At 34.3% G+C, this 288,358-nt stretch overlaps 2 protein-coding genes and 1 non-coding gene across 3 annotated transcripts; 1 reads left to right on the top strand and 2 right to left on the bottom strand.

The window, feature by feature from the left end:
- Window positions 1-6,757: 6,757 nt before the first annotated feature.
- On the bottom strand, window positions 6,758-9,484 carry LOC129005520 (uncharacterized protein K02A2.6-like). Its single transcript, XM_054434430.1, has one exon. It carries the CDS (start codon window positions 9,482-9,484, stop codon window positions 6,758-6,760), a length of 2,727 nt encoding a protein of 908 aa, XP_054290405.1.
- Window positions 9,485-63,096: 53,612 nt separating this feature from the next.
- LOC129005487 (A disintegrin and metalloproteinase with thrombospondin motifs 20-like) lies at window positions 63,097-271,739 on the bottom strand. Its single transcript, XM_054434389.1, has 34 exons — window positions 271,556-271,739; window positions 195,100-195,234; window positions 188,621-188,778; window positions 184,877-185,005; window positions 122,261-122,396; window positions 112,592-112,770; window positions 110,985-111,205; window positions 105,746-105,904; window positions 104,681-104,830; window positions 102,540-102,687; window positions 98,225-98,409; window positions 97,566-97,727; window positions 97,029-97,117; window positions 95,229-95,408; window positions 94,551-94,721; window positions 93,788-93,957; window positions 92,748-92,874; window positions 92,037-92,163; window positions 91,289-91,493; window positions 90,501-90,665; window positions 87,694-87,858; window positions 86,240-86,431; window positions 85,618-85,809; window positions 84,852-85,010; window positions 83,775-83,951; window positions 82,101-82,217; window positions 80,741-80,815; window positions 72,585-72,758; window positions 69,745-69,939; window positions 69,182-69,320; window positions 68,224-68,410; window positions 67,751-67,887; window positions 66,486-66,682; window positions 63,097-65,479 (listed from the first exon to the last, which is right to left on the bottom strand). Exons 1-34 carry the CDS (start codon window positions 271,686-271,688, stop codon window positions 65,390-65,392), a joined length of 5,325 nt encoding a protein of 1,774 aa, XP_054290364.1. The 5' UTR covers window positions 271,689-271,739; the 3' UTR covers window positions 63,097-65,389.
- On the top strand, window positions 171,049-171,130 carry Trnas-gcu (transfer RNA serine (anticodon GCU)). The gene has a single exon. It is a non-coding gene; the product is annotated as a tRNA-Ser (tRNA).
- Window positions 271,740-288,358: the final 16,619 nt, after the last annotated feature.

The following is a 288,358-nucleotide window of genomic DNA, read 5'->3' as shown; positions in this document are numbered from 1 at the left end:
GGTACCAATTAAACTTATGTTTCCCATGCATTTACGTTTGTCCCAAAACCACAGCTAATCCTTACAAGGCACCATCTTGTCCTGTTCTGTTAAAGCTCCCTTCCATTTCCTTATCACTTGATGTATATTAAACGGGCTTACACCATTGTGTTGGACATATTAAACTTGCCATCGAAAATACAGCAAAATAGTTTAAAGATTTATATACATGTATTGCAATTATAAATAAATTAAATTATAAATAGTTTAAGATCAGTTCCTTTTTTTGCGTATACAATTTGACTCTTAGTTATTTCCAATAATAATGTGTATTTTACTGCTGTTATCTACAATAATCAGTGCTAAAATAACTGTGACAGTGGCGTCGTCCTGTAATCCAGCTACTAGGTCACGAATTGGTGATATTTATAGGCATGCACTGTGGATGCGATACTCCTTGGTGTGGATTAATGTCAGCACTTGTGAGTACTACGACTATCCTGATAATTAGACCAGCTCTTTCATTACCAGGCAAAAATAGGGTTCGGATTCCACTATAAACTGTAGATCCTTTAGTTTTCATTGGCTGTATGGGCTATTAATTACCAACTGAGTCTAAGGAACATGTTTAGGTAAGGTTTTTTTTATTATTCGATATGTATAAATTATATTGTAGTACGTTTGAGATTGTATCGTCATCCAACGGTTATCAACGATTTCTATATTGTAAGCAAAACGATGGTGAGTTGAAAAGAATTATCTATATTTTTATTTTACTACCTAATGCTAGCAGGAGTTGGAATAACTTATGTATTTTAAAACTACTTCTAAAGAAATTTGTATAGACCTATGAGAAATGCAAAGAGTAGAAAGCAAGTTTTAAATTTCCCGTAATCGATATGACGCATTTGAATAAAAAAATATTGAGTACTTTTCACAGCAAGTGCCGTAAGCTTAATCTATTGTTTTCCATATGATATAAAGTAAGCAGGGGGTTTGCGGAAAACTACCTACATCTCACTAGAGCCACACTCATCAAATTCATAGGTGGACGTTAAATGATTGGTTGCGTAAATATTTTTTATTGAGGAAATAAGTTTTTATATTTCAACACTTAAAGATACCAGTGATGTTATTAACATGTTATTTTTTCAATAAAAATTGCAAATTTCAGTGATTTACGTACATAACATTGTCATAAGTCAGTATGAAAGTGTTTTTGGTTTTCAATATCCTGTTAATCGAATTGATTTAATTTTTTTTTTTTCATTGAACTCAGTGCCATATATTAATTTCATATAAACCTGTATCTGCAATATTAGATTGTTTTAACCACGGGTTAAAGACATTATTTTAGTAAAAATGTTACAAATTAAATATGAGCAGCGCGTTTGACAGAAAGTTGTATTGCTGTGAAAGTTTTATAATTAGCTGATGTCGGAACTTTCCGCTTCCTCTTTTACAGAATGGCTAATTTCACGCTTTTTATACTGTCGAGAAACATTCTTAAACTGTTTTGGCCCAAGCACCGTTTTAATATAACTTATACAATTATGGTTCTATGAATATTTTACAATAATGTTGTATTTGTGGATTTTTATTTATTTTTATTTAACACTTGGCTTCTAAAAGCAATGATTTCTTAATTAAATACGAGAGTATGTCAGTATTTTTTGTATCTTTATTGTTCGTTTTTTATAGGCTACAATTTGTACAAACACAAAGATACAGTACACACAATAAACAATAACCACGTTAGGCTAAATCGTGGCTAGAACCTATGAATTTGTGTCCTAAACGTCATTAACATCGTCAATCTAAAAAGCTTGTATACAGCTGTTTTTGTAATAAACACAAATAACAAACGTTAAGGATTGAAAAAGGCGTACTTTGCGTTTATAATGACGTTATAAAGCGTACAAGATTGTAGTATAAAAGTATTAAACATGTTGAAACCAATTTCATTAATTTTGGAAAAGGTTATGAAGTTCAAATCGAGGAATGAAATTTAAATGTAGAAGATTTCAAAACGTTTTAGCCAGGCAAAAAAGGCATAACGTTTGGATTGGTTAAGTTGAATGCATTCAGAGATACTGCAGAAGAGCTTTGCGTTTTTTTCAACAGACAATAATGAGTAAAATGTGGCATTGATGATAGAGGAAATGCTTGTTTGATGTGTAGTACATTGACTATTGGATACAGAATATTGATAGTCAAAGGTATTAACTACCACGTTTTATATTTTACAACCGTTACGATACTAATAAAGTAAGAATTGCAGAGAAAATTTGCTGATCTGATAATGAACAACATTTAAACAAGTATTAAACATTTTGAATAACCCTGGTTTTTTTGCATCCTTTTTAGGTTTAAGACGTGATTTTAAGATATTTGAAAAAGCTAATATTTTAGTAAACGTTGCAGCAAAACATATGACATGCGATATATGGTATGAGATATGTGATAAGATCATATGATATGAAAGATATGAGATACTTGCAAAGCGCTACACTTTGAAATATGTTTTCTTTGTTCATACAACTAAAAACTTATTATTTCTTATCTTCTGCGCTTTATTTGTCCCTCAGATAAATCTTTTAACCAATATTGCAAATATTATTAAGAAGCAAGCGCTGATAGTAACAGGGATAATGCCCTTAAACACTACAGCATTGACATATGGTGGGCATAATGGCAGGAACTATCCATTCCAGATGCATTAGTCAGCTACCGGTTTTTTTCCGTCACACAATAATATAACATGCTTTTGGAAAGCAAGCACGTCCGCTCAATCAAATGAAATATTGATATTACGCTAAATTACTAACAAAGCTTATGATTTAACAATTTAATTTAAACTTGTTCATTTTCATGTATTTGTTCATGTACTTAAAGGTTTTATTGAAAAATTTAGCTTCTTTGATTTTAACACTGAATAGTAACATTTAGACGATTTCGCCAACTTATGCTGAGTAAACACTACTTCTGTTTATAAAGGTGTATCTTGGAAATTATTCAACTTGAGAGCTGATTCTTTTTATAAGTGTTTGGTTGTTAACCGAAAATGTGACCAAAAATTAAAAAAATACCCCCGCCGCAGCAAACCTGCCGACTAAGCGAATTTCCATTTGTCTGAATTGATTTTCAGTTAAATATATTTTAATAACATTAGGTTTAACGAGTACCTAGGTTTGCTGCTACAAGGAAACTAATAAAGTGTGTTTTTGAGTAAAATATTGATAGCTTAGTACAAAATAAATAAATTTGCCAAGTTTGATCAAAATATATCCATAAACAAGCAAACTACAACATTTGACAATATTCTCCATAAGAATAACATGGGAATTTTAAATTTACAATTTTTTAAATTTTCTCCGTTACTAATAATGGAACAAAAATTCTTTCATATACTAAAATGTTTGTTTTTTTAGGCTCTTTAAAAAGGTCTAAAGAGAAAACGGGAAATTTTGTGTTTTGAGGGTCAAAAGTGAGAAAAACCATATTTTACCCCATAAAACCCCCCGTAAAGCCCCGTTCCCAATTCCCATGGTCCGATCGCGCTGGTTCGCAAACTCATTCAAGTTTATCCCGCTTTACACCTTTAAACCAAATTTCATCAAAATCGGACAAAAGTTACTCAAGTTATCGCGTTCACGGACGTATATATATATATATATATAAGTCTATATATATATATATATATATATATAAGTCTATATATATATACATATATAAAAATTTGAACGAATGGTGTTTTTGGCCTCTGGGGACATCAAAATGAAAAAGTAAATCGGTCCCGGGTCTAGGTCTTACCGTGCCACCTACGGTAATAGCTACTTCCCTATAGGGAAATTCGCTAAAAACATTGTAAAAGTTATGATAGCGATGTTGTAATTTTATAAAATTGTTGGCTGTTTTTTACCAAAGAAAAAATATACTAGTTTACATTAATAGTATTATTATTTAATTCGGGTAACTATATATTTTGGTAATACTTATAATTTAGAATATAAAGTTCCATTTAGCATTAATCCGAATCACAAGGAAAAACTAAATCAATCATCATTTCAGGTCAATAGTTAATAAATTATTTTTTAGTTTGGCAATCTATTTTAGTTTACGATGTTTAATCACACTGATTAAACTAATCTACTTTCTCATTTATTTATCCTTTCAGGGGTTGGATGGAAAATTATTGTTTTCAACAGGTCAGTTACTTTTTTATCATGGCTGAAGAGTGCGTCTTATATTGACAACTTGTTGGGTTTGGCATAAATCAAAAATATAGACGACTTGAGATGAAGACCGAAGAGGTGTTTTTGTATTATTCTATAAAGTTGGATTCTAAAACATTGAAGAACTTTTAGTTTAGTTTCTTCAAAACTGAATTAATTAAATTTGGCCTCGTTGTTAATATTGAAGTATTTTATTTTAATAACGGAAAGAAGTTCAGACGCGCTAATCAATCGGCTATCTTCGAAAGCTGGTTTATTGTACTCTCTCTTTTGTAAAAATGTCTTTGATTTGTAATTTGCGTCAAAGTATATTTTATTCAAAGCTGTTTCAGAACTTGACAGTCGAATCTTTCTTTTTAATAAGCTAGATTGAGTTGTAATTATTTATCTTTGTAGGCTACACTCAGTTGATATTGTATTAAATTGTTTTAATTATTCGAAAGCTATTTGATTGTTCATAAAAATATAACACGGTCCCAAAGAGAAGTAAATTGTACAATAGGCCCTAATATCACTTAAAACTAGTTGCCATGTTTTTGACTATATATTGCATGTCTTATGTGTTATGCATGTAATACAGATGGGCGTTTGAAAAACAAATGGACATATTGTCTAGTAAAACATCCTAACTAACTATACTCATAATGCTTATATTACAGAACGTTAATTCAAAATCCGAATAAGTATTACATTTTACTGAATCCCACAAACAATCTATAAATTCTTAGTTCAATCATTGATTGAATAAAGTTGATCATTGATTATACACAATAGTAAGCCCTAATATAGTGAATGGTTTCATCAAGGTTTGGCTTTTACCAACACTAAACAATATTTCGTTTGCTTGGAACAAGTGACACACAAATGCTTCACTGTTTTACTGTTACTCAACTGTCAACGAATATACAAAACAATAAAGTACATAGTAGGACCATTGTTTCTAGGAATTGTTTTTTTTGTTTTGTTTTGAGCTTGACCCAGCCTTTGCTTGTTTTACGGTTCCATAACCTGTGACAACAGACAAAACAGAACACAAAGGATTATTTTGTTTAACCGTTAGTAGGCCTTTGAAGTTCTGTGACAGAAGCCTGAAAAATGAATCGAGGGAGATAACTTGAATATTTATTGTTAACTCTGTATACACATGTTGTAGTCATGTTATAGAGTAATACTTTTATCAACCACTATGCGTTTTTATACTAAACTATTATTGATCGATACATTATTTTATGACGGGAAGTGTTGTGTGTTCAGTAAAAAATTGAAGACATATTGTATTTATATTCTTAAATCTTTGTGAGGGTTTTATTTTACTCAAGATTATTTACAGTACTAAAGGTATACGCCAAACCATGATACAAATGCCAAACCCAAGTAACAAAATTTTATTTGAAGTTTTAAACGAACCACAAATGTTTTTAGAACGAAGCCTGGCATAAAATATTATTTTAGGCTAAAACTAATACAAGTAAACAAATGTAGAGGAAACCCTTAGAGAAGTTTTGTTATCCTTGTGCGCTCAAACCTTACTCGTATTATGGAATAGGATAGGATAGTGAACTAGAGATATATATAAAAAAAATATAACAAAACAAGGCTGTAAAAATAAATAACTAAGCTCATAGAAGACTACAGATTGATCAGATTATGTAGTTTAACCATTAGACTTGTCATCCCATTGTAAATTTTGACGCACGTTTTTCGTGTCTAGTTCATGTACGGTGACACTGAGCGCTAGTGTCGACGAAATTTTGTTTCTATTATTTTAAGGATAATTTCTTGATTTGTGCTTTACTTTTTGGTTATATAACTAGGAGATAAGTTGTTGTTTATGATTAGATCGTATTATTTGTTTAAACGAGGTTTTAAATGACTGTATTGACAGTAAACAAATTGTAAACAAAACACGACCTCTACATAAACCGTACAGAACTAACAATAAAATTGTCTTCAGCTGTTCTATAAGGATGAGAAATCTACTTGGGGGAGTATGTTTTATGTTCTATCTATGGTTCAACGCAACCAACTAGTTTGTAAATAAGTTAGTTGTTTTTGAACAATTCGTTTAATATGAGGGTCAAATACAAGAGTCTGCTAGGATGAACTCCCTACACCTTTTTTATTATACATACAGGAATTTAGTAAAACAACAATAGGCTATCAAGAGAATGCTATAGAACTGCAGTAACATATTTTGAGCTTTTGTTTATTCATATTTATTTATTTATTTACAATGAACAGCTGTGGTAAAATAGTATGATATTAGTATCGGACATAATGTATGTAAATGGCTGCAGCATTCAATAGTCTGTCAACTGTTACAACTCAAAGAAACTTTTTGATAGACTTAGCGTCTGCTATCTGAAGTGAAAGGTAAAACTCACACCACAGTTAAACATAGATACTTTATTAGCCAAGATCCCAAAAGTAAGTCTTCAAGCTCAAAACAACAATACAATAAAAACAAACATCAAATATGCAACATATGATAGCAATTATAAAAATACCAAACAGCACATCTTCTCTTTTCTCTTTTTTTTAGTTTATTTGTAAAAATCTGAATCACTGTATCTAAGAGGTGGTTTTACACTTCTTTTAGGTCTGTCATTTTCATTGCTATAGTAATTATGTCCAGCATCAGTTTCAGTTCCTTGGTCTTCTTGGTATTGAGGTGGTTTTACACTTCTTTTAGGTCTGTCATTTTCATTGCTATTGTAATTATGTCCAGCATCAGTTTCAGTTCCTTGGTCTTCTTGGTATTGGTGTTCAAATCTATTTCCACCATTTTCAATAGGCCTATGCACAGCTATTATATGTCTCCTGTTCCTTCTGATCTTCCCTGCCTGTGTATTTATCAGGTAGGACCGAGGATGATTTGATTTATTCTCAACATGTCCATAACGTTTTAAATCTGGAATCCAAACTTTGTCATTTTGATCAAGCTGTGAGAGATCTCTTACACCTTTCCTTACATCGTAGTTTCTCTTATTTCTTTCCTTGATTGAAAAATCCTTCTCTTTAAACTTTTGCAATCTTTCCCTTGTTACCTGTCTGAAGTTATTTATTGACGGTAATGTTGATCGGAGCTTCCGTGAATAAAGTAACTCTGCAGGTGAAAGACCAGACTCTAAGGGTGTATTTCTATATTCTAACAATCCAAGATTTGGATCACTACATTTCGTTAGAATCCGCTTCGCTATGTCAACTGCTTTTTCTGCTTCTCCGTTTGATTGTGGATACCTTGGGCTTGATGTCACTATACGGAAACCATATTCTTCAGAAAAATTTTTAAAATCCTGAGAAGTAAATTGCGGACCTCCATCAGCTCTTACCACATATGGTACTCCATGTCGAGCAAATATATTTTTCAATCTAGCAACCACAGCTCCAGTAGTCAATGCATCCACATAAACCAGTTCAAGAAATCTAGAATAGTAATCTTGCACAACTAAATACCATTTTGCATTACATTTCAAAAGGTCAATACCTAAAGACTCCCAGGGATTTTTTGGTAGTTCAGTCAACAGTAATGGTTCTGATTTGTTACTTCTTTGCTCCAAGCAAACTGGACAATTTGTTACAAGTGTAGCAATATCTGTTGAGCAGCCAGGCCACCACACCGATTCATACACTCGCCTTCGACATTTGACAATTCCCATGTGACCTTCATGTATTTTACTCAGTATTTCCTTTCTCAACGATTTTGGAATAAACAGTCTGGTGCCTAAAAGGAGGAATCCTTTACTGATGTTTAGATCAGTCCTGTACTTCCAATACACCGAATTTTTATTCCAATTGTTATTCACAATCCAGGATTTAATTCTTCCGCATTCCTCATCAGTATCCTGAGCTTCTTTGATTTCCTTGAGCCTTTTGTCAGAACAAGGAATAGCATCTATAATACTCTGAACAAACAAATCTTGTTCCAATATGTCTTCATGTTCTTCATTTGACTTAATGGGGTTCCTAGACAAAACATCTGGTACATAAAATTCCTTTCCTTTCACATATGTTACTTTATATCTAAAACAAGCCATTCTCATTCTTAACCGCTGAAGTCTTGCCGATAAACTAGCGATTTGTTTACTTCCAAGCACCTGAACTAAAGGTTTATGGTCAGTCATAAGTTCAAACTCTGTTCCTAAAACATACTGTGAAAATCTCTCACATGCCCAAGTCAGTGCCAGTGCCTCCTTTTCTATCTGAGCATAACGCATCTCTGTCGGTGATAAAGATCTCGATGCATAGGTGATTGGTTTCCACTTTCCATCCACAAATTGTTCAATCACCCCTCCTAGGCCAAATGACGAGGCATCAGCTGCAACTCTGGTTTTACGATTTTTGTTGTAAGACACCAGAACTGGATTTGAAGAAATTAGGGATTTAATTTTATCCCAAGCACTCTTTTGAACGTCAGACCAAACCCACTGATAACCTTTCTTAAGTAAAATTCGCAATGGAGCTGTAACTTCAGCCAAGTTAGGAATAAACTTCATCAAATAATTAACCATGCCAAGAAATTGCCGAAGCTCGTTAACATTATTTGGGGTTTGCATTTTCATAATGGCCTCCACTTTCTCAGGATCAGGCTTTATCAATCCATTTTCAATCAAATGTCCTAGAAATCTAACTCTGTTCACATTAATGTTACATTTATCTTTATTAAGTGTAACATTGTGTTCTCTCAATCTTTGTAATACATTTGCTAGTCGATGGTCATGTTCTTCCTGTGTTCTACCGACCACAAGTATATCATCTGCTTGGTTTACTACCCCATCCAGTCCATCCAAAACTTGGTATATCCTCTTCTGGTAAACCTCTGGGCCAGAATTAATACCGAATGGTAACCTCTTGAAAAAGAATCGCCCAAAAGGAGTTATAAAAGTCGTAAGCTTGTAACTTTCATGATGTAAGGGAATTTGAAGAAATCCATTTGTAGCGTCTAGTAATGAAAATATTTGTCCGCCTTCTAATTTACTTAGACTTTCTTCTACAGTTGGTAGTTGCCACCTTTCTCTCTGAATGCTTTTGTTGAGTTCGGTATAATCAACACATAGCCTCACTCTATCACCTGTCTTACGCGGTACAACAACAATTGGTGCACACCAGTCTGTTGGTTCTACCACTGGCTCAATTATTCCCTCAGAATGCAGTCGATCCAATTCTTCTTTGACTTTGCTCAATAATGGAGCGGACACTCTACGAGGGGCTGCCACAGCAAAGGGACGAGCATTTTGTGTTAGTGCAATTCTGTAGTTTTCCCCTTTCATTTCGCCAATAGAACCAAAAACATCAGAAAACTGAGAAAATATTTGGTTAGAGAAAATCGAATCTATGTCGAACTGAATTAGGTTTAATTTCAACATTGCATTTCTACTTAAAAGTGGAGTAGGTTGTTGCTCTATGACGTAAATATCTTCTACAATAGATTTATTTCTAAAAACCAAAGTAGCAACGATCTTACCAACCACTTTCAACCTAGTTTTCCCCGGACCAAATAATATTTTACTTGTTTCACTCGTTTCCAGTTTTAATTCCTTGCAAAGATCATATCCAATTATAGAAACATCTGCTCCAGTGTCCAACTTAAAATAAATATCATGCCCCTTGACATTAAGTTTTACTTTACAAGGATTTTGTCCTCCAACCTCTTCTATGGTCAATTCCCCTAAATAGGTTTTAGGTTTTTCTAATGGTTCATTACTTTTATTAATTTCTCTCACTTCAAATCCTTTGGTACAACATCTCACATAGTGTCCCTTTATTCCACATCTAAAACATGTAGACTGATTGGCAGGACAATCATTGCTATTGTGATGACCAACAAATCCACATTTGTTACATTTACCTTTCTTTGAAAAGCTTTGATCTTGACTTTTATTGCAAGAACTGTCCCTAAACCGATGTTTAGTGGATTGATTAATCCCCTTATTGACAAACTCAATTTCTGGTGATTCCCTCACTACTTTTTGTTGTTGTTTTAAACTCTCTGCTTGTCTTGCTTTCAAAATTGCTGTACTTAAAGTTAATTTTTCATCCAACTGTAAATTTTGAGAAAGTTTATCATCATTTACCCCAATTACTATCAAATCTCTAATTAGTTCATCTTTTAATTCCCCAAGTTTACATCGCTCTGCCAGTTTGTGTAAACTATTTATAAAAGAATCAACAGGTTCCCCCTCAGACTGACGTCTTTTTAGAAATTTAGCTCTCTCATATACAATATTGATTTTGAAACCTAAGTAAGACTCAAATCTACCCTTGACAGTGTCATAACTCTGTAATTCTTCATCTTTTAATCCGAAAGATGTTAGAAGGTCTTCTCCTTCATCTCCTAGACAGTATAAAAGCATATTAACCTGATTTTCCCCACTCTTACTGTCTAATCCTGAAGCTAATCTAAACCTTTCAAATTTTCTTATCCATCTAGGCCATTCAGAAGGTTCCCTGAAATTGAAAGGTTCAGGTGTGACAAGTTGGTATTGAACTGTACTAATTGTACTACTCACTGCTTCAGCCATGCTTAGTTCTTTCTTCTCCACAAAAGTTTATTTAACCTGACACCATGAAGTGAAAGGTAAAACTCACACCACAGTTAAACATAGATACTTTATTAGCCAAGATCCCAAAAGTAAGTCTTCAAGCTCAAAACAACAATACAATAAAAACAAACATCAAATATGCAACATATGATAGCAATTATAAAAATACCAAACAGCACACTATCTGTAAACGAGTAATAAATACTCATTGATAGAATTGAAACAGTATATTGTAGCTAATATAGACAACGCAGAGTGATGGTTTCTGAAAATTGATAGTCTTAATTTCCTTTTTTAATTCGTACTATATAAATTCAAGCAATGATACAATTAATCCACAATATGCATCACACAATAATATCACAATATCAAACAATATTTAAAGAAGAAAGATTTAATCTAAACAATCTCTGCATTGTTAATATATTTGCCTACCTTTTAATTTAATCTGGAGGTCGTCCAGCGCTCAAAAACTTGAGCAAAAGTATATACAGACTTCTCTATTTTTTTCACCCCACATTGTAAATAAAACATGTAATTAGAATTTCTTCTATTTGTTTTGATTTTTTGTTTGTATTTCGTTGTTATTTCGTGACCAGCATAGCAACCCAAAATGCCCATGTTATTTTTTTATTTAAAAATATTTTTTGTGCTTATTTTTGAGTCTATGTTAATCTATAAAGTGATTCTGCATATCTACAGGAAAATATCTTTCCAACGGTATGCGTAGATTTCCCCTGCGATGTACACGAGTAGAGAAAATAGGTTTTAAAGAAACTAGTGAACCTGTGCGGCTCAATGCCCCGCAAAATAACATATGAATTTAGAAAACAAATTCGTCGTATTATATATTGACTCGACAACAAAAATTAAACAGTAATAATGAAGCCTCGGAAGGGAAGCAGTCCACCCATTTTCTAGCTGTATGTGTATTATATTTAGTAAATTAATAAGTGTTCAAGTTCAAGTATGTTATAGGCAGCGAGCAAGGTTATAGTTAAAGATTTTTAAAACATTTTATGTTTGTGTAATAACATTATTCACATGAAGTAGATGATTTGTTTGATTTGTCGATCAGCTGTTTAGTTTCAAATGAATTAATAATGTCAAATATTTGTGATTTAAATACATAAATTATTATTGTAAAGTTTTCTAAATCATGGTAACTTATTCTCCACTAAATTTTACTATTCCCAGCATTAAAATAAAGTAGTAAGATCTATTATGGGTAAACTTTAAGGTACACAATCCTTGATTGAAATGTAGTAGGTATACATTAAGAGTCATAATACACAGCAATTATTATGTAGTAGACTTTGACTATTTTCAAGTAACAAACATATGTTTCTGTAAATAAAAATTATCTCCATGTTATCCTTATGGAGAAATACGAAACTTTAAAGGGTTCCAGGGCCTCAATCTCTCATTATTTCCCTAAAAAGAAAGTTTCCTGCACAACTTCACGTTACCCTCTTTCCAATGACACCAAAAACATGTCAATCGGTTCAGTAGTTTCGGAGGAGTAATTGTCACAAAAAACCTGTTTGCGTATTAAATAAGTATAGATATGCTTGCCTATTAATATATAGATACTAAAAATATCTGTATTGTTGAAAAAATAAAATAAATTTCAAATATTTTATCCTTTATCAAATCTCTTTTCGTCTGTTCTATGGTTAAACCATTGACTATTGGGTACTGAAGTAGACTTCCCATCTATATGGACCAGCTGTAGCCAATTTTTAATTGAAAAAGAATGTAGTTTTGTGAGGTAGTCACAGAATGAGCTAGTGTCTAAAATTCTATTTTATACCTTATTTCTTGTTGCTGACCGGGTTGATGGGTCATAACAGTTGCTATAACCATAACTCATCATAAGTCATTCCCTAAATTTGAATTAGTTAAAATGAATTTTGATCAGTGCAATCTGTAGGTGGCTGAGATCAACTACGACAGTTTTGATAAAACATTTGTTACAAATTTAAAATGGGGATGGATTTTAACAAAAAAGTGTCTATAATTATTTTTGTGTACGCATCGCAACAACATAAAACATTGCATTTAACCTGGTTTTACTAGCATGTGATTCTAGATCAGTGTCCCTAACAACCTACACAGTACAGTAAAGTGACTTGATTGGTTATGGAAAGTCAACATTTTTCCACAACCAGCAACGATTTAAGGAATGAGACGTGATTCGGTTATTGTATTTGCAGTGTGAAACTGGCACAAAAACAACAGTACTATTTTATGCAGTTACATTAGAAGAACCAAAATAAGACGAGAACTTGTTTTGTTCAAACAACACGCAAAGAATACAAATGAACCATAATTTGCATTTACACAAAGTCTGGTTCCTCAGAAACAATATGAAGCTTTTCATGCTAACAAGCAAAAATGTTTAAATGACTTTACATTAATGTTTTTACTTTTCCCCCTATACATAGTAAATGGAGAAAGTATTGTTCCGTTAAAACTTTCGAGTTTTTAGTTTTGAGTGTATATATCAGTTTTAGATCCCCCTGAGCCCAAAAAGGGGTTTCGAAGTGATGACGGTATTAAAAAGTATAATCTAAGATGAATTAGAATAAATGTAGAACTGGTATTGACTAAAACAGTGCACAACGAGTAATGAACAAAGTTCAAAAGCTAATCCACCCGTGTGGATTATTATCCTCATTAATGATTACTGCCAATACCAGTAGAATATTTAGTTCACATTCATAGGTAATATAATGGACAGTGCCTATGTTTTGGGTGCCTATATAATACATTGCATCATGGTATAGTTTATTTTATTTGATGAGATACTAGTATAATTTTGTTTACGGATATACAGTTACATTTATTTGATATAAATGTTAATAAGTACTACTTTAGATTTATAAAATGGAAAATATCGTAAAATCAACAACTTACGTTTTCACCAAAGTCTGTTTAAATAAAAGCATTATCCTAGTAAAGATACATTATTTGTTAAAATCTCCATGCTTTTAAGGCTGGTGTGTATATATTTGAATCCTTGCAAAATTCAGGGTGTAGATGTAATTGAACATGTATTCCAGTATATGAAAAGTAACTGCACTGAATTTTTTTAGCAGTTCTTATATTTTTAACCATAACTATTTTCAAACCGAGTAAAAAAATGCAGGTCTTCGTTTTTGTTTTTGTTATAAGAATTTTATAATGTAGTGGTTTCTGACACATGATATTAGTGCTATAACATGTTTTACCGGTTGTTGTGGTATGTGAACACGAAGCAACAGATAAAATTTTGGACAGTTACAGGCGTGTTGTTCCGTATAGCAATGAATAATATTAGTACGTAGGCCTATATTGAACTAATCATAAGCTTATTAGTTTTGAACAGTTCTTTGGCTGAACTCTTCTTATTATCTTTCCGAGAGCGAAATAACTTATTTTATTTAACACAATCTTGTAAATGTCATTGGCCATAAATATACATTGTATTAGCAAAAACTAGGCTCCAATTTTCATAATCTAATCAATTTATCTTCATTTTGCACGGAAAATCTGTACATAGTGTCACAAGGGTTTTAAAACAGAAGAATACAAATAAAACTACAATCTAAAAAATAATAAAACATTATAATTTAACTTCAAAGATGTCCATTTAAACGAGGGTAGGAAGGAGGCATTAAATTTCGTTTAGTTCAGTTGAATTGATAACTCTTAGAGCAATCTCGTCTGGCTGATCCAATTTCACATTATCTTTCTGTAAAAATCGATTTAAATGGTCTGGATTATAAAGTAACATTGATCTGCTTAATATAATGTATTTATACAACGACACTAGGAATTTTATTTTCGACATACTCGAGATCATGAATTTTACTTGAGATTGTAGTTAAAAAATTAAAACTGTCTAAGACCTTCGTTTGTTTTTCTTTACCTAGTTAATATAGGTACCTAGTGTTCTTATGGTAGTATTATAAAATAAGACACTGGGTTATAAGTCAGGTTTCTACTATCCTTATCTAATCACACAACTTATCACTAATCTATGATGAAGTACCAGTCAAAATTAATATGTTATAATTTTATCATACGATTTTGAATCTAGGTACATTTTACTGAAACCTATAGTTGTTTTATACAAAGAGCATAGCACGGAATCATCGATTTCTTATTGTACAGACACATTAATAAACTATGTTTAAAACTAAAAAGGTTTTCATATAATCCATGTAAAAACTGTTTCCTTATAATTCTAATGCAAATGAAAAAATAAAAGCTGGAAGTAAATAAGCGAACTTAAATGGCTGGATATCATATGAGGAACGCTTTCCCCACATAAGTGTGCACATTTAGAAAGATGAAAAAGTGTTTAAGACGTCCTTGGCATTTTTCCAGGTTGGCTTCATGGTGACCAGATACTGGGGCAGTTCCAGCTCATACGTCTATGATAAATGGCTTTATTTTCCATGACTTTAGGAGTGACTTAAACTTACAGAGCAAGCATTACAAAGGGTATAAAATGTGCTAAATGTGTTATTGTCCCTTTATATTATCTGAATATTCTAATTTTATAAAAAGGATTTAATGGTGGATTCCTCCAGTAAACGTGTAAAATATTTAATTTTCACATATAATAAAATGTGGAAACTACTTTTATTGTTATTTTATATGAAATGTGGTAAATACGTCCCATGATTTTATCTATCAAAATTCGCCAAAATGAACGTACAGCAGCAGCAGACAAAATAAAACTTGAACCATTTTTCCTTAACAGTTGCTCTCTTTGATCTCATGGTTCAAGGATCTGATTCAATTGTCGACTTTTGGCAAACAAATACACGAGAATCTTACAGATTTACGTCAGCAGTGCAGATCTTTATTATTTTAAAGTAAACAGGTAACTAATTACATTGAAGTGCAATATTTTGTTTTTTAACCACAATAACTTTAATTTTTTTTAAAAGTAACGCGCATTAAAAATATTAAATCAGTGATATAACTAAGTTAACATATGTCCATGTATCGTGATAAATTAAACCAGAGATATCTAATAACCATAATAACAGTTTTTAGGTAAATAATAAAGGATTACAGAAGAAAAATTGACCAATTAATCGTTTACCTTCAAAAGTTCGTTGATTTTCTTTTTTAGTTCTCTGAAGGTCATTTTACAAGCTCCCTGTTCTATGTACTACAAACTTTCCAAAAGTACAAAAGTACCCGTGCATGGTTTAACGAAAGTGATTACTTTAAATTTTTAAATTCGTATTATATTTGCAATCGGTTAGTATATATATTATTTCAACATTTCACATTGAATTGTTATTATGAACTTAAATTCCACCATGGCAAGTAATATTATAATTTAAGAGTTTAACCTTTACAACTGTTAGCTACTAAAGTATATCGAATGGCTTAACCAAGATTATACTTATTGTAAATAAATCGTTTTCCATGAACAAGTGAAAACTTGTTTCCGTTTAATGGCATCCGTAAATTAAACATAATACAGAATACTAAATTGCTAAATGTAAAAGATTCTGAGAAAATATCTCTGAGGATGACACCGCCTTTGTTATTTTTACAGTTCTGTAATCCGTGAAAAGAGGCAGAACAGGACACAAAGGATTATTTCGTTTAACCATTAGTAGCCCTTTGAATTTGGTGACAAAAGCCAGAAATGATGGTTCGAGAGAGGTGCCTCTATTACAATTTAATGTCAAATCTGTGAAATAAATTTTTGTCCAGTCTGATGAACATTACCTTATAATTCGTATTATATACGAAACGTATTATATACATAAACGTATTATATTCGTATATATTTACGAATTTATATCCAATTTGTGTTTTTCGAATACTTCCAAACAGAATGCGCACTTCAACTTGGTGCTCTAAGTCTTTGTTGAGCAATTTTTTTTTATGTTCCTCTCACATTATTAAAGAATCAACCACTGAAGGTAACAGGACAGCTTAAGGTATTGCAAAATTTTGCTTAGCATTTACACTTCGTGACAAAAATAACGCCATCATGAATGTATTAGTATATATTAGTGAGACGATGTCAAAATTAGCATTTTTGATAATGTTTTTTTTATGTGTGACTATGCTGAATATATTCAAGTAATATGGTCTGGGTCCAAGTAGGGGTTATAGTGCTCGCCTTCACATCTGAAGGTCGCTGGTTCGATTCCAAGCGCGACCGGACACCAGTCTCAGATGCATTTTTCATTAGGCTATCAAATAATGATAATTTTCTAACAACAGATCGATGTCAGATAGTAAATAATAAGACATTGCCCTTATTAAAAACATAAATAAATGTCACTGGCAGACAAAAAAAATGTATACCTAATGTAGAAGTTATTTCTATTAGAAAAGCGTTGTAATGGAGAAAAAACGGGCTGGAAAACTATTTTTTTAACGGTCATATCAAAGTACTTTGTATGACTGAGTCAACTAACTACTTACTGTATACCTATGATTTTTTACCTGTTAGGCTAATTGGATGGACGCTCTTTAAAAAAGGATACAATTTTGAAGAATTAAAACAGAATATTGTAGTTAAAATTGACAAACAAAGATTTGCTGTTTTCTTTCTTTATTACACTCCTTTTATCTGTCATATTATATACGCAGTCTTGTCATATTGTTTTACCGTCTTCTAAGAAAATCCCACTTGTTTTGCTAGTGCAATCAATAAAAAAATTACTGTAAATAAAGAAATTGAGAGAAACTACGTTTTACAATTAATTGACTGTGTACAACAGTAACGTGTTATCGATCAAATTGGTTTTCATTGTAATTGACTTGTAGTTTTTTTTATTTGACTTATTTCTCTATTTTAGTAGCTAAATTTTTTTTTTAAGTATTTTAAACTACCTTACTGTGAATAATATTAGAGTATTTTTTTGTTCTAGGACGATAGGCACGAGCCAAGGATTGTTTTTGTACATTACTCCAGGCTAGACTTAGGGGTTGCGGCATTATCACTTAGATAAAATCCATTGGTGATTTGGCGGGATTTGAACCCGGGACCTCAGGCACCGAAGTCCTGCGCTCTAAACATTATATTAGAGGTAATATTTAGTATTTCAATATTTCATTCCGCAGCACCAGTAGTAGACGTTGATGATAACAACGTTAAGTCTTCCGCTTCTCTTTATATAAGCTAAAGTTACTTCTAGCATCACTCTAAGTGCCATCAACTGTCAAGGTATGTATTCCACCTTAACTTATAGGTTAAGGAAACTATGTTCTTATTGTTTCATTTTTTTCAAAGCGTGGCTTTACCCTGAGTTTTTGTGGGGTCGAATAAATTTATAAAAGCTGGCTTCTCATCAAAATTAGGTAGAACAGTGTTTACTCACAGTTACAACTTTTACTACTTGGCCTTAGCAAAAAGGTGAGTTAGATGTTCCTTTTGTGGGATGAAATAGGAAAAAGTAGATGATCACGTAGGGATGGGTAGCGATCAAGGTGGGATTCCAACACTACTCTAATATATCAATTTATATGTGATTGATTAATTATGAACACTGTTAGTTTTTATTGGTTCGAAACCGATACAAAAGACTTATCTGATCAGATTTAGATACTATATAAGAAGAAAAGCTTAAATGTTAGATCTACGACTCACATTTACATAGAAAGTTGGTTCCGTTCGAAAGTAAACATATATGTTGCAGTTGCGCCAGCGTTTACATGAACGGTCGATTATATTTTGATAGGACGAGTGTTTGTTTCACATTAGATGGGCTACGGACTCAACAGAAGGTACTAATTTTTGTGAAAATAATTATTGAAGCTCAGCATTTTTTATAAAATCTACTTTTAATTTGAACAATCGAAGCACATCAAAGTTTGTATAGGTGGAAGATTTATAATCTGTTTTTAAATGCCCACTAAATTGCGAGAAACATATTATACAACCATTGTTTACCGTTAGGCTTAAAGCAACCAATATTGCAACAATCTATTGGAATAATTTTCTGCTACCAAGTAAGTATTTTGTACAACAATCATTAACTTATACGATACCCGTTTCCATTCAGTGGTTGAGACCATCCATCTTAGAGACAAACGGTTACTTTTATTTCTAATACCTCTCCAGTCGACTAACGAGAATGAATTGCAGTAGGAAAACTGTTACACCTCCGTAACAACCTACTCTGAGCTAAACTTGATTAAACGTATATAATTAGGTATTATTCCACAATTTTGACAATTTTAGGCATTAAATTACATTTGTATTCTATACGATTCAATATGATGTGAGTTAAAATAAAATCTCGCTGAAATTGTGTATATTTTAACGAGTAGTAAATGTATGTTTTGTAATATATAGCTAACCCGTATCAAACTTGTTTGGGTAAATTACAAAATTAACTGTTTCTTTTTAACACAATTAATATTATAACAATACATTGCCATTATGTTTAGCAAGATTGATTTTGAAACCAAGTTGATTGATTGATAGAAAAACATATGTGAACTCCACAATAAATTAAATCATAAGAAAAAAGTTAAATCTTAAAATGTGTACGTCTTCTTGAATTACTTCTATTACATACAGATATTCTTCATTCTCTTGCAGTTTTCACTGCACGTTTAACTAAGTTAATATTTCGAGACGACGTAGTTTATAGGGAGGGAATTCGCCCACTGATTACATGCGGTTTACTCTCATTTGGTTTGACCACTTAATGTGTGAACCCGGACTTTCCAATCTATTCTCAACTATATGCATTGCTGTTTAACATTGAGTTTATGAGATAAGCTAGAACTGAGGTTGTATTAAGTTATTACAGCTTTCAACGATTTTGAATACCATCTTATAACTTTGGCTCTAATGTTAAAAAAAACGCGTAATAATTTTTATTTTTTAATTTGGTTGCCTCTTATGGATATAGTTTAAAAAACTGGTGTTTTCCACCTGCTTAAATACAAATAGAATTTTATTACGTGCAGTAATGCAATTTTCACATCCCTACTCTTTTTAAATGGACTTTCCAAACACGAGTTTGTTCTTGAAAATATCAGTTTTCCACCTGCTTCATCAATTGAATTTTGATTACGTACTACGTACTCTAAGGTCATAAATGTTAATAGCAAACACCTTATTCAAACCGCCTTTTTTTAGTTGTTATGAAATGCCTATGACATTTCATAAACTTAAATTATTGTCAACGTCACAAAATCACAAAGGAAATCAAATAGAATTAACTGGATTTTTTGTAAAGAAATTATGTGTAAATGTAAAAAAAATTCAGTTATTACGTATAATATAAAATATGCTCCTCTTTGTGTGAATTTCGCTCATACCCTCTCTAAAAAGTTATGACTGGTTGTTAGTCAAGACAGTGGAAAGAATTGCGATATCTGAATTACCGACACGAGAACATTAATTGGTATTTCATAGACATATCGTTAGGAACATAACGAACATTACTCTTACATTAATTCTATAGATAGAATTGTAAAACAAGTAGTTTAAAATCTAATTGCAGTCAGTAAAAAATAGCAAAAAAAAATGCCCACAGGCTCCGTGTTAGCAGGGTAGAATATAGAATAGTACGTAAAACCTAGAATAGGTGCTTTCCCGGAATCCCTCTCCCGAAGAAAGCATAAATGGAGAAGGGTGACCTCCTTGCCACAAGAGTTGAAATTGTTCCATTGGTATAAACGTCAGAAATCCTCCAGAGAGGTTGTAAATAGTGATGGTAGAACCTTACGAAGGTGGAAACATATAATTGATTTTGACGGGTTTCAGGTAAAAAAATATCGTACTAAGGCAAAAAGGTATAAAAGATATTATACTATGGCAAAAGAAATCACATGCTATTTTTAGTCAAGTTTATTTGTCATTTCATTTTAAATGTTCATATAAACTCTGAATGTTATCTTCGGGGAAAACCAGCCAACGACATACGAAACATTAACACTTGTTAAACACTTACTGTTGGTGGTATCCACACAATAAAACCATACCGTGTCAAGTATTCTTAGTAAATCTTTATTTTAGTAAATTTTGAAATATTTGGAGGTTTTATTCTGCCTTTTCAACAGTTGTTTAACACGGAAAGGCTATTATTTAAGTAGCGTGTTAACTGGACTACAAGACATTTATCTCTTCAACGGATGCTTCTTACACTTCCCTTATCTGAATGTTTTCTTTGTAAAACTCTCGTTGGAATTTAAACGTTTTATTACGTCAAGTCAGTATTCATAAACATTTTATTAGTATTAGACCACGTTAATCACATAATAATAAATATTGAAGATAATCAATAGCTTACAAAATTAAGGTATACTAATTAAGATTTAAAACTGAAAAAGTTTAACGGTTATCTTCAAACATCACCTGTATGGCACTGGATTGTCACTTGTTAAATTAGAAAAGAGCTAAAAATACATGTATATCATTGATCATGGATGAAATGAAAAAGAATACTTTTATTTACTACTATGAGATTATCTAATAACAATTAACTTGAAAATTAAATTTCCAAATAGGTGATTTGGTCATTTCACACGTTTACACGAAAACTGTGCATGGTAGCGTTTTTGTTTGCTCACCAGTAGAAGGGTTGATATAAATAATGTGATAGAAACAACAGCTTTCAATTTTTTTAGCTTTTCAAGCCAAAGTATTTATAAAAGCATTTTAATCAGAGGAACTTCCTTAATTATAAGAGATTAAAGGTAAAAAATAATAATTGATAAAGCAACAATTAAAAATATTCCTTATATCTGTTTATGGAATATTAATAAATTGTATTTTTAACATCACACGTTGCTTTTTTCAACCCGTTAAAATAATACTCACTTAAGTGACTGTTTAATAACTTTAAGTTACAATGATCGATAATTATCATGATTAATATGATAAAACAAACAAAATGATATCAGTAAAAGATGATAACAGTACAAAAAAAGGAATACAAAGTCAAAGCTAAAACGAATTAAGTATAAAATTAAAATTATTAGTTTAGTACTTAAAATTAATTGATATAAAATAGGATTACGTACATTACGTCGCTAATCCTAGTATAGTGTCAGGCGACGAGTTTGGAAAATGATGTTTCATTTGCAAGCTCTCAAATTATTTTATGTTATACGACAAGGGCTTGAAAATGAAACGTCAGTTTCATAACCAGTCGCCTGAGACTATACTAGGATTGACGACGTATTAAATTAATCCTGGATGCAATGCTGAATAAAATTAATTGTAACAAATATTTAAAAGAAGGAACGGTCAAAGAAGAAATTTGAGAACTGGCTGTTTATGCTGTTAATTAAACATATTTTCATACAATACTTTAAAAGTCATCATTTAACTTACATAAGAAGTACCAAAGATAAACTTGTTTAAAATCAGCCTAGTCATTTGAACAATTATAAATAGTTTAACATCTGTAGCTCTCACAACGGGACATTTGCTATCAGTCCTTATCATATTGTATCACTATGACAGTGAACAACTGAGTACATCTCTGTTGAAGGATTACAACCAGTGTTGACATTAGCTATCACAATGTTATCTGGACTGGATCTCCTGGTACATCTGATTAATCGCACTCAAATTCGTCAGTTTAGTCAATACACCATGTGGTTTGCACATTACACTGTAAGTAGGCTTTATCAGTATATGGTAGCTTGACAAATGTGATTAAGACTTTTTTTTAATTTGTATTTGTATTTAAAATAATACTTAAATTTGTATTGATTGCTAGGGAAATCAACAGCTTTGCTAAACTTGTTTAAACGTACGAAATTGCGTACATGATTTAAATAATTATGAACCATTTTGACCTAAAGACATGTATGATTGATAATATTTATTCTAAAATATTTTAGGTTGCAATAAGAGGTTAGGGCATTCTTGGTAATTTCATGACATCACAATATAGTTAGCATTAACACTTGTGTATTTCAACACCACAATAGCTTTCCAACACCAGATTGTGGTAGGCTTGTGTACAACAGTTGTGTTCAGTTCGCCATTGCATTGTATTTGTAATACTGTTAAAAACTCATTTCAATGCTTTTATTATTGCATAGGATCGACAAATTTAAAATAAATGGATTAGTACAACTTTTTTTCTACATTTAAAAATAATTCTGCTTTGAAAAGTAAAAAGTATTAAAATGTTATACTCATTATAATAAAAAAGTATTGCCTATAATTTGGAACACGTTTTGATAATATACAGTAAGGAAATGCATAATAATTTAATATTCGTTTTTACGGTTGGAATATTTACGATAATATATTATCGAATGTTCCCTTTGCATTTAAATATCGTTCGCCAATTATAGTGAATACGTCCTTTTTTCAACCACTTTATTATCCATCCATATACAAAAAACGAAACTTTTATTACTCTGATATGAATAAATTAACAATACGATTTTACTATATCGTTTTCTGAGCAAGTGAGCATTGTGTGTAATATAAACTATCATGAATAATATACGCAAATTAGAGCGTTATGAGGTCCATTATCCCTAGTAAGTTGTTATTAATGCAGTAATATTAACAGAAGCAGGCTTGGAAGCCGGCATTAAACCTAAATTATTCAAATCTCTGCCCATCGTCCCTTCAAATATTGAGATTCCGTGGATCATTGCAACATATTATTAACTTACCAACCCGACATGTTTAGATTAGGTTGAAACGAAATTTGTATGTATTCACTAAGCATTTAAAATATATAAAATATAAAATAAAATAATATGAAAGTAAAGATTTTGAGGGGAAAAGACAAGACTTAGGGATTAACTAGAGTATATTAATAGAGTGCCGTTCATATACTAGAATTATTCAAACAAGGAAACCTTTGCAAAAACAAAATGCAATCAACTCATAGTAAAGACTACGATTTATGAGTCGTAGATACGAAGCTCAGGATAATTAAACTCGCCAAACCAGGTCAAGCTAGATCAACACATTCACCACGTTTATTTAGCACCTAACAGATTCGAAAGATACAAATAGTGTAAACTTTGTAGCACTGCAATTACCTACTAATATGCTTAAAATTGAACATTAAATTAAATTTAATTAAACATTGTAGGCCTATTGTTTAATTTATCTTAAATTAAACATATAATTTTAAAAATATGATATCAATAAAATAAATACACAAAATGTTGTAGTAGTTCAATCTAATGTTACATCATAAATAAACATCTTTCTTGAATTTGCATGTAAAAAAGGGTGCAAAGTAGTTTACATTTTGAATTAATAACTATTCAAATCAAGCATAAGCCGCAATGCAGACAAGAGTGTCTTTTGCGAACAAACAATTCTACTTCGTATAGGAGGCAATGAAAAACAACAGTCCTCCACTATAACCATAACACTGCAATTAAAGATACTATTACAATGTTATCTCTCAGTTATGACTAGTGATTCTAGTTAAATCCAATGAATGAATTCATATTTATGTCTTAGTATTGGATTTCCATTAATTTTGTAACAACATAAAATCATTACATTTTGTAATTTTTTCGCTTCTAGTTCAATATTTAATAAATATGTAGTTTTATTGTTATAAGCTATGGATACAAGAATACTGTTAAGTAGTCTTTAAACATTTAGCAATGTTTATAACATATCCTACTAGAACAATGTAAGAAATTGTTAGTTAATTTCTTTAAATATGATGTATAATAAGTATTCATGTATATTAAATACGCATATTGGACCCTATTTCATAAAATTGGTTAACAAACAGTAAGAAAATAAGCATCTTAAGCTTTCTATGACTAGTCATGGCTAGCATGACTTATCTTTTCAAGTATTTCACCCAATTATATCTACCAATGCAATATCACAACACGATAATTTAGATCACATAGTGTAAAACGCTTAAGTATTTTTTTTAAGTGTTCTTATATTACAAATCCAATATGTAAAGCCAGTACAGCGTTGAATGATGTTAAATTATGCATTATAAACCTTGGCCGAACACATTTGCGAAACAGGTTAAGCTATCAATACCTTAACTACGCCACATTCATACACCACAAATTATCAACTTGGTTTAGAGAGCATCGTAGATCGATTTTATATTTAATTCAGCGTTTGAACATTCATATCACTTCGCTAGAGTTCAACTACAAAATACCAAATCCTTGGACAGATTTAAGTTTTGCGTCATCATACTTAAGAACTAGTAGGCTATAATTTTTTAATTTGTAAACAGCTTATCAGCTAAATATATTGATTTATCGTTGATTAAATACAAATACTGTACCGTGATCCTAATCAAGGACTTATATTGAACAACAGGTTTAATACTAGGCATAATATACTCATTTGAACATAATATTGAACCAGGTGAAATTAAATTTATTTCTTTGTAAAGTATATAAAAATAATTTTGCTATCTGCATTGCGTTTAAGTGAATTTTTGCAAAGAATAAAATATTACAAAGTAAATCTGAAACGCAAATAATTTACGCTCAAATTATTTCTAAGCGGCTTACAAAACATTCAAGCATCCATTAATCGTCGGATTGTGTTTTATAAAATCAAGGGTGAGTGGTTTTTTATCGGCTCGTTTGATTTGTACGTTTTTACAAAAGTGTTTTTCATAAGAATCGTTTATAGTTTCATTTAGTTTTAATTATTTATTAATTTATAATTTTAAAATGTCAGCAACGGGTTTTTCAGGTAACATCGATATATGAATCCATTTCATTACAAGTTTTCATTATTAGGCATAAAAATGTAATGAGGTATAAAAAAAACCTTTAAAACCGATCTTATTATTGTCTCATCCTAAAAAAGGAACCTATTGTTTACTTTCATTTGTTGGTTTGATCAATAAAAACGCCTTACAGCCAATACTAACAATATAACAATCCCTGCGTGGTTATTCAATTACAATTATTGTGTTTCAGTTATATGCAGATAGGATTGTTTTAAAATCTGCTGTGAACTGTATTTACCAAAGACAAGAGCAAACTACGGACCCCAAATCTTCACGTACACTAGTTTATTTTTTTATTTTATGGAACAAAAAAAAAATTAAATAAGCTAAAACTTACAATCATCATTCCTGACTTAGACACAAAAATGTGCTTTTAACTGTATTTTATTGTAACCACTTTTATAAAAAGTCAGTATTTAGAGGTAAAGCGAAGGTCTTTGGTAATATATATATATCACAAAAAACTTACTATTACCTTAATCTCACCTATACCTTAGTCAAATGATTTTCCTCAGATGATACCCAAGCATGATCTTAACCCAAATATAAGTATAAACTTGAATAAAACGACAGGTAACTTGAATAAAAGGTGAGGTATTTCTTGGTAAACTAAAAAATACATGTAGCGTAAGAATGTCCTTTTATTTCTTTAATTTGTATGTAAAGGTGTTACTATGTGGATACTTAATTTGCTACACAACATTTACATATCTGACATAAACAGGACAAGAACCGCAAGTATTCATGAGCAAGTTAACGTTCGTTGTCACACGCTGAGGACGGAGACACAACATTTACTACTTCCACTATCTTATACAGTGTTGTGTTTCTCTATGTTGTTCTTGTATCTAATGTATTATTTAACAACAAACATAACATTGTATTCTATGTATGTTGTACATAAATAAAAAATTAATATATAAACATAATGAAACTAGCAGTATGATTAATTTTATGGGTTAATCATTAACACTCTTAAAATACGACAAAAAAATATTATATTTTACATGTAAAAATATTGAAGGAAATAATTCATCGTACTAATCAGCTATTACTGTGATATTTTCCAATCAAAAATATTTTCAAGTTTTAAACAGGTTTCTTAAATTTATTAAGATCGTATTAGTAAAATAATAAATAGTTAATGAACGATTGCTTTTTAAATCCGTTTCATATCATTTGGGTATATTAATTGTACACGTCTGTCATCCGACAGCAGCATCGTATGTTTTAGTAATGTTATTGATAAAAAGTGTATTAACTGAAAAGTGTAAAAGTATATAAACCAAATTTTACTTTCTATAAACACTATTGAAGTTATTGTTTAAATTGGCTTATGAGTTAGCATAATATTTCTTAAAAAAGTAAGCACGTGCAGATGAATGTAGAAAACATAAACAAAATGTAAGCTTTTTTAACAAAATATCTTAGAACATGGTGGGTAAACAGTTGTGTTTCTTCTTATAGATGGAGACGATATTGTCAAGACTATTACGATTCGAAAAATTAAAGTCTAATATTACAGGTTCCTCGAATAAAATGCTACGTAGCATAAGCATTAAACCCTTGTTGGTTTGACTGGCCTGGTGTTTCGAACAAGTGGCTTTTGCTATTTGCCACTCAGTGCTATTAACTATGTGATGGTAAGACAACCCTGCTTTTTTGGTAACTGAAAAATATATAAAAATTCACTCTGAGGTGATCAGAATTTCTTATTCTTTGTATAGAAAATTAACCGTATTGAGAAATTATTATTTAACAGTCTTAAATTAATTTTTAAAGGTATGTGTAAGCTAGACGTTATTATTTTTATAAAAAATAATATAAATAAGCCACGTAAGATGTAAACGTGTAACGAAAACGGATCATTTCACAGTAGTGTAGCGAAAATACGTTTCTTTTCTAAGAGCAGAAATTAGTTTCCGGAAGTAATAAGGAAAGTCTAACTCGTGCGGGCGTGTGGGAAGGGGATCTTAGAGGTCTTATTATGTAATTAAGAACCCTCCTTGGAACATCCCCTACATATCGACACATTTTGGAGACACGTGGCTTCCATATACTGTATTGGTATAGGTTAGAAAGAGTTTGGGCATTGGAAAGAGCTAAATTGACCGTCAAGTTCAGTGATCCGGTTTGTAATTATTGCATTAATATTGTAATTATTTGTTTCATTTGTTGCATTCATGTGTAAATAAAAACACCGTACAATATTACATTTCCTAAAAGGGTACAAGCTGGTCTTCATAAACAAAACTTATTTAATTGTCTAAGGTTATGAATTGGCTCAATTTAAGTTTTATACCCTAATCACGTGGCAATTCATTCACCATACGCCTATTACGTGTTACGGTTTTTTGTAATCCCGTTTAAGCTTTTGGACTTATACCTTAAAAAAATGTGGTTTTAAAGACCTTGGAACTATAGTATGTATTTCATGTTCCTAATTTATGCTAGTGCAAAGCAAAAACTATTGCTCGGTTACATTTTAATTTGATCATAAAAATAAATTTCTTTTGTGTCAACATTTGATTAAATGATTTCCTAAGTGAAAAAGACACATTTTCCTTTTAACCTTAAAGCTTTGAGTAAATAGGTAGCGTTTTTTTATATTTTGTATTGTAGTCTATTAGTTACTGATGAGGATGAGATAATGTATATCGTTGAGCTTAAAGTAGAAAATAACAGGAACAAAAAGATTGTTTTTACCTAATAATTAGGTGATTGAATGTAAATATGGATAAATTCGTAATTAATACTGTCAATAGTTCTGAATTGTCTCTATCCGTCTAAAACTTGATCGCGGATTAGGGTCATAAAACAGTGTACACACATATATTATGAATTCATATTTTAACCCTCATTACTACTTTTAGTTGTTTTACTTCAATACTGTTGTTATTTAACATCACACCTTAAGCATTCAAGTCGTGCAGTGCTCTAAATAATCTAGGGGAAATTCCTGTGTTCTCTGTTCTAAACTATCTAGAGGGATATTATTAGCATTTTATGAACAATGTTTTAGTAAACATTAGCTATCTCTAAAATACAATTTACATGCCACAAATCACATCTATCATGACCCGCAAATACATCCCACATTCTGTTGACAACTTCGGATGTTTCTGATGTATAAAACTGACAGTTGGAGAGGAAACTTTTAAATGTCCCGCTATGATAATATACTTCGTATTATGAATATTGGGTTACTATTATTACTATAATTCACTTACTAGTACTGTTAGGGTAGAAATTAAGGTTGGCTATTTTATCAATTGAGAATACAAACATTCATAGGTAAATAGGGCTACACTATGTACCAAGTGATCACAATTGTTTTAAAATATATAATTCCTCTCTATGTTCTGTATTTTTTCAGTACATACATAATATTATTGAAATTTATATAAAGGTTTATTGAGTATAAATATTTAAATTCGCCTACAAACTAGTTTTATTTTACTAGACTCGGAAATAAAATCATATCTGAAACAGAGGTGGAAAAAGCAACATTGTTTCACGATCAGCTGCTCTCTTTGATGTTTGATGATAAAAGCCCGGAGTAATTTTATTTCTGACCTTGGCTTCATATACCTTTATCAAACAAACTTTAATGTGCAAAAATGTTTGTGTATATTCAGCTATCGCTACAAAATACATATCTCTAAAACAAGGGTATTTTTTCCATTTCATATAAATATATTTCCTGTAAATTTCGTTTATAAAATAGTTTGTAATTTATTTCTTCAGGCTGTGAGAAATGCACGAACTACTGTAGCACCAATTGAACTTGTTAAGATTTCCAATGTGTGCATGTTGATGGTGTTGACTGTGAGAAGCAAACAGCTTATATTAAACTAAACTATTTATAATTTAACAAAATACTTCCTTCGAGCTATAAAAACACAGTACTTTATGAATTTTGTTGCAATAAATGGTAAGTTTCTGCTCTATGCTTTCAAAATTTGAAATTTTAATTTTAATACATTTAATGTATTAAGATAGGTGGTATGAAACAATACTCAAAGTCAATATTGCCAGCAAAAGAACTTATAATTATATATATTCTCTCCGGTTGCTTAAAATATTAGTTTCAAAAATAAAAACTAATTTGGTTAGCTTATCCATGTTCACAAATACTAAAGTTTCGTGTGAATAAAGTGATAAAAAAGATTTCATGTGAATATCACTTTCGTGTTTTACTTGCTCAACATAATCAAATCCGTTTTTTAGGTGGTTTTTAATGCTTTTTTTTTAAGTTAAAACCACGAGAGAAAGATACATTTAATTACAACTTTAAAAACTTCAAAACTTTCACCAACACTCAATAGTTTGAGTAAATGAATTAATCAAAACACTTATTTATTGAGCCGAACAATAAGAACCACATGGTCGTTTCTTACAGTTAACCTCGTAGATGCTTTGACCTATATTCATACATAAATATGTGTTTGCTTGATATACAATTAGTTGTAATGATACATCAGTATCAAAGGTCTCATGCATTAGCTTCTAGGTTACGTTGCTTTGAAACACATTATTGTAAATGAAAGCCTCTTTGATGATCAATATAGTCCATCTAAGAAGGCTTATTAACTCCTATCCTGTGGTTATGTCTACAGTAGTACACTTTGGTTAAATTAATAGGCAGTTATGTGTTTTGTTGATTAATTTTATGTCAACTTATTGGGCAGTGTAATATAGTGTGTCACATAATCCAAAGCACAACAGAAATAAACATTTCTATATTCGTTAAACTATGATTCAATAGGTATGGTTGTCTGGTTTATTTTCCCCCGTTGACTTAAGCAATTATGCATCTGCAGAATCGATTAACATTTTCGTAAAAGTTGGTAAACAGTGTTCTAATTATGTTATTTTGGGGATACAATCTACTCATATTAAGCTGTACTTTCATATTCTAATTACTAAATCCCATTTTAACTTACTCGATTGACTATAAAAAAACATGAAACGAAAAAGGGCTATGTAAGTAAGGATATTGACCAATTTTTACGATTAATTGTTTCATTTTTTACTGTTAAAAGCTAGAACACAAAACACCAGACCGTTTGAGCCGTTTATTAGAAGGACTACGGTATGGTTATTCAGCTATGGGTCTTTAAAGACTATTTGGCCAATGAAATTCCTGATCCTAATGCTGACGTGAGTTTTACTGCAGCACATTATAATAAACAGGATTGCCGGATAAACTGCGTCAGCTATGATCATCATATGCAGACGCAGCAGTATGATAATACCTTATTGAACAAACCCCAAATGTATTGAATGAATGTAGTAGTTTATGCTTTAGTAAAAAACATAAATTAACATTATCATTAACATAAACGTACTGCTCTCTAATCTATCAGGAAATCTTTTTTGTAAAATGTTAAATAAAAATCCGATATGTAAATATAACTGTACATTTTGTACGTAAGTAAAAGTGCAATTAACATTTTTTTAGAAGAATATAGAACGGGATGCTAGTTTAATTATTTGATAATTTTTTAGTAAATTACATCTACCTGAGTATTTCTTGTTTGTTGGTACACTCTGTTAAGCGAAACGGAATATGTAATAATTGTGGAAAATAAAAGATAATAGGCCTATTCTGGGCTATTTCTATTATCTTATCTTATATATATTATCTTCTATTATGGGCTGACTTAAATTAAACTTTATTTTTGTCCTTTGTATTTCTTATTATTTACAGAAAAATGAGTCAAAATTGCTGTAATGTCCAGTGACTGTATATCAATTTTTAATGCCCTTTATTTATTATTTTTCGTACAATGTAACCGTCCCGGGACTTTTTCCCACCATGTATATATTTTATAAACAATATCACATACCCATATTACTTAAAATAGTTAATTGTAAAGTAAAACTAAATTATGCGAAATTTATGAAGAAAATCTTAAAACTGATGTTTCAAATTGAAAAGCCTTAAAACTGAATAAGTATAGTTTCAAATCAAAGTGTCATTGCACTATAAGCAACGTTGTGCTGTATAGAATCACAAGACGCAAATTAAAAGAGTTTATTACACCTTGGGCTGATTGGACATACATGCAATCTGGTTTATTTTTTTTATTACTAACCTTTCAATTTAAATTTTCTCGACATACTAAACACTAAACTACCCATTTCAAAAGCATATACACAATTAAAAAATCGTAATACAATAGAGATTCATCCACCATCTACAGAGTTTATGTGTCAACATCGGAAATACAGATCATGTCTGGCCAAGATTGATTGTTGACTCTGTCATTCCTAGCACTGTGTTGTGTGGCGCAGTTGGAGTGGGCTTGTTTATAAAACAAAGAGGAAAAAACGTCTGTATAATGGATGTATGAACTAGGAATTATAAATTGGTGTTGGGGTAGTCTGCAGTATAATTTCTATAAGTCTCTACTAAGTGATTAAATCTAACTAGTTTGTGTTTTTTTACACATTGGTTAGGAAAGTCACATATTTTTAGTATTACTTCCCATCATACTGCCTTTAAGGTTATGTGGTGTGTTGTTAAAGGTTAAAACTAAATGTTGTCATTTTTTCTTTATAATTGAGATTTACGAGAATGCATTACCCTCCTAACAAAATTCCAGATGGACGTGATTCTTATTCGCAGTTGTTGGACAGTTTTCCAATACAGAAGTTTTATAACTCTCGAATTGTTTTAGGAACTCAGCCTCATGAAATAGCATGTTTGAATCGTTGGATTTCATACCACGAAGTGTATATTAATGTATCTGCAATATAAGGCATTCAGGTTTTACACTAAGTTTTAAATTAAAAAAAAAATTAACTCAAACTAAATACACATGTATAATAAGTTCTATTATTTTCGATGGTTTAATTATATTTTCAATTGTAAAACACAGATTTTCAACCAGAATGGAGCTGCAAAGTACTGTACATAGTAGAAAAAAATACGATTAGGTCACCATGTCAGTTTTAAACCGTCAACATGTCAGTTTGATGAATATTTAAAATATTTTCTTGTTATTTTTAGTTAGTGAATGAACTGTTAAAAATATTCCCAAGACGTAGCCTGTAAAATACAGTGAAGATTCAGTTAAACGGTATTATACATAATTTTTCACTATTCATATACAAAACTTTAACTGTCTAGGGTTATGAGTTGGATAATTTGGAGTTGTATAGCCTAATCAAGTGAAATTATTTTTACGCCACACTACATTATTTTGACGAACTTCCCACGCAAGGATTTAGTCCAGAAAACAGCTGTTTGCCGCCAGCTTATTCAAATGGGGTTTCATTGCGTACTACTGTGCTGCAATGAGTTTTGCCGGACACCAATCAGCTGATTATACTGTATTTAGGTGGCAGTGAGTGGTTATAAACAAAAACATAACCTCTCTTAGAGGTTATGACTAGTGATTTTTAGTCCTTTAGTTGGTGGAAATATATAATGAATTGTACGGATTTAGTAGTATGGCGTAAACTATCGTACGTAACTCGTCCAAAATGTGTGTACCGGACTCGTATGGTAATCCCGTACTCGACTTCGTCTCGCACGGGAACGACCACACTCGTCCGGTAAACATTTATTTTCAGGACTAGTAACGTAATATACTATTTCTATACTACTATAGTACTATTTTCTAAGGTTTTTTGTAATAGGCGTTTAAACTTTGTGAGGCTTATCTTATACCTTTAAAAAACTTTGTTATAAAGACCTTGGCACTATGGTATATTTCATATTCATAATTAATGCTCGTACAAAACAATTTCTATTGAATTTCTATTTAAACAGTGTTCAAATCTATATTATGAATTCATTTTATTACCCTCATTACTACTTTTAGTTGTGTCACTTCAATACTGTTGTTATTTAACGTCACACCTAAGCATTCAAGTCGCGCAGTGTTCTAAGCAGTCTAGGCGAAATCCGATCCCACGATGACACAATGAAACTCAGTGTTCAATATTCACATGAACATCGTCGCCAATTTAAACCTGGAATCAAATGGCTTTATTGGAACCATTTCCGACAGCCATTTTATGTACTGGGATTTGGGTCAAATACCAATCGTGATGGAATAATCCACCATCAGTGCAGCTTCTTCAGTATCTATATGCTATTTTTACAACAACTGGATTAATTTTAAAACGGTAATAATAGGTTTATTGGAGATTGAACGTTTACGCGTACACCGTTATTTGGTAGAAAGCTGGGTTAGCTTAGAGGTAATGTTATTTACATAAATGATTCTCCCGATTTCCAAGGTCAAGTAACACACATTTAGCTGTCGATCACCTGCGTCAGTGCAGGTAATTTTAAAATTTTTTTGTATTTATTATTATTTAATTGTTCTAGGTTTTATCAAATTACGATGGTTGTATATTGGTTATAAAATAGCATAAATTAACCTAACTTGACACATACAGCTGTAAGTTTACTACAACCTGGACTCAGAGGCTTTTAATTGTTTGTCTATCAGTAAACGAATACATCTATGAAAAGGTTGACGTCAAATAACACGGCTAGTGACGTCAGTAATATGGGCCGGGTTTGGAACGTTTTCTTAACCCTCCGAGTGTTATTTGTCGAAAAATCGACACATAACACACTTTGTGTAGTGTTTTGTGTCGATTTTTCGACTAAGAAAAATACACTGGCAATGGTGTAAAATTACAAAAATATTTATATCGAGAGCTAAGTAAAACAACGCCCATCAACTTATATATATATATATTTTGGTTGTATGTATCAACCAACTATACTATTACAAATTTTTCGATTGAAATAGATTTATTTCTAACTACAATTAATTATCGATTCAATTATTTTTAGATCATTTGTATAAACAATATTTTGAGTAAATATTAGCTATCTCTAAAATACCATTTACATGCGACAAAACACGGAGGCGGGTTATCCATCATGAACCGCAAATACATCTCACATTCTGTTGACAGCTTCGGATGTTTTTATGTCTAAAACTGACAGTTAGTTTATTTAAAGCGAGGAAGCTTTTAAATGTCCTGATATGATAATATACTCCGTATTATGAATGACGCTATTGCGGCTAGCGTACTATAGCAAGTACTATCAGGGTGAGATTAAGCTTGGCTACTTTATCAATTGAGAATACACGAATTCATGGGCACTATGTAGCAAGTACCTACTCCCAATTGTTTTTAAGTATATTATTTCTCTCTCTGGTTTTCAGTACACACGTAATACTACGTAGAACAGTTTTTAGACTTTATGATTTTAAAATAGTGTAAGGACTTTAACACATTATATTGTATAAAACTTCGTGAAACCTCTTTAGCTGTAAATTGTCTAAGCGGATCAAGGAGTTTGGCTTGAAGCCATCCTCACTTCTGCTTATCGTCAATGGCATTGATCCAAATTATAGCACCATTCCATAAAAATCTATCACCTCTCAACACTAAGACTTTACATTCAATAAAAGTAAAATTTGTTTTACGGAATGAATTTTTGATTGAGTATTTTAAGCAAAATAATAACTTAAGCAAAATAGAACTTTGACACAAAAGGATTCGGGATTGATTCGCATTTTTCCAAATGATGTTTATTTATTTATATCTCCCAAATCTCTCCATACCTCTATTTTACAGTATGAAAATTCTATTAAGCTATATTTAAAAATAACTGTTACAATATATTTATTAATACTGCATTTTTACAGGCCACAACTTGTTTAACGGAATACAATTGGATGAAAGGGTTATGACTGGGTCTGTTACAGTAAAAATCATATCTGAAACAGAGGAGAAAAAACATAACATTGTTTCACCATCTCTCTCTGATGTTTAATGATCAAAGCCCGGAGTAATTCCATTTATGACCTTGGTTTCATATACCTGTGTGAAACAAACTTTTATATGCGAAAATGCTTGGTTATATTCAGCTATCTCTTCTAAATACATACATATTTGAATTTCAATGCATAAAATGATGGTATGAAACAAAACTCCAAGTCAATAATGACAGCAATAAAACTTTTAAATATTTTCTCTACGTTTCCTTAAAATAGTTGTTTCAAGTAGGCACTAATTTGATTATGTTAAACCTGAACACAAATACTTAAGTTCCGTGTGAATCAAGTGATAACAAAGATATTTTGTTAGTAACACATTTGTCTTTTACTTGCTCAACATAATCAATTGCGTTTTGGGGTGGTTTGTAATGTTTTCCAAGCGAGTAGTTGAAACAATGAGAAAATAGATAGATACATTTAATTACAACACCAAACTCATCATAAATATCACACATATCACCAACAATTTATACTATACCCTTTCTCATACAATATTAGGATTTGTCAGTTGATTTCTACCTACAATTAGTTGCAATTATACATCAAAGGTCTCATGTACTAGCTTCTACCTTAAGTTGCTTTTATAAGTTCACATAACACACATTACTGTAAATGAAAGCCTCTTTGATGGTGATCAATATATTCCATCTTAAAGGCCTTACAAAGTCCTATCCTGTGGTTATGTCTACTCTAGTACACTTTAGCTAAACTGATGGGCAGTTATTCGTTTTGAAAATTAGTTTTATGTCAACCCATTTGGGAGTGTAATATAGTATCTCACATAATCTCAAGCACAACATAAATTAAGATTTTGCGATAGGCTTAGGTAACATTGGCCAAACAATGACTTAAAAGGAATAGTTGTCTAGTTATTTTTTCCGTTTGACATGAAAATTAGTGTATCTGTACAGTAAGCAGTATCAGTTAAAGTAACTTTATTATTTGTAATAAATGAAAACGCGTTTTAAGTGAATTGTTTAACCACTTTTAGAAGTTATATTTAATTAGTTTAACCACTTTTATCTGTACCGGTATCTTTAATTCAGTTATGTTTGTTTGGGTTCTAATCTACTCATATGAAGATTACCTTTCATAACCTAATTGTTAATTTAAGTACATAGCCATAATAACATGCTGAAATGATTATGAAGTATGGAAAGGGGACAAAGAGTAAGTATGTGATGGGGAAATACCTGTGTCACTTAGAAGTTGACTACAAATAAGTTGATTCAACAATATAATTTTAAGTTCGACCTTTAATTGCTCCGTTTCAACTGTTAAAAGCTAGAACTATCAACACACTGTTTAAACCGTTTCTAAGGAGTACCACGCTAATGGTTTTTTAGTTAACGGGAGTTCTAGCTATGGGTCTTTGAAGACTATTATTTGACCAATGAAATTCCGGAACCAAATGCTGACGTGAGTTTTATCTGCAGCACATAATGTTAAACAGGAGTGCCGGGAACGACTGCGTCAGCTATGACCATCATATGCAGACGCAGCAGTGTGATAATACCTTAACAGCCTTATTGAACAAACCCACAAATAGATTGAATGAATGACGTAATATATGCTTTAGTAAATACAGTACCTATCCACTAATAAACGCACTGCTCTCTCAGTACATTTATCAGGACAACTTTTCTGTAAAATGTTAAGTACCAACCTGGGTATACAATAACATAACTGTGCTTTTTTGTATTTAAGTAAAAGTTAAATTAAATAGGTTTTCTAAGATAATGAACATGATCTTAGTTTGTTGATTTGATAAATGACAAGTATTTAAATCTACTTGGGTAATTCTTGTTGGTTGGTAAACTCTTGTAAGCGAAATGGAATATGTATTAATTATTGTAGAAAAATAAATGGTAATATTTTATTATTAGTGTAATCACAAATGTAACAAGGAAAGGTTTTGTTTGAACACGAAATAGAGGTGTGTTCTCTCATGGTTTGAAGTTTTTTTTTTCTCTCGTCAATTATATTAACTTTTGTGAAATTTGAAATCATGCTTTGGTAAATATAACTGTCAATACAGGAAGTGTACAAATTGTATACCACCCGTGATTTGTGGCCTGGCACTAGTCTTGAATGGTAAAGTGTAATTATTAATTATTTTTAAATAATAAAACATATACTATCTGCTATTGGGTTGACATTATAGGTATTTTGGTAGACCTGAAGAAATAGGTTGGAGGACTCTTCTGATCGTCCGCAAGGCCTTTGGGGTGTCTTTAGTAGTTTCTAAAGTAAAATAACCCATCTTGTCAAACGTACGTAAAAGTGTTAATGATATGGGTATAATATTGCACTTAGAATCTTACTACTTTTGATTCTTACGTGTTACAAAACCTGTTGGGTTATTGTGTTTGTTTGAGACACTGTTGGCACCTAAAAACCAAGAGGCGGAGGAAGGTTTAAAGAGTTGTAAAACGTTTACATAAGTTTAGCGTGACGTCATTTACGCTTCCAACCGATTAAACATTCTTACTAAACTCTTCGCATAACTTTTTGTTCAATTTTTTTGTGATTTTTTCTATTAGATACAATTTGTATTAGTGCTTAAACAACAACGGAGACAAATGTGTATACCCTTGTGTTAACAATAATACTTGTTTGGTTTTATTGTATCTCGCGTTATTCATATGAGCGGGTTTTTATATCCTGACACTGTTCTTCACATTCCACATCAGTTCTTTACAACATTTGTACTACTGACACTAAACCTGTCACTCTCGGTTGAAGTTTATTTTTGTTTTCAAGAATCAAGAACATCTCTTGTAAAAAAAGTAAGCCAACAACAGAGCAACAGTTAATGCGTTTTTTTTTTATATAAAGTATACTTGTTAAATTGCATTATACCTCGTTGGTATCCCATTTACTCCCAAGCAAATCTATATGGGGTACTGATAGAAAAAAAATATATCAGAATTCCTTACTTAGGTTATTAGCTGTAATTTATGTTTTAATCAAATTTACAAAAAGTATCATAGGTCAAAATCACCCTTAAAATGGGTAACTTTCGTTAGACAAAAATGTATTATCTAAAATTAATACAGTCATAGCATTATTTACAAGGATTCCTTGTTTTTTAATTCTTCAGAAATAACAATAAAAAAATTAAAAAAATTCAAATACTTTTGACATTACCTTCATTTTTAAATTTTAGAAAAATTGCAGCTGTAGTGCTAAGTTTATAAAAACTGTAGTTGCTTCATAGTAATCTGAATTTTTGTTATTAATATATTACTACGAAATTACGAAATTATTAGTTACGAAATTAATATATTAATAGAGTAGCAAAAATTAGAGATGCATTCTTAAATATTAAAAAAAGTTTACAAAACTTTTGTTCAGCAGATACCGTATTAAACTTCATTCAAAGGCGATATTGAATTAAATTTCTTTATAAAAACATTAATGTTTAATACAAGGAAAATGACTCGTATAAAAGTTACTCGTATTTAATTGGATGATTGGATTGCAAACTTCATTCCGTTTTATTAAGGTTTGACAAAGGGGTTTTTAGTCACATGGTTGAAAATCAATAAGATTTACTTGTTTCTTCTGAAAGCAACAAAATTTATTTGGTAGTAAAAAGTGACTTTTATTAATTTGATTTCGACATTATTTGACCATATTATTGAAGAGATAATTAAAATCCTTCGATTCAGTCTTAAGATTATTCGGTCTAGAAAAAAGCTAAAATGTAATAACTAATTTAGTTTAGTATTTAAAAAAAGCAAATAAAATTAGGATGGTTCTAATTTAGCTGTCTATAGAGGATAAAGATTAAAGTATTATAAAACCAGAATACCGATATAAGCCCGATACTTTTTGGACCTTACTGCTACGCTTGATAAAACATATGTATTTATTTGGATATATGTACATGCTCTTAGTATATTTGCCAATAATTTGAAATAATTGATGAAAAGTTCTTAAAAAATGAAAATTATATAAAACATGAGTTATAAAAATCAAGTTCTGCTATTATATGGCCATAACAAATATATTTGTGTGTTTGAGTTTATGTATCAACAGCGGAAATACAGATCATGTCTGGCCAAGATTGATTGTTGACTCTGTCATCACTAGCGCTGTGTTGTGTGGCGCAGTTGGACTGGGCTTGTTTGTAAAACAAAGAGGAAAAATGTCTGTATAATGGGTGAATGAACTAGAATGATAACTTGGTTGTGGAGTAATAGGGTAGGTCATTTATCGCTAAGAATTACTGTAATGTAAAGATATTATTTAATAGTTAAAATGTCATATTATAGGTTACAATATAATTGACACGTTACATTCCTTTTTAATGTAAAATTTAAATAAAAGTGATGTAAATTGATATTCAAAATATTTTTATCGTCTAAATCTTTAAGAAGTGTACATTTTACATTTTAAAATAATGCTAACTTCACTTGACAATAACATTTATATTTATTCTAGTTTAAACTTTGTCTTTTAATGTAGGTTACAGTACAAACAAATAATCCATTGGCGTTTTTTAAATTTAGTTTTTGATTCTAATTTTGTTTCAATTGATGATCGCTATTCTGTTTAAGAATTTATGTATAAATTAGTGTTCACGCAAGTTTTATCAACCTCTACTATGTATCATGCAGTATTTTGGCACCTGCGTTTTTAACTAAAGAAGACCTAAATAACTAGAACTCACTATGTTTTGTTGGAAGTAGAAGTAAACCAATTATGTAGCATCAACGAAAACAGTAATAATTTATTTGCAAAAAATAAATTAGAAACAATCTCCCTTAGTCACCTCACAATGTCTGTAATGGAGTTTGATTTTATCATCCCCGGAGGGACCAGCTAACCGGGAATCTGTGTTTAATATTCTCTCAATAATCATCGTTAGTTCAGGCTTTCGATTATTGTTTTCCTGTGAAGATATGATCGTGAAACCTGTAGTGTGTATGTTCACGTCTTTCCTTTGAGGGCTTTATGCACTTTACTTCGTTTTAGCATGCTCGCAATGAAAAACTGTTTGATTTTACACGACCCACTGACGGAGTATGTATTTGAAATATAAACAAACCTCTACGGATTTTTTGTTTAAATGTTTTACGGCAACTATATGACGAACTTTTAGGTCTTAAATTTGCTATACAATTTCTAGCACGCATTACATCCGTACATTTACGGTATTTACGGTACCCGTAAGCGTGAACGGGTATCCCCTTTCCGGGATGCTGCGGGGTTGCTGTCGAAAGCCGTGTCAATGAATACAAGGCCGTGTGTAGAGCTCAGACTTGTAGCCTCATCCACCGAGTCTTGGTTCAGCAAGAGCCTAAGTACTTAATGCAAAGGCTTGTGGCACGTGGGGAGGCAACCCAACGTGAGACCCGGCACACCTTGCTCCGCTTTCTAAAGGTGCGCCTGGAAGTGAGTAGGGAAGGGCTGTCTTACTTTGCCCCAAATATCTACAATGATCTCCCCTATGGATCCCCTACAAGACCTTTGACCTGAAACACTTGGGTGTCCTGGATTTTAAAATTAACTTTAAAAAATGTATTAATACCGTAAAATACTTGTATACATATTTAATATTTGTATTTTATCACACGATGTCTTTTATTAAAATAGTATCGTATTTTTAGTTAGTATTTGACCTAAGTTACTGTGTAAAACGGTTAAATTGTACTGAGAGACGCTCGGAAATAAAGGATTTATTTTTTTATTTATACATTCCTAACAACATAGACGTTTTTGAAGCAGTATGTTTTTCTTAGGGTCTCTACCAAGTCATTGAATCTAACTAGATTCTGTTTTTTTTCACTCACTGGTTAGGAAAGTTGCGTATTTTAAGTATTACTTCCCATCATACTGCCTGTCAGGTCATGTGGTGTGTTGTTAAAAGTTAAAACTAAATTTTGTCTTTTTTCTTTATAATTGAGATGTATAAGAAAGCATTGTACCCTCCTAACAAAATTCCAGATGGACCGGACTCTTAATTCACAGTTGTCGGACAGTTTTCCAATATAGAAGTTTTATAACTCTTGAATTGTTTTAGGAACTCAGTCTTATGAAATGTTTCAATCGTTCGAATTTATACCGCGAAGTTTGTATTAATGCGATAAGGCATTCAGGTTTTTAACTAAGTATTAAATAAACACTAATTAACTCAAACTAAATACACATGTATAGTAAATACTATTATATTCAATAATATAATTATATTTTCAATGGTAAAACACAAATTTTTACACCAGTATGGAGCTGCAAAGTACTATACATAGTAGTAAAAAATACGATCAATTCACCATGGCAATTCACACTGTTGAGTATTTAAAATATTTTCTTGTAAATTTTAGTTAGTAAATAATTTGTTTAAAATATTCCAAACATAAATCATGTAAAACATAGAGACGATTCAATTATACAGGAGTAGACATAATTATTTATAAACAAAACTTTTAGTAAATAGTTTGGGATATATAATATGACCAGGGCCAAAACAATAATACATTACTTTCATGTTGTTAACAGATCTCAACCCTGGTAGACAATGTATTTGTGATTGTCGTCCATAATCGGAGTTATCAATATCAGAGTGCAATCTTCGTTTTGCAGCTCCATCAACCGATCATACAGTGACACTTTTTTTTATTTCTACTGCTATCATATATTTTCTTATAGGTTTGATTAAAAAAATTTCCAAAACCATGTAGTGTCAAGCAGGTGGAAAGGATTGAGTTTATAGAAAGTTGCGTTGGTGCTCATTTGCCCCGTCAGTCATATTTCCATTGAAGTTTGTTTGATAAATCACTCAGAAAGAGCCTTCCACAATTTAATTAAAACCATGATTTTTTATTGTTACTCAAATTTTAAAACCAGGGTTTAAATAAAGGACATGTATAACACTAATGTGTAATGTTTGTGGCATTCTTATCAATGCAAAGCCGCACAGTAATACATGTGTTGTAATTATCTCTCTCTCAGTTTCATAACTTTGCTGTGAATCAAATGCCTGGAAGGCCACAGTTAATGAACTTCTGCCAGAAGCAGTAATATGGGTTTAGGATTGTGAACTCTAATTTAATCAAGCTCTGTATGCTTTAAAGGTGAAGCGATAATAGTGGAATGATATTGCAGCTAGCTTATTTACAGTTATCATTATTGTGGTTTTCAAACTTTCGCTTGTATACTGTTCGGTGTTATCTCCATTAAGACTGAACAAAAGCGTGACGTTATGGACAAATTAACAGTTACTTTTGTTTGTTTCTCAGCAGTTCGGCGGTCTCAAATTATTTGTTATAAAATGTTTTACGTTGAATTATGATGCTATTGAAAAAACTAGCCAGATTTAAATCCTGCCAAATCATGTCACGACAAACTCCGTACTGTATAACAACCAGAAAATAACCGCTGAATGTCTAAGTCATCAATTTTATAGGATTATGGAAGTAGAATTTTCACTTCCTGGAAGAATTTTCATTCAATTAATTTCATATTTACTTTGAGGTATTGTAACAAGTAACTCGTTGGGGAAAAGATTTTACTGGTGCTAGTTCAATTAGGTTTATAGAAAATTAAGGATATTTTAAGCTCTTTTTTATTAGAGTAAGACTTTGTTTTACACAAAGTCAAAAACACTTAACCCCAAAAGAGACATACTTTATGTACAAAGGAACTTTGCAACGGTTGTCTCTGATGGTGGTCTTTTATTACTCTATATAGTTTCCAGCAGACTTTGCTCAAGGCAGTAGTTTTACATATCCGTTGTGGATACAGTGTATTGCTTCCTATGTGTATTGAGCACAGAACATATTTGCATAGTGATCAATATGTCGACTCCAGACTTCGTGGAACTAAGGATATGTTTGGTGACACATTTTCGTTTCTGGAAAAAATGTATTCTAGCAATATCCGTTTCGTAAAAATATTGTTTCATGTTCACTACTCGTAACAGCTAATTTTATTACCTAAAGGACATGTGGGATTTTGCTCAAAAATAAGATTAAACTTTTTCCTCTCTATTAATGAATCCACTGGTTTAGTTAATAAGGTAATCAAGCAAACAATTATATAACGAAGCTTAAATTCACTGTCTACTATTACTTTTTAAAAACCACTCACGGTTTTCATTATCTATACTAATATAAAATCAAAATGAAATAGTGTGTGTATGCTATTGCCAGTGTGTCCGTGTACTATTCAATTACAAACAGGACTAATTTAAATTCGAATTGAGGTAGCTTATGTGCCTGGTTAATACAAAGACTTATTTCTGTTTTCCTATTTCCCTTAGGCTCCGCCTCATGGGTTTCTAAACATATTTACATTTTGGAAAACTGCATGTATCATGATAGTAATTGAAGTTAGATGTAAATAGTTTTGATAGGTAGTTTAAAAAGCACAAAAGATTCTAACTGTCAAACTTTTAATTTTTGCTGGTGGAGTTGGTAGTTTTCTTAATAAGTAAATAAAGATTTAAATAAAGTATTATTAAATAATTGCTGCTGTACCCATGTTTTACAACGGAGAAGATGGCGAAGAGAATGATTTGTCCTTTGAAATTATTTTATAACGTGGTTAGTTAATAATCCACCTTTAGTTTCAGAAACAAAATTCGATTTTATTTCAAACAACAATGGTATAGTAATATAGGCTGAAAACTGTTTAATTTCTAGGGGCATCATAACATTTTGCCACATCACTAAAATAATATGCTTAAAGCGTGAATGGTACATGCATGTGAACATATATCTTGGGTATGGTCTGGTATCAACATGTATGGATGTGGTGACAGAGACTGATTCCTACCACATTGGTGTGTCTATGTCTACCCCTCACACGGAAACCATTACTCAAATGGCCAATACTCGTGTATTTAAAAGACTGCGTTAGAGCAATTAGCAGTAGAACGTGACAAGCGGTAATAATACGAAATACATAAACTTATTCCTCAAGCTTTTATACACCAGGACAACTAAAGAAAATTTTTACTAAAACGAAAAAGCACCTGAAATAGGTGTACAAGAGAACTCCATTTTTTAGTTAGAATTTTGTACATACATTAAAAAAACTGCTTTACTATTAATGAGTTGCATTATATGTTACTAATGACAACATCCATGTAAAGAAATTAAAACTCACGCCTAAAGTACTTCTACAGCACATACAAAATTCAATAATCCAAAGCTGATGTTTAAATTCATGAAGTTTTGTTACATGATGGTCGTCATTGATAACAAATGAAACTCAAATATAATCTCTCTCAAAAGAATCATAGACGGTCAAACCAAAGTTGTGTATGTAATTTCAAGTTCATTGAAAACTTTCGTGGTAAAAGTGGAAATATTCTGGTAAAACGTCCAGATAATCCACTGGCTGGTTGTACACTGTATAAAAGGCTTACATTAACATTCTCATGAATAATATCATGGTCCTTGCCCTCTGCAATCTCTGGAGTGTGCAAAATGACGTGGAGTGGGGTGAGTAATAGTTTATTTGTCAGAATCTTAAGGCTTACTTTGCTTTGTAAGTTAGTTACCAAATGAGTATAAAAAGTTTTTAATTTTGTTTAAGTATTGTATATCGTATACCATAAGGTAAAAACACGATTAATAACAATTTCGCAAACTGTTGTTATTCAGTTAATTTATTAGTTGCACAAAAACACGTTAAACTTTGCTTCCCTTTCGGTACAATGCCGTCGTTTTTATAATGTTTCTAATGATACAAGCATAGCTGGCACAAGGCCTCGTGAATATAAATTAAAAAGAAATATTAGTAATTATATTAAAAATTACCTTATAGATATTTATTTTATTTTATTTCATTATTAAAATTTTTACACCTATTGTAATGTTCACATGTTTCTTTAGCTGTCAACTCAGAGGAGATGCACGTCACGTTTGCGGTTTCCAATGTTGGTTTAACAAGGAATGATTGGTATTGATTAATACGACGCTGGTAGAATTTAAACGTTTGCTTGTACCAGAGAAAGACCTATGTAAACCGTTTAGTGAATTTTATTACAATATAAGAATCTACAGTAACTACATTCGTTGAACTTAAAAAATATAATACCCTGTAGTACTCTTTAGGGTTCAATCAAAATATTTTATCTTACCTGTATACTGTTCAATTTTCCTCAATATCAAATTATAAACTTAAAAAATATTACTAAGATGAAATATCATAATATTTATGCTCTTGAAAGAAGATCATTAAGCAAGCAGGCGTAGTAAGAACATGTCCTCATTGTATTGTAACACTTAACTCATGAGGCAAAGTACTTAAAGTCAATAGTCAACCAGTTCAATTAAAGGTTCAATTAATCAAAAGCGAACTCAAACTAATTGTTACTTTTGAACTCAGCAATGTTGTATAAATTGCATGAAGAATATAAAACGTATATAACCATTGCCAATACACTAAATTAGATTAATATTTACTTTTGCTTTTGTACGCTGCAAATAGTTTCAAATATTCTTTTAGTTACAGTTAGACTTTGTTTTTAGAACCAACAGCGAAACACAGATTGATCAATAGAATCTGAAATGAATTTATTTGTCAGCAAAACTTGCAATAAAGTTACCTACGCAAGTTGTGAATGCTACACAAATAACAATTTGTTGTTTTAACTTATTCACATCACTTCCGAAATCCCGCCATTTATATGATGGAAATTCTAAGAAAAATTCACGATTGGTCAATTGTTTCTCTAAAAAATGTAGAATATACTACCTATAAATAATAATGTAAAGAATTATTGAAAGGGTAAATTTCCTCATTTAAATAGAGCTGCAGTTATACATAGGTATTATATTCGAATTGGATTTCAATTATGACTAAATTAATCCAAATAATAATAATTCATCTGGTTTGCACAGTTAAATTTTTTATTTTAATGTAGCCTACATTTTAAAATACGAAATTGTGACCTGATTAAATACACATTCTAAATATAAAATAAATTGATAACAAAGTAGTATCTAAATTTTACTACGTGATTTTACAGGTATTATAAAAGTCTTATGTTGGATTTTTTCTATTACTTGTATGTGTTTTTGTTTATTGCGATCTGAAAGTATAAGACTTTTCCAATACACACATGGTATTAATACACCTAGTTTCCAACAAATTCAATCTTGTTGTGTAAAACGTTTGATCCAATAAGATTAATTATCTGCCAATACAACCTGTGTTTTGTGATTGTCTGTTGTTCTCGTCGTACTTATTTTGCATTTTCTGCATCAGTTTTTACATTAGAAATAATAATATTCAGGGATAGATTTTAAAATATTAGGGGGACACAATCAGGAAAGACCAACCAAATGGAGGCATTTATGGAAACTATTTATCGAAAAATGGTTGTTCACAGAAACGGTAAGGTATATATTGACAATGCAGCTTCTAACAAACAAAAACCGTGAGTCTCTTTGACAATTATTCATCTCTAAAACTAATCTTTTGATCTTTCTTTTCAAAAATACCTGCTTAAAACATGTAAGGCTAACAATTTTATGGTAAAGTTGAAATAATGAATTTTAAAATTATATTCCCATTATATTTATAAACTCAAGCTACGATGCATGTCATAGTGGCAAAACTAGTGGTACAAACAATTAAAAATTTAAAGTCAATCAAACTTCACCCAGATTTCCATACATCTTCTGTATTTCTCTTCGCCCCCTAACCATGGCTAATCCATGTTAAACACTATCTATTCATGTTATTCCAAGCTCCCATGCATTTCCTTATCACTTGACACATGTAAAACGGGCTTAAACTATTGTGTTGGTTAGATAGATTACATTTACCGTTAGGAATATATGAATAGCTCTAAATATCCAATACAGTGCTATAAATAAGACAGTAAAATATATTAAATAAATAAAAGTATGAATTACAAAGCCTGCTCTCAAGTTTAAATTATTTTACATATCCATACAAGAGTTTTTTGTTTTTTTTATTAGTACTTAAACTACATGTATTTATGAATTATCAAGTAAGGGGAGAATGCATATGTGAGGGATATTTTAATAATTTATTGATTATTCTATATTCACAGTTGAAAAAGATATGTATAATTTAAGCACAACGAACAGTGGTGAGTGGTAACTTATTCTGTACATTTGATTTCGTTGCGAAGAAATAACAGGGTTTTAGAAGATTACCTTAAAATTAATCCTTAAGTAATATTGTTTAAGATGTCAATTGACAAATATTTTCATAAACTAATATGGAGGGATGCTAAGTTTGAATAGCAGATGTATAATATTTTCTTTACTCTACACGATGTAGGCCTATTTGCTGAAGCAAAATAATTTTTAAACAGTTTCCGGCAAGTAATCCGAACCTAAATAAGTGTCATGATATGACGCAACTAACCTAACTTATGACGCACAAACGAATTTCATGACAAACTAGCCTCAACATTTAATTTTGTACATACTGACTAGACTACTAAAAATTTTGTATTTATAGAGTTAATATTTCAAACCCATTGTACCACTTTAATGATTAAATAATATATTTTACAATGAAAACGATGATTTGTATTATTAAATGTTGAATGTACATGAATTGAGTATTGAATCCTTTCGTGGAATTCAATAGTTTAACTAATGTAATATACTTTGATTGAACTTAATTTATTTCTCTGAGCAAATGAAATTGCACTATAAACCCTTATATTGTTAGATTCAAAAAATTGTATTAAGGCCAAAATTAATTATAAGGAGCGCGTTTGACAGAAAGTTGAATCTCTGTGAAAGTTTTGTATTTACCTGATGTTAAACTTTCCACTTCCTGTTGCTTAAAAGACCAATTTCACGATTTTTACATATTTTTAATACATTCTTACACGGTTGTGAGCTAATCTTTCTTTACACTATTTGGATGGTTTCCGTTAGATATTTTGCATTGGTATATTATTTTGTCGGGTTTCAATTTTATTGTCATTAAACGTCTGTTTTGACTTTGATAAGCTACCTTTTCTTAGTAAAAGATACAAACCTGTGAGTTTGTGTTTAGGTCTACCTTATCATTAGTAAAACATTGTCATCGTCAACCTGTTTAGCCTTTATTAAAAACATTCTTGCCTAAACCGTTTGCCCTCGTATTCATAATCAAAAAAAGCTTAAATCAGACCTAAAAATGTATCCTACTTAAAACATCTCATTTTAGGAATGGGCCTGAGTAGGTTCAAGCCCCTGCTATTACTTGTAAACTGCTAAGGTTTTCATTAATAATCTATATTGATTTCTTAAAGTAAACTTGGATTTGAATGTCTTATATTCTTTAAACTTGCACCTATTCACTAAAATACAGTAAAATTAGAACGTCTGTTTTACAAACTGTATTTTCTACTTATTTTCATGTGTAAAATTACAAACGACTATATAGCATTTAATCAAATAGTTGATTTAGTTTTAGCGACATTTACTTCGTTTTATCGTTTAATAAAGCTTAATCTGAACATTGCTTTAAAGCCCATCCTTGAATTACCGCTTCGACCTAATTATTGAGAGTAACGTTTCACTGTGGAAAACATCAAAACGAATCAGACACCAAGAGATAGCGTTCGCAGCAGTGACGTTGCATGCATTAAGATAATATAAAAGAGATCATGCAAAGAAGCTTAGTGCACCAACCATATGATGCTGAATGGAGTGGGATATATGAATATGGTATTGTGGAAACAGCGTATATGCATATAAAATATGTATATTTGCATATATATATTCCTATATTTTCTAAACATAACTACAGTTTCTCACGACGTATGACGTTCATAGATTTAGTGTATTTTATTTCAATACTTATATTAAAATGTGCCTAAGCTCGTATGTAGGTATTTGAGACTAGGTATTGAAATATTTCAATCAGCACATATTTTTTAATAAGCTTTAAAGAGGAAATAAAAGCGTTTTTATATCATCTAGTTTTAAATGTGAAATCAAGTTTTCAACTAAATAAATTGCGTATACTATACACATTGCTCAAAGAAAAATACCAAATAAAATTGTGTTATTGTTTAAGTAGAACTGTTTTAATAGATACTGCTTTAAACAGAAGTTAAGGATACATTTTAATTAACAAAACATATTCATCTGTGTGCTCCTGAATTAAGCTCGTTAGTTACACAAATTATTTTTCACCACACTATGATGTTTCATCTGTTTTACATACATAGATTGGTGGCTGAAAGTTACGTTTTGCTGACCACGCCAGCTGTCATGGTCATTTGGGGACCAAGCAGGTTCTTACATCCCTAGGTACGTCCAAAATGCACGCTGGTATAAGCAGGAAGTATGTATTTATTTTTATTTTGTGAATGCAAACAAGAATAGTTATTGATGCAGTTTCTAAATAATTGTGATATCAATCATTCGTCATTACTTTACAAAGTTAAGCGGTTGTTGGTCCTGGATGAACTTGGAATTAAATTAATATGAACTGTGTTTCCACCAGTATCCATTAAATCTAATTTTTATAACTATTTTGATAACAATAGTAAAAAAATAGTTTTACTAAAGAAACTGACCCCAATACGCACAACACTTTGCCCCACTAATTATTAAAGACAAAAAATATTTAAAACAAAGAAAATGTATTTAATTTAATTATATTAGTTTAGACAATATAAAAACCACAAAGGTATCTTTACGGAAATTGTATAGAGTTCCTGTTAATATAGTGAACATAAATCGTTATCATTCTAAAAGCTTAGTACCTAGATATGCTTGAAAATAAAGCAGAAGCAGACAAATTTCTTACCCACAAATTATACTGCAAATTTTAAAGTAAAAATGTATTAAATAATTGATTAAACCAAACTAAGTTATATTCTATCCGTAAATTTTTTATTAAAAAGACTAGAAATATAAAAAAGTCATATATTTGGTACTTATAACGAATGTTTAATGTTGATTATTTTCGAACAGTTAAAGATTAAAAGGCAAGATTTCTGGAATTAAATCAAAATCTTTTGCCCTGATATTTAATTGGTTGCCTGTGAATCTTGTGTGATCAATGCATTGCATGTCAAAGATATACTTCAAAACAAGGATTCCTCAACGTAGGCTATTGAAATTCTATAAATTAAAATAAAATTTTATGTAAAATAATCAAACCGATCTTAAATAAATCTGTGACGATATTGATATTTTCTGTTAAGTATGTTATTTATAGTTATACATATTTCTTTTAGCATCAAATCTCTGAACATATTAAAACAAAGACAATTGAATGGACCTAAAAGGTGTTTTATGTCTATATACAATAGTTGATTACACTATATACATTATTATAGCAAAAATGTCATTGTTTATTACATACGAAATTGCTAAGTACATGGTTGATTGTTAATTTTTGATAAAACGTTTTAGCGAATTTCCCATATAGGAGCAAAAATGATCAGATTTGGATGAAATTTTGTATAAACGTGTAAGCCTACATTTATTCGAACGAGTTTGCGAACCAGCATGATCTGACCATGGGAACGGGGGTTTATGGGGGGTTTTATGGAGTAAAAGTAGGGGTTTTCTCATTTTTGACACTAAAGACATAACATTTTGCAATTTCTTTCCAAAAAATTATGTAGAGCTTAAAAGAACAAATAATTTAGTATATTAAAGCGTTATTATGTGCCTAATGGTTACGGATACAATAATAAAAAAATTTAAATTTAAAATTCCCATGTCATTCTCATCGAGATTCTCATTTTTGACACTAAAGACATAACAATTTGCAATTTCTTTCCAAAACATTATGTAGAGCTTAAAAGAACAAATAATTTAGTATATTAAAGCGTTATTATGTGCCTAATGGTTCCGGAGACAATTCCATGAAATGTAAATTTAAAATTCCCATGTTATTCTAATGGAGAATAATAAAACTTGTTGTAGTTTGCTTGTTTATGAGCAAAATTTGATCACATTTGGAAAAGGCATCTATTTCATACTAAACCATTAACATTTGAAAAAAATTACCCTCCCTGTTGTAGCAAACCTAGAGTACTCGTTAAACTAATGCTATTTAAATTGGGAATAAAAGTGAAATTTTTATGGAGACATTTTAGTATAAATACAATTCTAGGCAAACGTTAATTCCCTTAGTCTACAGGATTGCTGCGGCGGGGGTATTATTTGTATTGATAAAAGTATGTCTTTACAATTACAATTTATTTTAGACCGTGAAAACACACAAGGATAATGCCATCAATCCCAACTGCCTGACAGGTAATTAATCTTTCGTTGAATCGAAACCTTCACACAATGAACTGGTTCATTGTTTAGAAGGAGGCTGTTTATGGCATAAACATGTTGGCACTGGTATATCATATAGTGTCTTAGTATTGTCTAAAGATAATAATGTGAAATACAAAGCGAAATCTTCATTAGTTCAATTTAACTTTTATAGGGTAAACGCAATAGTTACTAGTTAGAACCTAGATACCCAACTTATTGTATAAAAGGTATAAAATGACCAGAGTAATGCCAGAGTGATCCTGTCACTACATACGGACTAACAGGATCACTCTGGCAGTAATCAGGTAATTTTATATCTTTTATAGTTTGTTCTGTGATCCAGAGACAAAACAACCCAAAATACCAAATTATTAAATTCATTTTTTTCTACTCCATTTGTGACATTTTGTGTTTGTAATAAGTTAAGTTACCTAGGAATGCTTTGTGAATATGCCTTCTGATAATGATTGTATTTTCGCGTGGATTAGAAAGTGATTGTTGCAGTGTAAAGCATAAATTTATGTCCGTTTCATAGAATCATTTGATGGATTTAGTTTGGATTTATTTTAAGAATGCGATAACTCGAGCAATTGTGGCAACGATGTACTGATTGTAATTTATTTAGTAAGAATGTGTAAAGATTTGTAGCCTTAACGAGTTCGCGAACCAAAAAAACTATGGATTGGAACAGGGTGCCTTAGAGCTTTTAAAGTTTTGCTATATTTGTTTGTTTTTATTACCCTTGAAACATAATAGTATATTTCGTACCTAGGGCCGAAAATGAGGTTTTGCCGGCTCGAGATAGTTTTTTAAGTTCGAGACGAAGTCGAGAACTTAAATCGATCGAGAGCTGCAAAACCATTTCGGTCCGTGGTACGAACGCCATTTTTCACCACACTATACCCTATTACCACTATTCACCACTATAATAATGCACACTGATAGTCAACACAACTACAACTTTAAGGTTATGTGAAGAAATAATTTGAGGAATCAGCAAAAATAAAAATAAATAGTTGCTAGGCAACAGTGACATTAACACAATTCTATTGCAATGCTATGGATTTTGATCGTGTATGCATTCATGTTTTAAGCATCGATCTCTATTATTACGGTGTAATAATAATAGAGATCGATGGTTTTAAGTAAGTAAGCGGACAGCTGATTTTGCGGCCCCGGCCTGTAAAAACCTGCTCGGTCCCCAAATTACGATGACAGCTGGCATGGCCAGCAAAACGTAACTTTCAGCCACCAATTAACGTATGTAATACATCCAAAAACATCATAGTGTGGTGAAAAATCTGTTTCATGTAGAGGCTAGTGAAACCGACAATTTACCGCGTTAATGTGTTTCAGTTACTTAGATATTTAAGTGGAAATAAAATACAGTAGCCTACATTGCAGAACAGGTTATTCTTATAGAAGATAATTTAACCGTCGTAGTTTGCTTGGATATGAAAATAAATATTTTGCAAAAAATCTACTCAATCAGTTTTCCAAAAATCTTCTGTTTTTTGTCACATGTAATATATTATTACTGAAAATTTAACAAAGCTGTTTAGTTTCCAAGTTTTACAATAGTTATTTGTGTAACTAGTGGTGAAAGTGGCACTTTGCTGCACACGAGAGCAATGTTTACGCACGAGCCGCAGGCGAGTGCGGAATGATCTCGAGTGCAGCAAAGGCCTTTTTCACTCGTGTTACACATTACATTTTTCCTACAGTCACTATAAAGCATATAAATAATTAGTCTTTCAAACACTATACAACACGTTTTTAGGTTCAGCTGGCAACACAAATGGTGCCCTAGAGAAAGTAGTACCCGCGGTCCGTATCACTCCGCTATTTTTCCTCGGCAAGAAATGTGCTCCGCGTTTTGAGAATATTGTTCCGTATGCTTTTGTAATTTGAAGTAGTTTCCGCGCCAAAAAAAATGCTTTAAAGGTATTTTCTTGTTTATTAAGATCGTAGGAATGTTTTAAAAACGTTTAAAAGAAAAGTCCAGAAAGTTCAGAAATACCGAAACTATAAACACGAAATGACAGGTTAAATCGTAGTTATAATAGTCAATCAGCTGCTCATAGTATTATTATCTTTAAGTGTTGCCAACCTATTTCCAAGCGTACACGGATTACGTGCTTAATAGAACCACGCTGTTTTGTGTTGTTTCGTTGGAATCCTGATGTGCGGCAAAGTATAAACCGTACGACAAAGTATAAACCGTACGGCAAAGTATAAATATGCAGCAATTAGCAGCTTTCTGTACTATAAACAGTACAAGGAAGCCAATTTTGTAGGGTGACTGTAGGGAAAATTATTTTATTTTCTTATCGTCCTATTAGTTTTCTGTTTAGTTCCGATGCATGATTCGTTATCAAGTAAATAATTAATTCATCCTATTAGTTTTTGGTATGGAAACTTGATAAATATTTATAATAAAATATGATTTAGGATATGATTAGGTTTGCTCTAAACTTGTTATACGTTTTTTACCATCGGACTTAACAACAACTTAATTATAAAATTCCCAAATTATAATAAGTCTTAATATAACTTTATTTATCATCTGTTATAATAAATTTCAATGTTTTTGACAGTTTCAATCCCGCACAAAGGGGAACACCGTACATAAACGTAATTACTTACAAAAAGTTGCGTAGGTATAAAGTTTGTGATATAAAGATATTTTGATGATGTTTCAAAACAACAGACCAAGGCAAAACTAAATAAACGCAGACCGACTGATCTCAGCTATGACGTAACAATTAGCTGTGACAGTCTAGCCGCAACTGTTGTGCATTTCGCTTGGTCAGTCACGATTTTTGTATAGTACAATTTCTGTTTGAGTAAAAATGTGTGGAAAATAGCCTAGTTCTATATCAATAATAGCTGATCGTCTGTTATATCCTAACTTTAACTGTACTTGATTCCAATCAAGTAATACTCAAATAAAACTCTGATATAAAATTACTGTAATAATCAAGGAATAAAAGTAAAAATCTGTTTTAGTCTAAATTATTCATTCACCACCAAACATTGACACTCAGGTCTGCAAAAATGGGTTTCTTAGTTTGATTCTTTTTAAATATTTATTTATCTCCAAAATAAATAGTGTTGCAACGTCTAACTCTGAATCCAGTCCTTTCATTATTTCCACTATCTTATATTTTCAAAATACCCTACAAGAAAATTAATCTTTTAATTATGCCACTTATGAATGCAGACTAACATGAAAAAATCTGTTATATTTATGAGCAATACTGGCAGTTTATATTTGAATTTGCATAGTAAAAAAATATTATACAAGCTCCATCCTCTAAGTGAGTCGGTGGCTCAGTCTGTAGCGTCGCGGACTTCGGGCCCAAGGCAGAAGTGTCGTGGGTTCGGATCCTGGTCACTGCCACTAACTTTTATCAGTACAGTTCACCTTTGTACTGTACCGGCTCATTCCTTGCTTTGCTGGATACGTTCCACGCACAGATCTGTAGTCTATGTGGACAGGCAAATGCAAGGTTAAAAGAGGCCGCCAACCTCTTTAAGAAAAAAAAAAAGTATGATTGACACTCCTTTCATTCTAAACAAAGCCATACGATGGTCCATAGCTACAAGGAATGCACACACGTACATAAAAGTCTTACCTTTGGTACGACTGCAACCACTAACCTGCAAAAAACATTGTTTTACTATTTAGGTCTATGCCCTAAAATATGACATAAAACCTGAGCATTAATATATGGTCCATAAATAGCTTTTACGCCACACTACATTATTTTGACGAACTTCCCACGCAAGGATTTAGTCCAGAAAACAGATGTTTGCCACCAGCTTATTCAAATGGGGTTTCATTGCGTACTACTGTGCTGCAATGAGTTTTGCCGGACACCAATCAGCTGATTATACTGTATTTAGGTGGCAGTTAGTGGTTATAAACAAAAACATAACCTCTCTTACTAGTGATTTTTAGTCCTTTAGTTGGTGGAAATATATAAGGATTTGTACGGATTTAGTAGTATGGCGTAAACTATCGTACGTAACTCGTCCAAAATGTGTGTACCGGACTCGTATGGTAATCCCGTACTCGACTTCGTCTCGCACGGGAACGACCACACTCGTCCGGTAAACACTTATTTTCAGGACTAGTAACGTAATATACTATTGTGTATTGCATGAACATCGATATCTCCCATACTAAGTGATTGTACTAGCCTATTTCATATTAAATGAACGAAATTAGAACTCAAAATAATATTTCTGCCCCTCGTTCCGATCAATTTAAAGCCAAAAAGCTATTGGCTTCTCGTAATAATTTTTTTCACAATTTAATGGCGATAGAATAGCACAGTTTTGTTGTAAATTGTACTTATTTATACTTAACAAAAACCGAGAATACATTCATGATTTTTAAAAGCTTAAGAGGTTTCATCAGTGGTAGCCATATTGGATTTTAGTCCTATAAGAGCAATGTTAACTTTGTAACAGAATTTCTAAAAAAAAAAAACAGTGTGATAATATAATGATTGAGGTGTTAAAATTAAGGTTTAGTAAGGTTTTTTTAATTAGGGTGTAGTGGTCCTCTAAGGAGTGAGGATTTAAGTTTTGTAATTTTTCCTCCACTTAATAAGTTAATGATCATTAATTAAGCCTTTAATTAAACAATTTATTGAGAAAAGGCATAAATAAATATTTGAAATATAATTTCCTCATTCCCTAGTACTCTATGTATTAAACCTAATTATAAATGTTCAAAACTAGATCTTCATAAATAACACCGGCATACCGCTTCAAATAATGGTATGTTCTGTCAAAATTTAACATTGCTCTTATGAGACTAAAATCCATTATGGCTACCACTGATGAAGACTCTTAAGGACAAACATAAAAAACTACAGAGCATCCGTAAAAATGCAATAATTATATTATTATTTTATTATTACTATTATTTTTTATTTTATTTTATTATATTATTATTATGGCTTTCATAAGAATGTTCTCTCATCAACATTTGTAGACTAATATTTGGTGTTTATAATGTACACTAAGCTTCCTAGCCTTCATATTATAACTATTTGGTTATCGCGTTATCAACCTTTGCTATATTTTATTTATGTAATAAGTATGCCTGGCGAATAAAGCTAAGTATAGTAGGCCTAATTGAAAATACTAACCAGAATAGTATCAGCTCAAATATGCATGTCGTCACTGGAAAATCTGCCTAAGAATATCACCAAATAAATAAGTCACTTGACACTAATCTTTTTAAGTAAAAGAATAAAAACAAAAACACATCCACAAACACAGCACAATATAGAAAAACTAGTACTTACTACACGAACACAACCGTACTTAACGCGTAGTAACATGAAAGTACATCATCGTAACTTCAGCAACACGATCAAGACAGCAATGAACCAATAAGAAAGTAGCTCATCAGAACTTGCTAATCAGCTGTTGAGTAAAAAGGTTTTTGGTTGTGTATTGGCCAGCATGGGTTGTACATTATTGCTACAATTATTGATGTATTATAAACCAAATTAATTAATAAAACAATAACATGAATATAGGAAAATTAACAGCTGATTAGCAAGTCCTGATATGATCCTTTCTTAATTGGTTCATTGTTCTCTTGATCGAGTTGCTGAACAGTTCGATGTATTTTCATGTTACTACACATAATGTACGGTTGTGTTTAGTCGTCAGTGTCTTTGATTTTATCAGTGACACACGGAGTTTTTTTCCCGGGTGTATTAACAAATCAATCAATGGTACTTGAAATCAACAAAAGCTCTTACTTTACATATTTATGAAAATATTTAGCAAACAAAAATAAACACCATCGGTGACTCTCGGAACCATGATCCGTGCTACGTGATTCTTTAGGCTTCAACTGATGGATAGGGGATTATTGGGGGAATTGTGAGATCAAAGTAATGTTCATCGGTTCCTAGAAAGATGCACGTGAGGTAATGTTACTTCTTAAGCTGTTGGCTGGCGATATCACATATTTTTCTATAAAACAAATGCAACCGGAGGAAAACCTTATACATTCCAAGTCCAAGTCCAAGTCTATATGACTGTGGCGACTAGCGCCACGTCTGGTGAAGTGCCTGCTCGCTAGTGTATTATTTTACTCAGGTCTTATTTTGTAGATACTAACACTTCATTTTGAGGTTGTACTCGTATTATTTAGAGAAATTTTAACTTTAAATTAAGTTAGTTATGCTAAATTTCTATATTTGCAAAATATAATTGAACTACAAATACTGTGATTGTCATACAAATAATACAAGAAGTGAACTTTTTAATGTGTAGATTTACTTTCTTGGACTTAGTAGTCAAGGCAACAAGGCCGTAATGCTCCTCTGGCATGACGTCATCGTAGGCGACGGTAATGACGTAATGTTTGCCGTGTTTGATCAGCTGTTTGTTTTAACATTTTCTTGGAAAACAAAATATAACTAAAAAATAACGTTACGTCATTGCCGTCGCCTATGTTGACGTCATGCATGAGGAGCATTACGGTCTGTTTTTTAGTGTTGCCAGTGTTGCCTAGACTTAGTGTTATTGCTCTTTGGATTAGTGTCCATACGCGTTCATTAATCGACAACGAAGGCAGATGAAAGGACTGGCATTAAATTTTGACCAAGTAGCGGATTTATTATAACGAGAGGTCGTCCAGTGGTCGAAACTCGACCAAAATATTTTCACCCCACACTGTAAATAAAACATGTGATTGGAGTTTCTTCCATTTGTTTTTATTATCTGTTTATATTTCGTTGTTATTTCGTCACCATGGCAACGCATAAGATCCATGTTAATTTTTTCAAATTTTTAAACTCATTTTTCGTGCTTATCTTTGAGCCTATTTAAATTTATAAAGGGATTCTGCACACCTACAGGAAAATAGCTTTCTAACGGTATGCGTAGATTTTCCCTACGATTCACACGAGCTGAGAAAAAAGGTTTTAAAGAAACATGCTTGCCTATTAATATATAGATAGATAGATAGATGACTTGAAGTCTAGAAAGATGAAGCGAGTTGTTACAGGAGTGCTAAAGAAATGTAAGAAGGATTAAATGTACACGAAATATTAGGGAAATGTATTCAAAAGGAAAAATACATATAAAAGTAGTAAGGATGTTTGTATACAATGAACCGGGGATGTAAACGGGCCAGATATGAATGGATGCTGAAGTAAAATTACATATTTTGGGTTTTATAAAATGTATGTTTATGCAAAGGCTTTACTTTAAATCCTGCAGTTTCCGGGCTTATGAAGTATGCACTTATATACACATTATAACATGCACTTTATTAAACATAAGCCTTTGTAATAAATTTATTTTTATTCACGCATGTTCACTTGTCTTAAAGTTAACAAGTTTTAAAAGAAACAAAAAGATGCAAATGATAACAAAGAAACTCAGAGCTTTGTAACAATGTTAAACTCTGAGTCTGTTTACTTCTGTTGAGTTCTCCGAACAAATAATCCCTCTGGGGGTGTGTATCATTTTGTTTGTGTTAAACACAATCAAATTTTTATTTCTTCAATGTTTTTTTTTAATAAATGATAAAGCATTAAATGAAACGAGTACACAATATTTTGTTTTTGCTTTAATACAAAATTTATTAATAAATTAGCCTACTTTTTTATATACTAAACAATATTTTTTACTCAATATTGGTGTGAAAAATATTCAATCACCTCTTACTAAAACAAATGGCTACCAGCATATTTTAACCACTTACTTATCCAAGCACTTTTTTAGATAAATAAAATATAAAGAAAACATATCTTTAGGCCTAATAAATATTAATGTCAAGAGAAAAATTAAGATCATGAGTCAACAAGGCATAATGAAGTATTTATCTAAATAAAGGATGGAATTCTATTATAAAACTTCATTGCCAAAATGATCACTTAAAATAAAATTTGTGTTTGTATTTTTTTAATTCTGAATGCCTTCATTAGATACTGAAGGAAATAATAAAATACAAAAATAATAAAAATGACTTGTGCAAGGGAAGTAAATATTATGTTAGGTTTCAATCAGGGTTTCCATAAAATAATGGTGCGGTTTAGTTATGAAATAAAAAGATAACGAGAAGAGGTACAAAAAAACTATTTACTTTATTGGATTCCTTACATTAAAAAGATTTTATACATATCTAATTAAGCTCACCATGGCCACCATTCCTTGCCCTGCAGACGTCCAAACGATAATCTACTTCAGCCCACATATTTTGCAACATTTCTTTTGTCACCGTTGAAACTGAAATCTGTTGTTTTTATTTTTTGAAGAAGTTGAATTTTGTAGGCATGAGCATGGAGTCTTTTGTGTAAAACTTTCTGAAGAGTACTTACATGTATTCCTAATTCAATACTACGGCGAGGGAGGGATGTCTTTGGACATCTAACACAAGATAGTCTGATGTCTTAAACTGTCTTTTTAGATACTGGTGGTCTACCAGGTCTACTTTGCTTTTTAACTGACCCAGTGTTTATGAATTGCTTACTCCAACGATTAATGTTGTTTTTATGAGGCGGAGCTTTATTGAATGTTCTTCGAAATGCCCGTTGCACTAAAGTCACTGACTTTTACTCACAACAATACACACTTAGCTTTTTCCTAATCTGAAAACATATTGGTAAAAAAAACTCAACTTATTGAATAAGAAGGGTTTTGAATGGCACAACAATCAAAACAGCTGTTTTAACTAATGTGAACAAAACTGTTTGAGCTACTGAAAACAAGGATACCAACAGAAGTTATTTAATTTGTCTTATAACAGTTTTACAGTATGTTAAAACCGCACCATTATTTTATAGAAACCCTGTATTTCAACGACATTTACTATAAATATATTTTCATATTAATTAATTAATGTTTTACAATCCACTACTTATTAAAAGTATTTTTCTGGCATAAAGGGCTAATAATTTATTGTAATTAAAGGTTGTTTTTTTAGAATTGTTATAAGTCAATTGACGACTTAAAAAACCTCGATTGGTGTTTTGTAAATTGTTTCTTAATCGGTTGAAAAGGGGTTATCCTATTACACTAGAAAAACATTTCTAGTTACTTCTTTAATCACTGTAGTGTCTAGTATTGTAAAAATTTCCAAAAATAGTGGTTAACTCCTCGTCTCAATGATTGGGGTTTTAACCTAAGATGCTAAATTGTCCATTTACTTTGGCCAAATCACTTGATTGCTCTCATGATACTGTTGAAGTTTCCAATTTGTCATTAGCTCTAGTTGTAAAGGGGTTACATGCAATTACACTCGAGTAATTATTTTCCTAACAGACATGAGGGATGCATATAAAGTGTTAGTGTACTTAGACAACAGTTAGCTTTGGTAAGCTAATCAAATGATGTGTTGTTTAGAGGCAGGAGTGTTGACATTAAATCTATTCCCTTATAGACTTATCATCTTTATACATCATTAGAGACATGTTTTTTTTAAGGTATGTCTGATGAGTCATGAGTGAACTAATGCGTTTTAATTGCAGGGTATTAGGAATTTTTCTGTATATAATAAATGTAATAATAATAGGTAATATACTTAAAACAATAAGTTTTCTCTAAAACATCCATTTTTTCAGTTGTCCTACTTTTTAACCATCATGGGTTGTTTTCATACAGAAAATATTTCTACATAAAAATTAAAGAAAATACATAATATCAGAGCTTATACAGTATTTACACAGTAGGAAGGTATTCACTCTTGACCGCACTCACAATATGTGCTGAGATATTTTATGTATGCTGGGAATGCTATTCAACTTGGCAAAAATATATTCTGCATCTGGGAATATTATACCAAGAGCTATTTCGTTTAGAATTCAACTCATTGTATACATTTACAATCTCAGTTAAAGTGCAATAAGCTGTTAGTAAATTAGATTATATTATAATTATATAGCTTTAAATTCTGTAGTTTTCTGAAATTAGCCTTCCAAATTAGCTAAAATTATGAAAATATTAAACAGGACAACACAAGAGAAATATTAATATTTCATCTGTTTAGTGGAAGTCAGGATCTGAGAAGCTGGAGAATAAACAAAACACCTGACAGTTTAGTTAAGCAATTAATTTCCCAGTCACATTCAACAAAGCAAAATTATTTAGCTTTGAAATGGTGATTTATCGCTATGATTTGTTTAGGTGTGAAACAATAGATTCAGCGTAATATTTTAGTTTGCATGACACTAAACCTGTTACAAGTAGTTATAATTTTGAAAGCTAAAAAAGTTGACATAGCTAAAATTTAGTTAAAGGGTTTAATGTTGTATTTTAGTGTTGTAAAGTCTGCTGGCAAAAACAATTATGGCAATAACAATTATTATCCCCTTAGAATATTGAGGGTGTATAAATACACTTGTTATTTATTTATGACTAGAGTAATTGTTCATATTGGTTTCTAACACACATTACATCTATAACTGATCATCTCCAAACAATTCCAATATTGTTATACTTGTGGTTCATCAAACTATGTAAACCATTCCACAGTTTGCATACATCATGATTGTGTAATTGAGTCAGTAGGTCTTGGAGAAACTATTGATTCACTAAACTATTGATGTGATCGTTTCTCTGGAATGGGAGCTTCAGTTTGATATTCAGTTCACAAACTATCTTGATTCCCATAAATAAGGTGATATTATGCTTTGCACCAGTTGAGAACACGTTGATTGGATTTGAGAGAAAATGTATTGCGCTTTAGCTCTTTTATTAATTCTTATTACTGTGTTTGGCTTCTGGATATTCACCTTTGCATATCCAAGGCAACTGGATATTGGAAGTCAATTTTGGTCAATTTAAGTTGTATAAATACTTTTATAACTCTTTGAAAGATTCAACATCAGATATACAGTAGAACCTCGATAACAAGACTCTCAAGGGGACTATTAAATAAGACTTGTTATCAAGGTTGACTTCTTATTGAGGTTTGCAACATGACTGTGATAAGGGCTAAAATAAATTTCAGGGGGGTTAGAAAATGACACTTAAAAAGGGTGACTTGTTAGGGCCTTGTTATTAAGGTTCCACTGTATCAGACTAGCATAAGAAAAATTTCCTTTTACTGCTATTTATGACAATATAGCTAAAGAAATTGCAGATTGCTATAATCTGACAAGACCTAGTGCACCTAGTGTTTAAGTAGAACTGCTGTGCTTGGGAACTTTGTCAGTACTGTAGATTGCTAAATGCTATCATTGGCCAAGTGGTCTGAGACGTTGTCTCTTTGACCAGAAGACAGAACTTTAGCTTGAGGTTTAGGATCTCATCTCGGTCAGATCTGGAGTACAATTTATGAGGAGTGCAGTAGTGGGGAGAGGGCGGAGAGGCCTACCTAGAATAAATGGTGGAACACTTGAGTGGAAATTTAGGGGTTGGTGTTTTGCTTATTCTTCCTGTGTGTATCAACCATAAACTTCTTTTAAAATCACTTTGTATTTCATGAATAATCAATGGAGTTCAAAAGGTAAGTATCTACAATGTTCTACTTTTCAATGAATAACACAAACCCATCACTACTTAAAGAATAAGAGTATGCTAGAAAGGTAAAAATGAGACTTAAATTGCTATTTACAGTAAAAATACACTTTGTTATTTTATTTTACAAATTACAGTATAAAAATGTATACAAAATCATTATACAACAATGAGAGAATATTTGGCAGTGAAGTGTTGGGCTCTCCACATGTTGGCAGTGAATTGCTCTCCATGACGCTGGTAACTCCGGTCAGATACCTTTCCTATTGATAGTCAGTTTAGTCCGTCACTTGCAGGACAAACAGGATAATGATGGCCCACAGTAGTAAAAGGAAACAAACAGTTCAGCTAAATTCTATTTCATTCATGACAAATTGATCAATACCTTGTAAAAAAAACTAATAAACATAACTGTTTATTTTTATTTAGATAAAATTTATAATCAACATTTATAACACTGTTTGTCTTCGCCCTGAGAAGGGTATAGGGCTTAAATAGCTTATAAGTGAAAACAGTGTTTAAGTCTACATCAACAGTAATTTTGTAGAGAAATAAAAAAAAAATTAGAAGATGATAAACTTAATATTTTTTTTTTCAATTGTTGTAAAATAAAATTAGAACCCCCTTTTTTTCTTGAATGGTTTAAGAACTTTAACATAATTTTATGAACAATAAAATACAAGACTTATTAAATTTCATAAAAAGATTTTTCCGAAATCACCCTTTAAAAAATACAAATTAATGTCAATTTTCAAGATAGGAAAAACAAAACCTTATATGATTTTAAACTTCCTAACACGGAAGTTGTTAACTACTAAATATCTCTAAAACAGTTTCCGCTCATACTACTGTTTTGTAGCCATCAACGGAACAATAGGAAATGAGAGGCACATAAGTAGTTCGGTGGGCTCTGGTGCACCGTCTACTACATACTACAACATTTAAACACATCACATTCAGCTTAGCACATCTACATTGAACACAAAGATTTATAATACTGATTATCTGCCTCTGCTCAATACATTGCTACATCAATACATCTGCTCCATACATTCATAGTAAAACATGGTGGAAATTACAGTATACGAGTGACTGTTAACCTTCGTGAAAACATTGTTGGTAACTGCATTATCTTGTTAACTAAGTGAACGAGTACACTGCATAAATTTCCATATTACGTTGAAGTCCACATGAATAACCTCAAGTAATTGTTAGAGAGTACTAAAGTTTACAAAAACACAGAAAGATAAGATGAACATAGTTTATGATATTTTTAAAGTTTAAGTTGTACATTATATCCACTTGAATTAAGTATTAGGCCATAGGGTTTTGGACATAGTTAGGGGTGTGCAGATAGATAGTGAATTTGGGGTTGTATTAATTCAAACTGAATACTTCACACGCAATTTTGAATACTGAATATTGTAGAGCAAATACTTATGTTATTATTATATATACCAAAAGTTTTCCAATAATAGATTAGAAAACAATTTAAAAACCAGGTTCATAGATTAATATTAAGATTATTAAGATTAATATTCATGGGTTTATAAAAAATTTTAAACTTTGACTAGATTCATAAATAATTAAATATCCAACCAGACTTGAATATCAACATATTTTTTCAACTGAATTTTAAAATATTTGAACACCCCTTTATTTAACTAGTTTTTTAGGCTGATCTAGCACACGTATGCTTTGTGAAAGTGGTGGTGTACTTGTGGGTTTATGAAATAAGAAGTACTGGAACATTGAAATTCTCACAATAATAATCTTAAATGTTGAAAATCTTCAATTATGAAGAAGAAGAATATAACCAGGTTCCAGTTCAGCTGTGTATTTTTAAGAAAAATTATTATTTTAAATTAATATAAGATATCCAAATATGATTTTATCATTGGTCCTACTGCATAATATATTGCATTTAGAGTTTATCGACACTACTTAAACAGTACTCAGTTATTTACAAATCTAAAACATTGCAGCAGAGCTTGAGTTATCGAGTTCATACTTATTCTAAACTCTCTGTGAAAATAAATAACCTAAACAAATAATTTAGACTCAAAATACACGTTATAAAAAATAAAGTTGTTACAATTTAGACAACTTAATACACGATAAAATATAAATAATTCGATATATATTATAGCTATGACGTATAAATAAATACAGATCTTTTCCTTCAAAGAACCAATCCTACGACTACTGTACACTTGTTTACATCCGATGGCACTATACAATATGTACAAGGGGAGTTGTCTGGTGACTCGACATCTACAATAAGTTACTAGTAATGGGCCTCGGTGGCTGGCTGAGATCGGTGGCCGAGGTTGGCGGCCCTGGCTGTGTTACATCTGTGGTAGTGGCACCACTGCCGCTCCTCTACTATGGCGGCAGAATGTCTAGCTTCAGACCAAACTCTGGACTGCAGGTGCCACAGTAGCCTCCACACTTGCCCATCACCTTGCGGTTGTCCTGTTAAAAATGTCATGTAATAGATGTACAGCTGATATAATGCATTAGATTTACAATAACTAGACTATTTAAAGATTTTGAAGATTGTTCGTAAATTACTATCTCCACCAATCTTCGGGAGCTAGTTCAAATCTGAACCCAATGCTGCAATCTTTATTTCATTCACTACAATCTTAGCATGCTCGCACCCGCTGTGCATCGATAAGTCTTGTTAGTAGTTGAACAGAATGTCAAGGGGAAAATCTTCACTCCCACCAAGTAGGAAATTCTTTCTCTAATTATATTTCTATGGCCTAAGCTATCAACTGTTATTGAAGTTTATTGCCTGTTGGCATACATAAATGAAATAAAGTGTTTATAAAAATAGAAAGTTAGGGTGGAAAGTAAGAGCTGTAAACATTTGCACAATGTTTGCGATGCATGGCGTCGCATCCCTGCTGTGGTTGTTCACCAGTTTTTTTTTTTTTTTTTGTTTTTTTTTCGAGGCGGTAAGCTAAGTTAAATAAACTTTGCACACCATGTGACTTAACGAGAGAATCCAAAACTGATGGGAGATGTCTATATTAAGCTACCAAAAAGAGCGGAAAACTTCGGTAGTTCTGGGCAGCAAGAAAACTTTCATCAACAGTAATTAGCTGAAATACTGGATTTGTTGTCACAGGAGAATTACCCAGCTGCAGTGTTAGGTCTGACTGTGCAGTGAATAGTGTCTGATGAATCTAAATAACTTCTAAACTGATAGTTTAATTTAGAACGTAGCTTACAGGCCTACTCATCGATATTTAGGCCTAATTTTAAGGAGTCCACAATAGAACTTGATAAGTTCCAAAATTGTAGATTAATTTACTATTATTTTTGTAGTCAGCTGTTTTGGTAGGGGCTACGCTGCTGTAGGGGCGGTTTATGTGTCATGGATCCATAAACATCAATACTCATATACACTACATGGTTGAACAAACTTTGACTAAACATTTGGTAGTGAAAGCAGTTTTATCTAAGACTGTACCTCAAGTTTGTTGATCTGATGTGAGGCATAGTGGCCCTGACCCCTCCACTGAGTGTGAGGTGACACTCGCAGCCCTGTACCACTCAGGTTGATGCTGAACCTCCCCTGAGGACATCTGGCCCTGGAGTAGCAGTCCCCCGCCACTCCGTACTCCACCCTCGCACCCTTCACTTGCTTGGAGAAAGTCCAGTCATTACCTGCCAAGCGTACTTGTACATTAGCTTTCTATTATGGAGAGAAAAACACATCCCATTCCCACGTTAAAGTTGTAGCTAGTGTAAGAGTGGGCAAGAAAATATGTACAAAGGGGTCTGCTACAATAATTTTTTAACAAAGCAAAACTGAATCGATAAACAATGTCGTGTTCCTTACTTCATTCACTACCATTCTAGCCAGTTACAACTACTAAGGAATTATTTGTCTGGTCATAGTATTAACAAATATTCTAAAATAAAACTGACTCTCCAACCAAGTATGAATCTGGTCCTGTGATAAGATTTCTGTGGTCCCAGTTTTCAACCGCTTTAAGTCCATGGACGTGACTGGAGTAAGATGATTAGACATAGAAAATGTGTGCAAGAGGTGGAGGGAGTTTGGATGTGGTCTTAAACATTCGCACAATTTTTTTCAAGGTTTCATTTTCCTTAAGACAAGGTAGTTGAGCATGCAGATCGAGGTGTGCCAATCTGCAAGCAAAGGTTCCTCAAATGCAATAACTGTCACGATTAAACCGAAATGTCAGCCTTGCTGTGCAAATATTTACAGACTTCTACACACTCCCCAGGCCAGTAAAGAACATTTTCTATATCAAAAAACTTTTCTGTATGCACGTCCGTCAATTGGCAACGGCAATCACAAAAAATTGACCCCTTTTGTAGAAAACCTTACCACGGAACGTGATTCTTACTTGGCGGAAGCGACTGTTTTCTTTCATAACCTTTTTTAACTGTATAGCTTATGAACCAGACTAATCGTCCAATATAAGGACCAAATCCACCTGGGATGAGTGAATGAAGAAAGTAACATGGCGTTGGTCTTAGATTTGAACCCTTACCTTAAAAAGTCCTTAATTTGAGGGAGAACCCTCGTTTAATTTTTTTTTTCATGTGTTGATGACAGAAAATAGGCCTATAATAAAAATTAGCTCTAGCAAGTCAATGAACTGATGACAAATATCACTGATTGTACAAAGTTTTGCAACAATTACAATAAACAAGTATTCAATGGAAAGCTATTTAAACATTACTAAAACCTTTGGTACTCACTAATAATTTTAAGAGATGTGATGTTTAGTCTGATTTTTGAGAAGGTGGTCAGTCCTGCTCTGCCATCCAGATCACTGATGCATGGACAAGGCTCCTTCCTCTGGCCTCCGTAGGGACACACGTCTGGATTTCGTAGGCTAAAACACATTTATGTTATAGTAACTACAAATGAATCTAAACTATGATTCTGACTTGGATTGAAAATATTATAGGCATCGTCAGGGTGAAACATGTAGGTGAAGTGATATCTACACTCAGTTTGGATTTCACGAGGAGGTAAATTATTAGGTAGTCTTAACAGTAATCAAATTTTTGTTCTTTTTACACTTTAACCATTAGATTCTAAAGCATTAAATTTTAAACTTAAACCCATATAAATAGGTAGAAAAATGATCAACAAACATGTAGGGGTACCATTAACACTCCTGACAGTAACATCTTATATCACAGATGTTTGCATTGCCAATACTAACCTGTTCCCATAATACTCAGCGTAATTCTCCCTCTCTCCTGTAGGAAGGGTGAGGAACTCCACAGGAGCCACTGTGTTCATCCCGTAACAGAAGATGGACAGATTTCTACCAGCCACTGACATGGTGTACTCCTTATCTCTTCTCTGGCCTGTCTTCTGCTGCACATCCTTGCATGAAGTGAATCCACCTGCACACACATTATAGACATTGTTACTATGTGATTGGGTTGGAAGAAATTTGCCTTTTGTGAGCAGTACTCGCATCAAGTACATTTGATATCCAGCATGGGACAATTGCTGTATACAAATCGAAGCTCACGAATCTTCAAAAGAAAGCTAATGAACATTATTTTACTACTCGACTTTTTGAGAAAAGGTTGGGAAATGGTTTAATTTGTCTTGGCAGCATTTTCTTTCCTATAAATTTTGAACAGCTTAAACTATGATTGAATTAGTAATATACACGCTATATACAGTTTTAATGGACTACTCTATTCCCGTACGTAGGACGGGCCAACAGCTTGTTTACAATTATTACAATTTATTAAGACTTAGGTCAAGTTTCAAGGCAATGGCCCAAAGTAGTATTCAGATTGCAGAAGTAATAGTTTAGGGAAAAAAAACTCGTTACCTATAATAGCAACTTTGAGTGTGTTGTGGTCAGTGGTTAGTATCGTAGACTTTGGTACAAAAGGGGTGGGTTTCATCCCTGGCATATTGGCAAATGTTTGAACGGTTTAAATTGCTTTCCTCTACTTGCATTTGAGTTTTTTGTATAGAGAAATATGCTCCTGACTTACAGCCGTTTTGGCTCTCTTTCCTACAGTATTTTTGCAATCTTTGCGTTAACATTTATTATACTGTTGTTAAATATCTTTAAGGTGTTACTTTATGCTCAAAGCATCTTAACCCATGCGCATAAAGCTAAGATATACATGCAAAATGTTATGGTCACTTACACTTTTTTTGGTTGCATTTCCGTTTCCGTTGTGGGCGCAGTTCCCTAGGACAGTTCCTCTTGTTGACCTTCTTGCCGGTTTTGTGGTAGCAGAAAAGTCTCCTTATTTGCCTTCCTTTCTTTCCACAAGGGTGTGTACACTAAAAGAAAATATTAAGTATAGATTCACATAAACTAGACCACATTTTTAAGAAGAATAAAATGACAAATTTATGAAACGTGTCTCTACTATCTGGTAAAAAATGTTCCAATTTCAGTATAAGGTACTAACGTTTTCAAGGGAGCCAACAAGCTGTAAAGAATGTGCTCTGGAAATACATATTTTTACCATTGAGTTATTGGAATATAATGTAAAATGTTATGTTTTGATTGATAAGTTTATTTGTGTACCTTGTTTAATACACTGATATGAGAACACATTGTGATTAGCATTAGTGCACTACACATTTTGCTGATGTAGCTTCCCCCGTTATTGTTATCCTAATAGCAAAAGTGCAAATATCATGTAGCCCTAAGCTCTTGTGTGGTTATAAATCTGGCCAATTTCTATCTGTAGGAGCCCACCTGTTGCCATGGTCCAGGCACCCAACTGTAGGTAGCGTAACAGCTGCTCGGATGACAAGCTCGGGATGTGTTGGGTCGGGTGCTCTGGTCACACAAGCTGGGTGATACCGGGTCTGGGTCCACCCACTCCAGCTGATTGACCCGTTGACAAGCTACACTGCGCTGCTGTGTTCCATGCCCACAGGTAACCGAACACTGAAAATTTAGGGACTTATAAGCTTAGATTGTTTAAATAATTGTTATCAATGTATACAAAATTTTTCATTTGAAAAATTTCCTTAAATGATGTAAATTAAATACAGATGTTATGAACTCTCATGTTCTCTAAAATCTCTATTAAATAATAGGTCACAATAGAAGGTTCTCTTATTCAGTTGAGGTATACCAATATTTTAGTTAAAATAATAAGTTTTAAGCTCAAGGGTGTGTAAGAGGACAAAACTTGTTTACAATAGCTATATCTATTTAGAAAAAAATGGGGAAAGAACAATACAAAATTGGATCTCAGTGACTTTTAAATATCTTTACATTAAGGTAGTTTTGTATAAAAATTTTTCATTCATCTTAACACAGTCTCATTTTTAACTGGACCTTTTTATGGTACAAAGCAATGTAGAATAATTAATTAACCTAAAAAAGGGGGAACAGAATCGCCCTTATATCTTACCTATTGGACTTAAACAAACTGGGGGCAAACACAAAATGCAGACAATATCACAAAGACTGTAAACATGTACAAACAAATCCCTTATGAAACCTTTTAAACTGTAGAAGTCTTTGGTGAAACAACATCCAATCACACAGGAAAAATTATGAAATAACAATTATTCTAACCAGGAAATATGTCAGTTGTAGTTTTACCCTGCAAAAGAATATAAAGGTTCAAGGGGGGTTGGACTTTGATCTGAAAGTTTAAATCACAAAACAGAAAACAGGACATTTGAGGACGAACAGACTTCTTTAACGATAAAGTTGATATTCTATGGGCGGACAGTACCTAGAATGATACTAATGTCAGTATGAGCTGTACAGTTGTTAGTACAACACATAGTAAATTGCAAGTAGTCAATTAACAAAGGTAGTGTCATTATAGTAGCAGATTATAAGCGTGCATGACGAGTCGCAGTCATCATTGAAAGGGGAGGATACAAATCTTCTATATATATAGACATATATAGGTATTCTTATATAGACGATCATCAAACAGTCTGTCGTAGCTATAACACTATTGGACAGTTATTGTATGTATAGTATTTGCGCTTTAAAGTACTATACGTATAGTATAGTATCGCTAGTAAAGATTGCTCACCTTTACTACTTCCTTCATCACTTCCTACGTCACGGACCTGTTTCCCTCCCTTCCCATAGCATTTAAGGGTTGTAGATGCCTTAATCTAATCGTTAAAAACAGTTCAAACACTCCGGACAGCTTGCCTTTACTATTTCCTTCACCACTTCCTATGTCACGGACCTGTTTCCCTCCCTTCCCATAGCATTTTAGGATTGCAGATATCTTAATCTAATCATCATGAACAGTTCCCACACTCCAGACTGCTCACCTTTACTACTTCCTTCATCACTTCCTACATCACGGACCTGTTTCCCTCCCTTCCCATAGCATATTTTGATTGCAGATATCTTAATGTAATCGTCATAAACAGTTCCCACACTCCGGACAGCTCGCCTTGACTACTTCCTTCACCACTTCCTACGTCACGGACCTGTTTCCCTCCCTTCCCATAGCATTTAAGGGTTGTATATTATAAATGAACACATATTATAAATGAACTCTCCATATAATTAAATCAATTACTTGTTACAATATAAATTAGTTTATAGGACTTTACCTAATAGGCCTACACCTTGAGTTATATTGTTAGTTTTTAGCTTATACAGGGTGGACAAAAAGTCATTGGGTGGTTAAATATTTCAAAACGTGATAAAGATAGAGCTTCAAAATTTTGTTAGATGTTACTGGGCATTAAACTCATTTTAACAGATTACTCAGTGATACACTACTTCTTCAGGGGGACTTCTACATTTAAGATTTTAAGCTCTATCTTTATTACTTTTTAAATATTTTATATCCCCGGAGTTTTTTTTCAACCCTGTATAAGCTTTTGGAAATAAGTTTTTTGTTATTTATACACCTTTAGGACCTATAAGGAAATTTTAACAAAAATCTTCTTAATGGTTTTTTCTAGCATCCAATCACATGATTATAAATTGGTCCATGTTAAACAAAAATATTTATAATAAAGTAATTAGTAACGGGTTAGGATTTGATTATCACAAAAGTATTACCACTTCAAACCATAGAGATTTTAAGAAAGAAAGCTTCCATGGTCAGGTGGTCACTAACACTGCATACTGGATCTTTTGGGTACGACCAGGTCACAGACAAAAACTTATTACTAAGTGCTGTTGTTTTGGTCAAGTTACAGACTCGTATCTGTAGAGCAGTTTGACTGATTGCTGTTTGTAAAGCAGCCGAAAAGTCAGTAGTTACTAGTTAGTAATAAGTTTCTATCTTTGATGCAGTCATTCTCTGAAAACCTTGTTTGGAATATTAATATAGATCATAACCTGAGTTTTAATTTGCCAAATACATGTTAGTACCTCCGTAGTATCTACTATTTATACAGGTGAACCTTAATCAGCAATTAGGTATTGGTATTACAAAGACAAATGTTAATCTACGAAGCTCAAGTTAGACTGTACACTCTATTCGGACAAGACAGGACGCAACCAGCACCGCTCCGGGTCCACACCAGATTAGACGGCCACTCGTCCTTAGCAGGGAAAGGCAACGACCACGGACATGCGACAAGCTGCTCTACCTGTGACCAGTCGCTGGCGATCCACTGAAGAGGACAAGGTGAGAGTTTGCAGTTGTCCGTCACCTTGGGTTTCTGGACAGCCGAACAGTGAATTGGGCTCACCAGTTTTCCTGACAATCGCTCCACACAAGACACTTTCCGTCGTCTAACGCCTTTCCCGCAAGATCGGGAACACTGTTTGTAAGTGGCAATGTGTGAATATGGGTCTGATCGTAGACACATTGTATAGGTGGTTGGGGTCGTTGTAGTGTGATAAGCTTACTGTGATAACTAAGTTTATATCAATAAATACTAAGTATAGATGGATTGGATATCCACGCCATGGAGAGCTCTGTTCTATAACCAGCATTGCCCTATTAGCTATCATTGTTGACATTTTAGATCTAAGTTTATTTAACAATACATAACTTTGTGGCGATTGACAGCCTACTTAAAAAAGAGTAATATGACCAGAAATGTCTTCACATGTATTTTTTTATTACTTTTAGATCAAACCTCATTCCTAAAAAAATTAACATTTACCCTACTAAAAAATAAACAGCCTCAAATAATGTCAAATTTAGTAGGTATATAACTTTGATTCATGCAATAGAATACAAAACAAGCATCATTTGTCAAGTACAAGGTTAAGATGTGATGGGAATTAGGTGCATTTATATAAGATAAGAACAATACTTACAGCTAACTTTCAATACAAATAATGATTATGAACACAGCCAAATGTTTCTAATAAACATGCAGACATTCACAGAACAAACACAGCAATAAGAATACATCCGATATAAACTAAAGAGTTATATTTAGATACATGCAAACATAAGCTATCACAGCCTGAAACATTTGTAAATTATAAATTAAGCTTAAACATTTTTAATAATTGAACACAAATGATCGATTGAATTTAAACTGATTTGTAACTGTCTAGTATTTTAAATGCGTGGCAACATCTAATAAGGCAATGACAGTTACAGAATTATAAACTAAAAGTGATCTAAGAAAAATAGGAATTTTTATGAGGTAGATATATTTCCCTGAGGTAGACATAGAGGTAGATGTTTAAAAGTGTAAAGAGTGTGTTTGATTTGTTATGGCTGTGTCAGTAAACCCGCTGCAACATAAAACCAACAAAAATAATAGTTAAACACCAGAACATGAGTATGAGAGGGCAAGTGTTAGTAAAAGATCCAGGGTTAAGGTTTGCAGATGAAGACGTAACTTTGATGTTTTTTGGGAGGATATACGAAAAAGAGTAAGAAATTAAATAATTGCAAGACTTAGCAGGTTATTATTGGATTAAATATCTAGTGTATTTGTAATACTATAACAATGTTTCACTAATAGTCCAGAAAGTGACTCATTTTATGGCAAGATAGTCGTATAAGCAAGGCAAGGCTAAGTGCAGAAAATAACGAATGAGCCATAAAAGGAATCTTTCATAATGAGTAGTTATTGATAATTAACATAAAAAATCACATACAGCATTTTGGCTTAACAAGGCTCTATAAAGTTTTCATAGCATGATTTTGCATGTAACTGGTTGTAAAAGTCAGCTGTTTGATTGATTCTCTTAACACGTTCAATGCGGTTGCACAATGACTGGCCACTGCAGGTGGCGCAAATAGCTAATGCGCTGCACAAATACGTTTAAATTTAGTTTTTTTCAAATGAGAGGCATATACTGCGTCCTAGTTGTTGAGGACGTAGTTTTACAAGAACACAACAGATAGCAGCACGAAACAATACTGCTAGCCAGCCCTCAGTAGTATTGCCAAATAGAGGGGAATCGCAGGGATGAAGTATCAGGGTACACCATCAAAAACTACCGCAAAAAAAAGCGGTCAAGCATAATTTTGAGGTTAGGTTCCTTCCACAATGATACAGTACATTCATTATCGTCATTCTGTTGCATGTAGGCTAATTGGATCCAAGCCTAACCCACACACTACAATAAATTTGTAACAATCTCTACCACTGATAAAATAGTCGGTAGGGATGGTCAAGTCTCGAAATTTCGGGAAATTTTCGGGAAATTTTAAATCTCGTTACACGAGACGAGATTTCTTTTTGGCCGAGATTTTTATCGAGACGAGAATAAAAAATAAATAAATAAATTAATTAAAAACGCCTGCAGAAAGTCAATGCAATACCCGCAATACAGGAGCGTGTTGTAGTTGCGTTTCCTTTGCGAAGGCGTTCTTATTTGATTAATTCTTCAAATGTAAATATTACTTTAATTATTTTAATAACATTTGAGAAGTTTTGTCAAGGGTTAGCAGTGTGAGGAATGTTTTATTAGGCCTACTATAAAAAAAGTCAAAACAAGTAACTATTTTATAAAAATTAATATTTTATTTTATGATTTATTTTATTTTAGGATAAGTTGAACTCTATCCTAACTGATATCACTATGTTTCCTAATCGTAGGCATTTTTAATAATTTAGGCGTGATTAATAAAAAAATGTTATGCTGATGTTTTTTAATAAAAGATTGTAAATATGCTTGCATATTATCATTATTTTTGTATTTAAACAGTCATCTAACAATGTTACAAAATCAGGTAAAAATTCCGAACGTGCATTTCCCGTTGTGTATGAGAAGGAAAATCCCGTCTCAATCTCGTCTCGAAATTTTATGAGAAATAAAAAATCTCGTCTCGTCTCGTCTCGAACTAAAAATCCAATCTCGTCCATCCCTAATAGTCGGATCTGAAAACAAATCATACCAGATTGAAGTACAACACTAAGTGGCAATAAGTGGCAAGCCAAACGTCTCGCGGCAGTGGCTAACCTTGCAAATGGGGGAACGCGTCAAGGGCTCCCGACTGCAAAGACTCCCGACTGCAAACCCTACCGAACGGTGACGTCACGGCCGACTACCCCTCTCTCTATCTGAGTGGAGTGGGAGAGAGTCGCTGCGGCAACACCCCCCCAGTCCAGCCGATGGCTTACCCACAAACGTAATTCTCTGTAGCAACCCCCTTAGGTCCAGCCGGCGGCTTAACCTCCACACGTAATTCCCTGCGGCAACGCTCCCGGTCCAGACAACGGCTTATCCTCCACACGTAATTACCACTAAATTAGCAATTTATTTTGAATAAGTTTTTACGCATACCAAGCCTTACACATATATTTTTGCGTTGAAAGATTAGAATAACTTATTAAAATTATTAAACTAGTCGCCCGAAATCTTTTTGTTGTTCATTGCAAAATATTGATGAACTGGGGGCAATATATGATAGCAACATATAATTTATATAAAATTAAATAGATAAAGTATTATGACATAGCTGTATAGAAAAACGTTTAATTGACCTTAACTGATATGAAATAAGTTTACTCCTAGTAAATAAAAAAACTGATTATTGGGAACGTGTTGAAGTTTGTCAGTTAGTATGACAAACACGTGTAAACTAAAAAAAAAAAAGATTCAGTTACTGTTTAGGCTTTTGAATAAGACACTATGAATAAACATGCTTGTTGTTTTAATGTAAACAGGCCGGAGCTCCAACAGCACACTGGATGTAGCCTACAACGTCCCACAGCTTATTTGTAGCATACCGGTACTAGTAAAATATTTAGAATAAATGGTTTGCTTAAGTGGTGAGTTTATTGATTATAATACCGTGTAGATTATGGTAGGAAATGTAGATTTTATTATCTTTGGTAAAATTAACTAATGTAACTTATGCCTTATGCCCTAGATCGCCTAGGCCTACGGAGTTTTCACGCCTACCAGAATAAAAGAAAGAGAATTTTCTAAACGAAGCGGTAGGCCTGCAACTGATTTTTCTTTCTGTAGGCTACTATTCACTTCAGTAGTTTAAACGTTTTAAACAATCGTAACGGTTATTTATAGAATTTATAATTGTAGGCTTAAGAATACGTAAGCCAGTTGAATTCGCGAACAAACATGGTTCGTTAGTATTTTAAAGTCATTCAATACGAATAAAACTCATTATGTTTTTTTTTAGACAAATCTCATTTATGCTATGCTAATGCAGTCACCACCGCATTTGCATGGGAAAGCCAGTCACGTAAAATTTGTGCTGCTAAGCCAGTCACTATATATTTTACCGCATACCACTGGAAGCCAGTCATTGAAAATCCACACGGGTATCACGTCACTTCAGTCAATTTCACCCCTGCCCTTCTAATTTGTAATATTTATTTGTTCTACAAGCTTGAAAATCCGCACCTCAAACAAACGGATTATGCTTCAGGCATTGAGCACTCTCATAACCAATCTTTCGTACTTCATTTTAATTTGTTGTCTTCCAGATTACTTAACAATTACAATTCTACAGTTTATATACCTAAATGCCAATGTAATCTTTGGTCGTCTTAATGGAGATCGTCCTGCCAACTGTAGAAACAAAATATATGTACCGAGCTAATTTGCAAGCGCAAGGGGTGGAAGTTATTGCTTTATAGTCGCACAAGTATTGTTGAATCCTTGGAGGCAAGCGGCCATCTTGGATAATTTCATACAGCTGTTGAGTTTATCGTCCAAAAATATTTTTTCAAACACCAAAGTGTTTATAATTTAAATATCTATTATACTGTGGGATTAGAAGTGTTCTTTTTAGTTTTGAATTATTCTCCAAAGGGGTCCATAAAAGCTAACGGTCACAGTCATCTTGGAAAAAGGCCAACTAATACAAAAACAATATCCTGTGTTGCGCGGGCCGTAGCACACAAATAGTTTTCCCGCCTCAAACAATCGAAGGCGGGTGGAAAAAGGCAAAATTCTTGTCTCTCTTGCGGCGAGAGGTAGGGGCGAGCCTAACGGGTTCCATTGATGGGCTACCGACCGACCTGGGGTATACGGTCGCAACCCTAAGTTGAGGCAGCCCAAACTGACCGGGAGGGTCATTACCGGGTTGTCGTGCTGTTTCAGCCGGTGCTCGTACAGCGCAGTGCTCGTACAGAGCAGTTATCTTGGTGTCCGTTTATCTTAGCCGTTAAGGTAGCAGTTGTGCAGTACTTATTATTCTACTGATTAAAATAAAAACAACTAGATTACCCATGCTACACCGCAGCGTTAAAATAAATGTAATGTAATATCTGAGAAATATCCAAATCTATGATTTTAATTTAATAATACAAAATCTTGAAATTAACGGATTCAAACGATCAATGGATTAAATTATTGCCTATAATTTACTGATTATTTTGAGTCGAAAGTACATAAAAATACCTAAACAATACTGGAGGTATTGATTTTCAATCATAGAAAAACCTTTAAAAAAATTATCTTACAGTACTTGGTTATTTTGCGTTTGCTTGAAACTCGTCCGATTTGAATAACTAATAGCTCAAATGATTGCCGGTATTTCACTGGAGGTTCTTAGACCATAATATATAGGATTTTATAATTATAACTGGTGAAATTCACCTTAAATTGAAGTAAGAATTCGAAACTAAATCAAATTTATGTGTTTTGATCGAGTAATACAGTAAATCGCATATATGCCGATGCTTGATGTGATGTCTGAGAGTGCATAACCATAACTTCAATTTGAGACCTCAATCATGAGAGTCGGTCGGATAGAAGAGCCAAACAAACTCGGAAAAGAAAACCCTATTTTAAAGCAAATTTGTTTGTAATTTAAAATAAATATATTTAAAAGTATATCATAAAATAAAAATTATGCTATTTTTATATTTATACTAGCTGTAACCCGCGGGCTTTACCCCGTTTAACTTCTTAATTTTCAAGATTATCTCGTTTTATGGCTCAATCACGTCCTGGTTGAAGTTTGTTCGCTACGCTCACTCACCTTTAGGTTGCAAATTAGCTGTTTTCATAAATCTAAAAGAAATAATAGTGCTGCACCCTGTTGGTAATCCTTGTAACTTTAATGCTATTGAACATCATAGAACAGAACCAACTTGTTTAATTGAAACAGCTGTTAAGATTCAATAATTCCATTTCTCATAAGGTTAACATGGGAAACTCCAGAGCCACTGGGGCGGAGCCCGAAAGGATTTTTGAAATAAGAATATGCCTATATGTTAATCGGGAATGTGAGCTATCATCATGCCAAATTTCAGCCCAATCTGTCCAGTATTTTTCGCGTTCACTTGTCACAAACATACATCCATACATCCATCCATACATCCAAACTTTCTCATTTATAATATTAGTAGGATTACCATTGACTATTGGATACTGAAGTTGTTTTTACAGTCAAAGAGATTACTTAAAATTCTAACGTTATTTAACCCTTAATTTGGCAAACAAATCTCTTGTTGAAAACTACCTTTTCCTTGCAATATTTCAATCAAAAGGGTCCAAAGGAGCTTCAAATATTTATGCTGGAAAAACTATTACAGTATAGGAATACCTATAAACCTTCGCAAATACACTATATGACGGACTGAGAAATAAGGACATTAATGTGTTACCAACAGACATACAAACACAAATACAGAATTAGATTAGGGGATTTACTATGCTTAAACCAAAGCAAATTACAAACAAAATAACTATTTGACAGTTTTGATAGTGTCATCAGGAAAGAAATTAAGATGAGTTTTGTTCCTGATTTATTTGATTTTTATTTAGATAAGTATTAAAAATTCCTCATGCCCAGTCTACCTAGTATTGTCAAATCTTTCCTTTTCATAACAATAATGTACTGTAATAATTTGTTGGACATATATAATTTTGAATAATTAATTGATCTGTTTTACTAACGATTATAGAATCCCCATGTCTTACCATAAATGACACAGTATTAGAAATAATAACCCCCCCCCCCCCCAATTAGTAAAAAAAAACTAATAAATTATTCAGAGATTTTTATTGGTTGAAATAAGCTTTGTGACGTTGAATATCACCATAGGCTATAGTCAATAATATCAAAGTTTTCTGTTGAAGCTTCCACCGGGTTACGTTAAAAAGTCAGAGCAAAATTTAAGCACATTGTCTTTTATTGTTTTCATTATTACAATAAAATAATTATATTCAATAGTTAACATTCGGTTCAATCAGTTTATTGGTTTACACGTGGTATTCGTACTTACTCACAAATGTAAACACTTTCCCAATAATGTCTAAATTGGCTTAAAACTATGTTCAAATCTGATTAGAAAATGTATTGCTAATTTAGTGGGAATAACCAATATAAAAAACGCAGGAGACAAGGCTAATAATTTTAACTATTTTATTTTAATCTTCAGAGGAAAAATATAGGTCCATGGCATGCTTAACAAATCTGATTTAAAACAATTATATTGTTAATTTAGTGGGAATCAACAACATCAAAATCACGGACGAAAACTCATACTTCCCCACTTTACCCGGAGAGAGGGATAGACGGCCGTGACGTCATAGTTCTGTAGGGGTTTTCGTGTGGAGGACAAGCCAGCGGCTGGACTGGGGGGATGTTGCTGCAACGACTCTCTCCCACTCCACTCAGATAGAGAGAGGGGTAGTCGGCCGTGACGTCACCGTTCGGTAGGGTTTGCAGTCGGGAGTCTTTGCAGTCGGGAGCCCTTGCTATCGCACCGCAAATGGAACAATAGTTTGTACACGGCGCTTTGATGAGTATACTCGTCGCTCGCCACTGGAAAGAGCTAGCATTGACAAGATAACTTGTCATGCGCAGTGAACGTGTTAATGAAAAATGTATACTCGGAGCGCTAATGTGTACATTTTATTTTTTAGCTTTAAGACTTACAGATTAGTAAAAAGTGTTATGTATAATCTAAGATCATAAATTCACTTAAAATGAAAACTGTGTATAATGTTTCAAAGTCAAAATAATAAATAAATATTAGTGTAGTGGTTTTTTTTTTTACTGAATCGGTTATGTTTAACTAATTGTGTTTCATACAAGTAGTTGGTGTGGGTTTGCTTTGACAAGGTCAGAAGGGGAAATTTGTTTTTATTTTTTATAAGTGTTTCTCGTAATAAGATGAAGAAATTATAGAATGAACAATATGAGAAATTATCCTTGGAATTGAGATGGGAGGAAAGAATTGGCTCTTGTATCATAATACAGGAAATGCATTTTTTTAACCATGAATAGATAGTTTGACTGAGTTTTTGTCTGTAATGTGCACTATGAATTCTAAACAGCAAATCATCCAGACAGTATCACAAAGCCACAACATGCATTGAGTTTGAAGGAGATTTAACTTGTGCTTACCGGACTCCAATCTTGAGAGCGCCATCTGTAATGGTACTGTTGCTGAACTGCAGGACATGGTCTAGTGTTGCATTCCTAAACATTTAATTTTTATAAAGCAAATTACGATTTCAAGATTTAGTACAATTTTACAAACATGCACTGAAAACTGAGTTGAGAAGGCCTATGAATACTTAGAGTAAGGCTTAAAACGAGAGTTTGTTTTAGGTTTATCTCCTCAATAGATAGGCCTAAATACCCCACAAAGTGATATATTATCCACATGGATGGCAAAATACGTACCTACCTTAGTAGACTGACTAATTTTTACCCCCGAGTTCCTCATGGTAATAGAGTAGAGAGTGATGTTTTCTAATTTTGTATCTTATTTCATAAGTACCACATAAAACCATTTAGAATTTTCAAATCAAATCAAATCAAAATAGCATTTATTCCGCCAAAATATTTACAAATTACATCATATTAGTCATGTACAAAAATTTGTACAATATTGTTTATTTTTTAGATAATATTAACATTAAAAATAAAAATATAAAAAAGCAAGTGATAAGAGAAAAAAAAATTATTTGGAACGATTTTGAGGATACGTTGGAGGACTTAATGGTAAGTGACTGTGATGATATTTTAGACAATTGGTAGACTCTTCCCCCCTCTAACCTCCCAATCACCCTCCCCCTAAAAGATAGCCTAGCTTCCCAATAGTCACATACATAATCACAAACTCACACACACATACATACTAACACATACAGATACACTCTGCTATCCTCGTCCCAACACCAACAAGCGGCTGGTAACCCTATGATTACTAGGGCTGTCAATGCTCTATCCCTGTGGCACAGAATCAAGAAGTTTTGTTTGTGAAGTTGTTCCAAAGTTGTGACCGAAAGAAAAACAACTTGTAAATACACAAGAATAAAGACAATGCATTTTTATTGTTTAAATAGTTACATGAAAGGTTTACATATATTTCACATTGTATTATTGCACATTGCTGTCTCATAGATAAAATTTACGGGGCAAATAATGCCTTTGCATGGATTTTTAAAAATTGTATTAAAACCAACTTGTTGAGTCCTATGCAACTAGGACTGAATAAAAATATATTGTAACAGCTTGACATCTATTTTACCTTTCATCATGAGGGTTTGATAGGTCAGTAAAAGTCGTGTAAATGATAAAAAGGTAAAAAAAGTCACTTGCCTTTAATGTATGTACTATTTTGTGCTTAAATTTTAAAATCTGGAATGCTGCAAAGTAGGCCTAAAGCAAGAAAAGTGTGGGAACTGGGAACTGCTATTTTGCAACAGCAGTTGTTTTACTTGAGGAAATGATGAATCACAGTTTGTTTTGTGCTTACCTGTACATGAGGTGGTTTCTGAGCTGCAGGACATGACATGTCGGACAGTAAAGTACCTCGGACACTCTGACAGCGTACTTGTCTATGTTGATAGCCTCCTCCGCATGTCTGGTTACACTGTCACAGACATGGTACACATTCAATACTATGTTAGTGACAGTGTTAAAACGATTTCCTCAATGTACAATCAGTCTTTATAATACAAGGCCCAATGAATAATTAATTGTAATTTAACATAAACGCTGTCAACCAGCTAACAAAAAGAGCTAAAATTGTACGTAAACAGGCGGATGTCAATTTTATGTACTTATCTAAAGTTGCTTCGGTCAAAATCTATACTTATTTAATAGGCCTACGCAAGCAGGTTTTTTGTGACGATTACTCCTCCGAAACTACTGAACCGATTGACATGTTTTTGGTGTCATTGGAAAGAGGGTAACGTGAAGTTGTGCAGGAAACTTTCTTTTTCGGGAAATAATGAGAGAGTGAGGCCATGGAGCTCTTTAAAGTTTCATATTTCTCCATAAGATTAACATAGGAAACAAAAATTTTTATGAAACTCCAACTGTTGTCAGAAATCAAAAGTGAGAAGAAGAGCATATGTTAATTGTAAACAGCTAATAAGTTTGCTAATTTAACAGTTTGCTACAAACTTGCTGACTTGGTTGAAATTCGTTTTAAAATAACGCCTGTAATACTTAGCGATTGCTCGAATTCGAGCAACAGGGACACTAGTAGATTATTAAATGACAATAGACATTAAAACACCTGACTTTTTCATTGCAAACTAAACTAAGCCAAGCCTATAAATAGGCCCTTTGAGCTCCCAAGGATAAGGTACAACCTTGCAACTATTGGAAGGTTGTGCTCAATAGATAGCCACACCGTGATCATTGGTGTTGTTGTGTTGTTGTATGGCCATACTGTATTATTTATTTGTGATAACGTTTGTTCAATTTTTGTGTTTTTGTTTTAAAGACTTCTTGACATCCTCCTAGGAGCGACAACACGTCTTAAGGCTTGAAAATGACACATTAAGTGTTGAAATTGGTTGCCATCCAGACGACTAATGGGGGAGATTACATTGGTAACAAAAAGGTATTTAACCTTTAGAATTATATTGTTAGAAGAAAGTAATCCGGAAGGAATCAGCTCAAAAATGAATATTAGGAATGGTCATGCAGTCTATGGTGTTCTATCGTCAGGAGACAGCACCTAGGTACATGGTTTTGAGTTCCGTTTTTATCAGATCTGTTGTTCAACTGATATGGAGTTCACCTGTTTATTAGAAGTGTTTGATATGATAGGTCCACCTAAAATAATTGGTTACAGCTTAGGTGGAAATTAACAGAGATCTGAAGATTCATTGTGTAGAGTTGCATCCTATTTGAAGCATCTTGGTACATATCATTACTTTCATAGATAGTTAAGTTATTAAAGTCAATTGTTGGTTTACCAATTAAAAAACCAAAACAGATCAATTATGGAAAATGTCAGTTTTGGTTTATTGGTTGCTGCACAGACGTTTTGCATTCAGGGAACGTAGTAGGTACAAGATTTTGCTGTACACTGGCCACTGAGGCATTAAAGGAAAAGCACAAAATCCCACATGTACACAGGCACAAGGTTTGTCCCGAGTTAATTTATCAATCAATAAATCAGTGAATCAGTTACCTCAGACCAAGCTCCAAATATCCAGCCGGCGTCATGGTTACAAGGCTGGGTGTTGCAGGTGATACTGGACACAGGCTTGGCATCTCTACATTGAGTCACATCTGAGGTGATCACTCCTGCCTCGTCTTGGCACACAACCATCCTCGTCCTCTTGCCTCCTCCACACTCCTCCGAGCACTAAAGTGTCAAATTGTGTTACTTAGATATTTAATTATGATTAATTTGATTTAAGCAGAAAATAGATAAATTAATTTTCAATATTTGGTTGGCTCAATTACACACACCATCTCACCTATTGGTTAGTGTTAGTTGTTCCATGTTCATACTTTCGGTAACCTTGAAATAAATGTTACAATCCATGTAAAGACAAAGGAAAAGTGACCTCAACTTTCTGAGCACGGGCAGAGGTATAAATTTGAACTAAAATCAGTGAAGGGTAAAAATTAACAAAATCAAAATATACTTATGAATCAAGCTTTACGATCACGATGCAATCGCAACCACATAGCTTGTCTGTGAAGATAGTATGATTGGAAATTTCATGCTTTTGCAGTGATTGCGGATGACAGTAATGTTTTATGTGATCGCATAAGATCATGATGAAGTCTCCGTGACCAAGGGGGACAACAATAACATTTCCATGATCACAGAGGGCAATGGTGATGTCTACTACCCCGATAGACATCCAGGACATTGCTGGGATTGCGGATGAGGATGATGATGTCTACACGACCATGGGAGAAGTTTGAGGATTTTCCCCCGATTTCATGAGACAATAATGTAGTTTCCCTTACTGGGAGAGACGATGATAATGTCTACACAACCATTGGTCATGTCCAGGATTTTGCCAGCACTGTGGGGGTGACAATAGCTTTCTGTGATTGTAAAAATTAATGATACAAGACTACAGTATACGTCCAGGATTTAGCCACGATTGTATGACGATTAACATATTCATTTTATATTAGCATTTACTTTATGTTCACTACCAAAACAAGTTCAGCTCCAAACCTAGGCTCGATCAATAATCTCATGCTCACACACCTCTAACAAAATATAAACAATAGGTAAGCTCACTTCAGTCCAAGCGCCTGTCCTCCACTTGAAGGTGTTTGGTGGTTTGTCTTGGCATTGTGTGAGACAAGCTCTCTGGTCCTCGGGTCTAGACGATGTACACTCGCGAGGATCAACCTCTCTGCTGTCTGTCATACACGCTACTGCTCGGCTCTCCACCCCCTGTCATCAAATCACTTTCAAGTTATAGAAACAAGCATGTTAAATTAAGTCCTTTAACCTAAACTAACTGTCAGTATGCCTGTCCCATATAATTATGATCTGTGTGGTGATCTAGAACGACATATGGATGATGAAACATTTAATGGGTAATTCACAAATGCAGGTTGGTGACTGCAGTGGTAGAATAGTGTAAACTGGCCTCAAATAAAAAATTCCTGATCAGCTAGACTAGAGCTTATTATAAGTGGTTACAAAGTTGTATATACTATTAAACATTTAACGAACTCCACCACGAGGAATATTTAATACTACCTTGGTACTTGTCATTCTTCATACCTGATGATGTGCTCCATCCAAAGCACGAAACAGCTATAGTCATAACAAACTACGAAGGATCGTTTTGGACAGTAACAAGGTAACATAAACCACTATACGTTAATTCAGATGATCCAGAGGCCATTCCGTCATGTTATCCAAACTGCTGGGTTACCGAAGGCCTGGTTTGTGAGACTCTACTGTAAGAGCAAATATACGATTGCAGAAAGGTGTCGGTATAGTTTACATTAACATCTAAGCATTTATAGCCAATAAAGGACAAGCAGTTTACCTGGCCACACGTAGCAGAGCAAGGCCCCCACTCTCCCACTCGCCATGAGGCGCAGGCATGTTCCATACAACCACTCTCTGTACTGGGCTGCTCCAGGTGTGTGCAGTAGTTGCTGTCTGTTACCTTGCGTGCCACTTCGTCATAACACACCAGTGACCGTCGCTTCATACCTTCCCCACACGTCACTGAGCACTGCCAACCAACACAACTGTCACATATTTCACCAGGCACAATGTGATTGTGATTGTTGTTTAATATTTTTAATACATTATTTGGGCTATTGTGTGTTAAAGATGATTTTTCTCTGAACATTATTTTTGCTGCGTTAATTGACAAAGGTTAAGCATGTTTGATCATTTTGATAAATCTCTCATTCATTCCATTGCCAAAAAAGATGTTCCACAGTGACAATTTTTGGTCTATTGTAAAATAATTCTTGTACAGTTAACCCTCAAATCAGATTAGACCGTGAAAAAAGTAGGCCTATTCAAACTTCCAACAACTATTTCAATTTATCCTATCCTAAACACACATGACACTTGTAACACTCTTTAATAAGTAGGACCCTAAAGTGCTGTAAAATAACAACGTACTACTCTTACTACACTAGCACTAGACTCACCGGTTGCCAGTCCTCAGTGCGCCAGATGTATCGGTGATAGTCGATGCTGTTGATGGCGTTCTCGTGCTGCAGACTGCAGGGGTGGAGTATGCAGGTGTCTGTTACTGCAGGCTTGGAGCTTGAGGAACACTGTCCTTGGATGCTGCACATCACTGAGCGAGTGGCCATGCCTACGCCGCACGTCACTGAACACTGGAACATTCATCTCTCTTCAGCATAGAACCATAGGTGATGAAATAATTTCATCGTACAAATTATGAACGTTTCTACAATGGTCATGTTTCTGGATACATAAATTGAATCAAAAGGCTACTGATAGTGACTTTGTAACACTTTGCAAGTGTTTGGGGCTACAACCACCTGACACTGGCGCACTAGGGCACCCTGCAGGATCAACACCTGTATTATGCTCTAATCATACCCTCAACTCAAATCGACAATATTTACTTCATGTTTACTACTGAGTAGCCGAACTCAGCTCCTGTTTTAGCTTCTGATGTTACCATATCACATATAAATACATATTGACAATGATATCTAGAAATATTAACATTTTAGGTTACTCAGAGATTGTTTTTGAAGTTTTTATGGTGAGCATTAGTGATTGACACTAGACCAGTGACTGAATAAATTTTTACTCCCTAACCTAGAATTTCAAACATAATCTATAAGTATAAAAGAGGATGTTTGTATATTTGTTTGGCAGTGATAAACTCAGACACTGCTGAACCGATTAACACGAAACTTGGTACATACGTTTAGAATGTCATGGAATAGGTTTATACACCATCAATTTCGCGATCCGTCCAATGGGCTCCGCCCCAGTGGCTCTGGAGTTTCCCATGTTAACCTTATGAGAAATGGAATTAATGAATCTTAACAGCTGTTTCAATTAAACAAGTTGGTTCTGTTCTATGATGTTCGATAGCATTAAAGTTACAAGGATTACCAACAGGGTGCAGCACTATTATTTCTTTTACATTTATGACAACAGCTAATTTGCAACCAAAAGGTGAGTGAGCGTAGCGAACGAACTTCAACCTGGAGGCGAGTTAGCGTAGCGAACGAGCTAACCTGAAGGCAAGTGAGCGCAGCGAACGAGCTCCAACCTAAAGGTGAGTGAGCGTAGCAAACGAGCTCCAACCTAAAGGTGAGTGAGCGTAGCGAACGAACTTCAACCAGGACGTGATTGAGCCATGCGAACGAGATCATCTTGAAAATTAAGAAGTTAAACGGGGCAAAGCCCGCGGGTTACAGCTAGTTCTATTTAAAAGTCACATTTATGTTTCAGTATTTTGATACCGCAAGTTCATATTTCCCAAACCAAGAAATGAAGAAAGCTGTCACAATATAGTTTTAACAGCTATATTTTTCAGCATTTTGTTGCCAAAATGTCAACAATTATTAGTGAAAATATTAAAATCATTAGCACAGCAGAACAAGTGCACACTTACGGGAGACCAGTCACCAACGACCCAAGACGCACAGTCCTCCTTCCGACAGGCCTCCTTGTGGTGGGGGATGTCTCGTCCACACACGTCTGGTGCTGTCACCAGCTGATTGCCCAGCTGACACCAGTACGGCCGTACACGCTCCCCAGTGCCACACGTCACACTGCACTAGAGACAAACAATGTATTAAACAAGTTTTTTTTTTACAAAACTCTGTTCTTTAGTTACACGTTAATGTTCTTGATAGCTCTATTTGACCTGTTTACAGCCTCTTTTTTCTTTACAGAATAAAATAAAGTGGTATTTAATTAGAAAGTATTGGGCACCAAGAAAGAGACAGTATTTATTTTAGAGGTGTGCGGATAGTGAAATTTCATTTCGGATCGGATTCGGATCGGATAGTTGAGGCTCGGTTCGGATCGGATCGGATATTGGGAGGTTCGGATTCGGATATTTTCGGATTTGGATAGTTCGGCGCGGTTAATAATAAGCTGCATATGTATTTTTAACCTACAAAACAATGTAAAGCTGTGTAAATAAACTTAAATGACGATTTTGAACTATAGAATTTCAAATTAGCCAAGTCCACAGTTTTCTCTCTCTTGAAAATCACAATTCACAACATTTATTTTCAAAAGTTGGTTGCTTGAATTAAGTACACTAGCAGCCGAAATCCTCACAAACACCTTAGCTCAGCAGGACTGGTGTCAAACGTTTGGGCTTGTTTACTTGAGGTTATGATTTATCTTGTTTCCTGGTTCTCACAAGCCAAGGAGTTCGATCTCAAGTTTATTTTCACATTGTATTTCCTTACGTTTTTGGAACGGATTATTGGGCTTAAGTGGCATTTTGTGGGTTTGCCAAGTGTAGAATCACTAATGCACTAAATTGGCTCTAGCTCACGATTTGATGTTGGGCAATTAGACTTTATAACTGTGTAAAAGGTGTGTATCCCTGAATTTATAAATTGCATTCTACACATATTCACTGCCAAACATAATTCAGTAGAACCTTGATGAACCGAGAATTACACTAGCCTAGACATAACTTCATTACCCCAAGTAAAATACCAAGATAATCTTTATAATTGTATTTGAATCGTATAATCTTAGTTTGTTAAAAATGGATTGTATGTTCAACAATAATTGCAGTCCATTATTGTTAAGCAGTATAGTCCCAAATTATTGTTTTTGATTTTGAAACATCACAGTTCATTTGACAAAATTATAATTGAATCAGCCCAATGTCAAGTCACGCGCGCTTGTGCAATAGTTTGTTTACAAGCTTTCTCCAGACCACGGGGGAGGGGAGGGGAGGGTCTGATAAGCCGTCTATTGTTCACCCCCAAGAAGGTCCGACCCTCATTAGTGCCGCTCGGCTGCACTCAAGTGTTTTACCCCCTGCTGTGCGCTATGTCATAAAAGCTGATAACGACGTTGAATGCGTGATAAGGGAAACCCAAGAAATAGAAGAACAAAGAGAAAGAATAATGACGTTGTTATCTTTATTCCCTTTTTACAATTTCCGTTATTTTTTGTTATCTTTATGTAAGATTTTATGATTTTGTTTCATAGGTTTATAAAATAATTCTTTTTAACTACGGGAATATAAATTTATAATTTATCAACGTGCTTCTCTTCTGAAACAGCAATACCGGATGCATAATAAAGGTCAATGACCTAAAATATCACGATTGTGCAATATTGTATTTTGATGTTGAAATTAAAATCACGACAAAAGTTTGTATATATCCATGGTCCCTATCGTTTAATCATTTAATATGTACACAATAAATGCTAAATAATCGTGGTTAGTTCTAACTTTATTTTTTATTATTCAAAGTTTCTACACAGTAAGACAATCCAAAGTCAAACCGGGCAATGAATGCCCAAAAAACAACGTATCTTGTCCTGTGATTGGAATACTACTCGCCGGCCAGTCCTTTCGGTTTAGGGAAGTAGTGCAAGTCTATATAGCTTCAAGGTCTTACCCACCCCTTCCCCCTCCGGTCCTACTTGACTCACTACCCGCGCTCCTTTCGAGGTTATTGCCCAACCCCTCCCACCCTTCTATTGTGTTGCCTTTCTATTGTTTCTATCCTGACTTTTTTTCGGGAAACATTTAATCTATTGTTTACGTAACATCACAGTAGTAGGCTAGATTTTTCTACTTTGAAACAGTACCGGTACTGTAAAAAAACTATTACGCAGCGCCCCTAGTATCAGGAGCAAGACAAGTATGAGTTGACTTTCATTTGACCATGGTAGTTCTTTTCTGCTTTATGTCTGTTCGTTCCAGACGAATCTAATCGTAAAGCAAAATAGCCGATAACGACTAAACTAGTTATCAGTATTGCATCATACGGCTTCTTTGCCGTTTGCTGTTAGGTCGTTGGAAACGTATTGCTGTAATTTTGTCCTGGGAAACTAATGGTGGTTATGGAGGTTTTCTGTCCAAAACGTCAAAATATATTGTCTATCCGAAAAAGTCGGATATATAACGGATAGTGTCGGATATCGAATTTGGGCTCGGTTCGGATACGGATATCCGAACCGAACCGAATCCGACCCGATTTTTCGGATATCCGCACACCTCTAATTTATTTATACTAGAGGTTAAACATAGCACGTTCAGTGGACAGAACATTATTTAACAAAAGGTAGAAATGATAAAAGATAGCTTACAGTGAACAACTCAAAAGAAGATAATTCATTTTGCACAGTTTAATTTAAAAATTAAATTGGAAAGAACTAAAAATAAGGTTCAGAAGATGTTTTAGACTTTATTATGTTAATAGAGTAGATTCTTACAGGAGCCCATTCCCCGACTGCCCAGTGGGGGCACTTCTGAGTATTACAGCTTCTCTCGACAATTCGTTCACTTTCTCGACATTCTTTCTCTTCCATTAATTCGTTCATATCATTGACACAATCTGCGTCTCTCCTCTGAATTCCAGAACCACATGATTTTGAGCACTGAAACAATGCAAAACATGTGCATTGATGCGTTGTGTAAATTTTAAGTAGCAACATTTAATCATTTAAAGTAAATTTATACAGTAACATTTAAACAAGGGTTAGGTGATATTCTTAAAAGTTTGAACTAATACAACTTGGCAAACCCATACACAGTTTTTGCCAAAAAAATATACTGTTAATTATAACCCATGCACAGTTCAACCCAGTATAACCCAGAACTCTGTAGACTCAACAGTAGCCTACATTAACTTTGCGAATTGAAATTACTCTACTTGCCGACATCAAGACTGAATATGTGAATCAGACATGATGGAGTTGCTAGCTAATAAGTCAGACATCAAAACATCTTAAATAATGACAAAAAATTAAATTGTATGCTGCATATTTTTTTTTTTACGTATTTGTTTTAATTTATAAGTAGAAATAAAGAAAAATGTACTAAACCAATTCTCAGTTTTAATTTTTGACAACTTTTCCTGGTATCCCAGAATTTCTCAAATTTGGCAGTCTTCCAGTCCACACTACGCTAAGTTTGTCGCCTTCTGTAATTACGATTAAAATTTATCACCTAAATATTTGGGAAAAACTCTACCAAATATGACAAGTGAGAACTCACTCACCGGAGACCAGTCGTGGAAACGCCAGTGTGCGTGGTCGCAAGGGCCCACACAGGGCTCGTGGGTTGGTGGCAGGGCGAGGTGGGCACATGAGGAGTTGTGTACAGACGACACCTTGTTGTCAGGGAACTGCTGTACACACTGTACCATCAACACCCTCACTCCTTCACCACAATGTGAGGAACACTCAGACCTGCTGATCTGCCACCTGTCACAGTATGTTTATGTTAGTAGCTAATAAAATAAAATAATAAATTACTGTCTCTTTGACTCTTTACTAGTCCATTTACTTGTAAGGCCCAGTCATGTGAAATAGGACCATATAGGCTAGAGGTCTACGGGTTCCCAATATTATCAGGTTCAGTCAGGCCAACAATTGGTTCAACGGATTAGATCAGGCCAAAAAAATATCGTGGGTGCACTGCACAACACAGGCCATCTTGAGCTGAGCTTTTATTTTTGTAATCGTAGAAGGTGTTTGCAACGATGTGTGATCGCAATGACAATTTCACCACAATCACTGATGATGTTCCTGGTATTGCTGCAACTGCTGGTGAAGATGATGAAGTCTACCAGTCCGTGGAAGGTGTTCACAATTTTGTCGTGACCATGGAAGATGTTCTTAGCGATTTAGACTGGTTAGTTAGAATGGATCATTTGAAAAAACTTTCAAACCTTAAAATAAAAACCATGCTTTGAGGAATAGGCCCTAATTGTTAGCAGAATTTATGATTGTGGACAACTTTTATACCTGAGAACACAATGATTGTTGCAAGGCTTTGCAGGAGGCTCAGGCTTGTCAATCCCATTACACATGTCAGACGACACTTCTTGTCCACTCTCTACCTTCACACAGACCAGAAGCCGCCGCATCTCTCCTGCAAGATAAGAGAATGATTGTAGCATAAATAATTACTATCATGAGGCTATTAATTGTGGTAGTTGTCTAATACAGAGGAAAAATCATCTTCTTGGAAGTTTTCCAAGCCTCAAAAAGCCTACCCTTCCTTTAGCCCAGTTTTCCAGCCTACCTTTTTATTACTGCTTAAGGTATGGACTCCGATATTAGGGCGAGTAATTATCACTTGCCAATGCCTATGGTTATGGACAGGATTTCATTCTACACACTACGATAAAAGTTGAATTATTATTGGTTTGTATAGATTGGTAGGGAAGTTATTTTTTACTAGGGGTATTAAAGTATATAAACAGAAATACTACTTTCTTTCAAGTTTTATAGGAAATATTTTTTTTTTACTGTTCAACCTAAACTATATAGAGCTTATAATGTATCTACAATTGTCATACTTTTCTATCAATGAAGATAGGCATCAAAGGAAAATACTTTTTAAAAATTGCAATTTTACTCTCACAATTCAATGACCAGCATTTTATTTGACACACATGCTTAGTCCTAACTAGTTGCTATAGTATTTATACTAAGGAGAGAATACAAACATACCATTGCAGACCTTATCGCAAACACTCCACTGTTCCGACACTCTCCAGGAGTATTGAGCCAAGGAGGTGCGTTGTACTGTGTAACTGTACTTGATATCTGGTGGGTACAGATTCCCCACTGACAACACCTGACAACATGGTTTATCTGGTAAGTAGTTTATAAATTACCAGAAATGAGACCTTGGTCTTGCAACTTATAAGACATTTAAGGATTTTTGTTAGAATTGTACTGCAGTTAAAAGAAGGGTCTGCACAAGCAGCATTCTTCAAGCGCCAAATATCTGAAGTAGTTCAGAGCAAAGGTGCCCACACATTTGTTACTTTCCTGGCAGTTGATTTGTTTTGCAGTTGGAAGTAGATTTGTCAAAAACTAAAAGCACTGACTTTTGCGAGATGACAAGTGGACAAACACCCATCCACACTAGTTGTGAATTGTGATTAAATTGTGAATTGATAATTTTTGTGTAAATCAAAAGCTGTTTGTGTTTCTCTTGTCAGCGTGAACTCTTTTCAGATAACCCTGCTATCCTAGCCGGGATACTTAAAACCTACGCATTGTGCTACTTACAAGAGTAATGTTATATCATTATAATAAATTTAGTGCACTGATACATATAAAGTTAAAAAAGTAAAGTGAGATAAAAGTCTAAGCGTATTTAGTTAATGGTTTTTATTTATTGATTGTTATAGTGAGTGGATGACACATTTATTTGTCAGATCTTTATCGTCTTTAACTTTCTTTTAACTAGTAAAAAAACACGGGTGTTTTAGGACTCCAATAATTCTTCATTAAACTTTAAAATACATAAACACTTTATAAATTTTTTCTCCAAATTAATAAGCTTCTAGTTCTCAGTCAATTGAGCTTATTGCCAAAATTTAGTCTGTTATAATTTTACGATAAGTTATCCAAAAAGTAGGCCTACACATTCACATAAAAATGTGTATTTTTTACATTAAAACTGCATTTAAGTAATACATTATTTACTTAGTTTATTTTTTTTTTTATTTTACTTGAATCATGTTAAGTCTACTGCTCACCTCAATAAGCAGATCCTTACTGAGGGGTCTGGAGGAGTTGACCCTTTCCACCACAGAGTCAGAGCCAGAGTACTCTAGTGTGGTGCCTCCGTATAGAATCACCTTGCGGAACATACTGACTATGGAGTTGCCGTTGAGAATATACTCTCCCGTCTCTCCGTCCATCAGTGCTGAACACACACACAGCTTCATGCAAACGTACAGTTCATTTGATAGTTTTAATATCAGATCAACAACCTTTAACCCATCTATTCCAGCTTACTGGCTAAAATCTTATTATATACGCTATCAAGAACCAATTGGAGAACTAGCTTAATGCGGAATGATCTTACTGCAGGTTTTATACTGTAGGTGAATATAAATACCAGTACTATAAATTATGAAAATCTGTTTGTGTGAGATAAAAATGAATACCCTAAAAAACTGTTGAGATTATAAGATCACACTTTATAAAAAAAAGTGTAACTTAGTTGATTAATAGGTCCTGGTACTTAATTGTAATGTTTAAATTACCCACTAACTGTATTCAAGCAAGACTATGAAAAATACAGTTTAATATACGTGTACTAAACTTTGAACGAATCATTATTTCTACGCAATTTTAAAAGTGGGTATTGAACTCCTTGGGGATTTAACTTTTAAGTGTGGAGTACATATGAATTTACATGCATTTCCAAATATGTGTTTTATTTGGCATTTAAACCATAGTTGAAATACAAAATCTTTTTGATTCTATCAGCTTTAGAGCTCTTCACACCGTTACCTAGGTAGTTGTCATCCTTGTAAGACCCTCGGAAGCCGTGTTGCCTCACGTCCAAGTTGGATGATCCAGCTGGTATCCGGACAACCCTGGTATATCCGTACTGAGATGTGTTGTAACTGCCGGATACCAGCTGACAGCTTGAGTTGTTCCCTCCACACTCCATACAGTAATCTAGGGATACAAACATTGTCATTTATTATGGTTAATAAAACATTAACAATGAAAGAAACCTGAACAGTGGTTGTGGCCAAATCAAACGATACAGATGATATCAGTGAAAATTCAGTAGAATTCAATACTTACAAATAAAGATTATAGAGGACGGTACTGGACTTAAAAGAGATTATAATAAATAAAATACAGAAAAATATTTAGAGTTACTTTTTAACTATTTATAGATCTTTAGGCCTAAGACTGCATTGCTGTCTGTATTTTAGCCAACTATTTATTTAGCTGATACAATGAATAATGGAGTAATGGCACAAGTTTTTACGGTTTTTTTAAACGAATGAAATCTTGAAACTGAAACTTTGAAAAGTAGGTGGTTTCAATCATTTCCTTTTGGTTTTGACACATCACTTGTGTGAAACCATTCATAAAGCTTAAAAACCCAAATATTCATTTGAAAAATTATGTAAGAATCTCCATTATTTAGACACTGAAGTAGAGCAGTCATACCTAACTCTTTGTTGGAGCCCAGGACATGATCGCAGCCAGCTGCTCTGCAGATGCCGTTAACACAGATATCGTAAGTGTCTGGACTACAGACTGTTCCATCAATGACCTTTTCCTTAAGAAGATAGTAGGCACTAGAGTGAGCCACACGGCAATACAACTTGCATCTGTCTGCTGGTCCAACTGCAATTATTGTAAATAATTCACCATAAGAAAATTTTATTAGATAGCTCTGAATTTTTTTTTTTTTTTGCTACAACGCTACAACGCCATAAGGTGGATGTTAACTCTTCATGAAATTTGCTAAGAGGCCATTTTATAGTCAGTTTTATTGATTTATTTAGAATAAATAAAAATCTTGAAATATGAAATGGGAAATAGCACAAATTCTCTTCAATCAGTATTGATAGAACTTAAAATAAAATACTATAGTCTGTTTTAAAACCCTTAAATCGTTAAATAAAAGCAATCCTTATTTAATTTACATGGTACACACCTTTGACTTTTAAGATGAATTGATGACTAAAACATTTGCAAAACTAAAGGTATAGGCTACTTAACTTGTATAGGCCTACAGGAAGAGTGAGTGCTAAATTCCTACTTCCTATCTACTCGAGCTGGAAACTCTCGACTGGAAGCGACCAAACGAGGTACCGGTAGTTCAAATTTGAGACCAAGACCTTGATCCTTACTTCATTCACAACTACTCTAGTTTTAGTCTCATCATCAAATTAGTTAAAAGGGCAAAATGAGGAAAAACAACGCTCCCACCAAGAATAAATTGTGTGTTTTAAGTTTTTCTAGGATGTATGCAATTCTCTCTTGCAAAGGCCCCTCTATAGTGTGCAAGAGTTGGTAGAGGAACCTCTCATGCCGGGATGAAATTTCCGCCACAGCCTTAGTATTTATGTGTTGTAAATATATGTTTTTATTATATAGTATAAAAAATTTGACGCTATCTATCCGTAACCATGGTCAAAGATAAAGAAGACAAGTATCCCAGTAAGTATCCAAGTGAGTAAGTGTTTAACTATTTAAATCCATTGCCAGATGACAGATGTGTTTGCAGAAAAGTATTAAGCAGTAAAAAGTAAAAAGTGTACATTAGTGGAACAGGGAGTTACCAGAAAGCTATACACATTTGCGCAAGGCCAGCAGCGGTTGTTCATCAGTTTAGCCACAGTGATTACATTTCAGGTTTGCTAGCTGATTCATTGGTCTGTTTAAGACTACCACAGTTTACCAAATAATGTCCTTAATAGCCCCTAATATTGACGTCATCTATCACTTAATCTCTCTATTGTTCAGTCACACCCGCATGCAGCATTCTCATAAATTTGGTCACTTCTGCAAACAAGACCAATGAAAAACCTGGACCAGTAGGCCTACACTCTATACAAAACGTTGTAATAATTTTGGAAATGTTAACGGTCACCTACAAATTCCCTTCACTCTTTAAAGTTTTTACGTTCAAACATCTTACTTCATTCCACCCGTCAACTAGCGATGGACAATAGCGTTTGGTGCCTCAATCACAGAACAAGATTCATACTTGAAGGAAGCAAAAGATTTCCTTATAGTTTTTTGTACCTACCATGACGAGACTAATTGTCACATAAGTGAAGTAACAGGATACAACAGAAGTGGACGAAACTAAGTAGGCCTATACGGTGCTGGTCTCAGATTTGAACTAGTTCGCTTGGCCGCGACGGAGCTCCAAGGGAACCTTAATCTACCGACAACCCTCCTAATATCCCATTTTCTTGGGAAGACCAGAATAAAAAATAACCAAACTAAACTTACTTCCACCATATTTAGGAACCCACTTGACATCTTTTGGAACTCCTGGAATGTTGAGGTTGTTGTAGTTGTGAGCGGCACATTGCTCTTCTCTAAAACAAACGCATATATCAGGATGGAAATATAAGATTTACATTAATATTTAATCATCCTGAAAGGAACACTTTTCCAATACGTAACTACGTTCCTTGATAACTTTTCAACCAGGAGTTTACTTAAATTTAGATGCTGAAGTGAGATTATAGAAAAAGTCAAATAATCTAAGATTCCTTCCTGGAGAGTAGTGCATTTTTCTCTTCAACAATTACATCTCAACCTCAGTCTAAGAAAATCAGTTTGTTTTTTTGTCTTCACGATTCCATGAAATCCACACCAGGATGAGAAAGGCTAGCATTTTTTTAATGCCTGAATAAAACACCATGTAGGCCTAATTATTGTGTATGAAGTAATTGACAAAGTATAAAAAATATAGGTATCAAAATTCTGAATCATTGATGTGAACATTAAAACAGAATGTGTTCTTATGACTAAGTGTTTTACCTGAAGTCCTGGCTGCCAAGAGGACACTCATGGTGGTTACAGGACTTGTATTTGACTCTTCTGCCGATGCAATACTTTCCCCCATTGGCAGGAGCCGGGCTGTTGCAGTCTCGGAACGCTTGTTTCACACCCCCACCACACGAGCGGGAACACTCTCCCCACCTGCATTATGTTATAAGCTAAGCTTCAATATTAGGCTACTAATAAAATATTATTTTTTCTTAAAATGCTATTCACAATAGAACTAGTGTATAGGTTGTTTTTGTTCAGTTGGTGGGCTACGGTACATGGTTGTTCCTGGTCAAGTCAAACAAAGTCAGAAACTGAATTTTAAACTAAAAAACTATAAATGAGATACAGCTATTACTCACAAAGATAGCTATTTGTAAGTGAAGTTTTCATTATGTTTCTCTCAATAAACAATACCAATTTATCAACGGGGTTTAAAGTAACTCTCGTTTAGCAGTCTAAATTGTTTTTAAAAACTAAGATCCAAGTTAAACATGTGGGAACAAAGGGTAAAAAACGTTTGTGAAAGTAGGAAATAATACACAAATATTATGTTTTTCCTTCATTGATTTAGAAAATTAAGAAAATTCTCTAGGCCTATCTAAATATTAAATAGAGGTGAATTTAATGTAGATGACCTCGTCTCTTACCCCTGCCAATCGCCCCATCCCCCGTTGATGGGTTTGAGTGCCATCGGGTCATGAGGCACACACTCCCCACGCTGGCACCACTGGTGTACCCCACAGGGAGTGCCATCGGCCCATGGCATGTGCTGGGTGCGACATCCCTCCTCTTCCCCCACATCAGTAGTGCACCACAGAGGCTTGCAGATCGGCTAAAACAGAATTTATATCTTCATACTTAGGTACTGAGATTGTTGCTGATAACGACAAGACTAGTAAAATCTAAAAATCTTGTCCTCACATGGATTATAAGTTAAATGTGTTCTGTAGGCCTAAAATACCCATAAACCTCCTTAAAGAATTCAAAAACCTTTGTAGGCCTACTTGTCATGGTTTTTTGTTGCGACATTGATCAACAATCAATTTTCATAACTTAAGCCTAACTTGTTTATGTATATTTTATAAAGCCTTATCAAAACCTACATAAGTTAGGCCTACTAAAATATTTGAGCGTTGAGCCTAAATAATATTTACCCTATGTAATAGCTTAACTTAACCCTCTGAGTGTTATTTGTCGCTGCAGCGACTCACAAACACTGTTTACGGCGAAGGCTCTATGACTGACAAAATCGGATTGAACTGGATCGAGTTAGGTATCGTTTTATTTTACAGATTCTAAGCTTTCTCCCGAGGTCTGTCTCTCGGCCGATATGTTCTCTGAGCCGATCATAATTGTAGCAGACAGCTGACGTGCGTATTTGTAAACAGCTAGGTTAACCTCTGACCGATGACTGATGTGTTTTATTACGTTTATCATTGTTTTAGTGTTAAAAATCAAAAGTAGTGATATACGTGGTGCATTATAAGAAGATTTAAGTGATTTTGAAGGGCTGGTTGATGGTCCTGAAGAAGTAGGTAGTGATATTGATGTAAATTATCAGCCAGATTCCTAGCTATGGTTAGGCTATGCATTCTTAGCTAAACGCTATGTACTGAAATCTGTTTTTCACTCATAACTTATTTATTTGATAACTTACCTCACTATCTTACTAATATTATAAATCTGAAAGTTTGTGAGTTTGTGTGTATGTTTGTGTGTATGTTTGTGTGTGTGTTGCTCAATCACGCATAAACTACTGGACGGATTGGGCTGAAATTTGGCATGCTGATAGCTCACATTCCTGATTAACATTAAAGCATATTCTTATCTCAAAAACCCTTTCGGGCTCCGCCCCAGTGGCTCTGTAGTTCCCCATGTTAATCTTATGATTTTTCATATTTAAAAGGAATAAATGAATCTTAACAGCTGTCTCAATTAAACAAGTTGGTTCTGTTCTATGATGTTCAACAGCATAAAAGTTACAAGGATTACCAACAGGGTGCAGCACTATTAATTTTTTTTAAATTTATGACAACAGCTAATTTCCAACCAAAAGGTGAGTGAGCGTAGCGAACGAACTTCAACCTTGAGGCGAGTTAGCGTAGCGAACGAGCTTACCTGAAGGCAAGTGAGCGCAGCGAACGAGCTCCAACCTAAAGGTGAGTGAGCGTAGCGAACGAACTTCATATGATTATATATTTGTAATCCTCATAAAATTTAGAACAAAGTGGCTATTTTCAAATATTTATAGGCCTATAATTTATACAATTTCATTGAGCACGAACTTAATTTTTTTTTTTTGATAATTTTCCAAAATATTTTTTTTACCTAAAAATTTTTTTAATGTTCTTTATGTTTTATATAGGAATATTGAAGCCCATGATTTTTCAAACAAAATGGTATATAGAACAGTATAATTAACATTGTTTTTAAGCTTCTCAGATCCGTTTTAATAAAACCTTGCAAATGAGCAAAAAAATAGGCAGACATTAAGGCCAAAACAAGGGACACTCGGAGGGTTAAGTTAATAAAATAACACGATAATGGTTTAAAAATTTGTCTCGCCCACTAAGCTTAAATAAAGAAAGTTTAACTAGGGGTATCTTATCTTAACTTGACCAAAGCCCTACAATGTAGCCTATTATTCAAATAGGCATATTTAATATTCCTGCTAATAAGTGTTTAACTTACATACATTTCTTGTAAACCCAAGTTTATGCAGAGCATTAAAGATTCTTTGACCGGCTATATATTTTAGGGGAAATGTGCTACCAGTTACCGGAACCACAAAACATATTTTCAGGTCTGTTTACAAAATGTATAGGCCTTACTTAAGTTACCCACCAATAAGTAAAGAGTTTATTCTTGGTTTTGATATGTTTGCATAAATTTATGCTTAGTATGCCCTTACTTACCTAAAGAAACATTCGTTGCTGTTTATGCAGTATACACAGTCAATGACTATGTAAGTCGGTTAGGCTATCTTTCTTACCATAATCACTCCTACGACCACAAATTTCCATCCAATTTACTAAAAAGAAAAGGTACCTACAATCTACAATATAGTTTTTTTGTATTTAGAATTAATCACCCGAGGATTTATAGGTTAGAAATGGTCAGAACTCCGAATTCCAAAACAGAAAACAACAAACAACGAAACAAAACAACATGAACACTGAACAATAGACAGACAGCAGTGCAACTGCAACAGCTGATCTGCAGTCAGTGTTGCCACTCCAGTCGTGTGTTTGGAGAAATTTTCAGCGACTTGAAGCTGGCCCGCCCATTCCAGCACCCTTTTTAGCGAATTTCCCTATATAGTACCTATTATCTATTACCGTAGGTCTCATGGTAAGACCTAGGCCCGGGACCGATTTACTTTTTCATTTTGATGTCCCCAGAGGCCAAAAACACCATTCGTATATATATATATATATATATATATATATATGCGTGTGTGTCCATCCGCACGATAACTTGAGTAATTTTTGTCCGATTTTGATGAAATTTAGTTTAAAGGTGTAAGGCGGGATAAACTTGAATGAGTTCGCGAACCAGCATGATCGGACCATGGGAACGGGGTTTTACGGGGGGTTTTAGGCTATGGGGTAGAAATTGGGTTTTCTCAATTTTGACCCCTAAAACACAAAATTTCCCAATTCATCTCTAGACCATATTAAAGAGCTTAAAAAACAAATTATTTAGTATATCAAAGTGTTTTTGTACGGTTATTGGTAACGGATAAAATTCAAAAAATTGTAAATGAAAAATGTCCATGTTATTCTTATGAGGAATATTGAAAATGTTGTAGTTTGTTTGTTTATGGATATATTTAGACCAATCTTGGAAAATTTATTAATTTTATACTAAGCTATTAATATTATACTAAAACACACTTTATTAGTTTTAGTTTCCTTGTGGCAGCAAACCTAGGTACTCGTTAAACCTAATGTTATTTAAATAGATTTAATTGAAAATCATTCAGATGGAAATTCGCTTAGTCGGCAGGTTTGCTGCGGCGGGGGTATTTTAATGTATTATGATATAATCAATTGTAGTTGGGCGGGCCTGAATCACGGCTGGCACGCCCATTTCAGCTACCGATCAATAACTCATGCCAAAAAACTGTGCTGAAAGTGTGCTCACAGGAATCATTAATAAAATAGTGAGCCGCCCCCGTTATTAAACAAATAACCCCTAATTGGTCAGGGTGATAAAATGACCCAGAAATTATTGCTTTATTAAAAATCATGAAACGTGATCGCTCCGCTTAACTAGCTTTCAGTTCTACGAAAGCAATCCTAGTTAAAATAGTGCTTAGTAAAACATAAAAATCCAAACAAAATGAACGTATGGTACCTATAAAGAGGTTCATTTTAGTGTGAATGTAACAAATGTATGTAGTATGTAGCTTGAAGCAAAATTAAAAGTAGTCGAGGTGAACTTGCTGCACTACTGTATAGAGATGGCGCCTACAATGTGGCGGCTGCAATATCGGTACTGCTACTACTTTGCGTGCATGTGAGTGAAAGCGTTCTAGTAAGCCGGTCCTGTTCGTAGAGCGATCGTCAGAGGTAAATAAAATTAGCTTGTTTACTTCCTGGTTGCGTTCCTAGAGCTAAACTGTCTTAATTAATTGAAGTGTCTGCCAACTGCTTTTAGTAGCGGCAAGTTGGGATGATTAAAATACCAGCCGGTGTCATCTTTACATGTCGCGAGATTTTTTACTTTTTCCGTAAATATTGAACCAATTTAATTGTTTAAGCACGCACAAAATATTAAATTTTGGATAATTCTCAGAAATTGTTGGTATATTAATGGATTTCTAATATTTTCTCCTGAATGCATGAGTCCCTCTAAAATATACGACCTAACAGTGATCGAAACAGACGGGGTAACGTTGTATAGTCCACGTCCCCCGTATGCTGGCTGTACCCTACTGTGTATTGTAGACCCACTCACCATGTAGGAGCATATCTTGGACCCCGGGCCATAGACTAGCTCACACTGTCTGTCCTCTGAGAAGTCTTGCCCAGGCTGTTTGCGAGTGCTCGGGTCACCCAGCTGATTGGTGCCTGGTCTGTCTAGCAGACATTCTCCGTAGCCTCCTCTACAACAGAAAACACTTACACATCCAAACCTAGGTAATCATCCGACCTCCACAACAACACGCAATACATAACACATCCAAAACACAATCAAACCTACGTAACGGTCTAAGCGTTTTCTTAAATACAGACTTGAACAATGGTCTTAACTTTTTGAGCAGTGTGCTTCAAAAATGTATCAGAGTGATCGAAATATTGTGTCATGCTTTAAAAAAAACCCCTAAAAAAGCTATAATCTAGTGTTCCTATTCCTAAACAGAGGAACGGTGTTCACAATGACGGAGGTAATCAGGGATTCCAAAGGGAGCGGAGAATCTCTTACAGCGTTCTTAAAGGACAGATGCGCTGCCTGCATCGTAAACTCAAAACAGTGATGTTGTGTAGAGAAAAGTAACCAAGTCATCAGCATTGATCATATCTAGAGTGTCAAAGGTTTACATAGTGTTTGTTTTGTAAAAATACTTATGTGCCTATGCAATAAGAGGCTCATCTTACAATAGCTCATCGTTAAAACTAGATTTTACACTCCAAATCAATTACAAGTACAAACTATCCCACTATCCCACCAATTACAAGTATTTACGAATGAAATATCACCCAATTGTTTAAACACAGCTTCACAGTTTAAAGCACAAACCAAGAAAGGATTGAAAACAAAAATGGAAAACATGTGTTCAGAATTACGTCAGGAGGCGATGAAATTATGTAAAAAGAAAACGAGTAAGGCCGGACAATAGGCAGTGTAGAGCGACTTTTTGCTTTAGATTCCTCGGGAGCGGATAAGAGAAACAACCACAGAGGCCGTACAAGGGAACCAGTCCGGGCTCGGACACGGCGATAACGACATTTTAATTGTAAATGTCAAATCACACATGCTTCTGATGTCTACAGGTTTTGAAATAGGTTGACAAATGAAGCTCCCAATGTTTATATGGAGAGACCAACAAAGGTTAGTGGGTTAGGTTACTTCATTGTGTAAGTTTCTGGTTGTAGTTTTATAAGGAGGTGGACGTTGATTCGTGTCACAGATGACTAATGTTATTTGACAAATTTGTCATACTATTAATTACTTTGTAAAGCTATTACCATAGATAAAACATTATGTTTTATCTATGCTATTACTGAAATCAAGGATACAGGATCAAAACTAGACATAAGGATGAGACAGAAAAATATATATCAGCCAACATTTTAGATTTGGTAGAATATTAAAAAAAAAATATACGGCAAGACTAGGGTTGCATAATATTTAAGATGGATGAAGCAAGAAAGACTTAAATCTGACCCTGAAGAGCAATTTGTGGTTAGGGTTAGAAGACTACTGAATTTTGTGAATGTCAAAATGTAGTCTGAGTCTGTAAATTAAACATCTGCAGGAATTAGAAAAAGTATTAAAAGTATTAGTGCCTAGAAAGGAAATGATAAAAGAGGCTTATCAGCACACTCGCATAATCGATTAGTTAAAGCATAGACCGTCAGCTGTGTTGCGGTTACCATTGGTTCTGGCGCACACCGCTGGGATCGCCACGGTAGTTACAGCGTACGCGCTACGTAAACTACAGCGGTGTGCGCCGGAACTTATGGTAACCATGGTAACCGCAGCACGGCTGACGGTCTATATTTAACTCTTTTTGTCTATGGTTAAAGCAAACTATTGTTATATAAATTATTAAGGTTAAAAAAATGTTCTCCTGATGTTTAAACACATATTTACATAAAACTTAGTACCTATGTGTTTGGACTGATGGGAAATATAATCTTACTAGTAGAAAGAAATATTTAAGTTTAAAAAAAGTTATTGACACGAAATGCAAATGTGCTGGCTTTTTAGTCCCTGCCTGCAAAACGCAGCTTTCAGGTATCAAAAGAAGTTCTAGAACCATTGATAATAAATTGGTGTGATGGAAATTGCTGAAATAAGCAATTTAGCAAATATTAAACTACTATAAAAAAATACAATTTAATCTAAAAATATTATTTTATTTCTCTACTCACTCAAGATATTCTGTGAGAAAATGTCTGCTGCACTCAGACCAAGCATAAGGGTCGGTGTTGTGGTCTAACATGCGAGACATGACCTTGTGCTGTACATGGCCCCTTCTGTATGGCTCACACTTGATGTCGTCGTCGTGGGGCATGTTCAACCTACAACAGAGCAAAATAAAACTCAATTATCTGTGAGTCCAGTACTAGTTTACACGTGTAATATTGCAGTTGTTACTATAAAAGCTACTGTAAGTGTTGTATCCATCAATCGACCATTAAACCTCCTGCGGTCGATGAAGCGAATGAACTGCGGAGAGCAAGCCGCGGGCCCGACGCCATAAAATGTCTGTAGCTCCATAAAGACAAAGAGTAAATCCAGCCACCGTTCTTGATACCGTCAAGAGTAATGCAAAGGAAGCACCTATACACTCGTATAACTGACCCGGTACGATATACCAAAACTTCATCAGCTGAGAAGTCTCACAGTGTGATATTTACCATCGTTGACGTCATAATAGCAAACTATGATGTCAATTAGCAGTAAGCAGTCATGTGGATATTGCGTGTACATCAGCAGAGAAACTTTAATTAAAGAAATATCAGAGTTATGCCAGGCAACTGTTAAATCACAAAGCCCCCCAACACACAATATATTAAGCAGCTGTTACCCTTTCCCAAATCATTATTAATTCCATCCAAACATACACAAACTCAAACTTGTTGTTTGCACAAAAACAGAAAAACAGTACTTTAAGTGTGTGTGGTTACTTACAGTATGTTTATACATTTATGATTGTCTACATTCATGATGATAATTTTGGAAGAATGGGGTGCAGTTTTTTTGGGGACTTTTGTAAACTCCAGCATAATCTTCGGGTCGTCTACAAAAAGGTTGCGAAGTTAATGTTCGTTCTGTACATGCATGAAGGTGTGAGTTGTTTGTATTGGGTTTTCAATTGCTAAAATACGTTGGCTACAAAAAAAAAAAAAAAAAAAACAGAAAATATTTCTTCAAGGTGTATAGCTTCCGTGTTCTCTGAGGTAGTACAGAGGTTATATGCAGTGTGTACTTACACATGGCCGAGTTCATGGGCGATGGTGTATGCTGCAGATAGCCCGTTGTCCTGCACCACAGCACAGCTAGAAGACTTGTCACACATGGTACCAAGCTCAGCCAGACCGAGCGTCTCACACTTGGCGTTGTTACTGTTGGGGTTGCGGCAGATGTTCTCTCTGAAACAAACATGATCAAATAAAAAGGTAACCAAAGTAAACGAGAAGAAAAGGAGATTGTGAGAATGGAAGTTTTGGTTTGGTAAGTAACTCTCATAGAATGAGAGAAAATTGGGGATTATGAGAAGAGGGAGGTTAAATCCCCATTCTACACGATAATGGAGAATGAGGCAGACATTTTACGGGAGGCAGAATAATAAAGCTAAATTTTGGGACGAGAAAATGAACGGTTGTAATCAAGAAACGAAAACTACTGGAAGATAAAACAAAGTAAGAGGAAGAGAAAGGGGCAAAAATTCGGATGAGAAGTTAGTATTTTACTTTTGCCTATGCAGGAAAATATGTGCATTTGTTTTAGATGCATCTATACTTCATTTACATTTGTTTTAAAATACATTGATCTTAGGATATCTTGAAAATAAACACTACTAGTTTAAGCATATAAATATCTAAAAATATGTATCTTACTTAATAAATTATAGTTTTGGTTTGATGTTTATGGTCTAACATAGTACCTATGTGACCTTTTAGATGAAGACAAGAGAGCGGATGAATCGAATCAAGCAAATTTCCATATAATCGACTTGCAGTTGATCTTATGTCAGCAATAACAGTCCAAGACTGTCGATTGGTTTTTGAAGTTTCTTCAAACATTTCAGATATGCACGATATATTCAAGTAATTTTTTAATGACTCTACAATCTTACAAAACGTCCAACGATTGAATTTGATCACATACTATCCTGACACTAATTATAGACTCCTAGTCTTCCTAAAACATCACATAACTAATAATGTAGTAGGAGAAAGTAATTTATTAGGGCATTAAACCTATTTAGAAATTCCTTCACCAGGCAGGTGCATAGTTGAGAACCAAAATGCTGTAATTTAATTAATTATCGAGTTAAAGGCTACAATCACTGCTAAGCGTGGTTGGGTTAGACACAAACTTTCAATTACGACACTCGGTTCCCATCGGTTTGGGTCGTTATCTTTTATGGTGTTTATCGTCCATTACAGAACTTATGTCCAAAAACACCGGGACTTTGTTTACAAGCCCTGTTGTGGATTTTCTCTGGGATGAGGCAATGACATTGTAGGACCCGTCATGTTCGTGCTTGTACTCACAAAGCCACTTGGCGGTAAATTATTGAAATGACCAAATATTACGATGAGGACGCAACAACAAACGAGTTTGGAATGGCGTGATAAGCCTTAAGAAATTAGTGGAATGAAAAGATACGAACGCGTAACTTGTGTACTGAATTTGTAATTTTTAAGTCAAATGTACAGTTATTTTTTGGAAACCACCTATTACGAAGAATGTTTACAAGTACTAGTAGCATAGATAAAAGAGCTTGTCTGTGCTTGTACTAGTCGACTTTACCATTGACTATTGGATACTTTGCATATATTTCTCAATGAGGTGAGATCGCTGAACAGACGCTGGCTCTTTAAATTAATTATACTGTAACACAGTTACACATCCAACATTGATTATAATAATTCAATCGTATACTATTTTTATACGATTCGCTTTGGTTTCGTTAAGCAAGCTACGTAAGAGTGTGAACTAATGACTGTACAAAACGTTAACACTGCGGTTCTTTATATTTTAATGCAGACCAATTAGTATTTGCTTACACTATCCCAATCCCCATTTGCAAATGCCTGGTGGTAAGACCTACTAAAATAATGTATATTAAAATTAAATATGTCTTTGACATTAGTGTAATAAATACGGCGAGACCAATAATTTACCTCAAATATAATTATGCCATTTATGGTTGAAGATATTTTTTGGTTATTTTAAACATTTAAAATTCAAATATAAGGTACACTGAAATTAAAATAGAAGCCTAAATTTATTCTGGTGATATTTTAATAAGTATACAAAAAATAATATACTTGCTTGTAGAACTAAATAAAATAAACGGTATCAGCATTCTAACACATACTTTCTCCCATAAGTTTGTCAACAACCTTTAGCATATTGTGTAAGCGGTGAGAGTAAAAACAAACTTGTGTCTAAAACAATGAGTAGTCATATCGCAGAAGACACAGGAAAAAAACTTCCTAAAGTCATGTCGCACCTCTCACGCCACTACACGATATGACGACAAATATGTAAATCAGACATCGGAAGTGTCGGCTGGGGTTTGACCTTGACACAAGTGTCACAAGGTCGGTCACGTGACAAGGTCATCAGTCAGAGTGTCATCAGGACATTAACCACACGTTCCCATCTATCTGATGATATGACGCAGCACACAACATCGCCGCCGTCACAGGCGCCGCATCTAGCTTGTGCACTTCATATTTTACATATCACTGTCTTGTTTTATCGGATTGATTTTTCAGCGGTGTTTTAATACTAAGCCCAATGCAGTGTTAGAAACCCAGGAGTAAAAAAAAATTGAGTCCTGAGGTATGGACCAAACGTGTTTCCATTATTTCCACCTCGTTACTATACAGTATGAATCTGATTCTTAAGTAATGAAAAGGAATTAAGGACTGTCTGTGGATCACAAATAATCGTCCATTTTTATTGGGCTATAAATACCCTTGCAATTTTGAATGTTTAGTTTTTTATGTAGTCTGTGTGATGGAACCTATCTCCAGACCTTCCGTCTATCTGGGACTGTCCGAGCCTTCAAACCATTGGCCAGTTCCCAGATAGAAGGAGGAGTATCAGGAGACAGGTTCCATATTACAGACTATGGCAACCCTCAAGAGACTCTGTCCATCAAACTCAGGCGAAACAGTTGTGGAAAACACTGTTTGGCTAAGCTCTATGGTTCGAGTCTTTCCTAATTGGTCCATGGCCAATCAACAGTCCCACAGAATGTCGATGCTCCTTTAGTAGGCTCAGAATTCCCTTCTATTCTCTCTATGGGTAACTTCCAATTCCATCAACAGTATGAAGATTTTTATTGTCTAATTCATGTGTTGAGCCATCGTCCACTTAAACCTCCCCATCATAAACAATGACCCTTGCGTACGTTTGCAGCATTCTAAACCCGGCACAAACACGCGCAACGCACACACTCGCACGCACAGGCATCCGCACAGCTGAGACTCGACCATTATTACGAAACGACCATAAAGTGGCCGGCTCATTTTAAATACGCATTAGTCAGCCTATTCAAGCATCACGGATCCTATTTATTCCCGCTTTATCCAATGCCGCTGCCGCGTTTAAATCCAGCTTAGCGATGGACTTTATCTGCCGAAAGAGAGAGAGCGATGATCTTGGACTCAGCACTTCAGCAGCCTCGACTATAAGATTGTTTACATTAGTGTTGAAGATTAGAATATGTCAGCCTCTTCATCGGGAAAAATGACTACTTCGCACGTTTAAGTGGTTACATCGAATTAACAAAAAAAAAACTTTGCTAGGGATGGCAATGCAGTATGCATGGCATTTGCTGTGAAAACAAACTTTGTTCACGCAGAATAGTTTAACAAGAGCAATATACAAGAGCAATAGTAACACATGTCATTAAGTAAGTGTTTAATCTTGTGGACTCCTGGAAGTCTGAACGGAAGGCTATATCACAGTACTGTCTGTCTGCTTCAGCTCATGATTACATTGAAATTTTTATGCATATGAAGTTGGGTCTAATAAAGTTAAAGATTAATCTTCTTGCGAATATAATTAGTTATACAGGGTGAAGCAGAGCACCCGTACAGCAATTTTTACGGGAGTAAATTTTCACTTATAAACACAAATAAAATTATTCCCCCTAAATCACATACGAAAAAATCATTTTAAATACTTAGAACATGATCCAAGCACAGGGTTTACAATATATTGGTAAAACAGCTTATCATTTAGCTTTCATTTCACAAGCGTCTTGTTAAGATGAACAACTTTCCAATTTACACGTACTATTTCGTTTAGTTTTAGAGTAATATACGAAAAACTAAATTTCCCTATACAAAATGCATGATAATTGCATTACCAAACAATACATTACTTTTTTACATAAACTAATGTATTTGACTATTATCCAATAGTCAATGCTAATGTCTTGAAAACGGCCAAATTTCACCATACAGTATAATAAGATATCATGACACTTTATAATATTGTATGTACAAATATGCATTTACACTCATGTACATTGTAATTTTGAAACACCAAATTCAACAACGTCTACGTTACCGAATGTAGAAGTGAAAACCCCATGGTTCTGCAAATTTAGGAGGTACAAACTGACGCACCACATATGGAAATCACTTATATATGCAAACAGGAAACATAAAAAGAGTTGAAAAAGGGAACACGAACCACTAAAGAAGAAAAGTTAAAGCTGCAGAATGAAGGCTATTGTGTTTCGTGGATCTGCACGCGATACTCAAGGTTTGACTGGACCACCAAAAATGCTACAAGACAAGGCAAGACCGACGCACATGCGACGGGAATTTGGTTACATGTTGAGAAACTGCTGGAGAGGACAAAGACCTGGGGCATTATTTTACAGCACAATGATCAACATTTTTTTTATTTGAAGCTATGGTCAAACTGCATAAAGAATCTAGATCACAGATCTACTTGATCTAGAATCTGTGAACCTTATTGCGATAGAATTCAAACATTTGATGAATTGCCTACAGCTCTAGAAATATGTGTGTTCCTTTGAACATGTATTTTAAATTACGTTCAAGAACACTACCATATTGCTAAGGGAACAGGCACCCGATGACAAGAAACTAGTTTTGTATACTTGTTCATATTCACTAATGCTATGATATTTATCTAAGATTGCTATTCATTAGTATCACCATTCGCGATGGATGTAAAAAAATCATCAAAATGTTTTTTCTGTCAAAACGAAATGTTAGAGGTTATCAGAAGCTAAGTCACTTTTCATAATGTGAAGAAAGATCTCTCACGGTGTAATACTCTGTTAACCACTTTCTAGCCTCACAAGGTAGAACGCAGAGTACGTTTAAACAGCTTTTGATGCCTTCTATTCACCTTCTATCAAACTTGCCAAACTAATATTTAACCGACGATTAACTTGATCGACCAACTCATGCTCTCTACACACATCTAGCTTTACTCCTCTCTCACCTGGTGAGCAGAAGTGCTGAGTCGTGGTGGTTCTTGCTGTCGTCGTTGGGGTCGTTGTGTTTCTGTTGCCAGGCGCAGAACTTCCTCAGCATCTCACTGGCGCTGATGCCCGCATCTCCATGGTGTCTGGTGGCGAACTCTACATCCTGCAGCACGAACAGCTTCACCACTGCTATGTTGATGGGGTTGCCTATGCTGGCGTCCTTGTATATCCCATGTACCTGCCGACCATCAACACCAATTATGTTTGTGTTTTGTAAGTTTCGATAATTTTTCAAAATCGTACATTCTCTAAAAAATCCATAATTGTGAGGTTTTAAAAAAGCGCAGTAGTTTACAATACATAGCTTTGAGGTTAAAAGTTTGTAAACGTATTCGTTATTATGTTGTTTTGTTTATTTTACGAAAGAGGCAATTTATAACGTTTTGGACTGGCATGATCCAAACAATGTTCATGGGTTTCCTAACGTCGGCCTAGTAAATGGGCCCAAGTATTGTTTGGGTTGTTTCTTTCACACGCATCAACATAAAACACAGATTTATATATTTGACAAGATTGAGCTCTGATCGCCTCACGAGGGACATGAGAACATTTTACTCAAAGTAATTTGCAGACCAATCGCTAAAAAGTGTGAAGATAAACTATGCTGGATAAGTGTTTCCCATAGTATAAGCTGGAAACCTGCCTTGTTATCATGGTATGTTCCATAATCGGTGATGACAGTATGTTTAGCATAATACCTATCAATCCAAATCATTAGTCTTTGCTGAAAAGGCTAGTGCAGTTAATATGTCATCAGTTCAGGAATGGGAAGAGTTTTGAAAAGTAGAGAAAGGATAAGTTAACATTTACTTCTATCAAAAGTCCATTGAACAGGGTTTTTTTAGAAAAGAAGTGAATACTGTATATATTTTTGAAATTACCTAAAACCTCGGATCACAAAGAAAATACAATCCCACACACTCATATGCCCCACACATTACTAAATTCAAATCAAAAGCACCATCAATCAAGCCACTTTTCGTCACGTTGTGACATGTTCAACTGTGACGTTTGTACTAATGAGGGTTTTTACATCTAACGGCAGTTAGTGTCAGAGTCGATGACCCTAGTTTTGAAACGCGTTGGCCAAGAGGCACAGATGTCTGTTAACAAATAGTTATCCCGTGTGAATTAAAAAAGCCGAAAGGATCAAGGTTTAAGTATGATGAATGCGCCATACAAGCACGCGTGGAGCCACACCTAGGGGGTGGATAAATGGAGTTGCACCACTTGGGACTGACGTAAGGTTAGTAACGGTGGTATATCTAAATGATTTTCCAAATAGTGTTTATTCGTTACAAGCAATAAGTAGTAAATGGTATTTTCAAAGCCATTTGGCTTTAGTACATAAAAATAATAAAATAAATCAAATATGCAGACTCTTGCAAAAGTTTAACTTAATTGGTCCCTGTTATGTGTTTCTAATACTACTTTATTACTGTTGCGGTAATACAGGTTAATTTTGAATTGTTAAAAATAAATGCAACATATTTAAAATTACAAATGAAATACAGTAACTATTATTAGGAGGAGTTCTGACCAGTGGAAAATGTTTAAGACTTACAGTAGCCATGAGGGTGAGCACGTAGTTGGTGAAATTCGCCCCGTGGTACTCCGCCATCCTACGGTCGGCCACTACCATGATCTCGATGTTGTACTCCTGCTGACCCACGGGCGAGCGCTTCCTTCGTCGTCTTCGGTCCTCTGGGTAGTCGCTTTCCATGCTGTCAGTGTCTATGTCATCTGAAACAAGGCAAGCTTCATGAAGAAATTATTCTGTAATCTACCTGAATTTGGGTATTAATATTTCAGAGCAGTAGGCCTATCTTGCCCTTAATTTTTTCGGGGTATTTTGGAATAATGTTTTGAGGAAGGTTGTATTTCGTCACTACGAGTATATTGAGAAATGTGATTTTTTACTAAACGGAATATAAATTTTTCAGAACAGTGCCTTTTGAGGTTCTGCCTTTTTGGAGCAATTGCACTGGAATTTATTGTCAAATAAAGTTAATTCACATTAACGCTCACTACCTCATTATTTGGACAAGGCTTTCAGGGGTCAAATTTTCAATAGAGTAGTTTAAACCTAGAAATTATACTAAACTAATACGAATCAATTGAGTACGACAATATCTTTAGAAGAATGTCACTTAAATCCCTATTTGATAACTAATTCATAAACTGTACCTTTTAGTTTGAATTTTACTAGTAGAGTTAGTAATTTCTTGCATTTAATAAAATGTTAAGCTTGCGTTCCAAAGTACAGATGCAAATTTTTAGATTTTCAAAAAGTGTTTTTAAATTATGAAAGCCTTTTTGCTACTGATCAGGAACCCCGTAAAACATTTAGCTCACACCAATCTATGACCCCAGAAGGCTCATAGCGATGAGAAATCTACATTTTCGATAGTATAAACTACTACAAACGTATTTCTGCAAGCAAAATCCGATAGCGCCAAGGTATATTTTATATTTGTAACACATCTTTAAGTGCTGAGTCAAAACACTTAAGCAACAAACTATCCACAATCTACTCGTCAGAACACATTGAGCAACTCTTGTCAACACACGATGTTTCAATCTACTCGACATTTCTCCAGCTCCAGTGGCATTGAAGGCCTCCTGGAGTCCTGGAGTGCTGGAGTGCTGGAGGGCTTTGTAAGACAGGTGTATTCACCCTCGCACGTGGGGGGTCATGGGAACGACCCACGAAGGCGTCATCGCTTTTTGAATTTGCTTTGCGTCATTGGTTACAAAATAATCGACGTTGAGTGGGCGGCATAACGGGCCTCGTGAGAATCTCGCCGTCATCCTAGGTATTAATAGTTGCCATTGGTGTCCGACTGTCTGATTGTTTGACACGTGTAGTTTGTCTTAGATTCATTTATTAATTTAATCGTGATGAAGATTTGTCTAAATCGTTGTTATGTAAGTAAGGTATATATAACGTGTGTATGTCACTTAGGACAAGTTTAAATCCCTATAGTTTAAAACTAAATATATTAACAGGCCAGCGAAATGACCAAAAGTAGTTTGGCCTGCTACAAGCATGGGTGAACATCTAGGTGTCAAGCAATTAAATTATAATTGGGCATTTGGATCCAACAATCGGAAAAACTTCAGTCAGAGCTATCAAACAATATCATGAATGTGTGTGTTTCATTAATTCCTTGAGTATGATTATTATGTATTTAAAGCGTCTGTGTAGTTGAACCGTGTTTCTATGCTAAGTCGGTAACGTGGCTGAGTGTTAAATTAGGGTATTCGGTTAGCGTTTCGGTTTTGTCTATAAAAATTAATCAGTGCAAACCATTCTTGTACTGTACCGGCTCGCCACTTGCTTTGATTCATTCGTACAGTCCAGAGGACTATGTGGACAAGAACAGACTAAGAGGCTACAGAGAAACAAAATTTAACTATATAAAACATAATTAGGCAGAGCTTGAGATTTTAATGTAAATAATCACTACAGCCCCACCAAAACAAATATCTCGCATATACTGTATTCATTAAGTATATCGAATTCTTAATGAGTCACTAAATTCAACCGATTGTAAACAAAAAAGACTTTCCGAAGGTCTGCTAGTGTTTTATGGGGAATCTGCGACACTTTACGAGGAAAACGAAAAGTAGGTGAGTGTGTTACGAAATTGCTTTTAGTGTCGTCTACTTTGGACGTTGAACTAATAACATTAACTTTCCCCGCTGCAATGTGATACCAATTAAAGCAACAACGAGTGAGCTGGAGACGACATTCCCCGACACACCTGTCAGATCTCCTTGACATGTATCGTACATCAGGACTGGAACCTCCCTTCTTCTGGGCTAGTTGTCAATACTCAATAATTGATAAAAATAGGAAATTCTATATATAAATGTATGTTAACGATGAATTAAATTATTAAAACAAGTGGGTAGAAAGCAATGAAAAAACTTGGACAAGTATTTGAACTAATATAACAAGTTGTGTAAATGTCCACACACAAAAATAGAAATTACAAAGAAGTTGGGTAAATGGTGAACTATAAGATGTATTTGGTTACGATAGTATCAAACTAAAATATGATGGTTTATGGTCATTTACAACCAGTTTAGAGACAATACTTTCTTACGAAAAAATGTATTTTTTAAGATCGAAAATGTATGCTGAATGATAAATTTTCCCTAAATATTGTTTATTGTTGTTCTGTACATATATTTTATAATTTGTTATACTACTGAAAATATTTAATAACCACATCTGTTCTTTTTTATTCAGTTTTGGTTTTTTATTTCCAATCCACACGTTTTCCAGCTTTTTTCAACTTTGATTGTTCCCTACCACTGCTTGGCCTTTTTCAAAATTTTAGTACTATCCATGGGTATATTTTTAAGTAGATTGGTTTATTTAGAAAGTGTGACTTTTTAAGAATCGTGTTAGACACGATTTCAGTAAAGGTCGTGATTCAAGTAGAGTCCAAGCCATAACATAAGCAAACAAATAAAAAATAAATAAGTGAGAATACTATCTTTTGAACAAAGTGTTTTCTTCTTCCTTACGCAACTTGGTGCATTTAAAATACTACTCCTTGACCGAAAGTAGTAAGTCCCGTCCAGTATGGTCTGTAAACAGCTGATAATTTCTTACTGACGTGAAAATAGCTTTTGGAGGCACATATCAGTATCCAGTAAGCTTTAGAATATTCTTCAACTATTGGTACTAGATCGCGTAAAGTGATTATCCAATCAAAGATAGAGGCTGCACGCTTTTTAGTTTGCACTGTACAAAGCAGCGCAAACCATCTACTCATTGATACAAGATAGTATGATGCAAATCTTAACAATCAAACCAGCAGTTGCGCAGTTAAGGGCAAAAAAATCAAATTAACGACCTTGCAGTGTTAAAATATCTTCTACACACTTCTCCTATCTAGAGACAAGGCTGGAGAGATACAGAGGAATGTATTGAGGACTCTGCGATAGATAAGTAATGGATTTATGACTCACTTACAGTCGCTAGTCGGACTTTATTGTCTTGTTTATTTCTTTATCATGTCCATTACTTGATCCAGTTAGGTTTTCAACTTTAACCCTTCTGGAGGGGCTTAAACCGGTGTTGATTTAAATCAAAGTTTAAGTTGTTCAAGTTATTTTACATATATTTGAATGATATTAACTTTATGTATGATCAATAATCTTCGTAAGACGTACGGTTTCATACTACGAATTGTATTTTAATTAATTAGATTTTACAGTAAATATGACAAACATCCATCAATGTGGTAATTTAATATATTCAATGTTACTAATAATGAAATTTTATGAGTTATAAGTATTTTCTGTATAACATAACGATTTAGGATTTGTTGACAACATGTAAGTATAAGATACAACGTAGAAAAGGTAATATTTGACCTTTAATTGCATTTAATGGTTTCAAAACTATACTTTAAATATCTAAATTTAAAAAAAAATAAATAATAAATAATATTGCTTCTTATTATGAAAACAAATAATTATTTATTTGTTACCTTATTCAGTGAAATCTGATGACTATAAAGTATATTTAGTTAATGGACATATAAAGTACATCAACTGTGTTTGATTGCCAAAAAACCTATTAATTTTTATTTTGAATCTCAAGAACTCAGATATGCTATCTATCATACGTATATATTTGTATTTTGTTCCGTAAGAACTAATTAAAACTAGAGCACATAAAATGTTTTTAAATTCGGAAAAAACCAAAAATCTTCCTCCAAAAACTATTTTTATTATAATTTTGCTTAGTTGTAGAAAATATAAATTCCTAAGCTCATATTGTAAACTGAATAAAACGCATTAAGTTAAAAACAAGTGCGAATCAGTGTCTTAGGTGTATTACTAAACACGGGCCTGTGACACGGGTGATATAGGAACATCCAACTCCCCTTGGTGAATAAAATTTGAAGTTCGAGATTATGAAAGGTTTCTTTGGAGATTATGAAAGCATATTATGCCTATCTTTTTTATGGTTGGGGACTCATAATAAATCATTGTGAAATAGTGGCCTGCTATATAGTTTCTTTTGTCAACTACATAGTGGGCTTGTAACTACTAACCTATGGGTTTGTAATTATGTAATTGTGAGGGTGAAGCAACTATTATTTTGAACTGTATCAACCGTTGACTAGACTGTATGGAGTATACCTAATCAATGACCCATCCCTAGTTTTGCTTGCTATATTTCACGCAGTTGCTCAAAATCCTCGCAAACGGACGAATGCAAGGTTAAAAGAAGCCACCAACCACTGTTCAAATGAAAAATATATTTTTTAAGCTAAATTAGTACAAATCTATAGTATTTTTCGCTACATAGATTCTAAAAGTTGTGTAATAGTAACGTGCCTTCGTAACAGGTTCCTGCAGCACACGTCTGACGACACGAAGTCGAAAGACATGAATGAACAGTTTCGTGGTGAGAGTGAGAGAGTTGAGAGAGAGAGAGAGAGAGAGAGGGGGGGGGGGGTCATGAATGGAGCCATGGAGTGATGAGGAGTCTGCCTCAGGCACAACACCTGCGATCCCATGTCATTGGCATCAGCGAGGCACCGGCGACCGGCGAATTGAAATTTCGATTGACTATCAATGAACCGATCACAGAGCACTAAATAAGACCCGATATGTTAATCCAGAGTAGTTTTAACTTTGGCTGCTTTGATGTGGATAGGAAAAATATATGTTTTTTTATAATATAGCAAATGCACCCATTGTGTACTTATGTACCTATAAGTATAAAATTTGATTTGAGTAATAAGTTTAAATTTTGTTTAGCTGAAGTAGATAACCATTGGAACCAGTTTTTAAATTTGTGACTAAATCTGAAAGGGCCGATATCTGAAATGTAGATATTTTGATTTGAGTAATAAGTTTAAATTTTGTTTAGCTGAAGTAGATAACCATTGGAACCAGTTTTTAAATTTGTGACTAAATCTGAAAGGGCCGATATCTGAAATGTAGATATTTTGATTTGAGTAATAAGTTTAAATTTTGTTTAGCTGAAGTAGATAACCATTGGAACCAGTTTTTAAATTTGTGACTAAATCTGAAAGGGCCGATATCTGAAATGTAGATATTTACCCACAGGTTTTTAAGAGATTTCTATGTTTCATTGGTGTACCGATACAAAAGTATAAATGGACATTGAAGTAACTGGTTTACGTTTTTAGGCATTTCATAGCCAAAGAAACAGGGATGCTGGTGTACTAATATTTCGATTCACCCTCGGATCTCAAAATAAATGTAATGTCTTCCCATAAGATGACTGCAGAGATGCTTCCAGAGGCTCATGTTTTTCTAATGTTTATTGGATTGACGTTTAAATCTGAAGGCTGATACAGTGGTACGATTTCGGGCAGGAGCGATCCTGGGAGCATGTATAATTTGCCATTGAGCTATAAATAGTGGGGATATTCGACAAAAGGTTTACGTTGGAAAATTAGAAGACTGGTGTTTGTACAGTTCCTTTTTGAAAAGAAGTAACTAAAAAATGCTAATAGAAAATATAAATTATTTTATATCATCATAGCTAAAATCTAACCATATGACCGACCTTATTAGGATTAATGCTTCAGGCTTAGTTCTCCACCTCATTTTTCTTAAAATAGTGATTTGAAAAAAAAAGAAAATTAAAAACAAGTTACCTTAACTATTAGAAGAAATTAATATTCGTGGTCTTTTTGACGTTAGCAATTTCCATTTTTCTTATTTGTCAGTAGATTATTGGCAGGACCACAGAGAAGTACTTCTCTGTGGCAGGACATATTAAGTGACTATGCAGATAATTTATTTGGTGAATCATAACATATTGTATAGTTTACAAAAAACTTATCATTACTTATTTGCTAGATAGCTGATGTTGTATGTTTACGTTTCAAAGTTTACTTTATTTCAATCTTCCATTTTAAGAATAATAGTAGTTTTCTTTTAAATTATAAACAATGTACACCTAAATGCAAGGCAATGCATTAGAGAATACAGACAACTACTTTAAAATAACTAATACAGTAGACAAATTTTTCAACGAATACCAAATTAAGTAGGGTGTTTTAAGACAGCGCAGACACGAACATACATTGAACGCTGGGGGCATACAAAAATGGGACAGGATTGAAAACTCAAAATGTGAATGTCCAAAGTGCTATTTTCAAAGACCTTTTAGAATATATGATACTCGCAGACCGCGATGTTTGACCCAGGGTCGTACACCTGAGTCTCGTGTCGTGTTAGGCCGCATACCACATTATATGCGGTCCCCAGCGCGGTCATATTGTATGCGGGAATGATACAACTAGCGATGCCGCGATAATGTCTTATTTAATGGAAATTAGACACTATAACATTTAATTTATTGGAAAGATTAGAGTGATTGGTCGCTCATTCAGGATATAATCGGTGTTTACGGTGTAGTTCTTCTTTGAATGGAATAGACAAATTATGTGAGGGATCAAATTAGTTGTGGGATGAAAATAGGGAACATTGGCAACAAATTTTAGAAGAATGAATAGGGTTATCCTGTTTCTATGGAAACTAATTACTGTTAAATTATCATTAGTAAAATCATGAAAAACATGATCATGTCTTAGGTTGAGAAAATATATAAAGCCGTGCTGAGGAAAGTGCCATCCGCTCTTTTCCAAAGATGTATTAAGAAGAATACTCTGGGACTTCAATATGTGAATAAAAGATCGAGAAGTGAAAACTCCGCTATACAACACTTAATATCTCGTAGCAGAATGAATGATAACTGTTGTTACAATACAGAATAACGCCACTGAAGAACGAATGAGCATTGATATATATATATATATATTACTAAGCAAATCAAAATACCACAGTACCCTAAAAAAACATTTTATTTTATTTTATTTTATTTAAAGTAGCCCTCATTGATGTATACAATAACAATATATATATATATATATATATATATATATATATATATATATTGTGAGAAGACTTAAATGGTTAAATGTCAAAAACTATCAAGTGAGATCAAAAATAAAAACAAGTAACCACGGTACGAAGTAGAAGATGAATATACCCTTTATAATTAAATATATGGTGAAAAATATAAACCGGAAAATGGATAAGAAGGAATACCATGCATCATACAAGGTTTTTCCTCAAATAATGGTTAGTAATTAGCCAAGCCAAATTTAACCAAGTTGTTTCACTGGGATCTAAAACTGTTATTGGAAGCATACCTATTCTAAGTTGAGTGCACATTGGTTATCGGATGATTTCAGACGAACCCAACTTTGACTTTTTGATATAGGTCAAAAAGTAGTGGTAGTGGCAGTATTAGTAGTCAAACTTGACAATTGTTTCCCAAACTTTTCCCTCAATTTGTTGAGGCTATCTGTCTTCTTCACGTATTTTCAATTTGACGTTATCAATGAATTTATAAATATTGGCTATAGCACATTTTTCTCACGTTTTTATTACTTCTTGATGGACACTAATACGGTATAATTCAAAAGAAAATGTCGCCCAAAACCCGCCATTTAAAGATTCGTTTACTATTCTTCTAAATAGCAAATGACATTTTTTCAACACATTTTTTTCATCCCTTAACTAAAAATCTAATTTATTGCAGCTCTGTCTAGTAGCGAGATAATTACACAAGCAAAGAATAAATTCATAAATTGTCGGAATGTACTGAAACTGGTAGGACTGGGACACCGTTGAAACCTACCTATTTGAATAATTGACAAATGACGTTGAATTTGCACATTGAATTAATACGCGAGCTGAAACGCGTGTCGCTTCAACATTCCGTATAAATTAGCGCCTTCGGATTACTGAACTGACATAATTATAGTGTCCGGAGTCATTGAAATGAACTAGAAGTTTGAGGAAAGTTTGGTCATTATCAACAGCTCGTAAACATTTATTGGATATGAATGTGAAAACTCATTTTCGATACTTAGCGGCGCGACTTATTTAGCCAACATAGCTCTCTAAAATCTTTGGAAATCTAGATTTATACACTTAAATGCTGTAGTAGTTTAGAGTATATGCCTAACATACATCAAATTATTTAAATAATCGTAAAAGTACAGTGACTCTGGCCCATCGACCGTTGTAGAATAAACAAACACTACACAACACATTTCTCATTCGAAAATTTACTGAAAGAGTTATATAAGTGTTAGAAAAACGACAAAAATTAAAATAATTATTTCAAACATTCATATGGAACAAATATCGTTCCTTTTCTATGGGATTTCGTACTAATCATTGAAAAAATGCAGAGGTGTTGGAATTTAAACGGAATGACTAAGAAGTAGGCTACCATATAATCAAAAATCAATTTATAATTTTAAAAATCTATGTATTTACTGACTTAAATGTGATTCATGACATTTTGTACACTATGGAAACCGTTTGACGAAAATAATCGAACTCCAGACATTTTTGGCAACAACGCGAGTTCTCGATCACCAACCAAACTAGGCACAATTCACTCTCTCAGACCCCCCTCTGTTAATTGAAATTCCGAATTGCCTGTTTGGGCTGTAGTTCGTGCCCGTGGAATTATCGGTTGTTTTGACGTTTCCTTTATGTTCTTCCTTTTTATTTGCAACAGCTATTTCAGAGTTGACGACGGGCGAAATTCAAACACGCAAGTTAGACATTATGTTCTTTTGTGGATAAAGTTATTTGCAATTTAAACGAGTGTTGTTTATGGTCATTTTGGCTCAGACGGTTTTGAATAAGCTATAGAAATGTAAAAGGAGTAGATATAAGTACCAATTTTTAACCCTTTGTGGTTTATTTTTGGATTTCATGTTTCCATGGTATTTCATATTATTATCTAGTTTGAATTGCAAATGTGAGTGAGGGTCGCAGGTTCAATCCTAAGTGAAGTTAAGTCTGCGAACAGATGGCAATTTTCATTGTGTTATCAATTAGTTGTGATATATCCTGTGAAACCTACTGATCTAGGGATAGACCGCAGGGCTACAGCAGCCTATGAGATTTCTGTATTTAAATCCAGCCAATATCATTGGCAAACTAAGTTATGCGACGGACGCGACCCTCTATTAAAACGGGTTAAGACTATATCCTACGTCCTAGAATGTGAAAAATAAGCTCCCTAAAAAGTTTGACGTTAGGGATTATCAGAGATTATAAAAAAACATAAAATCCAATTAGACACAAAACTAAATAAAAATGAGTGTATAAGGTCTACTATAAAGTGTATACTGACCATGGTGGGCGGGAACCAACGGAAAGCTTGTGGGAGGGACCCTGTAGAATCTGTGGACCGGCACCGTGTTGTGGTCTTGCCACTCTTCTGCTGGCTCTATGAAGAAACTGCCATTGGACGTCCTGATGTGGCCAGTCTGTAACAAGCGATAGAAGAAAATAAATACAAGTACCGATGAGACGTCAGAATTGAGAACTAACTAAGTATGAGTAACTCAATAATGACTGCAGATTAAAAAAAAAAATAATATGGCAAGTGACGTGACCGTGACAGGTGTAGGAGTTGCATAACGAGGACTGCATATACACGATGTTGTTGTGCATGCAACTGTGTCAGACACTGTGGTTTAAAGAGGTACTGTCACAGTTTGTGAGACTGAGATAGATGAATGGAGAGTGTTGTGGCCGTGGCAGTAGCCTCAGGTGTAGGAGTTGCATAACGAGGACTGCATATACACGATGTTGTTGTACATGCAACTGTGTCAGACACTGTGGTTTAAAGAGGTACTGTCACAGTTTGTGAGACTGAGATAGATGAATGGAGAGTGTTGTGGCCGTGGCAGTAGCCTCAGGTGTAGGAGTTGCATAACGAGGACTGCATAGACACAATGTTGTTGTACATGCAACTGTGTCAGACACTGTGGTTTAAAGAGGTACTGTCACAGTTTGTGAGACTGAGATAGATGAATGGAGAGTGTTGTGGCCGTGGCAGTAACCTCAGGTGTAGGAGTTGCATAACGAGGACTGCATAGACACAATGTTGTTCATGCAACTGTGTCAGACACTGTGGTTTAAAGAGGTACTGTCACAGTTTGTGAGACTGAGATAGATGAGTGGAGAGTGTTGTGGCCGTGGCACTAACCTCAGGTGTAGGAGTTGCATAACGAGGACTGCATAGACACAATGTTGTTCATGCAACTGTGTCAGACACTGTGGTTTAAAGAGGTACTGTCACTGTTTGTGAGACTGAGGGTGCGTTCACAAAGAAAGCTGGTTACAAGTAACTTACTTTCAGCGCTTGTTCCAAGCGCTTGAGAATGCTGTTGTGTGTTCACAACAAACGCTTGCATTTCAAGCTCAGTGTAGTCTCAGCTCTGGTTGAGACAATACCTTCCTCAAGTGATGGAGAGTTAATTTTGATTGAAAATGTAGAATTAAAAATTCGTAGAAGGAAAATAGATGTTTATGCAATTAACCACGGAAGAGGTAGGTTCGGGGAATACCACCATCTATTTCCTCAATTGAAATTGGACAAAAAGAGGTTTTTTCTTATATGAGAATGGAGTTAACCACGTTTAATTACATCCTCAAGAAAATTGAAAGTGTTTTATTGCAGTTTTGGGGGAATAGGAATAAGCAACCTATCCATGCACCAGAACGAATTTTGGACCAATAACAAAACCTAAAAAATACTCGAGGGGAGTTTTAAACACCCTATGTAGCTGATTAATTATGATGCAAATAATATTGTGAGATACATTAAATGTGTTCGTCTATCATCTTTATACATTAATGTTACATTTGTCCTATTGGTTGCGTTATTGAACATTCTAGGGAAAAACCACAATACGTGTGATATATATATATATATATATTTTTTATTTGAAGCTCTAAATACTTGAGCTATCAACTCATCAACATCCATACTGAACTGTTAGTACTGTAGTTGGTAACTGATTTTGACTGGTTCGGCCAACAAGCGCCGGAAAACAAGTACGAAACGTTCTTGCGTGCTTGTCAGAGCTTGTAACAAGCGCTTGCTAGCCGGCACAAGCTTTGTCTGTGAACGCACACGCTTGATACTATGTTGACTTTTTTCACGCCGGTTCGAGCTTGCAAGCGCTTGCCAACAAGTGCTTGTAACAAGCTTTCTTTGTGAACGCACCCTGAGATAGATGAATGGAGAGTGTTGTGGCCGTGGCAGTAACCTCAGGTGTAGGAGTTGCATAACGAGGACTGCATATACACGATGTTGTTGTTCATGCAACTGTGTCAGACACTGTGGTTTAAAGAGGTACTGTCACAGTTTGTGAGACTGAGATAGATGAGTGGAGAGTGTTGTGGCCGTGGCACTAACCTCAGGTGTAGGAGTTGCATAACGAGGACTGCATAGACACAATGTTGTTCATGCAACTGTGTCAGACACTGTGGTTTAAAGAGGTACTGTCACTGTTTGTGAGACTGAGATAGATGAATGGAGAGTGTTGTGGCCGTGGCAGTAACCTCAGGTGTAGGAGTTGCATAACGAGGACTGCATAGACACAATGTTGTTCATGCAACTGTGTCAGACACTGTGGTTTAAAGAGGTACTGTCACTGTTTGTGAGACTGAGATAGATGAATGGAGAGTGTTGTGGCCGTGGCACTAACCTCAGGTGTAGGAGTTGCATAACGAGGACTGCATAGACACAATGTTGTTCATGCAACTGTGTCAGACACTGTGGTTTAAAGAGGTACTGTCACTGTTTGTGAGACTGAGATAGATGAATGGAGAGCGCTGTGGCCGTGGCAGTAACCTCAGGTGTAGGAGTTGCATAACGCGGACTGCATATACACAATGTTGTTCATGCAACTGTGTCAGACACTGTGGTTTAAAGAGGTACTGTCACAGTTTGTGAGACTGAGATAGATGAATGGAGAGTGTTGTGGCCGTGGAAGTAACCTCAGGTGTAGGAGTTGCATAACGAGGACTGCATTGAAACAATGTTGTTGTTCATGCAACTGTGTCAGACACTGTGGTTTAAAGAGGTACTGTCACAGTTTGTGAGACTGAGATAGATGAATGGAGAGTGTTGTGGCCGTGGCAGTAACCTCAGGTGTAGGAGTTGCATAACGAGGACTGCATATACACGATGTTGTTGTACATGCAACTGTGTCAGACACTGTGGTTTTAAGAGGTACTGTCACTGTTTTGTGAGACTGAGATAGATGAATGGAGAGCGCTGTGGCCGTGGCACTAACCTCAGGTGTAGGAGTTGCATAACGAGAGCTGCATATACACGATGTTGTTGTACATGCAACTGTGTCAGACAATGTGGTTTAAAGAGGTACTGTCACTGTTTGTGAGACTGAGATAGATGAGTGGAGAGTGTTGTGGCCGTGGCAGTAACCTCAGGTGTAGGAGTTGCATAACGAGGACTGCATATACACGATGTTGTTGTACATGCAACTGTGTCAGACAATGTGGTTTAAAGAGGTACTGTCACTGTTTGTGAGACTGAGATAGATGAGTGGAGAGTGTTGTGGCCGTGGCAGTAACCTCAGGTGTAGGAGTTGCATAACGAGGACTGCATATACACGATGTTGTTGTACATGCAACTGTGTCAGACAATGTGGTTTAAGGAGGTACTGTCACTGTTTGTGAGACTGAGATAGATGAGTGGAGAGTGTTGTGGCCGTGGCAGTAACCTCAGGTGTAGGAGTTGCATAACGAGGACTGCATAGACACAATGTTGTTCATGCAACTGTGTCAGACACTGTGGTTTAAAGAGGTACTGTCACTGTTTGTGAGACTGAGATAGATGAATGGAGAGTGTTGTGGCCGTGGCAGTAACCTCAGGTGTAGGAGTTGCATAACGAGGACTGCATATACACGATGTTGTTGTACATGCAACTGTGTCAGACAATGTGGTTTAAAGAGGTACTGTCACTGTTTGTGAGACTGAGATAGATGAGTGGAGAGTGTTGTGGCCGTGGCAGTAACCTCAGGTGTAGGAGTTGCATAACGAGGACTGCATATACACGATGTTGTTGTACATGCAACTGTGTCAGACAATGTGGTTTAAGGAGGTACTGTCACTGTTTGAGAGACTGAGATAGATGAGTGGAGAGTGTTGTGGCCGTGGCAGTAACCTCAGGTGTAGGAGTTGCATAACGAGGACTGCATATACACGATGTTGTTGTGCATGCAACTGTGTCAGACAATGAAAGGTACTGTCACTGTTTGTGAGACTGAGATAGATGAGTGGAGAGTGTTGTGGCCGTGGCAGTAACCTCAGGTGTAGGAGTTGCATAACGAGGACTGCATATACACGATGTTGTTGTACATGCAACTGTGTCAGACAATGTGGTTTAAAGAGGTACTGTCACTGTTTGTGAGACTGAGATAGATGAATGGAGAGTGTTGTGGCCGTGGCAGTAACCTCAGGTGTAGGAGTTGCATAACGAGGACTGCATATACACGATGTTGTTGTACATGCAACTGTGTCAGACAATGTGGTTTAAAGAGGTACTGTCACTGTTTGTGAGACTGAGATAGATGAATGGAGAGTGTTGTGGCCGTGGCAGTAACCTCAGGTGTAGGAGTTGCATAACGAGGACTGCATATACACGATGTTGTTGTACATGCAACTGTGTCAGACACTGTGGTTTAAAGAGGTACTGTCACTGTTTGTTAGACTGAGATAGATGAATGGAGAGCGCTGTGGCCGTGGCACTAACCTCATAATGTTACCGTTGATAATCTGATTTATTACCAGGTTAAATATACCATTGGTACGTTCTTTATTACATACTTCTCTAGTTTTAGCCCCGACAATCATATAAGTTATCGTTTCATCCATTGTTGTACAAGACATAACAAATTTACTTAACGTGTTTATTTTCATCCTTAGTGTTTTATTGCTCTCCCCTTGTGCGTTTTGCGTCACGTACATATAAGCAGTTTTTATCTGTCGTTGTTGATAGAAATTCATTTAATTCGATAGGTTATATAATGGTGTCCTCTTCAATCAATGTTTTTTTTTTCACAATTTAACTGTTAGGCTATTACATGTTACATCCTTGGAATTCTAAACACTGGTTGTGGAATAACAAAACGTTTTATTGAAAGAAACCATTTCGCAATGAGGGGAATGATTTATTTGAATTACCTGCAAACCACACTTGTTTTAAAACGTTAAACTTAAGTTGGGAGTTTAACTATCATCGCAGCACATTACAATTATCTTGATTTTTACACGAATTAAACAATACTCATTTGTGTTTGCCAAGAAAGGTATTACCATTTTTCCATAGCCTAAAAATTGCATTACTGGATCTTATCTTATTACTAAGTAGTAACAAAAATCATCACATTTTAAGCCAACGAGTTCTTTATTATCTTATATTCATCCTTCTTGTCACATAATACACATTTGTTGACATCTTTGAACTGTTAGTAGTTTCCTCTTTGTAGTTGTTTTGTTTCTCGTACATTCTTAGAGGAATATAGTGGTTAGCTAATAGTTAAAAAAAGTTAGCACACCAAAAGGGGGACACACCATTGCCACTAAGCAACAACTTGAACAATAAATAAACAATATTGATCTATCTTTAAGCTAGTGTAGCCATAATAGCCACACTAACAGCACGTAAAATGCAGAGTTTGTTTTGCATCTTAAAATACTGATGGCCTCATGCCAAAGTTGACACTAGGCCCACAATGCTAAGACTGTAGCTATGCTGCGGACAATTATAGCCTACATATCTGCCACACGCTCTACAGATTGATCCTTCCTTATTTTTAGACTTGAGTTACTGGTTTGATTTGATAAACCGAGTTTAATTTAAGCCCTAGCCCTTCTATTATTGCCGAATACTTGATACTTACCCGGGTTAGGATGGAAATATACCCCCATATTATTGTAGCTTGTTGTCTTATAATCGTATTTCATATAACATTTTGTTCACAACATAACGATATTATTCCACGTATCAAAAATAAAGAAAAGTTCGATTTTGCTCGGGTATCGTTTCAGCTACCGAGTACACAGTACCAGGTAACCACAGAAGTACATAAAACTACAACCACAGAAGCACGAAAAACTACAACCACATAAGCACGAAAAACTACATTGAATAATGCAGGTACACTTATCACACCAAGACGCACATAGCGTTATCTTTTAACATAGTTCGTTGTGAAAGTGGTTGCTTCCTTGAGAAATGTATTTAAATAATTTCGTAGTTTAACAAACCTTAGTTATTTATGTAAGAACGGTGAAGTGCCCAATTCTGAATAATTTTATTGTTACAAGTAAAATAAAAAGACTATATTTATAAATCTGAAAGAAGTGTGTTATAGTTGATAACGACCATTTGAATTTAGACCTGAGATGTTTCGTCATGAGACATTTCTTTCGCCGAATAACGAACTCTAGGCCCTACTATGAACTGATTATCTTATAAGGATAGCTATAACGGATTTGTTTATAATACAGACAAACTTTAGAAGGTTGAAGTGAGTTCTAGTTGATTGAGTCCGTGATGTCCCTCAGTTTGGGGGCACGCACCGGCACGACAAGAAGAATCGCTGCCAAATTGCGGAAGTGTCAAAGACCCACCCAAGGCGTATAACCTTGTTGTAACGCACAACTAAACCTTGTAACTGTCCTACATTGGACTTTTCATTCATCATCTTCACTTTCGACAATTGCTTGATATTCAACTTGTTCTATACAGTATAATTAATATCTGTACCATAAGTAAGTTATTTATTGACAGGTACTACTGTAGGCCTGCCTGTAAAAAATTGAAATATAAATGCGTTTAGTCAACAACTCATATATTCAATATCAAAAGTATTTATGCAAATATAAGTATGTGGGCAAGTGGTCGACCTTCCAATCAATGCATTCTTGAGTTGAAAACAATCCTGGCAAAACTAGGAGCTTTGGTCAGTTTTCAAAGCGAATATTGATTGGCGTAAAGAACAAAATTGCACTTTAATTTATTTATTAAATTACATAAGTACTCTATTTACGAAATAAATGTGTATTACGTAGTATAACAGAGTTAACGAAATTTAAGATCTTATTTCTCAGCAAAGGGGTGTATCACTGCACCTACTAGTAGCACTTCCGTTACAGTGCAATTTGCGTAACTCGTGTAGTGAGTAATGAGTAGTGAGTAGTGAGTAGGCCACGCACCAAGTATAATCGACCTTGAGGCTGTCAGTGGTCATTAGATAGTACAGGTCTACCAATGTTAATGTGACAATCTAAGGTTATATCTGAGCAACGACTAATATAATATATTGTGCAAAGGTTGCAAAGTTTATTTGCAATTTATTTACCAATATTCGCATCTGGTTACATCACCCCGTGTTTATAAAATTTATATAGATAATACCTAGAGTATTAGGAGATGAGTCTCAAGAGGAGTCAATAATTTAGAAGTTAAAAGCAAAAAAGAAATTTTAATCTCGCTCTCATAGGAATCCCTTTTAACACACACTAAAGAGTGAGACAGTAAGAGTATCTTGCTCTTAACTTTGTCTCTCTTTTTGTTCTGGTCGATTTATGCTTTTAAAGACGCTCTCGCATAAAACCAACCCACCACAGATTTCAGCTTATTCAAGATAGTTCTTGGATAATTTCATAAACTTAACATAGGATTTTGTGCCGAAGTGTTTTTAGGTCTCTTGAGTGTTTTTAAAACTTTTATATCTCGTTTGTGTTTTGCACTTTTTTATCACTTACTGTTGGGTTAGAAATTTGAGCGTGTACATTAAAATCATATTTCTAAGAAGAAAATTATACAATGTTATAATACAAAAAGATGTTACCTTAAATTCTTATATTATTTACATTCTCATTATAAAAATACAATATTTAAAATATTTTCAATTATTCATTCAAGATGATTTCTCTGACACCCGATAAGATATTTCAGATACGTTTCACACGAAGCTTTCAAAGTGAGACTTATCAATCATCAATCTCAAAAACACAATCATGTACTCTTAACAAAATATTAATAATCAAGGCAAAAACCAACCAAGTAGTACTTGTTCCCTACCCAGAACTGGTTTTATACTTCTCGGTCAGTTAAGAAGGCGATAAACCTACAAAAACACAGCCAAAATCAACATAACAGATGGCAGATATGACCGAGATATGGTAATTCGCGTATCACTGATCTCTCACTGTCAGTTTTACGTTTGTAAAACTGTTATCTACAATCAAATTAAAGCTCCTCAAGCTCTCCCACCCACACGCTCACCCACTTGTGAATGTTAAGTGTTTTGTCTTGTACTTACTCGCTTCTGTAGCCGGCGCGAAATATGTCGGGGAATACCATTGACTTTGGATACTGCAAAGAGTCTTTTTGAATAAGTTGGAGCCTGTTTTGGTGTAGGGACAATACAAGCTCGGTGGTATTTAAGGGTTGAAAGTGTGTCGATATAATATTTGGAACATTTCTTATGTGCTGTGTGCTTCTTTGGCTATGGCAACAGAGAGTTTGTTTACTAATATACCGTCGTGTTTGGACGTAACAATAGCTTGGTAAATAACATTTAAATTGAATTGTCTTCAGTTTGTAAGGTAGACAATTTTGCCGTAATATAATTAGTTTAATTTCAATAGAATACAGATATAGCATTATATTTCCTTCACCTATGTGGAGTATCAATAATAATCAGGAGCATGAATAATGATTACAATAATACGGGTTACTCAATAAAATTCCCTTTTCAATTCTATTTTTAGAGTTTTTTTTCTGATTCATTCAGACAGTGTTGCAACATATAAGTACTAAACAGTAGTCAAATTGTTTTAAAAACTCGAATTACTTGGATAGCCACGGGAAATTAAAAATATCTTTAGAGAAAGTGAAAAGGTAAAATTGGAGGCAAATCATAAAGTGAGTCTTCGAGAAAAGACTAATGTCATAAATAATTCAGAACAACAAAGGTTTTATTTATACTGTGAGCCTATTTACACCTTTCACTGCTGATACCACATCAAAATTCTAGAGTAGACAGTACTATAAAATAAACAAGTAACACGCGACCTATATTTAATACATGGAAATAATTTCTAGCAATTTTATGCTTACATTCCACATAAACAAAAACTACATTCTACTGTATTTTCAACCAATAAATTTATTCTAATATATACAATTTACTTTATTCAATGAAATACAGAACACTGTCCCATACACAATGGGCTAGTCTGGTACATACAATTTTTACAATACGAAATCATATTTTGCAATTCAAAGTGTTGTACTATTGAATCACAAGGTACATAGAGTGGCTACACGCGTTGTACACATATCTCTATCTCTCTCTCACACTTGGATGGTGGGAACCCTTGGCCACTTGAGTCGTCACCTCTCAGCCAATAACTCCCCTGAGAATTTGTTTTGATACTTCGAGTCACGATTACAACGGCGCCGGGACCGAGTCCAGCTAAACTGCTGCGTGTATCTAATGGCAAACAATACTCGTCTGATTTTTCAGTGTGGCAGATTGCGGATATTTATATAACAGTTAGTATTTAACAATATATACGAGAGAGCCCATGCTGCTCCGCAGCGTTAAAATTAATTTCATATCCGAGAAATAATCAAATTTATGATTTTTGATTGAGTAATACAGTATCTTGAACTTAACTGTTTCAAACAATCAATAGCTCAATTTTAAGCCTATAATTTACTGATTATTTTGAGTCTAAACATAAAAAAAAAACATAAACAATGGTGGAGCTATTGATTTTTAATCATAGAAAACCCTTATAAAATAATTTTTATGTATGTTGTTCACTTTGCGATTGCTTGAAACTTGTCCAATTTGAATAACTAATAGCTTAAATAAAAAGCTAGTATTTCACTGAAGGTTCTTAGACCAAAATATATAGGATTATATAATTATATCTGGTGAAATACATCTTAAACTGAAGTAAGAATTCGAAAATAAATCAAATTGATATTTTTTGGTCGAGTAATGCAGTTGATAAATATATGCCGATGCATGATGTGAAATCGGTGCGTGCATACCTTAAATTTTAGGCCTCAATCATGAAAATCGGTCGGGTAGAAGATCCAAACAAACTCGGAAAAATATTATCCACAAATAAAACTATTTTATGCACATTTCATTCAATCAACGTGAAACTTGTGGAAATGTGTTTATGTCTCGGTAGGATTTTAACTCATTCTCGATTTGTCAAACTCTTCCAGCTTTGAGGGGGACAATCCTGGGAGATACAGTCAAAGAACAATGCAATTTATACGTTCTGCTGTAGAACGTCACTCCAGGCAATTCAATTGGACATGGCCACATTAAGCACTCCCAATAACCATCAAGTTATACTTTTAAAACGTCGGTTCTTGAGACCCTAACCTCGCGAACTTTTCCATAGCAGTGATTTTCTTCACAGTAGGTCTATAGTAGGTCTTCATGCTACTGAACAGTCTTGTACCATTGTGCTGCAGAGCAAACATCATCTGGAAGGTGTGACACACGTCCTGGCTTCAAGGTCTCTCGTACTCTATAAAACCCAAGATCAAATAGATTAGGTTATCTCACCATCAGTCATATGACACTGAGCTTGGAGTTCAGCCTCGACTGTGGTCTAACAGTACCGGGGCCTCATCTGGAGTGTTGGTATGCAGAACACATGTTGAGTGAGCGGCGCCCAAACTGATCATGAACTTGACAATGCGACAAGGACGAGTGAATCATATCCTGGCAACATTATGTCTGTAGGCAGAACTGCCCACCACGAGCCTACATAACATACTCTTGTTACAGCAGAGACATCCTTGAACAAAACCCGGGGATTCTTGTAGATACTGTAAAGACTTTTCTTTTGACCCATCAAAGCGAATGATGAATCCAAAATTTCTTAGCTGCCTTGCTTAGGCCGGGGCCACACTTGTAATTTTCAACCAGCGAGACTGTTTTTCCCGTTTTCACGTGCGACGCACGTGAAACAGTTTGCCCGTGGCCACACTCGTCTTACGAGATAGGTTTTTCGGGCAAACCAGCGAGACTGATAGAGCATGCCACACTGGCAGTGGCAAGGCAATAAAAATCGTCCGTGTCCGTGATACGCACTCCCCCCCTCCACGCTCACTGCACAGTGAATCATTTGTTGGTGCGCGGAGATGGATGTTAGACGAAGGAAAAAGTTGGCGGTGTTATATTATTTGTATAAAAAAACCAAGACGAGAATGTTAAACGAAGACACATTGGTTACACCCCATAGTTGAAAAGAGACCACTTCATGGTGCGTTTTATACGTTGTTTATTGATTTAAGACAGGACGATGACAAGTTTTTTAGTTATTTTCGCATGTCAATAGCGTCATTTGATGAATTGCTAGCGAAGATCAAGAGCAACATCCAATGCAATGATACAAGATTAAGAAACTGCATCAGTCCACAAGAAATGTTGGCAGTGACGATAAGATGAGTGACAAGAAGCTGATAGCATGGCTAATTATTACGCATTTATCTTTAACAATTTGACCAACCAAACCCTTGATATTAGCCCCTAAGACTTTATTTTAATTTTAGGGTATTAATTATGAAGAGTTCCTGATTTGATATTTTCTAAGGTTTATGTATTTCAAAGTGAATACAGTAATTTGCCGAAGTAACGAAATTCCTACGAACGTTATCGCCCAGAATGTCGGCCATGTACTTCCGGTTTCCGTTCTCATAACATCAGCGATACTTAAAACTACACTGATGTAAACGTTGTTTTAGACATTTACTTTATAGAGCAATTTGTATTGCTATTCTGTAAAGGAAATTAATAAATCTGTGTCCACGTCGGCAGGAGTAGACATAGTAATTAATTATACAAATTATACACCTTTAATAAGAAAACAAAAACACTTGAACAAACTTGAAAACTAAATAACTGAAGACGAGTACAACATATCTCGACGATCGGTCGTAAACTCAGAACGAAACTGATGAATGGGGGACGGACACTAGGGTTGTGATGCCAATTAAACAAAATGTTAGACAACACTTAACAACTTTAATTTCCTCAACGGGGAATTCTAAATCCCTGACAAAACTCATCATTTTTAGTTTCTATGTCTAATAAAAATGGTTTTTAACTACGTTTTGAAGACAATAGTAATAATAATTGATTAAAAATAATGTAATATAATTATATTAGGTTTTATGCTCACAATAACAAATGTGTGATAAAATGAACAGACTGATAATTACTTTCCAGGTAGCAAAACACTAAAAATGTGTTATCTAACAAACAATTTAATACATTATAAACAAAGTAATATAAGTTTGACTTCTTTAAAATGCTGTCAAATAAAACAATATCACATTGATAAAACAATAATAGCACTTTCTGTATATAGTTTAACACAATAATATTAACAACAACCCTACACCATAGGTTAAAACTAAAACGTCCGTGGAAAAAATTCAGCGAGATAGGATGAGTGTGTTCACTCCCATAAGCCGCAATGCCCCGCGACTAGTTTTACGTGCAACGCCCGTGGGATGTTAGTAGAGAATACACGTGCAATTCCGTTTGTCAGTCTCGCTGGTAAAACCAGCGAGACTGACAAACGCGTTCACGGACGTTTTTACTCTAGTGTGGCCTGCCCCATATACCGTAATGTATCTCTCAAACCCACGGGTAACGCCCGTGGAAAAAATTCAGCGAGATAAGATGAGTGTGGCCCCGGCCTTATTGGAAGACAAGGCCTTGCAAAACCAGATAGAGACATCCTTGACCATAGTCCATTTGCTCTTTTGGTTGTGAAGAATCTCGTCTCAAAACCATGAATGCGTGAACCATGAATAATGAACGAAAAGCATAACGAAAAATCTGTCACGAAACTATGGAACTGCCTTAGCCATTAAAAGGATTAGGAAGGGCTCCCTTGCTCTGAAAAATGGCCATCCTTGATGACAACCAAAGTTTACAGTGTTGTTCCTTTATAAGGACTTAACTAACCCGTCTAAAGCTACAATGATTGAGCATACTATGAAATTGTGAATTGAAATGAAGTAAAAGATGAAACTACCACGGATTTCCGGGGAGTTTTGAAATGATGGGATGCAAACTTAAAGAAGCAAATATGGTTCGCAATTCTTCGCACAACCACCAAGACTCGTAATGTGCAAAATATATATCTTAAGAGCACCGTTACGCGGAAGGATGCTAAGAATAGTTCATATCGTAAACCTGCAATATCATCTCGCGATATCGCAAGTCAGTGGTTAGATCGCAATCAAAGTCACTTGCGATGTTTTATGATGCTCTGCAAGGTCGTTTGCAGATGCTACTCACAAGGTAATAGTCACAATCTACTACATTCACTACAGATTAGGAGGAGGACTTGGCTGTAAGTTGAATGGAAACTCATATCTTCTCAATATTTACAACGTCGTTTGAATTTTCATTGGTGCGTAGAAAAATCGTAACTCAAACAAACTTTTTCTAACAACCCTTTTCATGTACGTGTTCGTGTTTATCAATGTAGATATCAATATATACGTTTTTGCAAGGGAATGGTCCAAAACTTGTTCTATATTCAAGCTATTGTGATGCGGTTATTCTTAAGCCATAGATAAACAAAAAGAATTGTACAGTAAGAAGTACAGGATAACAATTTCATTTTATATTTGCGATCCTTAACCTCGGCGTGGGAGATGTTTACTGGACGTATACTATTCCTTTGAATTGTAAATGGAAATGGCATCCGAGGTTGTCGATAGTAAATCCCCTGATGTTGTAGGTTATTCGTAACACACCACGCCCCAGCTAGAACTCTTGTCTCTTTGTTTAGACTAGAAATGTGACATTTATCCCCTCCTAATTTGCATAACAAACGCATATACTATCCTTATTTTGTAGAGTTTGCATACATAAATAATAAATAATATCTATCAATTGTTGTGTAACTTGCATCAAGCAAAGATCTTAGTAAAAGTTTTTGTTGCACCTGGGCCAGTTTTGTTGAAATCCCGCCTATCACCAAGATGTGTTTTAGTTCCATGATAAAATCAAGACTCGGTGCTCCAAAACTCTTCTAGAGCTTTGAGACCATATCTAAAAAATGTATAAATTAGACCTCCTTTGAACTAAAACGATCGATATTTACATGAATTTATTCGTATAAATATTGTAACCGATCCTTCTGTAGTAATAATGATAATCTATTGTTTTACGAACGTTTTTGACTACAGTAAACACCTACGTGTCTTTCAGATTCCTAATAGTTTGTTGAAAAGTAAGTAAACCTAAGTGTATTGAATCCATTCATGCTAATACTACATGTTTTGAATAGATTTATATTGCGCTTTCATCAACTGTACTGAGTCCAACTGTTTTGAAACACTTTTCAGACTTTTAAAAGGTGGAAACAATTATATTTTATCCATTGGTGATCTTGGAAGTTAACTAAGATGAGCGTATAACCAAAGTAAACATACTTCGTAACAAACAATGATCCCAGTGGTTTATCACACCTTCAATCCAAAATCTGAGTTACGAAATCCATTTTATTTTACTAAGGAAGTGGATTTCACCCAATTAATAGCTCATATATTCACATCGAGTCACTTGTTATCAACCAAAGTGCAGATTTATTCAGGAGCACTCAGATACATTACGATATCAGACTTGGCCGAGGCCCAACAAATCACTTTCAGCTTGAGAAACATTGTTAGATGAAAGATACGGCCGCTAGATGAAAGGTATCCCAGATAGGAACGCGAGGTATGCCCAGGCTCACTGCATAGAATCATTAGCGGACAGCACTAAATAGCAATTATTCAGGAAATATATGAGACAGATGGGTAGATTATGGTAGATCGACTGTGTTGCTGGAGTGTTGCATTCATCAATGTGTTTTGACATAGGTGAGACTTATAGATAACCTTTCTTACTCAGAGAATCGTTATACAAAAAATGTTTCTTGAAAATACCTAAAATGAGTGGTCACGCGTTTAAATAATATGGTACGATTTTGATATTCCATTCTTGTTAAGTGTGTGTCTGTCCTCCCGCAAAAGAAAAATATTGAACACAATTATCTGACATTCTGTTTAATAATAATCTATATTTATGAACTCAGGATTACTATATGTCTGTTTCCCTTCAATATCCACATAAGACTTTTATTCCCGGTTGCTGTAAGTAAAGTAATACGAATACGGAAATAGTAACTATTTTTCAGCAATATTATAATACTAATCTTTTTCAACTCTATAAACCATACTTCGTTGCAAAGCACAGATAATGGCATGGTGTGAAAAATCTCAATAAATTTTTTTTCCTACAGTTACCTAACAATGTACATGTTCTCTCACTGATTTGAGAAAGCAAAGTGGCCAATTCGCTCATCAGTGAGACAATGTTAACATTGTCTCACTCTAATTACTTTGTCTCACTCCAGATTTGCAACGTGAAGGCACGAAATGAGCGCGTAACATGCAGTCAACGTCGTATGCGCGCGAAATACGTTGGCAGCCCTGGCTGTAAATCAGCTGGTCAGCTGTTGTACTGTTGTATTTGTCACTTCACATTAAATGTTATATTAAAAGTTCACTTCTGTGTAAAACTAGGTTATGTTTCTTCACCAATTTATTTGTTTTATGGTAACTGTAGGAAAAGTATAATGTGCAACTCGAGTGCAAAGTACAATTGCCTCACTCGAGAAACCATTCCTCACTCGCCTACGGCTCGTGAGTAAGGATTTCTCTCGAGTGAGTCAATTGCTCACTTTTCTCACTAGTTGCACAAATAACTAATGTTTTATTTAATTTATTTACAATGATAGAAGATAAATAAAATTGTCATATAAACTTATTTTTGCATCATTGACTTGATGTCATTATTTTTGTGTGTTTCTGAACTTACTTGGTAGCTGAACTTTGCTTGGAGTCTCTGGTGTTTTCTCTTTCTGTGAATTGGAACTTTAATTTCAGTTTATTTATTTATAACAATTCCTATCTACTTAGGCGGGTCTAAATTAATTCAGCAGTGATTTCAGTGATTTTAACAGTACACACGGTCATTAAAAGCTTGGTTCCTTCATTTAAACTTCATATTAAAATTTTCTGAACTAAATTTTATATCTGTAGCCTAATATACAAATAAATTTATTAAGCTTGACAGTATTCAGTTTTGATAACAATATCCGTTGAGGTCCATAAGCATTCACTGAACTATTGACATGTATCATGCGGTTTCGATTTTCTTTCAATAATACAATAGTTTTATCCCATCAAACATTTTAACTAATCCAGTTGTCGCCCCAATATATTTATCCAAAACAAGTCTAATTTTTATAAAGCTAATGCGGATCCCAGTCTGACATGTGAAAGGTCTATTTACGCACCTCTAGTTTACTCAAGGATCTAACACACACTACAGCAGCGCCTTCATGGGTGACCATTGCATTCCTACACCTCATGTCGTAAACATATGTAATTATACTCCGAGTATTCCACTACATAACTGAGCGAAGGCTTAATTGGAATATGCCTTATACGCTTCACCTTTCCACTTGTAATTACAGATAAAGGTAATTAATGTTAATAATAAAATGTGATTGCGAAACGGTAATTATTTTTATTAGTGCTAATTGTAAGTGTGCCTGTGTGAAGTACGGGTTGTTTATGAGAGTACGGGCGAGATTCAATTATGCCTACTGCTATCGGACTGATAGTATTGTAGATGTTTTAAGATTTTGACTATACTCTTCGATATTGTAATAAAACAATGGTGGAATTTATTGTAATAGGGTTCACTAAATAATTCTTTGAGTCATACAACCTTGACCTAGAACAGATTTTAAATTATAATATGACTTGATATGTATCGTGAAATAGTTTGTTTCTTTGAATATATCGGACATAAAGCAGTAAAACGATTAGTACTGCGATCAATAAACTTTACCTAAACTCTAAAAAGCTAAGTATATTGAAATGTTGTGTTGTAACAGTAAATCTTGTTCGATGATTTTTTTTAAATGTAACAAGTTATTTGTTACTCATTAATTAACTATTGTGATGTTGATAATGATGGTGTGATTTCTATTCTGTGCTCTTTGGTGTGATATCATTGGTGGATTGGTATTGGTCGATTGGTGAAACATTAGCTATTGAGTTTCCTGACAAACAAGCCTGTTAAACTATCATCCACCCAAAAATCCTGATTTTTGCAATTCAGTAAGGTTACATGACTATCCTTCTTGTATGAACCACTACCTTTTATCAGGTGTTTTATCACACAGTAATTTTAGGTTCTCTTCACACAATATGTTTCGTAAAGTGTATTACAGACCTATACGGCCTTTAACGAAATGTTTTTCATAAAAAATTACTTATCTATTTCGTTAAACTTTTTCAAATCCCTCTTCAATACTCTGTTATCACATCTGTACCCACAACCAGACTCGACAGTATAAATCAAGATCCCATTTCACCGCCAATGTTGACATAGGCCGCCTCTTCGCTTGTTAGTCCTGCTTTACATTGTTCGTCTCCCACGCCTGTAGGACACTACCCCGCCTATACTTCACTATTTATTGTTCTGCAAAAGGATTCGTTCTTGATTCGTTTGCAAATACTGTAATGGTTAGCTGGTTGCTATATACCTAAAAAAATAGGCTTGATCAAATACCTTGTTGCGGCTAACCTAGGGATTTGAGTGAAGTCCACAATACAAGAAGGAAATCGATAAATCAACTCCTAAAAATTATATGTTTTTAAATATGTAGGTTTGCTGCTAAGAAAACACAAAAGACGAGAAAACAATTGACAAGCTAATACTGAAAGTCAAAGCTAATACCCAGAATTATCTAAGTGTGCATGTTCTTTTTCATATATTTGCAATCTATATATTTGACTTGAAGTTGAGGTAATATACACCCCATATGGAAATCATTATTTGAGATTTACATTGGTATTAGAATAGTTAGATTTATAAAAATGTCCTAGTATTTTTTTATTTTGTTGTATTTTCTGTACTGTCAATATAACCAAAGAAGAAGGCGTTATTTTTTTAACATTATGTTCCGTGTTTTATTATTTAGAAAAGTTAACAAAATTGTCTCTAAATAAATATGTTTTTATTTCTTGGTATTGTTATTATTGCAATCAAAATATATTTCACTTAGTAGAACTTGAGTTAGTTCTAGAACAACCACTCTAAACAAATATTTTAAAAAAGAAGACTGAATTGATGTTGTAATTCGATGGAATTGCTATGGTAAAAAAAATCTAAACTATGTTTTACTCTATTTAATTTAAGATTATTTTTTTACTATCGCCCTCGTATGTAAGAAATATGAAAACGGTTTAATAATTAGTAATATCCCACAATGCCTTTCTTCATAGATTTGCAATTAATTTTATTTACAATTTTTATTTATTGGTGTATATTCCTTATTCCTATTAAAATGGTGGCCCCTATAACCAGCCTCCTTTTAATACTTTTTAAAATGACTATTGTAAAACAACTAACAATACACTCATTACACGACATACTTAATAGCACAAAGCGATGGATTTATAAGACTGTAATGTGATGATGGCTTGTAATAACCCGACATCGTTGATTGTGCCCCATGGGGTTAATGGTGGTAATGCTTGTACACTCATTCCCTGGCTTACAATTACTTTAACTACCTACAACTGCATTTTGCCGGTAAGGATTGTAATGTTAAAGGCAAACGAGTTGTAGATAAAGATTCTTAGCACCTACGTGCGCGGGAATTAAACAGTCACAAGTTTGCGTGAATGAATTCGCAATTGCGTGATCTATTAACATAGTTCTGTATTTTGCGTTGCAATGTTTTATGCTAAGACAGATTACATAGTAGTAGCTTTGCATGTAGAGTGTACAGGTGTTTCATTTAAATGGACCAAAGAAAGTAGTTGTAGGGAGGAAAATTTAATTTCTTTTCTTATTTTGTCGAGTGTTATGACTTGAGATACTTAAAGAAGGTAAGTTAAGAACTACTTGATCTCTTTTGTAAGTACATTTCCAAGGTTTGTCTAAAACAAAGAGAAAGGCCGCAATGGAGTTGTGGATATTGGTACTTAGTCGAGCCAAATTATTTCTGAGTCCCGACTCACGAAATTGTGTCAGCAATTGATCAAGACATATACCAAGATGCGTACTTTTGGTAGTAATATCCATAGTCGACGTTTATAGTTAGATATTTACTCTTCCTATGAACACATTGTATCACTTTTAAGTGAGGTTTTCCGAATTAAATATAAGTTTCCACAAGAAACACTGGTTTGTAAACACTAGATTTGTCTAAATTCTCACAAGCCGTGCGTTATCTGTGTTTTGTCTCGGTATCTTTACAATGTTACCGCTTTCGCCAAGTTACGTAGAGTGCCAGACACTAAGACAGGGACGGGGAGTGGCACCCGGGACATCCAAGGACAGACATTCATTCATACTCTATCCGGTTGTTCACCTTTCATTGACTGATTCGATATCTGATAGTCGTTCCGGTTGTTCACCTACATCGACTGATTCGATCGATTATAGTTGATCCGGTAGTCCATTTGCTTTGACCGGTTTGACGGTTGATAGTCGCCCTGGTTGTTCACCAATTCGATTATTGTTTTTTTTTCAACCGGTTGTTCAGTGTGATATTGATTCGATCATTATGTATGGTAGTCGGTAAGGTTGTTCACATAAGTCGAATACTATCATTGCCAGTTGGGTGTTAACTTCTCCTCGCCTGATTGGAAAGTTCGAAGTGATCTCTGTTGTTTACTTTTCTCAGAAAATAATATTTTAAGAATGAATATTTCAATACCCTTTTGGACACTTGCTGAATTAGAGCCTTCAATTACACTAATTGCACTTCACCAGTGTAAACTGTCTAATATTTTGGAAACAAAAATAAATAAATCCACAGACCAATTTTGTTTAGAGTATGTTACGTGTTCCATGTTTTTTTTTAATGTTTTTGACGACATGAGCCCTCCTGGGGTACAGGTTCCATAACTGGTAATAAAAAATAACAATATATTACTTTCTCCACATCGGTATTCCTTCCCAATAATATTCCAGTTATACGTATGTGACATATGAGTGGGGTTTACACAACTACACCGTTCCAAGGCTTCTGATTGTATGGCTATGGTTCTACACAGAGACATTTGGATAATACGTAGATTTAGCTCCCAGCAGGGGTAGCTCTGGTAGCAAACATAGCTTGTTTGTCAGGAGAAAGTTTTGTCATTGTTACAACTCGCTGGTCAATCGCGTTGTTTACTGGACGTTTCCTAAGAATGTGGTTACAATAGAAATATGGCTGTTTTAGTGAAACTGGATATAAATAATTTTCATCCAAATATAGTCAACAATAAGTATATGAACATTTTTATTAAATTATGTTTTCTCAGTCTGATGTTTCACAACATGTAACCTAATATTTGTTTTAACAAGCAAAGTTGATGATGAAGCTTAAGACTAGAGAAACGGAATAAAAGTAATATTACTCGTGGTCACACCTCGTAAGAATTTAAAATTGTATAAAATAACGTTGTTCTTTAGGAGGCTATATAGCTAGTTTTGGGGTTTTGTATACAATGCTGTAAACTAACATGATGTCGCAATTTAGTACAACATGACATACTTTTTCAGTACAATATTGCGCAACCTATTGTAATGAAATTAACTAAATTAAATTCGGATCAAGATAATAACTAGAAAAGTAGTTATGAAGGAAAATAGTATTGTTAAGTTACGTTACTTAACCCAAGAATAGCTAAACAATTTAAAAAAATCGAAACAATACGTTTCCTTTACTGGTAAATATTACCAGTATCCATACTATAATCATGAGGTGTAGGTCTACTTTTATTTTCCTAGGGAAAAAATTTAAGTAGCTTCTAACTGTAAGAACATTTTCTTTAAATTATTTTACCATCGGAGATTTAACATACCATACATACATTCATAACACGTATCTTTTAACCACAACATAACTTTTCTATTCTGTGCTCTCTGCTTTTAACGACAAAGTTTTATAATATTTTCAATGTGGCAAAGAGTATAAAATTAAAGGGAGTTTGTATACACCTGTAGCTAATTACTAGTTCCCTCATATTTCTTTAATGGATCTTTCGATCCGTAGCAAGGATTTCAATTTACTCAACAAATTTCAAATCTATGTCAGTAAAAGTTAATCTACTTGTTTTCCATCAAACCTAAGAACAAACTGGGATACTTCAGCTCAATATCGAACTGTGTTAATCCCAGATGTAGTCCAGGTCATGTTCAACACGAGTGCTGGATGACGCAGGATGCTGCATTGAGGGTGACAGCTTCTTATCACTGATAAGACTGTCTAAACACACCCAGTTAATGACTTCTTCACGACCACATACACAGGTGATACCTGGTCTAGATGAGGTTAATCTCCGGACTGTTGGCTTCTGTCATATATCTCACTTCTAATTATAGACGGAAGGATTTCACTGAAAGGACAGGTATAAACTACTTTTGGTTTTAGAAACTAAAAATAACCTTCGGATTAATATGTTTTACTTTGATAAAACGTACGGACATAGTTGTTTTGTAACAATTTTAAAATTTTCGGATGCTCATTTCACGTTCTTGTTATATTTAGCAGTTTTTTTTTTATGTTTGTCCTAATTTCAATTTTTTACGGTAACAAATAACACTTAGAGAGCTAAAATTATTATATTACAGGCATATCACACATCAAAAATTTTAAAGGGCGTAAAACATTTATTAAACTGTTGTAGCGGAACTTATGCATTCATACCTTCAATGATAATGATGAGTTATTTAAATAATACTGGATCTAAATAAAATACTACTTCTTAATTACGACAGTAAAGTTACAAAGGTATCATGTAATGCAATAATATAGTGGGCCTAGTTTAAAAAGTTGTGGAATGAGAACATCTTTCAGGGTTATAACCAAAATCTTGAAGCAATTTAATTTACACTGATGATTTGATTTAGACCATTGATTTTGTATTTAGAATTTTTTGACCTAATTATATTCAAAAGGGAAAAAAATTAAAAAGGCGATTGAATGAAAGACAGAAAAATCATATTATAGGCTACTACAGGAATAACTAGAAAAAGAATAGTGACTGACAACAGGCTAATAATTCGTCTCCGGTAAGCAAAACGGACTTGTCTGCTAAAGTTTAAATGGGAGACAAGAATTGTTGGTGAAGACAGGGACCAATATAAACTACTAATAGTTTTGGCACAAGGCCTACGGTATGACGGATTCGTCGTCTCTGTCTGGCAAACGTACGCACTTCTCTCACACACACAAGCACTGTCAACTGTCACACGCACGCACACACACAGATAACCTGGATCACCAAACAGAGGCAGGTGGAAACCTACACTAATAAAAACTAGGCCAGGTCCAGGTGTTGCAAGTTAAATGGTACTCCTACGTCAAATAATAAATCGAGAGTGTCTACATTTAGGAGTTGTAATACTACAGATTTAGAACACATGAAATATGAAATTATTATCATTTGTTTTTCTTACTGAAGTGTCTTGCAACCATTTGAACACACTTTGTCACGTTATTCAGTATTGTATTATTGGATTGTATTGTATTGTATTATTATTTATGTAAAAAGAAACAAAAAAACCTAGTACAACATGTGTTCTATATCATTACGTTTTCGGTCTATCTGTCTGAATATGATTTTTCCAAAAACATTCACAACTCCTTAACTGTTTGAGCTACATCATTGGAATTCTGTAAAAATTTTTATCTTATTGACCACTATATTTGGGCAAATAACGAATAAAAACTCTTGAGCCGTTTATAAATGGTGGCTTTTAAAAATATTCCATGGTTGCAAGTACCCTGTATGTATGAAATTTTTACAGAAACACCTTGTGGTTCAAATAATTGCGTTTACTACAGAAACATTTTAACAATTTTTTAAGTGTGATTGGCTAATTAATATTGTTATATTATCAACCAACTTCGTATTATTTATGTTACAGATCTTGGTTAATATATCACAAAATCACTTATGTAAAATAGCAGCTTTCTCTGAAAACATTTCTGCAACGAGTCTGAAACTTTGAACAATACTTCAACGGGTCATCCCCAACTACCAAGAGTCGTCTACTTGAACGTGAAAGACTAACTTATAGCTCACAACTCGTGCTTTTCTAACTAGCGTCCTCACGCCTTTAGACATAGACAATGAATCATGTATTGCGTGTAGTTTCATCCCACGGCTATGTATCACAGGATGTATTTACCTCTTCAATTACTACTCTCACACAATAGCAGGATACAGTACAAGGTATTTAGGCCTCACTATAGTGCACGATCAGCTGTTGTAACCTGTCTGTCAATGGTGTGAGCTCACTCCATGTAACGCAGTAATACCTTTGTCAACAATGACTGTGTCTTCACCTCAGTTGACAATAGTGAATGAATCTGCATTGCCTCAACGTGCGTAGGGGAAGTTTAAGAAATGTATAAATATTGCGAGCAGTCTAGAGTTATTTTAATTAGCAGCTGGCACAGTGGTAAGGGTGCAATACCTCTGTCCTTCTAGAGATGGGATCGAATCCCAACAAACACCATTAGCTGTTAGAAAATTATTACGAGGTCCATTTGTTCGGGGCTTATTTTAATAACCTTTTTCCGTTTCAAAATGACGGCAGTTTTTTTTTGGGGGGGAAATTAATATTTTTTTTAGTACTCTCAGTTTCCTATAACAATGCACTAAGCCCTTCTCCGGTTGAATTTTCTTCCTCGTTATGAAATTAGTTTTACTGTGATATTACGGTGAAGTATGGGTTTTTAAAATAATACAAATTCCCAATTTTTTTTTTAAATTTGCAAATGCCCATCTTACTAATATTATAAATCTGAAAGTTTGTGAGTTTGTGTGTATGTTTGTGTGTGTGTTTGTGTGTGTGTTTGTGTGTGTGTTTGTTGCTCAATCACGCATAAACTACTGGACGGATTGGGCTGAAATTTGGCATGATGATAGCTCACATTCCCGATTAACATTAAAGCATATTCTTATCTCAAAGACCCTTTCGGGCTCCGCCCCAGTGGCTCTGTAGTTCCCCATGTTAATCTTATGATTTTTCATATTTAAAAGGAATTAATGAATCTTAACAGCTGTCTCAATTAAACAAGTTGGTTCTGTTCTATGATGTTCAACAGCATAAAAGTTACAAGGATTACCAACAGGGTGCAGCACTATTAATTTTTTTTTTAAATTTATGACAACAGCTAATTTCCAACCAAAAGGTGAGTGAACGTAGCGAACGAACTTCAACCTTGAGGCGAGGTAGCGTAGCGAACGAGCTAACCTGAAGGCAAGTGAGCGCAGCGAACCGAGCTCCAACCTAAAGGTGAGTGAGCGTAGCGAACGAACTTCAACCAGGACGTGAATGAGCCATGCGAATACTCATGAAGCTAAACGGGGCGAAGCCCGCGGGTACAGCTAGTTGTTTATAATGTTAAAATAGAAACATATGTCAAGTGGTAAGTCATTGTATAGAGTTTTTAATTCATAACTACTTTGTAATTTACAAATACTGTACAGTACTTCGTATCTCTTTAAGTCTTTGTGTAAATAAAAAAAACCTAATTCTTCTATATCAAATGCATGTTATTTGGGCTTAACACTAATACTAATATTATAAATCTGAAAGTTTGTGAGTTTGTGTGTATGTTTGTGTGTGTGTTTGTGTGTGTGTTTGTGTGTGTGTTTGTTGCTCAATCACGCATAAACTACTGGACGGATTGGGCTGAAATTTGGCATGATGATAGCTCACATTCCCGATTAACATTAAAGCATATTCTTATCTCAAAGACCCTTTCGGGCTCCGCCCCAGTGGCTCTGTAGTTCCCCATGTTAATCTTATGATTTTTCATATATAAAAGGAATTAATGAATCTTAACAGCTGTCTCAATTAAACAAGTTGGTTCTGTTCTATGATGTTCAACAGCATAAAAGTTACAAGGATTACCAACAGGGTGCAGCACTATTAATTTTTTTTTAAAATTTATGACAACAGCTAATTTCCAACCAAAAGGTGAGTGAACGTAGCGAACGAACTTCAACCTGAAGGCAAGTGAGCGCAGCGAACCGAGCTCCAACCTAAAGGTGAGTGAGCGTAGCGAACGAACTTCAACCAGGACGTGAATGAGCCATGCGAATACTCATGAAGCTAAACGGGGCGAAGCCCGCGGGTACAGCTAGTTGTTTATAATGTTAAAATAGAAACATATGTCAAGTGGTAAGTCATTGTATAGAGTTTTTAATTCATAACTACTTTGTAATTTACAAATACTGTACAGTACTTCGTATCTCTTTAAGTCTTTGTGTAAATAAAAAAAACCTAATTCTTCTATATCAAATGCATGTTATTTGGGCTTAACACTAATGAAAGGGGCCACTAGTGTTAAATCCAAAATACATGAATATGTTTACGTTATTGTTTGGGCTCGATTTACTCGGAAATAATTTTATTTCATCCTTGTACGTTAAGCCGATTTTCCGTAATCAATTTGAGACACCATACGTGGTGTCTCAAAGAATTAATTTGTCAACAAAAACAAGAATTAATTGAAGCCAAAATAAAAAATATAGGACTGAACATTTTATTTGTAATTTTTGCCAACTTTTTTGTACATCTGATGCATTCATAATATAATGTTAAGATGTTATGAATAGTAATTAATTTAAAATATTGCACAAAATGAAATAAAAGTTGATTTTTCATATATTCAAAACACACCACTTACTCAAATACTGTTATCAAACCATTGTCAATATTTGCTGCGTAGGGATCAATTAATCAATGAGAAGCTAAACAGATGCGTGCGTTTAGTAGGTCAAATACAGCACACATTTAGTGCTTTGTTCTCATCGTTAATCTTTTTGAGAACACTGAAATCCCAAATAGGTTGTCCCCATTCTAGCCTTGTTTGTATTGTAGTTGTTGGATATTTCTAGATTCGCGTTTATAACTTTGGTTAGCTTTGTTTATAACCACCAACAGAAGAACTGTTACTTTCAAAACAGTCTGTTTCTTTTCTTTAGCCTAATTGTTTTAAAAATAGCCCCACGTGTTTCAGTAGGTTTGAGAATTGGCGAGATGGATAAATGAATTTTACCAAATAAAACCCCCTTTTCTAGCTTTTGAAACATTAAAATTGCCCTTATAATTAATTGTAAAATAAAAATCATGCAGATTATATATTTCAGATTCCTTTACAGACCATAATTTTAATTTGATTAGGAGCGAATTGACGTATGGGAATAGTCTTAAAAAGTAAATATTACTTTACTTTCTCAATGAAATGGCGACCATAAAAAGGTATTTTAAGCCAAGTATGAATGGAGATGAGTGTAGGATGAGTGGTTTAATGAAAAAAACATAAGCCATCAGAATTCCGTATATTTCTAATATTATAAACACAAATAAGAAGTTTTAAGTCAATTTTAATTGGGTTGAGTTAATGACCAAGAAATAAATGTTTACTCTGGTAGGTAATTTGCTGCCTCTGTAAATGATAATGATTCACCTACTGGAAGATCAACGAACCATTGGTACAGTTAATCGCATAAAATTTATTTAATACTAAGCTCATCAAGCATATTTTTATTAATTAAAGAGAATTGACCTGTAATATAGTTGTGACACAAAATGAATGTTTATAAAAAAATTCAAAAGAAAACACACATTCTCATTTATTTTTATGAAATTACACTAACATTGACAGCTAAAAATTTACGTAATTTTCACAGTAAATGATTCTCACACACCTGAAAATGTCATAAAAGATAATTAATCATCGTCATGTTCTAGGTTCGAGTGATTCAAATCTAGATTTCTCTTTGAGTATCAATAAAACATGAACACAACTCGAATCGTCATAAAGCCTGACTCGTAATCACAATTCTACAAAACCTGTACAGAGTGTCTAGTCAATCAATGGGAGAGGCTGCATGGTTACATAGCTACGTGGTCAAATGGTTACAAGGTTTTATGGTTGCATGGTTATTCGGCATCTCTCGCTATAAGGATACACTCACTGAGTCAATTTACAACTTGGAGGATGGATACGTTAGATTTTGAATAGAAAAATCAGTAAACCCTGAAGACTGGTGTAAGTTTTAAGGAGATGAAAAATGTGTTTAATTTTTCCCAATGAATACGAAACCATTTAGCACATTCGAGATTATATTAATTTGTGAATGTAAACATAAAAATGTTTATGTTACATTTTCTAATTTACCAAATTATTTTCAATAAATATGTTGAACACTATTCTCTTATCCATTCATTTTACAAATACAAATTTGGACATGTAGTTGTATAATGTAAATACTTTTCAAACAAAACAGTCCTTAAGAACATCAGCATAGAAATTATTCGACATCGTCTTCCGATTTCTTTTTAAAATTTACAATTGCGATATCAAACATAACAATTATTATTCTACGACTCTGAACCTGTCCATTAATTAGATTACAGAATTACACCACACTACGACCGTACATCACTATTGAAAAATGTCGTTATGGAAGTCACGTTTCATAGATTTGACACGCGTTCAGACAATACTTCTCAAACTCGGCCCAAACATAGCTTTGGATGCTGACTCACTTATACAAGACTTCTTGTTCAACCACACATAACCATATATAAAAATATATCAAAGTTTTGAATCCGTATAAAACCATATTTTCTTTTAAATTAGGCTATACATTTTGTATTCAGATATTATTTTGCGGTTCTGTAATAATTTTATATTTCAGTTTTCCATGCTACAACAGTTGATGGGAAAGTCAAATTTGTTATAGCTTTTAGGCAGTATTTGCAACAAAAACATTTTGTTTAAATGTAACAATAATTTAGTAAATATTCACAAATATGTTACATCTTATACGAGTACAATAAGATATCCTCACATTGGCTTAGTCACTGGTGTTGAAGAATTAAAATTTCATTTAACATTAGTAATGTATGTCGGTGGCTTAGTTAAACCACAGAATAAATAGTGATGTAATAGTTGGCATTTAGTTTAACTACTTCTTAAACCCTACTTAAAAACTACACACCCCCTTTCCCCTACCCTACTTATTCTTAGTAACATACTCTTTTGAATGAACTAGATACTGGTACACAAGTTTAATTTTGGGTTTGTAAATTGGAATTAGCTGGAATAGCTTGAAATTGGGTACAAGTAATTATTTTGCACCGATACCTACAAATGTTACCACGAAAATCCAATAATATACATTTAATTAATTCTTTTTTCAATGGAAATCGAATGGAAAAATATAAAATGTATTGGTTGTAAAATACCTATATATTTGTTTCGTGGATGAACTTTAAACTCACATCTTTCAAGTTTTAATTTGTTTGCAATACCCGTTTGTTTAACAGATTAACTACCCCAAGAAAACTCAACAATAATGTAAAAAATACCTAAATCAATTTATTCAATCTAAACATATTCAATAACGTATAGAGAGTGAAGACAGACACTATATAACACAGTAGCAGTGTCCAGACATTTTATCGCACTTGTTCACGTTATCTTGATTGTATCTGACCGAGCTGGGCAATAGAATATTCATTGACTGGAAACATCCTGATCTGAGACTCTCATTAGCTAATAGTCTAGTCACGTCGTCAAATCTTATATTTTAATCAACCCTACACACTCTATGTTTGGCCATTAAGTTATCTTTGTCTCGGTGCAATTTAGTTTGCATTTTATTGAAGTGTTTACATGATTATTGATTGATTTTTTACTATAAGTTAATGCAGATGATGTAAAGACACGTTCTACATAAATGTCTGGTTAACAAGATAGTTTCGTACAATGTCTTCAAATTGGTAAACACAGTATTATGGTTTTATTGTATCAAATTCACTATACGTTTACCAAGAAGTCTGGTTTACACAAGTTTGACTCTAGACTATTCAATTAGATGTTTTTAATTGATATATCTTTTGAATTTATAACAGTGCTAAGCAATTTAACGGAAAGATGTAAATGTTAATGCTTTTACTTTACTCTTACATAAGTTTTAATTTTAAAGCATGCTATGTTTAAGTAGAATGGTTTACTGTCCTGGGAAGAGGACAACATCCTCAGTTTGTTTACGTCATTCTTTCATTACTACTTAACGCTGGATTATGGTCTGCTCTCTAAGTACTAATCTCTCTGATTCCAATACGCCAAGACGTGCTAAAAGCCTCTACCTAGATTAAATTACATTTTATGGATACTATGCAACCTCATAAAACCTAGCTGTACCGTTAGTACCATCTGTTTCTCTTTTAGAACATCGGTTTATTTGCATGACCATTAATACTATTAACGGTACTTATTATTATTATAAGTAGATACATCCCATATTACATATCCTTATTTAAAGTACACAAAGGTTTTTAATTGATATTTTTTCTGCTTGGGCGATATTTAAGCCAATACAGTACTAACAACAGCTCGGTCCAGTGAGTCATGTCTGACTCAGTCAATTTAAGGTTTACGGTTTACGTCTGTCAGTGTGTTGGAGGTTTTCGCCTGCTATTTGGCTTAGCGCGCCCTTGACCATGGAAATATGGCGGAGTGTAATAACTTAACCATAATAATCTAAAAAGTAAATTTACAAATTCTGATGGTTTTTTAACTTTGATCCCTAAACCTACACGTCTACAACTGTAAACTATATGTAACTATTCATAGAACATTTGTGAATGAATAAAGTTTAAATCTATTTTAACAACTCGTATGCTATACTGGTTTAAAAATTGGATCTTTAAGAACCTGAGAAACGGTATAGTAGATCATAACTATTTCAGTACATATTTTTAACAAGGATATAGAATGATTTATGTTTTGTACACTTCTTTGTGTATCCCTTCTCTATTAAAGGTAATAAATTCAACACTTTCCTACGGTTTACCTGTCAACAATACTTAACTGAAGGCATTACTTATTTTGTCAGAGATGCTGAAAATTAAGAGCTTAAATCTTTGTAAAACACATACGCAAAACTGTAGTAATTGTATTGATTTAGTTCGCATAATAGAGGCAACAAGGATTAATATGTATCATCAATATTCTATACGGTGTGGTGACATAGAAATTTTTTTGAAATGAAACAAGCCAGTAAAATTTTTTACAATGACACTAAATCATACATTATAATGTACTAAAAGTACGGCATTAGGCAAACCAAACTTTTCTAGTTTTTGAAACGCCAAAAACCAGTTTCACCAACCGGTTTTTTAATGCTCTGTAAACTATGTGTTTTAACATTGGCTTTGGGTACCAAAATAGACATCGGGTTTTAAGGACCAGTTATAGCCAGTTTTTTCTCAAAGACAGCATAGATGAATGAACCTCTCATAATAGAGTATTATCTTACTATAGCGGTGTGATACAATCTCCCCATCTTTCTTTTTATAGGAGTTCAAATAGAGGATCTAATAGTTTTTGCCCTTTCAGAACCAGGATATAGTTATTTGTGCAACTAGTGAGCAAAGTGAGCAATAACCTCACTCGGAGGAATGGTTTCTCGAGTGAGGCGATTGCACTTTGCACTCGAGTTGCACATTATATTTTTCCTACAGTTACCACATAACAAATAAATTGTTAAAGAAACGTGCCTTCACGTTGCTAATCTGGAGTGAAACAAAGTAATTAGAGTGAGACAATGTTAACATTGCCTCACTGATGAGCGAATTGGCCACTTTCGTGCCTTCACGTTGCAAATCTGGAGTGAGACAAAGTAATTAGAGTGAGACAATGTTAACATTGTCTCACTGATGAGCGAATTGGCCACTTTGCTTTCTCAAATCAGTGAGAGAACATAAACATTGTTAGGTGACTGTAGGAAAAAAGTTTATTTTTTTTGTAAAATTTATGTATGAATGGAAACTATATTTTACAGTGACACTGTCTATAGATAATTTTGTTAAACATTTTTTAGTTTTACTGTAAAACTCGATGCATCTCTAATTGGAGAATGGAATGTAATTTTTTTTTCTCCATGCATAACTTTTTAGGCACCAATGTGAAAGTTATATTACAGGGGAATTACCGTACAATATATATCATAAGAAGAGCAAGGATAGCATATGTTACTAATTCTTTTTCCTTCCCCAGAAACTACGTTCAAACATTCAAACGTTCTAACATGTCATAAACACGTACGTTCAAATTTTAACGTACATACAATATGGTGATTACAGACATTGTAGGGAGATTAAAACTTAGTAAAAATAATCAGATTTTGAGGGAACATCTTCAAACGATACTGCAAATGATGAATACCAAAATCTATTTATTTTGAATGATAAAATGAATGAGTTAACTCAAACTGCCTTTTAAGAAGAGTTGTTCTCGGGTTCATAAATGGCCCAAACCTAATATAAAAGAGTACCAAAAAATTGTCTAAATGCATTAATAAACTTCTTAATGCATTTTGGTAATATTTATTTTGTTTCAATAAGTTTAGTGTATGTACTATGGCATATCACAATTACTTTAATTCATTTCTTGCTAATGGAACTTAATTAACATAACTGACAAAAACCATAGCATATTAACAATGACAGCTACTATTTATGCACAGTAGAAGGTCAAGAGTACAATTAAATCCACCCGAGTCCTTCTAGGGAGATGCAGAAGTAGGGAGACAAGGTCTTTGATCATTGTTGACAGTTTGTAGACGTTTGGATACAAGATTTGTTACCTCCGTCATGCTAGAAGGATTTATCCATAAACATGCAGAATATGTAGATATAACTATCAGGAACTGTTTTTACCTGGCCGTCGTAGTACTTAGTCACGTAAATAGGGGTTTTCTTGTTATTATGAAAAACGCTTATTATTGTCGAATCTTCAAACGTAATAGACTTATATTGTGGAAGGATTGTTAATTATTTTACATATTTAGATTTAATCAGCAAAAGTAAATGATTACTTGAGTTTTTATTTAAATTCCAAAGTTTTAGGATAAATTAAATCCACAAACCATAAATTTATCTTACTGGGAGCACTTCTACTTATGGATACCACATTAGGCGGTTCTTGAAGAAATGTATATTTCACGTTCATCGCAAACACAGAGGGAATGTTGGAGACTTAAAAAATAGCAATGCTGATTTAAAATCGTAAGACGTTAGCGTTAAATGTAGAATATATTCATTAGTTATCGGGCTTAAAAGTGCAGGTTTTAATTAATATCTAGTTAATTAATACTCGATAATGCCAGAACAGTCAAAAAATATGTCATTAGATGAAATTTGAAGCAGTAAAAGCAGTAAATGAACGTAGAGCATGGTTGGCTAGGATTTTTATGAATAGTTCACAACTTTGTCCAAATCCATTGTTACCATCTTAATAATATTAGTAATTCATTTGTTTTTTTTTCACTTAAGCTGGGTTTTCCTAGACGCGGAGTCGGCCAGCGGAGAGCGGACAACGGAGAGCGGACAACGGAGAGCGGAATTGAAATTAACATGGCATTCCGCTCCGCTGCTAGGAAAACAGTAACATTAAATTACCTTAAAACAGTAAGTAACGTCATCAAGCTAATTGTTGTCAAACTATTTTAGTTGTGAATGTACACTTTTGAAAATATCAGTCAGGATTTGTTTTTGAAATACTAACATAAAATGGATAATATACTGATAAACCAAAAGTATATTTTTTTTCTTACTTAGCCTATACAATGTCCTCAAAGTCACAAAAATACCCCATCAACTAGATACTCAACGAAGAAGCCTCTCCACATTTTAATTCCATACACAATCTGACAGCATCAAACATCGTATACACAAGTTATCCGTTCTTGTAACTCGTCAACACGTGTTTACACGACACGCACGTGTAACTGTCCCTGCGTGAGCAACATACATACACGACACACGTCCACGTGCATGTGTGTGTGAATATGCTAATCTGCCGCCGCCGCGCCGCGCTGGATGTTGTGTCTTAGCTAGGCGGCCTCAGATGGAATGTACCACTCATAGGACCAACTATGAGTTTATACTTACAACACGGATTATAAATGTGGGACAGGGAAATGGGGGTTTTTTAAGAGGTTGGCGGCCTCTTTTAACCTTGCATTTGCCCGTCCACATAGACTAACCGCCCGTGCGTGGATCGTATACTGCAAAGCAAGGAGTGAGCCGGTACAGTACGAAGGTGAACTGTACTGTTAAAATGTTTTCGAGAGTGACAAGGATCCGAACCCACGACATCGCTGCCTTGGGCCCGAAGTTAGCGACGCTACCGACTCACTAAACAAGTTCATTAAACAGTCAGTTCGATAGTATGGGGATTTAAAAACTGTTGATTAATATGCAACGTATAACTGTTTCGGGACTGAAAAGAAGAGGGTAAAGGGTATTTTTGGATTCAACTTGTTAAAAATCAAGCGTAGTTTTTTATTAAATAATGCTGATCAGACTATCCAACTATTTAAATGATTCTACATCAACTTTTCTAGGCTTACCTAGTATGTTGGACCCCTCAGTTGCCGTATATGTAAATAATTAAGGGGTTTAACTTATTCTGTACACCCAGGATGTGTAATGGTTACTCCTACATTAGATTTTTATTTGTTTATTCTAACTTCAGTTCAGCTTAGTCACGTCATATTTTTCGCGAGCATAGTTTGGTTCAAAACATCAGCCTCCCAACCGAGAGTACAGTTAAACGATTAAAACCGTTACTATAAAATTTTATACAAATTCTATTACATGCATATGTAAACCTACGATCTTAGGTTATTCTCAATTTTACTCACCACAACAAATGATCTTATGTTCTGATTTAAGACTCACCTGAAAAGAAAAACACTTTGTAGAAAAAACAAACTACGATTACATAAATTAACTAATTCATTTTACACGAGTATACATTATAAACCACACTAAGAGAAAGTGTAGTGAGTACTTAGAAGTGGTCACACAACAGTGAGGTGTTAGAAACAGCAACCTTGATGTAGTCTTTGACTTTGCTGAACCGTGGGCTTGTTGTTTCTTCTATTTCTGCAGTTCTGTATATAGGTCAGTTAGTCTAGTCTGGAAGTGCAGCCTAGTACTACAGCTGGTGTAGCGTAGTGTACTGTGGTGTAGTCTGTGTACAATGTAGACAAGTTTGTTGGCCAGTTTACATCGTTAAATCTTTGTTACACTTCAAAGAAACCCGTCATATACTCGGTAACAGGGTAGTAAATTTAGCTTCGTTAGGTGCTATTAATTGTGTCTGAAAGTAAATAAAAATACGTCAAATAACACTCTTGTAATACTGTAATTTATTTACACATATACGGTTTACTAACAAGACGGTAAATACATATAAAATATGGTAAGTGGTGATCAATTTCGGTTGGTAAACGTGTACATTACTACAAGTGTTATTTGACGTATTTTTTTGTACTTTCAGGTAATTTAATAACACTGCTGATCAAGAAGTAATTTATTAACTTTGTGCCCAGAAAACTTGGTATGGTGTTTTTAGTCACAATGTCGTTCTTGGAAAAAAATTCATTTTAATGAACATATGAGAGGTCATTTTTAGATAAGAAATATTCAACCGAATTGTGTCTTTCGGGAGATGGCCTTGTCCTCGAACTGTTAAAATATGAAGATTCGACATTCTCCTTATTATGTTTTCATTTTGAAATGTAAGAACAAGAAATTGATTCAGCCTTAAATATTTCGTCCATGTAATTGCATTTGATGTATAATTAAATTAAACGGCTATTTTTTATTAATAAAATGTAAGCGTTTACAAATCTTTTTCAAGCTTCTTAAACGTCTTATGTACCCACTTTAATGAACTGTTTTTAATGCCTGTCTCCACAAGACCAACATTGCAAACTATGACATATTTCAAGCGACTTTCTCAATATTTTGTTTTTACGTAACATTTTTCTTGTTGCAGCCGAGTACAGAGGAATGTTCGTCAGTATCCTCGGCCTACAGACCAAGAACCAGTCCGCCCGTCGGTGTAGACTACGACTACATGAATGAGACTCTGGAATGTAAAATGTGCTGCAGGTTTTACCTCAATGCCAACTAGATTTTGCAGAATTTTGCAATATTTTTACCAGGCAATCAGTAATGGAGGTAACATAGAATTTAAGTAAAGAAATAAAGAAATGTGTATTTATTTTTAGACTGGTAACTTTGGGGACATTATGTATATTTGGGGGGGGGGGGCATTCAAGGCTAAGGTCTGTCCATTTGAGGTGTACTCACTTCGTTACGAGAGTTGATTAAAAGCATTCAATACACATTGAGCGCTTTTATACAAAATTACCAAATACGAATATAAAGGTGTGTGGGGATCTTAAGGATTAATTTCTCTTGTACTGAACGATTCGCCATTTAGAAGCTTAATACGGGGACGGGTGGCGTCGTCCTGTAATCCAGCTACTAGGAGGTCACAAATTGTGGATATTTATAGGCATGCACTGTGGATGCGATACTCCCTAGTGTGGATTAACGTCCGCACGAGTGAGTACTACGACTATCCACAGTACGATCCTGATAATTAGACCAAATCGTATACCAAAAGCAAAAATGTGGTTCGGATTCCACTATAAAATGTAGGTCCCTTAGTCGCCATTAGCTGTATGGGCTATTAATCAACAGCAGTGTCTAAGGAATATGTCGGCCTTAGTCACTAACAAGACTACAAGATCGTGCCACTCATCCTACACTCATCTCGATTCATACTTGGCTTAAAATACCTACTTTGATGGTCGCCATTTCAAATAAAAGTATCAAAAGTATTGAAGCTTAAAGAAATTAATGGTTCACATTGAAGAGAATGCAAAACCCAAACTTTCTAATGGATATTCATAAACTGGTACTTCATCCACGTCCATTAAGGCTAACCCCAGCTATTTACCAGTATAGCTTGACTAAACGTTGACTCCTCTGTTGAGAGAAATTGGAAAATGTCCGTTTAGTCAGTAAATGCCTGCAGCCAAGAAACTACAAGTAAGAAGTTTTTCTCTATACGTACACAGTACAGGTGTAGCCAGTAGCCGCCGCTGGCCCATTTCACTTATAGACAACACTGTAAACAAACTAAGAACACAGACTTGGCGTGGTCAGTAAATCAGCTGATTATGTTTGGCGGCTTTTATTGGCGCGCTAAATCCGTCTACCGGCCTGAATAAAGATTGAATAGCCAGTGAGGAACAGAAGAGGTGGACTGGAGATAACTGGATGTACTGACTAAAGAAAGTCAAACGATTTTTCACCGAGCTAAGTGTCAACAATGCACGGCTATAGTAATAAAATGGTCGCTGGTTCGACCCTCAGAAAAAAATGTAACTTTGTAGGTCAGATTGTCCTTGATCATTGGTTTGATGATTTAGATAACGATATTGTCATTGCTAAAACCACAGAAGGTCTTGGCGAGTAAGGAAGCTATACAAGCTATTCCAACCATCCCGCACTCATTTTTCATTTATATTGGTGTTTAGATACCATTTCAGTGGATTTTAAGCGGTTATCTTTGGATTTAGTACTACAGTCTAAAGTTTTTAATTCAGAGTTATTCTGAGCCACAAAAAGTTTACGTTCCCGATTAAAAATGTTAGTCACCTCAAAATTAATGGTGTAGACCTGTGCTTCTTGGCTTAAAACTGCCGTGGCAAGACAAAAATATTAAAATACTCAACAAATATTCAGGGTAATCAGCCATTTTTCAGTCTACTATCGTTAGATTTTGCTATTGTAACTCAAAGATTTAACTTAATTCCTTTGTAAAGAATCATTCATATTTACAAATATCGTGGCAAATAGATGGTACTTACGTATTCTAAATAAACAGAACATAGTTTGTATGTACGGTATATAAAAGAACTATTTTATAATAGGTTAATTTACGAAACATCCCAACCTAATTCACATCAAAACAATACTCCACACAGCTGTCAGAGTTGTGGATGAAGAACATGAGAAGATCGGTTATTGCGTACAAGTTTCGAGTCCCAAATAGACGAGTGGTTCTAGGCGTGACCTTGTCAACTTGTCAGCGTCTTGAGCTGATTTGGGTACTTGATTAGACGAGCCATGTATTAAACAAGATCCCTAGGGCTGTTTCTGGAAGAATATGGTTACACGACTTCTAAAAGTTTTAGAGATTAATTGCATTTTCTAACATGTGGGCCAAAAGGTGATAATGCTAAGTAGGTACCAAAATAATTAAGTTATTATGTATCCCAGTTTCACCTAAATATTTCTCAATGTTTCGAAAAGATCTCTTATACTGCAACGGTTGACATGTTCCCGTTCCGAGCAAAACGCCGACACATAAGTTGCAGTTAGTAAGGCAGGCCTGATAGTTTTTGTAAAATGTTTAAATGTTATTCGTATTGTCGTGTGTGTTATGTGTTTTAACTTCAACGACGCTACTTCAGCTGAGATTTCGTTGTCTGACGATGGCATTGGCCGAAACAGCCGTAACCAATGCTGTTAACAAAATATAGCTGGATCGACGAAGGTAAAGCCTATTTTTAACTACTATACAGCTCAGGGGCTAAAACATGGATTTTAATATTCCACACTGTTGTTTAAAAAATAACCAACAACAACAAAAGCGTTTACGATGTTTACAAAAGAAAAGTTTGAAAATAAAAAGCCAAGTTAACCTTGAACAGAACAGTTCCATTGTGAAACAAACTCTTAAATATAGGTCAATGGAGCGACACTCCGTTTAGGGAACGAATAAAATCTGTTGACTCCCTTGATGGTGAGCATGTTATTAAAATGTGTTGGTTTGAATGTTATTAAAATATTTGCAACAAAATACAATAATCGTTGTGAATATACATATAAGAAACTGTAACCGAATAAATTTTAATACCTTTGCAACTTTGACACTGTATGAGGTTTTCAACAATATATACCTCATTATCTTCCCAACTTATTCCTATCGATGAACCATTTGATTTGGATTTTAATAATAGAAATAAAACGAAACGAAATTTGTCTACACTTATGAATTAAAACCTCAAGAGGTACGGCCCTTTAAGTCATTTCCACTTGGGCGTCCTGGACAAGTGCGTTAATCTCTAAATATCTGGCGAGAACTGTATTCTATCACAACATAAACTTAGATTACATTACAATATATAAACACTTCATCCAGTAATGTAATTGCCGTGAATACTCAAAACAAAACACTTATCTTATTCAATTACAAGAAGTGCTCCGACTTTGGCACAGCAGCAGAGCAGCTGAGCTACTGTAGTGCGGCACTGCAGTGCTGACAACACTACAGATTGACTACAGCAGTTCTGGCAACTTGTCAACATCAGAGTTCCCGTCATGTCTTTGATAAATCCAGAGGGTGAAATACATCGATCGCTCATCAATCATTTGTCGATCGTGAAAGATCACTTGATTGGCCAGCCAAGTCGGCGAAGCGGCTTCCTGTGAGGATTAACAGGATTTTCTTTGGCCTTAGAGATTTTCATGCAAGTAGGAACTGATTATAACATCATTAGGTGTTAATGCCTAAACCAGTATATAGGCCTACTTTAAGGTGTTTTGCATTCATGGTGGAATGTATAACTTAAGTGATTAAATGATGATAACAGAGCCGTATAGGTGTAACTCTTCGTAATAATGTATACCTTCTCATTTGATATTACTGGTAATTTTAATGTTTATCAAAATAAAACTGTATCGTTATTTTATGGCATTAAAATATTAAACAATTTACAAACGATCGGATTTCATTCCATACGAGTGTAACGTATGCGTTTTACTCGAAGTCCAAGTTACTAGGATTTTCATGTTTTCACTGCGAAACTAAAGCATATTTAATCCCCCAAGTGATAAGGGCATCAGGGGTCTTCTAATTTGATCTGACTAACATCAAAAGGTTATAAATTACATATAATCTCATAATTAATGACAACAATTTTGATTACTTTTTGCAGAAGGGATATGATTCAATTTAAAACTTAACATTGACTTCAGGACAATATACCAAACAACCCTTACAAAGCCTTTTTCGGGACATCGAGAATTTTTTTGCAAGGCCGGGACTTTGCAACTATATTGTTTTGTTACCTACTTAGCATTAAATGTATCTGACAAAACACACAAAGATCTTTAGATCAAATCAAGAACAAAATTACGAATATGTGTGTTTTGACTTAAACGACACTACTTCAACCGAGATTTTGTGTGTGACGACAGCAGTGTGATGCCGAAAAGGCCGTACCCCGTAACCAACGTACTTACACCGTTTGAACTGGATTGACGAAGGTAAGTCCTATTTTTAGTTACGTTACTGCTCAGGTGCTAAAAACATGGGGCTTAACAAGAAAAAGTACTTGTATAAACTTAAACAAGCTGCACCCAGGATGTAATTAGATATAGCATTAGATCACCTGGGGTTTCATCACACTTCAAATTAAAGCATAAATGTTAGTGGATAGTGGCACTACTAATATATTTTACAGTATTATGTCCGTTAATGATCTGGCCAAGGTAGTTCTGAGTGGATACGCACCAGATGTTGTCGATCTGCCGGTTTAACGTTAGATCTTGAAAGCGTTTGCCAAACGCATCAGTGACAGATTAGAGTAATTGAAACTCATCAAATACACCTGGACTCGTCTCCGCTCTGCCAAGTTTGCGTTTGATATGATTCATAGTTATTTATTTTTTTTACATCGCTTTGCTGAGACAAAATTTACCTATTTGTATTTGTTTGAAATTAAATTAGCATTTAATTGACTTGCGGTTCCATTGTTCACAGGAGTCTTTTTAATAGTTTATTTTTTATAGAATTTTGTATGCAAAGACTATTGTTCTTATCTGTTTTAGCATGAGACACATTTCATTCCTTAGAGTATATTTCTCTAAAATCCATTCATACGACGCATACTTTTTATACGATTCTATATAAACAGCACCGTATCTTTTACTGAAAATTATTAGCCTTTTATCTGTCTTTACTTGAGTAATGTATAGGACATTATGACAGATTAACAACCCCAGGTAGCCTTGAATTGACTATTTTTATTAAGAAAAAAGAAAAAAATCAGGAAAAAACATCCTATGTAACAATTTAAAAACAATGTTCTGAAATAAAATAAGTACTCCTACATAATAGATAGTCAAGTGAAGACAGATCAAAGATAACTAATTTTCAGAACAGTATCTGTTGTAAGCACTGACTAATAACTTAACGGAATAGAAGTAAATATATTTTGCAGCAAAAAAGATTCATCCAAAATTTAAGTGTAGAACTGTTTGTTTTACGTTTGACTTATTGTAAAAACTAAATGAATGCATTTCATGGCACAGTTTTACAAATACCAATAAAATTCATTCACTATTCATTCAAAAAACTCTAAACTATTTTCAAACCTCACAGATAGTTGATTTTCCACATGAATACGTTATTTTAACACTGCAAAGAAACCATATTTGAATAAATGCATAGGTAAATGAGCATCGTTGTTGTTTTCTCGGCTGAAGTACACGATTGTCGTGTGTTTCTTTGACAACTTCATGACTTACTTATGACTTCCTCTCTTTGAGAACAGTACTCGTGTAATATATGCGGTGTCTCCTCTACTGGGTACAGCCAATTTGCTAAGTTTCTATCTACATGCATCCATTTAACGTTATGACTATTGACCTTGGGATATTGAACATTCAGATTCACGAGGAAATAGTTAATGCACGCGTGAAAAGCCAATTAGCAATATTTAAATATATTATGCATTGCGTTATAGCACACAATAAATAGTTGTCTACCTACTGTTCAGAGATTAGCCTATAGTATGCGCGTATATTATACAGTCAATGGTCGTATGGAAAGAATTTATTTCTACAAGCTTTTAAGGATTCTTATTCACATAATTTTTGTTTAATAAAAATCAGTATTATTTTAAGTTAAGTTAAGTTATAAACTTATTTTCTTATTGATGTATAGTTATAAAAAAATGAGGACATTTATAAATGATTAGGTTCTTATTTCACTTATGCGTTTGGTAAATTATGCTGCTTCATAATTGTCTATTATTTACAGCTCGTTACTCCACCCTCTTACTGCCAAAATCTTTCCCTGACTGTTCAGTATTGTACAAAAAATATTGTGTCAAACAGCAACTTTTAATTAGGGCTAGACTATAAGCACAGACAATATAATACTTTAAAGTGAACCAGTATACATAGTAGTCTACGGTCTACTGTTAAATAGCCTAAATGGTACGTATTTACAGTTGTTGCAGAATATTGTAAATAGACAATGCCAAAAGGAATATTTTTATAAAATTTTTCGGTTGTATAGCATAATTTGTAAATAATAAATTGTTTTTTACGAAGAAGTGGCTATAATAAGTTAATTTACATGCTTAATGTCAGATCTTTCAATACACTAGCACGGATTTATGTACTTTATGTACTTTTATGTACAATGTATGTACTTTATTCCCGGAATTACTTAGAGTCGATCAATTGAGTAATTTTAAGGTAAATTTATTCTACCGAGCAGTTGTGATTTAATCTCTTTTACTTTTATTACTTTTTTCTACTTTGTATCAACGATTTCTCAAGTTCAATAATATTTTTGTCATGGAAATCAGCATACAAATAAAACTACCATATAAATAATTAGATTTCCACCGACAGATTTATAACCAACCGAACTTAAAAGTGAGATCAAGTAAAACAGATTACGAATTCCCTTGTGTCAGATTTTGCATAAGGAAAAATAAAATATTGACATACAGTACTACAACGCTAAAGGGGCTGGCTGCTGCAGACCTACAATTTTGAATAAATCAACCGCCTGGACCAAGTAGTTAGTTATTACGATATAATAAAACTTGCGAGCAGACAGGCAAAAAAGAAACTGTTAACAGCTCAGCAACTAACAGCTATAATCAGCCGCTCGTTTACCGTCTCGTGCTCAACACATTTTCTATTAACACCTTGTTTAGTGGCCTTGTTATGCATTATTGCCGAGGTTTTCTTACTGGATTGTTTTTACCGCACGCTTATAAATTATAAGTCAAATTAAGCCTTAGAATTGAATTGAAAAATAACAAAATTTTAAAGGACGTTAGTAAGTAAAGGTTGTAATTTGATGTCATAGAAGTAGTAGCGTTGTCTTATGAAAATATTTTATATTTTTTACGCTAAATATATATATATATATTCATGTAATATGTATATTTCTTCTACGTTGTACTATAATGTTCCAAAAATGTTATAAACATTCACGAAGTATTTAAAAATTACACTTTGCATTATATCCACACTTAGACACTTATCACCTACAATAAATACGTCACGGGGCGTATTCAAAAGTACTTGGAAGCATAACGAAAGAAAACAAACCATGTTTACATTTCAAACAAAGAAAATGAACACAACAGTGAAATGAACTAGTACGGGACTTTTACTTAGAGTCGCCATTTAAAAAGCTTATATATTTAGTCTAATCACACTTATTAATCAATTGAAACGTATCTTGCCACTGTGAGGATGTGCTAAATCTTTAAAAAGTAATCTTTACAGCCACTTGCTTGATGTATGTATGGTATTAAATCCATAACACACAAAGCTATCCTAAACATTTTCCAGACGTTTACTGGGGCCTAGCGACTGTCATTATTGTTTTGTCTAAAGTTCTTATACAAGACGAAACTGTTGTAAAGGGAGGTCCAAAATTCTGGAAGATTTCATAACACATTAATAATATACTTTACTCCTTGATTTTAACATGAAAGGTTCGGGTAAAATAACTTTTCCTTACACTTAAACTGTTATGAATACACTTATAAATCAATAATATAGTAATACAATTACCATACCACAATATAGTAATTACAAATAAAAACTACAAAACTTCATTTTTTTCTTCCACCGTGTCAGCAATCAGGCGGTTGTGTGGTTACACAGCAACCTTAGGGCACACCACCTGAAGTCATACGCCCAATTTCCTTTTTTTTAATTATGAGATTTAATTTTGATACAAATTCCAAACTACTTAAAGGAAAAGATAGGATGTTTGGTAAACAAACCATTATGTTACAACTAGGTACTTTTAAAATCAATATGATTATACAGTGGATTTCTTACAAATGAGTATTTTTATAAACATCAGTAATGTAAAATACAATTTTGTAATGAATAATACTATGCTGTAGAAAAAAATACTTCTCAACACAAAAAAAAACTTATTTAACCAAAAGTGAATTGTCCAAAAATGGAAACTTTAGGGTTAGAGATAAATAGCTGAAACCTATGGTGGAAGGAAAAACATGTACATTTTCCTTCCACCATGGCTGAAACCATAGTTGTCAATACAAAAATGCATTGCATTTCCACGATAATCTCTTTTACAACACTTTGAGTGAAACGATCAAATCTGTATAAATTTGCAAATACAATACAGTTGTAGCTTAAATACGAGACTTAAGCAAAGATGTCCACAAAAGTTTTATCTATCCCGTCTTCAAACGTCAATACATTTTCAAAAGTCTGGCGGACAACACTCCACAGATATAAACCAGTTCTGCTGTATCAGGGGACTCGTTACAATAACGAAGTAGCTCATCAATTTCACACTTGTAACTAGAAGTATAAACAGCTGTTGCATCGCATACCCATTAATATGCAACTAGAGTGCAACTTTTATCGCGCCAACTACATGACGCAGATACACTAATGAAGTCATAAATCCCGACGTTGTTGTGTATGTCTGTTGTTTTAGTCGATGCAGTAAAAAAAAAATAATAAAGAAGAGCAAGAGTTGAAACCCCTAAGAACAACCTTTACCGCACACCTTTACGCACATCCTTTACACATTGTTTTACTGTAATGTATGTTAAATTTAACAATACTAATCAGAACTATAATGATCAGACTCAATTCCTTTGCTTAAGGGATACAGCACAGGCCCTGCGTTAACGGGCAATTTCGAATGCCAACCTTTCAAAGAGTACAATCTTTACAATTTATACACATTAGGTACCAAAAAGAAGCTAAGTTCCCTTTGAACCGTGTAATGGAAACCGACTTAGCCTCCTATGGTGCCATTTTAAGCTGCAAAACGTAAAATTCTTACCTCGTATGTGGTTGTCATAAGTTTAACTTAACACGCACGGAAATAATCGTAAAAGTCAAAGCACGTTAAAAGGTATGGCCATTTAACTTAGTATTACGTGTGTTAAGATTTAATCTTAGAATATAACTGATTTTACTAATATAATGAAGGAAAATCAAATAGAGAAAAATAGTTTTGTATAATACATATGACATTTAATTTAAATGTTCGCTGCAATGGAGCTATTAAATTTTAATTTTAAAGATCCACTACTAAACGATTCGTTTATCGTAGTTGATGTTTGAAAATGTATGTAAAGTTCTCACGTTTAGACACCAAGGTATGGTTCTCAAAGTATGCTGTTTTATATGTAACCAATACCATAGTGTTATGCACTGGTTACATTCAAATGGATTTAATAATCAAATTACTAAAGCTTTCATGAAAGTCCGTTGCACATATAAAGAGTACCAGAGCAATACACAATACTTGGACATCAGACTGGTTGTGATAAACTTACACATATTATGGGGATCCTTGGAATCGCCTCCAGCTGAGAAGTGTCATACACGTCATACACCTAGGGTCTTCACAACATAGGGGACATGTTTATTTCTATATATTTATGTTTTAGGAGACAGGAATGGTGTAAGTAAATACAGTCAGAAGTAGAATATTATAAAATATTCATCGTGGTATGTATACTTGATGTTATAGAATTCTTCGGGTAAGCCACTTTGTTTCATAAGGAAATAACATTTTTGACATAAATGTAAAAAAGACTTTCTTTATAAAATTAGCTAACCCTAACCTATAACAAAAAATATATGTCATAAGAGTTCCTGTTTTCTCAATTTGTTATTGTATTCTGATTGCACGATAAATAAGCATAAGAAGCCAAAAATAAACACACTTACGATTTTTACCCATATCGTTCCAACCGTTACCAACCGTTTCGTATTCATGGGTTTATCATGATGTGTACAAATTATTCTGGATAGGAGCTTAAAACTGAATAACAAGCTACTTAAAATCTGTGTTATGCATTATATAAATAAGGCGAATAAGAATATTCATAATACCGATCCAAAGCTGAAAATAGTTTTAAAGACCTTGAAGGCGTGAAAATCAGAGTAGGTACTGTATTTCGAAAAAAAAAATCTTAATTGTAAAGATTTAACTTTTAACTGTTAAAATTCTTTATAAGGTTTTTCGGGGAAAATAAAAGTGTTTAAATGTGTTTTATAGAAGATATCTGTAATCGTGTCAATCTCTTCGTGCAACATTCTGTAAACGTTCAGAACTTTAGTTTTTTCTTCGTTGGAAATCATTTCAATCAAAATTCCCTTTGAGCTCAAATTAGGCTGTTGTAATACATGCGTAAATGCAGCTAACAACTTTGAACACGGAAGGTAGGTAGTATTGAATAGAAGGCAGGCTTAAGATCGTGACAATCGCAGCCTTGGTGACTGGATGTTTGTGTCATTGTACCAGGATTGAACATGTGTTGTGGCTATTATACATTAGCTTACTGTGCTTGATAAACATGCTGGAACTAGATCGACAAATTAGGTTGCTAGAGACTAATAAGATAAATGAATTAGGCTACCAGAGACAAACTAGAACAGAAGCCGGAAGTGTTGACATTTTAACTGAGATACTTAGCAAAGTCAATTATTGGACTTGATGAAAATGAGTTGACAAAAATTAGCCTCAGTGAGTGTTGGTGAGTTTGTTCTACCATCCATCCAAAAATGCACTAAGCTTTTGAGCTATACTATTAATAATATATTCACCCCTGACAGGTTTCCCAATGATTTATGGTGTAGGCCTAAACAATGAAGCTAATATTAATTTTCCAAACAATAAAGTTGGTATTACATAAAACACGTGGTCTTAAAGAATTAGATTTTCAAAAGACTTTCCTTACAAATTACCAAATTAGCTATAGGATTTTGGTTGTGCTACTAAACTATATGAAATGAGCTTCGCTCAAAGAAAGGTAACAAAAACCCGTGAAGAAAAGAGTGAAAAAACTGGGGCCTTGTTCGCTGGGTTTTGTACCGTATGATTGATTGTTGTTCATTACAGACAGGACGAGTTTTTATACCAGATGTCGGACGAGAGAAAATGAAAAGAAGTCGAGGCTGGGTAAGGTCAGTAACCGAAGTATTTTTTAGTCTTTTCAGTAAATTTATTTCTTGAAATAGTAATAATATTATGGTGTATTGGATAAGACACACTAGAAAACTTTCGCTACATTATGAGAATGGAAATTTGTTTAATTAAAATTCCAAGTAGTATTGTAATGGTGCAAAATATTAAATGATAAATATTACCGAATTCTCTTTAGGGAAGTAACTATTAATACCGTAGATGGCATGGATGTATTTAAACCCGAGACAGATTATTTATACTTTCATAGAGACTTATGGTGTCTAAAAATGTTAGACCCTTATGCTGTACACGTTCATAATTGATTTCGGTTCTTTATTAGCAACTTTAAGTGGACATAAATGGGCCCATTGCTCCATAACTGTCTTATTGTAGAAACAAACCAATAGTACAAAATATATGAAATACTTTAAAACAATAAATATTGTACTCAACGCCATACAGGGTAGGTTAAAGTTAACGGCCTTCTACACTTTCATTTTTCATTCTCTTGCTCAAGCACTGATTATTTATGTTCCCTAGTAGCAATAGAGAAGGTATCTTAATTTTCTCACAAATCAAAATTATAATAATTGGGATTTCCAGAAACTGCACACACAACCTTTTGGGCACACGTTATGTGGGAATAGAAAAAAATTGCCTTTAAACATTCCATTGACCCTGAATTCCTAAAGCCATGACCTGAAGGCAGCTATGCACATTTTGATTAAACAGGAATCCTTTACAAATTTATACCAAAAACAAGACTAATTAATCACCAAGACCTTTCTACAGGAAAGGCAGAGCGAGGTATTCAATGTTAATTGGCGAAGATTTTTCTAACGAAGCCTCAGAAATGCAGAAGGCGTGTTCATCAATAATTCAGAGGGTCGGGCATCAGAGGCTCTTGTTTGAGTTGGGCAAAGATAAATACTTGCATTTCAACCTGAGCGCTGCAATGGGGTGCCGCTTACCGCGAGGGGTGATATTTGGAGGGAAACTATGGAGTCATAGTTTTCATAGGTTAAGGTTGATGGTGGATTGATCCATATTCTTGGTATTCAATTTAACGTGAATCGACAACTTAAAGTCAACAAATCTATCAAAAGCATTAGCACGCAGCCTCAACAACAGCCTGAGCTAAAGATCTAAGATAGTAAAATAGTACTTCTGAATACTAATCTTTGACACTATTTAAGTAATGTTGAGTTACCTGATCAACTAGTATGATAAATGTCTACTGTAGAAACATTTTGTCTAAGAATACCACCTTTAAAAAAAATTAGTCCCATATCTATACCTATACATTTTTGTCCAGCTACTATAAGGAAATTGCACTAACTCGTAAGTTTGTAGATCTTTCCGGATAATATACAGAGACGTTCTATTTCCAATGATATTGCCAATGCATCCATAGTATCTTACGTCGAACATGGCAAGTGTAAAATAATTTTCCTTTCTTGACAAGTCAAAAAATCTTCTTGAACGGATTTTCCTGAACTGAAGTGGACAATAACTGTTTTCCTTTTGCAGACTTACAAGATGAATCCACTTCCACTAATGTATATTACCCCTGATCAACCCGTAACAAAATCGCAACAACACTTAACAAACAACATAAACAACGTCTTCCACTTTTACAACAACAACGAAATTACTACCAACACTGTTGATATCGTAAACGTTTTACGTCTGTTGACAAATCTCTAAACTCCACAACACCGAGGGCTCGGCGCGGCGAAGACCCTTTGTTTGCTTATCAATGTACACACTGCCTGTGACGACCCTTGATTTATCTGTTTGAGTTGCCGGATAAGGGGGAGTGCACTTAGTTCAAGTGGCGAAGAAATCGCGTCTTCATCCCCCCCCCCTGTAATACTTTAGGTTTATGTCCAATCGTGTTTTTTGTCTCCATCGCACAGATTAGAAGTCGAAGGGGAAATATTGCCAAGTTTAAGACTGGATAGTTGACTCAGTGGAAAGTAAGCGCATTAAAGTTCTTGGGAAATTGTTTGAAAGAAGAACATATAGCGTTTTTATTTGTAATGTTAAATGAACCAATAACATAGTTAACTGCCCAGATTAAATCAACAATATATTCCCCTCATTATTAAATCGTAGAAAAGTCACTGTAACTAAATTCGATTCATAAAAAGGTTCACATTCAACTTGTGTTTCCCAATGGTTGTGTTTCCTAGTTCAAATGTGTTTAATTTTTTTACTGTTCTTGCTCGATATCAATCAATCCATTTATTACAGTTTAGTTTATCTGTGTAACAGTTTGATTAATTCGATGTTTAATTTAATTTCAGGCAATACGTGCTCAGGAACAAATCTTAAAGTGAAAATGCCCAGTTAATTAAAAATCCTTGGTTTGTGAGAGGTTTTTAACTATACACATTATACAGCATGATAATTTAATATTCCTTTTATTAACTAATAGGTAGATTATAAAATTACAAAGTATTCTTAATTACTTAGTACCATTTTATATAAGTAGATGATAAAAAAAGACGTTTGGAGCTTATTGAGTAATTTATTGAAGCGATAAATATTGAGCCTATACTCTAATAACGACTTGACCCCCGAAAATCGCGGACATTCAACAGACAGCGTTCAACTAAACATTTGCACATGTTGAGGCTCCTCGTGGTGTGGTCTGTGGTCCTAACCTCGATGAATCATCATCAACACGCAGCCTGTGACATGACCCGGTCAACAGCTGACCCAAGGTCACCGGCTGATAAACAGCTGATTGTGATTCACCCGTCTGCAGAGACGAGGTGGCCGAGTGGTTAAGGCGTTGGACTGCTAATCCAATGTGCTCTGCACGCGTGGGTTCGAATCCCATCCTCGTCGAAAACTTTTTGTCCAAAGCGCATCACGATGTGCGGCGCAAGGTAAAGGAAGTGGGGACATGTAAATCAGCTGATTTAAGCTATGAGATGGGTTTTTGGCACGATGTTTTCTTTATGAATGTTATTAACGTATTTTATCATTGTGTTTTATGTTTTATTGGTTATTTCTTATATTATTGAGCAACTTAATGATGTAAAGTACTTTACTTGAAGTCAATAGTTAAAGTGTTATTAACCAAATATGTATGGCAAATAAGAGTGGTAAAATAACAATACATTATTTGTTTTCACGTAACATAGATTAAATAAAATATAATCATGTACCTTGTACCTAATATAACTTGTAATAAAAAAGACTATGTTAGGCATTCTCGTTTGTTTTTAACATAATAATAATTTTATTATTGGCCTTTTTAATGTCTAACTGTCACAAATAAAATTAACACAAGATTTATCAGTGACTAGTAATTTCTTTTGGGTCAGAACTAAAATATATTTTAGAAAACTGTTATTTTAGCTTATTTATTTTGTAGATTAAATTTGAACTTCTTTTTTAAATGTGAGTAACAAAGTCAAATATTGAATCTTGCATCTGGATTTTGCTGTACAAACCCCAGAGTGTTTTACAAACGCATTCATGTTGGTCTACCAGTAGACCAAAGTTTCATTTATGATCTAAGACTTTCTATAAGAGTAATCGTTCTTTACTTTTCCACAAGGTTTGGCAAACACTAATCTCAATCAAAGTTTTGGAATAAATAATCCTCCTTAATAATATTAATATCAAGGAAACACTCTAGCTTAAAACAACCTAAAACTCAACCCAAAATCTAATTAAAATGTCTTTGAATATGATCATATGCTATTAAGTTACATTAAACTTAACAAAAATGTGCTAGATAATTTTCAAATAAAAAGTAATTAGAACATTAAAAAAAGTGTTAGGTATCTATCTATATAAAATCCAATGTATGTTTGTTTGTATGTTTGTCCTCTTTGGACTCAGAAACCGCTCGACAGATTGTAATGAAACTTTTAGGCATTATTAAGCATTATTCAAGGATGGTTTGTGTGAAGTTACCAAATGGTGAGTGAGTGTAGCGAATGAACTTTAACCAGGACATGATTGAGCCATGCGAACAAACTCATCTTGAAAATGAACGAGCATTTGACATAAATCCACACTAGGACAGGACGACGTCTGTCGGGCCAGCTAGTACATTATAAAAAAAATCTCAGAAATATTTCAAAGCAATACAGCTGCATAGTAGCATCATTTAAACCAAGACCAACATACCTGTTCTATTAAAGGCCCTTGATCTCAGTAAAATATGAATAAATTACCTACACAGCACCGTGTGGACAAATGACCCTGACATACTACATAAATCTACGTCTAAATCTATCATCGATCATGTTCATTACACTAATCGAACAGTCAAGGTTATTAAATAGAACCGGGAGCTATAAATCAGCTGATGCATTGTTGCTGGATCAGCTGATCTGTCACGTGATCAGGACTGCACATGCATCAGGTGTTATCTGATAGACTAGTTGAATGGCGCAGTTGATAACGTACATGAATGGTGACCAGTATTAAAATTGCCTTAATAGCAGTGCAGGAGAACTTGTACCCTGCGGGAGGGAGGGGGCATTGTAGTAAATAAATTTTGTGGTAAAAGTAAACAGTATCATATTAGGATAACTACTGTGTTTCATGTAGCAGCCAAATAAATCGGGTATTTTAGGAATAGGTTGTTAAAAATATAACTAGAACGTAGGTAGCATTTCATTGATAAATGTCGTGGACAGGTGACAGGTGATTTATTTCTTTTGATAGCTCCCACATGTCAGTTAAGTACTTTCAATCACGGTTTTGTATATAAAAAATATTACTCTATATAATGTGGTATGTTTGTTTTCAGTTTTCAGTTTGGAAAATTATCAGCCATAGTGATATTTTTAATAGGTTAGATGGTGAAAATTAAAGTGAATTTTAGATACATAGACTATTATTAGCATCCTTTGGAACGAGCTTAGATTTCTTGGATGACAAAATAAATGTTTCATAAAGACATGAAATTTCGCTAATATTAACATATTTTTTGCCAAAACGTAAAATACGTACATGTCCATTCATAAAACATAACTTTTAAATTTAACACCTAAGCTGCTAACCCATCGACAGCTGTTGCTAGTTAGTGGGATTGTGGCAATAACAAGAGACAAGCGCCGCCGTGTGGTCGTATGGGGAACCAGGAGAATAAGGGGAACAGCTCCTCGCAATTGTAAACAAATTAGACGTATAAACAAACATAAACACACGGTGAACCTCTCCGGTCGGTGAACTCACCGCTGCACGCGTGTCAAACTGTATTACACGGCAATAACAAACCGCACGCGTGTCAAACTGTATTACACGGCAATAACAAACTGCAAGCGTGTCAAACTGTATTACACGGCAATAACAAACCACAAGCGTGTCAAACTGTATTACACGGCAATAACAAACTGCACGCGTGTCAAACTGTATTACACAGAAATAACAAACTGCAAGCGTGTCAAACTGTATTACACGGCAATAACAAACCACAAGCGTGTCAAACTGTATTACACGGCAATAACAAACTGCACGCGTGTCAAACTGTATTACACAGAAATAACAAACTGCAGCACGCGTGTCAAATGGTTTTACACTGAAATAACAAACTGCACGCGTGTCAAACTGTATTATACGGCAATAACAAACCGCACGCGTGTCAAACTGTATCAAACGGAAATAACAAAATGCACGCGTGTCAAACTGTATTACACGGCAATTACAAACCGCACGCGTGTCAAACTGTATTACACGGCAATAACAGACAGCACGCGTGTAAAAGTGTATTACACAAGTGACATGAGACTGCAGGCGTGTCAAACTTTACTAAACAAACATACAGCATGGCAGGTGTCAAACCGTATCGACAAATCAATAACAAACGCACGCGTTCCAAACTGTATTACACGTTAATAATTGACCGCACGCGTGTCAAACTATATTACAAGTCAACAACAAACCGACGCGTGTAATTTTACTTTTTAGTTTAGTACAGTTTTTTTTTTTTTTTTTTTTTTTTTTTTTTACTTTATCTCGGGAATATCTAACCGCACCGAGTCGAACTGTATTGGGGGTAGTAATGAAAGAGCACATCCCCTTGAATTCCTGTGCCAAACATGAAAACAATCCAAATCATAGTGAGATTAATGATGAAAATGTTATAATCGAAGTTACAATTGCCTATGATATCATTGCATTTTGAATGGCAAATTTGGAACTTAGTGGGAGGATGGCAAACCTTTGTGAAATTCGCAACTCCTGGCGTTGTCCTAGGAGTGGTAGGGTCGGGTGTCCTGTGGTCCTGGGGAGCTACTGTGAGCACCTGGAGGGTTTCTGGCGATTTCAACTTCCGGGAGCCCCCCAACACGCCTTGTTAAATAGGTTACTCAGGCTACTAGAGTTTCATATTGAAGGGCCCTGGAATGCAGTCTGCAACCTTTTGCATCAAACAAACAAAACTACTTTAAGTCCTGTAAGTGTTTATTTTCCTACATATGAGAGAAGTTACGTGATGACGAGTTTTGCGTGTTATAGAACGATACGGAAAAGGCATGCACAATTTCTTAGACACACAATCCATTAAATTGTATTTGTCAGATACAATGCATTATTTCACTGCATGGAACCTTTTACACGGTTATTCTGGTCCCATTGTAGATACGTTAAATACAAAATGCAAATCAATAACTATTTTATCCATGAAAAATGACTGTGGGTTTTTGAAATTGTCATATTACGTGCTGACTGGTAAGTTTTCTTCAATATTTTTTAAAACCCTCATTCCACGATTAGCTTCAATGCTATATGAACTCTTTTTATTGCAGCAAATGTTACTATTCCAGATTCTACATTTTATCAGATCCCAAATCTGCATAACTACTCCAGTTTCTAAATTACTCTGTGATTTTCTTCCCAGAGGTTTTGAGAGAAAATCGCGTCTTCGGAATGTAGAGCGGTGTGGCAAATACGCAGACGGATGACATAGGAGTGATTATAACTGGTGGACGCGACCTAGACCAAGACACTTCCGGTCTGATGTTCCTGGAACTGAGATATATCTGTCAGCATCGCTGGTCCAGCTACTTGAAGCGACATTGACGTTCCCACTGAACTGTTCCACTACACTTGAACTCTTGTAACTTTATGGCTGTGATTACGATAACCTATCTTAATCCCAAGTTCAGATAGACGATATCACTGAAGTTCCCGCTAATAGTTCTACTCCGCTTGAACTTCAAATACTTTCTGGTTTTGATTAGCATGCTAACAGTCAGTATCGTTTTTCTTCTGCTCGGTTGTATCTATTAAGATTTCACTACACTATCATTCTTGTTCTACTAAACTTGAGCTAGACTTTGTGCTTGTAATTGCGATTGAAACTGCAAGACACAATGACACAAAATACTTAGGGAAAAGATTTCCTTGTACAGTTTATTGTAACTATGCTTTCTTCCTCAACAAAATGTAATTTACAGTGCTAAGTAAACTTTATAAATATTCATTCCTCGACTATCTTATTGTTACAATAATTGTTTCACATCCACAATAATTTAGTTTCTTAAATTGGCCAAGAAACATCAGGTAGTTTAATTTTTCAGCATTCTGTGAGCCGAAGCAGAAGAACGGTTCGTTTTAAAGAGTCGTTCACAGAGCCCCTCTCCGTTTGCTCCGGAGCTGTCGGCCCCTTTTTGAGCACATCTTTCTGTGGGCGAAACCTTCCGGCCCTTTTTGTTTCAAAATCTCAAATACAAATAATTCACAGCACCACTAACTATTGTTCTACACTTTAACTCAGCTTACAGTGTGGTACAATAGAACAATGATCAATTACAACCCTTACGAACATTCTAGAACAGCACTGCTCGTTCCCGCTATATTAACACATTACCGAAGTCTGATACGTTATCGGCATCATGCAACACGTTTAAGCAAGATTCAATGGAGTGCGAACGCAACAGCGATGGCAAGTGAGATACTTACCGTACACCAAGGTCCGACAACTTATCGTTACTTTCTAAACAACTTGTTAAAGAGATAAGGGCGAGCTTGTCTGATGGCGTGAACATATGGGTTACATGCATAAAGGGAGAAACAATGTACAATAACCGTGTATAACAAGCTATATATTGAAATATAAAGTCATTGATTATGTTAGACCCTCAGAAACCATTTTATTTGCTTGAAAGATTAGTAATGTCCAATAAAAAATATTGTTTACAAAAAAATTGTGTACACAGTGTTAATATGATAACACATTTTCTTAACAGAGGTATACGTCGTCAAATTTGTATTCATGTTTCTGTTTGATATTTCATTCGTCCTGAAAATCAGCCACTATTTTTAAATGTTAGTTTCTTGAATTCTTTTAGAGTATTGACCTTGAGTATCGACGAAGCACCCATCTACTTTGTAGGTGATGTCGTCATGTTTTTACTAAAAGATAACGTTATAATTTTTACTAGTGAAGTCCTTGTTTTCGTTTCATGATTTTGATGTTTCAGAACACGAGAGTTTATGGAAATAGAAAAGCTAATATTACAATCAGATGCATCTCCAGTTTGGAATGATTTGATAATAGTAAAATGTCATAGTAACACACAGCAGCACCCTCTATCAGAAGTTCAATCAAACTGTGTAAGTGACCTTTTTACGTAAAACTGTATTCATCATAAACATGTGGATGTTATGTTATTTATAAAGTGTTATGTTATAATCAATCGGAAATTGTCTTTATTAAAACATTTTGGAGAGCAAATAGATAAGGTTTTGATATCTTCCGAAACCCAAAAGCTTTTATTAACACATTAAATTACTACAGTAGTATGGTAGTAAATCACGTTTCAATTGCAGTAAAACCTAATTATTTCCCAAAGTTATGTATTGTGTTTATAAAGATGACAGACACACACACTGACAAATATTGGCTTTCAGCAATAGTTTTACAACCGGTTTCTTTCATTACTGACGAGTTGTAATAAATCAAACGATGGAGTTTGCCTCAAGGCATAGGCAATTTTCGGAAGGTTGTTGCATGAAATCTTTAAAAACACTCAAACAAGTGACTTCTGTAGAAAATATGATTTATCGCATGGTAATAATTCACTTCCATCAGTCGAGACAAATTAACTGACTAATCATTGTAGCTTTATAAATAAAAAAATGTAGGTTGAAACATGATGGGTTAGAAATGTCCAGTATATTAACTTGACATAGTCAAAAAGATGTAATACATTTAGTAGAAAATTTTGTATTATAAAACCTTCCAGTAAACCCATTTTCAACTCCTCATTTCATTCTTCTTTCCGTAACCTAGAAAATTAAGCTTTTAGCGTAAAGCTTAATGAGTTTTTACTGTAGTTTAATTTCCTCAACTCCAGAATCTATCGCATATATAGGTCTGCACCCCATAACTCAAAAGTGAAAAGATATTACAGTTGTCTAGAAATTAATTTATATCCAGTCGTATTTTCGTTTAATGTCCCGACGCCCATGCAGACCTTAGTCAGCCGTGCGTCTCGTTGGCTCTGCTCCATAGGGGTTGAATCAATTGTAGAACTGCAATATAGGCCTGTGTTCTGCAATAGCAGACAAATTGCTCGGATTGCATGCAATCACGTCTGATAAATTGCACACAAGTGTTGTGTTCCAGGCTGTTCAATCCATGACATCGATAGACAAAGAGATAAAGCACAAAGACGATGGCGACATAGGGTTCTGCTCAGACGGTCAGGGCTACAGCTTGACATGTAGCATGTTCAATGTTCATAACTTAAGTGGTTTATTTGTTGAATTAGATGCCCTCATTGTAAACAAAAATGCTATTAATACGCTATTGAAATAAAACAAATCTATGATTATGAAATAGTTAAGATGCGTTTCTCCATCAGTTTTCGACCAAGTCACCAAATACATTCTAAAACTTACAGTGGAACAAGCCAACAACAATGTAACGTGTTACTCTACAGGGTGATCAACTCAAGGAGGCCACCATTGGGATATCGGAAACGGTAAGAATTAGAGAAAACTTTAAATGGGGGACATTCCTTTATTTTTTGTGGCAGTTAAAAATATAATTTTATTTTTTCGAAATTCAGCCGCCATTTTCCAAAATGGCGGCCAACTTTGAAATTTCTTATGAAACACCCTATATTTTATCATGTTTTCGGATAGAACAGGCAATTTAAAAACTTTTTTATTCTTGACATTTTTTCGATAAACCCACTCGTTTAGGAGTTACAGCCTATGGAAAAATGACTTCCGGTGTACATTTTACATCATGTAGCTCCTAAACAAGTAGGTTTATAGCGAAAATTCGAAAAGTAAATAAGTCAAATAAGTCTTAAAATTGCATCCACATTCCAAAAAGACCATAAAATTCGTTAAAACTATTAATTCTATTATTTTAAAAATGGCGGCCATTTTCCAAAATGGCGGAAAACCTGAAAAGTGGAAAACTGTGTATTTTATGGTCTTTATGGAATGTGGATGCAATATTAAGACTTCTTTGACTTATTTACTCATCGCATTTTCGCTATAAACCTACTTGTATAGGAGCTACATGATGTAAAATGTACACCGGAAGTCATTTTTCCATAGGCTGTAACTCCTAAACGAGTGGGTTTATCGAAAAAATGTCAAGAATAAAAAAGTTTTTAAATTGCCTGTTCTAACCGAAAACATGATAAAATATAGGGTGTTCCATAAGAAATTTCAAAGTTGGCCGCCATTTTGGAAAATGGCGGCTGAATTTCAAAAAAATAAAATCATATTTTTAATTGCCACAAAAAATAAAGGAATGTCCCCCATTTAAAGTTTTCTCTAATTCTTAACGTTTTTGATATCCCAATGGTGGCATCCTTGAGTTGATCACCCTGTATATAACGTAGTATATCGTGTACATGTATAGCCTTAACACTCATTTGGAAATGCATTAAATTATATACTTGCAGGTGTCACAATTTGTAATGGTTAGTTGTTCAAAAAGATTCAAAAAATACAAAGACTGGCATCTGGTGTTTCTTGTTAACAGTAATTATAAAAAAATTCTAGATTTACTATTGTTTACGTAATACTCATTATTGGATTATATAGCATGCATGCTTTGGACGTTCCTAATTTAATCAGTTTTTGGGGACGTCAGTTTAACCGGAGAACCCCCTATCCGGACTGGTCTCGGTCTCACGAAGAGTCCGAATTAGAGGGAGTCCTGTAATGTATTATTAGTTTGTATAGCACCAAATTGTATTCCCTAAAAGTATTTCTTGATTGTTGGAATATGAAACCAAACCTACCTCATAGCCAAACTAATTGTTATTAATTAAAGGAATACATCAAATAAGTAAAAACATTAATAAAATAACGATGACTGCAGATTAAAAAAAATCTTAATAAGAAATTATAATAAGTAAAAAGAGACTACGGCATCGTTTGCTTTTTTCGAGACATAGAATAACGAATCTGACTGATTTCGTTTCTCTGGTCTATATGCTATTAGGTCGACCATTGCTAAAAATATTGGATTTTAATCACACGACACCGAGGCACAGGGGTATTTTAAGGGAAAGAAAAGTTAAACATGAAGTTGAATGAATATGATCTTTGTAACCGAGATAAGCTGATTATTCGGCCAGAATCTTTAAATAAAAGTGCATTGATCATGAACAGCTGTGTCCCTTATCACAAACTTGGATAACAAACAGTATCGAACCTGCGACCTTCTAATTACTTAGCGAGCACTTTTACTCAGCTAACCAACAACAAAACTACCGGGTGTTTCAAAATGACTCACCCGGTTTTAACGCTTTATAACTTTTATACTATTAAACTTACCGCTATGAAATACACATCAAACGAAAAAGTAACTCAAAGAGTTTATGCCTACCAAAGACACATTATTTAATAAAATCGATCCAGCAGAACTGTAGATTTAATTGTACAAAGTTAAAAAGTTATCTCCAACTTTTTTTAGCACTAGAAATTTGGAGGTTACTTGACGTTTTTGCAAATAACTTATAAATGGTGAGGAAATCGACCAAAGTGGAAGGTAATATTCCGAAAGAGAATAAAATTTCCTACAATTTACTATTGTGCATTACTTGAAAATACTCAATAAATGTAGCCTAAATTTGCCTTAAAATAAAAAAGTGTGAAATTTAATGTTTGCTATGTTTATTGTCTACATTGAAGACGGGGATTTTCAATTTTTTTTTTCATTTTTAAGCAATTTTTGGTACCTTTCTTGAGTATTTTCAAAAAATGCAAAATAGTAGATTGTAGGAAATTTTATTCTCTTTCGGAATATTACCTTCCACTTTGGTCGATTTCCTCACCATTTAAAAGTTATTTGCAAAAACGTCAAGTAACCTCCAAATTTCTAGTGCTAAAAAAAGTTGGAAGATAACTTTTTAACTTTGTAAAATTAAATCTACAGTTCTGCTGGATCGATTTTATTAAATAATGTGTCTTTGGTAGGCATAAACTCTTTGAATTACTTTTTCGTTTGATGTGTATTTTACAGCGGTAAGTTTAATAGTATAAAAGTTATAAAGCGTTAAAACCGGGTGAGTCATTTTGAAACACCCGGTATTTTAGTCAATCAATGATAATAACATATAATTCATTTCCCTCTATATTCCCCGGCCTTGCAAGATCTACCTTATATCTCGGCCTTAAACTTGTAAACTGCAATTGCATTCCAGTCAGCAATGTACTCCAGTCGCCCACTCGTCTACATTCCAGCCCGGGACATCGCACTGATTGCGTGTGCCCAGATAATAGACGTATGATAAAGTGAGCCTCCCTTTCAATCTCCAGGGTAGAATGAACTGTAGATCGTAGATATCTGGTGATCGGTCGCTTTACATCGAGGAAAGTTTGAACACTAGATTGATAACTGGAGATTGTGGAGATTCGAATACTAAGTGTCAAGAGGTTATTGAGGTTTGAATAGACGAGTTTGGAAGGGTAAATGGACCATGATGTTAAATTGTTTGGGTTGGACGTTTTTATCAGTGGATATATTTTGGAATGACTTTGGATTAATTTGTTTACTGAAATATCACAATGGTAGGAACAGCGTGACGCAAATTAGGAATAATTGGAAAGCTTCACAAATGAATGGTAGCCAAAAAAGTAATGTGGTTTCTCTTTATTCTGTGGAAACTTTTAGTAAGAAGCAAATTTTCCGATAGCTGATAGACTTAAAAATTTTTTAACCTTCCATGTTATTTTGTCTTCGTATAGGATGCTAGTTTGAAACAAAAAGGCAGTTAGTTCGATCCTGTGATAGGTCAGAAGCCTTGAAATGGCTGCAAACTGTTCACAGCTGCCCTCGATCTAGGCTAAATAAGCCTACTTGGTTTAGTTACAATTAAATAAATCCATTGTCATCACAGATCATTGTCTCTTCGCTCTACACATCATAATTTTATTTTAACTCTACAGATTCATTTTATTTTAAAATACTTAGCTGGGTGACGTTGTATAGTAAAAGAAAATAATGATTCTGTATAATTACTCGAGAAAAACATGGAGTTTGACAAAAGAACGAGGTAAACTACCTGTATGACGCAACTGGAAATCTTGAGCATAGGGAAAAAGCAACTGAAAATTATTCCGAACTAAAAATTAATTATGGAAATATATTACGTTTACGTCCTATTTTTCGGATCACTTATTATCTTTCGACCTCTGTACGTAAAGGAGCCAACAATGGTGAAGGTAAGCGCCCAAAATCACAATCTACGAGTCATGGAACAACATTGATATTGTTATTCTACGGTGAATCATTCTTTACTGTACATTTAATAGAATAACTCATCTTTACAGCTGCTATAAATAACACTGCTTTATTCTCGGAACTTCTACGGCTACCAAACACTTTACGGCTTGCGTGTGACAATAAGTGCGTGTATTGTTTATTATGTAGCTGTAACTCCAAGGTTGTGACGAGAATCGTTGTTTTTTACGTGATATATTACAGAATAATGTACATCTGTCTTTAAGGATAAAGTAAGCGTATGATAAAAAAATGAACTCAATAGCAGAATAGTGACAGAGAAATTTCTGTGATTCGGCGTTTGGGCTGTAAATAGTCTTTGTCATAGAGCCCAAAACCGCAATGGACAATGACAATTTGAGAAAACATATGAATGCTCCAGAAATTTTAGTATGAAATAGATATGAAAAGTCTTAAAGGATTTCACTTTTTCGTTAAATATACATATGTGTGTTTCCATGTAAATTTATGTTTGTTTTGCATGTTAATGAATCAAAGTAAGGTATGCCATTGTTCTTTAATTTGTCCTTAGTTTCTTCGTAAATTTAAATACAGCCAACCTAAAATTTAGTTTCTTTCCAACTGGTTATTTAAAATGTTGTGTTTTAAACCAGCTTTAAAAGATAAAAAATAATATTTCACCTTACTGCTATTGATTACCAACATATTTAAAGAGCTAAGTGCAGTTGGCTGCTGCAGATTGCTTATTGATTGGTATTTTTGTAAAATTTGTGTAAATTATTTTCCATAGGTTTGTGATATCTAAAAAAACTGTATTTGACGTGTTCTTCGTAGCAGCAAACCTAAGTGCCCAATGATGGTTTTTACTGAGTCTGGGAGAACCTTTTTTTAACGAATCTGCTTGAACCAAAATATCAAAAAGCTAATAATCGCTTAATAAGCAGGTTTGCTGTCACAAGGGTGATGTTATCTACATCTAGCTTATAATCTTTCTAATGTTCTGGCATACATCATTTTGGAAGAGTCTGATTTAAAAAATATAAATAATAATAAATGTTGGCTCTTCCTGAATGATAAACGCCTCTCTTCTCAACGCTCGAGAGGATCGACTTGTGATGATTTACCCGCCACATTTCACTTGCTTCGCTCCTGTCCGCCATATCGGTGAAATATGGCGGCAAATGAAAGACGTTCGGGCAACCGTAAACACAACGTCCAATAAATCTCCCTCGCTGTCTACTTTAGCTGCTAGTTTCTAAAAATAAGTGATAACGTTACTAATCAACCGGCACGTGTCGGAAGGTGCAAGAATCACGGCAAAAAGTGGACGATTAAACTTTCAAAATGGTTGGAGAGAATGGCTAGACTCATATGTATGTATATGAGCATCAAAGATATCGCGTTGAATTCACTCGTCACATTCACTCGAGTCCTTCGAAATAAAAGAGTTTCCTGCCAGTAACCTTCTTGAGCATCTACAATTTGGAATTCCATTTCGAAATAACTCACGTACTGCTAATGTATTCATACAAAAGTTTCTAAAAGAACTTATATAGTTTCATGCAGTTCCTAGAAGAACGAAGTCATCCTTTTGGTGGGTGTTTTTCTCTGCAGTCTCTATACTCTTTTGAGTACCAAGATGTTCTTATTAGAGGTTTGTTTTAGTTGATCGGTGGTGACATACATCGCCTTGTGTAGCCTTTGTTGACTTACTTTTTCTAATGGTCATGTTACAATTGCAAACTTTATTTAGGAAACTTGGGCCAGGTGTTTAGTAATTATATCCTGAATTCGTAATTTCATAACATTTAGGGCATACAGGATATCCATACTTTAAATTCAATCTGTATTCGGGCAAGTCTCAGTACTAGATTACGTCAAGATGATAGCAAAACAACAGAACTATAATGATTCTCTGTCCCATTTTCACTCTTGCGACCTTGAACCGTTACAAATTAACAGGTGCATAGGCTAGCGTTCACTCTCTGAAAACTTGACCACGCACAGCCGGCCTAAACTTCCTTGATCCTCTCCTCCGCCCAGAACAGTTTTCTCGTTGGGCTATGATGGGCGGCACGAGCTCGGCAGACGAGACTCTAATTGTGTGGTGACGACCAGACCACACACCACACAACACACCACAGGACCTTGACTGGACCATTATAATGGTTACCTCCGAGCCGTCAACACCGGCCGAAACAGTAATTGCTGCCGCTCCACACTGCAAGCTTCTTTATTAAGAAGATTTTGAAATCTTAAACAATTTTAACCAAGTAAGAGAAACCTGTACCTTTCCAGGATTGTAAAAATTGACTTATGTATACTCGTCAAGGGAATTACCTGAGATATATTTTTTGTATTCACTCCAACCAATCAACACGTTAGAAGAATATTTTCCAAATGGTTAACTAGCAATTCTAATTTTATGTAAAATGGTAAAATGTCTTGTAGAGTCACAAATTAGACAATTTACATTATTACTACTGCTACCAACAAGATCCACGCATTTAGGAGCATTTTAAGCGAGCCGAAACTTTTTTTTGTATAAAATATTGAAGAAAATTGGAAGGGGACTGAGATGCTGTATGTTGTTGTGTTCTAAAAAAGACCAGTTGGTTCCTTTAACAACCAATAATTTACCAACTAAATGAACAAGGACAACGAAAGGGTTAATTTTCTTAGGATTTTAGGGAAACTCTTCTTAGATAGACATGAGATTCCAAAAAAGGTCATTCCGTGAAAATTTTCTTTGGATCAGAAAACAGTGTGTTTAAAACTAATGCTAAAAATAATTGGAGGCCAATTCGTTGTTGTAAATGAGCTTCCAATCGAGGAACATTCCTAACAGATACCCTAAACTGCGTCGGTATTGCTAACACATATTACTCAATAGCTTCAAAATGACTTACCATTCCATGACAGAGACTGACTGCCACCGAAGACAAAGGGTCTCCTTGCACCTTGCCTGAGTAGAAGCAGCCATCAGCTCTCAGACCGAGGTGTTCCAGCTTGGAGGTGTTCTCCCACACATGTGTCACCTGGGGGCAAAGATGTGAAGTTAAAGAAGTGGTAAAAGAACACTTTAAAAATTTCAGAAGAGCCATCAGACCTTTGAGAAAGAGACTAAAAATCATTTTGAAATATTTATGACGCGTAAGACGAAATAGGTAAGCTGCTGGCTTAAAATCAAAGATGAATGAAATCATTGGTACTTTATCTTAGGGAGCAATTGAATATAGATGAACATGTGGTGAAAATTTTAGAGGTTAGAATGTTTGCTTGAATGGAGAATCTCAATCATAAGATGATGGAAGGGAAGATGTCACGAAAACCTATGGTCTATTCAAAAGTAGGGGTCAGTGTAAAAAAATAGTAAATATTCCATGGAACTCAGAACAAAAAGTTTATGGTCAAAGAAAAAAAATTAAAATTTAACTATCTTTCATAGCATTACAATTTTGTTTCTTTACCACACAGTTTACACAAAAGTTGTTTGAGAATATCACATTACACGCCACCCAAGCAAAGTGAAATCACTCATTTCCACATACTGGAGGACGAGACGGAGGAAGTCTGTTTATGGAGTGGCAACAAATAGTCCACCTACGAGCAACCATTTATCATAAGCCCATTTTGTGACAGTTACCTTTTAAATTGCGGTTTACAGCCGAGGCCCGTATTAGGACGCAAGAGTTAATGGCTGACATTTGTTTCCTACGCCTACGAGACAAAGCTTTGCATCTGACCGTGTTGAAATGAGACTTCGGAATTGTAGTAGTTGGTCTTTGTAAACTATTGGTTAAATTTGGCTTTCACTACAGCCATTGCATATCATACTTAGTGAATGCATCGGTTCCCATTCCACCACCCTCACACCGTTTTAAGCACAATTATATTTTCCATATTAGGAATTGGGGTCACTAGCCTATAAATGTCTTTAAAATAGTGTGAAATTGAACAAGCGTCCACGGATTATAAACTGCGATTATATTTTATGTTATAATTTAGATAATGATTCAATAACTTATAAAGTCCGTGTACTTGCATGTCTTTAGTTTGTCGGGGTTACTATATCTTGCGCGCCTTTGCATCAATGTGTCACAGTCAATGGAGATTTGGTTTAGGAATACTGTATCAAGAAACCCACATTCTAGCATGTAGCCTATCTAGACACTTCTCTCATGGTTCCCTTCTGTGAATGTAACGTTGGGGTATCCAATACCCTCGTATTATTTTCTGAAGATAAACTTATATTGAAGAAGAAACTTATATTGAAAAAATATTATTTAGATTGATTTTAAACCATGTTGCTTTCAACGTGGAGCATGGCATGTGCTTAAGATGTCAGATACCCAAGACGCTATGAAGCAGAATAATCTCGAAAATATAATCTTGAAAAGGCTGAATTTAGGAAAACTGACTAATTTACCTTACAAAGGAAACATATCTACCAGTTGTCATCACATTTCTTTTACACCTGAGATACTGGCGAGTGTATTCAAATTGATTTCTCCTCAAGTAACAAATCCAAGCGGACTCTTTAGCCCCCCACCGGGATGAAATAATTTGCACACGTTTAATGCAAATAAAACATCATTAGTTATTCTGACGAGGTCTGAAGGTCATGGACCGGTCGAACTGTCTGCCCAAAGCTTCTCTACAAGACCCAACTGACTCAATGCTTCCTTGTTCGGGGCGAGCCACATTGGGGATAAAACCAAACATGTTGTCATCGCTATAAAATGTGATTTATGTTTTACTGAGTCGTTTGGAAACAAATATGCTTATACACCGTAGAATAAACCTTTGAACCCAATACTGATTTGGAATTCTTTAAACGTATTCAACTATACGACGTATTTGTCACGTTTTTGAAAGGTAAGGGTCCACATCCTAGTTTCTTTACTGTTTATTGTTTATTGGCAAAAGTTTACAATTGTGAAATGATATTAGGAATTTAAATTTATCCATTTATTATATGGCTACCTCTATATAAAATTACGTGTGCCTCTTTTATCCCACAAAAACCATCGTACAAATTAAACACAAAGACTTTACAAAGTACTGTCGTCTTCATATTACTGTTTGTATATAAAGCAGCTACTAAAGGTTTTTCCTTCACCGGGTGATTTTACTAGGTAAGCCATTTCTAAACTAGTTTATATTATCATTGGTGGAAATCTAAACACTTATCTCTCGTAAATCTCTCGTGAAATGCCACTGGCGTAAAAAAAATCATATAACAATAATAAACAACTTTTCTACAATAGTATTAGAAAATTAAATCCTCAGTATTGTTATAATGTAAAAGAAGGGTAAAGGTACTTGCCTATGATATAAAACTCAGTACATTTAATTTTAAATCATTTACGTCGTCATTCACCAATATTTTAATTATTTTCAAGTAAAGTACAGTAAAATGCATATCCATTATTACGTTTCGAGTTAATAATTTTTCTCTCCTTTGTTTGATTTAGCTAGCATAACGGATTTTTTTGGCTGTAAATTGAAACCAATTTCCATAAAATCATACATTCTGGATACTAACAATATCTGTAAATACATCCAACCACGGGTTGACTAGATGCCCTTATACATTTTCCGATTTAGGTGTACTGTAATTCCTATGATGCTATCATACAGTTTATCCAGTAAATATCGCTTGCCACCAAAACATGACGGGAAAGACATTCTACCTCGTACGACAACACGAGTCAACCGTAATTACGTACACGACCAAAACCACTGCATGTGTATATTTTAACACCCACGCCTGCGATTAAAGCCAGTCTAATCCTCGGACTCGGACCGTAATGAGCTTTGCAGCTCGTAAATTTTAGTAATGATCCTGCCGCGATGTTCAGGACATAAAGCGTCCTTTGTACTTCCAAACATAAACTCTGTGTACGCCTTCTTTAGCACTGGTCGATACATCGTTAATGTTTTTCTATTGTACGGCAAAACATCTCATTTGCAAAACCGTTGGCTCAACACGGTGTGAGCTCGAGAGTTGCATTTTGAAAATGTTGGACATACCATGATCAACATTCATTTTTCAATCACACTGTATTTCAAAGGGCATTAAATTGTTTAGCTTTTTTACTCAACAAGACTCCAGGCTCCAGGATAGGAAGATTCATAGCAAAGACTTCGTCAAGTTGTGTTTTCGAAGCATATTTTTCATAAAGGTTGATCAGCATGTTTAGGCCTACTGGTTTATTCTTAGATATTTTTGGATGATATTGATATAAGTCATTATTTGATAGTCAATGACACCATTCACCTCTTAACTCTTGCAGAATTGATTTTCAGTAGTCTATCAATTATAACTCAATGATAACATCTAAAGGCCTGGAGCATTACATAAGATAAACATCAGATTTAAGATTCAGATACAACAAGATTGAAATAACAAGAGCAACCTGAATGTTCAGTTACTCAGACTGTACAATGTAGATAGGCAACCATACGCTCAACACATATAAAAAAAATATGTCTGCCAAACCAATTATTTAATTCATCAAACGTCTGAAACAAATACGCAAACCCCTTTCCGTCAAAATACATAGAATAATAAATTTGATTTGAAAAACCTAACTTAGTTTGATTGGACATTTTGATAAAGTTTTGGAAGAGTAAAACTTTTAACCTACCTTGATATCAGGTAGAACGAAGCGTGAGTCGTGAGCAAGCAAAAGTCGAAAGTGTCGTCCAAAGGCGGTGAACTCATACTGGGGGTGAGGATCCCAGATGGTGGCCATCTTGTGACGGAAATGACCAGAGTGGTGCCTCAGCAGCGGTACAGGCTCTCCTGGAAAAAAAGTAAAAATGTAAATAAAAACCACATTAAGAAAAGAATTTAAGCGACAAACAGTTAAAAAGATATTTGATTGCGAAATCGACGCTTAAAGGCTTATACTTAGGCGAAGGTCCAAGATACTGATCGTCAGAGATGGAATTGACAGGCAAAAAAGCTGAAAGAATCTTGCACAGTCTATTACATGGGCCTCTTTATAAGTATATTTCTCTAAACGATCGCTCCATGTCAAGCATCAATGATTCATTAAAATACCAACTTTACACTTACACGCTATTCGCCCAAGCATATCTCATACAGATATGATGAAATGTCCTACACGGAAGAACCTACTAAATAGCCAATCATAACAGTAAAGCTGCTTTGGGCCTCATCGATCAACCTGAATCTCCTGGCTCTCCTTCCTAGACCTTATGCAAATTTAGCTTTCACTACCTCAGCCGATTTTTGAGGCCCACATGGACATCGTGAACATCAAACATCGATATAACCAATGAGAAATCTTTGGTTGGGTTTGGTGCAATGTGAATGGCCTTAACCAAATCAATCAAGTATGGAAACACTTCCTATTCTTCATAGTTACAAACAATTACCATGTGTGATAAGGAGTTTGTAACGTCATGTTTAGAGACACCCGGAAGTTCGTTGAGTGTCTAGGTTTGCTGCGAGAGGCCAGTAATTACCAAGGTCTGCATGATCGTTGCAGGAGGATGCTGTAAGTTAGAGGGTCTAGACTGTAGACAGTCGCCCACTACACAGTGCACGCTATCTGTACACAAGTGAAGCATTGCATGCAGACGGTAGTCATGTATCTTGTCATGAACTGTGGTTGCCGCCAAACGTAACTCATGTATAGAGCCACTACCCGCGCAAATCTGATCAGCCTACAAGACGTATGACAGGAGAGAAGCGACGATCCATGGTCGCAGCGTGAGGTGAGTCAAGATCAATATTTTTGATGCAGAATTGAAAGTCATAAACTAGAGTGTTTATTAAAGTGGCCTTTGCCTTTTCATATTCAATCGCATTTTTGTCAATTCTGCCTTTCTTGTTCTTTGTGTAGGCTCAAAACTGGACCAAATGTCTTAATTCCTCAGGCTTTTAGTTTGGCCCTGGCTGAAGAATCTGTTGGTTTGAAAATCAAGCCTGCAATTTAATTTGTTCTACACTCTATTTAATTAATTAAAAATATGAACTCTAACTTCCTTTTCCTAAATTCTAAAGAGCATAATACTGACTGAACTTATGTAACTTAAACCATCTAACTTATGTCTTGTCCGTTAAGTGATATATTAGACCAAGGCCTCAATATGACGGCTTACACCCTGCGGCTCCACCCTCACCCTGCATTGTTCTTTCATCATTATCTACTTGATCCATCATCCACTAATCTACATCTTAACGACGGCTTGTTTCAATAACACATTTAACTGGGATCGAATCTCACGAGATTGAAAAGTTTTGTCAGGAAATTGTTAGTTTTAAAAGTTAAACTTAATTTTCTGTCCAAGAATCTGTGTAGTTTTTTTCAGATGAACGCCGCTACTGGGGATTTAATTTTTCACAAACCGATGGCACAAACACACATAAGTCCATCCGTGTTCGTAACATGTTCTTAGCCTTCTCCGTGGACGTCCATATTTCTAACATTAAGCGTGGATGCATTAAATATTGATAAAATCTTTTAATCTAAACAATAAAATCGCCATAATAACAACTAACAACAGTGTTTACATTGTTCTTATATATTTTGATATATATTCTTATTTCGAAAAAGTTGGTGAATTTTACACTTCTTCAGAGCTCATTGATGTGTGCCAAAAAATTTATTAGCCCACATTTTATGAGCTACGATTTTCTTTTATTTTTAATCGATAGTTTATTGTGGTGGTGAAAATGTTTTCTTTAGGAGATTTAATTAACCACTTACTGTCATTGAAACGCAACTAATAAAAAATTATGGTTATGATTAAAAAGTGTTTATATTTATTTCTAGATAAACCTTATGATATGAGTAAAATCGGAAATAAAGGCTCCTATGATAATGCGGTAAAACTCCAATGACACGGTTTTTCAACGCTGCGTTTAAATTAAAATCTTTGAAACATTCTTGTTCATTCAGTTGTAACCATCAATCACATACTTGTGTGAAGGGACAACAACCAAGGCTGCAGTAGACTAGAACGTCGGCAAACATCAAAGGCCGTGATGTGAGCATCTAATGTCTGCTGTCTGATCGTTTGATGAGTTTTCAATTGTTCGGCGCTGGCAGATCTATTGGGTCGCGCCGACTGCGATGTACCGATGTGAACTATGTCGCTGAACATTTCGACTTTCTTAAACTCTCAAGTTTATATTTTCTTCTTGTGGGAACTTTTAAAATAATAAGTTCACTGGATTCCTTGTGTGACCTACACTTCAAATTCAAATTTCAAAGCGGTGTACGTTTCTAGGAGAAAAACTTAACAAATTGAATGCGATCTTTGAAACCACAATATATTATTTCCTTAAGTTACATAAACAGGAACATTTAGATTTTCAAGGATTATTTTTACTAAAACATGTTACTTGTGGAAGCTAAGAAATGTAATTTAAAATGTAGTAAACAAAGATTTATTAGGTTAGGGTTTACAGATAGTTTACTCTTGATAGAATAATGTGAGGAATAAAGGTGATGAATTTAACAAATTATTTTCACACATAAATTTTACCATGTACCAGAAATAAGTTATTTTTAAGTTAAAGATCACATTAACTATTTTATTTTTCAAATTTAATTCAACCTGTTCACAACTTAGTGTTGAGTAGAAACTAGGGTTATTTATTTTCAAGGATTATTTTCAAACAAAACTATACAAGTTTACCAATATGTAAATAAAAAATCTAATTTAAATTTAATTACAAAAAGAAGGGGTTTTAAAAAGTGAATTGACTCTCAACATAAATTAGTGTTCGCGAAGGAATTAAGCACCAGACATTCACACTGTTCATTATCCAATTATTAGGGCGGACAAGAGCTCATCGCCAGTTTCAGAATGCCCAATTTAATTTGGCCGTGTCGCTCCGCCCATTGATTCAAATCCGTTTGACGCGATGCCCGTGTGTCGGGCAGTTTGCCGCTAGACGATCAAGTCAAGTCTTCATTAAACCTTTCCCAGGAATAAGCGGAACCATTCAGCAAAGTGTTATAGCTTTTGGCAGAATCTGGATCTGGATTAACTTCAGAAGTATACATTTCTGGATATATAATGTATAATATACGGTTCCTAAAGCGGTTCGTAGTACTGTTAAATGTTTTGCTATTTATGATGCGCTATTTCCTAAATGCGTTGCAGTTAACAATTCTGGCAACATGACAACTTGTTATATTAAATTTACTACTGGCTTAATAGTGTAGGATCAAAGACGTGAAAGAAAAGCGAACACAGTGTTAAAAAAAGGTGAACAGTTAAGTATTTAACATGAGTTTATCGTCGTATTTTATATCTACTGCTTTTATAAAATGGCCTAAACAATATTTTAATCTTGTTCGGATACACAAAAATGTTTTAGTATTACTTATGTAAGAAACAAAACCCTTTGAATCGTGCAGTAAAATTTAATTTAGATCCTTAAATTATGAAAAATCCCTATTGTTTGAACTTTCCTTAGCTTGAAAACAGGATGTAAATATGTCATGTACACTCCGTAGTGAAGGTAGAGTTGGTAGTAGTTTGATAATAAAATTCCCTAATTTGATTTGATTGATAGTAAAGCACTAATAAATATGTGCAACACAGTGAAAAATCAATTAATATAATCTCTACACTTAAAATACAAACGTAATACAGGGTGTCCATAAAAGATTAGCACAATTTCATACTTTAGCTATATTGTTATTTTTTAACGTATGATGCTCACATGAGTTAGGTGTTTTGGCCACATACCACAGTTTAGTTTTACACCCAATTGTTGGCCAGTTTGCTCATCTTAAGATAATTGTGACCTTAATTATTACTAATTATTAATTATGAATTATTTAGTAGCATACAAAATAGACGAGGTTGGCAAACAAACTAACTTCCTTCTTTTCCTGACATCACCCCATATGATAGGGTTTAGTCCTATTATATGGTAAAAAAAAGAACATAGTCTACCAGACAAAACATCTCAGTTGATAAATTAAGGAAGAAAACTCTGACAAAATTTCTCTAAAATATAAACAAAATGCAAACAGCCGATTTTCAACATGAATTTAAATGGAAATGGCGTTATTTGGAATCCTGGAGAAAGGCATTCATAATGTTATGTATTAGCTCATTATCTGAGATTTTCAATGTCTTTTACTCACCCAACAAAGAGAAAACACATAGAATTTGGTCGAAAAAACTAGGAAGCCAATATGCCAAACTCGTCCATTAAATCTACTAGTCTATTTTCTATTTTAGGTCACAATACCTATTCCGATAAACAAACTCGGCAAAAACATGAGTAATACTAAGTTTAAGCATGTAGCTAATACAAAAAACAAAGGTAGAACATTGTGTGTTGAAATATAACAATATGGCTAATGTATGAAATTGTACTGATCTTTTGTGGACACCCTGCACTCTATTTAGACTTTTAATATAAGGACTTTCCCACTACAGAGAAATTTCCCGTCACGTGATAGACCTAGAGTTTACTTTCTAGTAAGGTAAAGCTACAGCCAGGGAACGCTGCGAATCACTTGTTAACATTATCACATAAAACTAGCTAAATCCCATTGGTGCCCGGCCGCTAAGACAGGAGTCCCGCGCCCCGGGAGTAATTTAATTAAGTAACAGACACGAGTTCGTTCCACAATTTGAAACGGCAAATTTAGTCCACGTGGTGGGTGTGTCCGAGTTGGCAGTCGGCCACGCTCCGTGTGAACTACATTATCTGGGCATCAGTTTATGATGTTATCAGCAGATTGTGGGTGGTCCCGGGTCTACCTGCTCGACCTACAACCTTGTCATGTGTAAGGTTAGGATCTATGGGTGTTATCGGCTAGGAATCGGAAGACATATTGGGGTGCAGACCGATCAGGTGAAGATATCTGATGGACTCTGTTGATTCAGATTCACCTATTGGGTGACTTTCTAGCTTTAAATGGAAGTTCAAAAGTTTCAAAGATACGTAGTGAAATGTCATGTTTGAATATGGGTGTGTACAAGTTGAAGATCACTTCCGAGTAGTATAGTAGTTTCAATGCTTTCACGGTCAAAGTAGTTGTAGCATCTTGGTGTGCAGGAGATGACATCTTCGTTGTTTGCGAAAGAACTGGCCGAAGTCTCGGGTCTGTTTGCATTTTGGGTTGAATATTGTTGCTCGCTCTGAAAATGAATTTTTGCTTGAATGCTTCGGAAACTTCGTCTAGCCCAAATTCGGCGTCACTATCCAACGGGCAAGATTCATTGTGATCGTTCAGACTATTTATGGGAAGAAAGGTTTGCAATACTTTTTTTATTTAGGTTGGTCTTTTCTCTATTAAATTTGCAAATTGTGTTGAATTAACTTGAAAATCTTACTCATCTTAAATGTTCCGAAGCATGTGTTTGTTTTATATCTTCCTCGTTTTTACTAGACTAGAAACAATCCATACTAAATTTTGTATAGTGACTTTAGATATTTTTGAGTACTTATATTGAATACCTAATGGTAATACCAAAACAACTGTAATACAATATCAACTGTTTCATACCACCTGGGAACGCAGGGACCCCTTTTCTTGCATCTATTCAGACAACAATTAGTCTTAATCTGAATCAGAGCTCTAACAATGCCTTCATAAACAATTACTGGGGGACTTGGACGCGCCTGCGCCCGACGCGCAACGTAGAATTATGTGGGAGAGCCACAACACAGACGCTCTAGGCACAATGCGGTATAAATCTCAATTACTCTGGTAGCTGGTGTAGACAGCGCCTGGCTTATTTGTGTGTCTGGGTGACATATTGCCACATGCAGGTGACGACTGTTTTCGAGCATAGCTCGAGAATTCGAGGTGATAAAATAATAAAATAATTGTCAAAATCTCTAACTAAAGTTGCGTAAGTCTAAACCCTAGAGGGAATTCGAGGAGTATACGAATTTGAGTTTAAATTGCACTCATTAACTCTTGCCTTTGGTTTGTCAAGAGCTTGAAACACATATGATCCCGAAGATGGATTACTGCAGTGTGTCCGATGTCATCTCCCGAACACAAAGAGTTTGCAAGCAACGTAGATGTTACGATAGTAAAAACTACAAATTAGAGACTTTAACGATATAAATTGAGCATTTGAACATTATATTAGACGTGAGGTGACTCACCCGGAGGCTGGGGTCCGGGCGGCGGACGCTCGTAGAGGAGGTCGTGTTCGTGCGGAGGCGGAGGCGACGTCTTGACCGGTGTCACCAGCTCTACCTGCTGCAGCTGCAGGGACGGCGTATCGGCGTTCTCGGGGTCTGTAAACAAAATATGTGATGTAACCTCTACAGCAACAACAACAATAATCATAATGTTAAAGTAAACATAGCAACGTTGATCTCCTAATACAGCAAACATCGTTAATCGTTGTTGGTACTCCAGAAAAAAATATAAATGCAGCATTGTTGAACAGCTGATGGTTCTTTAGCAGTAAACATTTTTTATCAGCTAATGGTACTTTAAAACATCGTCGATGACTCTTTAAAAGTAAACGTCACGTGATCAGCTGATTACGTAACTTTCCGCAGTGTGAGGGCAACGGTTTGTAGGTACTTATGCAAACCAATCCCTGTCTCTGAGCACGGACGGTATGGTTATCTTGAGTGTGGGGGGTTCTTCCCGGAACCTCAATTGAGTCAAGGGTGTCGCCACCTCTGGTGGATAGGTTCATCCGGGTGGGTCCCACTTCTATACCTGCCTCCTTTTGGGAAACCCTGATGGCCTGGCAGTGATGTTGGGTCTGACGGGCAAACGAAGTAGATCGGGTGCTGGGTCCGAGCCCGCCAGGGGTATCTGGGGATCTATCGCTCTGGTTATCTCTGGTTTCCCAGCAATGGGTAAGGCCTCGATCGGGCAGCGGTGTAAATGGGAGGTTGGGTTCCCCCCGTCAGCGTGCTGACGGTCCCCTTCCTCCTGGCTTTCGATGGCGGGTTCTGCCTGTCAGGGATTAGATAGGTCCCGAGTGTTGCTTGCACTAAATGCGTCGGGGCGCTCTACCATGACCTCTAGGTCTCGACCTAGTGGAACCCAGGTGGAGTGACGCTTAAACAAGCAGCCGGAATCCCTGGTTAGGATCGAGGGGCAACCCTCCTTCCGAAGGGTCTGCTTCGGCAGCCGGCGAGCCTGATGACCTTAAGTCATCCGCCCATGATGTGCTAAAGGTTGATGCGTAAGCTTCGGCCTACATCATGGGGCCCGGGTATGTCCTAAAGGATAGGTACCGGGTATGCAGTCAGGGGGGCTTCGGCTCTCATGACAAAACGAAATGGAAATGGAAATGGAATGGAAATGATCAGCTGATTGTACTTGTACTTTTGCAGTTAACATCGTCAATCAGCTGATTTCTAGCAATGGACGTTATGGAACAGCAGATATTAAGTAGAATGTTTAACTGGTGGTAGGTATACAAAAAACTTTGATCAGCGGATGAAATGTCAGTGGTATAACCCTAATTAAGCCTTAAACTTCGGAGGTGTATACAGTATCCCAGCAATGATAAGCTCATAATTCCAAAGGGGCGCGGTCTCTGTCTAGGTCTACAAACTAGTAGTCTTTAAGTTACAACAAAAGATCTACTTGATCAGTTCATAGCAGTTTCCTTATTGTAAACAACGCCAGGTTTACAACAAAGCAATGTCAATTGAGACATCAAGTAGCCAGACAATAGCACAATCTGGTTACGGAAGCGGACTTTACCTATCAGGAGAGTTGACCTTTGCTGTTCAAGGGCTGAGTCACCGAGTCACATGTGTAGGTAACTAACTACACGATGGTGTCGTTTCTCGCAGATGGTTACAAGATCGTGTATCGTGTCGTCTGCTATCACAAGACCACCATCTGACCGGCAACATGCTTCATTAACACACTTCCGTGAGAATATCGGCTATCTTGGATCAGAATATGATTCGACAATCAATGAAAACATCAAACATATTGGTGAAAGAAAAATAAGTGTTGAACGAGTTTTGTAGGTATTGCTGAGCCAACAGCTTGATTTAACTGAGAAGAAAATGCTTTTTTACATTATAAATTATCGTCACCTTGAATAACAATTACATAAATGGAGTTACCAAATATCAATTTACCTTGATTTTAAGTGAGTCAAAAACTTATGGCTTGACTAATTAAGACAATTATTATTTATCCGATTTCATTGCTAGTCTATTTTACAATGATAGCCAATCAGCCAAAAAAGACTATGGATTTATTTTGACTGCTGGAACAATCTTGGTACTTTTAGGTAGGGAACTGAATTTATTGAAACAAAGATTTTCAATACATAACGATGAGTAAGGATTTGTAATTATGCACTAACTAGATGATGTTTTAAAACCTTCCCCATGTGATTGATTCATAGGACGTTTAATTAAGTAGTATGTTCTTTATGTTTCCATGTTCGTTTAGTACTAAGGTTAACTGAGCTGCGGTTAACAAGTTTAACAGGGTTACTGTTCATCTAGCTAAGGGGGAAATGGGCTTCCCTAGTATCCGAGCAATGTGAAATAGAACTAGACAAATTTATGGATAGTCATAAAGACATTTCTAATTATGTAAATTAACCGATGACTCAATTCAACTAGTCGCCAAGGCTGTGGCAAGGACTTCCGCTCTGGGTTAATTAATATGAGGGCGTTAGTGTGAGTTGACATCACATTGACTCTAGATGGACCGGGTCGAATTGAGTATGCTACATATTTATTGCATCTCGTTGTTAATGTAGTTACCGTTCAGGTCTCCCCCCATTTAGTTAACGTAATTAACTCTAAATTACTCATTCAAGTTTGTATACGTAATTAATCGTGGAAAATTAAGCTTACGACAACTCAATGAAAATAGTGTAATGCGACACAAGTCATTGTAGGTTTTTGATAGCACGCATGGGGGATCTACTTTTAAATATCCGTACATACAGTAAAGGCAAAAATAAGCTTTATAAAACACATATTTTTACTGAAGAACTTAAGTGCAATTTTTTTATCTATACAGTCTTAGGCCATGTTTTTAATTGAAGACGAAGTAGAGATATATTGGACTATATGCCAACCTCTAAATGAATTATGAAAAAACCAACCTTTCAATAATAAGAACACCTTAGTCAACCAAATCTACTATTAAAAATTTTTTTGATCAAAATCATTTAAAACCAATGTGTTGTAGTTTGTGGCTCATCCTTCCATAAACAACGTCTTCCTAAAATATTTTTATAAAATACTTGGTATACATTTTTATCACGCTCTCACGCTTGCAAAATGTTATAGCATACACATGCCACCCCCTCCAGCCTATTTTTCACTCATCGCCTTTCTTATAATATTTTTTTTATTCTTACTTAGGCCTAACACGTTATTACTTAGCGTAATACATTTTTTGCAAATTTTAGAAGAAAATATGTCTCCTTCAGTAACCGGTTCCCGAACTAGTTTCCTGCACCAATGTGATTCCAAACCAACTATTCCACGTTAAAAGCGCTTCATGTTGAATTCCCAACAATCAGATAGTACGAAGAGCTTCAAGTTTTCACCCGAGGAACACACTTAGCGGAACTTTTCACCGGCGTCTTATATCAAGTTGTCAAATGCGTACATTAGGGACCTCCCAGTTCAAAGATGCACCTTCGACCCTCGAATGTGTAAGCGAGATAGCATCTCTCACCTGTGTGGGAATATTGCGACAGCCTCCGGGTCTCAACTGCCTCTAGCCACGTGTGACAATGCGAGATCTCAAAGATATCCTAGATGAGAGTTACTGTCCATTAAGATGTAGATAGTAAGTGGCGAATGTGCCGTGCAGCCTTCGTCCGCTGGCAACGGCTGGTTGTCACAGGCATATTAATGTTATAAACACAAGGTAACAAAGACATACACGGTAGGTGAGTCAGACAGGGAAGTATGAAGGGTTTGTTTGTGTATCTATCAGGAAGCTGTGTCGGAGCTCACGCTCGTGTAGAGATTTATCGCACAGACAACTCAGTTTATTTTGATTTAATGATGCCGGAATCAATTGCTGCGTAGATTAATCATTCGGTTACCATGTTAAGTTAGGGTTACAAGTATTATTGTGTACAGCACCATAAATACCTATTACGTTCCGCAAGTAACTACAAGTTATCAATATCACAAGCCATTTGTTACAGGAACTCTGGTGTAACGCTGACCAACACAAAGTAACAATAATTGTGTTGAATGATATTTTTTTAGTTAAATTCATTTTTTAGTTAAGTTTTATACACCAAAAGATGTGACAGAAATATCAAATCATGTTTAGTTACCTACGTTATTACTATCCCTAGCAACAACATCAACTCTTACAACACTATCAGTGCTGATATCACTATCAGAAAGCGTCATATTACGTTCCATGGCAACTGTGGGAAAAGTATGATTCGTGCGCAAATTACGTTTACTGCGCTTAAGAAACTATTCCAAACCAAATATCTTTGTCATGCTAAACAACACAGTGCACAGTTTATAACAGTGCCACTGGTTATAAAAATAGGCACATATTTTGTTTGGACTTAAAAGGTTTATTCGACAAAATTCGATGTATGTTTACTCGTCTGAAAGAACGCCAAACTGTAGAATTATTTGCTGGGGTGTCATCAATCAATCAATCAATCAATAAAAAAAAAATATAGTCAAACATAATATATTATTGTATACAGTGTGTAAATTAAGTATGGAAACAAATCTGTATTTTTAAAACCGAAATAGATAGAAATATTCTATTTGTGGCAATAATAGTTAACAAAGATTCCGCAATTTTTCACATGAAAAATATTTTTTTACCCCCCTAACAGGGTAGGTGGTAGGGGGTGACTTATTTTTTTCAAATAGCAACCCCTATTGAGTGACCCCTCATTTTGAAGAGTTTGTCAAAAGAAACACAATGACGCAAATCCGAGGTGAATATCTCACTCCTAGCCCAAATGGCGGATATTCCAAAATTTGATTTATTGTACGTGAAAAGCACCAATTTCACAAATAATGGAAAGAAATCTGTATTTTTAAAACCGAAATAGATAGAAATATTCTGTTTGTGGAATTGATTGTTGACATAGGTTCCGCAATTTTTTTAATCAACAATATTTTTTCAACCCCTTTAACAGGGTAGGGGGTGGGAGTGACTTATTTTTTTCAACAACAACCCCTATTGAGTGACCCCTCATTTTGAAGGGTTTGTTAAAAGAAAAAGAATGACGCAAACCCGAGGTAGATATTTCACCCCTAGCCTAAATGGTGGGTAATGAAAAATTTAATTTTTGTAAAAAAAAAGCCCATTTTGGAATATCCGCCATGTTAGCTAGGAGTGAGATATTCACCTCGGATTTGCGTCATTGTGTTTCTTTTGACAAACCCTTCAAAATGAGGGGTCACTCCATAGGGGTTGCTATTTGAAAAAAATAAGTCACCCCCTACCACCTACCCTGTTAGGGGGGTAAAAAAATATTTTTCATGTGAAAAATTGCGGAATCTTTGTTAACTATTATTGCCACAAATAGAATATTTCTATCTATTTCGGTTTTAAAAATACAGATTTGTTTCCATACTTAATTTACACACTGTATAGTCAAACTCTCTTGACCACTACTTGCAAATTATAACACAAACCCAAACAAAACATATTTATTATATCAATCTGCTTCATGCTGTCACCTCAAGTTTTGGTGTAGTTATCAACGGCAAAATACCCAAAATCTTTGAAATAAAATATCAGGGCATTTAGTACCGAACCTTGACAAAGACGTTTTAGATAGGCTATTACAGTAGGGCTTAACATTACTTATGCAAGTATGTTGAGTGCCAACTTGGACTTACTGCACAAATAAGGCTATCACCTACAGACAGTACATTGTGTAGCGACTAGCGACACCTTGGAGGGAATTACAACGCGGGAGTGTTCGCAGCCCTGACTTGCGAATTACAATCCGGAATTGTGGTAACCCTGACTTTCACAGGTTTATTCTTTACCACAATAAATAAGATAAAGAAACAAATGTATATAGTTTGCCAATACTTCCCTCTGTAAAGGATATTTAGTGTAGACGTGTTTCCAAATAAAAATAAATGTTTTGAAGAGCGTGACGAATAAGTTTTTCTTCCTACTAAACAGACAAGTACAAATATATATATATATATGTTAATGTGCTTTCATGCCTATAACATTGAGTGTTTTGTAAGGGAATGGTCCATATTATCGATTTATGTTAGTCTACTATATACGTCAGCCTGATATAAAACAGCATAATAAATTCATAAACCAATGACTAATTCCCGTATCTGGGTCTAGAACCAATCTTTGTTTGGATTGAACCAGCAACCCTAAGATTTGAAGGTGAACTCTATGACCACTCGGCTTTGCAGAGAGTATAAAGATTGAAATGTTGTTACTGTCCTTGTTTTACGTGTAATTTGCAGAAAAAAAACATTTTAAAATGTCCTTAAGTATTTAACTTTTACAAAAGTCTGAGTTTATCTAACACGATACGTTTTTAGCAATTCATGATTTTTAAACATTTTATAGAATGATCTAAAGAAATCGTAACTACAAATTGTTGTTAACTTAATATGACGTAATTCTTGAGGAACAAATATGGTGGTTTGTTTTAGATTAATATTGATTTATAAGACTATAAATTGTCAACCTTGGTTTGCTTGGGAAGGTTTACAAAACCTCATTCTACGCGTCTGCGCGTAAGGAAATAAAGTTTGTGTTCAATTTTACGGCCGTATACGACCATATCCTTCCACTCTTCAAGGTTGTTAAGAGTACACGGCGATGCCGCTACAGGCTAAAAGAGCTAACCTTAGTAATATGATATTAACTGGAAGCGTTGCCTTTTTACTTTTTATTTTATTTTTTTTATACCGAGTGTGTAAAGGCAAGTTTTACGTAGGAATATACAATAATTTTTATGAGAAAATATAAATTTAACTTGATTAAGATATGTGAAAATGTATGGTCTGCTGTTTTCTTTTCATACAAATTAATTCATAAACATAAACTAACCTTTTTTGCTAATTTCATTAGCGTTTTACGTGTCCCTGTGTATTAGTAGCCTGGTATTAAATATATTTTAAATATGAGCTACACAGGCTTACGAGTTACGAGTTATAGCAGTAAAAGTACTATTAGAGCATTTTAGTTCATTTGGTTTGCCATTGGTTCGAAACAAACAATAAAGCACATTCTTTATTTGTGTTCGCACGTTCCCTTACCCCTCACTACGACGCTGTATGGTGCCTAGGCCTAAGTACCTGAGGCGGTTTGAGATACAAGTATGCGATACATGAATGGTTCCGTCGAGTCATCCTTGTTCTGTCTGTGAAAGGCAATTTCTTTATTGGCTTCGCAAAAACACAAGAAGAACAACAGGCTTTGTATTGGGTGAGTCATAAGTTCATAACAGACGATGACAAACACATTTATAGATTGGAAGTGGGAATTTTAGATGTAGCACAGTATATAATTAACTTTAACTGTTTTAAGAATTTTCTCGTGGTTCGTTTTGTACTGGTATGGTTTAAGAAATTTGAGGGTTTAAAGTGGCCGTCCGTTGTGACAGAATATCACGATTACATTGCAATGACACAATTTAATGCACTTTTAGTTTCAAAAGGTAATTGAGAGACCCGATGTATATTATTTAAAGTTATGAGCGACGTTGTATTTAATAACGAATAATTAACTGTTATATCTTACATTGAAACCGAACGGGTATTGTTCAGCCATATTGTTTAACACTTTGGACTTTGGTGTTTAAAATTTTACATGGATAGTAAGGGATCTTTATTATTTAAAATAAACAAAATCAATAACTATAGCACCATTAAAGTTTAACGAAAATAATTAACGTTACCAAGTAAAGTATTCACGTTTGAACTTATTTGCCAAACGATTAAAATTGATTTTGATTTAATATGCAGACCAAATCAAATCAGTTTAGTTTAAATGTTGTATAATCACTAAAACGTAACGAAATCATTGATACGATCTAGACGCCGTGTGAGAAGACCGACTCGATTGAGATTTTAATTGGTGCCAATCGACATGTTGTCAATGAGGGCAAATGTCAAGTGACGGGATCGAAGAGAAGTTCCCATGACTGGCTTAGAAATCGGTTATCAATAGGCTTAGACAAAAATTAAAATCCCTTCAAACGTAAAACCAAAGACTCAACGATCAAGACTTTGGATGTCCATGACTAGCTTGCTTTGGCAGAAAGCATAGTTTTTCAAATTATCAGGATAAAATTATCAACCTGTTTAAGGACATACAATTTCCCCGAATAATATTGGCATGTATCAAAGTATAACATTGCATCATAAAATTTGCTTTCAACTTAAATCGTTTATAATTGTGCTAAGAATAAGAGTGTAAATTTAGTTCCAAAATGAAGGCCTAACTCGTTTTACAAAGCAGCTCGTTGAAATAAATTTCTATTAGTATCCAACAGTGATTAACTTTGAGCTGAGAATCGATACAGCCTTACAATCGATTACATAAGTTATTTTGAAACCCCATCCTTCGATTAGAAGATTTAATATCTCACAAAAAAGTACATTCATCAGCAGGACAATGTTTAAATCCAAACCCTCAAAAACAATAATAATCGAAAAAAGGGCAGTCCATTACTTGTAGCAAGAAATGAGTCCCTCTTTTAATATCCTGCTTACAGTTTTTATTTGTGTCCATCACCTGATTTTTCAATGAAGCTTAGCAAAATATAATCAATATTTCCATTCCTTGAAAACTAAATAACATCAAAGAATATAACAATGTAAAATAGATTTTTCAAAAGTTTGAAAGAAAAGGTAAACAAGGTAAAACAAGGAAATGCAGCAGTAATAAGTAAGAGAAATACAGTACCACGCAAATGGTATGTAAATGGATTTCAAATCATGATTACACGAACCAGGACCAAGGTCGAAACGTTGATATAAACGTCAGTGTTGTGTGCAGAGATCATGACTCCTAGCTTTACGTCATTGTGTTTATAAATAGTGTTACTACTGTATAAGTAAATGAACTTATGATGCTTTAAAATATTCATTAATTTGAATTTTATAGGTATTCAACTATAATAATGAAATGATAGTGGTATTTATTCAAACATTTACCATTTCTAAAAAAACCATTAAGGAAGACTATATAGTGAGTTGTGTTTTAGGTTACAAGCAGAAATGTAGAGAAATAAATACAGTTCAGAGTACTATTTTTTTGTATATTTTTACCCTCAGAAAAATCCAATAAACAAAACCTAAATCTAGTAACAAACTTAGTTTTATTAAAAAATTGCTTAAAGTGGGAAATAAAACTGACGCAAATCTGTTATCAATTACCAATAAAAACAGTGTATATCGAATTCAAAGCTGCATAGCGTAGTAAAGTCCTGGTATATGAATATATGTTGAGTAGTTTTTACACATGAAGCCAGTTTTCAGAGTGTACAGGGGAAGGTCAGTTGTCACTCAACGATTCTTAAGCTCATTAATATCCCAGTGTTGAGTGTTATTAATAGTTGTAACTCTGATGACAAGGTCGACTTATTGAAACTAATCGTCAACGCGAGTTGCGAAACCCGTTGTCGCCCAACAGAACAATTGAGCATGCTGACTTTTGACACTGATTGCTGTTTCATACACAAGTGCTTAGATTGACATCCTATCCTATAAAACCATTGATAAAACATACAATTGTAAAAACCTACTCTTATATAAGGAACACAGTTGTGTTAGCAACAGGCTTCCGATTTTAAAAATTATTAGAATAAGAAGTTTACTTCACCTGTTAACAATTGCTACAACTAAAATTAAGCCAAAATCACTCGTTTGCATTAGGTGACAAAACTATTACTATTGAACTGGATTAAACTACGTTTTTTCGTAGTTACATACAAAAATTAATCATAAAATATATTTTCTCCAGAGGAAAACTTGTCAATGGATACTGAGCTCATTGTATTTGAGATTAATTACAGTTGTATTGAATTTTATGGAAAATAATCAATATTTGTGTTATTTATAGTATTGAACCCTTAATTATGATGGTAACTGTCATTGTTTTACCATAACTATTTATATGTATATTAAAGAGAACTGGAGCAAAAACACGAGAAAAAAAGTTAACATACAATGTATTTGTTATTTAATAAATGCGATTCGACATTATATAGGGTCTGTCGAGTTTTAATGAAGGGGGGGAGTAGTAAGTATATAAGGGGTTTGAAAATATTGTCTTTGGAATATATGATATTATTACCTATCCTAAGATTTTCTCTGTAAGTTTTAAAATTTTTTTAGTCGAATGTTGATTATTAGATTTCTGCTTAAATACTTTTCACAAACTTCGTCGTGAAGACCACTAAAAGTCGTTCTATAAATCATTTATAAACAGGTACGCTTTACAAAACTCTTTTAGACATACTTCGTCAATCACAAATATGTGATTACAAAACTAATTAACAAGACAACACTGTATTTGCGATAATAAATCTCCGGCGATTTAGGCATGGTGGGCCGATTTCCCATAATTCACCCAAATCGGGCGAAATTACGGAGGTAATATGACGAGAAGATTATTTTCTGACATGATCGGGCAGAGGCCGTGCGATCAACAATTAGGATACGGGCAATAAATTGTGTTAATGAGAGGTTGGGTAGATAACATCTGGACCGGGTGCTACTGCCCATATAGCAGACAGCTGAGAGGCCAAATTTGGTATAAATTTGAAATAGGTATATTTCGAGAGATATTAAAGACACAGCTACAAAAGTAATAAGTAATAAGATACAATAGTAAGATTTGAAATCGAAAGTTTAGTTTGCATAGTGTCTAGAGAGTCGCGAAATTTTGTAATGGAGGTCCTTCTTATTTAAATCCTAATCGCCAATGACTTTGAGGTAAGTGGTAATTTTGGGACCCGGTAGATAGGACCCCACAGATAGGTCCACTTTGCAACAAAGTATGTCTGCAGGTTGAGAAGAACTCTCTCTGTATGCGAGATCTAGTTTGAAGATAAGTCTGTATCTATTATTTATGTCAAGCTTTCTAGCATAATATCATGTATTGTATAAGACACGTATATTATAAACTCAGTTCATATTTTTATTTATGATTATTGTGCACAGAATCTTGACATCATAATTAAGTTGTCTCATAGTAAATTAGCTGCTTGCATAAACAATTAATGAATACATAAATGAACTAATTAGTAAAAGTTATAAGATAAGTTGTTTTTTTGTGTGGAACCTCTTCAGGTTTGACCATAAGGCTAATTTTACTGAGGTAAGAATACATTACTAACCGTCTGATAATTTTTACAGCTTATCTTTTCTACATTATAATACTACCAATCAATTGATATCTGCTGGATTTCACTTGTCCCACATATTATGTGTTTTGGTCTTGCCTTGTTATGACAGTGTTTGCAGATATTTCGCCGGGAACCTTACTCGTCCGTGACCGGTTTTTTTGTTATCATGTCAAAGATTCGGCTATCAGTTTGTAGTTCAAGGTCAGCTGGCTGCCAATCAGGCTCCTATTGACCCTCTTAAGTAATTAATAAGTCTATCTCTGAGACTGACCCCAGTTGACCCCGTATACCGGATGCTGAGATCGTGATAAGACAAATATTTTAGTAATTTGTGATAAATTGGAAGAGTAAATATCTGACGTAAAAATTGGCGGTAACGTATTCTGAGGTGGTAAACATTCGTATTCAGATATTGACGAAATTATATTGTAAAGCATAGGTCAATTAAGAAACGGTCTTCATGGCATTTGAGGTGAAAAGTTGTAAAAATCCTTCCATTATTAACGGAGGAGTAGTGTTTCGTAAAAATCGCATTCACGTATTATATATAAGGATTCTACAGCTCTAAATATTTTACAGGTACCACATGAGTCTTTTGTATGGCTTTTATCGACTGTTTGTACATTTATCATCGCGTGTTAAAGGGAGCAGATCAAACGCGTATATTATATATGTGTATATATTGGGTATGAAATTCAACCCTCTTGCTCGGATTCCGATACGCTATCAACGATACAAATATAACTGTTAACAGCATTGATCCACAAAAATTAAAACTAACATTTATATGCTCTCCTTTTTAAATGCATAATTGACCCTACAAAAACTGTAGGGTAAAGATACTATAGGGTTAGGATAAAAGCGATTCTATTGAGGTGAATTATCAAAATAGATTCGTTTGAACAATCCAGACCGGACAGCGTTGAAAGTAAAAGTGTTACTATTTGAAGCCTGAGGCCAATAGAGTCACTGAGCAGGAATGGCAGCAGTTAAGACTATCAGGCTGATAAGACTTGAAAGGCCTTGGGCTGCGGCCAAATATTATAACAAAGCTATCAGCTGGTCATCGCACGCGCTGTCTTCGCCCTGCGATCTGCTCGCCCAGCACGATAGGAGTATATTTGGCTTGTAATTTGCTCTAGCCTTTAAATAAACCTTAGATCTTTACTATCAACTGTGGATTATTATGGTTCTAATTATAACAAATGTGCTTAAAATACTTAGTATACTTCTTGTGTGCGGACTTTAGGTACATTCTATGAAGAAAATATCATATTGCTTAAAAGTGCTCTTAAAGTCCGTTTTGTTACGATCATTCCCTCGACATAATATATTTTCTGCTTTGTGAAAATAAAAATAATAAACAATCTCAAAAAGCCATTATGGAATTAGTAATAAAAAACAGGCCCAAAAGTAACCTCTACCATTACATACCAAGGTGATATAAAGGTTGGTAAACAAAATCTTTTTAAAATAATTTAGCATATCATAAAAAAATTACTTTCCCCAAAAAAATACATAACCACATACCTCTTAAGTAAGTTTCGCAGTTCTTCCACTATTCTTAAAAAACCTTACAAAGAAATCAATGTGCATTTATATTGTCTGTAGTGCATGTCTTGCCAATGTTGACAGTTCAACATTTTAAACAGAATACACTAGAAACTTATTAGCAAAACATCTCTATGTCCATCCTTTACAGTTCCTATCTAACTCTAAGCATTCCTGATTCCAGTTGAACCACCCTAAATGTATACCCCAACGTGTATATCACTCACTTTAAACTTCCAATCAGTTCCTGTCACACGGATTGGAGAAGACAAATTCTAGAGCGTCGCACGATTAAGAAGTCACTTACGAGGACAAAGAACCCATCTGTGTCGCTGTGTCTCACAAAGCAAGAAATACGGGGCCTGAATGTGAACTATGTCTTTGTGGAGGAAATGAGCGTGGCTTCCTTGACAACAGGTGTCAGACAACAGTCAGCTGATCAAGTAAGGGCATCAATCAGCTGTTAGCTGTTGGGGAGTCTACCCTGTTATTACAACCTCCGACTGGTCTGGACATCCGTGTTGTCTTAGTTACCTGTAAGGTCAGGTTTTTGTGGTCTTTCGTTGGAAAACGATTCTGCCCAAATTTATGAGGAGACGGAGATGAAAGGGAGTTTGCGGCTGTATATTGTGGTTTCTTCTTTTAGAGTTTATTTGTTTTGAAATTCTTTCTTCTTTCAAAATAAAAATAGAATAACGCGTATGTTTAAGAAGTGAATACGTATATAGGCTCCTACTTAACTATGACTAATCTCCATGAATCAAAAAGTGTGTGTGAATATTCATTTACTTATCGAGAAAATTAATTATTGATTCGCTTTTATAGGTTCGGCCTTTCCACAACAGTTTGGCAAATCAATTCCACAACACGTCAACGCACACTCGGGAGCGTATTTTAGGCTGAAAAGAATGCAGAGTAGTGCAGAATGGAGTGATATAACCACTGTGGCATTGTGAGTAACTACGGTGACCTAATTGTTTAGCCAGATACATTTTGAAAAGCCTAGTGATCAAGGACAGCTAGGTCTATGTTCGAATCTAAAAAAAAAAACATATTGACTTGGACCGCTTCTCCTTAAAGTGTTTGTGTTACTGTACAGCAATCTTTGAAAATTCCTAAATTCAAAGACACTGAAAACCCCGATTATCTAGATCAAAATCAAGAACCTTCTGGTTACTAGATGTGCGTGCACTATAACTACTCAGCTCCCCATTTTTGTTATTCAGTAATGCAATTAATATTATCAAAGTTCATGTACATTCCCACCATTAGTATGATAACACCACATACAAAATAATGATGCAGGCACTGGGTACAGATTCTAGATAAGAATGTATAAAGTATTTTCTTAAACATCAATTCAGAGTACACATCTCAATTAATCTGTGTTTATTCATTATCACTCATCAACCAAACTGCATAACTTGCTCATCTTCATAATACTGTACTAAAAAAAAATTGAAAGAAGAAACTAATACTAAATAGTTGAAAGAACGAAAACCCAAGATCGGATACAAAAGCATTCCTCGGGCCACTATCCGGTGGTTGCATGAGTGCAACAATGCAGTGAGTGCAGCCCATCTGTCACGTGCAGTCGCGCGCTGCAGTCATCTATCACGTCTCTCGTCGTCGCTGTAGCGCCATTTGCCAAACATCCAAGAAAAGGCCACCGCGTGTTCCGAGGTTCCGATATACTTATCACATTCCTCCTCCTCCTGTAATTAAGTGTCTGCCGATCCTCGGCGCCGCGACGGTTCTATTGTTTTGCCAACTGAAGACGTAGTTAAAGTGTTTCGGAGAAGGCTTTAGAGTATTAAATGTCCAAGGATGATAAAAATACTGAAAATGCTATTGTGAGGTAAGAATGCTTTTTGGCAATTTTGAGTCCCCTTTTTTAATGAATTCCAAATCAAAACATATCTGGCTTAAGGACCATGCCATGCAATAGAATTCATGTGGTAAGACAGCAAACTATTTGGGTACTAAGTAAATACACATCTCGTCTAGTAATTAAAAGAGATCGGTTTAACCCAGATTATAGTCAGAGGTTTTGATGGTTTTATTTGGGCTCATATGGCCTTGATAATTTGGCTTTTAATAGATGGTCCTGGCAAAAACGCATCTGGTTTAGGTCAGCATTCAGCAATAAAGTTACGCAAGGCATATTATTTATTTTATACACTACATCTTTGTTAATATTTGGGTTTTAATATTTCCAATTACGTCCCCATACTTAATTATGTTAAAAATCAAATTTGTACAGTCCTTTTCAAACGATTTCCTTATCTTTACTTGTATATTTATAACTATTTCCATAATTATAAAAATACGAGATCAAATAATTTTCAAAAGATTTCGACACATTTGTGGGTGGTTTCACCACAAAACGTCAGTAATACACCATACAACTATCATGTCATAAATTTCCCCTATTTCAAAAACCGATAAAACAGAAATCGGTCGGTAATTATTAGACCATGAACGACCGCCTCCGAGACAATAGGCCTAATCAAGATGTGGGCGTGAGATAGTAACGGAGAAATGTCTTTATTAGTAGAATTCAGCTACAATCATAGACAATAAGACAATACACGTCTAGGTCGCTTGGAGATTCTGTACGTTATCAGATGGACCCTGGCGTCCGGGCATCTTGGGCCCCTCAATTAATTAGACCAAGGGTGGTCCGAGCTGCCTCTTGTCTACTAATGCGGTTCATTAATTCAAACAAACACTTACCACTTAGCCTCTAGATAAAATCACCCACTCACGCAGCCCACGTTTTTTGTGGAATAAATCGTACTTAGTAACCCAGCCGTTTAGTGGTGTGATAAGGGTGGTTCTGAACCCAATAAACATATCTGATCGTTTAGAGGGTTTACAACGTGTTGCCCTAATAGAAGATAATGTGAGAGAGAAATTATAATAGCGGGGTGGTGATAGAGGCTGGTTAGTGTAAGAATGAGATAACATTAGGCTAGGAAGTAATTTTATGAATTATACCGTTGGGGAATAAATTGAAACGAATTAGCTGTACAAGTACTAATATTTAGAACAAACCAGTTCGATCAAAACTAAATAGCAAAAAACAATGCCCCATTCAAAGAGCAAATGTTACTTATCGGACAACATTGAATTCCAAGCATTGTCCACTTTCATGACTAAATTGTTTACGATTCTCTAACCTTTCAAACTAATCACATGCGAAGATAGAACAGATTTTCACTGAATTTTCCACTGTTTTGTTTCAATTATACTTTATACGTTAAGGTATGTGTTTGAAATGATTTTTCGAAACCTGTGGTATGAGGATGCTCGTGGAATGTGAAGACAGTGTCGCGTTGGCGTTTCTAGAACAAGTCTACTAGGAAATGACGTTGTCCGATAGTCGGGAAGCTTGTAACGAGTGCTGATGGTATGCATATGGAGTAAAATACAGGGTATTGCAAATGCTTCTCTGTGTTTGAAAACTTTCTAATGAACAAACCAAATGTGATTGAACTTAATCTATTTTAATTAGTGGTAGAGAATAAACTAACATCTCAGAATTAAAAATATCTAGGGTTCAAGAAATAAACTATTCCATTGAGAATATAATAATTAAGTTGTTAAAAGAAGGTGAATGTCCAACTAAGCAGCATTGCTCGTTGACCTTTGCAAACTTTCCCGCCAAATCACTTAGGGCGAAGGAACGCCATTTGAATCTCCAGGGGACGGGGGGTTGGCGAATATTTTAAAATGTCACTGAACTTTCGAGCTACTTTAGACTTGGGGTCTTCAAACAGTCTGTATATTCAAGTAGAGAGTAAAATTTAGAGAGGACTAATTGTATCTAATTACTATTAACACTATACGAAGACTAAAATCTAGTGTAATTAGACCTTTGACAAGTAGTATATACCTACACTACGAACTTAAGATTCATTCTATAGAGACAGGTGGTTTAAAATGTATTTAGTGAAATAATTGTAATACCTTTATGTTAGTATAACAATTATATTCTAAGTACAGTATAACAATCGTTCCTATGCCATGGATATTTGTCCTAATTTAACAAAAACCTGTGAACAAATCCCCGTATTGTGCTGGTAAAGGTAAGGTCGCGAGTTTGTAGGACTTGTTTCTAGGGAGGTTCAAAAAGTTCATTTAGTTTTTTTGTTAAATATAATGTACATAGAGATTTAAGGTTTTGACCTATAGTCTGGATGAGTAATTAGTCACAATGCTAGTTACATGGTTTTAAAAAGGCATCTCAAGTTTCCCGCATTGTACAGTATGAGCTACATAGAGGACATCGGCATATTTGATTTTTTTTATAAATCCGATCAATCATTATAACTAACTGTACCATTTCATGTACTCGTAATTATCTTACTGTTGTTCAAAGTTTATTCCCACGTTGACATAACATTCGTCCAAAGGCTCTAGTTAAATTTTAACTATAAAACCTACCTTACAAGATTTAATTCAGAACATAAAAGAACTTCCTTCTCTATTGTTTCTGCCACTCACCATGATATCATGCACAGTTTCTTCCAAGAGTTGCTCCAGGCAACAATTCAGAACAGAATCGAATTTATCGCTTCGATCTAATTCACTTTTGTTTTCGTCGTCACTTCTGAAGAACTGGCTGAGCTCGGGGCCGTTTCAACTGATATTCTTTATGCTGATTGGTCTGATGGCTAGAGTGAAGACAATAGACTTAGATCTCTATAACTGGTATTTTTATTGGCAAGAAATAATTCCAGTCATAATTATCAGTTATATTATGTAATTGTCATGTTTGTAAATTATCACTCAATTTATTTAATTGAAGTAAAATTAACTTTTGGATTGTGATTTGTTTGTGTCCTGTGACGAAAGATGAATACTGCATGATTCCCCTTTGTATCCTTCAAAAGAGTTCAAGCTTTACATTGTAATTTAGGCCCCAATACAGCACTCACTAGTCTCTACACATCTAAAAAGCAATCTTCAAGCAGTGCCAGTGATCGAACCTAATTTGTAACTCTAAGCAGGTGGTCAGAAGTTAATTTACATTTAGAAAACAAACGGGCTGTTTGGGATTTTGGAAGACTTTATCGTGTTTTCGTTTGATTGGAAATGACTTCGAGAAATAAACGAAAGGTGAAAATGAGAGGGCCAAACAGATTAGATTAAAGGGAAGCCTCTAATAGCCCCGTGGTGAAGGTTCGATCCTGCTGGTTGTTTGTTTGTTTGACTCCAGGGGGGCAGTAAACATCAACTGGACTGGACTGGAGCCACTAGCTGTTTACTGTGTCCAGCACCCGTCGTAGTCTGCGTACCATCCATAGTGTGGGAATGCGTAAATACGATGCATTATCACAAAGTTACAAGATAGTCATAGATGTTCTAATTACTTAGCCTATCTCGTTACTCTGTGAACGTTTTAGGATGTATTTGTCAATCGAATATTTTAATTCACTTTTAAATTATATAACACAAAACACAGGCTATTCGTTATACAATACATTGGTACATGGTACACATGCTGTGGCAAAACTAAGAAGCGTTTGAAAATATACGGTTAAAAATGCTAAAACATTTAAATTAAAGTGTATTTAGTGCAATAAAAAAAAGTTTAACATAAAATGCATTTTAATTGTACAAAGTTTTATCAGGAAACTTTGTTTGCAAACAGTAATGTAAAGCATTTTAAGATACAGCATTTGATTAACCCCTAGAGCTTATTCTGAATGGTAACACTTTTTTTCTACGTTTGCATTGCCATTTAAGTTTTAAATACACCGCTTGGAATGCATTTAAACTCAAGCGACAAACATCAGACTCTAAATTAGATTTTTAGTACATTTTTTTTAAAGGTAAAATAAAATATATAAAGGTCATTCATATTAAAGGAGTGTCCAACAAAGGTTTGTTGAAGAACTGACCTTTCCAATCGATTGTCTGGACACCGTAACATACTTTTCCGAGACGAGGCTGTATAAAGTTAATATTTAATGTTATACGAAAACCTAACTACAATACAAAAGGTCTGCTGCATGATACTATTGTATACAGAAATATCACTACAGTAAAAGGTATTTATTTTAAAGTAATCAGCTCTTATCCGTTGCAGATTATTTAGAATAAAAGCTTTAATCTATTCAATTTTTTGCCCAAAATTAAAATTTTTTTACATGAAAGATTGATGTTTTCAAATTAACGCAATCACTTCATTCTACGAAATTTCCTAACTTCACAAACACGGGGTCAACTAAGCCTCAGTAACAATATTTATTATTTTAGATTGCCTACAAAGATGGATTCGGCGGCAATAATTTACAGTCGGCGAATTCTGGTTGGATTATCGTAATTTATTCTCTAATAATTCACAAATCTCTAGGCTGAGTCCTCAATTACAAGTGTGGGTACGTGCCGGGTGATAGGACGGCGGCCACTCCTCGAGTCGGAAACATCTTGTATTGGGCCATACTTTCGTATACTACTAGCTTAAACTAGAATATGAGGAGGACAATATAACATATTAAGTAGTAACTAAGTATATACTTAATTAAAAAGTAGTGTTTTAGTGCTACAGTACTTTAAATGGGTTCAGAAACTAATTCATCCCAAAACAAATCTGCTACTTTGGACCTCCAAAAAACTATAAACTGCAACTTCTAAATTGTGAAATAACATGCTATTATTTCAAGTAGCCGTACAACAAAATGCTCCACCTCCCATTGCTGTAAAGACTACAGTTACAGTTATCAAATTTCTTGATTCTCCCCATAAAATATCATAGTTACTCCTACCGCTCACCCATAACTGCTGCTGACAAACTATGGGATACTGTTAATTTACTGAATTGTTTATGTTAGACTACAAATATTGTAGCTTAATACAATAATTTTATTTATTATTTATTTGGTAGTAATTTAATCTGTATAAAGCCATGTATTTTTATCGTACTTAAACCGAAAAAGTCATTAACAACACACGCACAGTTGTGATTGTAGCTTTGTCGGAAAGTGTGTAAATACAATGGTTACGAAACCTCGTTAGTTTCTAGGATAGAAGGCGTGTTGGTGCACGATCACTCGCCAATTAAATATTATTAATTGGAAGAAACTCTATCCCATTGGAAGGATCCAATATGTGTCTTACCATATAATCTAACAAAGTCTAATAATGATGTCAAAAAGTCATCGTGTCAAGCATCTAATAATCATGTCAAGTATTCATGTTAAAGTATTTTGTTTCAAAATGCTTTTAATTCGTAGATTTTAAGCCTAGAAAACATAACAAAATTATAAAGAAGAAATTATTACTCGTTAGCTTAGCGATAATACGGTGAAATTCAAGGTTATTTATCTAGTGTAAAATTTCGGAAATCTTAAAAATGTTACCAAACTAGTCTGTTTTACATTGAAACAAATTCAAAATATCCAATGTATTCGTTGTGTTAATCTTTGTTGCCCATTTTGAACCCACTACCCAGCGGTATTAAAAGAAATTTAGTTATGTGGAATAAGACACAACAAACCTGTACAACATAACAATACTTTGTAGTAAATACCATACAACTCTTCATTATGTAAGTACCGTTTTCATCACCAGCCTAGCATGATACAGGAAACCAACTAGAACTACACATAAATGATATAACCAACCATAGTTCAAGGTGAGAATCACATCAAAGTGTTAATTGGCCAATTACCACAGCTAGGCATGCAATTTTGTGGTAGATTAAGTTATTATCGTTACTATAATAGTCGGAGATAAGGTTAATATAAGTACAGCATGCGTATAAAAAAGTAATAGTAGAGATAATGCTAGTAGAAAGAACTGCAATAAGGCATAGTATTTTTGGTCGTTATGTAACCTGATTTTATGTAACGGTAGAAATCTATTGAGATAATTCTGTGAATATTGTATATTTCACTTAACAGTATTTTTTGCGAAAAAATGTCATAAGAAGAATTTTACGTATTTTTTTTTTTTTTTTTTTTTATTAGCTGTGTTTTAGTTGTCCCAAGCGATTTGTGTTTCTTCTGTGCTCTACTTTTTAGTTGTAGGCCTACAAGGTTTTTATGAATATGAAACTGCCAACTCGGTTGAGAGTTTCCTCAAAAGTTACACAACCTTGTCCCACTTGAGGTAATCTGTGTTTATGGTTTAACAACCACCAAATATTAAACAACAATTCATTTTTACAACGCTCTATAACCGATCACTAAAGTTTATCTTTCTAACAATCACGGTTTTGTCGAGTGGGTTTCTGCTTGGGTGTTTATTTTATGTGTTTAGTTAGTCGAGATCTCAAATATAGTACACACATTTTGAAATTTCAGTTAATGTTACATCATGATAATTACTATTCTATTATTAAATATATAACTCCGAATAATACATTTGATATCTTGGATGGTCAAGAACGTTGATAAAGTTAAGTTTGCAAATCACATAAAACTCATCGAACTGCCTAGCAATATTTAAGTCAAGATCAACGATCACAAAGACCAAATTTAATGCCTGGGGAAAAACAATTCCTTTTAACAAGCAGTTATTTTCGATCGGCCCAGTGGTAGAACACATTAGTAATACAAAATCAAAAATACAGCAAAGTGCTGATTTAAAGAGTTGAAATTAACTTTGAAGCCTATGCAGTTAAGTCACAATTTTGATTCAATACACCATACTATAACTGAAATAAACAGAGTAATCAAAACATGGCTATCTTGAACATTTTTACGTTGCGAGTTTATATAATAAGCAGTTCTGCTGCAGGTGAAATAAAGAAATACGGTATGCAACTTCTTAAGCATTATTAGTACTCATAACGTTTGATTATGTTTAATTATGCACCTTCAAACTGGAGAAGGGCGAGGGCATCCAATAAAAAATATACGTTGACAGAAATGAAGGACATTGTATATTACAGCTATAACCCCTCAAATCGTCTCGTATCATCCAGGTTTGCACGTTTAAACAGCCAATATAAACGTATTCATCCCGAATCGACGATTTCGATTCTCAATCCTACAGTGGAAGAAGGAAGGGGGGACTAGTCGGACAGGAAGAGTAGAGGTGCCAAGCTGTCTACAGCAGCGGCCTTGACCAGTGACGTCACCGTCGCTGACAACAGCTGATTACAACCAGCTGATTGTAAACAGCTGATTACAGTGTGTCGTCTGATAACATCCCACACACCGCCACTCACTGTTGCTGTTGCCTCGGAGCTGTGTGCTGACCCTGAAGTGACCACTAGCCAGGTGAGGTAACTAGGGGTGTAAGTATGAAATGAGATAAAATGGGGGAACAAAAATTAATATGTAAAATTAATATTACTTCTTATATGTGAAAGGGTTTTTTGAACAAGATTTGTGCGTTGCTAATAAAGGAATTGACAGGTGAGTTGGTAGAAACATTTTTTTTCCTTTTATGTATTTGGACGCCGTTGACATTATTTAACGTTTTTAGGAAGAAAACGGTACAAACCCTGGTTCTGAGACCCCGTGACGCCAACATTTTGTTTGGATAGCATCATTAATTGAAAGCCCAATCACGTGGCATCTCGGTCCAGTAAATAAAAACTTATAAACAAACAACTTAAAACCCTTTAAAAACTGCTTGTAGATATGTAATATGAATTGTTTGTTTTAGTTATGGCTCCGTCTTTTGGATATTCCGTGCCATCCTTGTGGAAATAAAACTGTACAGTATAATTAATTAAGAAGATTTTTTTTAAATTCGTTTGCATGCAAGTAAGATACCTTTTTAATGTAATCCATTTATAAAAACACAAATACATGAGGTGAATCACATATCGGCAAGTATTTAAGTAAAAGCCAACGAGTAGCAAAAAAGGAATGTTTAGTTTAAGTTTTTTACTGGGATTGTTGCTTTTAAATATTGGAAACCTCGAAAAACTGTGATTGATTGCAAGGGAAAGTGAAGATACAAAATAGGATGTAAGAGTAAAGTAATGACAGAAATCGTTGATAAATTTAACTAACAATTTACACAAATAATGATAAATGTAATAAGTCACTTAAATCAAGTATTGGTTGGTAAAAAACTCACAATTTACGAGTAATATTAGTAATAAACCATGCAGAAACAACGAAGATGGTATAGACATTAGTCAAATGAGGACGTAAAACAAATCTAGTATAGTGTGATTAAAATTTTATGCATCAAATTTCTTAATTATAAACAATAATATTTCAACTAAAATGTAGATATAATTAGTCAAGACATTGTTTTAGCTTGGGCTCACCAAGTTTATAAAACTTGTCTGTAAGGTTCGATTATTGCCCAAAAGTTACAAAAACATTTAAATCTTTTTAACATTTGAGGTACAATATTTGATTTTAAAATCGTCCAAAAACACGCTTAATTACTTTTAAAAGGGTTTATAATCCAAATTATATAACTTCAATAGCTTACTATGACCATAAACTTATACTGTATGTTTAATCTTAGATCTCAATTTTTAATTCACAGTACATCAACGAATTACAATAGTACTTTACTTGTTTCCCGCAACTCATGAACGCTTAAAAGCAAAAAAAGTAAAATTTCAAAAGATTAAATCAGACTAAACCAACAGAACAATCTTGGCGGGCGGAACAATAAGCCTCGATTAATGTGGTGCCGATTTTTAATCCACTAACCGCAGAATATAGATATCTCAGCCCCTCCCGCGGCCAGACAACACAGGCCACCAATTAACTTATCACAGCCTTAGTCTCGTAGTCTGTGAGCAGCTGATCAATCTATGCTTGGATTCGATTTCCAGTTTGTTTTAACTTAAATTACTGATGGATGATAATCCTGCCTTCCGAGTCTATTGTGTTTCTGATGGTAATGGAGAAACGAAATGTATCTGTGTTTTGTGAATAGTGTGAATGTTTCTATCGTTGGATAAATTTAAAATCTCCATTGATACTTTTTTCGTTTTGGATATTGTCTATTGTCTATTGTCTACTGTTTAGTTAAACGGTATACAATTATATCCTACCAGAAATAATTATCGTCCATTCTATGTAGAATTGAAACAAACCAGACAATAACAACTTGCTACCATCTGTATATGTAAAGCTTATAACTAACTAATGAATACATATTTTTTGTCCTAGGACGCTAGGCACGAGCCCGGAATTGTTTTCACATGACTTCAGGCTATACCTAATAACTTCAAATTAAATATAACAGGCAGTACCAAGCAATGCACTATCAAGGATTTACAAGTAAATGAGAATTAAAAATGACACACGGCCCTGTAATATAGGTATAAAACAAAGTTTTAATTTGTTTCATTACACCATTCGTACCTGAATATTTGTTTTTGGAAAAATCTAATGTCTTAATTATTTATTTAGAAAGTATTTATATTTTAGGTTTGTTATTCAAACAGGATTAAGTGTTGAAATTTTGTATTTGGAAATGTTGTGTGTACACAAGAACAAGACAACCTGCTTCTGCATTGTTAGGAGTTGAGTTCCGCACAGAATTAATGTGGCAGTTGTGTGATACCTTTTAGAGGACACGTAACTCGTGTTCGGAATGGCATCAGTGCTGACTTTCTAAAGAATTCAAAGCATTTTTAAATTTTCTATATGAAACTTAAGTTGTACCTGAGTCACAGAGAAGTACGTTTACTTCAACACATTTTTCATGTCTCAAACCCTCCTAACGGTATACTAACTTTAAATACTGTATTAGCAAATCTCAATCCTTGTATTAGACTATTGATTTTAAGAGAAAGAAAATTGAAAACAAATTCTCTCTGCAATGTTATTACAGATCAGGTCGCATTTACAATGTAGGAATAAATTCACTTTTATTTGTATTTAAAAACTCCGACTCCCATAAGAAAACCTCAAAATAATGGGAAATTTTATTGCAATCGTTAATTTTCGCAAAAATACAGAGGTGATTCGCTAAAAGAACCATTACACCCAAGGTTACAATGACGAATAAATAAAATATGATTTAATGGACTGAATTTATGAAGTGTAACCACATTCGTTTGAAAAATAGTCACTAAAACAAGTCAGAGACCACCGAGGTTCCACTCGTTAATCATATTGCAACATTTGCACTCGCGGCTCGCACCGTCCGGACTAACATGTAGGGAAGATATTTTGAGAACCCGGTCGTGGGTTTTTAATGTCCGTAAAATGACGGATGAAGATTCGTCTGGTTAATTATATATGCAAATATAACCCCGTATTGGAGACACAAGGACAAGACCATTTATTAGATGTCCTGTTGCAAATAACACAGAGATACCTGGAATGTTTTCGATAGCAAAGAGCATGCTTTTTCACAGTTTCCCTGCTTTTTTTCCCTGCAGGTTTGAGGTTAAGTATACTCTTAGGTTAGCTCTTGGTTTCTTGCAATTGTTTTGGAACAAAACTCGGTGCCTTACATAACCACTAATGTATGAGAATAATCATTCCTAAAAAGTTTTTACATTTTGACGATCGATTCTTTGCATTTTACGACAGTTAGTCTCTGGCTTTTCCGAGCTATATTGTGTCAATAGATCATACTTTTGAATAAAAGTTTATCATTAGAAAATGTACTAATTATTCCATTACTATGGCCAGAGTCAAACTCAAGTCGAAGCAGAGGTCTTAAAATGAGCAACGGTTATAAAGAAACGTTTGGCTAGAGTGGCGAACCAATTGTTGTCATCTTGCAATGTTAAACAAGCTAGCTAACTCACAAAACTATCATGTTCCAAGCATGTTGTATGTTTCTGACAAACTTTCTAAATCCCCAAAATTGCATATATTGTTAATATCACAAAATAAAGGGTAGCTAGTGGACGTGCAAATATTTGGTATGCATACTATTGTGCTATTTCACGTGATTCGATTTGTCAGATTGAAAATAAACAATTACTAAATCAAAGGGGTGAGAAAGAGTTAAAAGGTTAACAATCGAAATCTACTCTTGATACAGCCATTATTAATAAATGAGAAAGAAAAAGTGTTTAGCTTATGTCCCCGATTCTACATAGAGATACACATAATTATTGTAGCCCCGAAATTAATTATTGTACGTAAGTTGTTGAATTACGCCATTTATACTAAACAGATGTTTATAAATGAGACAAATTGCATTTAGAGTAAAAACCAATGATAAATATGTTTCATGATCCCCCAAATAAGATGGAAATTCCATGATGGTTGCAATAGTTACAACCCATCACAATTGTAGTAACATTCATTATAGCAAATGTGGCAGTAAGCACTCACAACCCGTTATAGTGGCCTTGACTGTTCATCCCACTAGTCCGAGTTTTGGCTCAACAAATGCACTAAAAATAACGAGTAGATTAAACTTGACAAGCCTCTTGGCTTTGCGTCGTTTGCCCAATTACTTACATCACATTACAAGTAACCTTCCATGATATTTAGTTATACACCGTATATTTCAAATTAAATTATTAAGGTGTATGAGAACTAAATGTATAGCAGTTTATGATTAGAGATTGATGGACAGATCTGGTGGTATCATTGACTATTTTTATGGTAGCTCCCTTTGTAACAAGTTTTTTATAGGAGAGAATTCTCCAATAAATCAAGTTTTTCTCATCTGAAACCATTATGTTGGGTTCCGAACCACCAGGTGAAAGCTAAAAGCCAGTAGGTGGACCCAACTCGAAGATAGAAGTTCTAGAAAAGCAACATGATTAAATATTATATTTCCACAATGAATGCCTGTACACAATCATAACTGTGTTTAAATGTGCTGCTGCGGTTATGTTATTTTACGATTTAAGTTCTATGAACTAAACACCAACATAACGGGAATAAATTAGTTCAATTTTGGCTGGGTTTTTTGTCCTAATTCTGCTATGTTTGGGGTACTTTCATACTTTAGAACAAGGTCATCAAAGTTTGATCACGAAAAATTTTTCTAAGCTTTTTTTATCATGATGAAAAATGTCCACAATAGTACATTAAAACACATTTATAATTTAATTTAACCATTATACGATTATTTTATTGTGTATGAAATAACAAGCACGAGTAATCGTTTTACCTACAACCGTTTCTTAAAGTAGCCGTTTCAATACAGTTCTTAGAATTGAAAAGTATCTCATAACAGCATTGTTTACTTTCATAACAGCATAGTTTTACTCATAACAACACGGGTAATGGACCAATGAGGTTCAAGGATTGAGAGAGGAGAAGCAACATTTTAACGATTTAAAATTCGACTAATCAGCCGATTTATTCGTATGTATATTTATTCGTATATTCGTATATTCGTATATTTATTCGTTGAGGCCAATTTAATTGTTGATTGGTGCAATTAGTGTTTGATACAATTTTTTCTTGCATCACTGTCAGTGGCAATGAGAGGTTCCAAACGAAAACATAACCTCTTTTAGAAGTTATGAGCAGTGATTTTTTGTAATTAAAACAATGTCGTAGGTAAAGTAGTGTACGAAACTCGCGTAAATAATGTTAACGACACTCGTAGAATTTTCTACTCGTGTCGTTAACACTATCTTTACTATAAGCTTATAGATTCAATATTGTAAAACTACAATACTACCACGATTTAAGTTTTAAAACTATATCACTAACCAAGCAAATCAAATGCTGATTAAGACAATTTCCCGCTTCGAACCGCAAAATAAAATGCCTACTTCGCCGGTTCGTGAACTCGTCCACCGCGTGCGCCGGCATATCCCTTAGTCGGATAATTATAGGTTGTATAAAGGGCACAGAGTAATAAATCGTAACAATGGGCTTAATATGAGCTACGGACACGCTACATTTAAATGGTTTATTGCTCTATGACTCAATTACATCCACAACTTATGGCGGTCGTAGTTCAGATGTATTTTTAGCGGGAGTCTGTTATAATTGATTGATACACGGCGTATGATTTAGACCGTCTGTACTTGTAAACATGTGTTGGGAGTAGGGATTCGTTGTTGTTAAGTAACATGAATGTGTATTAGTGAGTATAAAATATTGAGCTGCAGGCTGCAGTTATTAATGAAGTTTGCAATGGTGAGGAGTTTGTTTTTAAAATATTGCCTATGGTTTGGACAGTATTGATGGCTAATGTTTTGTGATTTTGTGATATTTGCGAACTAAATGAATAGGCTTTTCCTACCCAAATGTGGAAAAGCCATATTAGGGATTTTTACGTAATCATATACATTTTTAAATTACAAAATTTAAAGACAACAAGGTATACTTTTTCCTTTCCCAAAGGCGGTGCTATTCTTGGGGAAAGGCAAAGTATACCTGCTGTCTTTAATTTTAAGAAAAGGCAGTTGATTTATATGGGAACACTCCCATATAAATCAACTGCTTTTTCTTACGGTAAAACTATCGAATAATAGTGTCATATTGTGGTGAATAACTGTAATCTAGCTAGATGACAAAATTGCATCTTTCATTTTAAACTTAAAATACAATATATATACTAGACAATTTAAAACAAAAAATTCTATTCGATGATGAAATAAAGCTACAGCTACAAAAAACACGTTTGTAAAAAAATATGTCCTTTAAGGTTCAATTTAAAAAAAATATCAGTAATGTAAATATTTCAGGATAAAATTAATCACGTCAAGTTCTTTAAAGAAAACACTCAAGTTTTGGAGCACATTGAGCATTTGGTGTAAACATTCTGATTGAAAACACGTCCAAAACAACAAGATGGACGACTTAGGGTACTAATGCTCTTTTCATAATACCCAAAGTCAAAGTGTTAAGTGTTTGTTGACAGCGTAGGAAATCAATTCGCTACTACTGCACCAAATTCGATCACCATAGTATAAAAATGTGCACTGATTCTACGCCAAAATTCGAATACACAAATATCACAGAGCCCATTTTACTTCATACTAAGATTTTACAATACAATGCTATGAGTGTACAATTGAGTTTGGACCGTTCCCACACTATGTGATTTACTCTCAGAAGGTTGTAATTAACATTCAACTACTTTCCACTTTGAACGCCCACTATGGACCGTTGTATTAGGCCTGGGGTAATGGTATAGGATATGGGAGAAATTTTGAGACAATCTATTGAATTTTTATGTTAAAATCTTCATAAGGAAATGACTTAGGAAGGGTGGTGTAACACTTTTTGGAGATGTAAATTAGAAAATGTATTAAATCTTGAATGACCATAATAATTTTTTTATGCTTGATCATTTGTAAACAATTTGCTTAGTTTACGATCTTTTTTGCTTGCAAAACCCGTACGTACGGCACTATAATAGATCACCTATTATTGATGAGGTTTCTTAGGAATAAAAGTTTAAAAACCTCACAATGAGATTTTTTTCTTTGTAATATACACACTAAATATAGTAGATAATTTCGTGAAGTATAAAGAATTTAGTATTGAAGGATGTATCACTCCGCAATTATTTTTGCAAAGTAAAAAACTGTTTTACAAATCTAAATATTAGATGACCAATGTTGGGTGTTAAACGTTCAGTAACTTTTTAGTGTGTTGAAGTCACTAAAAGGTTCTCTCGTATTTGAGGAAAAAACTTTAATGCGCACTTTATTCTTTAGTCGGAACATAAAAAAGTGGTAATTTGAAAACAAAAGGTTCTATTTAGTGTAGGCCTAATACATTTACAGGTAATAGAATAACATCATTAATCACGTTTAAATCTTTTGGTTAACATTACGCACGTTTGTGCTATTATGCACAAAACATTGAAGAGATCTCACAATACAATACAACACTATTTCCTCACACTTTTAATGTAAATTTTTACAAACGCAAAAAATATGTAAAAATCACGATCGACTTCGACCCGTCATACCGCTCATCATTTGGTCCAATCCAAGCCATAAGGATTAAACAATACAGTTTCGATTATTTCTCTCGATCTTATTTCTACCCAAACCTTTCTGCCTCATCAAAAGCCAAATAATAACGTATTATTTTGTCTGTTTCGTGTCTGTCATTGAAGAGGAGACGTAGGAGAACACCCCCTCATTACTTTACTACCCTATACATTAAGAAATGCATGCTTGCAAGAGGTATCAAAATTATTTTACTTTTCTATTTGTCGTGGTGGGGGGAGGGGGGAGGGCTGTTCCCAAATTATTTATTTTCCAGCCACAATTAACCCAAAAGAGAATCGTTGTATGTATAAGGCATGGATAAAACTGTCAGTAATAAATTATAGAACTCAAAGACTCCCCTTTAAAGAAGCCACCCAAAGTTTCTCGGCTGTCGACATTCCAGTGACCCCAGATGAGCGTTACGCAACTACATGTTGACCAGTGTCTATCATTTCATGTTAATCTCCACATTAATGTCCTCTTATTACCCAATAGCTGCTCGGTCACCAAGTAGTCTCTCCAGACTCACATTCCAGTTTATGACTGGTAATTATAACGTGATATAATCAATCACTCGCCCATTAATTACAGTTTCCACCTAAGGCGCTGCGACCGCCGCGCGCCGTGCAAACCGCCCACAAGTGCATAAATATTAATCGGGCGCTCAGAAATTTGGAAGGCAGGATTTATGCAAGAAACTGCTGGTCGGGAAAAAATATCGTGTAGTCTAAGAGTTGAGACCTTTAACGTTGCGTTTTGGAGTGTACAGGCTCCATTTGAAGCACAAAATTAAAAAAATACCTTATATAAGATAACGTATTATTTTGGATCTATTTTGTTTATCGTTGTTTAGCATTTTGATATTTTTTCTAATATTTCCTGAGTACGAATTATTATTAGTCTTCCTTAAGTGAGCAGCTTTGTTTGAACAGCCAATGATTTAACATGAAAACTACTACTGAATAACACCAATTGAATATCTTTTGTTGCTATTTTACGGAATAGTGAGTGGGTATCTTAAATATTCCTGGGGGGCCTCGTTACTTTTGTTAATAAATGAAAATTCCTGTAAAATCACAAAACGTGGTAATTTTCCTGAAAAACATTGTGCATATAGTCCGAACAAGAAATACTTTTTACACCTGGCTTCTAAACATCATAATCTTAACACATGTTGATCTTTATACACAATATTTGGTAACATCGCTTCTATTTACAACTCAATTAATATTACTAACTGTATTATAAATATTTATACAAACACGCAAAATAATTTCAAGAAATCGTATTACTTAATATTCCTCCATGTATTCGAGACACGAGGAAACGGTTTAAACCAGTCTGCCAAACCTGATCCGTGTAATAAAAATTCAGAACCGAAAAGTTGACGCTTATTACATAAACTTGATCGCTACAGGTTATGGCAAAATGAAGAAGAGTGTGCAGAAGGAGAGTTGAGGTGCGAACACGAAGTCCATTAGGGAACACGGGTTTGCCTTTAGACCCAATCAAACCATTAACACGTCGGTGGACCCTGCAATTTGACCGCGAACACGGGAGACCTCCAGGCTCCGGGCTGTACCCAAGGTCACTGTAGATTCTGCGACGGTCTGCGGGCTGAGCTGGTGGCTGTGGAATCGCTCGTGGACTGAGTGAATGGTGTGGAGATGAATGAAAAGTGGTTTTGACGACGTGTTGTTGTGAATCTCTCTCGATCACGCATGCAGGGGATTTTTAAATTTTTTATCAGGATTCATATATTTTTTTAAATTGATTGACTGTATAAAATGATGAGTATATACAGTATGACTGGGACCCAGCATTGAAATTAATAGAGATTTGGGTTTAAACCATTCCAATCACAAACGACCCTTAAATAGATAAAAAAACGACCCAATGGTTCAAAAACCACTTTAAAATGTAGGTTTATAGAAACAAATGTTTATGTATGAGATGAGCTTCATATTAAAGATCTTGCTCTATGAAAGCCATAAGGTAATGGCACATCTTATATAGAATAATACGTCTCGTTGCTAAGACTCGTTGCGACATAGCCAACCGTTAAAATAAGTAGTCTGGTGATGAATCATTTAACATTGAAAATCTTTCTGTTTAGAGCAAACAGTTAATTTATCGTGGTGATTAGCAGCTAATAAGTCTACAAGTGCTGTGAGAACACAAAAATTGCAAACCTACCAAAAAAGGTCAATACTTTGCCAATAATCTGTAAACGAACACTCACGCACTTCCCTAATTGTGAAGTAATCGAATAACAGGTTTTAGATTCCACTGATGAAATGTGCTAGGTATTAAATACAAATTTTACAAATGGTTATGTAACAAATTAAATTCCATATGAGTGTTATATAGTCTTTGCCAATATAAATATGTTAAAGGTTATTCAACCAAATGACAGAGAGTAGGATTCACACAGTTAAGTTCAATAAAGAAAATAATTAAAGACATGTTTAGGTGTTATAGATGATCACTAAACAAATTCTATTCTCAATGAGAAACAAATAATCATCAGTGCAACACTGATCACGAAGACCTCCCTCGGTCGCGGCACGAGTATCTGATCGAATTACAGCAGGCTAGAATTACCCGATCATCTGCGGACGACGCTCGGCAGCTGGTGATTGTTTGGTAATTAATTGAGACGTTTAGAGCTACAATTACCCTCTATTTGCATGTTAATCTGAACCTGCTGCAGCGAATCCGACAAAAACAAGCAAAACCGACATGCGTGTGCAGACCTGCAGGAGGTTTACACAGCTGTTTAACAAGTACTGATATTGTGTTATAACTGAAGGTTATGTGCAATGGAAGTTTTTGGACTATTTTTGTACTCTAACAGGATATATAGGCGTGATATGGAGTTTTCGGACTAGTATTGAACCCAACAGGAGATGTTTGGGACTGATTGTATGTAGCTACAGAAGATAGTATGCGAAATAGAGTTTTCTGGATGAATTTTGTATTCTGACAGGAGGTGTAGCAGTCTACCTACTGGTCTATCCTTCATTTATTAAATGTCAGTTGTAATTAAATTTTTACCATTTGTTGATTTAACTATTTTATTTTTTATATAACTTTTAGTTTTACCTTTGCTTTAGTAAAAAATGTTTCACTACTGGTTTTATCTTTTATTTTACAGGTGACCCCTATCGGAATAACATGAATGAAGAATTGGATACCCAAATAGCCAACTTGTCTCTAAAAGTTCTTCAATTAGGAAACCTTATCCAAAACTTGTTAACTACTGGTTTTGTTTAGGAATAGGAAAAAACTATGATAAATTAACAAATTGTAAATATTTAACTAGCCACTGAAACTTTTAATAATGGAAGATGGCAGAATGCCTAGACTACAATCTTAATTATTGGTTTAAAGTTAAATAATAAATACTTAAAACTTACCAGGCCTTTTTATTACAAATATTGACTACATCATTCCAAGCAACTTACCTGAAAAAGAAACATTTATTAAGTGATAGTTTGATAACAATACAAGTAAATAATTCATATTTGGAAAAATAAATAAATAAAATCCTACCATTGTGGGCAAGGGATGAAATTAATCATTTAAAAATTAAATAAATACACAGTTACTATTAACAATTATAGCCTACATAGAATCTACATTATATTCTTCAAATATGCTTATAATAACACAACAATAGATGAAAACACATTACTCATGTGGTTTCATCTTTTGTATATTACGAAGGTTTTGTAAATTTAGGTATACAATGGTACTGTACCTGTACATCAAAGAATTACATCCAACATTTAGTAATTAAGAGTTCTTGTTATAGAAATACATGTAATAATAAAACTATACTAACACCATTGACATATAATCATGTAATCAATTATATTACATAGCATTTGAAACATAATCGACGCAGGTGGTTTTTCAACACGGATCGTCCAACTGTAGTATTTAAATATAATAAAAATTCATTGAAATCTCCTGTTTTAACCAATCAAGTGGTTTGACAGTAACAATTACATAAGCGTAACAGCGGTATCTGATCACCCAGGTGGCAGCGACGATGGTAGTTATTATTCCGACGTCCAGTAGCCAATGAGAGGCCCAGTAGCGAATGGGAGGACTGTAATTTGCCTAATATGTCTCAATACGGGCCCCTGGGGCCTCTCCCGGGGCCCGGCTTGAATCGCATTCCTTTTGGAAATGATCCCTAGAAACCGACTCTTTGCCAGGTCGAACAGTTTTGCGAACGCTACAATTATACGTATTTAACATTCTTAAGGGATTTTATTCACGAATTTATTTATTTCGTAATAGTTTTAAATATAAGATTTTGATTGAACCAGCCCTATTCAACAAGGTTTAACCGTTACTAGCAGTACAGTGTACTTCGATGATACCAGGTTATCGGGGAAACATTTAATAATTCTTTTAGAGAATTACGGATAAAGTCATGTTATTTTTAATGATGGGTTTTGGCTGGTCAGTGTGTGCAACTTCTATTATATGGGTCATGCTTTGAATATAGATACACAACGCTATAATTTTTTTATGCTTGATTACGCCGGGACTTGAAGTTTCGACACCTACAGTTTAAAATCCTTCTGTCTGAAAAATCAACAATCATCCGTTTACAGACCAGGGTAACTTATTTCGGAGAACAACCTACATTTAATGTCAAATTAAATATTTTTATAAGTTAAGTAATACAGGTAGCCGTTAAATTATGATGTGACCATGATCTTGTGACTGCTATTCTACTTGCAGCCTATTTAAAAGTTAGTCAGCAGTTACTGTAAAGTAAAAACAACCAACTTACGTAAGTAATTCAACACGACACAGATGTGCTTTTTCAACAGACACGCCAACTACATGCAATACAATATTGTAGTGAGTTTTCTTTTAGAACAAGTGTGCAGTCGTTTTAAAGCTGTTTTTCAATCAAGGCTATTTTTGGCATTGATGCATTTAAATATGGCAATTTTCTATTTATTTAAACCCCATCAATTTCCTATGTACCATGACGGTTGTAAACATTTTTAAAAATTATTTTCAACTTCCATAGCCTAGGTTTTGCAACACACATTCCAGTCTTGAATTATAAATAAAAGGATTTGATGAAATCGACCTACATATTTCGAACCACTGGGTCTTGCAGACTCGTTAGTTTTGATCGGGGTGGTGACGGCTGGGAAGACGGTGGGGTTAGCTTGGGGTCTTTAGGCACGAAAGTCCACACCGTCACCGCCTCGTTTTTGTGGTAGGGAGGATTACTTTTGAATTTTTACTAAATTATAACGGATTTTTTCAGGATACTTGATATCTGATTTGAAATCATTGATTATTTGATTCAAATTTTTATATTTAGTATTATTAATTTTATTCTTACTATCGGCTATACCATATAGATAAATAAAAAATTATAAAATAATTAAAATAAAGATTGATTCATAAACATTGTAATTTATTCATGCGGTTCATTACTGTCAAATACTTTTTCCTACAGTCACCCGACAAAGTTGGCTTCCTTGTACTGTTTATAGTACAGAAAGCTGCTAATTGCTGCATATTTATACTTTGCCGTACGGTTTATACTTTGCCGCACGGTTTATACTTTGCCGCACATCAGGATTCCAACGAAACAACACAAAACAGCGTGGTTCTATTATGCACGTAGTAATCCGTGTCCGCTTGGAAATAGGTTGGCAACACTTAAAGATAATAATACTATGAGCAGCTGATTGACTATTATAACTACGACTTAACCTGTCATTTCGTGTTTATAGTTTAGGTATTTCTGAACTTTCTGGACTTTTCATTTAAACGTTTTTAAACCATTCCTACGATCTTAATAAACAAGAAAATGCCTTTAACGCATTTTTTTAGGCGCGGAAACCACTTTAAATTACAAAAACATACGGAACTATATACTCAAAACGCGGAGCACATTTCTTGCCGAGGAAAAATAGCGGAGTGATACAGACCGCGGGTACTACTTTCTCTAGGGCACCTATTTGTGTTGCCAGCTGAACCTAAAAACGTGTTGTATAGTGTTTGAAAGACTAATTATTTATATGCTTTATAGTGACTGTAGGAAAAATATAATGTTTAACACGAGTGAAAAAGGCCTTTGCTGCACTCGAGATCATTCCGCACTCGCCTGCGGCTCGTGCGTAAACATTGCTCTCGTGTGCAGCAAAGTGCCACTTTCACCACTAGTTACACAAATAACTATTGTTTCGATCCGAGTTTGGAATAATTACTTGTTTGTTCCTGGTGTTAATATTTTGAATTTAAATTAAATTTGAAATTGAATAAATATTGTATGATTCTTGCCTAAATTTTGCATGTACCTCTCACTACTAACAAGTTGCCAAATATTAACAAATCAAATTATAGTACCTATTTGAGATCCCATTATTTCACGTAACATTTATTCGTGACAGTAGTCTAGTACGAATATGAAGACAGACTGTCTGATAGGAACCGCCTTCAAATCCTAAGAGGGTTGATGCTGGGTCCAGATACAATTGCTCTTTCAATTGGTGAGCGATAGATCATTTAGTGATACTGTCTATCATAGGGTCTAGGTTAGATATTATGAAGACCAGCATTTGTAAAAACGTTAAAAAATCCATTACAGAAAACGTAAAACTTGAAATTAATGTGTAATAAATACACAATGAAATCTCAAAAAAACATCACATTGCGCCCAAATCCATGCAGCTGAGATATTCAACCTTAGTAAAAATTTTAAGATTTCAATATTTGTACATACTGAAATAACGTACATACTGTAATAATTTGCATTGATAAATAACTTTCAATTCATTTTCCATTTTACATATTAAATTTTATAAATCTATAGAGTTTTGCACATTACTTGCTTGGGCATTATACAAATTAATGTATTGAGGATCTGAACTAACACGATGACACTCTAGGCTCTATGGGACTACCACGATCTTTCCAATGTTGGGCTCCAGGTCCACATTTGGAAAGTCTCCTCTTTGTTGAACATTTTGGACAGTCGAGCCCCTGCAGCCCACCAATCCTGTGATGCCGTCCTACGACATTCCTATCAGCAATTATCCTAACTGGAGCGGCACACGCATTCACTGCGTCTGCGTCCCGACCACAACCTAACCTAACCCATCCTTGACACGATGGGCAGTGCATCGTCTTGGCGACATCTGCGACAGGGTATGGATTAATTATTTGTTCAATATCACACAAAGATTTGAGAATACTTAATCAAGAAAGTTCCTTGTATCAGAGTCGATTCGATATATGTTTGTCGCTGTGTTTAAGCGTAGAGTCATGAGCTGGCTTTTAAATCTCGGCAGGGAGCAAGCAGAAGGATTACTCAAATCGTTGTACTCATAATTTTGTTCAATTTTGTTCAGTTACATTCATCACCAAATCACTTTTTTTCCTTCATTTCTTTAAACCACTTACAATCACTAAATTTTAGTTTTGGATGTTTCGATGCAGTTAGGTTTTCTCTTTTCTTTTCATCTTGTTATTATTTTTTTATTTACTATCATCATTAATTGTCTAAGTACTCCTGAATGTTTATGGACCTGTGTATAGCTGTATTAGCAACTAATTCCCAAACACAGACGGATATTCTACTTGGGAATTATTTTTCCTGTACATACACAATTTGTAACAAACATGTAACATTTATTCAGGAAAAAGAGATTTTGATTTGATTTGATTTGGTTGTTTGTTGCAGTTATCTTATTATAATTTTATGTATACAGGTAACAAACACGAATACAATTTTAGGTAGGCCTAATTTAAAAAGTCTATATTGATTGGTTACAGGTAAAGAAACAGCATCAATGCTCGAAAAATAATTGTGATTTTGAAAGTTCATGTTTAATTAATCAATTATACGTTTCGAAATAACTAATTTGAGGAAATCAACTTAATACACTTTTTTTATTAATACAACTTAATCAACTACTTTATTGTTCATACATAGTCAACTGATGTTTTGTCTGAACTTTTTACTGTTTTTAATAGGTTAAAAAAAGTAGAAAATAATGAGATTTAAGAATCTATGTACCATAACAGTACATCATAGTAATTCAAACTTCTAAATATCAAGCCTCTTAAATTCGGTTCACCTACGAACCCAGTGTAACCTAAGATTATGTAGATCTTTATTCAATAGCCTCTGATTCAGTACAAAGAAATAAATTTTAATCCAACAAAACCCTTTTGTTGATTCCGTGGCCTACTGTCCTCTAACGATAAGTACTTCTATCTATTGAGCTTTCCCTCTACTCAATTTAACTCCAGAATAATCAAGGGATTCAGGAAGTAGATTGTTATGTAAGACTTTTAAAAACATGTTACGTTAAACAAACCAATGTGAAGCTTTAGTTTAGCTTTGTCACTATGAATATACTTTAGGACCTGTTTAATAATATGTATAATATTTCCATCCGAAGTTTGGTTATCCGGTAGATTCGCAACTGAAAAGAAACTTAGGTGTTTGAATGATGCAATCTACATATGACAACCTAGTAATTTCACTAAATTTGTTGGCTAACTTCAATATCAATTTTCTCAACTTTTGTCTAACAGTAATAGCAATCCACGCAACCTTCAACGCGACAATCATAGAGGTCTCGTGAAGATCCCAGCCCTGCGGCGCGCGGCATTATGGGTAATGTCATAGAGGACACTAGGAATTAGAGAGTACAAAGCCGCGAATTGTTATTTATCGTGACTCTCGCGTTGGTCCAGAACATTATGGCCAGACAGATTATTTACCTCTTAGTACAAGGTCCAACGTCAGACTCACGCCGCACGCGGACGCCGCTGATGTCCACTCTTTGTGGCTAGATAAATGATTTAGGTTTTGTTTGGGACGCCGTCACGTTGCTTCACTGTGTGAGCCACGTGTGAAATGCTGTAAGAAACGTTTAAAAAATGGTTATACATTTTATTCGTGATTTTTGTCCACTGTATTGAACAACTAATTGAACAAAGTAACAATCCATTTTGGGTCTTTGGCACAAGATATCTTTTTTGAAAGTTGTGTAGTAGATCAGAGACTTGTAAACTGTTGAGAAAAGAAGCGGGGGTTAAAAAAGCGTAGACTATTTAATTCTGCAAACTACACCTGGCAGATATCCGAGGAGAATATATCCGAGAGCCTTTGAAATAACGTGTTAAGATGCTACATAACCAGGAAATTAAATAATCTACCAATCGACTGTTATATGTATTACTAGCGTGTGTTAAGCTGTTCCAGATGCAATGCGATCCCATGTCACTAATACTTTTGTAAGCTTGGCCCTCTGTTTAGATTATTACCACAGTGTGACAAAATTTGTATTCCATACGTACTCCTTAATTTTAAAATCAAGCTTTGTCCAATTAAAAGCTTATAGAGGATTTGCTGCAGACAACTCATGAGTTCATGAGTCAAATAACCTAACCAACTCAAGGTTAAATAACCTGATAACAACGGAAATATTGTATCCTATGGGCTAAACCCTGTGTACGGCTTGGCTTATAGAAAAATTTATAAAAACTTCATAGAAAACATATCAATAATTCATATATGCTTTATTATTTTCGAAATTTAATCGGGATGTTATCTCCGTGTTTATGTTGCACCTTTAAAATTATCGGTCTGTATTTTTTGTATATGCTAATCTTATTGCTACATTTTGATATTTTTAGATACAAGCAAATGAAAAAAAAATACTACTACAATAGCAAATAAAGTTATATTAAACATTTTCATAAGGAATTTCATAGGAATACTTAGAATTGACTCTTTACTGCTTACTTACTGACCACGAATCGATTCGTCCCAATGATAAGGTAGTTTTCGGAGGTGGCACAGTTTTAGATCGTGACTGGAGCTCTCTAACTTCCAGCGTAGTATCATAAACACTGTGCTAACGAGATGTGGAACAGACAGTAATGTCTCCATGGAGACCAGTGGCTTTGTGACTTATAACGCGTTAGTCCAAAGACTTGGCCTGTTTATTTTAAAGTAAGTTTATGACACGAATGTGAGATTGATTTCAATAAATATCTACAATAGTAGGATACATTTAATTGGATTGTGAATATCAAAGACAAGCAACACTGTAGTACACGTTTTACAAACACAACGGCAATATTGTATCCTATATCGTTGTAGCTTTTGTTGATGTAATACACTGGTTAAATATGAAAAGAAATCTTAGATCCTCGACTCTAATAGATAAGCTCGGTAGGATTTGAGCAATCCCAAAAAGAACTATCATTCTTAAGGGATTATTCTAGTGAGTTTGGACTAATTTTAATTAAAATTCCAAGATACCATTTCTAGAAAACCAATAAACGCCGCCAGCGTAGAAAACTCAGGGATATGAAATGTGTCTGTGGCACCAAAGCTCTGATATAAACTCATGTACTGAATAATTGCCCTTACGAGCACAGACTTCATACCCGAGAAAAGAATACTAAACAGTGCTACTTCTCTGTGTAACTAGAAATAGGGAATTGGGGGTTTTATAATGGCAGGGCCATTGTTTCAGTAGATCACTTTTATATTATATGTCAAAGAGTTCACAAAGATAACAATACTATGCACTTTACAGATATTTTAAACTAAACCTGTTCAATAACTGGAATCATATCCCATATGAGAAGACTACAGTACATACACTATTAAACACATAATGTAAAAATTCAATTGGAAAAGCTAACCATAACTGATCCTAGATAATCCCAGTTGTAGTATAACCAACCACTTTCAAGTTGAAGATCACAAGTAGACCTCGACACACAGACTCAAGGGCATGCCGAGTCATTACCATTACCAACGGGTATTACTGGTAATGGTTAATTTCCTCATACCTGAATCTGCATCTCGCAAATTGTTTAATCAAGAATGCCACACTAATGCAACTTAATTGAAATCTTCCTCTAGATTTATCAAATCAGATAAGATTTGTTGCTGAGTTGTGCGTTGTAAACTACTGTAATTTGTAAGGCATTCGCTTACGTTTAAATAGTTACTGTGAGCTACTGGCTTTGCCCTTCGGATTACGTAACTTAAAATTTTTTTAAGTTTTCTGGATGAATCGAACAGAAAAAATGTTCTATTAGTCACGATCGATGAGGCGTCATAAATGATTTTTAACAACAGGCTATACACTTGTTTTTAAAGTTTGGCGTTAATTTTTGTGAATAACTGTTATTTTAGATGTCAATGGAAAACTCAATTAGTGAAATAATATATAAAGTAGCTTACTTTTTTTTCCTTTTTTGAAGTCACGTTGTAATTGGTAAATTTATTACATTTTCTTAAAGTATGCAAATATATAAGGAAATCTCTTAGCCAACATCCAACCGGCCAAAATACTTGACACTTGTACATTTTGATGTCGAACTTTGTGACCAGAGTACAGTTTCCACTGGACACTTAAGTTTGTTCTCTTATCTCAAATTCTCAGTCTACACGTCGTAACAGTCGTTTACGACAGTTTGATTTACGACAGAAAGACAGGCTTTTGCGGGATACGAGAATCTGAACGGGGAAGTGATGTCGAAACCCGAATTCCACCAGATAATTCTTCACGTAAAAGACTGAAAGCATACAACCCGAAACGGTTGTGGCCCTAATAAACTGGTAGACCAACAAAGGAAATGACTCATTACGACTTTTTACAGCTTAAGCTCAGCTAGTACAAGCTCAATATTAAATCTGCTGATTCGAAAAACCTCGAGTACCCAGCCATCCTTCCCCTTCAGCTGCAGTACGTTCTCCACACCACAGCCGCCGCTCAAGTTGTTTAGGTTTATGGTCTGACGCCTTCTTTCGTCGTCTTTTTCTCCTCCTATTAACTGCGCCCCTTGTTACAATGTTTAGTGACGTGCAAAAAGCTAAAACTATTAACCCTAAATGATTTACTGAGCAGTCCCTGTCTACGCGCCGCGCCGCGTCTGTAGACCTACTGTGTGTCGCCTTTCAGGATTCGTTAAGCTTTCATCATTGACTGAAGATATTCTCTGACATGTTTGCTGAAAAAGATATCCCTTCAAGTTCTTTTTTAGATAGTAATGGTAGTCTATGATTCTCAACAATATTTATATGCCAAAATTGTACTAACTTGTTGAACTAACACATCTAATGCATTAACTATTAGCACACACTGTTTAAAATATATCATTCTGAAAAGTATGTATTGCATATTGTTCTCAGGGAAGAAAAAATGATTAATAAAGCATCAGTTATAAATATGACCGAAACATAAACTACCCAATTCTATGTAATAACTACCTTAAGTATTTAACAAGGTTATTAATACATTATAGTAAGGCTCGTACCTTAAATTTTCTACTCGTGTCGTTAACACTACCTATTTACGCGAGTTGCGTGCACTACTTTACCTACGACGGCGTTTTAATTACTAAAAATCACTACTCATAACTTCTAAGAGAGGTTATGTTTTTGTTTATAACCTCTAATTGCCACTGACAGTGATGCAACGAAACATTGTACCAAATACTAATTGCACCAATCAACAATTAAATTGGTCTGAACAGCTGATTAGTTGAATTTCGAATCATTACAATTTTTCTTCTCCTCTCTCAATCCTTGGACCTCATTGGTCCGTTACCCGTGTTGTTATGAGTAAAACTATGCTGTTATGAAAGTAAACAATGCTGTTATGAGATACTTTTCAATTCTAAGAACTTTACTGAAACGGCTACTTTAAAAAACGGTCGTAGGTAAATGTATTTAACAAATCAATTATAATTATTACATAATCAAGTATATTCATTGATGTATTGCCTTTTGTTTAATTTATGGTTTCTCCTGCAGGCAATAAAAACTAACCTAGCAGGCACTCAAGTATTTTTATTTTTATACGAATAAATCAGGGAAGTTGTACGAAATTTTCGAATAGATATAGATATATTTCAAATATATTATACTCAAGGTTCAATTAATAAAAGTAAAGCATACTTAAAGGATTTCCAGTCACAAATTTGGATAATTTCTGTAATTATCATTTAGACATTTTTGAAAATTTTTATTTTGTGAGAAGATATAAAGCTTGAATCCTATAAGCTTAACGAATTTGAGGGTTAAAAGAATTTTACACTGTAGATATTGCCAATGAGTATACATCTCCCTGAGGAATGATTAAGTAGTAAAACTAAGTAAGAGTAAAACTTCGTATTACTGATGTCTTATGGAACCCCTTGGCTTAAGTTAGCATTTTTTTATATTAAATATCTTAATATAATTGTTATTGTCATGCACAATTCAAATCAGTATGAGATTTATTTACATTCACCACGTGTGCCTGTCATCTGTCACATGTCACAAACAGCTGATTGGCACCTGATCATGTGACTCAGCCACCAACTGGTGACGTCATCTTTTGTCACCAGCGACCAACTACCATGATTAACCCGATTCCATCGATTAGCATAAATAAAGACATCTCGCCCGGACAAATTATATTTTATGAGCGCCTCGGGGTGTGGGCCGGTCTCAAATTGTCAGTCTACCTTGTATACATTATTTAGAACGTCCCTCCGCCCTATGAATATGTATCCGTAATGAGGGTTGTTGGGTTGTTGTATCTCGTGCGAACTTGTTTTCACATTTTGCTTGAGCAGTGAATAAATTTGTCCGTCGTGTAGTTAAGTAAAAACCTCCTAGGGATCTTTCCTGCTTATAATCACTTTCTACTTTCTAAAATTCTAAGAATTATAAATCCGAAAAAGGTAATCTTTGGATTACAGTTAACATAAGAAATGAAGGATTTCTCAAGCTTACCAGTAACTACATGTTATGTTAGATTGTTTTCATTTTAGGTTTAAAGAATATGTAGGAGTTTAATTAGCTACTCGCACAATAAGGAAATCTGCTTACTTAAAAGAAGCAGAATTAAAAGAAAATTTCTGTCGTTACACCTCTTCCTTTTTTTTTTTTTTTTTTTTTTTTTTTGCTACGGACACCCTTTTTATGACGTATGTGCAGCTAAGTGATTATCACATAATAATGTTTATGATCACTATGTAAACATGAAAGTTTTGAGTGGGGTGTGGTGAATAATTAAGTAGCCTATATTTTACGTTCGAAGTATGTGAAATATTATTAGAAGTTAACTACTGAAAGTCATTATTCGAAATATTTACACAATGTGTTCTCTATCTAAAAACTCGTAATTGATCAAGTAATTTTCAAGTATTTCATTTTCAAACAATTGAATATTTAAAACTACGACAGAAGTAGTGATATTCAATTTGTGGTCAACATCATATGACTTTCTGCAGATCGGAACCAACTCATCACATCTTGGACTATAATTATTTAAGCGGCTGACAAGAGATTGTGGCGACCAATGACTTGTAGATTCTCTATAGAGATTGTCAAGGTTTAATTCAACGCTTGTAAGCTTGTCAGTTTCACTTAACCCGGTCAGACAGGTACAGCCAGCTTCACCAGCTTCGCCGGTTTCGAGCCTCTTTTTTCAACAAGATTTTATCTGAGGATTCTCTCAAGTCAATTAATTAAAGCCTATTCAAGTGTGCAGCACACTTTGTAAGCACTCATGATAATGTTATCAGGAAGTGCAAACGTTTTTTGATTGTTTTAGCCACATAAAGCAGCATTATTAAACAAAATGGTAAGCTGCCTATGCAATATTACAAAGTTTAAAAAATAGCTCATAGGAATTCAAAGTTCACAGATTTTTATCTTACATGTTCAACAGATAGGACTTTTCGTTGCAGCCGATATTATTTTACCAACCAATTTTAACACGTTGCCTACCAGCTGCCATAAACTTACTCCTCTGTATTAGAGGGTTTGTGAGACCTGGTAAGAAATGTGTTGAGAAGTAAAAAAATAACATACTTTGGAGTTATGTGTTTTCTTTTCAACCAACATTTTTGAAACGATAACAAAATATCGTACAAATCTTGATGCTATAGGTAAACAATGCGTTAAAAAGTAAATAATTAATGTCCCTAAATTTGTATAATCAATGCACAACTTTGATACAAACTTGGTTGTCTAAGTTTATAATTTGAGTAATATAGCGAATGGGTAAAGAATTGGCAGATTTGATATTGTATTGTCTTTTCAGTTAAGTCTTTGACCAATGTTAGTCGAGGAAGAAGTTTAAGTTTAACACGTTTATTTGACATTTATAATAGGAGAAAATTCTCACACATAAGAAATTTAAATCTGAGACTACTATATAAATGATTTGCGAACTCAAAGTTGAGTAATTGTAATTTATTTTTCATAAGTACTGAATATGTTTATTATTATCTCTAACAAAATTTTAGAATGGGCAATTGAATTAAAAAGGTTGTGGTAGAGGTCACCTAGAAATCTTGTATGTTTACCTAACACGTAAAAAAAACACAAAACCACTTTTGTGATATTCTATACAACAAAACTTTAAAAAATCGAAATTTACAATGGTTAAACATAACATTATAAAATCTTTTGGGAGTTCTTTACCCCAACAAGCTACCAGATGTAGCAGTGAGCACAATTTCTAAAGGAAATCGTCCGATTCGATGTGCATGCAGGAATCGATTTGGACGCGGGGTAACCTAATACATCACATGTTCAGGCAGGTTCCAATGCACCGTCTGGCGAGTGAAGGACGGTCAGCGACTTGGTCGGTCAAGTAGAAAATGGTCCTGTGACGACCAAAACGACCAACCACCACCAACAACGACCATTCGTCTCGGTCGGTCCTCGGAGATTACTTGTCAAGCCGTAGTGACGGCAAACATGTGTCTAGGGGCTCATCTTCTGTGTGTAATAAATCTAGGATTGTGACATGTAATCGGGGCTTAGAAGAGTTCAGGTGGAAATCATCTCTGAATTGATTGCTGGAAGGATTGTCAATAGTGGATTAAACTGGTGCCTTAAATATGGGTTACTTTCAGAGGCTACTTGTTTTTTTTTTATAACGACTAAGTAAAAAAAGTATTCGTCAGTTTTGACTTTTTTTGTATTGTTGAAGAGTAAAGGGCATCCTTAAGTAGGAAAGAAGAATCATTTGGTCTACATCACCTTATAATACGTAAATAACTCATTAAAAGAGTCGTGAAGTATGTATCCGAAATCAAATTTTAAATTTTTAGAGTAACTTCGAATAGTATAGTTATTACACCGTAATGAAAAATAAAACTTAATTATGCACCTTTATCATTCAAAATTATGAAAACGACAAAAGTAATACAAATATAAAACAAATTAAATTAAATATGAATATACAGTTTGAGTTTTGTACTTGAACCTTCCCTTCAAGATATCGTTAGGATGGTTATTTGAAAAAAGAAAATGAAATACCCTGGGTTTAAATATAATATTCCTACGTGGTTAAAAATCAAATTCCTTTGTTTAATAATTAATTAGTATTGAGAAAACATTGACATATAAAATGAACTTTACTTGAAGCAAACATTGATATCAAATAACATTTTCGTTTTATCAATGTAACTTAGACAAAGAAAACAGTAATATATTGGTAAATCCATCCACTAGATCCTAGAATCACAAGGAAATAAAACCAAAGATTGTTTACACATGTTACTTAATTACATTTTATTTTGCAAATCATCTACAATCTATGAAACTCCTCATAAATAATTTCATAGACTTCTAACTTACTAAGTTTGGACAGTCTTTGAACAAATGATGATGATCTCGCTATAAAGAGTAGGTTAGAAGGTATCCATACATTTAGTCGCATTTTGAATGGATAAAGTAACGCGACGAGGCGCCGACGATCATATCGCTGTCTCAGCACTTCCGAAGGACGTTCAACTAACTCGTACTTCCCTAGTTCTTAGAAGAGCCGTTGAACTGGGAATGCTGAACTTATTATATTAGTTATTTCCTTAGTTTCAAGATAATAAATATTTATTTATCACAATTTTAACCTTAACATTGTTATGGTAAGTGTAGATGTGTTTAACTAATGCAAATGATATGCGACTTGTGTTTGGAAATAAGATAATGAATGATTGAAGAAACCTATTGAATATTAATGACAAAGGGACTACACCTGAAATCTTATTTTTAAGGTGAATATTTATAATTTTATATCTAAACATATGTATAGCCAACAATTATAATTAAGTTTTTTCAGTAAAGCAAAAGATGGCTTACAATTTTAAAAGTTGGACCTAAACATAATAGCACTAATGTTTTTTGTCAAATAAGGCCAACTTGGTTTTTTCCTTTTCAAAAATGAAGATGATATTTGTAACGAGTAATGTTTTGTAATGTTTCGAAGGCCTGTACAAAATAAGAATTCACTTTGAATTTGGAATTTTATATTGTCGGGTAGTATGACTTATATCAATTCCAACTACAATTAATGACACATGGTTCATTGATAAGAATTATCGACTTTCGGATGCTATTATTTCACAAGGAATGTCGTGTAGTTTTGCTACCTCCATTTGATGTAAAAGGAATAACTAACAAATATCCGGTCTATATATTTATCTTTTTAGTGCAGCCGTAACTAAACTGCTTAATTTCTTCAATCAGTTGTACTACTCACAACGATCACATACTACTCAAGTAGTTAATAATACCCAATTAGTAGTTTTATAGCATTATATTACTGGAATTAGCCAATTACTTCCTTAGCATACTATTACCATATTCCGTTATTGTAACTCAGTCATAACTTCAACAATTATGTCAAATTCATGTCTTCCTTGTGTATGCCAATAACAACAGAGTTCAACCACAACAACGTATCATAGAATAGCTACTAACATAGGTTGATTACATTAATTTATCGAGGTCAACGTTTACATTTTCCGTTTACTTCCCAGCTTCACCTTGGGTTTCGTAATTGTTTCAGTTTATACGTGGAAACAGTGTAGGGTTATAAAATATAGCAGATGGAGACTATTTGAATTCAGATGTGAAACGTATAGTATTTATGAGGACTAATTACCTTCTAATACCTATATTTCCAATATAAGTTACAAGAATATCGATCGTTTTGTTTTGTAAACACCTAGATCTAGAATGGTGAAAGAGGATTATCCTTATAAACAGCTAGTTCGCTGATCTATTAATGTATAACATCGTTACAAAATAAATAGTACATCAAAGGAGGAAACAAAGGTTGTTTGTTTGAAGTTATTGGTCCTTCTTTTCCCTGGTATAACGTGGATTCGCCAGACCTCATTCCTGAACAATCTCATTGGTTCCTCTTCATTGCTTCTCTTCATTGCTTCTTTCTTTTCATCTACAGGACACTCTTTCTGTGTGGGCACCAACACACCTCTGCCCTAACCTAGCAACAACACTAGGATCATCAGGACTATTTTTTTCATCTTCCTAGTTCTTTCTAAGAGGAAAATGATAAGCGACGAAGACCTCCCTGAAGTATCCTACTATCTACCCGATGAGTAACCCTGTACCAGCGGTGGCGGCAGCAACTTGAGAGCGGCTCCTGACGCATGAGTGTTCGTCAGCACCGCTTAAGGTCGTCCAGGTAGCTTCAGCAGCTCCTAGAAAGGTCAGTGAACGCTGCTGATGCTCTGACTCGCTACTATCTGCAGCGTCAGCCTAGCATCACCCCACCTCGAGCTGACGACATCTAGCACACAACTATCAGTTTCATCGTAAAGCATACCGAGCAAGGCCTCCACACTTGAAAACAAGAAGGCATTTCTCTCATAAAATATGTGTCGACGTACAAAGCTTTGGGTTTGATAGAGACCTAAAGTAAGAGATGTTCCATTTATTGTGTTTTTTTATACAGGTGAAGTTTTTAAAGACATCATAATTATTTTTAACTTGCGTTTTCTTGGATATGCCGTTATGTTATGAGATTTTTTACAAGGGAATTACTACATTCTTTTACACACGTTAACTTACATATCCATACCAATCCAAACCAATATAACTTTCAATAGATAATATGGTCATGGTTCAATTTCAATACTGGATTTTTTCCAATTGTAATTAGTAAACCGTCCAAATATTGGCCCTGTATCACGGTATCATACAACTGTGTAAATTATGACTTCTATTTAAAAGGGCACCAACAAACATAACTTCATACCTTTTATAGCTAAAATTGAAAAGGTGTTTTGTTAGTTTTTTTTACTCTAATGAATGTAGGAAGCAGTATAGTTCAACTATATCGTTACAAAGTAAACAACCGAACCAGAGACATCACTGATCATTTAGACGACGACTAGGCGGCGGCAAAACTCTATAATTAGCTGTGATAAGATAAAAATACAGACATGCCTTCTATTAATTAAATCTGATATTGTCACTGAAGGCGCCACGAACCTTATACAAATCTCAGCCAAAATGATTTAGGAGCTTTCATCGAGTGGGAAACGATGAAACACAAACAAAGATAAACTTTTAAAAGACTGCCGTCGGGTGTGGATGTTCTCGCCCGGCAAACAATAATATAATATCCTGAAGTGAAAGATGGGGAACAAGATAGACTAAGGAATTATGCTAAATGAGGCGAGAAACAATAGGGGGATTTAAACGGCCATAAATATGTAGCAGGGTTAAATTGTTCAGCACGGTAGACGGTGTGAGGAATTGCCTAGCTTTGTACCTCCTGAACAATAGCAGAAGAATAAACAGCATTCTAGAGAAGAGAGATGGTATAAGGTGTTCGTGGGAGTTTAGTGCAGCTAAGTTAATGTTAAGATCAAAGAGCTTGGATTCGAACATATTACGTAATGGTTCCTACAAATGATCACATTACTCTATTATAATCATTCATTATAGGCATTAAAAGTGATACTGTTTGATGAAGACAAGTGCTTAAAAGACACGTAGTTTAAAATGCTTATGTCTATATTATATGAACAACTAATATCCTAATATTTTGAATTATACACACAAAATATTATCAGATAGTTTCTGAACTACGGATTATCATTCTGGATAGTGAGCCATATTATCAGAGTCCAGCTCATTTATATTTTTAGAATTGAGATTTATTATAGATTCCGTGCATTTAAAAAATACAGTATCAAGAGCATATAAAGTCAAGACGACTAAAAGGAACTGCTTTTAGTATGCTGATGTATGCTACAGTAGGGTTATTTACTTCCCACACAAAACTTCCATTGTATACCGTCATACATGGCAACTACCGTGGAAACCGTCCAATATTACACGTTATTTATTTAATACTACCTACTACACCTTTTGCAATAATTCCCTTTGAAGGTGTATTTATAGATATTTACTTACATAAACATGCCACAATAAGTCATGAATATATTGAAGTCAGATTACCAACTAAGGCTACAAGCTGTAACCCCTTAAGGTCAAGGGTGTAATAATACAGTAGCTATGTAAGTTTATTTTCCATTCAAACCAAAAACTTCGTAATCTAACAATCCATCTTCTTCAAAATCTTTAGACATCCATAAAAAGCGTTGTTCAGAAAAATGATTTACAATATACAGAATGTGTATTTTCGGAATGTAAATTCTTTATGATTACCGATCTATTACACTTCAAGGAGTAACACATTATTGACCTAAAATCTTTCTTTACTTTACACAAAATATCCTATTTATATTTTATAGTTTGTTTGCGTAACTGAACATAGATTGATTGACTGGTGATAGAGCATAATGATCATAGATCTATCCTTCAAGTCTGAAGTTTGCTGGTTTGATCCTAGGCAGAATCGATTCTGTACCCTATTGCCATTTTGTCATTAGGCCAATGATGTTGAAAAAAGACCTTAGATACAAAAACGTAAAACTTAACAATAAAACACACAACTAATTAACATATAGATTACACTAAATGTATTACGAACTAAAAAGGTTGGACAGTTTCCTTACAAAACATGTGAATTAGTAATTACACCACAAATAAATAATACAAAAGTAAAATATATTATTTAAGTAGCAGTACAAACTGAAGACTTGTAATCTGGCCAAATATCAGACAACTCGGCTGTATGGTGGCTATTAAGGAACACCAGACAAGAGAACCCTGCTAGATGACAAGATAGCACGGCGTCCGTGAGGATTTTAATTAATTTACTGCCGAGAATAAGATAGCATCTTGTCGTACAAGAACAGAAGCTGATATTAAACGATCTTCTTGTAATACAACCTACTTTGAAAATTAAAATTAAGAGCGTATATTAACATTTAAATAAAGTTAGGATGAGTTAATTAAGGTGGAGTCTCATGAGCAAAATTGTGTCGATGTCAGAATAAGGAGTTTGATGGTTGAAATACTTAAAATTTATACTTTTCGAATACATATCTTCCACTACACGACAAAATTATGTAATTTATAAGAATATATCGTGTTAAATCTACGAGTGGAATTATGTTGAACGTTTAAATTATTCTAGCTTTGGAACGGTAAAATAAAACTAGAGTCCATTTTTGTTTTTCTAATTCCTCAGATATGCTGCATGTATAACAATAAATCAAAAGTAATTTGTGAAAACAGAATCAGCTCATAGCAGCTTGAAAGTTGAGGTGTTTTGGAGTCAAGAAAGATCTAATATATTCCCGATACGTATGCAACTGTATTATGTTACCGTGTATACTAATGGTAAATCGATTGCGAAGAAAGGATATTTGTGACATGTCTAGGGTAAAATATTAGCAATACCTCTAGATATTGACTAATGTATGCAATGCATAATGCAGTTGTCATGTTGTCGCTAATGTAGCGAAACAGACACAACATCCACCGTATCACGTGAACGGCGTGATTCAACCGTCAGTGAGCAATGGGAGTTTTGTATCTACATCGTTCGTGAAAGTGACAATTCATATTGCATCTATGTACAGAGATCTTGCATGCCCGTATAGGCCGGCAGTACGTGTGGACGTGTATGTATGGAACGTGCCCGTATTGCAGTACGTGGCTTGTGTCTCAGTCGTTATAGTCAGCACCGACCTTGTCTGTCTCAAGGATCATCCGACAGTAAGTTCACACCTGACTCCACAATCATCTACCGCTAAAAGTACAACTTCGACGGTAAAACGGCTGGGTTTCCAAGCTGTCGAATTCGGCTGCTAAATACGGTTGCTGTATTGTGGATACCGTGCGAATTTTTTAGTCTCTATGTTTTTCATGGTACAACACCTGCTGAATTTGGCAGCGTGGAGAACCTATGATTCTGTATGGAGATTTGGTGCCAAAAACACAGGTATATATTTCGGCAGCAGAGAAAACCTGCCCTAACCTCGCACCTTACACAGTTATCTACCACTAAAGGTTCAACCATAAGCTTGCATTTCCAATGTGTCTTTTATAATAAATACATAGGTCTGATAAACCATACAGGCAGAAATATATTTAACAAGTAACCCAAAACGCTCAGCAAGGTAGGCGGGCTGCCAGAGGAATCCGCAATCTTTCACCAGCTCGACGTCCGTTCAGAAGGAATTACACGCGCTTGTTCCTCGTGATAAAGTGCTCTCAAGACTGCATAACTGATCAGCGAATATAAAAAGCTCGCGATTTTAATAGCTACTGAGAATTTGTTTAGAGTCTGTCGCCCGGAGTTATGTTTCTCTTCGCATTGGTTCTGCATCTGTCTTCACGACGTTCATCGGCAGCTTGGAAGTAATTATCTGTTGGGGAGGCAGGCTGCCTCTTCAGAGAGACAAAGGTGTACTAAAGTTGGATTTTAAGTTCATAATTAGGAATTTGTTATATTGATATGATCATATCGAGTGATTTCATTAAGTGCGCAATAATAACCTCTTAACCTGAAAGTGATCCTTTTGAATGAAATTGTATGTATTTTTGTAGTACAAATGTTAACAGAATAAAAGTAAAATATTAACCAACATCCAATAGTTAGTGCCAATTTTAAAATTTGCTTGTTTTTTTAGGACGATTGATGTTGTTAGTTGCAAAAAAATGCAAAAAAAATATGATTCAAGCAGCATCTAAAGGAAACTTAAACATATTGGAACCCAACCTTGAAATTTTTTATGGGAATTGTTTATGTATTATCAATTCCCGTAAAACATTCTTGGTTGAGTTTTGATATTTTAAAGTTTCCTTTTGTACAATATACTGACATTTAGGAACGGCAAGTCAAAGCTGTTTTAATAATAGAGCAATCAGAGATGGGAAAGGAGGAGGCTGAGCTTTTTGATGGACAGATCGCCTCCCAAGACCAACAACTGAGGTGAATATCCAATCACAGACGAGGGACGAGGACCACTTGACGTACAATCAGGTGTATTGTGTCTGCCTCTGGGGAAATAGTGGCAATGATATTTATAGCAGCAAATATGTTTGGTAAAAAACAACTCGCGGTTCGTCTCCAAACTATATATCTCAGTTAAGCATGAATCGGTGGGAATGTTTCATCTACTTGTCTGTAGAACCAACATATTTAAAGCGTAGATTAAGTTTTCCGATACAAAATTGTTTATACGTCATAAATATCTAACCCGATAAAGCTCTGAACTGAAAAGCAATTTTATCATTACAGTATTCTAACTAGTGTTCCAGTATAATTTTCGCATTGTAGTTTATTTTTGGAAAATGCCCTTTTCAAGTGACCAAAGTCACCTAAAAAGTAGTAAAACATAACAGTAGGTAGTACATACAAATGTAAATGTTAAAACTCCGACTTTTGATTACAAACTTTTTAAAGCGACAATAAAGTGGTGATAACTTTTAACGATGAGATTTATTTTAAACCAATGCTGCGGTGGAATTCAGAAAAGGTCCTTGTTGATTGATACCAACATTTTTTACAATCTTAGTATTGTGTATTCAGTAATTGAATATACTTTTTTTAGATTTAAAATAAATTATGAACTTGGATGAGTGTAGGCTACTTGAATCCATGTTTTACCACCTTATGACACTTTGAACGAAAGTGTTGGATCAGCACTTTATTTATTAAAAATATTGTTGGTATACATTCTATTCTAATGAATTTGCTATCAGACAAAAGGGTGCTTATCAAACCTTGTATGGTTTATCATTGAACTCGATTAATTCCAATGCAACTGATGATGCACAATTTGACGTTTCACAGATCTCATCAACGTTTCTTTGAAAGTTATGTCTTATCAAAATCTGCTATGCACGTGTAGTTTTAATTTTTAAACTCATTAGTCTACAAAACTATTGTTCCACGCTTATCTGGATTTTGGTTTTTGGAAAAATTATCTAAAGTTATTGCTTAGGAAATTCAATTACTACATTGAAAATAAGTAATTTGTTCGGTTGAATTTTAAATTTTAATATAAATATTAAATCTTGCTAATTGTCATATGGCCATTTGTTAGGTTAGTTTTCGTTGGATCGATTTGATTGCAGCTTTGAACTTTTAGAAAACAAATATTACCCAGAAATAGGTTTTTTGATAACCTTTATCAGCACTGCATTTTATAGCTACAATTTACGATTTAGATTAAATGGAATTGAATGCAGACAAGTTAGTTTCGGGAATACAAAAGTTGTTGATAAAAAGGTCATCATGTAAAGTTAACGATTGTGAAGTGATATTAGAGAATAATTGATTGATATCGTGGCGCCAAACAGTAATAAATGCATTTCTTATAATAAACTCAACCAATTTTAACGGGTCTAAAGTTATCTATTTCTCTGTGCTTAGACACAGAGAAGGGAATTTTATATAACTCCTCTATGGCTGAGAGTAAATGAAAATAGCATTTTGTAAGTAATTATAACTTGAATTATATATATATTGTAGATAGCAACGCATTAAACTGCTTAAATTTACCGATGTTTTTATATTTGGAAAAACATTATGAAAGCTGAACATGATTTAACAACATTTTCGTGATCAATTAATTTGATATAACACCTGAAAGAACATCCTTCCCACAATATAAGTTTTGATAAATCGCTAAAATGTGCTAAAAGCCTGTGATAACGCTCAAAGGTCGAAAATATGGGAGGAGTATTTTATTTTCAAAAAGGTCACTTCAATGGGTAAACATAGCTTATTAAATGTTAAAGAAGACTTTTCTGATAAAGTTACCTATCGTCTGTACAGTAGACTAGAGGGGGAAGAGGTTACCACGGATAACACAACAGCTGATTAAGACAAGATAAGGGAGGAATGACCAGTAGGCCTACAACATTGTGCGGTATCGCGTGTCTTCTCCTGCTCGCTTGATGTACAGTACGTGTGTGACCATGGTTGTAAAACTGTATATAAATATGTGTTTCGTGAACTGTGTTATATGTTTTGTAAACTGTGACAACCACTTCTGTAGGCAATGTTGAGACCTGACAATGACAGCGACTGAAGATGCATTGTAATTAATGCGAAACGCGTCTCCAGGAGATAAGAATTTTGGACACCTTAGGCTACCAAAAAGGTAAAAATACTGACAATTAATTTGCTTGAGGAATTAGGTCCATTAAGATACAAATATCTTTCATCAAGAGGGTCGAAAATGTTTTATAACCCTTGATCATTTCTCTACCTTGGTTTCATCTCTGTTAACACTTGAGTCTATAAGAGTTCATTTAGGCTAGTTCTTAGTTACGAAACATGAAACGTATATAAAGCTGTTGTGTATCGACTGTTGTACGTGTTTTGTTTACTATTGTTCACATGTATACCAACTCCTAGATGTGGAGTTGCATCACATCGCCCCGGTTCCTCTGCAGGTAATTGTCCTGGAATGTATTCCCTGGACTCCCGCTGCTCCTATAATGGCCTCCCAGGTCCGTGTTTGAACTCTAATAAAATTCAAATTGATTGCCGATAAATCATTTATCAGTAGGCCTACTCAGGACCCTCTTGTAGGCTGTATATGTAACGGGATGTTATTCAAAATTTAAGCCTTAATTATGATAAACGATTTACAGAAACGGTACTTGACATTCAGGAATACTCGATCAACGGTAAAGTGTATTTGTAGAGCTTTTAGAGGAGGGATATTCATTAATCATATTTGCTATTTTGCTACATTGACTATAATTATGCTATCTAGAATATGTTGTCTAGCTAATTAGGCAAATTTTTTTACGAAAAGGTCATGCTAGCTATCAAGTGTATATTGAAAATCCTTAATTTAAGAAACCTTTAGGTGATAACAGTAAAACTGAACTTTGATATAGTTAGTTATCGGAAGACAGTTCAACTTAAAAACAATAAAACCAAATCATAAATAATGACTTTTATGAGCCTTCCCACTGTTGTCACGTGATGGTGGCCAAGAAGTCAATCAAATTAAATTTAGATTTTTAATTGATTTTTACAGACAATAAAAAACATCATGGTATAATTATCTAAAGGCTTTAAAATACTGTACAATAGTTTGTACTTTTTAAATACTAATCTGTTCTTAAACGATGTTATATTCTAGATAATATTGAATTATCTGTTCTAGTTATCTTCCAGAAAAGGATTATGCATTATGCAAATCGTCATATATATTTCCATGATGGTTAGAATAATGTTGAATCGCTGTCGATTTGCCATTAAGAAGGCGCGTGGGAACGAAAAAACTTCAACGGATGTAACAAAGTTGATCTCAAGGACCGGTCTAAAATCAGTTTTAATTCCGGATACGCAGATCCAGTCTCACTAATGTAGGATTAATTCAAGTTGTCGATTGAGTGAAGCTCTTGAGCACGAGGCTCCCAAACTCTTCGACTCTTCAGCTCAAGTGGTGCATAAGCTCTAATTCCATCACCGGCAAACCTCATGCCTCCTTATCAATATCAGTAGTGATAATAGATGGCTCTGTCGGCGCTCTCTGTCTCTCGGCCTGCGAATACCGTCGCCGCCTTGTTATTTTGAGTACTTCTGGCATCGAGACATCAAACCCATTAGGCTCCAGGCATGGTTTCAACTGTCACCAAATATGTGAGACTGTTTGTGCAACTATATTTTCTTGTTGCGAAACAACTCACGTAATATTTTATTTTGGGTAAGAAACAATAGGGTGATTCTAAATGAGTGATGTGAACGTTGAATAGGGGATTTAGGGCCGTGACAAATCTTTATTCACATTAGATTTAAATAAATTTTATGTTAGCAGAATCAGGACAACTCTTAGTTATCGGTTACATGAATGTATAATCATAATTACTTTTTTTGCTTAAAATTTTAATTGTTCAATAATACCTAAAGCAAAACAACATATTTAAAAGCTTGCATGAATAAAATTCTGTTCAACGTTTCTTATAAAAAACTATAGCTATTCACAATAAAAATGTATCTATTCTTTCATGTTAAAGACGCGAAGTAACATTATAAAAAATGGTTGATGCGCGTTGAAAAAAATGGTTGAACCTTATAATGTTAGTACGTATTTGTGTAGTAATCTTGTAAACTCACAAACCCAAATCAAATTTTTTTCTGACAGTGTTTTCTATACAACATTCTGTTTAAAATATGTGATTGAGTTTAAGAGTACGGTAAGTATTTTTTAATCGTATAGCTCATTTAATGTAACTGAACGATTACAAAACGTTGGTATTTACACGTTTCAAAAACTCGAGAAAATGAACGAGGAAAATAAAAAGCAAGAAAGAATGGCAGACAACAGAATAGGATTTACAACCCGAACACAATGTCTCGGTCAGTCCCATTATGAAATAACTACACCGAATAAGAATAAATAAACGCAACAAAAAGACTTCAAGACGTATGAATGGACTTTACGTGCCTGCGAGTCGTATTAAACTGCAGATAAAGAAATTTATTGTATTGTGCGGGGATAATTCGCTGGGACATGAAGATGCTCGATATGCTGATAAATGAGTTGAGATTGCAGTGCCAGAGGAGCGCCCTGCGGGGTGAGACCGTACTGTGAAGAGGTCCTTTGGGCCTTACAATGTGACCAAATAGAAAATATTGTGTTAAACATTAAAAATTCTCAAGTGTACTACACGTGAACTCAAACATTGAGATTGCTGTATGTCTAGCTTTATTAGGGTGCCCGAATCTGCAGAGGTCCTTTGGTCATTACAATGTGACCAAATAGAAAATATTGTGTTCAACGTTGTAAAGAATTTCTCAAAGTCACTGCACGTGAACTCAAACATTGACATTGTATGTCTAGCGTTATTAGCATGTCCAAAATAGCTTACAACAAGCTCACACTCTGAAGAGGTCCTTGGGTCCTTACAACATTGCCTAGCTGACAATATTATGTCAGGCGTTGTAAGAAGCTTCTCAAGAAACTGCAAGGTGACTGAATTGAATATTTATGCTGGCATTATTAGGGCGTCCTAAAGTGCCGGCTACAGGCTCACACTGTGAAGAGGTCTTTTGGTACTTACAACAATTACTTTTCTGACAGCAAGAAACATTGTGAGGAGGTTCTTGAAGCCCCCGAATGTGACAACACTGACAAAACCCCGACAAAAAAATTTAAGGTCCTTAAGCCAAGTGACAAGTTGAATTGTTGCGGAGGTCCTTTGGTCCTTACAACAATTACTATGCTGATAGTTCAGCGAGAAAAAGGAGGTTCTTAAAGCCTCTGAATGTGACACTGACAAAATCCCGACAAACGATTTAAGCTCCTTAACCCAAGTGACAAGTTGGCTTGTTGAGGAGGTCCTTTGGTCCTTACCGTGTGGCTAAAATTACAATGTCACGGCAGGTGGTGTCAGGAGGTCCAACAACTTCAAAAGTTGCAACTAACGAAGTCACTGCTTTGTCGGACTTCATGTCATACGAGGTGTTCTGAGAAGGTCCTTAAATCTTCACACAGTTGCTACACTGCAGGTCTCACTTTACTCAGCGCTTTTATCCAGTCACTAAGCCTTGCCTCATTAAATCACATTTTACCACCTCCTGTACAAGCAGCGGCGGCGGTGGCGTGGTAAGCGGACGTTGTAAGCAACAGTCAATATTTGGTCCCTAGGATTATCCAACCGTGAAACAAAAGTGGTGATAACAGGAGCGAGGAGCACGTGGCGCAGGATAAGGACCTTCTGATTACTTTCACGTGGCTCCTGGTACAAAGCACTTGCTGAGATCAAATGCTACTAAGTTGAAACCAATATTCTATGAGTGTATGTATTCCATTCACAATAGGTCTGAGAATTTTTTTATAAGACTTACTGTATTTCTCTTTACAATCAAAATAAATCGAACATCGAATTCGGCATCAAAATTAGTTTTATGTTGACTTTTCTTGTTTAAAAAAGGTGTTTAATGTCATGGTCTACACAATTTCAAACGCCATTACAAAACTATTTGGCAAAATTACAAATCTTGGTATTTTGAATTGTTTCTGATAAATCAACCTTAGGAAAAAGGTATTTATTTTTCTTTTCAGCTTGTGAAAAATCGACTATTGAAATTTCGTAGATTTCTAATTATTCCACTTTTAACTATACCTATTGTTGTTATTATTAAATTTTAATTAATCAAGTGTTTCAATAGAGAGCTAGATCTCCTACTAAAAAAGCTATATTTTTTTCTGGATATGTAAGACTGGCACCTTGTATTATAAATAGGGTTAAAAGGACATTGACTTGTCATTATTACATACATAAACCACTAAAGATGAACCAGATAAAGATAACCAGTAAATATGATACATGAGCTAGTGACGATGGAGTAATTGAACAATGTCCCAAAGAAATTCTACTTTTTTTACCACAAAACACCCGTATTACGTTCAATGAAAAACCCAGGTGCAAAGAATGTATTTTTACATCAAACACAATTTACAGACTACACAACCAATTCGATCATGAGAAAACAAACAAAAGCTACAGAGGCGGAAAGAAGCAGAGGTGAGTCTGGGAGGCGCGCCCACACCAACTGATCTGTAAATGCGAATCTCCAGAAACAATAGACATAGCAGGGTCAGCGGCCTGACTGCCAATCAAGATGAACTTCCAAATTATAGATGAACCTACAAGTCTTATCTCTGTTAACGCGATGTCGTTAGAGCTCGTCTTGTCGTCTGTCACAATAGTTACACTGGACAGATGTTGATTTTGGAGATAACTAAATTGGCTGATAGACTGAAATGTCCTGTTAATTACTTTTTGAAAATCGTTAAGATAACAATCGTGCTTAATTTGTCTAAACATTGGACTTTCATTAGTTAACATTTTGAACAGCTTGGTTAAAAAATAACTGAGGAATTCGTGTGCGTAAAAACCGTTGATGACAGAATGAAGCACTACAAGCAGATACACTAAAAAGACATTTTATTAAACCCTAAAACAGTTATAGCTACTTTTTTGGTAAAGGAATTTAGTGAATTAAGTACTATGAATTATTAAGTCATCGACGCAATATTCTGCTGTATTATGCCGGTTATTTTTTATACAAAACTTTTTAGCTGTGCCAAACTGAAAGAGCAATCTGTTATTCACTAAAGCGTCTTTTTAATGAGGATAAACTAAGATGTAATGGATGTTTTTAGAAAATATAACGGAAGTCCTTTAGGGGAGGCTCATCAAAATATGTTGTTTTTGAATTAAAGATTTGCTAGTTGGCCGTTATAGATGTCAGGTCTAATGGTGTGGTTTTAAAGTCAATATTGTAACGCGATTAACTCAATATGTTAAACACATGTCAAAAACTTAGGAAATTACCCCGGTTTCTTAACAGTTTTTATTGTAGAACTGAATACCGTATATATTTTATTTACATATCAGTCGAAGTTTCCATATATACACTTTTATACTTATCGTATTGCGTAACGTATACAAATGGGAAATTTCCGTGAAACAGAAGGAAGTGCAACAATAGTGTTGTGTTGCGCGTTGACAAACATGTTTCGCTGAGTTGCTTCTGCTTCAAGCGGTCGCCTCAGCAGTGAACAGCGAACACCTTGTTCAGGGTGAATCAGCATTTTGGTGAGCCACTATCTACGACGAGGCTCGGTTAATTTTATTGCTGACGACTTTTAAAAATTGATTCGTTGATGTCATGTAAATAATTAAAAGCCTATTAATGTGAAATGAAAAATAACGCGAATTTTCAAAGGAGTCTACTTTTTACATGATAAAACAAACTTGGTATCCAAAAGTATTAATTAGATATTGGTAATGTTTTCGAAACAATATGATTATTTTTTTATATAAAAAATCATTAAAAGGCATACAGATACCCTTGTGACGTTCTCCACTCCTAAATGCAGATTGCAATTAATTAATTATTTAACGGTATTTTACTGCTTCATTTCTGAGTTAACAGACTTCAACAAGATAGCGGAATTCACCATGTAGGTACTATTAGCTGAATCTTGAGGCAAAGTGTAGGGAATTGAGTAGATAATCTGTGTAACTTGGTTACTATCATAGTAACTGTATTAAAAGCCAAAAGTCAAAGACAGCTGGGCCCATTTTTTAAATTTAAATCTGTCTCATGATAGAACCAGCAACTTTCTGATCCCTACATCCGTTAAGCTATTCGGCTATCTTAAAACTAGGCTCAAATTATTCACAAAAATTCTGGTAATTAGCAAACAAATTATCGATAATTGTGTTCCAAAAAGACACATCAAATCAACTGGATAACTTAAACAAAGCAAGCCACACTGTTTACAATTAAGCAATTTTGCACATATTGCAGCATTGCACCACCCGAAGGACCATGAAGAAGTTATCCTCAGGCATTGGGCTGGTGCCAATGGAACATCGTCGTACAAGACATTAGATGTTGGCACAGGTCTGCGCCGATAGTTATCTGGCCTGAGTTGCATATAAACAATGTCCAGTACATCAACGACAAAAAAAAAACAGGCCTCTAGACTTAACCGTGTGGGCTCAAAATGTATGAAGCTTGAAAACAGGTTACGGTTGTTAAAAAAACGAAAATTGCTTCGTAAGCTAGCTGCTCTCACTCATTGACGTTATAATGATACTGCATCATTAACTGTTTTGAGTAAGTCGTAAGGTTGCCTTTTATATTTACGAAAGGTGGCTACGAGTAACAACGATTCACAGAATCAACCGAATGATTTTTAAGAACGATAACGGTTTACACATGCATATTCTGTAGTCTTGACGTTTTTGTTTTCAAAGATCCTGGTGTACCAAAAAGTTGACATAAGTTTCAATATCAATCAAACGTGCATTGTTCGTAACCATAATTAATGGCATGACTTAAACCATAGATGAAACATACTCCCTTAGTAGATTTCTCATCCTTATGGAACAGCTGAAGACAATTTTATTGTTAGTTCATGTACGGTTTATGTAGAGGTCGTGTTTTGTTTACAATTTGTTTCCCGTTATTACAGCCATTTAAAACCTCGTTTAACCAAATAATACGATCTAATCATAAAAAATAACTTGTACCCTAGTTATATAACCAAACAGTAAAGCACAAATCAAGAAATTAACCCTAAAATAATGGAAACAAAGTTTCATCGACACTAGCGCCTTTGTGTCACGTACATGAACTAGACACGAAAAACGTGCTTCAAAATTTACAATGGGATGAGAAGTCTACTTGTGTTGGTTAGTCTATGCTTAAACTCTCTGCAAATCTTAAATACATTGGCCAGTTGCCCTGCACTAATTGAGGGATTTTTTTGTCCTGACCGCATGACCAAAAAGGACCCGAGACTTGAACGACAGGTTTGCAGGATTGTCCAGAACATCGCAGCACCTGGCGTCGTTTGGATCGGTTGCTGATTCGAATTTCAAACGAGCCATCTGCAACGTCAATTACCGAAGACAAATACAAGAAGAGGAAATGGGTTGCCTGCAAATAGCCATTCTCTTTATCATTGTAGAAAAACAAACTATACAAATAAAATCCAATATTGTTGTATGTTTCTTAGTTTGTGATTCAATTGCTCACCCAAGCAAACATTTATTTTGGAAATGAATACAGCAAGATTGTCCACGAAAATATAAACCCTTGACATTTTGAGAGACTCAGTAACACAACTTCTAAATGCATTAACAATCTGAATTCCACGTAGCTTTTACTGTAAAATATTACCCATGACATCACCTCCAAAGATGGGAACATAATAAAACAAAGCGAAGAACATCGTGCATTAAGTGATCGCGCATAACTTTGGCGGCTGCCCTTGATAAAAGCGCCAAGTTCAATCCAAGGCTTAACGACACAAGTGTAGCCAAATGTGGAATAAAATGGGCAAGATGACAAGTTTATGATAGAGATTGTGGTCCACAAAAAGTTGATGACTCTCGCTACATTTCCCAATCCGTGACAATGTCTCTAGCGACCTTGACTCCAAGTTCACCGCCTTTGTCGCACACAGGTGAACAACGACGGTCCGTTTTGGGCTTGGGCGGAGCTGAAGAAACTCTTGCTCAAGTTTGATGTCTTCCGTTTCCTTTAGTGGAGTTTCGAAATAAATCAAAACAAGGATTTTGCGTGGGCACAGTACTGTATAAATTCAAAGTCGCACTAAGAGTACAACTGCTATTTGATCCTTAAACATATACTTATGAAATATACGTTTTAAGTTATAAACAAAAATAAAACTGCAAGGTAATAACGAACGGTTTTGACTTCATCACAAAATGTGACTTAAATTCTGTTTACAAACTTAAGATTTTTTATAACACCCCTGCACACATTTACTACACCCCTTTGAAAGGGATGTCTATCCTATAGTAACATTTGATACCAGTAACTTAAGTTGTTGACATTTACCATAAACTTTTTCCTATTTAATGGCCATATAGTTTCCTAAATTAAATTTAAAGGTGAAGATTTTTTTTTTTATATAAACCTACCCGATAACAGTAGATTCGCTGAGCTTAAGAATAATAGTTTCGACAGTTCTTTGCCCTCATATAACTCTGTAAATTTAATCATGCAAAACGTACCTAACGAATTTGTAAAGATTGACCGACCCAAAACGTTTTCTTTGCTAAACATCCTTCATAGCCATTGAAAAATGCGATTCTTGCTCTTAAATCGATAAAATAGTTATCATGTTTGCTATGTGCTCGTCGTCAATATTTTACACTAACACACATGAGTATTTTACACAATGTCTGATATACACACAGTTCAGGACTGCAGGTGCCTCGAATCTTGTGTAGAGATCATGTTTGCGACCCATATAAAACAACTCAATGTTTAATTCATCGGTCTTCTAATATCGGAATACTACATTGCTTATGCAATACAGTCAGATAAATGTGAGTAAAATTGTAGACAAAAGGTGTTTTTTTTTTTATTTGGTTGTCTAGTAAGTATTTAATAATCTAATAGTTGGTGTCTAGTTTAGCTGGGTGTTGTTAGCGCGTGGCCACCAGTTCGATCATGGATGAATTAGTAGTTTTCAATGCATCAAAACTGAGCTAAGGACTAAGAAAAATAGCCAAGGAAACAGCTACAAGCTATTATCATTTGCAAATTCACAGTAGGTTCAAATCCCCCAGTAGAACCCCTCATATCCGGCCTTGGTTTTACCGGTCCTCTGTTTATCCGGCCCCTTCCAGGAAGCCAATATCAAATTTTTTTTTCTCACAGCTTACAGACGTTTAGATGCAAGTACTAGTTTTTGTGACTGCTCAAGTCATAAAATAAATTGTTCTCACTATTTATCCGTTTGTTTATACATTTATTTGCTGAGTCACTATACTCAGTTGAGCTAGTAGGCCTAACCTCTGATCTGTTGGTTGATTATTTCCAAAGTGGGTTTAGTACAGTACATTACGAGTACATTAATTTTTGTATTTCATAAAATGGTTAAGAATGTTGAGTAGAAATGCAAGTACCATTTAAGTCCTAATGATCTTTAAGTACAATTTATTGTCATTTTTACCTCCATTTAATGTTTTGTTACCTGGAATCATAATATTTGTACATTCATTACTTAATGACTTTAACTTTAACTTACAAATATTTTTTTTTCCTTTATTACAAACATATGTTTATTTTTCTAAAAATAATCCCAGAACAGAATTAAATGATACTTTTGATTGCATATATTGATTACCTATTATTATTAGGTATGAATTGTCATTTTCATAGTAGGTTGGTTTATCCGGCCAAATCGTTATCCGGTCAGGGGCTTGGTCCCGTGGTGGCCGGATTTGAGGGGTTCTACTGCATTGTGTTTTAACTCATAGTAATGAAAACGGTAATGGTTTTAGGATTCGGCTAAAACATGTAAGTTAATGTTTTTTCTAACTAAAAGTTTTCAATATTACTGATTTAGCCTTTGTGAATTTATATGATGAAATATCTACAAATTTATATTGTATCAAACCACGTCATCGTGATATTCACTGCCAAATGTTTTATCAAATTGATTCTAGAGTAGACAATATGTGATCTTTCTTCAATCTATTTCCTGGTTTAATTTTGCAATTTGTTTGAAACTATCCAAATAAAGTTACAGTATATTTACCTATACGACTTGGCAACGTTTGTACTCACTCCCACGTGTTAGTGAGATAGGTAAAGCCAAATTTATGACTCGGACAAAGTAGATTAAATACGCTGAGGAAACTTTAAGAAATATTTGAAATTCCCATCTTAACATCTGGGTACATGTTTGAATCGCTGGTGTAACTGCTTTCAGAGTCAAATACGTTGTTTTCTTCATGCCAAATAGTGACATGAGAAGAAACTACAGTAAAGAGTCTGCCAAATCTCGTAGGCTGTGAATTACATGTACGTATCCTCATATCGATCACATTGGAATAGAAATGTCCAATAAATGCAATTAGATGCAAATTGCTCTAGGTTACGACCTAGAGGTAAGGTATAAAATGTTAGTAGCGTTAAATCTAATCTATATTACTCTACTGCATTCTTACCGCTGCAATCATCTGTATTACTCGTAGATATATAGTATGGAATTATTTTTACTCACTACTATCATTAAATTTGATTTTTTATGAATAAAGGTTTTACGTTCTGGGGAATTAATTAACAACGTTTTGAAGGGTAAAAGTAAAATATTCTAGGTTCTTGTGTAAACCAACAAACAGAATTAAAAATTTGTAAAACCCCCTGGGAATAATGTAATTTATAGTTTAACAACATATTTACGAGTTGTTAAGTAATCGCGCGCTATTGGTAATTACGAATAAATTGACCTCGATTCAATGATGGAAGGGGTAGATCTCTTTGGTGTTTGGCAAATTTATTATTCTAACATTCATACATCACTTGTAAACAAAGTAAAGTAGTGATAGAAATACGATTGGCTGTAAAAATTCGCAAACGCCACCTATTACTACACAAAGTTCTAGTCAAACTATGTACAAAATTTGCGTCCGCTTGGGAATGATAATTGCAGTCTTATTTGCTAAATTGTGTTCCTATTTTCTTTTTAGAAAACCACCCTGATATAAGAACCAACGCATATTGAAGAAGTTAGTTATTGCAACGTGACTTAATTTAGAAGTTTATAGAAAATATCAACATCCTTGATAGAAATAGATTTTTATCCAAATATTTCGAACATTTACAAGCTATAAAATTATTTCAATAATATTTTAATAGGTTGGAGGTTTTTTTAGTATTCAATTTGCCTTATACGCAACATGGACATGCACATGGACCTTGAGTCTGTGCGTGGAAATTATGAAGCAAATGGTGTTTTGGTAAAGTACAATAATTAATTGGGTACTTTCCTGTTAAAGGGAACATTCATTTTTATCGATGATTTTTTCGATATATCGATATATTTGTTTACCGATCCATTACATATTGACAACTGATCTTGTTTATGCTAAAATAGTCTATTATATTGATTAAGAAATGAAACTGTTCTAAGCTAACCTAACATAACCAACCAAACTTGCTGTACTATTTACAAATTCCTTTTGATAACAGAAAAGGCAAGTTAAACATGGAATGTTGCACAGCAAGTTTGGTTAGTTATGTTAGGTTATGTTAGGTTATTTTTTTTAACAGTTTCATTTCATTATTGTTTGTTGATACTGAACAATATTTATCGTAGTTGTCAGCTGATATGTTTCAATTTATTAATATCGATATATCGAGAAAAAAAAATTATCGATAATAAGGAATGTTCCCTTTAACAGGAAAGTACCATTAAGTATTGTAATGAAGAATTATTCAGTAGTGGCGCCGAGACACCCACACATTCACCTACCTCGGACTATCACATTTCTGCTATGGTTATAAATATACAAATTTATAAAATAAATAAATTAATTACGATAAATTAATGTAATTATGTAAGTCCTACGCTGTTTTGTTAGTTAACATTTAATCGTACAACAAAGAGACAAAAATCAGTAAATTATAACTGAATAAAAAAATGTATACCAATTTTAAAAGTGGTTTTCTTAACGCAAAGGAAGCATTAAAGTGTCTATAAACCAGAAATAACCGCTAGATTTTTCCGTCTGCCGAGCCACTGACCGCGCTTCACCAGATTTCAGTTTATTATTGGCGCAGCTTCGCAGACGTGCCAAGAATCAAACATTGCAGGTCTCGTGAGTATCAGCCTGTTGGCAAAAACTCACTCATGTCGCTCACAATCGTGAGTATCAGCCTGTTGGCAAAAACTCACTCATGTCGTTCACAATCCGGCCACTCGCAAACCAGACACCATGTGAGTTACTTGAGTAAACTAGTCAGGCGAATCAAACATTGCAGGTCTCGTGAGTATCAGCCTGTTGGCAAAAACTCACTCATGTCGTTCACGATCCGGCCACTCGCAAACCAGACACCATGTGAGTTACTTGAGTATTTACATCTTGTAAAACTACTCTGGCAAAAAATGGGTAAAGATTGTTGCTGTTTAGCCACTCTTTCATCGTTCAATGGTTATGAGGTGTTTAAATAAGGAGACTAGATTAAAACACATTTTTTGCTGTAAATATGTATGCAAAGAAGGGCGAGAGTTTATGTTGTATGAGCGGTTTTTATTACTATTTTTATAGTGTACATAATTCACCTAAACTGCCCTTTTTGCGCTGAATCAAGCTCTGGTAAAAAAAAATTATATAAAATGTCATATAATGACATTTTACTAACATTTCTACGACCAGAAAATTGATTCCACCACAACTAACCCTCGTCTCTTAAAATAAAATAGTAATGAGGAACTATTATTTTTTTGTATGGTTACAAAATATATATTTCTTTTTCATACTGTTTTAATTACAAGATCTGACCTACAAGATGAAAGCCTTGCGTAAAGAGAAAAAATATATAAGTATTGTTTAGCTTTAAAAACCCCACAATACGCTTCCAAAAACAGACAAAATTGCCATATGAAAATAGTTGATAGTTTAGACATGACCAAAACAACATTTATAAATAAATTCCAATGAATCTCCAAACAGTTAGCAGTTTTTCTACATTCAACCCATATCTACACATCTCTACTAGGTGTAAGCGGTCGCACCATTGCCAACAGCCAGTGTAGTGTTACAATTGTCTACATCTGCTCACATAACTCATAACGTCCAAATATAATTTCACGGTCGTCCGGCGTGCTGACGTCACTTGGTAGACGTCCCAGCCTCATTACTCGTCTGAAGGTGTAAATGAGTGTAAAAAAGCTTCTTCTGTTTACTGTGGACTGCTTGGCTCACTAACCAGGTCAAGTGTGTGTCTATTTCAGTGTCGGAGGCGTTACTTTGTATAGGCTGGTACTGTATCTAGTTAACGACTTGCGCCTTTTCAGCCTGTAAAAGTAGTTCGCAAAACGGAAGATTCTTGCAAGGTTTGATATTTTGGTAGATTGTTTACCTTGTTTTGGTGAAACGTTGTCTAGGCTAGGGAAGTATATGAATATATGATAGCAAATGGATAAATTTAACTCAACTTAAAATAATTTAACAGATCGTTTTCATCTTTTACTACTCAACGTACTACTCAGACTAAAAAAAATGACCTGATAACATAGTAATCATTTGGATTTGGAAAACTTTGCCAATAACGTAAAGTATGACTACGGCAGAGAAACAAAAAAATCATCATTATTTTAATGCACTTTTGCTAAAGTGACAAAAAAGAGGTCCAAGCGCCAACAGTAAAATGTTGTAGAATAATTGGAAGAATAAAAATATCACGAACAGTACATGCAATTGATAGTGCAACGTGGAAAAGATTGTATAGTTGATACTAGTATTAATGTTAGCCTACTTGATTGCACATATGTCAAGAAAACGTCAACAGTTTGTCGCCTCACACCTGTGTCGTGTTGACTTTTCGCGGTGCAATTCATCCAATGTTGAACCCCAGCGGTGCATTTTCAAATTATTTTCTGCTTTGGAAAATCTAACGGTAAAGTTTTCAATGTACCAAAACTAGTTTGGGGGTGAATGGCGTTAAGTTATTAACAGACTCATATAACAAGACTGTTGTTTTACATTCATAACATAACACACAAACATACATAACACGTTTTCTTCTACATAAAACAAGATATAACATGATCCAAGCGGTTTTTTTTTTCTTTAACTCTCCTACTACAAATCTAACATTGGTGTTGGTGTTCGAAAATATGGGTTGAAAGTGTAGTTACAATGACAGGACCCTTGTCAAAACACGTTTTCTTTAACATAAATTAAAACATAATATATTCCAGTTTCTCAATTGTGTTGTTGTCCAGTAATCACCCCTGGGTATGCCTAACGAACGTTGCATGTTTATGCGGCTAGGAGCGGCAGCGGGCAGGTTGTATTTCTTAGCATACATTACCCACCATTCATGCGGGGGCCACACATAAACATTTTGTCAACCACGTAAATCGTTGTTAGTCCATTGACAGCGAGGTTTACACCACTTGTGGTGTATGTTCTTAGAGTTGTAAGGTCTACGTTCTCACTGAACTGCCCATTAGCTGGGAACTAACCAGAGACGGCTATGTACTAACTTAATACACGTGTATGTAAATATCATAGAATGGTAAATATGGACTAAACAATAAAGGAACCAACAATCTCAGAAACTATCAGTCGTCGTGGTTACACACTGAGAAACAAAACTATCGCGAACTTTCAAACTTTGTACTTAACTATCCAAAGGCTATTAGAATAAATTTAAAATTTGTTAAAATATTGCAACCGATAATGATTATACGATAGCTTTATGAAAGTTTTATAAACATAGCTAAATAAAGTTGTTAATAACCATTGTATTCGAAGAAGAACGGGAGTTTATGTTGTGTGAGCGTATAATGTGTCTTAACGTTTTAAGAACCATACTCTAAGATTATAAACACAAATCTTGTGACGGAATTAAAGTTTTCTCAAAGATCCAACAATATTTTGCAATACTATTATGATTTTATATGCATGTCTGAAATAGCCTTTGCTAATTCACTTTTTATAGATAATATTCTTCAAAAAAATATTTAATTGATCGCAAACGACTATTAGCTATATTTTCATGATTAACCAAAATATAATTTAAAAAATTGTGTAATCGTATGGCTTATTTCAAATCGTGTAAGTAAAAATAGCAGGAATCCTACATATTGACGTAATTTAAGATATAAAATTATGCTTGAGTGTTTCCAACAAGTAATATACGTTTGCTAGACGTTTTTATTACACTACTTGACTCAATCAACTCCCACACTATGAACAAAGTGTAGCCTACTGCCTGGTAGTAGGTTATAAACATCAGTGATAAAAAAGAATCGTTGTTTTAAATCAGGGAACAAGTGATTGGGAACGGGATTGGTTAAATCAATGGCCATGTGTTACACAACGCCTTAAGCTAACGGCAGAAGGAGGTCAAAACTATTAATTAAAACCTACAGATGTGGGGATCGTTGGGAGTTCATCCCGGGCAACGCACCTTGTATCAACATTGGACTTTCAAAACCAGCAATCAGTCAAACTTGCCAGCTGATAGCACTGACTTTGGTGGAAATGTTACATTTTAACTATTTCCGGTATTGGTTGTTTGTCTTCCCATAGTAATGTGTTGTTTGATACAATACATGATACACAAATAATATGAAGTGAAAAAACCATGCCTATGTAAAGGAGATTAAACTGCACACATTCTAAAAATTGATGTTCTTCTCCATGTAAAGTGAAATGAGCATCACTGCTTGTGTAACAATTCATCTCCATACGTGTAAAGTAACATATACTTGACATCCCTATGAAAAAGCCAGGTCTACGTCATTTGCGTTTGGTAAAAAAATGCTACATCCCCTTCTTAACTATCTTTAATTAATTTACATACACGTCTCTCTTTGTGAGTGGTAATATAAACTTTCTATCCCCTGCAATAATTCACGCTTCTTTTCGTGTATAGACACTGTACATCGTTTACAAAAACGAATGTCTTTGTTGACGTGAAGATAAATTCACATCTCTAAGGAGAATGAATGACTTCGTGTGACGTAAAATTATATTCACTTATAAAGGAATTAACGTATCACTTCGTGTGAGGTAAAATAAACTTTATATAATAATATAATCAATGTATCCTTTCATGATAGGTAAAATAAGTTTCATATTATCTACAATAAAAGTGTGCGTCCCTCACTATAACCTTAGGGTATCTGAGGTATAACGTAAACAGCTTTACATCCTTTGAAAATATTCCTGGCCTCCTCCATGTGAGGCACAATAACGTCTTCTTATCCCGTGCACACATGTTGCCTTTTTTGTGTAAGCCTATATAAGCAACTCCTTATCACGCCACTCAGTGAGTTAGCCAAATTTCCCCAGCTGGTCCTACACAGCCAGCTGATACGTGTCTTATCTCGTGACGTGCTGAGCACCACATGCCTCAGTGATCGGGGATCAGCATTGTGCAGCTCCTACATACTCACACTTCCTGGAGATGGAGGCTATGTGGAACAGTTACGTCTGCACAAAATGTAGCCTACACAACTTGGCTTGTTTGAAGTTTATTTAGATTGTAATAGCCTAAGTTAAGCCTATATAAGTTAGCCTACTGATTGTTAATATTATCAAATCGAATTTCGTTTATTTCTCTCTTTTGTTCTTTATGTCTTATTGATGTTTTAGTACAAAATAAGTTTTAAGTGCTTACAAGTGATTGAGCTAAATTGAACTCCCACAAAAAAGTGTTTGTGTGTGTGAAATTAATGACTTTTCAAGTCAAGATAAGTATACGATGTGCAGAAGGACTGTGTAATTGGTTGTGGGAAATAAGAATATATATTGTGTCTAGGGTTAGTAGATTTAATATTTTGTCAAGACATGTAACTTATTACAAGTTTCAAAAATATGTTTAGCTTATATAAAATAGGCCACGACATTAAAATAGAAAATATTATATACAATTAGAGGCACATTTCTATTAGAAAAAAGCTAATGCTAATAAGGTAAAAAATCGGGTGATTAAGTTACTTCGCTGCTTCACAAAATGTATGCATATAACAATTTTTATAAAATGTTACCAATTTAAATTGTATCATTGGGATTAATACTACGCCAATACTAACGGTATCGTTGGTCTAATATTTTGTTCCCCTAACATGTAATAGAAATATGTATATAAAAAAAAAATTTACGTGGATATACTTTGTTCTCCAACTGTTTTTATAGATTTACAAACAATAGCCCGAAAGGAAACCTAAAATAAATATACGGTGGTTAAAATCAGAATTTTGACGAAAACTGTACATTGTGAATAATATTAGTTTACATATCATGCAAAACTACTGTGAATTTCCCTAATACAGTAAATATGAGAACTTATCGTCCCGTTTGAATGACTCTTATCACCAAGGTCAGTTCGTGATAAGAGGTCAAGGTCACCCACGTTCGGTGACCTGACAGTGATAAGATCGCGGTCAGTATTGCTGATACAACTCGGTATTGCCATCGTGATTCCCTGTCGAGTTTGCACAATTTCGTATAAAACTCAACATTTACAACCCTAACTGAAACATTATACTGAATCCAATCACGCCTAGGGTTATGGAACAGAACATCTGTTCGACGCAACATTTTATAAATCATGTAAAGCTAACATTAAAAAGTGCCAAAGCTTTTTCAGGAAATAAACCATCGGATTTATTAAAGCATTCAGAGTTGTATTATTACCTACAATTATTCAATAAAATTTTATGTGATTGATGTAAAAGTGAGCTGATGCTGGGAATTAATATTTTCAGCCAATTAATAATCAAACAATAAAAAGTACGCAAGGGTGTTCTGATTCTAACAACAACTTGTTTACCCTATTGACAAGAATAAAATATAAATTAACAAAAAAGGCCAAACGTTGACCAGTGTAAAATATGATAAAATGCAGACGTAATGTTACAGCTTAACAACATTCAAATATATCTCCTGTAAATATAATTTATCTACGCTTTTTGATTTAGTTAGTTATATTTTAAGTATATTAAATGCATGACTTTTAAAGTTGTTTGAAAAGTAACGGTCCATGCCCCTTTTTTGTTAGTATATAACAGATATTTTCTTAGATAGCATCATTAGCGATAGTTCATAACAAATACCATCTAGGTGCATAATTTACCCACTCGGGAACTAACCGATAACTTCAGATTTAAAGGCGAGCACTACATCTCGGTTGACCATACATGTCAACTTTTGGTACCTTTCATAATTAACTATGATAAAATCATATTTTGTCTTCTAACTACAATGTTACCAACTACATTTGTAACCAATCGACTAGTAGAACCAATTTATAAGCAAGTTCAACGACCCTGTCGAAAATGGCTATAAACTTTCATCAGGGTAATGATTGTTATGGCTTTAATTACGAGACGGCCTACGTCCAAACCATATAACCCTTGGTGGTCTGGACCTAATAGCCTGGACTACACGTGTTGGACACGATACTTTACTGTCAATTATGATAACTCTAGTGCAATGGTATAGCAATGGTAGCAATGGTATAGTGCATTGGCTTGATAGGTGATGTTTTGGGACGAATATGTTGTATTGGAAAGAAAATAGACAATTAGAAGACTTTATGGCTGTGTATCAAGACCTGGAAACTATGAATGCTAAAAAAACATATTTTACTTTACGATGAATAGCTGTACACACATCAAAATTAATTAATATTATCTTTTTCGACCAGTTAATTTCCTGGATTTTTAATGTTTTCTTTGATAGACATCGGAGTTAATTTAGGTAAGCTCGCCACTTAAAACTGGCTCAACAGATGTTCCCAAAGAAACGGTTAAGTGTGAAGAGTAATTTGACTTGTCCCTTTAGCAACATTTTAACAGCATGAAAAGAAAATCTTCCTCATCCCACACCTAACTTATCGTAAGTTGTTGAAAAGAAAACACGTTTTGGTGTGTCTAGGATTTATTATAACGATACGGATTTGTACAGGATAAGCTTCAGTTGACAAATGGGATCAGTTAAGCTAAATATTTCACACTGAACGGTAGAATGGAATTTTGGCGTCAAGACTCTTTCAACATGATCTAGCTATGAGATCCTTAGTTCCACATCTTTCTTAGTACCTAAGAGTTCCTACGATTCTAATTTTATGAGTTCTTATTTGAATCTCTTATCCGACATAACCAATTGAGTATAATTATGTAAATAAATTATGTAGTGTACAGCAATTATATTACATCTACTATATGTGTTATTTATTATCAATGTTTTTACATAGTGGACTAAAGTAAAAAGTATTGAGACTGAAATGTAATTGGAGACCTACTTTTATTAGTAGGTTGAAATAAATAAACCATTTGGAAACAATCGTGTTGACTTTTTACTAGAACAAAAAAACGAATGATTTTTCATCAACGACGACCTTAAACTATTTCTAGAGGCCAATAGCATGTAGAAGATAAGAAGACCCTGCACTTTATGGGGCCACCTGGAGGATATAACGACTAGACATCATTGTGATTCTGCGCATGAAGTAACAGATTACTAAGGCTCGTTGCTGTATTAGGCACACAATGTTATCTGGCACCCACTCGTCCGTCCTGTCAGGTCGGATAAACGAGGGGACAAAAGCTACCCTTTTAGCGAAGTTGGCGAAGCACTTTGCAAGCTGTTTTGGTTTCCTATTAGATTCAACTAAATCGCAATAAAAATTTAATAATCTGATCCCTATCTTTTTGTTATGATTTCGCACCTTTGCCAGTAAGTTATATATGGAGAATAGGATAATATCAACTTCTCCATGGAGTATCTTTGTTTTTAAAGGACTACACACATGGAATGAAATTAAGAAGTTTTCTAACATCTCCTTTTGTATTATTAGCCAAACTTTCTATCATAGTAATATTCTTTTTCTTAGTAAGCCAACATTTTTCTTCTAACTTTTCAAATTGTGTATAAAACAGTCAAGAAAGAAAACTGTTATGGTATAAGTTTTATTTCTCACATCCAAATCCATGTAGCAAATTCATGGCAGGGTACAATAATACGAAACTGATGCTATTAATATCCCTGTTGGACACTTCCCAAATTTTTACGAGGATGAGCTTTTGATTTCTTCTGTGGATTGTGTCACAACAGGCCTAAGGCCTTATATCCTTGAAACCTCGGTTAAAATCTCGCTAATCGCCAAAATCTATGTGACACTATCGTGCCCAATGATTCGGAGCCCAGGTGAAGCTACAGGTCTAACTATGATCTAACAATGACAAATGTCTAAATGCGCGAACTGTCTCTTGGAAATCTCCCTCTACGAAAGGGGGGATTTGTTTATATTTATGTGGAGCCTCTCATTCTAGATGGAAGCAGGTTTACTGCACTGAGAAGACATCTTATCAATTATAACGACGATGAGTAATTTCAAAACATTACTTTTACGCTAATTTAAAGGAATTTGTAATAAAAGTACAGTATAGTATGATAAAACTAACTTGTAAGGCAAGGATAATGGGTAGAATATTATATTTTTCCAAAAATAATACAAAGTATAAACGAAGTAAACATTTATTTGTTTTTTATTGCTTAATTTTGCAGTTTACCTGAACGATTACATACAATTGAACTTAGATTTTCTTTCAATACATGTTCATACCATTCATACAATTAAATCAACACATTATTTTTTGTGTACATTTAAAAAGATTCTTTTTCCAAGTGCAATACAATAAGAGTACGCCTTACACTAACGTCTGAGCCAAGAATGTGGGTTACCATAATATCTTTTCAAAATTAGTTTGAAATGTCCCTATATACATTATTTTCAAATTGTGATGTTTCTATTTGGTATGTAGTTTTTTTTATTTATATTTAAAACAGAAGGATATTTTAACTTACTGCAGAAAGAATCCGGTCGAAAGTAAAAAAAACTCACGGTAAAACAAATCATTTAATTCGAAATGGGTAGTACTTCGGTTATAATTTTCTAACGATGAAAATTTGTTTAATACTATGAATTACTGGAGACACAATCTACATCTACTTCATTTCTCCAAATGAGTAAAATGGGAGACCAAGTTCGGACCAAAAATGTTCTCATTATAAACACCTTAACTAGCAAATTATTTTTGTTGGCTTAGAATTTATACCTTTTTTATATTATTCTAATTAGGACTAGACTTATTTATTATTCCCTTATTTTTAAATATGCGGGGTTTAATACCAGTTATATCTAAGGCATATTGAAACCCAATTTACACGTTCCTAGTGGCTAGACTTGAATGAAATATTTGTATACAGTCTCTTTGTCATTCAAAAATGGGACTGAGCGTAGCTAACCCGTCACAGACACACAGACAGACAGACACCTGACAAGCGTCCTTGTTGTCTTATCACTGATAAGTAACTCTAGTGATAACACAAGGCATAAAAAAATAAATGTCCCAAGCTTACTTAGATATTAGTTTTGAAAAAAGATAATATGTTACCCACCATCCTTGCCATACAAGTTAGTTTTATTTCATACTATGCCGTACTTTTTATTACAAATTCCTTCGTTTATTATAAATTATCCTACAAAAATTTGTGTATAAACAAAGTTTTATTAGTGTGGAAATTAAAACAAAACTTTAAACAATCCCCGCCAAAAGCAGAAAAAATATTTTAACTTACATGGATTCTGGTATCTTGTCTCGAAAAATCCAAGGTGCGCAGCGAACAATAGCGCCGCCAACAAAACGAGAACCAGCAGTAGAGCACAAAGCGCCACGACGCTGGCTAGCCTTTGGCCACCTCTAGACGTCATCGCACTACTACACGCTACACGCACTACAGCCACCTCGCCGCGCGCCGCGACTGCCCGACTGGCACTGACTCTGCGGCGCGAACAGTTCGGGAGTCCACCACGAGGTGACGCACCAAACGTCTTGTCTGCTAAATGTCTAGCGGGCCTCCCCTGGCTCAGCGCTCTTGGAACTACACAGATGTAGTTGATGTTGGTGTGATTGGAGAATTTGTGAAATAGGATTTGTTTTTTTATTGGTTTGAATCTAGTAGGATTTAATTTATAATTCCTCCTATAGGTTTAAATGCTTTTAGCATATTTGGGCTTTAGGGCAAACCGTAGTTTCGTTAGGTCGATGTTGGTAGACTGATCATTATGTGAACAAACTCTGTGAGACTGGTTGAATTTGTTGAATAATGAGATTGACTAGCGTTTTAATAACTTATTTTTTTATTAAATTTGAGCCACTAAATTAAAAGTACTGTACTGTAAATATAAACATATATCAACCGCAACTGAGACTAACGCCACGTTTACCCTATAAAACGTGTTTCATTAAATTGAGTTGTACCTACAACCTAATATTTGACTAGGACATTTTAATTAAATGCAATAAAAACCATTAGACAAGTGTAGAACAAGTTATTAACTATAGTAGGATTCATATAATAAAATATTTAGTATATATTATATATTAAATATTGAAATATGTTGTTTTCGACCAAAGGTTAGGTTTTACTACAAGTAACAGCTTTCCAACCCATGGCAGAAAGTTTAAAGAAAATTTGAATTTATAAACTTTTACTAAGAGTTACTTGCCGGTAGCCAAAAATCGTAGGGTTACAGAAAGTCCTTCTTTACCGGAATTATGTCTCTAAATGAGGTGTGTTTCTTCTCGATGCAGTCCCCTATAAGAAGAACCAAGTACTCACACTTGTCATTCTTAAAAGGTTTTTGAAGCGGAAGCCTCAATTCCTCAGTCTCGGCATCAGTACAGTCCTCAGACACCGACAAACGGCGCTTTGTTCTTTTCTTCCTAGCACAGAAAATAACAACATCCAACAACAGATCCTCGTCACTTGAAATGATCATGTTAACTGTACATTTTTATTCTTTTAAACATGTTTGATAGTTTTGGCTCATACAACTTGTTGTGCATATTATTTACAGTTTTATAAACACAAGATCAAAAAGTTTTATAAACACGCTGTATAGTGTAAACGCGTCTTAAAAATGATTGATTAAAATTAATATTGAAAATAATAATATATTACATATTTCCTCCTTTAATACAAAAAAAAAAAAAACAGTTTGTTTTTCTAGGTTATTTGGTCTATCAAATTAAGAAACCAGATTTATCTTATTTTCAGTCTGAGTAGTTGTCTCAAAGCGGCTCCATTTTCCATCACATGCCTTCACTTTTGTTAACACCATGGGATCTTGGATCCCCTTAATCTATAATCTTCCCCTCTAGTTTCTCATTTCCTCGAGCGCCTTTTGTGTTTATGGCCTCTAAAACGCAAAAGTAAATTGGTCCCAGGTCTAGGTCTTTCTATGAGACCTACGATGGAAAATCATTTTCTATATGGGAAATTCAATAAAACATCAAGAATATTATTATTTAGCTTATGATATCCTAAAAAATAACACAGAAAGGTCGAAAGATCTTTAAGTTCAGAAAGATCGAATAAAAAGTAGTTAAAATATCAATATGTTTAGTTGTACAATAAGGCTAAACTAGTCAGTCTGCGCCTCATTTTCCTATTAACAGAGTGATTTGCTGTTTATTATTCAATCTCTTTCAATTTGATATCGTTTGACAAGAAGATTTAAATAAGAGTACTTTTTAAATTGAGTCATTAGTTTCGCCATTTCTCAATAATTGCACCACAGAAATATATATATATGTGTTTGGCCTCTCGGGGTATCAAAACGAACAAGTAATTTGATCGCGGGTTTCACCATGACAAATGTGGTAATAGTAATAGCTTATAGGTACCCTTAATGGAAAATTTGGTTCTATTCTAGTTTATACGATAAACAAAGTCTACAGTTCACAAGAAGTATTTCTGTCATTTTTGAATGGTTAACAAGTAGACTTGGAAGACATAAATCTGTAATTTTACCATCTAGCCTACACGTGGTAAATTTAGAACAAACCGCTACGATGGAGCTTTTAAAAATATGTTACATTTCATTCGAAATCTGGCATCAACTTTAACTGGACATTCCAAATGTCTACTTCTTGGTAGTGAATTGATAGTAAGGTTTACGCTAAATCTATTGACCTTGGCGTCGCAGTTGGAACATTGCTAATTTTCTAGCTTCATGATTTCAAAGAAAACCCCATCTGGCAAGAGAGAAAATGTCTTGTTTGCTGTTTGGTGAACTTTATTGCTGGCGTTTCTTTACTTGACGTAAATTTTCAATAATCTCCAAGAAAATGGTGCGATCAGGATTTCCCTATTCGATCGTAAATTTTTCTTAGACGATTATTACTAGAAATAAGCTTCTTGCATTTTCTGAGTCACTTTTTAGGGTCGTATTGGGTGATTTCTTTTGCATTAGATGTGGAATACTTATTACAACTGTACTACGAAATTTCTTTCTTGTCCGATTTTTCTGCTTCAATAAAAAACAAACGTTCAGAAATATTTAATATGTTCCTAGGTAGTCGGTAAAGGATGAGTCTAATACACATGTATAGTAACTTCACATGTGATATATATATATATATATATTGAAGTTTTATTGGTTGGTATACAGGGTGTCCCGGAACTATCTACCAATATTTTAGGGCATTGTTCCTGGGTAAGAAACATATCTAAATATCATATTTAAATTGTCCGGAAGTCCTTACTTACTCAGATAGCCGCCATTTTGTGTTTTTCACTTATTAATTTTTTTCTGAAAATTGGTTAAACATACGAAGTTGAAACTTTGCACAAACATTTATGACAACTAGACAAAGCTACAAAAAAATTATGACGATTTTTCAAATTCATAAAACAAAATGGCGGCTGTTTAAAATTTTGTTTCTTAAATTACTCGAAAACCGTTGATTTTACAAAAATTTAAAAGTATAACTTTTTTAAGGCAATTATTACAAATCGATCAACACCTTAATCTTTAAGATCGGACGAGTATTAACTGAGATATGGCAGTTTTAGTGATACGTGACCGCCGGATATTAGTTGCAGCGCATGCTGAAAGCGGTCACGTATCACTAAAACTGCCATATCTCAGATAATACTCGTCCGATCTTAAAGATTAAGGTGTTGATCGATTTGTAATAAAATTGCCTTAAAAAGTTATTCTTGTAAAATTTTTGTAAAATCAACGGTTTTCGAGTAATTTAAGAAACAAAGTTTTAAACAGCCGCCATTTTGTTTTATGAATTTGAAAAATCGTCATAATATTTTTGTAGCTTTGTCTAGTTGTCATAAATGTTTGTGCAAAGTTTCAGCTTCGTATGTTTGACCAATCTTCAGAAAAAAATTAATAAGTGAAAAAACAAAATGGCGGCTATCTGAGTAAGTAAGGACTTCAGGACAATTTAAATATGATATTTAGATATGTTTCTTACCCAGGAACAATGCCCTAAAATATTGGTAGAGAGTTCCGGGACACCCTGTATATTATCAAATAAACGCGTAACTTAACAGAATTCCTTAAACATTCCTGATTTTCATTATGGTGTGGGTAGCCTCCGGATTGCGAATAATAACTATGATAGTGGTTTAAATACCTTATTCATGCAATCCAATTGTTGTCTCCACAACTAGTTTCAACCTGCTAGGAGGTCATCATCAGGTGAGTACAAGGATGAATTACTTCATATGAAGGTCGTCAGTAACAGTTTTTTTACATTTACACAAACACACGACGAATAATTGAATGAATGTGATTGAATTCCTGATTTGCCGTGAAATTTAAACAGTTTTTTGAAGTCATAATATGGGTCTTTGGGGTGTCCAGGCAATGGCACCTTAGTGTTGTGGGTGGACTTGGAACATTGCGGACACATAATTAAAGCGGGCAATTGTGGACAATACAGATAACTGCCAACTAGGGTTTTACAACGAATATTTCGAGGGCGGCTAGTTGCGGCCAGTGTGTTTACGACGGGGAAAGAAGAGGTGCAAGAGACGACCCACTAGTTTTAATCCCACGAGGGCGGGAATATCAAGGTAGTGAGGCCACTGCTATATTTAAAATTGAATTTAAAGCCCAATACAGTTGGTAAAAAAAATTCTACTTGATTTTTTTTAAATATTTAGTCTAAAAGGCAACTCGTGGTCTTTTCGGCTATATAAATGCCACAATATTATTATAGTCATAGATTAAAATTATATTATAATAAGTTCTTATTTAGTTAATACAGATATTTGCGAATTCCCAATTTTTAAGCATAAAATAACTTCTGTAAAATAAATTATAACATCAAAGCAATAATTCCGATCGAAAAACGCTCATACACCAGATGGCCTTTACAACGTCAATTGTCACTTCTCAGGAGTGAAAAAGGATTGTTTAAAACAATCTTTAAAATATTGTATTATACAAATAAAACACCTTGCAGCGTATAGAGAAGTCCCGGGGAGGTTTTGTGTATCAAAAATACACCTCGACTCTTATACATCTAATGGTATGGAGATATTTTTAATTTCCCCACAGTAACAGGTCAAACTAACGAGAATGAGAGTTTCCCTTTGGTACTATATATAACATTATGTTTAAGTGTAATATTTGTGTCTGTAAAAAATGCTGAAAACCTCTAATATTCAACATATATTTATATTTGTGCAGATAATGCAACAAATAATAATAATATTCCTACAGCTGAAACCATTTAAATGAAGCTACAGGCAGTTCTTCATTAAACAGTTGCTTCATATTGATTAATTAACTAATTCTTGCCATGGAGCCTAAATAATTTACTTTGTAAAAAGGCATTCTGTTTTAGTTATAAAGGTGTTTCATCGTTTGACCTGATTTGTGTATAATTCGGTTTTAAGTATTGAATTTTCTGACTTATAAAACTTAGTGAATAACTGTATGATATTGACAAATGAAGGTGTATTGTGAAAACCAAATCATTCGTAAAAGTGGTCGAAATATAAATTAAAAACAATAATTCCTTAAACAACCTAAGAATAGTGTGAAAGTACATAAAACCAAACCAGTGATTGAGCAAACAAAACCAACTTCCCCTAAAACCAATTTTGGCTCAACAAAATTTTCATCTTAATGATCTTGTTATGCGTTATCTTGTTTATTTATTTCATACCTATTGACATTTCACAAAAAAATCCCCTGTTACCTTTCCTGTAGCAGCAAACCAAAGTACTCAATAAAATAATGATATTTAAAAAAAGAATAAATATGCTATTTTTAAGGAGATATTTGATTGACAATCCAATCAGGCAAGTGGAAATTCGCTTATTCTGCAGGTTAAGTGCAGCTGTTATACAACTGCTGGTTTCAAGCTGCTGGTTTTATGGCTCAGCTGGTTTGCAAGCTTGATTGTTACAAAGAAAATTATTAAAATCCGTAAATTTAAAATTTACATGTTATTTTTATGGATGGTAAGTAATCTAGTGTTTGCTTCGCATATTTGTTGGTCACATTTGTCAGATTTATTTATTTCTTATTATATTATACTAAAACACACTATTACCTTTCTAAAATAGCAATAACTAAATAATTGTGAAATTAATTATATTAATCAGGCAATAAAATCTGACATCAAACCAGAAAATAGCTGGGAAATATTTTAGTGAAAAACCAATGGAAAATTCGCTAAGTCTGGAGGCATTATGTGGTGGAGGTAATTTTTAATTATAAGTCATACAGTACCTTATTATTCTGTTATACTGTAGATTAAATTATTTATTACTGCCATTCGTTTCCTTTAGTCATCGTTATGCGTACTAAAGAGCATTTTTAGATTGCAGTCTATTTAAGTCGAGATTATTTACGGAAAGAGCCAAGAAAAGGCAAGTGAGCAAGTAGGTCCCCCTGATATAAACCAGACTCTATAGATGCCCAAACCAGGGTAATGTACGATCCAACAATAACCTTGCAAAGTAAATGTTACTAAGTTGCTACTGGCTAATGTCTTTGCTGTGTAGTCTGACTGCAGATAAACATGCACCTTACATTGTCCAATATGTACTGGGGTTAACGACCTTTGGGTATGTGGTGAATAAATGCTGACTTAAAACTATCTGCAAATTGTACAATAAGAAACATAAAGAGTATTTCTAGGTTTTTAGATTATGTATGTAACACATATCATGGAATCTACATGGTATTGCAAAATGTTCTGCTTAATGATGCACTTGAGAGTAATATTTTTTATATAAATAAATTACATCCTTCTTGCTCCATCAAGCAAGCTGCTAAACACAAAGGATAACAAACAAAAATTGAGGCTAAGCCGAATAAAATTTAACGTATCAAAACTACACAATAATTTTGATCTTGATCAGTTAGAGTGTAATTGATTTTTAGGATTGATATTGAAGTTTTCAATGTCACAGTGGAAATGTATTTAAAATGTTACCTTTCAATTTAAATATTTTTCAAAATATATGAGACTTGTAATGGTCCCACTTGAACCAATAAATAAACTAATTGATTTGTCTTTAAAATATGGAATCGTTGGCTCATATATCTTTTTCGTTCCAGCATCAATTTCCAATGGCTGTTCTTTAGGCCTACTTATTTCGAATCTTATGGTTGGGTCGATAAAAATCCCATTACTTTTTTCCTTATTAAAGATTAGAATGTCCGTTCTTCTTCGAAACCCGCCGACACTTCTTCGTAAACGAATTGTTGTATAAATATACAATTATATTTACTTGGAATAAATTCAATAATATTTTAATTGATTGGGAACTAAATTTTGAATTTCTATAGATTATTCTTTGATAAATTGCAATTTACAATATAATTCGTTCTGCAGCTTATTGATAGATGCAGCAGAAGATTTTGCAGCCTGTTTTTTTTTTGTTTTGGTTTTTTTAGGGAGAGGAGGGAAAATATGCTTTTACGCACACAGGTAGCCGCCTGTAGTGTGAGACTCCTGAATTTATCAGACTAATTATTACTAACTAATTATTAAAATAGCTTTTCAATTTAACAGGTGTTTCTGTACAAATTTATTATTAAAATACCCCCGCCGCAGCAAACCTGCCGACTAAGCGAATTTCCATTCGTCTAAATTGATTTTCAGTTAAATATATTTTAATAACATTAGGTTTAACGAGTACCTAGGTTTGCTGCTACAAGGAAACTAATAAAGTGTGTTTTTGAGTAAAATATTGATAGCTTAGTACAAAATAAATAAATTTGCCAAGTTTGATCAAAATATATCCATAAACAAGCAAACTACAACATTTGACAATATTCTCCATAAGAATAACATGGGAATTTTAAATTTACAATTTTTTAAATTTTCTCCGTTACTAATAATTGAACAAAAATACTTTTATATACCAAATTATTTGTTTTTTAAAGCTCTTTAAAAAGGTCTAAAGATAAATCGGGAAATTTTTTGTTTTGAGGGTAAAAAGTGAGAAAAACCAATTTTTACCCCATAAAACCCCCCGTAAAGCCCCGTTCCCATGGTCCGATCGTGCTGGTTCGCGAACTCATTCAAGTTTATCCCGCTTTACACCTTTAAACCAAATTTCATCAAAATCGGACCAAAATTACTCAAGTTATCGCGTTCACGGACGTATATATATATATATATATATATATATATATATATATATATAAATGTCTATATACATATATAAAAATTTGAACGAATGGTGTTTTTGGCCTCTGGAGACATCAAAATGAAAAAGTAAATCGGTCCCGGGTCTAGGTCTTACCGTGCCACCTACGGTAATAGCTACTTCCCTATAGGGAAATTCGCTAAAACACTCAATTACTTTCGGTGCGTCAACTTTTTATAAAAACTTTGCTTCATACCTACTCCAATCAAGATTTATTAGTGACGCCAATCACGCATAAACATCCCACCAGAGGAGCTGTAAGTGTAGGTCTGCAGGTACCCAAATCTGCAAACCTTACCAATGCTTTTTATATTGCGATTTTTTTGTATATGAATATACCATTAGAGATTAGAGACCTATAGGCATCTCTTCCAGTTTACAAATGTTCGGTAAGCAGTTGGCTGTCGGAGATTGGGCTCGATCAGTCTGAGACACTTATCAGTTCAGTATACAATACCTAACCATAATTAATACACAAGAACACCAAACAATATTTACCGTACAGACATTGAACTGCAACTCCATTCACTCGACTACTCGTAACTTAGAATTAAATGTTCCTGTAGCTATCTCATAGCTTAGTTGTAAATAATATTTTGACTAATTTAGTTTAAATTTTTAGATTAGTTTTAAATTTGTAATAGAGTTCGTCCCGCGCACAGGTCTTGTACGGCCTATGCGGGACTATTTTTCGTATCCTCTATCATCTATTTCGTATCTTGACTACTTAAAAGATCTAGCAGTCTGTAACAAGAGTGTGAATTAAAAGAACAATCGACTACAGTAACACCAGATATTAGGCCTATAAGTAGGAAGGATGTTAACAGAGACATGCTAAAGAATGATTCACTTAACACACAATCTCTACACCACAGAACATTATCAGCTGCTGTTGAAATGTTATTTGATTTTATCTCAAAAAACGAGTTTAAGTTAAAAATTACATCAATTGATCTTGGGAATCGTGTCTTAATGAATTCTGTCAAACCATCTGTCTATAAACCTCATTATTCAGTTGCGTTCCCTAATTATTGTTAACTCAATATCGCATTGATGTTGTTACTTAATAACCATTGCCGCAACATAAATTTTATTATTCTATTTACTGGTTTACTCTCACTTTTTGAAGTAAGGGCATTTTCTTTCACGGGAGGAAACCTTTATTCATTTGATCTATTTAGTGTATTTAATAGTGAATAGTGTGTTATGAATAGTGTGGTACCTTAAACGAACGCGTTTTTATTTATATACTCTTGATATTTTTGAGTTCTCAATAACAATATACTGCGACGGTGGGGTCGTCCTGCCAGCTACTAGGAGGTCACGAATTGTGGATATTTATAGAGATGGACTGTGGATGCGATACACCCTGTCAGCACTAGTGAGTAATACGACTATCCGCAGTACTATCCTAAAAATTATACCAATTCGTTAATACCAAGACAAGAATGTGGTTCGGATTACACTATAAACTGTAGGTCCCTTAGCTGCCATTAGCTGTTTGGGCTATTAATTAACAGCTGTGTCTAAGGAATATTTCGGCCTTAGTCACTAAAGACTACAAGATCGCACCACTCATCCTTCACTCATATTTGAGTTAAAATACGCACATAGTGACGTCCCCATCTTATATAATTGATAATTGATAACTACTCTTGAACAAAAATCGCGATCCTACTTTATCTAAATTCTAGCTTCCGGTTTGCAGCATATTCGTACACTCTCTTACGGCCTAACAATCAATCCTCTTGTATTTTAAATTACGTACTACAAGACATACTTGCTAACCGTATATTTCCGTCCTGTTAAATCACTCACTAAACCAAAGATGAGTAGTGACTTGGTCTAACTCGTGTTTATGGCCCAGTATATCAATCACTTTAACACCCATCCCTGTCTAGTCACTGGCAACAGTAAGTTACTCACCGCATGAAACACAAGGACGATATACGATATCAAAACTGTACCATCGTGTGTATTTTTAGAGGTATCTTAAATTCAGAGATAGTTCTACTAGCATAAGACGTATCGACGTATCTATTTTCTCTATATGACTGAATCCCTTTAAGGCGGTGACACACTATCGATCTTTTCCCCGATCAAGACCCCGAACCGAGCAGGGAGAAGGGAGAAGGGAGGTAAAAATCTGCAAATTTTCAATCCGAACATTTCCCCGAACAAGACTAAGACCAGACAAGTTCTACCGAGCGCGACAAAGGGAGTTTAGAGAGAGATGGAGAGCGTGTGGGAGTGAGAGCGCAGAGGCAGTAATACTAAAACAGTAATAAAACATGAAATAACGTGTTACAGAATAATAATTTTGATTGCCTTTAATAATATTTATGTTTATATTAATTTTGAAAGAATTAAAGTATAACATCAATTACTAAATTCAAGTTAAACATCATTGGTATCATTGATTTAACGGTTTCAACTTGTAAAATAAATTTTCAACCTTGACCAAACAAACAACAAAATTAAAACATAAATGCCCATAATATATAACGGCAAAATATTACCCAACATTTATTTATTTTAGCAATTAAAGAGTTTAAATTCCATATTAAATTAGAACTATCAACGCTAGCGCAGGCGGCCGCTCGGTGCGGCGCTCGCGACGATGTACGGGGCAAAAAATATACCGTGACACACTATCGTACATCACTCCGTACATCGGACCGATCTTAACCGCCTCCAGAGCGCTCGTCTCCCTGCTCGGCCTGATGTCTGGTTCGCCGTCTGGATCGGTGTACGGACCCGTGACACACTATCGAACATGCTCCCTTCGACCTCCCTTCTCCCTTCTCCCTGCTCGGTTCGGGGTCTTGTTCGGGGAAAAGATCGATAGTGTGTCACCGTCTTTACTCCAAGTGAGCAGCGTTAGCTTTAAACAATCGGACTACGTCTACGTCATATTCACATGACGGTGATTTTAAGAACCTCCAGCACCAAAATGCTCCACTCCATGTATCAGTGTCCACAGATTTTCAAAGCAGAGTGAGGTCTCCTCAGCTTAAAAAGAAAACAAACTATTATAATAAATTGATGAACTTACTGTTGGATTTTAATCCTATAAGAGCAATGTTAAATTTGACAGAATATACCATCATTTGAAGCAGCATACCGGTTTTGAAAATTTATAATTATGTTTATAACATAGAGAACATAGATGGAATCAAGAAATTATATTTCAAATATTTATTTTTGTCTTTTCTTAATAAGTTTTTTAATTTAAGGCTTAATTAATGATCACTTATTGAGTGGAGGGAAAATGGCAAAACTAAAACTTTGACTCCTTAGGGGACCACGAAACCTCAATTTTAACACTTCAATCACTATTTTATGACAACAGGTTTTGTTTTTAATTCTGTTACTTAGTTAACATTGCTCTTATAAGACTAAAATCCAATATGGCTACCACTGATGAAGACTCTTAAGTTGGGTTCCAAACTACCAGCTCCCGGTAATATTACCAAGGAATCCCTTGGTCTCTGCACAAGAAGTAAGAGAAGTAAGGTACCTGTAACTTATCGGGGTTTTGCCAAAAACCCATCAGCATTAAACCTGTAGATTAAGCGAATTTCCACTTGCCTGATTGGACTTTCAATAAAACATCTCCTTAATAATCTAATCTCATATCTATTCCCTTTTTAAATAACATTAGTTTATTGAGTACTTAGGCTTGCTGGTACAGAGAAGGTAATAGGGGTTTTTTATGTTAAAGTTTCAATAGTTAAAATAAATTTTCTAGATTTTTTCAAATAAATATTCTCAAAAGAGTCATTGGTAGTGGTTTTGAACCTTTATCTCTTAGCTCTAAGCACTAAGTAGTGTTCTGACACACGACAAGAAAAGGTGCGAACATCAATTTAGTACATAATTAATACCCTTTAAATTACCAGGTTATTTTACATTGTTAAAATACGAATACTGATATATAATACGTGAAGGCGATTTCTACGAAACACTACTCCAAAACGATGTGTCAAAATGAAGTATTGTTTGCGTAGACGCCCCCTTTCACCATTTCCTGTAATAAAAGTCCTCGGGCTTTTCCCCACAGGCCATCAAAATCCCAACGTATTTCTTATGGATAAAAGATGGACGATTAATTTGTATTAATAATTACAGCTGTTCATAGTAAACACATTATACACACAAGAGCGTTCGTTTTCAGTTTCGATAACTGGAGTGGAGTGATTTATTACATTATCTTTGAGTTGACTCTTTTAAGTTATCGGAAATTTTTACTGTTATTATTTTTGAAATAACGCCCATAATACTCTGAAATCGCTCGAGTTCGAGCGACAGGTGCACTCGTATTACATAATACTCGTTGAATTAAATTAAAACATTATACTATTTGATTCTAACAAGATCAATAGGTTATGTTACACAGTAGCAATATTACAAATAAAATATTCTCAATTAGTTATTCCTAGACAGAAAAGATTTACTTTAATAATAGTTTAAGCTACATTTAAAATAACGTTGAATTATTCGTTACCTTGTTTGATAGCCTTTGTTCTTGCAGTATTATAGAAGTTTCCTCCAATACATTTCGCTGTTGTGTGTGGCATCTTCAGGGATAAGTTTTATTTACATACTATATATACACTATATACACACGGCACGACCTTTGTACAATGCTATTAAGCTAATCTTTTTGTACACACACCGCGGTGAAATATATTGGAAGGAACTTTAAAATCCTGCAAGAACAAAGGCTATCAAAATAAGGTAACAAATAATTCAATTTTCCTGTTCTTGCCACTGATAAAATAACCAAAATCACATTTTAAGATAATGGTTTTATCACAACAATGTTTTTAGATACCATATCAATTGTTGAGGCGTAGAACCCAAGAGATCCCAGTAAAAATGATCAAGTCTGTCTCAGATAACAATATGTATACGAACGTTTATCTGTTTATTTATATATACTGTATATCGTACTAATGTATTATTAGTCTAAGACCAGTAGCATAAAACTAGGCCTGACCTCGGCAAAATTAATAACAAAGCAAAACCAACTGGAATGTGTTAGGCATGCTTCCCTTAACATTTTGTGAAAATTCCCAACTTTTCCCACTGTAGCAAAATCCGCCATCTTGGAAAATGGTGGACAATCTATAAACACTGCAAGGTTCCACTTAAAAACTTATTGTTCCCAAACCATTCCATCTAGAAAAGTCTAGTTAGTCTTAGATTCTTCGGCATAATATTATCTACAAGAAAATATCATATTAAATAATAATAATATGACTTTTAATAGTAAAAAAACAAATTAAATTTTAAAATACAGGGTGATTTGTACTCAGTGTGACAAAATTTTTTTGATGTAAGTACAAAGTAAATGTAGTGTGATGATGCATATCAAATGTTCCAAGTCTCAAAATTAGCGTCCCAAAAAATTATTTTATGTTTTTTAAAAATAATCATGCTTTTAAACTTAATACAGCGATTTCTCAATTACCTGTATATGGATTTGAGTAGATAATGTCATTTTCGTGTTCTACATTAAATTTTGAACAAGAATAATGAAAAATGACGGAGGATCAGTTGTAAAAACTCCATTGTAAATAGATTCAAAGATAAAAATTAAGATGTTTGATAAAAATTTTAAAAATAATGGTCTATTGCATTTTCCACACCCTGTATACAAGAAAGTGTCGGAATATGTTAAAAACTGCGCCATTTTATAAGCTTTCCAACCATATGCTACACTATTGAGGTTTAGATATTTTTTCGTTTGTTTTAGTGGTTTGAATACCAGAAAACAGGGAACTTTTTTACCGTTTTTACTGTTACAGCTGAAACAAAAATACAACTTTTGCTTAATACATGCCGACTTTCAGTGTTTTAAATGTTAAAGACACCATGCTTTGTAGTCTTCAAACCATTATAGCGTACATAAGCAGACATAAACCTCAATAGTGTAGCATATCGTTGGAAAGCTTATAAAATGGCGCAGTTTTTAACATATTCCGACACTTTCTTGTATACAGGGTGTGAAAAATGCAATTGACTATTGTTTTTAAAATGTTTATCAAACATCTTAATTGTTATCTTTGAATCTATTTACAATGGAGTTTTTACAACTGATCCCCCGTCATTTTCCATTATTCTTGTTCAAAATTTAATGTAGAACACGAAAATGACATTATCTACTCAAATACATATACAGGTAATTGAGAAATAGCTGTATTAAGTTTAAAAGCATGGCTATTTTTGAAAAACATAAAATAATTTTTTGGGACGCTAATTTTGAGATTTGGAACATTTGATATGCATCATCACACTTCATTTACTTTGTACTTACATCAAAAAAATTTTGTCACACTGAGTACAAATCACCCTGTATGTAAATAAAAGTAGACATATTCTAACTTTTTTTGGGTTTACGCCATTATTATTGAGTAAATGCAGATTTTACCTGCAACAAACATGTAGAGCTTTAAATTCCGCTTCATTTCCATACATAATATAACAATGTTTGAGCAATATTGACGTAAACGGCGAGTGTCAAAGTACACTCTCATGTAACGCACCTGTGGGACCAAAATGTATATAGTGTGGTTGTATGGTTGTATAAAGTGGCAGAATACTTCAGTTCTGGCGTGGAACATGCAACTTGAGGTGGTAGCATAGTATAGATGTCCCTGAACGTAAAACTGCCCGGATCCCAATTTTTAAGGACCTCGGTCGTCCGTAATGACGTCATCAAGAAGGCGGCTGTAAAAGGATGCTGGTGGGTCGCCATGAATCGGTTACAACACCCAATTGCCTGAACCGATTTTAACGAAATTTGGCATACAAGTGCTTGAATACATTATCTCAGCCCAGGTTGCCAATGGTCGAGTTTGATTAAGTCGCTTCAAAATGGCGGCCGTTAATAATTAAAATAATACAAATGTATCAGTTTTTTTGTGTTTTCAACTCCCTCCAGAGATCTGCATCAACCTATTAATTCTCCTTGCAATCACAGGTTGTGATGCCGTCTCTAAATTTTATGGAATTGGCAAAATACCCCCACCACAGAAAACCTGCAGACTTAAGTGAGTTTATATTTGCCTGATTTGATTTTAAATTAAATCAATTTCAATAACATTAGACTTCATGAGTACCTGGGTTTGCTGCTAAAGGGAGAGTCATAAAGTAAGTTTTTTATTTATATAATAGTAGCATAGTTTAAAATAAATACATTTGCCAAGTTTCATAAAATATATTCATAAACAAGCAAACTACAACAGTTTATGTATTCTCCGTAAGAATAACATGGGAATAATTAAAATATTGAACTTTCTCCGTAACCTATAACCGTACAAATACACTTCAATATACTAAATTATTTTTGTTTTTTTTTTCAAGATCTTGGAATTTATTTATTTATTTATTACATACACGGCAAAAGCCATTTTACAGGAGAGTTGAGTTGAGATTGATAGTTATAGTGCGATCAATAATTAAATATTTTAACAAATATGAAATACTAATAAATAATATGAAATATAATAATATGAAATGTGGTAATGAAATGAAGTAATTGCTTAAAGATAAATTGGAGAATGTCATGTTTTGAGGCTTAAGCATAAGAAACCCCAATTTTTACCCCTTAAATCCCGCCTAAAACCCCGTTCCCATGGTCCGATCACGCTGGTTCGCGAACTTGTTCGAAAAAACGTAGGTTTACACGTTTGTACCAAATGTCATCAAAATCGGATAATTTTTCCTAACGGACACATATTTATACAAACAGCGTGTTCAAAAAGGGTAGGAACAAAATTTACAAATTGATCCCTTGTGCCAAAATAAGAAGAACATAGTTTCGTTCAGATATCTACTGTTTTGTAATTTTTTATTAAAATTTTTATCTTTGGATTATTTTGACTGAACTTTATGAAACTTGCTATGTTTGTAAAGGTAGAATATGCCAATTTTAGATAAAAAATTACCTTGGTCCAATTCAAAATTTTAAAATGGCGTTCTTTTAATTTTTAAATCCAAAATTATTGAAAATTGAAGACTTTATGAAAATGTGTCAAGGACACTTCTGTTTAACATTTAAAATTCCCTATCAAACGATACCAAGTTCAAAATTTTTTAAGAGAAATGACTGATATATTACGATTTTTAGTTGTAAATATAGTCGGAATGAGGCTAAGCTAGCCAGGTTTTCTTAAATTTACAACTAAAAGTCTTAATATTTAAATTATTTTTATTCGATCGTTTTAAACTGGAAGTAGTTTGATAGGAAATTTAAATGCTAACCAAAAGTTTTCTTGACACTTTTTCATAAAATCTGCCATTTTCAGTAATTTTGATTTTAAAAATTAAAATGCCCGCCATTTTGAAATTTTGAATTGGACCAAAGTAATTATTTTCCCTAAAATTGGTATGTAGGTGTTTTTGAACACCCTGTTTATGTGTGTGTCCGTTAGCACAATAAATCACAAAAAAGAAAAAGGTTCGATTTCGATGAAATTTTGTACAAACGTGTAAACCTATGCTTCTTCGAATAAGTACACAAACAAGCTTGACCGGACCATGGGAACGGGGTGATTGGGGGGATTTATGTGGTAAACATTGGTTTTTCTCATTTTTGACCATCAAAACATAAAAATCCATAATTTATCTCAAAAAAACTGTGAAGAACTTATTATATTAATAAAAACTAACTTTATAACTCACCCCGTGGCAGCAAACCTAGGTACTCATGAAAACGAATGTTATTGAAATAGATTTAATTGAATATCAAAATACAGTAGGCAAATGGAACTCACTTGGTCTGCAGGTTTGCTGTGGTGGGGGAACCAATTTCATGAAAAGTAGAGACGGCATCACAACCTGTGATTGCAAGGAAAATTAATAGGTTGTTGCAGATCTCTGGAGGGAGTTGAA

This window comes from Macrosteles quadrilineatus, unplaced genomic scaffold (genome assembly GCF_028750875.1).
Source record: "Macrosteles quadrilineatus isolate MER2022 unplaced genomic scaffold, UCM_ALF_1.0 Scaffold_22__1_contigs__length_1958994, whole genome shotgun sequence".
Classification (NCBI taxonomy): Eukaryota; Metazoa; Arthropoda; class Insecta; order Hemiptera; family Cicadellidae; genus Macrosteles; species Macrosteles quadrilineatus.
The sequence above is the reverse complement of the archived record's forward strand: the minus strand, read 5'-3'. Positions and strand labels throughout refer to the sequence as shown.

Coding starts and splice junctions, on each gene's coding strand:
- LOC129005520 (XM_054434430.1), bottom strand. CDS start 9,484: ATGAAAGGGGAAAACTACAGAATTGCACTAACACAAAATGCTCGTCCC.
- LOC129005487 (XM_054434389.1), bottom strand. CDS start 271,688: ATGACGTCTAGAGGTGGCCAAAGGCTAGCCAGCGTCGTGGCGCTTTGT. Junction 122,397..184,876: donor TCAGTCTCTGTCATGGAATG/GTAAGTCATTTT, acceptor CGCTTGTTACAG/ACTGGCCACATCAGGACGTC. Junction 69,940..72,584: donor TCGCCAGCGACTGGTCACAG/GTAGAGCAGCTT, acceptor CTAAATTTTCAG/TGTTCGGTTACCTGTGGGCA.